Raw genomic sequence first — 253039 nt, 5'->3', positions numbered from 1 at the left:
ATCTGCCACCTGGGATGCTGCTGGAGTCACAGCAACAATGCAGTGATTCCAGCTGAGGAGGTTCTTTTCACATTCTCTGTGGAATATAAATGACAAAATACATGCTTTAGCAATGTAAATAAATGTTAGACAAGTGATAGCACTCCTATCACTTGGAATTTCTGATCCTTGGGCTCAATACACCTGACAGCAGTTCTGCACAAGTGCAGGTTTATACTAACCAGTTTAACTTTATATCTTTGAAAGTTAAGAAAAAAACCTTCTTTTCTTCCACTCTAGAAGATTTAGATTTCTTTTCTTGGATGGCTTCTCTCATTGACTGGCTGTTGCTTGTGACTACTGATACAATATTCTTAAAATTGCCAAATAAAAATATTTAAAGAATAATACAAAATAATACCAAGAAGAAGAAAAAATGCACACATGAACATATAAAAAACCTCACCCAAATTAACATTAAAATTCAGGGAGGTCAATTAGTCGACATTTTACTAGACAGGGTAGTTTAGGACATGTTGAATAGATGTGGGGAGAGCTGGCTCCAACAATGTTGAGAACCACAACTTTAGGAGTAAATGAGGCCTCAGCAATTATCATTCATCTACGACAATGACAAGATAAACAGCAGCCTGTCTGTTGTTTGTGTCTGGTTTATCATGATGCATATACTACCAAAAACCTGGGTGTATAATTATGACTAACAAGGAGACGGCCAAACATTAATGAAAGAATGACATCCTTTAATTAAAAAGACCTAAATTGGGAACTGGTTTTGCTCACTGGGTTGAGCAGGTGACCTATAATGCAGAGGCCCAAGTTTGAATCCACCATAGGACCATTTACCGAGTGTCTTTCTCCCTGTTTTTCTTCACCGTCTTCTCGCAATAAGGGCTGAAAAGACCCCCCCCCCAATACACTGACAATATATAGTAAAATGTTTAAGTAACTTGGATGATCTTCCATGAATGATAGTTTATTAATCACCTTTAGACAAAGCACAAAATAAAAGTTCCATTCTTTAACAGAAACTGAACCAACACAGTGTCATGTCAGTTCAATCAAAACTAAACAGATGCGAGACGAGAAAAGAAGCTTTAGATTAGCAGTGGTAATTACAAAGAATGAGCTCTGTGCCAGAAGCAGTGTCAGCCTGTGAGAAAATGCATTCCAACATAAATTTGGAGAGCATAGTTAATCATTTGTGGTTTGGATGAACAGACTGAACAGTGTTTGTTTTGTTTTCAAAGGCCCGTGTCCATGGAACAGAATTAGTCTATAGCAATTTTAGCCTCAGCAACAACTGAAGTAAAATACTGAGACACGCGTCTGGCATCATTTTGCAAAAGCTTCATCAGAGAAAAAAAAAAAACCGCCACAACAAACATTCCATTTATGTCAATGTTGCAAAGATAAAGACTGAAAGCAACAAACTTTAAAAAAGATAACGGTGTTAGGGAGATGGGCTGGGGGGGGGGGGTATCTTTGTGCAAAAGGAGACATACTTTGTTAAAGAAATATCAAATGTTATCAGATAAAAGTTTAAGTAAAAGCAAATACACACACACGCACGCCACAATATATTTTGTCCGTGGTCAGACTTCAGCTATGCTATCTTTGAAATCAGTAAGCACCAATGCTCCACATTCAGCTGCAGCACATGATCACCTCTTGACCTGCTTCTTTTTTGCAGCCAAACTCCTTAAACTCATCATTCCCAATGGATGTCCACACAAGAAAAGACTAGGAGCAATGTGTTGACCAAAGACTATGGGATGTTAATAAAACTCAGCAATGACAGGAGAAATAACCATATCCAGGTAAACTTATCTCATCTTATCTCAAAGATTACAATTCACTGACATGATGTTGTGAATACACAAAAAACCCTTTAAAGCCAAGTGTTTCATGTTTGATTCATGACTTTTTGAGACTCTGTAAAAAAAACTGCACAGAACATTTTAAACAATAAATTACAAAAAAAATGTCAGATGTAGCAAATATGATTCAAATTAACACAAATATATGCAAATTTACTTTTTTTTGTCAGATGGTTCAATAAACACCTTCAAAAAAAAAAAAAAAAAACTACAATTTCCTGGCAATTATTTCATGGTTCACACTTTAAAGGGATGAATGGGTAGCCAACACACACAACCAATTGCAGGATACAAAGAAATGAGCAGTCTGGGTGAAAGACCCTTAGAAGAAGGAGCTGAATAATATTGAGAACCAACTATAAGCAAACTTAAGACAGGAACATGAGCTATTTAGCTGCAAATGAACTGTCAAAATAAGACAGAGGTTTGTCCAGTAGTAATGTAACTGCAGTTGGTGTCATTCTCTTAAAGGGAATAAAAATAAAAAATATAAAAAAAAGAGCAGGCAGGTATAAATATACCTGGGTGGACATGAAAAATCTGTGTCTGGGAAATGCTGACAATAGTAAACACATATCCCCTAAGGCCTCTAATGACACAATACTGGAGTTCATTAAAACCTTACTGTGAGAGAATCTGTTGCCATGACAATAATCTTAAAATCAGTTATGTGAATCAATCACAGTTTTGATCTTGATTTGCAAAATTTCTTTAAAAGAATTTTTTGAAATCCAAAGGTGGGGTTTGACTGATCTCACATGACGCCGCCTACATAAAACATTGTTTAAATAACAACAGCTTTCATGTCCTGTAGGGCTGCCACAAACAATTACTTTGATAGTCGACTAGTCAACGATTATTTTTGCGATTAGTCGACTAATCAGATCATGCATCCATTGGACGTAAAACGTACAGCTTATATAAGAGCAGATGCTGCTGGTGCAATAACTATCATTAGCTTACAGCTTTAAGTTTTTAAGGTATGTGCCAACTAAAAATAAAGACAAGATGATAGTTTATTAAATTTTAATGACATTTGAAGATTGTTTCGGTGAAGTTTAATAAACTCCTTGCTATCTAAAATATAACAGGACACCAGAGTATATTCTTCTGATAATCAGCTGTCTGCTTGATGTTTATTCAGCTGTGTAAAAACTATAACTTTAATCTCAGCCAAACCGATTTACTCAGGAACAAATAAAATACTACAAAAAGCCAAACAATAACATTTTTAAGTTATCTAAGTGACTTATATATGTTTAACCTGAGTAGCGAAAGACGGCGGTAGGTTTGAAAACGATTTGCCGGGAGTCCGGTGTTCTCACAGGCTCTAGTGAGCCTTGCCCCCGGCTAGCTATCGAGCTAGTGGGTAACAGACGTCTCTGAAAACGTCGGAGCACTTTTGAAAATACAGGGAGTGCAGAATTATTAGGCAAATGAGTATTTTGTCCACATCATCCTCTTCATGCATGTTGTCTTACTCCAAGCTGTATAGGCTCGAAAGCCTACTACCAATTAAGCATATTAGGTGATGTGCATCTCTGTAATGAGAAGGGGTGTGGTCTAATGACATCAACACCCTATATCAGGTGTGCATAATTATTAGGCAACTTCCTTTCCTTTGGAAAAATGGGTCAAAAGAAGGACTTGACAGGCTCAGAAAAGTCAAAAATAGTGAGATCTCTTGCAGAGGGATGCAGCAGTCTCAAAATTGCAAAGCTTCTGAAGCGTGATCATCGAACAATCAAGCGTTTCATTCAAAATAGTCAACAGGGTCGCAAGAAGCGTGTGGAAAAACCAAGGCGCAAAATAACTGCCCATGAACTGAGAAAAGTCAAGCGTGCAGCTGCCAACATGCCACTTGCCACCAGTTTGGCCATATTTCAGAGCTGCAACATCACTGGAGTGCCCAAAAGCACAAGGTGTGCAATACTCAGAGACATGGCCAAGGTAAGAAAGGCTGAAAGACGACCACCACTGAACAAGACACACAAGCTGAAACGTCAAGACTGGGCCAAGAAATATCTCAAGACTGGTTTTTCTAAGGTTTTATGGACTGATGAAATGAGAGTGAGTCTTGATGGGCCAGATGGATGGGCCCGTGGCTGGATTGGTAAAGGGCAGAGAGCTCCAGTCCGACTCAGACGCCAGCAAGGTGGAGGTGGAGTACTGGTTTGGGCTGGTATCATCAAAGATGAGCTTGTGGGGCCTTTTCGGGTTGAGGATGGAGTCAAGCTCAACTCCCAGTCCTACTGCCAGTTTCTGGAAGACACCTTCTTTAAGCAGTGGTACAGGAAGAAGTCTGCATCCTTCAAGAAAAACATGATTTTCATGCAGGACAATGCTCCATCACATGCGTCCAAGAAAGGGTATAAAAGAAGAAAAACTAATGACATGGCCTCCTTGTTCACCTGATCTGAACCCCATTGAGAACCTGTGGTCCATCATCAAATGTGAGATTTACAAGGAGGGAAAACAGTACACCTCTCTGAACAGTGTCTGGGAGGCTGTGGTTGCTGCTGCACGCAATGTTGATGGTGAACAGATCAAAACACTGACAGAATCCATGGATGGCAGGCTTTTGAGTGTCCTTGCAAAGAAAGGTGGCTATATTGGTCGCTGATTTGTTTTTGTTTTGTTTTTGAATGTCAGAAATGTATATTTGTGAATGTGGAGATGTCATATTGGTTTCACTGGTAAAAATAAATAATTGAAATGGGTATAAATTTGTTTTTTGTTAAGTTGCCTAATAATTATGCACAGTAATAGTCACCTGCACACACAGATATCCCCCTAAAATAGCTAAAACTAAAAACAAACTAAAAACTACTTCCAAAAACATTCAGCTTTGATATTAATGAGTTTTTTGGGTTCATTGAGAACATGGTTGTTGTTCAATAATAACATTATTCCTCAAAAATACAACTTGCCTAATAATTCTGCACTCCCTGTATGTGGTGTCTTGATAAACTGAGCAGATATTTGAGGTTTACACAGCTACATTCTCGCCTGAAAATATGTTAAACGTTTATTTTGTGACCCAGAAAGAATAAAAAGAGTAATATTAAAACTAACTAGCTGCCGCCATTGTTGGAAACTGAGCTGGGCCGCGCTATGAATTCTGGGACACAGTTTCTTCTTCTTCGGGGTTTAACGGCAGCTGGCATCCTTGTACATGCAGTGCTGCCCTCTTCTGTTTCAGTCCGTTATTACACTCTTAAATCCTACTACTTATTCCTGCGTCTTTTGGGATCTTACAAAGCTTCAAACGACGCATCGACTATTAAATCAGTCGTCGACGATTTTGATAGTCGACGTAATCGTGACTAGTCGACTAATCGTGGCAGCCCTAATGTCCTGCTTACAAAACCACAGGGAAATAATCTGCGCATCTTAAATTCAAGTCAGGTAGCAGTTCGGAGGGATCAGAGTCTCTACACTTTTAGGGGGAAGTCGATTAACTAGGCCACAGACCTACAAATTTCTTGAAAAGAGAGCTGAAGGGATTCCTTTGCTCCTGCTCACTCTCTCCCTTGGGTGCTTCTTTCACGCTGCATAGAGAGATGTGAGGATGAGGAGAGACAAAGAAGATGAGAAGATTTCTGGGAGACAGATGAGATGAAGTGAACGCTTGACAGACATCAGCCCTGGGAACTCCTCCCGTCTGTGCTGCCATACAAAAGAGAGACAGGCAGAAAGAAGAGAAACTTGCTTTCTCTAAACTTGAGGAACACAGCCAGCAGCTTATTCTTTTCAAGTCACATTAACTGGAAAATGCTGGAGAGGGAGGCGTGATAATCTGTGACATGAGCATTTCTGGTGGTGGTGTTCAAGCTGACTAAGATCAGTTTAATTTTACCAGGATTTATTATGAATATGGAGCTATCACCAAAACAGTATGGAAATGTTAACCTGCATACAAGCTAGTTCTCCATGATGAAGATCCAGGAACTTCAAAGCTCAAAACGAGATCATTAGCACGGTGAGACACAGGCTGTCGTGAGCTCACAGGTAAAGACGGGACATTTAAAAAAGGTTCAATAATCCTCAGAGAACAAAACCTTCAGATGGCAAATGAGCTGCTTTGACCGATGGCTCTGTCTACCTTCCTATTTGGAACAGGTGTGGGGTAGGGATTGGAGACATAGTAAGTGAACACAAAAGCTGCTTGACTCATTGGTTACACACAAGCACACACACACCCTTGAAAAAATGTAGATCCCAAGAGTGCTATGTAATTTCACATAGAACAGGCCACTGATGAACTGATGTGCAAATTGAAAAATAATCAGTTCATTCAATCACAGACATAATATAGATAAGCAAGGAAATACACTACAGCAATCAATGAGCTGCATTTCACAAGGACTTTTCCAAACCAGTCATAAATTACTTGAGGCACAGCTTCTTATATTGGACAGACTAAACAGTGTCTGTCATAATTCATCACCAAGACTAACTCTAGAATTGCTTTTTTTAAAAAATATAATTGCAGTGGCATATTGCACTATATTAAATAAAAAAGCTAGATGTTACTATACTATTGGTAGCTGCTCTTGCTCAGGGGGTACCTGGAGGGAAGGCAGGAAATACAAGATTTAAGTGGCTAGATATAGACAGTCTTCATGCTGACAAGAGAAGTTTTCTTCTTTCTTTGATGTATGGCTTTACACAATTATGGTAATAAAGTGGCAGAAAATACATGACACATAAACCAATACAGATTTGTGGCCTTGCAAGTCTTTATCAAGTTCTTTATCAACTAAAAACCAAGATATATGTTCATGAATTCCTCCTTTTTCAGCAAAATGGCCAGAGCCGAGCCAGTTCCACTGAGTTTCATCAAACAAACGCTCAAAATCTGGCACCAGCAAAAAGACTGAGTCCAAAGTTGGGACCACTAACTCTGACGGCTATGGAAATTCTAGGATTTCTGAAACTGATGATTTCTTTTTTCTTATTGAACAGTATACCAACATCTGCTAGTAAAGCTAAAGGGATGATTCTCAAAAGACACCAATGCAGAGCCTTCAACGTATCAGGTTGGCAGGAAAATGCTGATAAATATGATAAAGTTGAACTGATATTTTTAATATTTTGAACCACATTCTCTGGCATTAAATCTGATCTAATCTACGTTTGTTTTCATAGCTTTGAGTCGGGTTTTCTCTGTTCCATCATGGGGATAAAAGAATCGGGTTTTAATATTTGGTGTTTCCGCCCGGTTCCCTTTGCAACAGAGAGAACAAATGTGGCCGAAGGTTGGATCTGATATGAGGCGAACAGGAGACCGGTCTAAAAAGATTTAAAGGTAGGCACAAACCTGTTCAAAGAAAAAGCAAATCTGTGCATATTGGATGAATTCTAAATTATCTGTTCGCTGAGTTGACGATCTTAACTATTAAATTGGCTCATTAGTGGTAAAACTAAATTCTTGAGAATAAAGTAAAGGTTTGAAGTAATGATAATGATACATTGAGAATGACAGTACTGAGTTAAAAGGAGTATGGTATTTCATGGTAAAAGAGAAAAAGAAGTAACGTGTGTTTAGGATATTAGGTAATTGGTCATTTTTGCCCTGGCAACAGACCTCAGAAAGGGGAAGTTATTGCAAGCTGCACAGGAAGTTTTAGTGCACAGGCATATTAATAAATTAGACACAGGAAAGAGGAACTGAGTAGAAGGAGTTTGTTTGTAATGAAACTGTGTGTTGTCACGTGTGAGACGTCTGAACTACCGAAATAACACCAGACACATGTTGAGCTAAAAATGTTAGAGTTTCTGCAACTGACTTTTGGGGCTGTGCAGGGCTCTCTCTCTTCCGGAAGATGATTGAATAAAAAGAAATATAAATGTTTTGACCACTATGAGTCGGGTTTTCTCTGTTCTATCATGGGGACAAAAGAATCGGGTTTTAATACTTTCCTCCAGCCATATCTAGTAGGGGTGCAACATACACAAAATTCACGGTTAGGTTCGATACTTTGGTGTCACGGTTCGATATTTTTTCGATACAAAAAAATGTTCATGCTTTTTTAATTTGTCATTTATTAAAATTATAAATATATATTTTAACTCAAAAGTACAGTTTTTAAATTTAATGTTGCTGAAACAACAAAGTAATAAAAAAATAAATCTATCTGATCGAGAAATCACTCATCTTTGGAAAAGAGAGTTTATTACAGAGAAATGGCTCTTTCCAAAATAAAAGCTATACTATACGCTTCTTCTGGGCTATATTCTCAGCAGCATATTAAACATATCAGGTCCCCATAATGAGAATCATGTGCTAACAGCTGTCTAAATGACTCGGGTAAAGTTTGTAGCATGCGTGCTTGTTGTTTTTGTCTGCTTCCACTTGTCTTTGCACTAGGATGATGTCGGCGTAAATGTGCAGTCATATTCGTTGTGTTCCCACTAGTGCTGTCAGCGTTAATCTGAAATGACGTTAACGCCACAACACGGCAAATCTCTGTTAACGAGCTACCGCGGATTGCCCCGTGCGTGGGGCTGGACGGCATCAACACGTTAACAAGCTAACTGCGCTAACGCAGTAGTTCCCACCCATGTAATTGAGCATTGCGTGGCACATCCGACATACTGTTTTACTTTTGTCCATGACACGCTTACCTTCAGGGTCATACTTCACATGAAGAACAAAATAGTTCCAAAGGCCAGATCTGAATGAGGGTGGGGGAGGTTCAATTTGCCATGTTGCAACGACCTAAGCTTCTGTCTTGCTAGCTTGCGCTGCGCTCAGTGGATCTGCGCTCGACAGTGCAGCCTAGGCGGAGTAGTCGAACGCAGATCCACTGAGCTCTCAACACAGACAGCATGGTCAGAAGAAAAGTTGATAAAATAAATTAAAAATTTTGTATTGTTCGATACATATGCGTACAAAACCAAAAGCACTGTATCAAACGGTTCAATATCGATACGAGTATCGTTGCACCCCTAATATCTAGGTTGTTTTACATGACATCTTCCTTCATTTCCTACTGATGCTGGTTCTTATTAAAAAGTCTTTTATTAGCAAACTATGCAATGGCTTTGTTTGCAACATAAGCAATGCACTATTAAGGCTAGCAATGACTTTTGTTGACCAATAAAAAGTTTAAATAAAAAGCTTTAATCACAATTAAAAGTCTTACTGGAGATTTGATCAATACCTCTAACTTGCCATCAACTCAACTTGTAATGCTCCTTTGTTTTGTGTTGACAACAAAATGCAAATACTGGGTTAAGATTTTAAGATTTCAGTTTTAATCTTTCAGGATTTGTTCATGAATGCAGATAAAAGTCAAATCACCCCAAGCCAATTGCTGTCCAATGATTTGCCAACCCCATTTTATTATGTACATCAAATCTTAACCTGGTTCCTTTACTGAACCAATTTAAGAGATTTTCTCTCACATAGGCAAGCATACACCTGGTGGGCTACACCTTGCTCATCTGCAAATCAAATATTTAAGCTGTATAATAGTGCTTCTGAACACATTATTCTTCATTGGAAACTAGTGCATTTGTTACCAAGCCCATCTGTTCTCTATCTACCAGGACTGTCACCAAAGCTTTCCTCCCAGGAAAACAAAACAGCAGTTTGACACCTCAATGCCGTGTGTCTACTTATTTATTCTGTGAACACGGCCTGTGAGTGTCTTGTGCAATTGAGCAATCCCCCTTTGTGAGTAATGCATTTGGAGAGGGGCAGAATGAGAAAGAAGAGTAACCTTATTTGAGGCTATATCAACAGCATAACCTCTGTGCTAACCCAGTTCGAAGTCCCTGTGGAAAAAAACAAGATACAAGAGACTGATTCATTAAAATACGTGGATAGGATTTAAGAAGAGTACGGAACCCATGCAGAAAATGAAAAAAGAAAAGAATTTCTTCCAATAATAAACTGTTTTCATGCTAAAGGTATGATGAAGAGAGGAGAAGAGAAGAGAACCCAGTTAGGTTTGTGATGCTGTGTTAAAACTATGTCTGCTCCCTAGGTATCAGATTAACCTATCTGAAGCTTTTCCTGATGAGTTAATTAGACATGATTGGAAAAGGCTTCTGAGTCCTGCCACTGCAGATTTTTAATGACATGATGAAGATCATCGGCTGCAGCCTTAGAATAGGGTGTGTGAGCAGAGGAGTGATCTATAATTATATTATTTGGCTGAGCCCAAGTTCTAAAGTACCCTCGGCAGAGCAAAGCTTTTGACTGCTGTGAAAGATAATCTGCTGTTTGGGCAGTGATTTCATCAAGACGGCAGTATGCTTTTTGCGTTGTTTTCTCCTCATCGTGCTTTCGTAGTCTGGTCTTGGCGGGCAGCTGAAAACTGTCCACATTTTAATGGTATATAATGATGCTTTTAGTCTACATCTTTCCTTGAAACCTTCATAAAATCCATCAGAGGGTAACCATTTCAGTTGGCTCCAGTCTACTTTTAAAAAGCCAAGAAAGAGGGAGAATGAGAGAGAGATGTAGAGGATGAGAGGGGACACTTGAGAGATTGTAAGAATCTGCCAATCTTATGAAGCTGTACTTTTTAAAGCCTAAGAGTGGAACAGATGCAAGGATGACACAAGCTGATGATGCATCTCTGCCATCATGTGCTTTTTCCCCTTCACCGTCGCGACATCACACACCACACACTCTCACAGTATGACATACCTTAATGGCGTACAGCGTGACACAGATTGAGACCTAGATTTTATTAGACCCGTCTCACACAGTGTGACATGCCGTCAACCTTCACTTACTTGAAGCACAGAGTTTGATGTCAGCTCTGGTCCCTTATATTATGAACACGTAATGTGATCTACGTCTATCTAAATTTTTATAATTATATTCTATGTGGCTTTAAGCACAAGTAAATACTGTGAGATGTAGCAGAAAAATCTTTTAACAACTTTATTGATTCATTTTTATTATTCTTAACTTGATTAATTCTTTATTTGTGCGGGACAAGTGCAGCAAAAAAAAAAAAAAAAAAAAGATGCCAAAGGCGTAGCTCTACTCTATGTGCACATAGTCACAGCTTATTTCCAATGATAAATAGTTGGTGACAATTGAGACATTTTGCTGTCAATTTGATGGTAGCAACATGTCTCAAAGAAGTTGGGAGAGAGCTATGTTTATCACTGTTTAACATCCCTCTTCTTTTAACAATAGTTTGGCAATGGAGGAGACCAGCTGCTAGACTTTTAGGAGAGGAATGTTGAAATTTCAAATGGTGAGAGGTGAGGACTTCAAACAGGCCATTTCAACACCTGGACTGATGTAAAATCTGCAATATGCAGCATGCATATTTTAGCACTGTCTTGCTAAAATATGCAAGGCCTTTCCCCGGTTCCTGTATATACTTTTCAACACCAATGGTGCCGTTCTAAATGTGCAAGCTACCATTTCCATAGCTACCCTAAGGGATGCAGGCTTCTGAAATGAGATGTCCCTCACCTCTTTAGTCCAGAGGATGTTGCATCCGTGTTTCCAAGAAAGAATTTTAAATTTTGATTTATCTCACCACAGAACAGTTTTCCACTTTGCCTCAGTCCATTTTAAATGAGCTTTGGCCTAAGGAAGATGGTAGTATTTCTGGACCATGTTCACATATGGCTTCTGCTTTGCATTCTCGAGCTTCAACCTACATTTGTGAATGGCACAGCAAACTGTGCAGTGAATTCCAAGACAAAATCTTGCCTTTTCATGCCTTTTTAATGCAGTACTTCCTGGGGGCCCAAAGATGACAGGTATCCATTATTGATTTTTAAGGACAGAGATTTCTCCATAGTCCCCAAATCTTTTTAGTTATATTATTTACTGTAGATAATGAGATATTAAACAGTTTTTGGATTTTTACATTGAGAACAATTTCATTATTCTGAAATTGTTTCACAATTTATAGATGCAGTTCTGCCGATCTTTACCTTTGCCTCTGTAAGAAGTTCTTTTCATACCAAATGATGTTACCAACCTGTTACCAATAAACTGAATTAGCTGCAAAATTTCCTCTGTTTATTTTTTACTACTCTTACTTTTCCAGCCATTTATTGCCCCCAAATTATTTTTATAAATGTGTTGCTGTGATCAATTCCAAATAAGCTATTTTTTAAATGGTACATTTTCTCAGTTTAAACATTTGATCATATCAAATGTTTAAAAAGTGGGGCAGTTTTGGGCTTAATGCAATTTAACTGTGACATTGATTTGACTTAGATAGTAATTAAATGGAGCGAAGACCATTATTATCCTTCTCTGACCTTCAGTGATGATTATGTGTACTTTTGTCAGCAGTTACACAAAACATTGATTAGTAACTAGACAAACAGAGTGGAAACAAATGGACTGACACAGGCTGTGTTATCTCATTGGATGGTCTAAGCAGCTATGTGATTTCTATTGGAGAAATAATTAGAGACAAACAGCAATACCAGACAACCCTTGATGATTTGCCAAACAAAGATTAACACTAAAGTGAGAGTCGATTGATTTCCAGTAATATATATAAATACAGTAAGAGTGCAGTACCCTGCAAAGTTTAAGACCATCTTTGCTTTTATACTCAGTGGGGCTTTTTTTACACAGTTAATTCATTTAACTGTGTAAATAAAGGAATTAAGCATGTGTGAGAAAGTTAAGTGGTTTACAGTGATTGGATAGAGTAAGTGTACACATGTGTATGGCAGAGAGAAAGAAATACAGTTACTGTAAGTAGTTTAAGATGATGGGATTATCTGTGTGAATTTATTCGCATGCATGAATGTGTGTATGTGCATGTGTCTGTGTCTGTAGGTGTGTGTGTGTGTGTGTAAACATCTATGCTTTCAACATCATATTGACAATGTAGTTTCAGAACCTGGAGAACTTTCACTTTACCCCCCACCATCACCTGAAATTAGCCTGATGCAATAGGATGTGTTTCATACAGGCACATAAACTGAAGTTCACCAGAGGCCATTAGCTTGAAGGTGGTGTTTGAACTGAACACAGATCCTACAGTTTTTTAGCCTCATTAAGCACTAAATTTGCTGACACAGACAGATTTCTACCAGCACACTGCCTTAAGAAATCTTTGATGATGATGTTTTGCGGTTTAAAATTTGTTCATCTTAAAACCTTGAATTATTTGTTGGTAAACAGAAATATTCCACTCAGAGGATGGATAGGAAATCATCAGTCAACTACTAGGTGATCAAATTCATTAAAAAGTGTTGACTGAAAGAGGAGCTTTTTGTGTTTTAAAGAATGAGGCTCATTTTACTTTATTTCTAGTCATTTCCAAGCACAGCAGCAGGGAACCAGGTGAGACAAAAAAAAGATGAAACTCAGGCTTTTTCATGAAAACAGAGTACTCTAAACCACAAAGCTTGGAAGAACAATTCCAAATGGGGTTTGCTTCCAAAATGCTCCGGTGGAAACATTAATTAGCAGAGAGATGCAAATGAACATTAAAAAGGTGGATCATATGCAACCTCAAATCAGAATATGCAGCCTGTTAAAGACTGAGTTCCTGTGTCTAATATTTACTTTAGGTTAGTAGAGCTTATGAGTGTTTTATTTTCCTTTTCTATACACTCCTGATGGAAGAGAAAGCCATTGAAAACCTAAAAAAAAGTGCCACTTGTGCAAAATTAATAATCAAGTCTAAACACTAATAAAATACTATACTGTGTTTTGAAAAAAAAAAAAAAAAGTTAAAAAAAAATACAGTTACCCAAATTTTTGGTCATAACGCACAACTAAAAACTATAAAATAATACTATAAAAATACTGGCAACCATCAGAACTACCCCTTAACTCCCTAGTAGAGACACCTATAGTATCAATTTCAAAATCTTACCTCGTCTTGTCCTCAAGTTATCACATTCACAAAGTTTTCAGAAAACGTACTCTGAACTCATCTAAGATTTTTAGTAGATGCACCCATGGTATCAATTTGAAGCTCCTACTTCTCCTCCTATGTCTCCTCACATTCATAAACATGGGTGCCCACGTGGCCCGCCAGCCCTGACAACAATACCCCATCAGCCTTTTACGCCTGACGGGTAATAAAAAACAAAACTCAAAAAAAATCTTACTATAAATCCATCAACTATTGTTTGTAAGTGAATCTCTTTTATTATGTACTTAACACATTAACAGTACTTTTAGCAATGACACTGTCGGTGCTGATGTGGCTGGCTGGTCACAGACCCTGAGATGGCATTCAGCAGAAGGGATTTACATTTCAAATCTGTTCTTGTTATTCTGAGAATGTAGTGATGAGGAGGGAGAGAGGGCAAGTGTGTGTGTTAACACATGGTTTAAAGGTAACAATCCTATTAGCAACCTCCTTGCTGTACACTTAAGTTTACCAGCTTAAGTGTACAGATCTCATGATCCTTGGGTAAAAACTGCACTTGTATCTTTACTTAGTTTGGAAGCGCTGCAGGCTTGATCTCATTTGTAAACAGTCTGTGACTGCATTAACTAGTAGTAACTAGTCCAATAACTTGGCATAACTACTACTATAACTTGACCATTAGTGAAGCCTTTTTTGTACGGGGCACTCCATTACTCTGGTTCTAAAGTCTGTACATAATAACAACAAACCAGTGTTTGCTCTGACTGAATACATTTTCTCTGGATAGTTTGTGATGAAACACTGCAAATGGTAAAGTAACAAGTGACACATCAAGAGGGTTTTAAGTAACAATTATTTTCATTACGTGGCACTTTGTTGGATCTCCAAGGTCACTGGGGCTTTTTCATGTTTTGTGGTGTGACATGTTTACATGTAGACCCTTTCAAATTGTATTACCACTGACACATTAAAAGCTTTGCATTGTAATAGTGGTTATTTTATTCACTTCTCAAAGGTTGTATTAACTGCATGATAGGCTTTGTGTAGATAAAGTATTGTAGCATGTACAAAACTACTCAAGATTAAAAGAACTACTCACAGCTTTCATTTGAAGTAAATCATTTTAAAATACAAAGTCTGCTAGTCTGTTGCACCACATGACAGATGAAAAATGTACCTCAAATGCAAAAATGCAATTACCAAGTACCGTGTTTTCATAGTATATGGACTTATCCCAATTCTAGGGATACATTTACTGTGCTTGCATATAAAAAATCTTTAAATATTAAATATAACTAAATATTTATAAGTCTGCTATGTACATCGGTTGTTTAGGTCTTGTTTTTTTGTGTAGTTATTTTGCTGATTGATACAGTTCTGTAAGCTTTTTTTAAACTGCACAGCCAATGATAGCACTTTAAACTTCTGCAAGCTTTCAAAGAATCTGAGGCAACAGATAGAAAGGAAAACCTTTTTACTGGTTACTCAGCTACAAACACTGCAATACTGTTAGACTTAAAAGTCAGTGAAATTCAACACTAGATGATACAAAATGTTACTAAATGATACAAAAAATAAAAAAGTTTAATTAAGACATCAAAAGTGAACTACGTGGTTTTATAATTTTTGTGTGCCTTTGAAGAAATACAATATAAAATTACACATGTCAAACATTTTTAACATATGGTTTCTATTAGTGTCCAATGACTCTCCAAACGACCTCGGACTCTACTGTGCCCAGTTACTGGTATTCACTGGTGTGTGGCCAAGGATACTGTCCAGTAAACTTCCTTTAATTCTTTTTGATATTTGTTATTGTGTGTGTTCACAACTTCATGCAGTTGAGAGCTAACTAATGCCTATTTTTTTTTATACATTTTGCCCTGGGCTTCATTTTGCCTTGTTTTGTTCCATTTTTACACCAATCAGTTCTTCATTTTGCTAATGTAAAAGTCTTTCTATAATGTTATATGTTATAAGTAATGTGTTACTGTGTATGAGGTTGTGATGGGGTGAGGTTGTGGCTCAGCTGCAGCGGGAAAGGTGGAGTGAAGGTTTCATGGGGCAGTGCCAGGGAGATGCTGGCTGGCACAGCTGGTGAATATTTTCTAATTCTGCCTCTCTTATTTATTCAGTACTGTGTGTGGGGACCAAGGAAGAGCAGGATGGTGAACAGCTGGCAACACTGCTGGAGTTACACTGGGTAACGTCTGAAAAGTCCCATTGTACAGTGAGAAAAGTAATAAAAGAAACATGCAACACAGAACAAGACGTGTGAGTGGGTGTTGGGACACTCCTGTGGCCTGAATGTGCAAGTTTGTATTTTTAATACTATTGTTTTACCAATTACTGTAAATTACCCCACAAAGGGGTTTCTAAGAACTTTTAGAATTCCTAGTTTCTACATTAACAAGCAGAGACTTCTTCAAAGATGTTTAAAATTATGAAAGACTTCATACATGTCTTTTAAAACCAGGAAAAAAATGGGAACTTAACAATCATGCCCAATGCACAGGAGCCACATGGTGTGCGGTAACTCATACATTCATTATTAAAAACACCAATTTAAAACAAAAACAAAAAAAGCTTAAAAATTGTATCCTAAAAGAATATATAAGATGCAAGCGGGGAGTTTAGCTTTATCTCGTAATATAGGAAAAAAGTTCATAAAAAAGTGGTGTCAGCAGGGTGTGGCTGAGGTTTTATGTTTCTCTGTAGTAGTGTAGTGTTCAGATACCGATGCCACTGTTAGCTTTGGGTTTTAATGCTCTGAGTGACTATCTCTGGGCACCTCTGTTTAACAGTTAAGGTTACACAATAAGAGGCCAGCCTGTAACTTTTTCACCTCTCACCACAGATTGAAAGGCTACATCCCAGCTTATACTTAAGCCCTATGTGTTCTTAGAAGACAAAGTCTTGTTGTGCTCCAATGGGCACAGTGTTTGCTGCTAAAAAAAGAACAGCGTTAGAGATTTTTTTTTTCTTTCTGCTTTTTTCCCTGATTGAAATCTATTATTATACATATTTTTATGTTGGAAATGTGAATGAAAATTTCTGTTCACTGCTATCAATTGTTATTACTATAATTATCCATATTATTATTAGTAGTAGTAGCAGTATATTCAGGTTATTCAAGTTTAAAACTACCACTTGTAGTGAAGTCCTGTAGACACTTCCACATAAGAAGTTGGGCAAAATAAATAAATAAAAAGCAAAATAAGACAGAATAATATAAAATTTCATCTTAAGATTTTAACATGACCCGGAATGGCTTTATGCCAACATTGCATTAAGTCAAAACTTGTTGTAAGTTGCACCCGTAAGTAGGGTTGTCATGATACTGAAATTTCAAACATAATACTGACACCAAGGAAAATACCCGTTACTCAATGCCATTTTTGATGCCACAGGGAAAAGAAATTACAAACAATAAAGAGGCATTAAAAAAGAAAAGAAAAACACCAGAGCAATACAAAAAATAATATACATTTATATCATATAATTAAAAACTAATAGGACAAATATTTTAAGTTTCTCGTAGGTAGCAAAAAAAAATAAAAAAACTCACACCATGCAGTGTTTGGTTTCTTTGTAACAACAATGATTTAAGACGTCTGAGGTAGAGCAGTGCTTCTGGTGATTTGGCTCCATGTTTTCACTGCTGATCAAACAGAGTCTGTCGTGCACGTTTCCACTGTTTCTGTCTAGTTGCTGCTAAACTTTTCTTACTTTAACAGAAAGCTAATTTGTCTATCAGACAACTGATTATAGTTGTCTGAATGATGGCACTGTTGGTACTTTTACAAATGACTATTAATTCAATACAATTTTTTTGTATCCGAGTATCAATTTTTTTTGACAAATCTAGTTGCAGGACACATTTTTTTTAAAGTATACTATAAAACAAACAAAGCAATAGAGCTGTCAAATTTTCAGATTCAGCTCTACAATATGAAACATTTGAAAAGCTTATTTTAGGCTCCAGACAATCAGTTACAGACATTTCCTTCTATTTTCTCAGTTTCATATACTGAACATATAAAAAGGTAATCATAAAAGCACATTAATCAATAATCCTTAACTGCAGTCATGTTCAAATAAAACTGAATAAAAAACCTCCACAAACTCACGTGTTTCTTTGTAAACTACTGGTGCAACTTTCTTGCACAAACAACCAGCTTCAGCTATGACATACCAAAGCCACATGATATCTGACAGAGAATCTCCTGTTTCAATCTTCACTTCCTTTTCTGAGCAGGTAAAACTGTCTCTCCATCTACTCTATCCTTCGCAGCGCTCCGACTGCGGTCGTCTCTTAGCAACGCCACCGGGCAAATCAATGAAGGGGAAAAGAGAGAGCCATAGAGATGAATGAGGGGTTGAGAGGACAGAAGGGGAGGTGGAGAAATGTGGACAAGGGCAAAAGGGGGTGTCAAGTGCATAAAGAAACGGAGAAGAGGAGGTGGAGTGGACATGTAGGGAAGGAGGAGATGTAGGTGGACTGGAGGAAAATAAAGGGAAGGGAAAGAGGAAGGGAAGATAGGATGAGAGGATGAAGATAGAGGAAAAGATGCTTAAATGTCAAGCTGTACTGAAAGTCACTCTATTAAATGTCATTGTGTATCATAAAGTAGAGCAAATGTTGAACAATACTGACATGCGTTGCCTACACCCTGAGTGTATTTCTTGGAAAATTCAGAGTGCAGTTATTTAAAAAAAAAAAAAAAAAAAAGGGTGCCTGACCTGGGTATTTCCTGAATATGATGTTTATGATATAATGTATCATATCTGACTGCAACTTTTCTCCTGGTATTGTAATAAAGTTCAACTCAAAGGGAATCAAAGCTTGAGTCAGCCAAAGTGTACGCCTATTGTTTTACTCAACTGATTCCCATCAGGCCGGTAAAAACAAACAAACAAAAAAACAACAACAAAAGATGAAACACTGTCAGGCAGGTCAGTAGCTACAATGAATCTCCTGCCGGGCACAGAGAGATGCAAATAGCCGATGGCCTCCGACATCAGCATCTGACACTCGATGGGAATGATGCCACAGCAAAATTAATGTTTAATCAATCTGTGATCATGTAGCTGAATGCAAATGGTGTTTTCCGAGGCTCACCTTGTTGTGCCAGTTGTTTATCTTGGTGAAATCCAACAATCGGTCCTTTTCAGGCTTTCTCGCTGCTCCTGCTTTCCGTTATTTCTCGTCGCTCGTAGCATGCAGTCACGTTGTCTGAATCTAAATGTGTCCCTCACACACTCTCTGGCTAAAAGCCAAAACAAGCAACTGAATTAAACAGAGAAGGCTGAAACAAAGAAAAAAAGAAAGAAAAAGAAAAAAAAGATTAGCGGTTTATGCTTAGCTTTGCAGAAGCAACCAGATGTTGACACAGTCTTTGGTTTGGGTGGCTAATACCTGCTAACCAGCTCGCTGAATAAAAATGAGTGATGACACAGTGTCCAATACGAAGAAGAGACGGCGGACCGCTCTCCAGGACGGCCCTCAACGACGGAGGCAGGAGGAGCAGGAGGCGGTGTCGGGTTCTGTCTTCCTGGGAGGGACGGTCCCGTAGACCCCGGCGGCAACCGCTGTTACGCTAACCAGCATAAATCTACAACTTCCTGTCCCAGCTTTTCACAATTAAACACTGCGTTGGATTTTAAGGGATTATTTGGGGGATTAGCGCACATTACGGGGACTAGCTGACTTTAAGTAAAACATACATGAAAACAAATTAAAATAAAGGTATGGAAACGTTTCTTTTAGGTTTAAGACTAGATAAAGGGTTTAGTGAGTTCCCAGGGAAGCAAAATATTTAAAAGATGTATTATTTTTCATGAACTTCACTTTATTTATTTTTTATTTTTTGTTTTGTTTTGCTTTTTATGCATTTTATTTTGACTCATAAATTAAGATCAAAAATATGAAAGCTTGCTTCCGCCATTGATAAAAACCTTTTTTAAAATACATTATTTATTTGTATCTATAACTCAAAATTTCATGTTATTATCTCAAAAGTTGGGCTTTTCTCCATTTCATTTTAAGTTAGTTAGACAAAACTTTGGATGGGTGGTTAAGAAAAGAAGAAGCTGTTTTTATTTTATTTTTTCAGAAACAAGTTTGCAAAATAATTGCATGTTTATGTCCTCATGTTCTTTTTATCTTACTATCTCATATACCATTTCTTATTTTATTTGTATTGAATTTACTAATTTTACCATTAGGACCACCCCACCTACTAATCCCACTTTTCCCATTGAAGAGAGATTCCCGTTTTCTACGCACAAGGGATATGAAGAACATCTTATCAAGGGCCAAATATAGCTTGATTGCATCTCAAGTGTTCCAGACAAGTAAATAAAAACAGCTCTGCGTCACGTGAACCATAAGATTTTTTAAAAAATGCTGTTCCTAAGTGAAAAACAATGTTGCCACACAACAGAAAGTTTTGTTTCTACAAAATGGAAGAACAGCCCAAATAGTCTTTCTAAAAAGACTTTGAACTCCCCAGATTTTTAGACTCCTGTGTTTTATATAAATGCTTGGATCAGCAAACCTGGGATTGCAGCATAGATTTATTAATTACTTCACTGTAGTTGTCACATGCTGAGCCATCCAATGAGACAAATTAGACCCTTTTGTGGGTCGCGTCTGTCCCCTGGGCCCTATGTTTGACACCCCTGTTACCCTACCTCCCATAAATCATGTTGTTCTATAAGTAGCTTATATACGCTGCGCTTTCCATGTCCAGTGAAGTTTTCATAACTGACACCTTATTTCTTTTAGGTCCCTCCTGAGAACTGTCAACAACAACAAAAAACGTTAGTACCCAGGGATGAAAATGTTGTGTATCAAAAAGAAACCTAATGGGCAGATGATATATCTATATATCTATCTATCACAATCACACCACCACCACGTTGAGTCCAGCACTTCTACAATAAAAGACTGCATTTTTTTTCAACCCCTATAATGTGATGCTTGAATAGTGGTGGCTTTAAGTGATGTATCAACTCAAACATGCATCCACAGTCTATGTTATATAAGTACGATCATCGGTGGTGACTGTTGGCGCAGCTTTGGAAGCAGAAACTGTTGATTTGAAATCCTTTAGTGTCTCCTTGTGGCGGGACTCTTATACTGCACTGTAAAATGTAGAGCAATGTCAAGTGTATGCTAGAAAGTGATACATTAAAATTTCTGGGGTCACCATGAAGAGCTTACTTCCTTTCTTGCTCAGTGTGTAAAATGTTACTTAATGGTACTTAATGGATTGAAAAGAAAAAAGATGACACCCTTGTAGTTCACACAAGTGGTGATGAGTTATAATTTGTAAGGTTTGAGCCATCATAAATATTAAAACAGGAAAGTATACTATTTAACATATATTAAGTCAAAGCTAATACAGCTGCTCATATATAGGTAATTTGAAGAACTACCTACACCAATGAGTAGACTTCCCAGAATGGAAACAGCACTCTTTGTGTGGTTGGAGAAAACAGTCAAGTTGTTAAGAACTCTGACTGAGAAGAATCCGCCTGTGTACAGCAGCAGGCTGCCTTCCTAGAATTTGGATATCCCCCGTGCGCTCGTCTCTGCATTATGTGCATTACCTCTCTTGGAAAATTAAAACCACAGCAGCTTTTTATAGTTTTCTTCATTCACTATCATCTTACACCAAAAGTCTACTCTGAAGAAGATTATTCAAAACATGCAACGCAGTCACCAATCCCAGCAAATTCACCCCTAAGTCAGACTGTACAATACAGAAAATAAAAGAGCTACAGCTCAGACTCTACAGGCTTCAGTTAGCATGTTAAATGTGAAAGTTCAGTTAGAAAAAGACTGAACAAAAACGGCCTGAGTTTAGCAATTAACCAAAGTGACAAACATTGCTCTAAATAATACTCCCCTAATCCAAGAAGTCACCCAAACCTGGATGTGGATTTAGAGGCCTGAGGGCCATCTCACACATTTATTCAGAATAAAACAAGTTTCAATTAAAATTAAACAAATCAAAATCTTGTGGACGTATGCCTTTTACATGTTGGTAAAATGTTTAGGATGAGATTGAGATATAACACTCATGCACCCTGAAAATTATGAAGGTCTAAATATGTATCAAAGGGACTCACTGAACATCAGTGGATTTCTATGGGGCAAACGTACTTAAACTAGCCACTGTGACCATTGAGGCAGAGCAGAATGAATGATACTGATGGGAACTATGAGGGTTTGTAGTTAAATTCCTGCTCTTACAGGATCAGTGAGTGTCTGTTTAAAGATTATTAACATACACTGTAAAATCTAATTAGTTCCCAGAACTCAAAAAAAATTGAGGAAACTCGTTGCCTCAAAAAAACTGAGTAAAGCTTAGCTAAAAATGACTAAATTAGGACAACTATTTTGAGTACTCTGTACAAGCTCATTTGTTCCCAGAACTCATAAAAATTGGATCAAGTTTACGTAAGATGACCAAGTTAGGGCAACTTACTCATTTTGAGTACACTGTACAGCCTTGTTAGTTCCCAGAACTCAAAAAAATTAAGGAAACTCGTTGCCTCAAAAAAAAAAGAAAACTAAGTAAAGCTTACTTAAGATGACTAATATTGCAAGTCTGCAGTATTAAGAATAACTTGATATTTCTGACTGTACAATACTAATTGTTTACCTACTGACAAACATTTCAAGTTCAACTAAATGAAAAAACAATTTGTGGTAACCTGAATATGATTAAAAATAATTAACAACACTTTTTGTAAGGATGTTAAAATCAGACCAACTTTTATTTTCAAACACAACAAAGTATAACAGCCAACATACTGGACACTGTTCTGCTGAACAACAAACAATTATATTGCCATCATTGTTATAATCTTACAATGAAACAAAGTCTCAGATTTAGTTATTCTGAAAATAAGTTTAGGCCTACCACAACTTTGTTTTGTACTTACATTACTTATATAATCAAAATAAAATATTTGTTGTTCTGTCACAAATGCAGTCTCTAATTTAAACAACACATTTGTTTTGCATTCCAACACAGGAGCTGGAATGTTGTAATATTTTAAGGATGGCTTGTTTCCAGTCCAGGCATTACTGCCTGAATGACTATCATGGATGGAGGTGATCCAAATGTAGGTGCAGAAGAAAGTCTTTAACTTCCCTTAAGTACAGTGGCAGTGGATGTGGGTTGGAGATGCAATGAGCTTGAACCTGCAGGCGACCATCTTCACTGACCACACCATCTGTGACGGAGGACTCATCTCTCCTGGTGTCCTGCAAGCAAACAATCATATTTTTTGGAACATGAACTGCTGAATTGCTTTCTTAAAACATTTTTTTCTGCATTTGGTATAAAACAGACTCCAATTTAGACAATCTCAGGCTCCCTCCCCACCGGAGAAGTGACATTCAATGTCCCAATTGTCAGTCTGGATAGCCCTGACCCCCACCCGACACACAATAATGTCATGAAAGCATCATTTTAAAAAGGGCTATGCAAACATGGCCAATAACTTTCATTCTAATGATGTGCAAAATGATTTGGGCACAAAACAAATTTTGCTGTTAGAAAACTTGCAGACTTCACTATATACAGTGTAGACCCTCTAAACTAAGTTTGGGGGATGTGATCTTTCAAGAAATGCAGACCAAACTGTTGTTGTTTGTTTACTTACACAGCATGTCTTGTAGAATTAACTGGAGTCACCAGCAACAGCCTAGTGCAGTCATATCTCAAGTCTAATAACAGAAGACAGGAAAAGATCAGTAAAGAAACAAGTTCCCCAAACCAAAAAACAAATAAAACAATAAGTAAAACAGGCTGATCTAAAGTATGATTAAAGTTCAGCCTGATTAATATAAATGTCACTGACAGTTGCTAATATATTGGAAAACCAAAATACTTACCACTGAGTTGATGTCTTTCTGTCCAACAGCAGGAGTGCTGGTCCCGAGCCTCAAAGACAGTAAGAAGCAAGCAGAGGGAGAAAAAACACAACATTTTTCAGAAACCGATTTGATCCTTAATGGCTGTGCAATCATTGTAACATAGAGTTTGCTTATGTTGTTAAATAAAGGCTAGATTTGACATTAATAGATGCCACAGATGTTCAAGGTGCCACAAAGCATGAAAAAAATGGACGTCTCGGAAAACGTCGGGGCATTTTTGCAAATATGTGATGTCTTGATAAATCGAGCAGATATTTGAACTTTCGACAGCTACATTCTCGCCTGAAAATATCTTAGAAGTTGATTTTGTGACCCAGAAAAAGTAATAAGTTTTTTAGCCGCGCTCCTCCGCCATTGCCGCGCTTACAAGTACGCACAGGCTCCTACAACCATGGCCGACATATGCGATCCTCCTTTTCCCCAGATTACCCTTTCTGGGTCACAACATAACCTTTTAAGATATTTTCAGCGGAGAATGTAGCTGTGTAATGCTGAAATATCTACTTAATTTATCAAAATATCACATATTTGCAAAAGTGCCTCCACGTTTTCGTAGAGCTCTGTTATCCACCAGCGCGATAGCTGACCGGGAGGTCAAGGCTTGATAACAGTCCGCGAGCACAGCTAACTCCTGGCTTATTGTTTTCACCCCCCCGAAGAATTTTGTCTGGGCTCTTATCTCACTTTTTTATTTCAAACAATCAACAGAAAATTTCACAGACATATTTTTATTTAAGGTTTTTAAGGCTGTGGTGTTAATTTTTAAGTAACATGAGCCCAGCCGCAGCAGCAACGCTAGGCTAACACTAACTAGCTAGCACGATTATAAACCTGGTGCTAAACTAAGAGAAGCCACAAAATCAGTTTGAATAAGAGTAAACATTTACTCACCAAGTCAGTGTATCAGGTAAAGATCCACAGCAATGACAACAATAATCTCTTGAGCTGACGCTTTTCTAGGTTTGCTCAACATATTCCTTAAAAAATGCTGGCACCATGAACATGCGGACTGATCCGTGCTAGGGAGGAGGACGGTAGTGACGTGGCATTTTCAAAACACATCTTTCATCCTTCCGCACTGAGAAGAAAAACTTCCATCTTACTTAGTTTTTCTAAGTTAAGACAACTCAAATAAATTGAGTTTATCAGCGTTTTTGCATAAAATGTACTGGTAACTTATTTAAATCGAGTTCTAATAACAAATTGATAAAAAAAACTGAGTTCAGCCTATTTAATATTTTTAATTAAACACAATATTACATTTTACAGCGTACTTTTACATCACTATGGAACACCAGCATTTCTGTAGAGGACAGAACCACCTGCTTTAATCTACCATGATGCTCTGTGTTATGTTGTCATGGCAATATGAAGTCAAATAAATACAAATACATAAAATGCACATTTGAAGGAGGACAAGAAGACAGGCAACTGGAAGAGCTTTTGAAGCAGGAAAACTTTTCTGGATTACTCTTAATTTAACTGGAAATTTTGCGAATACAAGTCAAGGAGGAAACAAGGAGGCAGGTTGGATTATATCTGAGGACAGGACGCATGAAGGAGAAGCATGAGGAGAGAGAAAACAGCAGAGCGATGGTGCAGAGCTAATCGTGGATCAAGTCGAAGAAGCAAGCATCAAAACTGTGAGTAAACATAACACATAAAGACTTAAAAATGACTGTGCTGATTAAGGAAACATTAAATTTGGTTAGTTTGGGGTCTGCAGCTTCAGGTTTGTGGGTTCAGTTGGTCTCAAAATTGAGGAAAGACAAAAAATTTTCTTTTGAAAGGTTGTTGGAGGATTCTTACTGTAAGAAATACCTGGGTGTGCAACTGCTTTTATTTAAAAAAAAAGTTGAATTTTATTTAGTCACATTGGAAAGGGAAAATTGGAGGATCGGGACAATAATGTGGCCAGATTTACTGTTTCCTTAATCAGAACAATAATTTTGATCTGAACTAGAAATTTTGAAATGGGTTATTTTCTTTCTTCTCTACTGATCACTGTGTTAAAGGTTGAGTTACTTGTCAGTCTACATTTATGTTAAAGGTACTTTTAAAAAATGCAGTTTATTCGTAATTTTGTAGAAAAAGGCTCTGCACCTGTGAAAAAAAGAAAATAGGTATCCACACCCCCAAAATTGCTGTAGATCAGAGTAGCTAAGCCCTGGTTAACTGCAATTATATAACAGGAGATGAAAAATATTGGAATGATTGAAAGAAGCAAAGATTGCTTTAGGGTTTGAAGATTTGACTTTCTTATTGAAAGAGACGAAAACGAATCCATGTGTGACACTGAGAAAAAAACTGAAAGCTTAAAAGATCTGGAGGTCTGACTACTGTTATTCAAACTTGTTTTAATGACATTAGAAAGAAAAATGGGATGTTTAAAAAGGTAAAATATAAAGATGATTTTTATATTACTTGAAAAAATGATGTTGGTTAGCGCTTCTGTACTTAGAAAAATGCTGGGTCACTAGTAAACTGAGATTTAATGTGATAAACTGAGGAAAGGTAATATAATCTACACACTCGCTATTATTGTTGTAATCCATACAACAGTTAATATTTAATCAGTCATCATTCATAATTGGTGATCTATGCAAGTTTTAAGGAATAATATTTATTTACATTCCCAATTAATTTGCAAAATCTAAAAGCGAATCTTGGTTTTTTAAGAAAAAAAGACGTTTCTAACTGACTTCAAACTTTTTTGAGCTGTAGAGTAGATTGATGAGCACGCAATAAAGTCAACATGTTAGAGAGAGTTTGCCATGAACTCAATTTTGATGACAGACACAGCTAAAAAAAAATGAGCGTTTTGTTGACACTGATGACAAAATCCTGATCAGATACAGACAGACACATGCATACAACACACACTGCTGCTCAAAAGTTTGTGGTCAGATTGAAACAGTTGTCTTTTAATTAATAATTTACATTTACTTTAACATAATATTACACAAAGCTTACCAGTAATGTTTTCACAGATGTGTGTTTAATGAATCATTTATGTTAAATCAACCATGATGCATCAGGAAATGTCTACACACTAATACATGGGCTCATTTTTAGTAACAATCACTCTTGTGTGGACAGATCACATGGTTATAAACCAGGTGAAAAATGACTTCAAACTTTTGAGCTGTAGTGTAGATTGCAATGATAGTGTATAGTTATCTATTACAGAAGAATATATAGAAGTATGAGGACAGGGAGACACTGTAAAAAAGTTATGGGCTGTCTTGCTGCAGAGAAAGTGGAGTCTGTCAAACTTGAAAAGCTCCCTAATTGGCAGCTGGCAGGTTGAATGATGCTCTGCCTCTGTGGTCAAGTACAGACATAGGCCTTAAGCAACCATGAGCCACTGATAAGCGTGACAGATTAGGAAACATGCATACAGTTCATTAGTTAGACTCCTATGAGCCACTAATAGGAGAAAATGAGCACGCAATAAAGTGGACTTGTTAGGGAGAGATTGCCATCAGAGTTAAAACACTCCAACTCAATTTTGACGACAGACGCGGCTAAAAAAATGAGCGTTTTGTTGACACTGATGACAAAATCCTGATCAGATACAGACAGACACATGCATACAACACACACTACTGCTCAAAAGTTTGTGGTCAGATTGAAACAGTCGTCTTTTAATTAATAACTTACATTTACTTTAACATAATATTACACAAAGCTTACCAGTAATGTTTTCACAGATGTGTGTTTAATGAATCATTTATGTTAAATCACCCATGATGCATTAGGAAATGTCTACACAGTTATACATGGACTCATTTTTAGCAACAATTGCTCTTGTGTGGACAGATCACATGGTTATATACCAGGTGAAAACTGACTTCAAACTTTTGAGCTGTAGTGTAGATTGCAATGATAGAGTATAGTTATCTATTACAGAGGAATATATAGAAGTATGAGGACAGGGAGACACTGTAAAAAAGTTATGAGCTGTCTTGCTGCAGAGAAAGTGGAGTCTGTCATCCTTGAAAAGCTCCAAAGATAGGCAGCTGGCAGGTGGAATGATGCTCTGCCTCTGTGGTCAAGTACAGACATAGGCCTTAAGCAACCATGAGCCACTGATAAGCGTGACAGATTAGGAAACATGCATACAGTTCATTACTTAGACTCCTATGAGCCACTAATAGGAGAAAATGAGCACGCAATAAAGTGGACTTGTTAGGGAGAGATTGCCATCAGAGTTAAAACACTCAAACTCAATTTTGACGACAGACGCGGCTAAAAAAAAATTGAGCGTTTGGTTGACACTGATGACAAAATCCTGATCAGATACAGACAGACACATGCATACAACACACACTACTGCTCAAAAGTTTGTGGTCAGATTGAAACAGTCGTCTTTTAATTAATAATTTACATTTACTTTAACATAATATTACATGAAATTTATCAGTAATGTTTTCACAGATGTGTGTTTAATGAATCATTTATGTTAAATCACCCATGATGCATTAGGAAATGTCTACACACTTATACATGGGCTCATTTTTAGTAACAATCACTCTTGTGTGGACCGATCACATGGTTATAAACCAGGGGAAAATTGACTTCAAACTTTTGAGCTGTAGTGTAGATTGATTGCAATGATAGTGTATAGTTATCTATTACAGAAGAATATATAGAAGTATGAGGACAGGGAGACACTGTAAAAAAATTATGAGCTGTCTTGCTGCAGAGAAAGTGGAGTCTGTCATCCTTGAAAAGCTCCCTAATTGGCAGCTGGCAGGTTGAATGATGCTCTGCCTCTGTGGTCAAGTACAGACATAGGCCTTAAGCAACCATGAGCCACTGATAAGCGTGACAGATTAGGAAACATGCATACAGTTCATTAGTTAGACTCCTATGAGCCACTAATAGGAGAAAATGAGCACGCAATAAAGTGGACTTGTTAGGGAGAGATTGCCATCAGAGTTAAAACACTCCAACTCAATTTTGATGACAGACACAGCTAAAAAAATTGAGCGTTTTGTTGACACTGATGACAAAATCCTGATCAGATACAGACAGACACATGCATACAACACACACTACTGCTCAAAAGTTTGTGGTCAGTTTCAAACAGTTGTCTTTTAATTAATAATTTACATTTACTTTAACATAATATTACATGAAATTTATCAGAAATGTTTTCACAGATGTGTGTTTAATGAATCATTTATGTTAAATCACCCATGATGCATTAGGAAATGTCTACACACTTATACATGGGCCAATTTTTAGTAACCATCACTGCTGTGTGGACCGATCACATGGTTATAAACCAGGGGAAAATTGACTTCAAACTTTTGAGCTGTAGTGTAGATTGATTGCAATGATAGAGTATAGTTATCTATTACAGAGGAATATATAGAAGTATGAGGACAGGGAGACACTGTAAAAAAGTTATGAGCTGTCTTGCTGCAGAGAAAGTGGAGTCTGTCATCCTTGAAAAGCTCCCAAGATAGGCAGCTGGCAGGTTGAATGATGCTCTGCCTCTGTGGTCAAGTACAGACATAGGCCTTAAGCAACCATGAGCCACTGATAAGCGTGACAGATTAGGAAACATGCATACAGTTCATTACTTAGACTCCTATGAGCCACTAATAAGAGAAAATGAGCACGCAATAAAGTGGACTTGTTAGGGAGAGATTGCCATCAGAGTTAAAACACTCCAACTAAATTTTTGACGACAGACGCGGCTAAAAAAATGAGCGTTTTGTTGACACTGATGACAAAATCCTGGTCAGATACAGACAGACACATGCATACAACACACACTGCTGCTCAAAAGTTTGTGGTCAGATTGAAACAGTCGTCTTTTAATTAATAATTTACATTTACTTTAACATAATATTACATGAAATTTATCAGTAATGTTTACACAGATGTGTGTTTAATGAATCATTTCTGTTAAATCACCCATGATGCATTAGGAAATGTCTACACACTAATACTTGGGCTTATTTTTAGTAACAATCACTCTTGTGTGGACAGATCACATGGTTATAAACCAGGTGAAAAATGACTTCAAACTTTTGACCTGTAGTGTAGATTGCAATGATAGTGTATAGTTATCTATTACAGAGGAATATATAGAAGTATGAGGATAGGGAGAAACTGTAAAAAAGTTATGAGCTGTCTTGCTGCAGAGAAAGTGGAGTCTGTCATCCTTGAAAAGCTCCCAAGATAGGCAGCTGGCAGGTTGAATGATGCTCTGCCTCTGTGGTCAAGTACAGACATAGGCCTTAAGCAACCATGAGCCACTGATAAGCGTGAGAAATTAGTCCACTTAATGCATGTTTCCTAATTATATACGTATGAGCCACTAATAGGAGAAAATGAGCACGCAATAAAGTGGACTTGTTAGGGAGAGATTGCCATCAGAGTTAAAACACTCCAACTACATTTTTGATGATAGACACAGCTAAAAAATGAGCGTTTTGTTGACACTGATGACAAAATCCGTATCAGATACAGACAGACACATGCATACAACACACACTACTGCTCAAAAGTTTGTTGTCAGATTCAAACTGTCGTATTTTTAACTAATAATTTACATTTACTTTAACATAATATTACATGAATTTTATCAGTAATGTTTACACAGATGTGTGTTTAATGAATCATTTATGTTAAATCACCCATGATGCATTAGGAAATGTCTACACACTTATACATGGGCCAATTTTTAGTAACCATCACTGCTGTGTGGACCGATCACATGGTTATAAACCAGGGGAAAATTGACTTCAAACTTTTGAGCTGTAGTGTAGATTGATTGCAATGATAGTGTATAGTTATCTATTACAGAAGAATATATAGAAGTATGAGGACAGGGAGACACTGTAAAAAGTTATGAGCTGTCTTGCTGCAGAGAAAGTGGAGTCTGTCATCCTTGAAAAGCTCCCAAGATAGGCAGCTGGCAGGTTGAATGATGCTCTGCCTCTGTGGTCAAGTACAGACATAGGCCTTAAGCAACCATGAGCCACTGATAAGCATGAGAAATTAGTCCACTTAATGCATGTTTCCTAATTATATACGTATGAGCCACTAATAGGAAAAAATGAGCACGCAATAAAGTGGACTTGTTAGGGAGAGATTGCCATCAGAGTTAAAACACTCCAACTCAATTTTGACGACAGACGCGGATAAAAAAAATTGAGCGTTTTCTTGACACTGATGACAAAATCCTGATCAGATACAGACAGACACATGCATACAACACACACTACTGCTCAAAAGTTTGTGGTCAGATTGAAACAGTCGTCTTTTAATTAATAATTTACATTTACTTTAACATAATATTACATGAAATTTATCAGTAATGTTTACACAGATGTGTGTTTAATGAATCATTTATGTTAAATCACCCATGATGCATTAGGAAATGTCTACACACTTATACATGGGCTCATTTTTAGTAACAATCACTCTTGTGTGGACCGATCATATGGTTATAAACCAGGGGAAAATTGACTTCAAACTTTTGACCTGTAGTGTAGATTGCAATGATAGAGTATAGTTATCTATTACAGAGGAATATATAGAAGTATGAGGACAGGGAGACACTGTAAAAAAGTTATGAGCTGTCTTGCTGCAGAGAAAGTGGAGTCTGTCATCCTTGAAAAGCTCCCAAGATAGGCAGCTGGCAGGTTGAATGATACTCTGCCTCTGTGGTCAAGTACAGACATAGGCCTTAAGCAACCATGAGCCACTGATAAGCGTGACAGATTAGGAAACATGCATACAGTTCATTACTTAGACTCCTATGAGCCACTAATAGGAGAAAATGAGCACGCAATAAAGTGGACTTGTTAGGGAGAGATTGCCATCAGAGTTAAAACACTCCAACTCAATTTTGACGACAGACGCGGCTAAAAAAAATTGAGCATTTGGTTGACACTGATGACAAAATCCTGATCAGATACAGACAGACACATGCATACAACACACACTACTGCTCAAAAGTTTGTGGTCAGATTGAAACAGTCGTCTTTTAATTAATAATTTACATTTACTTTAACATAATATTACATGAAATTTATCAGTAATGTTTACACAGATGTGTTTTTAATGAATCATTTATGTTAAATCACTCATGATGCATTAGGAAATGTCTACACACTTATACATGGGCTCATTTTTAGTAACAATCACTCTTGTGTGGACCGATCACATGGTTATAAACCAGGGGAAAATTGACTTCAAACTTTTGAGCTGTAGTGTAGATTGATTGCAATGATAGTGTATAGTTATCTATTACAGAAGAATATATAGAAGTATGAGGACAGGGAGACACTGTAAAAAAGTTATGAGCTGTCTTGCTGCAGAGAAAGTGGAGTCTGTCATCCTTGAAAAGCTCCCTAATTGGCAGCTGGCAGGTTGAATGATGCTCTGCCTCTGTGGTCAAGTACAGACATAGGCCTTAAGCAACCATGAGCCACTGATAAGCGTGACAGATTAGGAAACATGCATACAGTTCATTAGTTAGACTCCTATGAGCCACTAATAGGAGAAAATGAGCACGCAATAAAGTGGACTTGTTAGGGAGAGATTGCCATCAGAGTTAAAACACTCCAACTAAATTTTTGACGACAGACGCGGCTAAAAAAATGAGCGTTTTGTTGACACTGATGACAAAATCCTGATCAGATACAGACAGACACATGCATACAACACACACTACTGCTCAAAAGTTTGTGGTCAGATTGAAACAGTCGTCTTTTAATTAATAACTTACATTTACTTTAACATAATATTACACAAAGCTTACCAGTAATGTTTTCACAGATGTGTGTTTAATGAATCATTTATGTTAAATCACCCATGATGCATTAGGAAATGTCTACACAGTTATACATGGACTCATTTTTAGCAACAATTGCTCTTGTGTGGACAGATCACATGGTTATATACCAGGTGAAAACTGACTTCAAACTTTTGAGCTGTAGTGTAGATTGCAATGATAGAGTATAGTTATCTATTACAGAGGAATATATAGAAGTATGAGGACAGGGAGACACTGTAAAAAAGTTATGAGCTGTCTTGCTGCAGAGAAAGTGGAGTCTGTCATCCTTGAAAAGCTCCAAAGATAGGCAGCTGGCAGGTGGAATGATGCTCTGCCTCTGTGGTCAATTACAGACATAGGCCTTAAGCAACCATGAGCCACTGATAAGCGTGACAGATTAGGAAACATGCATACAGTTCATTACTTAGACTCCTATGAGCCACTAATAGGAGAAAATGAGCACGCAATAAAGTGGACTTGTTAGGGAGAGATTGCCATCAGAGTTAAAACACTCCAACTCAATTTTGACGACAGACGCGGCTAAAAAAAATTGAGCGTTTGGTTGACACTGATGACAAAATCCTGATCAGATACAGACAGACACATGCATACAACACACACTACTGCTCAAAAGTTTGTGGTCAGATTGAAACAGTCGTCTTTTAATTAATAATTTACATTTACTTTAACATAATATTACATGAAATTTATCAGTAATGTTTTCACAGATGTGTGTTTAATGAATCATTTATGTTAAATCACCCATGATGCATTAGGAAATGTCTACACACTTATACATGGGCTCATTTTTAGTAACAATCACTCTTGTGTGGACCGATCACATGGTTATAAACCAGGGGAAAATTGACTTCAAACTTTTGAGCTGTAGTGTAGATTGATTGCAATGATAGTGTATAGTTATCTATTACAGAAGAATATATAGAAGTATGAGGACAGGGAGACACTGTAAAAAAATTATGAGCTGTCTTGCTGCAGAGAAAGTGGAGTCTGTCATCCTTGAAAAGCTCCCTAATTGGCAGCTGGCAGGTTGAATGATGCTCTGCCTCTGTGGTCAAGTACAGACATAGGCCTTAAGCAACCATGAGCCACTGATAAGCGTGACAGATTAGGAAACATGCATACAGTTCATTACTTAGACTCCTATGAGCCACTAATAGGAGAAAATGAGCACGCAATAAAGTGGACTTGTTAGGGAGAGATTGCCATCAGAGTTAAAACACTCCAACTCAATTTTGATGACAGACACAGCTAAAAAAATTGAGCGTTTTGTTGACACTGATGACAAAATCCTGATCAGATACAGACAGACACATGCATACAACACACACTGCTGCTCAAAAGTTTGTGGTCAGTTTCAAACAGTTGTCTTTTAATTAATAATTTACATTTACTTTAACATAATATTACATGAAATTTATCAGAAATGTTTTCACAGATGTGTGTTTAATGAATCATTTATGTTAAATCACCCATGATGCATTAGGAAATGTCTACACACTTATACATGGGCCAATTTTTAGTAACCATCACTGCTGTGTGGACCGATCACATGGTTATAAACCAGGGGAAAATTGACTTCAAACTTTTGAGCTGTAGTGTAGATTGATTGCAATGATAGTGTATGGTTATCTATTACAGAAGAATATATAGAAGTATGAGGACAGGGAGACACTGTAAAAAAGTTATGAGCTGTCTTGCTGCAGAGAAAGTGGAGTCTGTCATCCTTGAAAAGCTCCCAAGATAGGCAGCTGGCAGGTTGAATGATGCTCTGCCTCTGTGGTCAAGTACAGACATAGGCCTTAAGCAACCATGAGCCACTGATAAGCGTGACAGATTAGGAAACATGCATACAGTTCATTACTTAGACTCCTATGAGCCACTAATAAGAGAAAATGAGCACGCAATAAAGTGGACTTGTTAGGGAGAGATTGCCATCAGAGTTAAAACACTCCAACTCAATTTTTGATGACAGACACAGCTAAAAAAATGAGCGTTTTGTTGACACTGATGACAAAATCCTGATCAGATACAGACAGACACATGCATACAACACACACTACTGCTCAAAAGTTTGTGGTCAGATTGAAACAGTCGTCTTTTAATTAATAATTTACATTTACTTTAACATAATATTACATGAAATTTATCAGTAATGTTTTCACAGATGTGTTTTTAATGAATCATTTATGTTAAATCACCCATGATGCATTAGGAAATGTCTACACACTTATACATGGGCTCATTTTTAGTAACAATCACTCTTGTGTGGACAGATCACATGGTTATAAACCAGGTGAAAATTGACTTCAAACTTTTGAGCTGTAGTGTAGATTGATTGCAATGATAGTGTATAGTTATCTATTACAGAAGAATATATAGAAGTATGAGGACAGGGAGACACTGTAAAAAAGTTATGAGCTGTCTAGCTGCAGAGAAAGTGGAGTCTGTCATCCTTGAAAAGCTCCCAAGATAGGCAGCTGGCAGGTTGAATGATGCTCTGCCTCTGTGGTCAAGTACAGACATAGGCCTTAAGCAACCATGAGCCACTGATAAGCGTGACAGATTAGGAAACATGCATACAGTTCATTACTTAGACTCCTATGAGCCACTAATAAGAGAAAATGAGCACGCAATAAAGTGGACTTGTTAGGGAGAGATTGCCATCAGAGTTAAAACACTCCAACTAAATTTTTGATGATAGACACAGCTAAAAAATGAGCGTTTTGTTGACACTGATGACAAAATCCGTATCAGATACAGACAGACACATGCATACAACACACACTACTGCTCAAAGGTTTGTTGTCAGATTCAAACTGTCGTATTTTTAACTAATAATTTACATTTACTTTAACATAATATTACATGAAATTTATCAGTAATGTTTACACAGATGTGTGTTTAATGAATCATTTATGTTAAATCAACCATGATGCGTTAGGAAATGTCAACACAGTTATACATGGGCTCATTTTTAGTAACAATCACTCTTGTGTGGACCGATCACATGGTTATAAACCAGGGGAAAATTGACTTCAAACTTTTGAGCTGTAGTGTAGATTGATTGCAATGATAGTGTATAGTTATCTATTACAGAAGAATATATAGAAGTATGAGGACAGGGAGACACTGTAAAAAAGTTATGAGCTGTCTTGCTGCAGAGAAAGTGGAGTCTGTCATCCTTGAAAAGCTCCCAAGATAGGCAGCTGGCAGGTTGAATGATGCTCTGCCTCTGTGGTCAAGTACAGACATAGGCCTTAAGCAACCATGAGCCACTGATAAGCGTGAGAAATTAGTCCACTTAATGCATGTTTCCTAATTATATACGTATGAGCCACTAATAGGAAAAAATGAGCACGCAATAAAGTGGACTTGTTAGGGAGAGATTGCCATCAGAGTTAAAACACTCCAACTCAATTTTGATGATGGACACAGCTAAAAAATTGAGCGTTTTGTTGACAGTGATGACAAAATCCCGATCAGATACAGACAGACACATGCATACAACACACACTACTGCTCAAAAGTTTGTGGTCAGATTCAAACATTCTTGTAAAATTATATTTGCTTTAACATAATATTACGCAAAGTTTACCAGTGATGTTTTCACAGATGTGTGTTTAATGAATCATTTATGTTAAATCACCCATGATGCATTAGGAAATGTCTACACAGTTATACATGGACCAAATTTTAGTAACAATCACTGCTGTATGGACACATGGAACACATTTGATTTAATCAGATTACAAACAGAAAATGGGATGATCCATTACAAACCTCGATAATTTACTGTTTTTAATCCACACAATCATTTTGGTTTGTGCTGATATGTTTGGAAAAAGGTTTCTTGACTGACAAGTTTGGATGTAACATCACAAACTGACATCTGGTGACACGATGTACCAAATAAAAATGGGCCTCTGTAGATGTCATGGTTCCCTATCCCTCTTTTTCTGGCCTGCTTCTTTCTCTCTCTCCTCTTTCGGTGTATGCCTGTGTTGTTGTCCGTGTGCTTGTCTTTTTTAGGGGATGCTCCTCCACCTTCCCGTCCCTCAGTCACTTGTGAACAATCAGCTGATTACTCACCTGTTCCTCACGAGGTCTTCATGTTGGCTTCTAAACAACCACATCATTGCAGTACCAAGGTAACGTATCATGCCACAGTCATGTCACATTTTCCATCAGTTCTTGCCTTTGCTCACTGGCTGTTTCTGTGCAGATGTTTCAGCATTACGGATCTCCGCGACCTTCTGTGACAGTGTCTGAGTGTGCCTCCAGACAACCTTCCCTACCTCTGCCCCGTCTCCTGGAGCCCATAGTGTTTATCCTGTATTGATAACTATCTGCAAATATACCTGTAAGACTTTACCACAGTGTCTCATCATCATTCTGTTGTTTTCATAACAGTACACTGTAGAAATAATGGACTGTGTATTAGGTATTGAGGTCATAGTGAAAGTAGTTTATTAGTGTGTGTCGTAGTATGATTTTGTTGTTGATAGGATTTAAGATTACAAAATAGAAAATAGTCCTGGGATGGGAACAAAGAACTGAGGTGCAGGGAAGTGGGGCAGTTAACCCCCAAACACAGGACAGTAGCAAGATTTACTGAGGGTGAGGGGCAGACAATTGCCAATGTACATTACCTTAAAAGGAGATGGGGGTCAGGGTGTCAGCACCCCAGGCCACTTTACCAGTGTTTTTCCATTGTGGGGGATTCACTGTAGAAACTGGAGACCAGAGACTATAACTGTAATTGTTGTGTGAAACCCTTCAGATCAACCTTTAGAGTAGGACTGCACAGGATGCAGTGTGCTGATTTCCAGATGCATCTGTAAGGAAAATGGGTAATAAAAGGATTGTGTGAAATTTGGAAACATCTCTGCGTGATCTCTACCAAGACAAAAAAGAATCGGAGAGACCGACGTTGTCTCAACAACACTTAGTAGATATTCCACTAAATCTCTGTAACGTTGGACCCAAGAAACATAAGCTGGAGCGAATTTGACAACAGCAGAACTTTTATTTAATACTGTGGTTTTGTACAGGGACACAGACACTCCCGCTCTCTCTCTCTGCTGTCACGTCCGCTCTCCTCCTCCGACTGTCACTGCCAACATATAAAGAGACACAATCACTGTCAGATCCCAGCACACCTGTTCACCCCGCCCCTGCGCCACCCCGGGAGCTCACTGCGTCACCCCTCCTCTGCAGCTGGCCAGAGACCACACCCACGCCACAATCTCATTTGTGATTTATGATAAATGTTACCATTAATTATTTATATTTCTTTACGCTTCTGATTAATTTAGTAAAACATCAAAACGATTTTCACTGTTGACAGTAAATAAGACATTTCTAATTCTCTACAGACTTTTGAGCTGTAGTATAGATTGCAATAATAGTGTATGATTATTGTTTATAGCAGATGAAATAGAAGCATCAGGACAGGGTGTGAATAAAAGTTATGAGTTGTGTTGCTGCAGAGAAAGTTGTTCACTCTGGTGAGGTCTAATGAGTCTAATGGGAGGCTGAGCCTTCAGCTTTCCTGTCCCTGTCCTGTTTAACCAGAAATGCTCTCGTCTTTTAACATTAAACTCATAACTTTCCTTTTTGATCAGTCTTATAGCTACAGCTGGATCAGCTGACCCTGTCCCATCCTTTAGTTATGCTGTTATAGGCTACAACTGCTGATTAACTTCCCATCATGCACTGAGCACTTCTGTCTTTTACTCTCAGTGTGTTAATACATCACTACTGCGTGTCAGTAACGTTGGTCCTCTTCCTCCCATCATGTGTTTTGTCTTGTCCTCGTATGCTCTTGATTTTTTTCTTATTTTGTCTTTTCTGTCATCCCCAACCAGTTGCTCATCCTTGAGCCTCATTCTGCCGAACATTTCTTAAAAGGGTTTTTTTTCCATCCCACCATCCCCAAGTGCTTGCTCATAGGGGATTATTTAATTGTTGGGGTTTTGTCTCTATTATTTTTAAGGTCTTTTATTTATTATATTTAACAATTATTATTGTAAAATTGTGCTACATAAATCAAATGTACTCAAATTAAATTCCCATTCAAACCTAAAGTCGTCTCACCCAATTTGGACGTCCAGCCTAAAAGAATACTACAATATCAACCAGAAATTAGAAGCATAGCCAGCAGCTGTTATATTTAGTTTCTAATTTAATCATTTTGGCTGGTTTAAAAATAAACACTCATAAAAGATCATTGTTTCATTGTCTGGTTTATTCTTTGTCCATTTATCGATTATCCAAGTCCTTAAAACACACACATGTATATATGAATAATTCAGTCATAGAAAAATTAATGTACTGAGATCCTGCGCTCTTACATGGAGATATAAAACTATTTTTGTTAAACAATGAGCTCTTTATTGCTTGATAGTATAAAATAAAACTATTTTGTCCATACTTTTAAAAAACAATGTAATGGCACCAAAGTAACAACTTCCTGTTCAAAAGAGAAGTTTAGTTTTTAGCTTTATGAAAACGGCTGTGCTAGGTTTATTGTTGTCACTGTACACTCGCTCAATCATCATCCTTTTCTAATTTAGAGATGTATCCTGTTTAGTGGTGCCAATCTGAGGATGTAGCAGTTGCAGCTGGCAGAAAAAAAGGGCTTTCACATTGCATGAGTTATATGAAACGAGGTAACTGTTGAGTGCAGAGTTGAAAGCTGGTCTGACAGACACCGGTCCTGCAGCAGACAGGCTCACAGTGGGATTGAGAAATAAACACTTCTCTACCAGTCCCCCACTGACTGTACAAATATAAATGTATTTTTAGTTGTTAATTATCGAGTTCATGTGCATAAAAACATGTACTGGTGCTCTGTGCATGTACAGCGATACTGATATAACGCAGGAAGAATTGGACCTTACAGCGTCTGTGGAAGTGCTCTTTGTGTAGGACTCACAAGGCAAACCTGTACTAGAGAATGAGCTAAAGCACCTCAAATTAGTTTCAGTGTTTAAACTGTCATTTGTATTTTTTCAAAGCAAAAACCAATGCTGTCGCCACTGAGTGAGCATCAGCGCCCTCTGCAGTTTGTGTGTAGAAGCGAAAAAGCTTACAGCACCTGGTATTCCCAGGCGGTCTCCCATCCAAGTACTGACCAGGCCCGACCCTGCTTAGCTTCCGAGATCAAACGAGATCGGGCGTGTTCAGGGTGGTATGGCCGTAAGCAAGAGCAATTGCATATAAAACGCGTTTTGTGGGTGGCAAATGTCACACACACCGTTTGATATACGCTTTCGTGTTTTACAGCGAAAACATGCAATCCTTCGTTATAAACTGCAGCTTCAACATTGAGCTACAATAATGCTTTTCCCGCAGTAACATCTCAATAATAACACTTGTTAGTTTATTACAGCACAGTGTTAAAGTGACAGAGAGCACACAGTGTGTTAGGACGATTTGTGACATCTCCTAATGCGTTTTTATGAAGGTACGTCTGTGTATATCAATGATCATTATATAACTAAACTAACAAACTGCTTTTACTTTGGTTGCTTTTATTTTCTGATTTTCCATCATCTCTGCCTACCTTGGTGTTGCTGGACCTCCCTGCATTTGTCTCACGTCCCTCCCATGGGCCACCCCATTTTAAAAATCCTGCTAAATTTTTCTTAACGGCTCCTTAATTAAGTTAAATGTAACTTAATATCAAGGACACAAACATAATTGTTTATTTTCTACATTTTGCCTTTCTTTTCTGGTGTGCAGCAAGCATACGGGTTATTTATTGTTTTCGACTAAATAGTGTAGTAGAGTGTAGAGTGCAATCATGATAAAGCGTGCAGAAGACAGGGGCAATAAATGTAGTGGGAAACTATTTTATAGATATTGTTTTTCTTATGGCGCCCAATCGCGATAATTCCGTTAATCTTGAGGTGTTTGTCGTCATCTGCTGTGCACAATGCAGTACTACAGTCTCTCATTTCCGTCAGGCACTGTGTGGGCCAGCTCTTGCGACGGCGTGTTTGGCTGGCGAAGGACCCACCAACGGCGGTTCAGCGTCGGCTTCTCAGGGTTTCAAGGAAATAGTTTTCGTAAATGAAACTTTATCCATCTGAAATCAGAGTCATCTTACGAAACACACCGGTAAATATTATATCTTGCAGAACTGCATCTCTTCCGCAATTAAACAGATGTTTTATGTGTGTGAAGTTTGCACTAGTTAAAGTAATATAGCAAAAAAAAAAAAAAAAAACGGGGGGGGGCATTAAGCAGAAGTGGCGCTTTGTATGAATGGGCCATGTTCTCATACTGTTGGATTGATGTAAACGATCGTTTTGAGTAGTTTAAATTCGTGTTAAAGGAATTCTTGACCCCTATTGCACGGTTTACAAGCACAGAGGTAGTAAATAAATGTCCGGTGAACGTTAATTTTCTCACAGCTAATGTTTAGCTAACGTTAGCGGCGCCGTAGGATTTGTGTACAGCAAACGCTACACCTCTCCACCAACTTTTCATAGCAATATTGTGATGAGTGCAGTCGCTATGTATTGCTCCACAGTCCCACTACAGCTGACCTCAGTTTGAAGAGCCCTCATTTGTCACCAGTGCGACCGCGTAGCTTATTGTGACTTTGTCCAGTGGTCTCCAACTTCTTGATTCCTTACTGTAAATACACTTTTGGTTTTCTTTGTTTACAGTTTTGAGCCGGGTTAAGCGCTCTTTCAGCTTCCTCTGAATAAGATTCGAGTGGAAGCCATGTTTCTCTACAACCTCACCCTGCAGCGTGCCACCGGCATCACCCATGCCATCCATGGAAACTTCTCAGGTGAATTTGCGCCAGATGTCACTGCTTTATGTCTGGTTAGGTCATGGTTAATTTATCAAAGCTTGGTACTCCTCCTTTATTGTCAAAGAAGCCTTTAACTGCAATCTCTATGAGAATTAGCACTAATTAGCATTAATTGTTTTATTTAAGTATCTTTTCTTGTGTTTGTATAGTCCTTAGAGTTTATCCTATCATGGTGTTTCACTCATTATGTTGATGGAGATAATGTAAAGCATAGTTTTCTCATGGTTAAAAAATACATAAAAGAAATATCACAAAATGCTTTTTTAAAAGCAGGATTTAGGGAAAACCATAAAAATATCCACGTCATATGTCTGATATTATGTTTTGGTAGGAACCAAGATGCAGGAGATTGTTGTTTCCAGAGGAAAGATCCTGGAATTATTACGGCCAGATGCCAACACAGGAAAGGTGCACACTCTTCTCACAATGGAAGTGTTTGGCATCATCAGATCCCTGATGGCCTTCAGACTCACTGGAGGAACCAAAGGTACAGAAATGACATCATATGCACTCACATGCATGTGTTTGTAACTCTAAACATGGATTGCATGCATATTAAATGGTATATATTAATAATTTTCTCTTAAGTGGTTTTTATTAAATCTTTTGTCTGACACTAGTGTTTTGTTCGTAGTGCATTCTTTTTTTATTCATTTACAATTAGAAGGGGAAGTTGGCCTCCATTGGCTTTCATTACCTAAGCTTTAATTACATGATAGTATCATAATTAATATAATGTTGACAGGCTGGTGTCGTTTGTAAGTGATATTTATGTATTTTTAGATTACATTGTTGTGGGGAGTGACAGTGGTCGTATCGTCATCCTGGAGTATCATCCATCAAAAAATATGTTTGAGAAGATCCACCAGGAAACATTTGGGAAGAGCGGCTGCCGCCGTATTGTTCCTGGACAGTTCCTTGCTGTTGACCCAAAAGGCAGAGCTGTAATGATAGGTGAGAATTTTATGAAGTATGCATGAAATCAGCATTAGACCATTATGTAGAGTCCATCATATCAGACAGAATCCAGATGTTTGTGCACTGTTTAGTTTTATATTGCTATTTTCCTTCTCTCATAAGATGAGCACCCTTTCTTTGACGAAGGTGAACAAGAGCAAGAGCTCAATGTTTTTTTTTAATCATACACACTGCTAGGATTTTGTGTGTAATCTACTGTGGTGTGTTTAGCGTTGGATGTAATCACCACGAAAAAGCCAGTTCAGTGCCAGGAAAAACCCTTACATTACAAACCAACACTGAAAACTATATACTCCAAAAGAGTCCATCAGTTAAGACTGATGTGTTTTAAAGGTATTTTTTCTAATGTACTTTTTTTTTTTAGTTTTTTTTTAAGGGTTATACAGTGTGTGTGAATCTGCAGCTTTGAAACTGCATGAAGGCTTTGCAGCAAGACTTTATACAAACTGGCCTGTAGTGATTTTTAAATAACTTAATGTGGTATTTAATTTATTTGTTGTTAAAATAGGCTGTGTTTAATTTGAATCCTTTGAGTCCTACTTGCATTTGGGCAAAGTGGGCCTGGATAGCTTTGTAACATCTATGTACCTAAGTAGGCCTAAACATACTAACAGATGCCTCTTTTTTTCTCCCCCAATTCAAAATTGTTCCATTTGGTGATAAGTTACTTTTATGATCTGACAAATGCAACAAAACATGACATTTTAACAAACCTGCAAAGTTGATAGGTTTTATAATATGTTTTGTGGCTCCATACAGTTATTTATTTATTCATTTATTTATTGGCAAAGACAAATGTTGTCAGCTTAGATGATAATTTGGTTTATAGACTGATGATTATTTTTCTTTTATTTGGGCCTTGGTGTGTTAGTATAATGTCAGTGGTGTAAATATTGCTATAATTGACCTAACCCCAAGAGCCTTACAGGTGCTTAAGATAATAAATCAGCATCAAATGCTATAAATTTTGTAGTTCTACATCAGAAATTTTTACCTTGATAGAAGTGTTTTGTGGAACAATTATGATGTTAATTAATGTGTGCTGAGTTACTGTTGTTTAAATCCTGAAGAAAATTTATATATACACATATAAATAGTTGTATTAAACCAGTTAAATGAAGCACACAATATGTTTTGTCATTTATCTGACTAGGAGCGATAGAGAAACAGAAGCTGGTGTATATTCTGAACAGAGATGCTGCTGCGAGACTGACCATCTCCTCTCCACTGGAAGCCCATAAAGCAAACACACTGGTCTACCATGTGGTTGGAGTCGATGTTGGATTTGAAAATCCCATGTTTGCCTGCTTAGAGATGGACTATGAGGTAAGGACACAAAGCACAAACGTGCAGGGCTGCTGAATTTCACATACACTGAACTGTTGTTGTGTGATGAGTTTTCATGTCTCTTCTCTGACTGTCACTGGAGAAAGATTTAACTTCTCTGACCTCAGCATGACTTTAATTGAAACAAACAGTCATGTTTTGTTTGTTTACCAGAATAATCATGTGTGTTTAATGTCTACAGGAAGCTGACAACGACCCAACAGGAGAAGCTGCTGCCAACACACAACAGACGCTCACCTTTTACGAGCTGGATCTCGGCCTGAACCATGTGGTCCGCAAGTACAGCGAGGCATTGGAAGAACATGGAAATTTCCTCATAACTGGTGAGCATTTGAGTAGTGTTGGTCATATTTAAAGGAAACAACAGTAGTGTTATTCATCAGGTAGGGAGTAGTTGAAATATCAACATTTTTACAAATTGATTTGCTTTCAGAAGATAATCATTGCAGCGAGGTTACAAAGAATTGTTACATCAATGTGTTGTAGATGTGATGAGTTTGTCATGTCTCTTCTCTGAGAAACACTGGAGAAAGATTCAACCTCTCTGATCTCTACAAAAGTTTACCAACACAATAACACAGCGTTAGATGTAGTATTAAAAGAAAGTAAAATAGAGATTACTGTGCTTTTTTGAAATTCTTACTCCTTCATCATTATGTTTTTTAAAAATGACAACCTTTCTAAATGCTTCTAGTTCCTGGTGGTTCTGATGGGCCCAGTGGGGTTTTAATCTGCTCTGAAAACTACATCACCTACAAGAATTTTGGAGACCAGCCTGACATTCGCTGTCCCATTCCACGGCGTAGAGTGAGTCCTTCTTACAGGAATGCACATTAAAAAGCAAATATTTATAGTACAGGATTTCCTGTGCAGATTTTAAGTGTGTTTTGATGCATCATAACATCAGTACACATCATGAGACTTTACCTGATTTTAAGCTGTGACTCACTAAGTAGATTTTAAACATTTTTTTTCTCTGTTCATGTGGAATTTTGGTTGTTTTGCAAGTCCCACATTGTTCTTTGCATGAACGTCTATTTTCATCCTCCCTCACATTCTCTTCTGCTCCACCCCACAGAACGACCTGGATGACCCAGAGCGTGGCATGATATTTGTGTGCTCAGCTACCCACAAGACCAAGTCCATGTTCTTTTTTCTGGCCCAGACTGAGCAGGGAGACATCTTTAAGGTTACTCTAGAAACTGATGAAGAAATGGTAAGGATGGATGGAAACTAGACATTTTTAACAAATTTATTTAATGGGACTAATTATGTTCACTTCCAGCTTCTGTTTCTTTTCTTTATTTTTTTTTCTTTCTTAGAATCACAGTTGCTTGATTAACAAACACTAGATAAACATGTCGTATTTATCTTATCCTGCCCAGTTTATGTAATTGCTCAGTTTATCCAATGTCTGAAAATAGGCTTTTTACTCGATTTCTTTTTCATGGCTCGTCTTATTAAAAGCTCACTTTCAATTTGATTAGCTCCCTCAGCTTCTTCAAAAAGAGCCAAATGCTTATAAACTCACTCTTTTACTTTTATAGAGAAATCTGTAGCGTGTTGACATTAGCTTAGCAAGAAAGTAGCAAACGCAAATACTCTTGTTCTCAGCAGGGATTACTTTTAAATTCTTCATTAACATTTCTTGAACTTTTGTCATTATGTGTGTGTGAATGGGTGGATGACTGAACGTGTAAAGCGCTTTGGGGTCCTTAGGGACTAAGTAAAGCGCTATACAAATACAGGCCATTTACCATTATTGGTTTTCTATTTATGCTCATTATAATACATATTCCCGTAATAAAAAAAGATGCTTGTTTTGTCTCTTAGGTCACAGAAATTAGGCTGAAGTACTTTGACACAATTCCCGTTGCAACAGCGATGTGCGTCCTGAAGACTGGCTTCCTCTTTGTGGCTTCAGAGTTTGGAAACCAGTAGGTTGCAAACAGAAACTCAAGTGTTTCTTTTCGTATCTCTCAGTCTTTGATTAACCTCTATTTCTCTTTCCCTTAGTTACCTTTACCAGATTGCCCACTTGGGTGATGATGATGATGAGCCCGAGTTCTCATCGGCAATGCCGCTGGAAGAGGGAGACACCTTCTTCTTTCAGCCACGCCCACTTAAAAATCTTGTGCTGGTGGATGAACAGGAGAACCTGTCACCAATCATGTCCTGTCAGGTGAGTGTCCTGTCAGATGAACATGGGAACTAATCTAATTGCCTGAACTTGTTGCGGTGTGAGACAAAGATTTTTTTCTTAAATCTTAAACCAGAACATTTCTGGCTCATTGACTAGTCTCTTCTTACTTTCTTCCAGATTGCTGATTTGGCCAATGAGGACACACCTCAGCTTTATGTAGCATGTGGACGAGGACCCCGGTCCACTCTAAGGGTCCTTCGGCACGGACTGGAGGTACACACACTGTTTTTTTTCTAACGTAATTAGAGACAGCGCACACATGTAGTTTGCTGGCTGTGAAATTGATGAGTTTTTTCATGTCTCTTCTCTGAACAAATACTGAAGAGTCTTTTACTATCTCTGATTCCAGCAAACACACAAAGCCTTCTTTTCATATCACACTTTGAATGACTTTTAGCTTGGTGTCACGTTTTTCCCAGCCTTTGAGTTACGCTCACAATGTTGGCTGTACCCTGTTAATGTCTTACTTCCATTACTGTGAAGATGAGCTTTTAAAAATGGTTTGTTGTGTTTGTCTTTGTAATGATGATAAACTTTCAATTTTCTTTTTCTTTCCCCCACCCTGTCTGTTCCCCTCTCTCCGCCTCTGTCAGGTTTCAGAGATGGCTGTGTCTGAACTGCCTGGTAACCCCAATGCTGTGTGGACTGTACGCAGACATGTAGAAGGTAAGAATATTCTTGTTCCAGGATGTGTGTGGCTAATCAAGGTTATAAAACATGCTGAAAGTAAGAAAAGTCTGTGAAACATATTCCTGTTATGTTAATGTACATCACTGGTTAGCTGTTTAGTATAAGATGTTAGGGAGCCACTCACCACTAGCTGGAGCAGCTGCCCTGACAGACATCCCTCTGTTTGTAATGTGACAGCCACATAAAGCAGTGTGGCGCTGCAGTACATGCATGCAGTACATGCACATGAACATTTCTTTGCTGACTATCAAAGTAAACTAACATATAACCACCTACTGAAACAGTGTGTAACCAAACTTGTGTGTTCAATGCCATTAGTAATTTTGTTTTTTTTTTCTTCTGATCATTACTGTGTTTACTCTGGTTCTTAGATGAGTTCGATGCCTACATTATTGTGTCTTTCGTCAATGCCACTCTGGTTCTGTCCATCGGTGAGACTGTAGAAGAAGTGACAGATTCTGGTTTTCTGGGAACAACACCCACTCTCTCCTGCTCACTCCTGGGTGAAGATGCGCTTGTACAGGTGCGTAAATGTACCTCATCTGCACATCACCTTTGGGTATTTTCACCACTGTGCCATTTAGTCCATTTAAGTCAAACTGTGGCTTATTTTCTTGCATGGTGGGGTTCGTTTGTTGAGATGTTCGAACAGGTGTTCTCTGCCCAGTTCCGAGTGAACTTCAGAGCAGTTTGTTTATTGTGTGAACGTGATTCAACTTTGAGCTGCTCAGGTGCACATTACAAGTTTGAGCTAAACACCTTCCCATAGCCAAATATGCTTTGCATTCTGGGATGTGGCAGGGTACCGTAGACGTGCAAAGGTCAGTACGGGTTTGCAACCAGCCGTGAAATGAATATAAATTGTCCATGTTCTCAAATAGTTCAGAACACAGCACTTCCTGTATTTTGTATTCTTGTTGCTCCTGGTCCAAACACATGAGCTGGCCAATAACTTCACTGAACGTTCTCAAGTGGTTTGTAATGACACGTTCTGGCTCGCTCTGTGTGAGGAGAAACCAGACCATGGGTAAAAGCTACACGTGTAAGAGTAAAGAGTAAACGAAGTATAGGTGTAAAAACACCCTTAGACATTGCAAAGAAATTTCAAAGTAATGCAGATGCACATGAGCAGCTTTGATAATTGCATTTTATCACAATTCCAATAATTTCTAAAAAAAACTAAACGAAAACCTTCCTTTGCATCAAAGGAAGCATTTCAAAATTTGAAAATTTGTTTAGTTTTTGTTCAGCAGATGATGTGCATTTTAAAGGTTATGCTATCAGTTTCTTTTTGTGTGTTAAGCATAAATAATTAATACAGTTCATGCATTAATTCATCTAATTACACAAAGATGGCCATTTATTCATCATCAACCCAATCTAGTACTTTGTCTTTTCTCTCCATCTTACCTCTGTGGCTCTTTCACTCCCTCCTCCATACAGGTTTACCCAGATGGTATCCGTCACATCCGAGCAGACAAGCGTGTGAACGAGTGGAAAACTCCTGGTAAAAAAACTATTGTCCGCTGTGCTGTGAACCAGCGGCAAGTAGTCATCGCCCTCACTGGTGGGGAGCTGGTCTACTTTGAGATGGACCCGGTAAGGAAGTAGATTATTTTTGTGTTATCCGATCATCCTCTTGTGCCCCTCTGACATTCTGTTCAGCCTCCATAATGCCCACAATGTGGCATGTGCACGAAAAATAAAACTGTTGGTGGAGTGAAGAAATCCAAAACTGAAGAGTCTATTTCATCACCTCCAGCTTGAAGTGAGACAACATAGGCTATAACAGCTTTCTCCTTGTTCAGAGCAATGAGTGATTTGGGCTGCTGTAAATAGTGGTCATAAGAGAAAATTTCCTCTTTTTTTAAAAATGTTTTTTTCCTTCGGCCTATAGTTCGATTATCTTTACTGTGTGAAATAGATCACCTGTTTCTGCTCCGCACTGCACTGTCTTCCCTACACACAGTGAAGTGTTTCATTGACAAGGTTACAGTTATACTGCGTACTAATTAAAAATCAATACAATAGACAGAAATACTGCCATCAATCCTCAGGAATATTGTCCATTGGCAGAATCCTAGTTTCCACTTTCATGCTGTGTTTAACAAGTATTAGTTATGCTTTGTAGTAAAAGGTTTGCACAAAAATACTGCGTTGAGCTTTATGTAGACTATGTGAAGGCCCAGCGCCCCCCCCAAAAAAATTATCTTTTTTTTGGGTTAATCAGTCAAATGATTTGACGGGCTTATTCAGCACTTCATTTTATAAAAGGCAATTTCACAAATGACTGCACAGTTAAATTGCCTTATCATTAGCTTCACTTAATTTATTTTCCTGCAGAGTATCTGATGACTTAATTCTAACACTAATATTGAATATCTCAGGTTCCATATTGAATAGAGGAAGATGACTGAACTGAGGTGACTGAAAATCTGTTTATTAATCCTGCTGCTGTCTTTGTTTCACTTTTGATTTTTTTCAGTCTGGCCAGCTGAATGAGTACACAGAGAGGAAAGAGATGTCTGCAGATGTGGTTTGTATGAGCCTGGCCAACGTTCCTCCTGGTGAGCAACGCTCCCGATTCCTGGCTGTTGGGCTGGCTGACAACACTGTTCGCATCATCTCCCTGGATCCTTCGGTATGAGCTTGACACAGAGATTATCAATGAGACCCTTTTTTGTTTCGAATTGGAGGTGTTGCTCGGAAATTGCTTTTGCTGGTTTATCTGCTGGCATGTGATTGAGCCCATGACAGCTTGTATCCGAACAAGATGTCAGGTACTTTAGTTTTGGGTATGTCTTTGCCATCTTTGATGTTTGTTCCTATAGAGGTTTGTTTTGGTCCTAGTAACATTTGGCTGTTCAGTTTATTGTTGATTGACAGCAAAGACTATTTTCACGCTCTAGGGAGACAGACATGCAAATTTTGGCACTTGTGTTCACTTTTGAAAGCTAGTATCCATTATCTGCTGCACTACAGAAATTTGTTTGCCAGTCATCTTCACAGTATGTGGAGTCAGAGTGTGTACTCACACGCGCGCACACACATGCACATCCCCTTTCAGGCTAAAAATGAGGATCATGTTGCTTCTAGTTTCTTAATTTATTGCCCTTGCAGTGGTAATGGGTATTTTCAACTGTTGAAACGTTTTTCTCATATTCATAAACCAAACTGTGCTGCTCAGCCAAATTTGCACATTGTCACTGTACTCCCAGGTCTTTCCCATTGTGCAGAATGAGTAACAGAATTTGGCCTGTGTTTAGCATCCAAGTTTGAAGGAATCCATGGTTAACCACTTAAGAATTCCTGGTAAACTTATAAATGTAAAAATGACTGGAAATATACTTCAGCTAGATTTTTAATTATAGGATTTCCCTGAAGGCTCGGGAGCGTCTGAGATAAATATTAATTTAATGTCAACAATTTCAGCAGCCTTCTGCAGAACCTGCTGAAAGTAAATAATCCCAAAATACAGAGATGTTTTAGCTGATTAACTTCTACAGAACTTAGTTTAGACCGTGATGCTCAGTGTGAAAATACAGTCCCTCCAAAAGTCCCTACTATCCAGGAAAGGTTCCTGTGGTGGGAACTTGATTATTGATTGGCATAAATCCCTTTAAGGCTAAATTAATCTTAGTTTCTTATTAGGTCAGTACAAAGTAATGTTGTCTTGTTTAGGAAACAATTACATCCTTCCTTTAGGGAAAACTTTGTACAACATGAAAGTTGTCTGACCACTTTTACTGCCTCTTAAGATGACCAGTAACCTTAAAATATTCATTGCACATTAACTGGAGATTTCTGCTTCCCTGTTTAAAATGTGTAAGCCAGAAAATAATGCTTTGGGTATTCAGTAATGTGCTTTTCCCCCCCAAAAAGGTCTGGATTAAAATATCTCGTCTGCCTTAACTATTTTAATAGAAGTGTAAATTTTAAAAACTTTAAAAACGATTACAGGATAAGAATCTCTTTTGTTTACGTGCATGTTTAAACAATTGAATGGTGCTCTTACACAAAAACTTAATGTTCGGATTCCTTTGCATGTTGCTATTTTTCTGACCCCCTGAATCTTTACCATGTTCAGGACTGCCTGCAGCCACTGAGTATGCAGGCCCTACCAGCCCAGCCAGAGAGTCTGTGTATCGTGGAGATGGGAGGGGTGGAGAAACAGGATGAACTTGGAGACAAAGGAACCATAGGCTTTCTCTACCTTAATATTGGGCTTCAGGTATTCTTTCACATTTAAATATCTCAGGTTTCATGTTGAAGTTGAAGACATTTTACTTTTAAATCACAACTCTGTAAAACCAAATGTAATACAGGGATTGTGTACAGGCATGAGTTCAGATCGATCTTGTACCTAAAATCCAAACTGATAATGTTTTTCATACTTGATCAATTAGCAGTCAGGGAGCACAGTCCAGAGGAAAGGTTGTCACAATTTTTATGTTATGTTAGTTTATGTTGCTATACATTTCAACTTATGTAGATGTTTTCTGCTAATGTGTTTTTGCTCCTCTTTCTCAGAACGGTGTGCTTCTGAGGACTGTCTTGGACCCAGTGACTGGAGACTTGTCAGATACCAGAACACGCTACCTGGGATCACGACCTGTTAAACTGTTCAGAGTCAGAATGCAAGGACAGGAAGCTGTATGTAACTCGAATGCTTACTCAGAATCAGCTCATAAATACAAATATGTGCATTTACAAAAATATTGTTTGTTTTGTCAGCTTTCATGCTTGTGATCATATTAAGTCAGAAATATTTGTATCAAACCTTAAGATTTAAAAAGAAATTTGTCTTTTTCATCACTGATTATAAATTAATTGATTAATTGATGTCTTTTCTCTTGCTGACAGGTGCTTGCAATGTCCAGTCGCTCCTGGCTCAGCTACTCTTACCAGTCTCGTTTCCATCTGACTCCTCTCTCATATGAGACTCTGGAGTACGCCTCTGGTTTTGCCTCTGAGCAATGTCCAGAAGGCATAGTGGCCATCTCTACCAATACTCTAAGGTATGGATGCACTTAGAGCATTTTTTTTGTAAAACATAGGCATCACTGTTTGTGTAATGGAGTTTAACTGTTTTCCAAATCCAAAGTGAAGAAATCCAGCATCTGTTATGTATTATCACAATTTAAATAACTCTAAATGTCTTATGTTCAAAGTGTTTATAAATCGGCAGAAAGAAAAGTTAATTATTTTTATATAAATCTCACCTGTGCTTGTCTGCCTGGTAGAATCTTGGCTTTAGAGAAACTTGGAGCCGTCTTCAACCAAGTGGCCTTCCCGCTTCAGTACACTCCCAGGAAATTTGTAATCCACCCAGAGACCAACAACCTCATTTTGATTGAAACTGACCACAACGCCTACACCGAGGCCACCAAAGCTCAGAGAAAGCAACAGATGGCTGAGGTATGAATATATCGTTGTGACCCAACTAGTGGTGTTAACATCTGTCTGCGGTTACTCTCAGTAATAAATTTATTAAGGGCAAGAAGTCGGCATGTTGGGTATGAACAAGGGAGAACAGAAATTTGTTCCTGTGTGAGTTATTTTTCCAGGTTAGAGCCTAAAAAAGTAGGTTTATTAAATTATAAACCTACTTTCATATTTAGGGATTTTTCCTGACATCCTTTTACTGTTTTCGCGTTTTTCTCACTGATAAACCCAACAGTAGAAATAATGAGAAGTAGAATGTGGTAGTTTAATGGCATTTTGTCCCTGATGGTAATTATATTATGAATTAATAATCTTTGTGATTCCCATCACAGTTTGTAGTCTAGAATATCATTTTCATATGGCTGGTTTTATTCAAATAACAGTTGCCAACATGTCATAAACAACAGAAAATCACATCCCTTCTTTTGCCACTGTAGGAGATGGTAGAAGCTGCAGGTGAGGATGAAAGAGAACTGGCTGCTGAGATGGCTGCTGCATTCCTAAATGAAAATCTTCCAGAAGCCATTTTTGGTTCACCCAAAGCTGGCGCAGGACAGTGGGCCTCACTAGTGCGGCTGGTTAATCCCATACAAGGTTCAACACTGGATCAAGTGCAGCTGGAACAGAACGAAGCTGCGTTCAGGTGAGTAGTACTCATGATGGGTGGGTGGGGTTTAAGTGAGGTTAAACAGTCTGACCCTGGGCTGTTTCTCATTTATTATGCCTTTCTCGTTGATGGACAGTGAGCCTCCCAAATTCCAAGCCCTTCATTAATACTCAGTGTTGTTTCTTAATCAGCAGTTGACATAGTGAAAATAGTTTGGGCTGCCATTGTAGCGGTTCTTCGGTTTCTTTCACCTGGTGACAAATTAACCTTTTTCAAAACGACACTTTGTGTTGATTTGCATCAACACCTGCTGAAAACAGGCACCGTATTTTTTTAATGCAGCAAAATGTTTATTAAGATTTAATTCCATACTATGGGCATCATTTAAAGGTAATAAAATTTGTGATTTTGGAAGGCAGGCTGCTGGATCCATCAAAAGCATCACTTTCTGATATAAAACAGTATTTTTGGCCATGTTTTGAAGGTTATAACTAATATTTTGTGTTAATATATTTCTAAATGATTAGCGTGACTAATCTAAACTAGCAATATAGTATATAGGTGGGTGTGATGTTGTACTTGGTGTTTTTCAGTGTGGCCGCTTGTCGATTCACCAACACGGGTGACGATTGGTACGTCCTGGTCGGTGTTGCCAGAGACATGATTCTCAACCCAAGGTCAGTGGGTGGCGGCTTCATCTACACATATCGACTCGTCAGTGGAGGGGAGAAGCTGGAGTTTGTGCACAAGGTGGGTTTCAGTGACATTAGGGGTTAATTTTATTAAGCTTGTTTCTCCTTGAATATTTATTAGGCTGAAGCTGATTCACTCTCATCTTTTACTGTTTATACTGGGGAATACTGATGTAAACAGCATAAAAGTGCTTGTCTGTGTCATATTTAGCTTTAGTTTGATTCATAAAGCAAATCAACATTTCATTCTGTAGGCTCTGCAACAATTTAATGCTTAGGTGCTGTGCTTTGTTTATTGGCCTTCTGGTGCAGCTGCACGTGTGCAAGTTTTAAAAGATTTCCGCCGTCACTCTGCTGTAACAGTACTCAGAGCAAGTCAGCTGGAGAGCACGTTCAGACCTTGTAGATCTTGTAGCAAGTGCAGCTCTACCATGAAAGGCTGAGTAAATAAAAATAATTCACAGCCCAAGGGAGTTTGAAGAAAATAGTTAGTGTGACAGGCGACTTACAGATGTCAGACAGATGTATATACGGTTTCTTTGGGAGATGTTGGCTTTTATCACCTTTGCCCTTACCCAGGGACTGTGTGCAGGCCATGATTTGAGACAGATGTTAAGACGAGGACTGGACTCGAGGAAAGTCTATTCAGAATGCATGAAGCAAGACAGACTGATACAAAATTTTGATGATGGGATGAAACACAGCTGTTGCTGTCCCTGTTGTCACAGACTCGCTGGGCAATTCCCCAAGAAACCCCACCAGGGTGGAGATGATCAGGGTGAATCAGCCCACATACGTTTGTTACCTGATGTGGATTAACAGGGGAAATGACTCATGAGTGTTGTGTTTCGCAGTGGTGTCAGGAATTTCCCGACCACTTAACCAGATCTGATATTTTAGATGATTCTATCAGGTCACAACTCACTTTTTTCCCTGTTTGTTATATAACCAGAGATATCAGAGTGTGCACAATAAGATGACACATTTCTGAGTGCAAAGTCATGACAGCATCTTGGATGTAGGCAGACGCATTTTTCTGAGATGGCTGTGCCGTTGGGTGTATGTTCCAACAGGGCAATAAACTAGAAATATCCATCAAACTGTGACGGGCCCGCTGAAGGCCACGGAGAAAGCAGAGCGCCGGGTTGAAAGGTTTTTCCTGTCCAGGATGTCTGACCTCACAACACACTCTTAGTCACTCTCCAGAGGGGAAATTTGGATTCTCAAGTTGCGTTTTAGTTGTAATTAGGGCATATCTTAGACAGGGAAAGTATTGACGATGTCTGACTCATGACTGGTGTAATCTTATTTGAGAAACATAATTTGCCAAAATACTTTCTTAATGTTTCAACAGGTAAAGAGTTTGTGTTTATGCGGTTGTTCAGAAGTGCTTTTCTAAGCAAATCGTTAAAAAATGAACATGTTAAAAATAAACAGCTGGGATCTGTAGTAAATCTAAAATCACAGGCAGATTTCACAGTAGCTGTTTTACAATCTCTTACGATGACTAAAACTGTGTTTAGTGAGACTTTGTCTTCTTTAAAAAGCTCTGTATCTGTTTCAATCTTTATCCGAACCCAGATTGTTTTGTTTATTTCTAGACCCCAGTAGAGGACGTGCCTTTGGCAATCGCACCATTCCAGGGACGAGCCCTAGTTGGAGTGGGAAAACTGCTTAGAATCTACGACCTGGGGAAAAAGAAGCTGCTACGCAAGTGTGAGAACAAGGTAAGACAAGGACGTCTGGACACAAACATCTATACACCCTATATAAATATGCTCTCTTCCACCTGCGAATCCCACTTTCTATCAAAGGTTCTTTATAGAGCTGATGAATATAGTTGATGATCTGAAAATATAGACGATGAAGAATTAGTCTTTGAAGATTTACTAAAAGGAGACAACTTTGACCTGACCTATGATCAATAAGTTGATGAGCAGAAGCATCCCGATCCGGGATGTAATCAGGCTTACATCATAAAATTATTAATTTCAGAATAAGAAACAAAAAGTGTCATCATGAACAATAAATAAATAAAATCCAGTTCACTTTTTACTGGACACATCTGACTATAGCTTTCACCAGACTGGCATGGTTTAAACAGATATTACAGCTTTCACAAAGCTAGCTAGCATAAGAAACATCAGAAGATATTGATATTCTATTTGAACATGTGCTGTGTAACCAGCACAACAGGTGCTCAGTACAGTGACACAGAAAAAACGAATCACAATACAAGACATTCGTACTACAATAGTTACACTGCTAAATGATAGTCAATAATCTCAATTGCAGACCTGCATCTTTATTAATTAATCTTGTTAAAAACAACACTGTAGTACAGATTATTATTTATTAAAACTTTCAAATATACTTTAACTGGCTGGTAAGTAGTTTTTATCTCAACTCTTTGAAACCAATTTCAAAAAAAGTTTCATCTGTATGTGTATAGCTTTATCTTTGTTTGCACTCTGGGTTTTCCTTCCTGTGAAAAGAAAAGAAAAGGTTTTATCTAATGATGCATGGCTGATTTGTTCCAGATTAGCCATCAGGGACTTTTTCAAAGTTCCTAATGGCACGACACCTTTATCTTTATTAACCAAAGCAAACTGCACCGTTTTGTAAGAAGCAGAGGTGCCTTTATATAAAGAACAAACCACCTGAAGGGTGTTTTCAATGCAGCAAAGTAATTGTTGTAAACAGGGTCAAGACTGAGTGTGGGGGTGTCTAGTTTTTGTTTGCAGACACTTTGTGTTTAGGTTTTAGAGGTTTGAAGCACCTGTTGTGCTGTAGAGCAGCGGTCCCCAACCTTTTTTGCGCCACGGACCGGTTTATGCCTGACAATATTTTCACGGACCGGCATTTAAGGTGTCGCGGATAAATACAACAAAATAAAACTAGTACCGGTACCGAAAAAAAGAAAATTTATTCATAACACACATGAAAAGACCCAGGAAAACCGAGTAAACGATAAAAACGATAACAAAATAACGCTGAAAACTGATAAAAACCCTGAAAACCATACATTTCACACCTGAGCCTCAACTCTCGCGGTCCGGTACCAAACGACTCACGGACCGGTACCGGTCCGAGGCCCGGGGGTTGGGGACCGCTGCTGTAGAGCAAATCTTTTCATGAGTGTATGTGATGCATCACGCTTTTGCATAAACATTTTTACCAGAATGTTTTGGTTGAAATTAACAGCCTGCATTGAAACTTCTCTGTGTAACAGGATATAAAAATAGTGCGGTCTGTTTTGAAACGTAAGATTTGGGCGTGTTTAAGGGGGAAAAACATTGCACTCCTTATGTTTGTGGGGCTTTAACAGTCACACAGAACAACTTTACTTTAAAGCATAAACAGTAAAGAGCAATGTTGTATCTAATTAATGAACAGCTGATGTGCAGCAGTGTTGCTGCCTGAGTGTTGTGTTGCAGATAAGATGCATGTAGCTGACAGTTGAGTTAATACCATACAGTACAGTGCATACATAAACACATGTGCATTGTATAGCCCCTCTGGATTATACTTTTAACAATTGTTTCCAGTCTATTTAGTCCCTCCCTTAATTGTTACATCCTGTAGTGTGTAACGTGATAAGTTTTAATGAGTGTGAGCAAGTCATTTTTTGCAGTGCTGCATAGGACACCACTTGGGGAACATGTCCAGATTGCATTATTTTCTTTTAAAACACTTGACTGAGTGTATCTCACTGCTCTCCCTAACTCTTTGTAGCACATTCCCAACCTGGTGACTGGCATCCACACCATTGGCCAGCGTGTCATCGTGTCTGATGTCCAGGAGAGTCTGTTCTGGGTTCGTTACAGACGTAATGAGAACCAGCTCATCATCTTCGCTGATGACACATATCCCCGCTGGGTGACGACGGCCTGTCTGCTCGATTATGACACCATGGCTGCTGCTGACAAGTTTGGGAACATCAGCATCGTAAGTAAAGGGCGAGAAGTGTTTGGGGGTGTGTATTGTATTTTTGTGGGCGAATAAAGCCAGAAAACATCAAGACCATCAGCCCTAAACAAAATTTTCTGCGATGAGATAACGTCTCCATGTTTTGTCCTTGGGTTCTTAGGTGCGTCTCCCCCCTAACACCAGTGATGATGTGGATGAAGACCCCACAGGGAACAAGGCTCTATGGGACAGGGGCCTCCTCAATGGAGCATCACAGAAGGTACACATATGCTTCACCTTTTCACGTTTCTGGAACTTTAACAGTGTGTCTGAGCAGATGAAGCATAGACTCAAAAAAGAGAAGTGAGTGAATTAAAAAGGACATTGTCTCACTGGATGCCAACAGATAATAAATAAAAGTGAGGTTAAAGAGGTTTAAGGGAAAGACGTGGGTCTTCGATGAGTTTGTGTAAACATCAAGGGATGGGGAAGTTCTTAATGGTAAACCATTCCATACTTTTGGACCAATGACTGTAAAACTTGGTTTCAAGTCTGTGCGTGGGATGGAGAGCAATGGTTGGTAAGCAAATTTGAGGAATCTGGAGGTGGGATGGAGGGTAAGCAGTTCAGAAATGTGATGTCGTGCCAGTGCCTCGCAGTGCTTTAGAAACAAATAAATGAGTCTTGACAGCTCTTGTTGCCCCGGAGCAGAGGTCTTCAGCTTGACCTCAAAGTGAAAGAACAATTTAGATTTAACATGCATTGTCTGTTCAGACCTGCTTCAGGCTTGTGCATCGGGTTAATGCTTCAAATTTTAAAAAAGCTTAGAGTTACTTAAACATTTAAACAATCGTTCATCATTTTCTGTGACTGAGCAATATAGGCCACAAATGATATCTCAATATATTTTTTAAAAAGGAATATAAGCCAGTATTTTATAAGGTAACAAGACGTGAGATTATTAAAATATTAATAATAAAATATACAGTAAGTCATGTAGAAAAGAATGTAGCAGGGGCTTCTGCATTTTGAAGAAAATATCAAAGCACTTTCACTTTCCTGATGTTTAAAATAATAGGACTGGTTCAGATGAGATGTTAAAGGCTGTGTATGTAAAACGTATGTTTTAACATTAAGTAAATGTATACTTTGAAACTTCATTCATTGTTGGGCCTGGTGCTGTTTTGCTCTCTTTTAAACCAAATCTGAACTGCAAAAAGAGAAACTGTGAAAGCTGCTGCAAACACAACCCTTACTATACTAAGAGCTTTACATTACGGCAAAGTATATTGATGCAGTGGATACTGCCTAATTCTACATCTTTTGAGAATATGTTGATATATTTAAAAAAAAAAATACCTTACCATTTATGTTTAGAAATTAGTGTAGATGTTAAATGTGGTATTTTAACATTGGTTGCAAAGTACAAAGATTTTTATCCTGCAAGTAGCAAGTGTACACTTTTATGAGGCAAAGCAGAAAACTGTGGCTTTAGGTGGGATAACTGAGGCAGACCTCTGCTACATTGCATGCATCCAGTGCTGAAATCTGGCCCGGTGTACTAATCTGCCTCCCTGGCCACTCCAACCTCCGCAGACACACCACCATCAACCACAAGTTTAACCTACTCTCAAATGCAACACAAGCCGCGCAGGAACACAGGAAAAACACACCGGATCACTCATCCCACATTTTAAATCCTGGTCAGAAACTGTTTAGGTAGCACATAGACTGGGAAAGTCCCTCCAGTGTAGTCATTATGAGCTGGTCCCAGTTGCCATTGTGACACAGTGTGTGCTATTTCTGCTTGTGCACGCTGCACGCATAGATTCATTTGAGTTTGGAAATGTACCGTATCTATATATAGACATGGGTGTGGATGTCTTGACTTGTCTTTATGCAAAATGATGTCTGTCTATGCGTCTGTCCAGCCGGCAAGTCATGTGGCTCGGCCAAAATGCTGCCATACATGATATATGCCATACAAAGTAGAGGCTTTTCTACTTTGAGCACTCAAAGCGTTTTTCCTTACAAGGCTCATTCACCCAATCACGCAGATTCATATAAGCAGTATTTTCTATACCTAAGATTTTATATCAGTTGCACACTCTAACATCTTACTTAAGGATACTTTGACATGCACTCCAATAGCCAGGGAATCGATCCATTGAACTTCCCTTTGATAGATGACTCGCTCTGTCCAGTGCCTGGTGAATCACTATACAAAAAAGTTGATGTCAAATTGACCTCACATCCATTGTGCATGTGTAGATTTTTGTAATCCAGTGTACAGCTGGGGCTGCAGTGGTCAAACACTTTATATGAAAAATTTTCAGGTGAAATAAACTGTTACAGGTTCAAGTAAGGGGAAGCGGTTGTCTTCTTGGCACATCTTTCTGACTTATTTGTGGAGTACAGAGGTCATTTCGACTCTGCTTGTCCCTCCTTAGTCCCAGATGTGGTCTAATTAGCCTAATATTGAGGTTTTATTACTACACAATGCTCCCTTGGTATTCACAGTACCTTCTGATTACTATCATCATCATTGGCTTGGTGGTTTCTGGATGGTTATCAGATTAAACCATCAGGACCAATTTCATCCAGGTGGAGGATGAAAGTGTTTCTTATTTTGACTCTGAAAAAATGCAGACTCTGTCAGTTAATGTGCTTTATGTGCACATGCAGCTGTCAGAACAGCCAATCTTCGGAGCTAAAATGGCCTCAGGTGACATATCTGATCTGACATATGATCAGATTTTGTATGTCTTATGTCTGTGTATTTTTTTCATTCCCTTCTCTCTCTCTCTCTCTCTCCAGGCTGAGATAATAATGAACTACCATGTAGGAGAGACAGTGTTATCTCTGCAGAAGACTACTCTGATTCCCGGTGGTTCAGAGTCCCTGGTCTACACCACACTGTCTGGAGGCATCGGCATACTAGTCCCATTCACTTCACATGAGGTAAAACACTAAGATCTCATTTATGTGAACACACATGCACACTTTGCATGATCCTAAAGTAGTATTGTGTTGCTCAAATGGCCTCCCGATTTCTCTTCCTTCTCTTTTTAACCCCCCCGATTTCTTTATTTCGTCTGACAGGATCATGACTTCTTCCAGCACTTAGAGATGCATATGCGCTCAGAGTTTCCTCCTCTTTGTGGCAGAGACCATCTCAGCTTTAGATCCTACTACTTCCCAGTCAAGGTTGGGATAGTTTTTACACATCCGTCTTATTTTTATAATATAGTTTCAACTGCGGAACCTGTTTATTAAAAAATATTTGAGGATAACAAAAACAAATTCTGTCATTTTCTCCAGAATGTGATTGATGGAGATCTGTGCGAGCAGTTTAACAGCATGGACCCTCACAAGCAAAAAAGTGTGGCAGAGGAGTTGGACAGAACACCACCCGAAGTCTCTAAGAAGCTGGAGGACATTCGCACTCGCTACGCTTTCTAATCTCACACACGGACATTTCGCACAACACACATGAATTTTACCAATGCATACATTTCAGGACCCACAGATCGTTGCTTTTCCCAGCTGCGAGTCATCTTTAGTGATTCAGAATGAGGTATTATGTGGTTTACTGTGAGCAGACACCAGCTTACATGGAAACCTACAAGAAGCCACTCGGCCTTGTAAGTATCTCACGTTGACCACCTGTGACGCAAGTACCTGCTTTCAAGTGTGTGAGCATTTAGCTGCTGCGTGAACAGGAATGACACACATACTTTTTCACGGGTCAGTTACTGAGAATTTGTCAGGTTTTTGTCACCTCCACTCTACAGAAACCATGCATGCAGCACCACAAAGACACGTTACATGGAAACATGACAAAGCTGTTGTTTCTCTAAACATTGAGCAGTAGCTTTGGTGTCTTTCACACTTACATCTGTGCGAGCAGAATTTGGCACAGCTGTATGAGAGTTCACACACTTGATTGCTTTTTCTGTTCACAAAGAGATCACAGTTAGAAAGTGTCAGTCATCGTGTAAGAAAATAATTTTTTTTATTTAAAGAGTTTTTGCATTACCCCAGGTAGGAAAGGCTAGTTGATGTCTAATGTACACAAAGCTGTCTGTGAAATATTTCATTTTTGTGTATCCTCCAGCTTTGACCACAGGAAACTTTTTTTTTTTTTTTTTTTTATAATGATATCATTTTAATTTGTGCTAATTGGAATAATTTGTTGTGACACATACATACCATCGTCCCAGATGGTATAAAAGTTCCCAGCCCCAAACCCTTCCTGTCTTTGTGATGTCATGTTGGCCCCCAGGCTCATTAAAAAGCACATTGCTTACTCACACCTGGGAGCCTAACACAAGCTGACACCTAACAGTGTGTAAGCTGCAGCCTGCAGTCCAACAAGTGCCGCCGTTCTGTGGAGTTGGTGGAAAAATACTGAAGGTTTGCACTGGGTGTTGTTCTTGTCAGTCCAGTAAATTCCCAACCTCAGCCACAGACATAGCAATCCACAGTAGTCACTGAATTTAGGGGGATTGTGGGACAGGTCAGTGGTCTGTTTTTGTAAATAAAGTTGTTTTTGTTCTTTATAATGCCAAGCGTCTGTATCATTTTATTTTATTCTCTTCACCTTAGTATGTTTGGAGAGCGTCAGTTTGATAAAGGATGTGTGACTGTAAATCTTTGTCATCATCAACACATTGGAGGCCCAATATTAAGATTAGTCATGACTGCATATACGCACAGCTGTAGTTGATGTGCCGATCAGGTGACAGCTTCTGTAAACGTGTGTTTAGTACAGACTCAACAAGTTGAAGCTGCTCAACTTCAAGATGAGGAGAAAAGATTTAGATGTTGCAGCAATTTAAGTCAATCAAGTCCAGTTATGATGCATTTAGATTGACTTGACAAACATAATGGATTCTAGTTTTCAAAAATAAATGTGTATATTTTGTTGGCACTATTGGTTTCATTTCAAAGTCAAATTTATTTATGTATTTTTTCCATATTACAATAAAGTCTCCTTTACTAATTCTGCTTAGACTGAGAAAAACGTTTAGTTTAATGTACAATTGTAAAAACCTAGCTTGGTTTGGACTTGCCTCTTCTTCACATGCATAAATCCAGGACTGGGGCAATCAGTTAAAAGACTTTGTTGTTGCGATGCAGAATACCTGCTAACCACCACATGATTTTCCAAGCTGTTGATTATTTTAGAAAACTTGATGTTTTAGTAATTAGACGTGAACCTTTTATTCATTCCCTTCCCTGTCATAAATGGTGCCAACATAAAAATCTGCAGCAAGAAAGAAAATAACTACAATATATGCAGTTAGTGCCATATATTTTTGGATTCTGATAAATTTTATAGTTTTGACTTTTTTACAACACTGCAGTGGAATTCAAATAAAACAATAAAATGCGACCTGCAGACTTTAAGATTTAATTATACCAGTTTAGCATCCTGAGAATCATAGCTAGTTTTGTACATAGAGGCTCAAAACTAATTGGACATGTACAATTGGCTCATTATCTTACAGATATAGAGTTAAATCAAGTTTTGAACATTTGGTGGCTTTGCACCAGAACTCTCAACGTAAGATCCAAGATATTGCAACTAAAAGAGCTTCCTATACTGTAGTGATTAAAACAGACGCCTCATCAATAGTCCTGACTCCTCAAATATGGTTCTTTATTCTCTGTAGAGGTTTCCATCAAGGTAAGAATACAAATAAGGCTGCATATATTTATTCCTTCCATGGGTGTACATAGTGCCACATAGAGCAGTGAGGCTGCTGTCAGCTGAGAATCTCCCTACGGCAGCTTGTTTAACTTGCATAGCAACAAGACTATAAAGATTTGTCACATTAAAGAATAACAAGTGCTCAGCTGCTGCAGAGCCACATCTGGACCAGCGCTTCTGCATGGGGATTTGCCTCTGTGGGAGAAAAGCCAAGAACTCAACCAGACTAAACTTTCCCACTTAGAACAATGGCTCTGTAGGGTTTCATAGAAGTGTAACCACATGGGCAGGTTTTTCAAAATATGTAAAGTGCCTTGTGGTGAAATCCAGAAACCATCTGAGCAGAGTTCACAAGGCACAGGAAAGAAAGTTCAGAATGTATGAAAATGCCCAATGCTAATGGAAATCAGTGGTTTGCAGCTGGAGTGTATGCTGTCATTAAAACCATCAAAATCCAAATCAAAGACATTCTCAGGGATTATTTTAGCTTTTCATAGTTCCAAGGGTTCATGTCTAGTTTGAATCAGCAAAGATTCAAGCAATGAGAAACTGATGGATTAGCGATACTTCCTGTTTCCCGCCTCTGCGTGGAGTTCATTTATCAAACACTGTCTGCTTGTTGATGGGGCAAGCTGTTCAGTAACATATTGCATTAACCACTGAGGAATTACTGCCATCTTTACGCAGATTCCTCTATTTTGGGGGACTCAAATTTAATTTGATAAATTAGCACAGTCTGAAGTGTGAGACACATGGACATCATAAAATAAATGTTCAACTTTGTGAAGCTCTGGCAGGGTTTTTCTGCAGCCGTCTGTTTGTTGGCAAATCAGTTGATGTGGGAAAACTCCTGAGTTTGTGCTGCAGAGACAAAGTGACGTATTTGATTGAATCAGAACTGAATTTAAATCTCTTCACACTTCAGAGTTCCTCACCACTACATAAATCTTGTTACAGGTGATTCAAGCTTTAAGGTGTCACTGAGGTTTGAAAGGTCAGAAAGCATCTGTAGCATCTCATTTTCTGTGTACTTTATCACCAAGAAGTGGTTGGTAAAAATGTTTTGCTTCCTCTTTCGTGTCTGTTTCAGTCACATTGCAAGTTGCAGCCTTCAAATTTCTTAACTGCACTGTGATGAAAGCATTCACTGTAACGTCAGACATGACGTATTTGGTGGAATCTGAACTGAACGTAAAGCTTTTCACACTCTTCACACTCTTCATCAGGCTGCTTTTTTGACTTTTTGTCACGTCATGTTCAAACACTAGTGGCACAGTGCAGTTGGAAGCTATGCATGTCCATGCATCTCTATGTCTTTTCTTCCACCATGTTTTTTACAGGTGATGTTGCACACGCTGCAATGTGCACGATTACAAGCCTGGTCCATGTTGACCTTTTCTGCAGCTGCTCTAGCTTTTTTGGATGTTTTTTTTTTTGGCAGACCTGGACAGAGATGGGCAATCTGATTACTTTTTTCAAGTAACGAGTAAAGTAAGGGATTACTATTGCAAAAACGGTAATTAGATTACCGTTACTTTCCCGTAGGAACGCTGCGTTACCGCGTTACAAAAACCGTGATTTTTTTTGCGAGAAAGTCTCATGACAATGACGTAAGCGAGTGCGACGTTCGTGACAACAGCTGTGTGCAGATCAACAATGGATCATATGTGAGTGCGGGAGAGAGTATGAGCGTGCAGCGTTTAAAGCGTGGAAGTACTGACCTTACTTTGAGTTTGATTCCATAAAAAGTGACAAAAACATTAGCGTCCGTTGTGCGTGGGAAGAAAACTTCTTTTTACAGCGAAAAAAACCCTAAACAAGCTCCGAGTGCGCTATCACGTAATGGGAAATTCACAGAGAAACTCGCGGATTCTTCCACTGACCGCTGCGGCACACCTGCACCAGGGTAAACCTCCGCCTGCTTTACAGGTGAAAATAGAGCAACAGGACCGCTAGTCTTTGACTTTATTTATTTTCTGCTGTGTTTTACTTGCATCTATTTGAAAGACTGTGTGTAAACACAAAAAATATTTTATTTTATGTGCAGGAATGTGCAGAAATTAGGTTTAAATGTTAAACAAATTTCTTCAAGTCAGAGAATGGTGCATATAATTTAATTTTTGCTTGATGCATAAAGTTAAAAGATTAAAACTGATAAAACAAGTTTTAAAAAAGGAGACTTTTCCATTTGATTACATTTTGTATGATGGATTATGCAGAAAAAGTAGAACTGGGCTGAAAGATCTATCACTTTATCACCTATTCAGGTTGTAAATCGTGTTTTTAAAAAGTAACTAAGTAACTAAGTAATTGATTACTTTTGAAAATAAGTAATCAGTAAAGTAATGGGATTACTTTTTTGGGGAAGTAATCAGTAATTAGTTACTGATTACTTTTTTCAAGTACCTTGACCAACACTGGACCTGGATAATGATGCGCCTACCTTTTCTTAAACTTGACTAAATGTTCCAAAGAAGCTTTTCTTTGCTATTTAAATGATTCTCTAGTCATCCACCACAGTTGTCTGCTCTGGATTTCATGCTCTTTTTAATGTTGCAGAGCTCATCAGTGCCAGATTGTACTGAAACTGTTGATTTTTGCTATCGTAATGTTCCTGTCGTCTCTTTAATTCATTGGTTTTGCTTTGTTTTCACAGCCGAAGCAAGTGCTTACTAAGGAAGGGCCACTCCTGTCCTTAAAACAATTTTGATTCAGTTGCCCAATAACAACTCAGCACCCAACGTAGGGTACAGTGTACAAAAAAGACAATAAGTGCCAACCCCTGAGAGTCTGGACTTTAAGTCCATATTTAGCATATACATGTAAGCTGAATATGTTTTGCTACACAGAACAAAATAAAAATTGTGTTGGCATTGTGTCAGTCCTTAATAGTCATAAATAACTAAATAATAACAGTTATATATTAATCTCTCCATTTTTTAAACTGCGTGTCCATTTCAGGAATGCGAGGGAGCCTATTCCTGTCATGATCCTGGGTCATTTGACCCAGCGTTTTGAGTTTTAATATATTTTGATGTTTATGGGTTATGTTTACATTCTTTAGGTTATCTAAGTTCCTTTCTTTTATGCCTAGGTTGCCGTTATAGTTCACTGTCTATTAGATTCCCCTTGTGTCTTCAACCTCTGTCGCCCCTCATGTGTCTCATGTCTGTGTTTTATGTTGTCAAGTTCGTGTTGTCATGTCTGCATCTCATTATGGTTAATGTTTTGTTTTGAAGAGGTCTTGTGTTTCTATGCTCAGTGTGTTTAGTTTTACTCTTCCTCTGTGACATTGTTATGTTCATTTTTGTCAGCTGTTTCCCCGTGTGTGCATTTCCCCTGATTGTCTCCTGTGTATATTTACCTGTGTATTTTCATTCATTCCTCGTCCGGTTGTCTGCTTTCATGTCATGTTTCCAGGTTTTTCTGTATATCATTGCTAGGTCTCCATGTTCAAGTTTTTTTTTGTGTGTTTTAATGTTAGTTCACCCAATTTAGGTTATTGTTTAGTTTTCGTCCTTGCCCTTTGTATTTATTTTGCCAGCCTCAATAAACAACTCTTTTTCTGTTAAGATTACGTTTTGTTCTCGTGTGTCTGCACTTTGGTCCTCTTTCCGACTCCATACAGGCAGCTTCTCAGCCAGACTGTGACAATCCCAGCTGTCAGTGGGTGAGAGCTGGGTACAATCTGTAAAGGTCCATCACCGGGCAAACGATGACAAACAGACAATATAATATTGTGTAATATAAATATATATAAGATATTTATAATTAGATGTATTTTGTGATATGTATTATTTAATTAACTAGACACTGTTCTCACTGTGTTGGAACAACTGTGATCACATCATTTCTCCTGGGATCAATGCAGTATCCTGACACACTTACACCAGTGGATTTGAACCCAGAACCTCTTTGTTATGAGGCAACAGTGCTAACTCCACAACTGTACCACTGTCATAAATAATTCATAAATCTTTATTGGTTTTGTCACAGTGTCCCCTGTGGCTATTAGGGTGTTATCAAGAAACTGTATATACTATAGGCATGCGGAAGAGGAAAAATCACTCACAGTATGTCTAAATTACCAACAAATAAACAAAATAGTAATATGCAGAGCAGAGATTTTTTCAGTTTATTTATCTCTGATATATTAAAAGCTATCATGCTTTACTACTCTTTTCACACTGAAGAGCCATTTGGTAATTATTATGTTATCCTATGAAACTAAGATTCAAGCCAATCAAAAATGTGATTTCAAAAATGTAGCTGCTGTCTTCACAGGGTCTTGATTTTTGCAGTTTATCCCAGTGTGTGAATAGGACTGGACTCTCACTGCACTGCCCTGATGATATATGTGAAGGGTATTTTGTGCAAACTGCCAGATGGAAAAAACGTCAAAAGGGAGCTTGTTGTTACATCCAAAAGAAACGTTTAACCATTATCAGTAAACCCAGTTCACATCAACAATATAAGTTGCTGTAGTAGCACTTTGGGCTGTCTCGGCCATCAGAGGTCACAATTGGGATGACAGTGGCTCATTTATCATGATACATTCCACTGCCAACGTCGCATAAATCTTGTTACAGATGTTCTGGACATTAAACAGTCACTGAGGCTTAAAAGTTCAGAAAGCATCTGTAGAAGCTCATTCTGTGTACTTTTTAACCAAAGAAGTGGTTGGTCTCTGTTTCAGTTGCAATGCAAGTTGCAGTCTCGAAATTGCTTAACTGCACTGTGATGAAAGCATTCATTACAACGTCTGACCCCAAGTTTGTTTGTGTTTGGTGAAGAGTTATTGCCTCAGGGTCATTGTTCTTGCAGCGTTAGACCGCTATAACTGCTGAAACCTGTCTGAAAGAAAGAAAGATGGGGCTGTGTGTAGCATCTCGAATGTAGCTGAAATCAAGACATTTTGTCACAGAACATTTTGGGAGCCCCAAAGTATAAAAGGACGATGTTCAGTTTATATCATATTTCAAAGCAAAATAATATTTTTTAAATATTTCATATTTATAACGAGAATGATCAGAATTGACTTTGGGTACTCTGGCCTCCTCCCACAGTCCATAGACATGCAGTTAGTGGGGCTAGGTTAACTGGCAATTCTAAATTGCCCGTAGGTGTGAATGTGATACCAAACGGTTGCCTGTCTTTTTTAGCCCTGCAACAGACTGACATTTTGTCCAGGATATGCCCTGCCTCTCACACTATGGTAGCTTCAGGCCCCCACTTACCCTGATAGGGATAAATGGAAGAGAACGGATGGCTGGATGGATATGGATATATATGTGCATCATATTGTATCCTATGCTAAATTACACTCATACACTGATATGCTGAATAAATGACAGAAAAGGCTAATTTTCTTTATGTAATTCATGTACTGTCTCACAGTTAATTGCAGGTGCTGTTTTAACGTGGGACATATGCTTGCCTGTGGGATATGTTAAAAAGCCAACAGTTTTCCATGGAGTTAGCCCATAGGTATGAGCTTACTGTACAGTGATAAATACACCCTGTCATCGGTGACATGGCTGTTGAATGTTGGATCCTGCATGTTAGGAAAGCAAAGAGTTGTTTGTGGTCTCTGTGTCACTCTGTGGTTTACTATTATTCATTGTTAAGTGGTTTGTTGTGTCCCAGCAACTTGAGGTCTAATTTAGTGCCTTATTCATTTAGCAGACCTCTCCCTTGGTTTCCCCACACATACGTTATTTTCCCACACCACACCACTGCTGAAATGAGTGCAACCTCAACATTAGTTAAATTGTGAATGAACGGCTGGTCCTGCGGTCCAACGGTTCAGAGAAGCCACACATGATCAATTAGTGCCTAAGAGTATGTGATTTTCAGCTTCCCCTTCTTCCTGATTATTATTCTAATATACAACAAAAGCTGCTGTGATGGTTGTGAGTGGTAGAAATACACATGGGGAAAGGTGTACTTAACACCTGATAGCCTTCTCTCTTCCTGCTTACTTGAGGGGCAATTTATCACTGTTTTCTAAAAATTCTTATATAAACCTTTGTTTTTTTTTTCTTTTTCTGGTGTTAAATGACCTCAGAGTTTGTTTAGTTGCAATTCCAGCCACTATTTTGATTGGCAATGTTGTGGCAACGTTTGTCAAATCAAGAGCTAGGGTGTGATGCACTCGGATATTTCCAGTTTCTTCGTGCTTTTTCGGGCTTTGTCACGCTGAGTTTCTTGTTCCTTCACATAAAAACATCTGTTTCTTATTGAGGTCTAGCTTCTTATTTAGCACATGTGGTCAGCTGTTTTAGAGCCTTATGAATAAGACTGTATTTTGAATCTTTGTGTTTTATGTTCCTACACCCAGAGAGGATGGTTGTACCCGGGTTGCAAAGTCTACTTTTTACAACTTGACTTTAGTGTTTCAGCCGTTCTCATCTTTTGTCTTTGAGATTGGATTAGGGTCTAGTACAACTGAGCCAGTTGAGCAGAGGAGAGACACAGATACTTGCCTGTGTCAGCATCCACCCGTCACACCCATCACCCTATTGCCTGCCTCATGTGGCTGCTAGAGGAACTGCAGTTTTTGGTAATTCTGTGTTGGCTTCAGATTTTTAGCTTTGGCTGACTCAAGTGTGATGAATTTAATTAAGAGTGTAGTCCAGCACTTAATAAAAAGCATAAAACATAAGCACACTTCCTCATTGCATGGATTGTACACCAGTATGGGTCACATAAGGTAATCAGCTACAGGGAAATAAACAGTCCAGGCCCACTGAGCATCTGATAGCTGAAGACTGAGAGTGAATTGTGCCCACTAAGTTAATCGTGTTTACATGAAGAGTCGTGCTTGTCCTTTCCCCCGTGTTTTCCTTTTTTCACATTTTTTTGCCCACATTTTGACTTTTTGTTTTGTACTTTTCAATAAAATGACTGAATGTCACACCAGATCTAACAGATATATGCAGAATCCTAAGCAAGTCTGTTAAACATGGAGGCCAGGTAATCAGGCAAGTAGAAGAGAAACTGAAAATAAACAAAATAAATGAAAAGATCTTAAAAGATCCCGGGTAGATAACTGCCAGACCTGTTGAAACAAGAAGTTACTTAAATAAAAACCTGTCTGACAAAGTGAAGACTTCTTTCGGTCTGTAAGGGATTACAGATAAATTCCTAAGGCTTTGGGATTCCAGTGAGCCACAGTGAGAGCCATGGTACTTATCAAGAAGGTCACAAAAGAACCCCCAACAGCATCTAATGAACTGCAGACGTATATGCCCCAGTTAAGGTCAGAGTTAATGATTCAACAATAAGAAAGAGACGGGACAACATGGGAGAATTCCAAGTGAAACCCACTCCTGAACAAAAAGGGTCGGCTCATGTTTGCCACAAAGCGTGGTGCTGGTTGTGTGATGGTCTCCGGCTGCGTTGCTGCTTCAGAACCTGGACCACTTGCCGTAATTGATGGAACCATGAATTCTGCTGAAGGACAATGTCCAACCATCAGTTAGTGCCCTGAAACTCAAGCTCACTTGGGTCATGCAGCAGGACAATGGACAACGTCAAGTATAATCTGTCTGAGAGCTACATCATCAGTCAGAATAACAAATGACATAGGATTTAAACTGTGTGGCTTAGGTTTGTAGGGATTTCTGGAACCTACTTTCAAAGTGTATGGAAAAGAGGAAAAAGTCGGACAAGGTTTATACTGGTTCCAGCTGGACTTTTAGTTGTAGTTGCCTTCCTCTGGGTTGCAAAACACATGACAGTGAAACATTTAAACAGGATAATGGTTTGGTTTAAGGGATTGTAATGTGACACATTATTTAATTTACTATTCTGTTCTTATGAGGCACCATCCGGTGGTGACGTATAAGATGGAAAAATTCTGCTATGTCTAAGTGTATAAATCCTCCTACACTGGGCAGTATAGCTTGTAAAAAAAAATGAAGCTGCAGTGTTCATCGCATGCATTCAGAGCTTTTAATGCTATTATTTTTACAGATGGTTTAAAAAAAAAGGGGGGGGAAAATCACTCATCTCTGTATTTTAGACCAAATGTTTTGCACATGTGCCTGTGTGCTCAGGATTACAAGCACATGTACTAATTGCAAACAAATTTGGCAATGCATGGTAGGTGTGGGTGCTTTGATTCACTGAAACATGTGCAGACTGCAGGGGTCAAATAATAAAATCTATTTTTAACTTCCGTCTTGCAGAAAAAGGTTACACCCCCCCCAAAAAACAAATTCTCTTATTATTATTTTCAGCAGTAATTAGTGGTTTAAAACATCACCTTATAACAACAGGCATGAAATTTTATTCTTTTCTTTTGGTTAAAAGAATGAAAGGTTGACCACTAGTATTTGCTGATCTGCAGGGATCTGCAATGTGGGTGCAACTTTTTTCAAAACCATAGTCTAAAAATCAATCTTGCTGGGGCTTGAGATGTTTTCTTGGCCTTAAATAAATGCAATGATTTTGTCCCTTTCTAGGACATGTGAACGAGAACAGCACGTTCTGCAGTTGCATGCATGTTTGGGACATTTTAAGTGGAAACAACCGAGATCAAGCTTTTGATTTAAAAAATAATGAGACAAAAATCAGGTCACTGGAATTAAGAATAAGTAGAAACAGCTTAAGTAGTCTTACACTGACAAAGATGGAAAAATGTCACTGATACAATTTGAAAGCAGGGTGACAACAAAGCCTAGAAGTCTCTTTTGGCACGGCTTGATTCAGGCGAGCCTGGCCTGTGTCTGGGAGCTGCTTTTATGCGGTGTACATTCTTTTTGTTTTCTTGCAGTCATCATTACAGCCCAGGGAAGATCAGATCTACTCCAGCTGCTGAAGGGATTCAAAACAGTGGCTCTCCAGAGGAAGTATTTATCTCACTACACCGTCTCACTATGCTACCTCACAGTTTAATTCATTCAGTAATCAGAATAGCACTTCATGTTTCAGAATCCTGCTGCTTTCTGTGTTTTTCTCTTAAAATAGTTCAGGGAATGACGGGAATTGACGAATAAATGAAAACAAACATTTATCATGTCTCTTTGCCGTAAGTAAGAACATAATGGTTTCTTTTGGCAGTTAAAAATCTACTTTTCTTCAGGCCTGGATTTTCTCATTGATTTATCATACTTATGTCTTTTTAATTACTTGACAACTGAAAAAAATGAATTTAACTCTTTGCTGTAGACCTGTAAACAAAAAACAAAACCCAACATACAGAACAGAACTGCATACTTTAGCCAAGGCCCAAGAATCCGCTACACTATTCTCTTCACTCACACTCTCTTGTATTAACTTTTGCTTAACTATGTAATTTCAGTTTGCTAATTTAGTATAACGTCACCGTCACTCTCCGCCAATGCTTTAATTGGAATGTTTCTGTTTTTATTTCTTTTTCCCTCTCTCTCTCTTGTCGTGCACCTTGCTCTTTGGTTTATTTGCTTCTCTTTTCTATCACTATGTCGATCACCTGTTTCCCTATCCATTCACAAACGACACTGTCTATTTCTACATGCTTACTCTGCACGATCACGCACACACATGCGTTTAAAGGCAACACATTTACAACAGCCACACAGCGCACACAGATATAGGACACATGCACACATTTGCTCATATTAGTTATTATGCACACACATAGTCAGACCTATGGAGCTTCTTGCCGCGCATTTTCTTCTCTTTACTTACCAAAAAGAAAAAAAGAAAAAAAAATGATGTGTTTCCATTTTCCTCACCCGTCTAAGCGAGACACACAGCGTACATCATTAGCCACAAACACACAACTATGGGCATGCTAAGATTTGTCACATGGAATGTGCATGGAGCTGGCTCTAGGGAAAAAAGGTTAAAAATACTTAACCAACTTAAAAAATTACAGGCAGACGTTGTTTTATTACAAGAAACCCACATGCCTGTCACAGGTTTGAATAAACTTAAAACACCTGAGTTTCCTAATGTGTTCTCAGCCTGTTATAATTCTAGACAAAGAGGAGTAGCAATTCTAATACATAAAAATATTAATTTCACAGTACTCGATACAGTTATAGATCCAGAGGGCAGATTCCTAATCGTCAAACTATCTATACTTAACCAAAAGCTAGGTATTGTAAGTATATATGGTCCAAATGTTGATGACCCCTCATTCTTCCACGGTTTTTTTAGTACACTCTCCGAACACCTAGACTGCACAATTGTTCTGGGGGGAGACCTCAACCTGGGACTAAATGAAGAAATGGATAGGCTCAATACAGCAGGAACTCAGCGTAACTGGCAGTCCACAAATATAATCAAACAGTATATGAGCGACTTTGGTCTTTGCGATGCATGGCGCTCCCTTCACCCCAATAGTAAGGAATATACTTTCTTCTCACATGTCCATCACTCCTACTCTCGTCTGGATTATTTTCTGGTCAGCAGCTCACTGCTGAGTAACATTACAGACACTGAGATTCATCCTATAGCTGTCAGCGATCATGCTCCTGTATCTTTAACACTAATACAGATGAATAATACTACACCAAGAAAAAACTGGAGATTTAATACATCACTGCTCAAAGACGAAGAGTTTATCAAATACTTTAAAAAAGAATGGACTCTATATTTAGGCTTTAATGACATTCCTGGAACATCAGCATCTGTCCTCTGGGAAGCAGGGAAAGCCGTGATGAGAGGTAAAATAATCTCTTTCTCATCACATAAGAAGAAAGAAGAAAACAAAAAAATTCAGGAACTAGAGAAAAACATCAAATCCTTAGAAAAAGCCTATGTGTCACACAAAGATCAAGAAATATTAAACAAAATACGCAAGACAAAACTAGAATTAAATGAAATTATTAATAAAAAGACTAAATTCTTAGTACAAAGACTTCGCCTGCAAAATTATGAACACGGTAACAAATCCGGACAATTTCTTGCTAACCAGTTAAAAATCAATAAAGAAAAAACAACTATATGTGCTGTTAAAGATTTATCTGGGAATACAATATATGATCCTAAAAAAATAAACAACATTTTTAGGGATTTCTACGAAACTTTATATACACCACAAATAAACCCATCTAAAAACGAAATTGATCAATTTCTCGACAACATAACTCTTCCAAAATTATTAGACACCCAAGCAATAGCACTGGATTCGCCACTGACGCCAGGTGAACTCCAGGAAGCTCTGATAAGTATGCCCAATAATAAGGCTCCAGGTCCAGATGGTTTTCCAACAGATTTTTTACAAAGAATTCTGGACAATTCTGGCACCAGTTTTTCACAGGATGTTGCAGGAAATCAAAGAAAATGGTAGACTACCACCAAATATGAACTCTGCAAATATCAGTCTCTTACAAAAACCAGGCAAAGACCCTATATATCCCTCAAGCTATCGTCCAATATCCCTTATTAATGTAGACCTTAAAATAATCTGCAAAGCTCTCTCAAAGAGATTAGAGAAAATAACCCCCCTTTTAATTCATCCTGACCAAACTGGTTTTATAAAAGGTAGGCACTCATCAACAAATACACGTAGATTACTTAATTTAATAGACTACTCATGCAGTAAAAACACTGAAACCATAATATTTTCTTTAGATGCAGAAAAAGCATTTGACAGAGTTAACTGGAAATTTCTATTTGCAACTTTACATAAATTTGGTTTTGGACCCTGTTTCATAAACTGGTTAAAAATATTATATAACTCCCCAACAGCTTGTGTCAGAACAAATGACCAAACGTCCTCCCGCTTCTCTCTTCTGAGGGGCACCAGACAGGGATGCCCACTCTCCCCTTCACTGTTTGCAATTTTTATTGAGCCATTAGCAGCAGCAATTAGACAGGCTACAACAATTAAGGGCATAAAATGTAAGAATATAGAACATAAAATCAGCCTTTATGCAGATGATGTGTTACTTTTTCTCCAAAACTCACAAACCAATGCATGGTGGGAGTTTCTAAAAATGACAGAGTCTTCATTAATCCCATGCAAACGTACACCTATCTGGAACAACCCGGACATATTACAAAACAATAATATGATAAACTTTTCAGATTGGAGTTGCAAAGGAATTAAATACTTGGAACATATATTGGAAGGAACAGACTTTATTTCGTTTGACAGACTAGTTATACAATATGGGATCAACAAGAAACGATTTTTGGAATATCAACAAATTAAATCCATAGTAAAAAAGAAATTTAATCCCAGTGAAGCTGAATTACAAACACCACCAAGTGTGGTACAATTTCTTAGTCTAAAACCCCCCAAATTATTGTCTAAAATATACAGAACACTTTCTAAAATAGATGAATCAATATCCCTTCCTATTGCAAAATGGGAAGCAGATTTATCAATCAACTTAGACCCAAACCTTTGGTCTCAGATATGCTTAAAAACCTTTCAATGGATCAGAAATCCCAGTTTGCAATTAATACAATACAAAATATTACACAGAGTGCACTATACTGGTCATAGGATGTTCAAGATGGGCTATACGCCTTCCAACAACTGCTCACACTGCACAGCAAATACACCGGACAATTACATCCACGCTCTTTGGTTCTGTCCACCAGTTCAGAAATTTTGGCGTGAGATATGTGAAGACTTATCAAAGTGTCTGAAATGTAATATTCCAGCCTCCCCTTTAGTATGCTTGCTGGGCAACTTGGATGAGGTCACTGCAGAAATAAACACAGCCCACGTTGTTTTTACGGCCCTATGCATTGCCAAGAAAATGGTCCTCATTAACTGGAAAAATAAAAATAATCTTAATTCTAACCAATATAAAAACCATCTAATAGATCACATTAGTCTTGATACAACCTCTGCCATCACATTTGATCAATCCCTTTGGGCTCCTTTGATCGGCTTCATCACCTAGTGGGGGTGGGGGGTCATGGTTTGGTCCTGCCTTCGCTATTGTGGTTGATGTGGGGGTAGGGACGGCCTTAGGGCGTCTGGGGAGTCCCTAGGGACGTTTCCCTGGAGGGCCTAACCTGGGGGCTGTGGCCATGACCTGGTTAGAAGCTCTGGGGCTCTTGGATGGTGTTTTCCTTGTGGCTGCGTACAGCGGAGATGGGGGAGGGTCTGTGCTGGCGGACGTTGGTTACTGGCCTGGTAGCCTGGCTGCCCCTGGGAGGGTCCGGGACGGGCGTGGAGGCTTGGGGGTCTGGGGGTGCTCCGCCCCCCGGTCTGGGGTGCTGGCCGGGCCTTGGGGGCTTGGGTCCTGGCTGTTGTGTCGTCGGAGCAGTGGGCGGGTGGGTGCGGGGGGGCTCAGCCCCAGTGCAGGGCACCTCTGGTGCATCGGCCCAACTAGGGGGCTCTCTAACTGGTGGGGAGGTTGTTACATCTTTGCAGGTGGTCTCCTCACTACAGGAGCTCACTCTGCAGGTGGGGGGAGAGATATAGGAGAGGGGGAGAATGAACTCAACCTGGGTGTCTATTGTCTTGTGTAGTTTGGGAGATGATTGGATGATGGGGTGGGTGCAGTTTTCTCTGGGGTGGAGTCGGGTGGGCTGCCCCGGACTCTGTGGGGCTGGGCAGTGCTGCTGCTGCGGGCCCCGGTCCGGATGGGCCTGGGCCTCCTTGCCCTGGTGGGTTCCAGAGCGTGGGGGTGCCTACTGGGGTCAGCGGGGGAGCTGGCCCCAGGGAGGGGCCGCTTGCCCCTCCCTTTCTTCCCTCCCCATCCTCAGCTGCCTCCCTATTCCCGCTCTACCACACCCACCCACACGCAGGGCTTGGGGTGCAGGTATGTCACCAGGGTGCAGGGGAGGCACTCCCCCTCTGTCCCCTTCTGGCCGCCTGTGCCTCAATTTTATTCTGCAACCTAGACATCCACATTACTCACACTCTCACATAACACATACATATAGGGCCTTGGGGGTGGGCACGTTTTACAGCCTCCAGAGGATGGTCGTTGTACTCCAACCCACCTCTGGCGCTGGTGCCCTACCCTCAATTTTAAATGCATTTAGACACTGAGGGTTTTCGGGAGGAGCCGTGCTGCTCTCTGAGAGGAAGCTAGTACCATGCTCGCCTGAGTTTTAAATGCACTTTAGAACAGCACACAACAACATTACATATGAGCGGGCGTAGGGAGGTTTGAGGTCTTCACTCACCCCGGTTCTGTTAGCCGTCAGGGCTGGGGGGCTGGGAGGAGGTGCTGGCCGTCAGACTGGGGTCTGGGATGCGGGGCCTCCCTGCTACTGCAGATAAGGAGGTGGTCCGCTTGCCTCCACCCCAGAGAGAAGGGTTACATCTCCTGGGTCTAGGTGCGGCTTGCCCCTCTGGGGGCGGGGGTACCTGGACCTGGGATATAGAGTATGTTTGGGGAGTGCGACTGTCTGTGCAGTGTCTATTTGTGTCTGTCTACACGTTGGGTGAGTGCCGAGTATTTGGTTGTGCATATGGGGGTGGGAATGCACGTCTGTGTCCGCGTGCGCCTGTTTGTCTGTGTCTATATGTCAGGTTGGGTCTTAGACTCAACCTCTCTGGGTACATCTCAGGCCCTCTAAAGTACGGAGGCCTATCTCCCCTCACCACACTCCCTGCCGGTGGCTGATGCCCTTAGACGTTGGTGTGTTGGTGGTCCTTGTCATCTGGGGCTGGGCGCTCATGCATGTACCGGCTCACTCCTGGTGGCCGATTGGCGGGGCCGGGCGCCTGTGGCCCGGCTGGGCTCCTTCCGGGGGGTGGGATGCCCTCAGGCCTCTGGCCTCTGGGCCTGAAGCTCGGTCCTCTCTGGCACAGCTGGCTGCCGGCGGAGCCCGCGGGCACGCCACTGCAACCCCCTCTGGCCTCTGCTCCGTAGCTGCGGGGTGACCTCTCGTTTGGGGCTCTACTCAGCTCTTCCCAGGAGGGTGGCACGGTTCCCCCCCCCTTTGGTGGTCCTCCTCGGGTCCTTGTACTCTGGGGCCTCTGGATATCTGGGGCCTGGATCTCCTCCATACCTGCTTCATACCCTGGTGGACGGGGCTATGGCTCCCCACACTCCCTAGCAGATCGTTACATGGAGAAACCTTTGGAATACAAGCATGCTGATCCACACAGGTATGCACACAGGTGTACACACGGGTGTTCACAGACGCGGACTACACCTTTCTTGGCTGCTGCCTCAAAGCACATTGTGCGCTGTCTATCTTGCGTGCTGCACAATATCGTTTATTATTTAGTATCTACTGTTATCTACTGCTAGCTAGTTTATTGTGATGGTGCTGTTTTTATTATGTTGCTCTTTGTTGTTTGCTTTCTCTTCTGTTTTTTTTCTCCATACAGGTGATCCAGGCGTTTTGTTTGTTTGTTTGTTTGTTTTTTCCTTTCTTCCCCCCCTTCTCACCGTCTCTTCTCCCCTTTGGTTTTCTTTCTCTCCCTCTCTTTCTTTCATTCTTTCTCCCTGTCCTATCCCCCAGTCACGTCTGTCCCGTTTGTAGCAACCGAAAATAAAATAAATACATAATTATAATAAAGGTCAATCAAATGGACCAATATGGCAAGGCCATGATGATCCACTTGGTAAAATAAATCCGCTTGGCATCTTTCTTGGCCTTAAGACAACAATTCTGATGGCTAAAGATCCAAACGGGACACAAAAAAAAAAAAAAAAAAAAATTTCCCCTGCAGCACAGATGACGCTGGATTCTGGATGCATGATACCTGGAGAACATCACAATGATTTCTCCCAATTTTCCTTGTGTCAGATATCATGTATATCTGTATGTAGTACACTGCATACTTAAAAAAAAAAAGTACATCTTGCAGGAGCAAGGAATCCTTCCAAGAATTTGTGGACACACATCCAGGTTGACTCAAAAACAGCATTCACTAAAACTAGAAACAGTTGAGCCAAACATGTCAGCAACTGTCTGAGTTGGCTGCTCATGAATGGAAAATGAATGGTGTGAATCACTGAACTGTGACTGACTCTTTAATCTCCACCCGAAGAAAAAAAAAACACAGCAGGTAACCACAAACAAGGCTGTCAACAGGGAGCTGTGTTTGCTGCACATCTGAGAGCACAAACACCACATGACACCTATACAACACTATGATCCCAAAAGGGATTTTTGCATAAACATGACATGGAAGCACATTGTCTTACTCTTGATTTTGGATGAATCTGGATTATGTTAAATGACTCTATAAGAAGTTTTTTAGGGCTGCTAGCCCTGCAGGTTTAATCATGGAAATCTTGGTTAGTCACCACTTTGGTCCAGAAATATCTCAGAAGCTTTAAAATTCATATAAACATGCATCTTCCCATATGAATGAGGCTTAATCGCCTCACTTTTTTCTCACCATTCTTTCTAGCGTCATTATTCAGATTCACACACAGATTCTAGGTCTGACTGAGCAGGCTCAGTTACAGGTAAAATACATTAAACATAATTTTAAAAGAAAATGTATTTTGCATAAATACAACAGATCGAATCAAAAGAGTCCACAGTCCAGTTCCTCAAGAATAAAAGCTGTCATAGTGCTATGCATAGCTGTACTGCAGGCTGGTTGTCTGGTAAAAAATGGTAAATTTCTTTTTTTGACTGATGATCTTGCATGGCTGGGAATCATTTCAGCCTCAGAAGGCCAAACCCTGCCTTCAACCAGCAGCATTTTTTAGCTGACACTGGCCTGCAAACAGGAACAGGAAAAATAAACACAAATTCAAGTATTAACTTAAGTCTGAGCTGTTTATAAGAGAATAAGAGACAGCAGTGTTTACTGCATGTGGCACAAGACCAGAGAACACTCAACACACACGTCCCCAGTTAACACCCAAGCACAACAGATATAAAAGTCTTCAGTCCATGCACACACACACACACACACACACACACACACACACACACACACACACACACACACACACACACACACACACACAACACAACTCCAAACCTGTCCTAGTCAATGTGAAAGTGAGTTAGTGTGGGGAAAAAAAGAGTATATTCTTCATTGCATGTCCTTGGCCAGGGTTGGTTAGCACTGTTGACTTGCAGCAAGAATTTCCTGAGTTTGAATCCAGTCTGGGGCCTTGCGTGTTGTCCCTGTGGCTTCCTCCGACAGTCCAAAAAGCATGGAGTTAGGTTTTTGGTGATTCTAAATCAGCTTGGTAGGTGTGAATGGTTGTCGGTCTATACACGTCAGCTCAGTGACCGACTGACAGATTGGAGACCTGCCCAAGGTGTTCCCTGCCTCTTGCCCTATGACAGCTGGGATAGATTCTAGTCCCCTTTTGACCTTGAATTTGTGCATCAGTATGAGTTATAGGACTATATTGACTCCATTCCTTTCATATAGGATGGTCCAATGTGTCCTCTGCTAAAATAGGTAATAAAGGAAGCACGGAATCAACTTTCCTTGCTATGAAGATGCTTCCACTTTACTCAGTTAGACCACAGTGTTAGCGTGCTGCACCCTCAGCAGCATCACCATTTGAATTTAGCACAACTTTTGGTAACAGGTATTCCCTCCAACTGATTGTTGTTGTTGTTGTTTTGGTTGTTTTTTTTTTTTAAACAAACTTGGACTATATAGATATCCTGTTAAGTATGTCAAAATCTCTGTGAAACTTCTAGAATCTGCATCTCTGTGACTCTCTTTATCCTTTGACTTCTCGTCTTGCACCACCATGAGGTTGAAATTTGCAGTTTTGAGTGAAAAGACTCAACCACTCTTGGAGGGATTGTTGTGTGACATGATTTGATTTGTATCATCTGACACTTTTCATCTATTGCCACAACCATGACAATATTTTGATGTCTCACCTGATACCTGCAAAAAGTAATGACAGTCCATCAGTCTCAGCTCCACTTTGCAATTAGCTCATGATAGCATGCTAACGTGCTAAAATAAGAAGGAGAACATGGCGAAAAACACAACTGTTAAAACCATTATGTTAGCGCTGTCATTGTGAGCATGTTAGCATAAAGAAAGTGGCACTTAGCGTAAGTACAGCCTAGCTGTAGACTCTCTTGTCTTGTTTAAAAGTCCAGTGCCAACACTTTTGAAATTCTTTATTTTTTGCAATGTGTGCGCATAGCAGCTACAATCTAGCTGTGGTTAGGGAAAGACTGCGGTCATGGTGGATGAAATAAACATTCACTGCAGGTCAGTGCCAGGACAATACAACCTCCAGACCCTTACATTCCACCTTTCTAAATAAAGGACACTCTACTTCCTAGATTAGCTTGGGATGTAAATAGTGAGGTACAGAGCAAACCAGAACGCATATAATTTGTAGGCAGTATACAAAGTACTATCAAATGAATCAACAAACAGCCCTAATCTGGATCACATGAAGATTCAAGCAACCTGGGCCCTGGGGTCAGAGAAAATGCAATTTACAGGCAGCGAGCTAAATTATGATGCTTGGTTGCCAATTTTGTCAGACAAACTATATTAGACGGGCAATCTTGTTCCTACAATTCTTGCATATACTAAATAACATCCTTTCATCGTGCCCTGGATCATCGTCTCATTATATTATTTCAAGGGCAAAACATGTCTCGTGCCTTGGAGGCATGATTTTTTAAAAATTGATTCAAGTGATAAAATCACACTTAAATGAGTTTGCAGGCTCACTCTCCTTGGCAAGCAAGAAAAAAATCAACAAAGAAGATTCCAGCTGAAACCAAAGCCTGACTGAAAGTTGACCACACAAGAGGAGGAAATATGACTGATACACATATGGCTGGAGTGACGGAAGCAGCATGAACTTTACTGTTGGTTTCCAGCCATCGTTTCACCTCTGCTGTCCTTTAGTCACATCTGCCATCACTGTCCTGAAGCTCTGCCACGCTGAAGGAAAAATTAAACCCTCTTTCTCTGGAAGTTTTGTAGGGTGATGTGGTCAATCAGCTCTTTCTGGGATTCGCTGCCTTGTTTGAAAACACATGATATTACAGTTAATGGATGAATCATGCTTACGTTACCGTGCGGTCGTGGCGAACATGGATGTAATTTATTTAATGAGGACAACTGGATACATCAGGGGAAAAAGTAAAGAAAGAAAAAACAGTGATTCATTTCCTATTAAAAGAGTGCTGTTGTAGTCATCTTAATTGTTGTCATGGTTTTGTTCATAGTAAATAAAAAACCCAAATTCATCAGTAGCACTATACACTGAAAATTAAATAGGGGAAACAGTGGGGGACTAACAAGTCTTATTCCTCCAAACAGAAAACTGCTAGAGTGATGACAGTCCTGCTGGAGAGGATTGAAAACAAAAACTGGAACGATTTATTTATTTGTTGCACCTTTGGGAAATTCCTTCAGTACAGTATTTAAAAATTCAGATAAACATAAAAGCATGTTGCATATAGCTTAAAGAAGTTGTGTTTTATGTATCTTAATAAAATAAAATACACAATGAGACAAAATAAATGGCTTAATAAGGTTAAAAACTATTCTGAAATAAAAACACATACAATAAAGTAAAATACATAAAAATAGTAAGCACTGTAATTGCATGCAGAAAATAAAATATTTTTAAAGTCAACAAGTAAAAAACTGACTTTAAATGGTTAATAAAGTACAATTTAAATTTTAAATGGCTTGTTATAACAATGTAAAGTGTAGTGGTTACGTCAGTGTGTTAAGAATGTAGGGTAAAGTGCTAATGTGAAAGATCAGATGACACACTGCCAGATAGATGTGTTGTATTATAGAGGGTTATTGCATGTGGTATGAAAGATTCCCTGCATCTGTCTTTGTGGTAGCGTAGCTGAATCACTTTATTTAGTGAAGGTGCTTCACTTCCTGTCCAGTAAGTGATGCAAAGGGTGGTCAGGATTATTCACGATGCATAACAGTTGGATCAGTTCCCTCTTCTTTACCACAGTTTGAACCAAATCACAGAGGCAGCCTTCCTAATCAGTTTATTCAGTCTGTTGGTCACCAGTTCTGATACTGCCCCACCAGCAGACCAGAGCAATGTGCCTGTCTCAACTGGCTGATGGAAAAGGATCACAACTTCCTTCAAAATAGAGCCTGTTCATCCCCTGATCACAATTTCTTCGGTCTTATTCACGTGCAGAAGATTTCTCCCAGACCATCAGCCAGAATTGGCTGATGTGGAAACTTCAGAGAGCTGAGAGATGTTTTCACCTGCAATCTCAGTTGGGCCCTGACAAGTCTCCTTAGTACTGTCATCACATGTGATGTGAGTGGGTGCTTAAATTATTTGAGTTTTTTGCTCACAATAAATATGGATCAACTACGATCCACTGATCCATTCATTCTTGTACTTTAAGGTTTCAGTCCTCAGTCCAGTTGCAGAGTGAGGTCGGATGTGTTTTTACTCCAGTAATTTCTACCAGCTCCTCCCAGCTGGAAGACGTCACCTTTCCAAATAGCCCCAGTTCTGTTCAGTGCTGGCTCTTTTAGGCCGTTTCTCATCTCAATCCTGTTTCACTGTGCCTTTGCTTCACTTCAACAGTGAATATGACATAACAGCAAGGAGGAACATTACAGAATAACAGACTGGCAGAATTCTAGCCTTGTCTGCGTATTTTGGCTGGCTGAATGTAAAACATGTCTTTGATTCCTCTGAATAAGGAGAAAGGCTATGGAAACTTTAACTGCAGGAAAACCACATTGTCAGTGAAGTGCGGCTTTTAATATGGAGAGTGATGCAGCGCAGAAGATCAGTTACAGCCACAGGATATAATGATCTGCCTTAAAACTCTTGACTGAGAGTAAATGGACTGGTTCTTATATAGCGCTTTTCTACTCTTCTGAGCACTCAAAGCGCTTGTGCATTCACCCATTCACACCCATTCGCACAAGCACATTGCTCTAATGCTCTAGTGCTTTCTAAGTAACATTCACACTCCGATGGATGCATCGGAGAGCAATTTGGGGTTAATATCTTGCCCAAGGATATTTGGCATGCAGACTAGGGGAAGCCAGGAATTGAACCACCAACCTTCCGATCAGTAGATGACCTGCTCTACCGCCTGAGCTACAGCTACAGAGTGAGCCTTTGCTGTGTGAACAACGAAATATACAAACATGTGCTTCACAAAGGGTCGATTTTATACTTGAAGCCCTCAGAATATGATTAACCTACTGTTAACTGCAGCTTTATTAAAACTGTATCTGAATCACATGATCAAAATTACTAATATTATTATTAAAAAAACAAAACTTTTTCCTCTTTGCACAACATTGCAGGTAAAACTTTAAAACTAAACAGTGTGTTCCAGTTGTGTCCCTCACAATTTAATATCCCATTATTTTTCATTGTTACTGTTGGTGCTTTCATTCTTTATTTATTTAAACTTAAGTGGGAATTTTTAAAACACATTTCTGGGCACATTCTAATATTTTCTAATATTGTCCATAAATAGCAAATGTAGCATATGACACCTGAAACTCTCACCAACAGAGAATCTGAGATCAGTACGTAGTTCAATTGTTTTAAAATGTATATTTGATTTTATCTCAGTTCAATAAAACTGACACTGCACTTTGGAACCATTGCTGTTCCTTTGTATATTTTTAGTTTCACTCTTTGGTTTATGTGGTTAGCTTCAAACCCTTCAGTGTCAATTTCTGAAGCATGAAATGTCAAATGAGAAATGAACTGCATACATTATGACCATTTGATCATTTTAAATCCAACGTAGAAGAGCACAGTAGTTATCACCAACATGTAACCAAGTGTTCCACCTTGGCAACAAATCTGCGACCAGACCTATAACTTTCAGCTAAGTGCCATAACTGTGTGTCATTCCTCTATCTATACATCACGCTAAAGAATGCAAGCAATATTCCTTAGCTAAAAGTTTAGACAAACACATCAGGCCTGGTTTATGTATGCCCTTTTACTACACTTTTGCATTAAATTAATCTTAATGCCCACTTAAAGTCTGAATGATATTAACTAATAGCAATGGATATGTGGATTCTGTGCATTACACTGCTGCATGATTATATGAGAGGCTAACCAGATGTAAAGAGGATAAATTAACATTTCAGCTTATTGCTTCATAGTCCTACTGCCAACACTTAGCCGTCTTTAGAAGGCATTTGGTGTCTGCAAGTAGCTGATTACTTTGAGAGAATTTTATAATTTAGCCTTTTTACCTGTGAATTACTCAGGTGACATCAGCTTTGTAACTCAGATTGCTGTATGCACATTTTTAATGCTAGGTCTCTACTACACACCAGACATTTGAAATTTAACAAACAAAAGAAGTGCAACAAAAGACAGAATTCAGTTGCATTATTAATAATGAAAGTCCATCATTTTTCTTGTGGGATACTAATGCGAAGTGGAAACTTACATGAATTTAAATATGTTTGTGTTGTTCTGTAATTCACCACCAATGATTTTTAAAGAAATTGTTATTTTTGAAAATGCATTCTTGGAGCTTGGAGCTTGTGCAGGAACTGCTTATCTAAGTTTATGGCGTTTACGAGTCATAAATATGCAGCGTTTGTGCAAAACATAAAACCAGAATGGGAAAAGATAATTAGCCAAACATAAAACTCTGGATTTCTGAAATTTGACACAAATCCATTTTCCATAAATGGTGATTAAAAATATTGTGCATGGCTTACGTTGTGCACGGAGACATTTCTTCTCTATGAGTCAAAATCCTGTGAAAAAAACACCACTGGTTATCCTCTGTCCTCACTCCAGTGCGAGGAATGAAAATGCTGCTGGTTACACTTTTCACTGGCCCAGAATATACAAATGACCTGGTGACCAAAGTGTTATGAGTTGGACTTCTCAGCCTTTCTCGGTATCACTGAGATGTGGAGGAGAGAGGAGGAAGAAGTGAGAGATGGAGAGACTTCTCTGCATTGTGTCCATACCTGTAGACTCCTCACTCTGTTTTATTGGCATGGTTTAAAGTCTCACGCTCCAAGTGGGAAATATTTCATATTACATTGTATTTTACATTTGCAGACCTTAAAATTATTGTTAACCAATCTTCAGTTGAGTTGGCATTTAGGCAACAGTGAACAATAGAAATGCAGAACTCTACACAATAACAATTCCGAGTACAACCACAGACTTCTTTACTGGTGGCAACCAAGCACTTCTACCAAAGCTGAGTCACTGTTTTTGGCAAAGGGGAAGCATTTCTATGGTTGTACTTTTTGATGTTTTTATTTTCTGTTTTTTTTTTTGTTTGTTTTGTTTTTTGATGTTGCATTTGATGCTTTATATAACAGAAAGCTGTTACGCAGCACATTTTTAAGTAAAAAAAAAAGCTCCAACAATAAGTGCTGTGCTAGCATCAAATGAATAAGACTCTTCATCATCAAATTGTACTCTCAGTACCACTTTCATTTATGTCAAGGTAATCTCCTCATTCACTGGGCCTGATGGCATCATCTGAATGCTCAGATCATGAGAATGCAAATCATGTGACTCATCTTGTCTTGAGGGCACTGGCTCGGTGTATCGTTTAATATTTGACCTTGAATAGCTTCGGCACTTTCACTGGAGTCAGACACATCATGTTTCTGGTATTTATTCTGGAACACGGAGCCTTTTAGCAAAGATTTAAAATTCAGCAGTGAAGAGTCATAAAGAATTAATATTTGAATGTGCTGTTGTTACAGTCTAATGAAGTCGTACAACAAATAATAAGCACCTCATTAGGTATTTATCCACTTTTGTGTGTCGATGAAACAACATCTAAGTCACAACATTACATCAAATGTGTGCCTGAACATAAATAAATAAGAAACTTACCATAATTTAGCAGGAACATATTGGAAGTGCATGTGGGAAATTAATAAATCTGGCCACTGTCCTGACTTTTCCTGAACATAAATGCTTGGATTGCTAGTGATAAAAAGGTGATTTTTACGTTTTCTACTCTTTCTGCCTTACATTTGTTTAATCTTTGACCAACACTTTCTCCTAATTTATCATTTTTGAATGCACCTTATCAATTACCAAACATGTATTTCTGTTCTCTCTCTGTGTAGTCTGTTTCCTGACTGGTCCGTAGCATTTCCAAAACAGAGGTTCTAGTCCTGAACATAACTCATTTAAACAGCGCTGCAAAATGTATTGATCATAACTTGCTCTGGATTTATCTCTCAAAAGTAAATATTTAAGGTAACGATTGAAACAGTGCCATCAGAATGACAAGTGCTCCCAGGGTGTTATAGTTTGCTGGCAGCCAAAATGCTGCACAATGCACTCTCTATGTATTTTCTGATGTAAACTATGAATGTTTTGATGACAGTAATTGCAGGGATTAACATTGCACTCTCATTATTTCATACAGAACAGAAGAAATCACACCTTACTGTGAGACACTGGTTATAAGAGATGCTTACAGTCTATACTGTAAATGAAAATGAATGAATTTACGGTACTTTCTGAATGTTTGCTATGGTGTGAGAAATCATTTTGTTGAGTCAAACTCTGTGAACCAAACAGCAAGTCTTTTAAATTTTCTAAATTATGACTTATTCTGTGGAACGTATTGCAGTGGTCGGTTCTTTTTCTTGACCATTTCCATTTTTTGATGAGTGCCTAATCTTGGTTTGGTGATGGTTAGAAAACTCTGGCAAATGTGATCTCATATGACCTAATGGAAATATTACCTCAAAAACAATGTCCGTGGCTATGTCCTGCACTCCCGTGGGCTTTTCCCATCTGAGCTCAGCAGCCATTCTGGAGAGAGACATGTGGTTGTGGTGAGGATTTGGTCCTCAGTGTTTTGGTATGATCTGGCTCCCATCTAAAGTGAAATATACCACATCGTGCAAGCTCAGGCAGCCGCTTTACCCTCCACAGAGTCTCAAGATAAGCAGTTATGAATAGCAGACTGTTTATTAATTAATTTAAAAAAATAAATTAAAAAAAGAATTGAGATAAATATGGGTAATTTGAATCTTAAAGTCAAAGAAGTCTTTGAGATCTCCAGTCTTCTAATACAAGTTGGTCTTTAAAAACTTGAGCAGACATGATTTATTGTGTCACATAACCAGTCTGGTTCACCTCTGATTGCATTTTAGTGTTTGTCTTCCCAGCAGGACTTTAGTTCACAAAGGTGAGTGCACCAGACAACCTTGGAAAAGCTGAGGAACAGTTTGTGAACGGAGCTGTAAGAGCAGTGAAGAAGGCGAATGAAAGCATATTCACTGCAGACCAGTGGAAAATTAGCATGAGTCCAGGTATCATCTGTTTTCGCTTTTCATGTGTCAAGCCAGAGTGGGAAAGCTACCGGCAATTCCGGCTGAAACTTCCAAACTATGTTTCTCACTTAGTGTCGTTCTATGTTGCTAAGGAAGAATTAAAGGACTCATTTGAAAGGAAGTTCGCTCTCATTAAAAATACACAATTTTAAACCTATACCAATACTTGGTGATATAAAAATCTGATATGTCAGCCGATTTATTGCTTCATTTTTCTTCCAGACATACAAAACATGCTTTTTATGTGTAGTTCTTTATGAACATTTTTAAGTTAATATAAGAATGCAGTTTTTGTCTCAAATCAATTTTAGGGTATGTTATTGTAGGGTCTTTAGCTTTCAATATAAAGCACCTTTTGTTGTGATTTGATGCTATTTAAATAAAACTGAGTTGAAGTCCTCATTTACTCATGTAACCTGTTTGGATCAGCTGGTGTGTTCCCAGCAAATATTGCCAACATGGAACTCATAAAGTGCCCTCTGGTGGACAAGTTATGCAAAAAGCAACACTCATATCGCTGTTGAAGGGTGTTTCTCTCGTCTTTCTTTTAAATGTTCATTAGTTGGCTGTTATGAATGCCGATAGCATTATATGTGCAAATAGCTAACGATATATCAATCTCTCTCCAGTGTAACATCAATTCACAGGTTTAGCAGCAGAATAGATCAGGCTGTGTGGAAACAAAACTGTGTAAAATCTGATAGTAAAATTCATATTTAATAAATATTAATTGTATTATTATTTTATTAAATTAATCAGTTACTGGAGGTATGAAGATTAAAGTTAATGATGGGGTGTCAAAATTGTTAAAATACAAGTAAGGTAATTGTTACATAAATAAACCTTCTAATACAGTGATGCTATATCAGTTTCAATAAGGAGAATAGTCTGTGTTTCTTGGATGAGGTGGCAAACCTTTAGTCTTGTCATAAACAAATATGAGTCATATTTTGCTCAGTATTTTTTTCGCTCAGTTGTCAGTTTTATAGCCACTGAAATGATTAAAATGTCCGTATAGACTCTTTTTCGTTTCAAGGGGAGGGTCTATGCCGGATGGCGTGCTTTTATTTTGAAGGTTTGGCAGCTATTTATGTGGTGACTGGAATTGACCGAAGGAGCGGCAGCCTGTGGCGCACTTGGCGGCACACTGAGACAGCGCACCAGGACTCCGTGGATAGACAAATCCAGTAGTGGACTTCCTTCACTGACAAGATTAAGACCGGATTTCTATCGCTCAGCTTTTCTTCGCATTTAACAAAGGCTCACTGCAACCGTCGCATTTGAAAAGGATTTCTCACCCTGGGAGTGCGAGGCAAAGGGACTTTGGAGGTATGTGTGTACCTGCATAATATTGTAGCCTACGTGGTGAGGACCAAATTGATAGTCTGGGAGTGAGGTCATTTGTGAAAAGTGAAAACGCTGACTTTCTGGCATATTTTTATCTCTGAGGACTGAAACTTTATTTTAAGATTAAAATGTAAAATTAGTTTTGATTTGCATTTAGAGTTAAATACTTAGGTGTGTGGCTGTTGTAGGGTTTTAAGGGCTATTAATGGTCATGCCAAAGAGCGCACTCACAGAGAGAAAAGTGCCATTTGCGTGGTCTTGGATGCAGATTTTAATCTCTTGAGATTTCATTTTAGGACATAAAGGTGTGATTGTTTTACTGTCTCTCCCTGTCTCTCTCTCTGTGTGGGTGTTCCTGCATGTGCTCGTGTGTGCAACTGTGCCTTGAGCGGTCCGGCATTACTTTCGGTTTCGTTAGGTGCGGAGGGTATTTAATGCTAAGCGGTGCTTTTTTTCTTTCTCTTCTGTTCTTAGTCTTTTTTTTTTTTTTTTTTTTTTTTTTTAAAGAAAATCTTACATGCGAGTGTGACAGTATGGGCGTATTGACAGTTTTGCAAGCCCAAGTTATACAATCAGTGGCGACCTCTCAAAACCTTGCAGCAGTTGTCACAGCCTAGATTGTGAAGGATAGAGGAGCCTTATCGATCTCAGAGGGGAGCTTGGGCCCTCAAAGCACAAGTAGCCTGCAGCTAAACTGCACAAACATCTGCGTCAGATACATTTCAACACTGCAACAAACAGGAGAGGTGTGTGAGTAAAAGGTGACTTATCTTTTGTGCCACGCACTGACTATTTTTCCAGCGGTTGGTTGAAGTCATTTGTTGATATTTGAAGCAACGGATGGGCTCAATGTCACAATCCTCTAAATGCTGGTGACATATTTTACCAACAGTGAAGTCACTGAGGTGTGATGTGAGACTGAGGAATGCTGCAATGGATATAACAAAAGTTGTATCATCAGGCTGTGAAAGATAAGGATGAGGAGGAAGGTGAGAGAGGATTAGAAAAAGACACTCAAACTATGTATAAGTCCAGCATAAGTACCCGTTTTAATGCCTTTCTCTGGTCTCAAATAGACACGCTAAAGTATACTGAGAAAATGTATTAGTGATTTTACAAATTAGAAGCTGTGTGTTTAGCCACAGAAAAAGATATTGGATAGAGGCTTACCAAACTTGGCCTGAAATGTTTCTAATTTTCTGATATATATTTTTTTCCTGTCAACGAAAGCAAAGCAGCAATGGGAGGCAGGTGGGACTTAAATCTGAGTCACTACATTGGAGCTGTAAGGCAAAAAACGGCACTTGCTCAACCGGTGTGTCAAACTGGCATCTGGCACCAGCCCTGTTATTTATATACTGAATTTAATATAATATATCAGACATGCACATTTGCTATTGCAGCAGGAGTTCTTGAAAAACCTTGTCTTTCATTGGAACAGCTAATGAGAAGATTGGTCTTCATTGATGATGGCTGTTTGCAGTTTGTGCTCATTTTCTGAGTATTTCTGAGGTTTTAATAACAGCATAGGTGCTGGTGCCGCTTTGTGAGTGGTCTGAAATGAAGTTCACCTCTGTCCAAGTGCAGTATGAAGCAGATGTGTGTACAAAGTACTGTAAGAAATCGAAAGTGTATTTTTTGTGAATGTGTGAGTGTGTGTAAACTTTAGCTTGAGTTTGGTTGACATTGTGTTAGGTTGTATAAGAAACTGAATGTTTCTGAAAATTATTACTTTAAAGCACACCAAAGGGCAAACAAAAATTATGCAGCACACTCGTCTGTTTGAAGAAAATTGAAAAAAAATCTTCATTATTGTCACAGAAAGGCTTATAATGAGCATTTGGACCTGGAATGATGGCTGTAATTTGGTTTTTGCAAGAGAGTATCTGGTATAGTGTGAGCTTTTATCTGCTTTGAAACAAACTCCACTTATCATATAATTTCCCTCCATCATTTTATCAGAACAAATGGGTTTAGAGCCCTTGTTGAGACACTATGTTCTCTGGAAATCTCTCTCAAAATGGATGTTTGATGTTTAAGGGCCATTTCTGCTTGCTTGATGGCAAATTGATGGTGTTAGCCAGGTTTTCCTGCCACTTGATACATTTTCGCTGAGGCCCATTGAGCACATGAGCAGGCTTTGCTTTGACAGTTTAATTAATTAATTTTTTTTTTTGAACTCATAGATTTTGCCTGTGTGTTTGGAAATTAGTTTATGCAAAGGACTCAAATAGAAATGTAAAAACACAGTCATAACTTTATATATATATACACAACTTTGACAAACATTTGAGAATCACCATGTTAAGCAATATCTACCCAGACGTTACATTTGGTTCCATTTTCAACAACTTGACTAAGTACCACAAACACAGAGCAGCTGGTCATGTGGGTTAGTCATCCTTGCCACACAGGATTCTAGCTTCTCTACAAGAAGCTTAACTTTCACATTGTGAGATGATCGGGGGTGACGGAGCACAAAAACACTACTTTCTGACTTCATTATGTTGGACTCTTTTAAAGCACCTAAACCCAGTGCAAGCATTTGGCTAAATAGCCATGCTAGGAAAGCTTTACAACCGGCAGTAAAAGTCACTTGGTGAGGTCCAGGACTTTGGTCTAGACTAAAATATCTCAATATCTTTTGAATGGATGGCCATGAGATGCTATGAAACAACTTCCCAGTTATGTTGGTCAGATCTTTCATTTGCCCTGGAACACATCCCAGTATTTAATATATAGCTTTGAACAAAGCAAATGTTTTGGGCACGCTTGGTTATTTTTAAAGTTCAACCTGTCATTGCTCTAAAAAAGCTTTCCCTGCAGAGACACTTGTTTTTTATGATTCTTCTTGGAAGTAAAATACTGGACTGAGGTTGGGACCTCTGACTGAACTGCTTTGATTGGCTTGTCTGGGATCATTGTCTTGTGGGAAAACAGATCTACTCAGTGTCAGTTTTCTTGTAGCATCAGAGCTCTTGTGTGCAGTGTTACAGTGTGATTAATTGGCTGATTATAGAGATTTCTTTTTAACATTTTCACCTCGTCGCTCCTTAAAACCAATTGTTGCTACTGCTGTTTGCACTGTCTCTTTATCATAAACTTGTTTAGCTAGTTGGATATTATGTACAGCCTTTGCTAAGCTAAGTAAATATAAGATATTAGGTCATGTGTATGTGTACTGTTTGTTTAGAACAACAGCTAATTTTCTTGTTGCACTAGATGTCAGGTGTCACCAAGTTAAGCCAAGCAGCAGCTGTTGAACTTGCTTTCTGGTTATACGAGGGGTGTGTGAAGTAAAAAGGGAAATCAGGAAATAAAATGTGACATTGTGGAATAAAAGAGTAACATTATGAATGAAACATAAAGATAACTGAAGTTACATGTAGGAACCGAAGCCGTTCGTTCAAACCTTTTTATGACTACAGATAAACATGTGAAAACATTTAGTAATTTTGGTTTTAAATCTTAATGTCTAATGCTCGACTGCTTTTTGTTTCCTGTTTCAGATTGTCAACAGCAATAAAGCGCAGCAGCCATTTAAAGGATCTGGATGATCAACAGTACAATGAGGACCTAAAGCTGGGAGTGCGTCCCACTGAAGGCACAAGAGTTTCAGACCACAGTGTTACTGCAGTGTGTGTGTGGCCCGTCCTGTCTGTGTATTTTTACATAATCACTGTGTTGAGTTCAAAGCCCTGTGGTGTGAGGAGAGGACTTAAACCAAAGAGTATGGTTCAGCTGTCCACTGCAGTCTGCCTGTTGGGAGGTAAGAGGCATGTGCAAGTGTGTGTGTGAAGCTTGTTTTTGTGTGTTGTTCCTGTTCAAAGTTTGCAGACAGCTAGAGGGGCTTTCTGTGCAGATATGCGATGACGGTATGAGACACAGTGAAACTAGAAGGGAAAATGACCATGGCCTCATTGTTTTTGTACTTTGCTACTTTTGTGTGTTTTCTTTCACTCCCTCTAGGTCTGACTCAGTTATTTTCATAGACGATGATTGGTCAGATTTTTGTGGGATGATGACTTCTTTTGATCTAATAATATTAGTAAGAGTAGGTTTCTCACAATTACTAAGATGAAGAATTGGGCATTTTTCTTAGCAGAGTGAATCCCTGCAGACACCTACAGGTAGAAGGAAGGATGCCTTTCTTCATTATAGGCCTTCATACTGTGTTAAAGCACGATGTTGTGTGCGTGCATTGTCTGACGTGTGGGAACTTGATTAAGGTTTGTTTGTTGGCATGTGTTGCAAAAGAACCACAAAACTTAGAACAGTGTGTTTCTATAACATTTCGTTCGGTGACTGCAGGAAGTAGTGGCACACTAGCAAGGCAGTGACCAGTTCTACATTTGAAATACAAGTTTGCATTTAATCGCCGATGTCCTCATAGATTTGCATTTATGACATGATGTCACAGGATTTGGCCGGGGGATTGTAAGGTTGCTCTCTGCCCAGTGGCCAAACAGTCTGATATGCTTTCGTGGCACATTTCCAGACTTTCGTGCCCAGACGTCATGATGCGCGAGATAATGTTTAGATTGGGATGCCTGAGGAATTTGTATTAGAATTTTTTTCTATTTCCTGATGCAAATATTTTTGATTGACTGTAAAATACACTCGGTATACATGTAAAGCATCATTTGCTAGCTGTAAAGGTGAGCTGATGCATGCAGTGTAAACCTAAATAAAGTTGCAAATAGCCATTGTTGATTATTGTGTGTCTTGCATAAGGTTATAATGCTATTAAAACCTACTTACCTTTTCATGAATGCCTGTCTGTTTTTTCCCATGTTATGGGTTAAAAAACTGCAACATCAATTTTAAATACTATTTGTCAGTTTCTTTTTGTGAACAATAACAGAAGGTCTTCAGGGTCTCAGCCCTTATGTCAAACTTGTCTATCTGTGATTAATGCTAGTGTCAAATACCCACTGCATTCCTTGTAATCAAAGCCCAATCCTGGTTGCATCATGGGTGGGCCACATGTCTGTAGTCATTAACTCACCAATACTCTTTTTCTACCAGAAATGCTTGTGAAAATAACCTATTGGTTGTCCTGATTTTACCATCCTGATTTTGAAAAGATTGGCTGTATTGTATCAGGTTAATAAGACCTGTAAATAGTCAGACATTCAATTTGTTTTTGTTTGTCTGAGAATGAATACTCCTGAGACAGCCGAGGAGATTAACTGAGGTGGCAAATGACCCCAGGCTAACCTGACACCTGACCTGACTTTTTTGGGAGAACTGCTTAAATTACAAACTCTGCCTGAGAGTCACAGCATGTAGACACTCATATGTATGTATACTTGTGAAGAACTTAAAGAGGAAGTGTGAGAATCGTGAGACTTTTCTAAGATTTACTTTGCAGATTGTCCTTGAAATCTTTTGTAAAGTGCACATGTGGGTTTGCTGCAAACCAAAAAAAGCATTGCTTCTCTGGAAAATAGAGCATTGCGTGAGAATATACGTGTCAGAACCACAATTGTTACCACTTTGGTCATTTGGTAATCAACAAAAGTAAAATGCATACTTTGAGAAGGTGTGCAGAAAACATTAGAATATGCCCAAAGTCAAAATTTTATAAAAGACCCAGTAAATATGTTTCAATTGCATGAAAATTAATGCAGAAAAATGGAAACATATATGGATGAATTCTCAAATTTAAAGTACCATGCAAGTAGGATTACTAGTTTTTATCAGCGTTTAAAAAGAAGAGCAGTCATAAATCATTAAATATAAACATGTATTTATGTGTCCATATCTAGATACAAATACATAACAGAACATCCTTCCTGGCGCACACACACAAAAAAAACAACAGCAAAGAAAAAAGATGGGTGAATTCATCCAGTTTTCGATTATGCTGCATCAGCATATTTAAGGAATACACTGACTAGCTAAATGCATGTCAAGCTCTTCTTTTAGAATATCATTCTTTTCAGTTTCCTTGCACCCCGGGGCCCATGTACACCACCTGCAGGCATTTTACAACCACAAGTGATATATGTTCAGCTTTCATCTGTCCTGCCAACCTTGTAATTGATATGTAATCCTTATAATAAATGGGTTTTAGATGCATTACAGCAACTAGAAAAAAAAATGCAGACAAATTCTTACTCAATCTCAGGTGATGGATTTACTACAATTTATCGCCAAAGCAGTCGGACATCTGTTGCCTATTGGCTTTGTATGTCCCTGTAGTAATCAGAACACAGTGTTGTGTGCAGGGAACCTTTACATATTTCCTGATCACAGTAAAATACTTCAGGTACCTTATTGTAATGTAATTTTATTTAGAAAAACTGAATAAATTATTCAAATAGCTGTCACTAAGTTTCAGGTTTGCTATGATTTTGTACTTGGTCAAAATGAAAAGACATTGATGTCTGCCTGGATGCTGAATGTACTTTTTAAACCTACATGTTTAGCTGCTGTTAAAAAATGTTAGTACAAAATTTAAGTAGTAACACTTGAAGCTTCGTGTTGTGTAAAAGCAGTTAAACGGAGGAGTTGCAATAGAGAGAAATGGGAAACTGTCAGCACTTCATTATTAAAGCATAAACATCATCAAATTTTTGGCAACGGCTAAAAGGAAAAGATTCTTAAAGGCTAAGCTGCTTAAGACATCACATATTGTAGTTTTAATTAACCTATTTACTAGTATTTAATAGTTTACTATTAGAAATTGTGAGAATTGATAGCTCGTTAAACCAGTTTTATGTATTTTTACAGTGCCAGCAAATACAATCTGTGCTTCAACCTCTTCTAGTGCAAACACCTGAATGTTGCAAGAGGGACAGATGACATCTGGTAAAATCTGTGTGGTTTCTCAGTGTTTTGTTGTAGAAAATGAAAACATGGTTCTATATAGACTGTGTGCAACCGTAGCCACGCTCTGAATGTTTGCTTACTGACATCCTAGTTAATTATTGCTAATTTAAATTCCTTTAGTGGCAGGAACACTTATGTTCTTCCTAGACTGTAGCTGAAGACTTGCTGCCACAGCACACATCAGAGGGTTGTTTGTTACATTTTTCAACCACAACTTTGCTGAGATAAACAGTGCACACACCTTTGCGATTGCTTGACTAAACCCCATAATTCTTCCAAATAGTGACAGAAACATTTTCCTTTCTTTACAAATTATTTAAAACCAACCAACAAACAAAAAAGACGGTGGGCAATTTATAATCGAAACCATAAGAGATGGAGCCGTAGTGTCATGCATTGCGATATCTGTCCCATTACAGAATTGTGTTATCGGGTTAATAGGAGGAGGAGTGTTTGTACTTTTGACTGAAAACGAAAGTCATACCTTTAGATTTTTAAAATCCCCTGGCTTATTTTAACCCCCCAGGTTACCAGTAGGTATCTGGTACCTGCTGGTAACCTGGCCCAGAATCCCTGACCTAGAATCTTCTTACTGTGAGGCAGCCTGCACTGTCATTAATTAAAATGCATGTTTATAGGATTTTGGAAGAAGCCTGGGGTCACCGAGCCCTTGAATGTGGGGATTTTGGTGCAGAGAGCTGGTTCATTAAAAGAACTCTGAAAAAAAATTATTGTTATATAAAAACATGTCTCCACTATCTTGACAACGTGGAAAAAAGCCAGTTTTGATTGAATGGGCCAGACTCTGACTGTTAAACTAGTATTAGGGTTAGCTGTTAACCTTCTAGTGTGCAATCTAATTGCATACCCTTATTAAGGAGCATTCACATTTTAAACTTGGAAAGACCTCAAGCAAATACTCAAGGGTTCCTTGGCCATGACTGTGGGAAGCTTGAAGGTGATTGTAGCCTAACAGTTCTCATGCTCAGGAATGCTTTATACTTGGTAATATACAAGGCACTCTGTCAGAGGAGGCGGGACTTTTTGGTTTATGTATGTAAACGTCCAGTCATAGATATAGTGTGTTTTAAATTTGTGTTTTGGCTCATCCAAGCAGAATGCATGGGAGGATAAGAGTTTAAAAACAAGCATAGCATACCATAGCTTAGCTTAACTTAGCATAGCATGGCATAGCTTAGCATAGCATTGTTTATTTTTCCACTTAGAGGCAAAGTCCCTGAGATTTATTAAAACTCTTTTTTGAAGGATTGCAAAGTTACACTTCGGTAGGTTAGGCAATGAAGATATTTTTTTCACATGATATGAAAATATGAGCATTTTAAAACATTTCATTAATAACAAAAACTCATGAGTACATCATAGTAACACTTAAATGAATATAAAACTTTGGTGGACATTTTGTTATTAAAACAGATCAAACTAAGCCACAATTGTCACATAGAAGAATAGATGTAAGAGTGAGAGACTGAGTAAAGTTGGGATTATACATATCCGCAGACTTGGACAGGACACCTTTAAACACTGACAAGAAGTCATTCCTGTTAAGCTGGGTGAGAACTGTGTCTCTGTGTGGAGATTGGAGGTCTGATTGAGGCTTACGAGACGGAGAAATACCAAGATGCCCAGGAAAGTTGACGGAAGAGAAGATGGGTTGTTTTTCTGATTAACTATGGACTATAGACTTTACATTCTTCGTTGTACTTTTACATGCACAAGTACACAAATGGAGTGCCAAAAAGTCAAGTAGTGAGGGTAGAAATGCTGCAGAGCTTGATCTGTCAGGTATGCAGGCTTCTTGCAGAGCTGTTGATGATTGAGTATCAGGAACAGTGAAAGCTGGGGGCCATGAGGAATGAGGAAGTAGGAAAAAACACATACATGCCTTAGTAATGGGGTAGAAGGATACACGCAATATCACAAAGACAACTGTTGCTTGCTGTTTAACTCAAAGACACTGTAGGTGTGACCCACACATAAACAGAGAGCAACTTTCACAGAAATGAATAGATAACAATAACCAATATTGTCAGTCTATAATTATATAGTCCAAAAAAGGTGAAGCTGAAGCTTCAACCTGTAATGGCTCAAACAACTTCCATTAGAAAATGAAAGAAAAAACATCACAGATAAAAAAAGAAAAGTATTTATACGTCATCCGACAATACAGACTTAAATGCTGACTCATTAAAGTTCTTATAATAAACTACTGTATCGCTTAAAGTAGGAAGTTCCTGGGTTCAGCTCAGGCCTTTTGCTTTTCAAACCTCTCATTGTGTGTTCACAGATGTTTCTTCCCGCAATTCAAAGACATGCAAACTCACAAACTCTAACCTGCCTTTGAATATCAGTGTGAATGTTTGTCTTTGTGTTTTATAGCTGTGATGTCTAGGGGCATGGTCCAGCTTATTTCCTCTTCCTTCAGAATTTCTTTGATGGGGTCCAGCTGTGCAGCAACTGAATAGGATAAGTGGGAGTAGAATGGATGATTGAGAAATGACGTTTGGGAACACACTGTGTCAACCATAGACATTTGCCTTCTTGGTGCTTTTCCAAAATCGTGGTACTTTTCCAAAATCAGGGAAATCAGGCGATAAGAGCTTTCTTATTGGAACTAACACTGGCAGCCACAGTATTCCAGTTTCGGTTCTTATCTTATCTACACTGTAGCTTACTCATTTTAGGGGCAGCTGAACCCATGTAAGGCTTAATTTTGTCGATGAACTGGGAGACTTGTGTCCATTGTGTTCTAAAGTGGTGACTTCACTAATTGGCCCAACTTAGAATGGCGTCAACGTGAAAAGCAATGACGTAAGTGATGACAGTTTTAGTCTGATAACCTGTGTCAGTTTGGATTTTTCCATTGTTACACTTCATTTTAGTGCATGGATTTCAGTGGGATAGGATAATGTCATCTCTCAAGCTGGTAACTGCAAACTTATTGGTAAATTCTGATTTCAGCAAAATCAAATTAAAAGGCCCCAAATAGAGCGTAGAACTGCCTTAAGGGGCCGTTTTGAGGCGCTGGGGTTCAGTCTAATTTATTGGTAATTTAAAGGTGGGCTAACAATGGTGGGTTTGAATTTCATCACCTAGAAATGCAGCACTCATTTATGTATTCTTGCTCATTAAAATCATAGTTTGTGCTGTTTTTTTCCCAGTTGGTGTGGCTTTGAAACTAAATTAGTATTTAAAGAATTAAAAATTGCCTTATTGTAAATAGCTATTATCCTAAGTCTTGTTAAGGCTTTTACATTGAATCCGCTGCCTGCTGTCACCTATGCTTGCAGTCAGATATCATTTATTACACTATCATTAAGAGACTCTGAACAGTTCCATAAAAATGGTCTGTGTTTGACTCGAATGTACTTATACATTCAAGTAGAAAGTGATAATTTTTAGAAGTGGAGCATAAACATTGTTAAATTTACAGTAATTTACTGTAACAGAACAAACAAGGAGGGATCAACTTTAAGTTGTCTTAAAAAATGCTAATAGTCCACATTTAAAACTCAACTTTATAACTTCTCTTTTTAGACCATAAGTACATAAGCATCAGCATTAGTTTTGCATACAAACCTGATGTTCTGTGATGGATGACACATGTGGAGAATATTGTGGTCCAGGGAGCAAAGCAATAAAGTGTCTCTAAACAGCAAAAGGTACTTCAGGCATTAGTCTGGTAATGCTTTAATAGTGTTTGCAGTGAATGGAGTTCATTTAGGGGACCACTCACATTACACAACCTGCTGGGTTTCTACTTTGTCTGCTACTGTAAGGCAAACCTGTTTTGTTCGTTAGCTGTGTATTCATTTTGCATTCAGAGCCAACAGAGTGAAACTCAATCTTAAAATCAGCTGGGTACTACACTAGCCAAAAATGAAACAGTAAAAATTAATCCAATGAGTTTCACACACACAGGCAGAGTCACAAGCATTCCCTCGTGAATAGCACCAACATGTGTTGACATGTAGGTTCAGATACAGGAGCACATTTTATGAACCATGTACACCCTCTTCTAAATAATTTAGAAGGAAAGCGCAAGGACAATGATGACGTACTCAACAACTGTCTGAATAGAGCTCAAAGGATGCAGGTGTGATTATTCAAGCCAAAGGAATTCTGTAGTATGTGGCTTTTACATGCCTCATTTCTTTTCCTGAGCTTTGTACCTTGAAAGAATTTGAGACTGAGAGAAGATTCTGGAACTGGCACATGCACAAACACATGCAGTGCAGTCAAGTATCCATATGGTTCTTTTCATAGAAGATTTTGAGAACTTCATTTTAATCTCTGACGGTAGAGAAAGTCACCTTTTTTTCCCCTTGCAGAATAACCCGAGTAGAGGTTCACACAAAACGTGCTAAGACAAACTAGATAAATCATTTCCTCAGAGACCTTGGGACCTTTCCTTTATTGTCACCAGAAGGTGTAAGTTTTCATTTACCCGGGGGGCTTTTTTAACAGCTATCAGATGGATAAAAAAATAAAAAAAGATTTATCCTGAAGCTGTACAAGAGAACAAGCTGGAAGATCACATGGAAAGAATAACCTTACTCACTAGAATAAGTTTAAGTCCAGTAAAACCACGATTTAAGGAGTGCCTTCAAGTGCTGTTTTTTCAAATAGTTTTACAGTAAAGTTGCACATTTGCCTTTCTGTGAAACCTTTTAAGACTGGACTATCCCCTAAGCTATAGAAAATCATTGAAGGTTTACATGTTTAAAACAACAATGCATCATCCCCACAAAGCAAGTACCTTGACTGTAGTGTCTCACTTAAATCCTCCATTATATGTCTGTATTCATCCTATTACAGTAACCTGTTACTTTGTAACTTGTTAAACCAACACTGTCCTTTTGTACAGATTTAACAAGAGGTATGCTAAATTGTAATTGTCTTTACCCTGTGACCAAGAACATACTGTACAGACTTAAAACAGGCTGCCTCTTTGCAGTGGGGCCACGCTCACCATGTTATTAAGACTAATCATCTTGTCTGTTCCTTGCTGTTGGCTGCCCTGTGAACTTTCTTAAGTTGTGGCTAAAATGTGACCCTGTGCTGAGAGTTAAGTTGTTTGCCTTTCTCATGAAAGTGGCTTTCTAAACAGCTGACCCAACCGTTCATGCTGAGGCTATAAATGAAGATGGATGTATAAAAACAGCTGTGTTCATTAAAGGCTTCGAATATATGAAGTGACTGTAGACTCTTATGACAGTGTCGCCATTCAGGTATGCTGCATATATTCATCAGTGTATCAGATCATGTGATTTTAGAGTCATAAAGTATTACTCAACCAAGAGACATGACAGGGTACACTTTGCTCCACAACTAATCGGAGCTTACCGTCTTTTACAGCTGCCATGTTGGTATTATGACATCCAAACATCTACTGTCTTAGAAGTCCTACTAGTTTAAAAGAACTAAGGCCAAAGTTGATTTTGATTCATGTAAAAAAAAAAAGACAAACATGTATGTTATTTTTTTATGAATAATAAAACATATATTTATTCTTCTTCTTCTTTGCAAACAGCATATTCATTACATAAGACAAAGTAATAAGTTACGAGCACTATTAGCATCACTGTATGATTAACATGATATCCATGACAACACATTGCAGTGACCCCCAAAGAGCCACTGCACTAAAAATGTTTAGCACAATTAATTTGCAGACAGCAGCGTACACATATATGTAATGTAGACGTAATTTTGTCGTGCTTTTTGACATCATCCACTACACATAAGACATATAACATATAAGTACCTGAGTTTCATAAAAGTAATTTTAAAAATATGTGTAGATGTTGATATTCCTGGTACCCTATGTAGTTTATATTTAATTAAACTAGGAGCAGTTAAGCTACAGAAATACATATGCCATGGTCATTGACATGGACAAAAACAATAATCTCACAAATGAAAGGATACCTTATACGAGGTTTTGCTACTAGCTAATTCCCATCTGCTCAGACCCTTTGTGTGGCATACACAGCACACACAGTTGTCATTGATGAGGATCCCTAACTCCAACCATAACCAAAACTCTAATCATAGACAATCAGAACATATGACGTTTTGTTTGTGTTATTTTCCCAAGTCAGAAAACAAAGAATGAAATAACTAGACTATCCCATCAGTATATAAACAATATAATAAATCTGGGTGATAAAAGGTAGGAAAAAATGTAGACCTCGTTAATGCTGACGTCAGTTATTTATTTCAATCCATTCTTTTGCATGATATGAAAAGAAATGGGCTTAAATGAAAAGGGTGGCTGGCCTTGATGCTATTTCCGTTTTGCAGATTGGTTTAATGGTGCATGTGCATCAGTGTTAACTGTTTTAAAAACAAACATCTGAGTACTAGTTTAGGTCCTGGAAAGGTAACATTTTGGTGTTGTCTAAGATATCACAGTGGTGATAGCATTGTGGTTTCCAGTCCAAAACCACATGAGCTTATGAAGTAAGTTCTTTGTTTTAACTTGAGACCAGCAGGCGACAAATATGTTGACAGAAGGAAGCATCACATGTATGAAAACACAGGCTTGACACTTTGTCACAGAGTGAGTTTCTAATAACTCTGAAAATAGCTACATGTATACAGCATCTCAATGTGTTACTCATCTTCTTGATGTGCTCTCTAAGGTATTTAACTTCCTCCGTTAAAATTTAAATGTTAACTGATCATGTAAAAGAGTCACACTGGGAGCAGGGAAACATACGCACATGCACAAAAATTTTGCACATGCAGTCCTCTTCCAATCTATATTAGCCTCGCTTTAAATTAGACGCATACAAACTGCATCTGAAGAATTTCAGCAGAGCCCTGTGAAAGGGCGTTGTAAAGAAATTAACTGTACAGTTAATCTTGTGCTGTGTGACTCTTGTTTCCATAGGCCTGTTTTTGATAGCTCCCGTTCTGATGGCCCCAACGCACTCCAGTATGTGCACACCACTGAGGACGATCAACGACAGCCTCAGCCACAGACGACGGTACATGGTGAGACACTGATGACATGACTGCAGGCATGTGGTGTGGGGTCAGTGATGCAGGGTTTAGAGGAAAATGGAATTATTCCGACTTCTTCCTAATTTGGGACAAGCTCCAAAAACGTGTTCTTACAGTTCCCATAATGAAACTTGATATCACTGGCATCTTAATACATGTGGGCTCAGAACTTGTATGTGCATGACAAAAATGCTGCAACGTAAATTAGCAAGGTTTTTTAAACAAAACATAGGTAAACAGATTATTTATTGAGTGACTGACCCACATGGGGACGTAATCATAATTAGAGCATTTATATCTTCCCTGTGTGGGCAAAAACATCTAAAATCGAAAATCAAAATTTCTACCATGTGTCAGGTCAAATGGTAAATTTCTACGAAACATAAAAGAAGTAAGTTGGGTTGCAAAATCTATGTGGTAATTTTTGTTTTGCTTTTTCTTTCCCTTACAGAAACACAACTTCCCCATCGAGTACACCATCAAGGTTCATAATAGGGAAATCTTTAGACTGTCAAATATCAGCCGAATGGTAAAGTCATAAGACAACCTCTGTTTTCTATATAAATCTTTTGACTTTCTTTAATTAAAAGCTGGAGGTCTTCCTATAGAAGGTCTTGCTAATAAAGTCTGCGTGTGAATGGTGATGTGATGAGTTTGTCTTTTTCCTCTTTTTCCTTCATCAGAAGTTAAGAACAGAGGAGTTGAATGACCTGGTTCTCCAGAGGCTGTGGTTTCAAGTGTATCAAGGTGTTTTAAAAAAGGTAAGAACAGAGCTGTTACTAGTGGAACCTGTTTGTGTTGCTGGTTGCTCTGAAATGTGGATGTGTCTTATATCATTTGTTTGTCTAAGAAGAGCTGATGAGAGACTGCTGGGGCCATCGGCCCATTAAGCTAATTAGACATTTAATTGGATGTAGACAAATGCATGATGCACCAGTTAGTCTCAATTTACAGTAATGCTGCAGGGATATAAAACCTTTTTCTTTGGAATTATTTATACCCTTGTTTCTTTTGTAAAATGTATTCATACCCATAGTCTTTTCGGTAACTTGTTCTTGTACATGTCAGAGGAGGGGCGAGAGGGGCCTTCAAGATAATTTAGCTATCCTAAGTTAACTTTATGGCTGAGCAGGCGGGCTGATGGAAAAATAAACACAAAAGGAAAACAGATTTTTCTACCCTAAGGTAACTCATAGCACCAAATCATAGCAGTCATGTGGTGACTAGAGACCAAAGAATTCCAATGCAATTTTGATTTGTGGCTTTGGCAGGCAAAATAAGAATTGGCTGCTGAAAATGGGTGGGTACCAGGTTGAGCTGATTCTAACTTTGATGGAAAGCGGTTAAAGAAACTACCAGTGCGAGCAAAGGTTCACATGACTGACATGTGAAGGGGATGCAGAGCCTGGAAAACCTGGTGCCATCCTGTTTAGCTACACAGCAGTGTGGCTTGAGATGTGGACACAGCTTAAAGTCCAGATTACATGTGAATGTTTGCTTGGTGTTTAAAACATACTGTCAGGACAAACCAAAGGAGGCAACTTCAACCACTTAGTGGTGAACAGAAAATATCAGTAAAATATCTCCACACTAAGTATAAAAGGCTTCATGTCATGCCAAAGAAACGTCAACGAAATAAATAAAATCTGTAAATTTCACGCCATTTTATTCATATTTCAGGACCACAGACAGCTCATAGTCTTCTTTTTCAGCATGCTGTTCAGTGAACTGGCACATCAATTGCTGCTTACGCTGAACACAGAAAAACAAGTTACTACACACAGACTGGGCTGTAGAACTTTTTAATTAAGCAAATTCAGCAACCACTAGATGTACAATGCAAACAAGCATCAATTTTGTTTTTGTGGGGCATGTTCAGTATGCACTTGTGGTCCGGGACAGATTTTTGGCTGATCCTCGATTAGATGGGCAGATGATGAAGTTTTCATCATGCCGACCCACGGGGACACACTGGAAGCACAAATGAGCTTTAACTTTGCAAGCTAGCTCAGACAGTCCATCTGAGACCTTGACTTCTTATCAAATTCACATGACAAACTCCTTGCACAACATCAGTTTGTTACCCACATGACATTCATACAATTAGGAAATGTTTGGGAAAATTTGGAAAGATTTTGTGCTTGAGTAACATGAACTAAACCTGTGGGAAAACGCTGTCCACCTCTTGCCTATTGTGCTATAAAACTGAAAGTTCAATACCACCTGTTCCTGTTGAGTGCCTTGATGCTTTTACGTTTGGAGGGGGACCAGTTTCTATAAGCACTGTCAGAGTGGTAGTGGCTTTGGCTGGTGGATCTGTTTTTGTTTTAGTTAGCACTTTCAATTTTATTTTATTTTATATGTAAAGCATGGACATAATGGGCACCCTTTCAGGTGTGTTGTACTAGTGATTAGTCCTACCTCACCAGCCTTGCTACCTCAGTACTACTGTGTGTTTAAAGGTTTGCCCAGAGCTTTGGAGATTCTAATCTATGAATATAGCGCGTCTTTGGACTGCTAGTTCATTTTGTGAATTTCTTCTAAATAACAGTGTTCCAGTAATAATAGTTCATAATAAATGGTTACATTTTCCCTTAACACTGTGTAGCATTTAATTATTTTATATTAAACACTTTATGCACTTTGAAAGAATCTTTTGGGAAATACTTAACATTTTTGATTTTGCTAACATTTCCCTGCTGAACAAATCAACACCTTTAATGCTGTATAAACTAAAGTCAAGTTGAATTTTTAGATCCTCTGGGTTTTGCCAACAAGACATCCTTCACGTCCTTACACAGCCGAGTTGGAAAGACGCTTCAAGGATGCTCAGGCAGTCTTTATGCAGTCACATCCTGCTGAGGTAAGTTTCTATTCAGCATGCGTACCAGAGCTGCAGTTGGTGTTAGGTATTAATGTTGCTTTGATTGTATTTGTTAATATTTAGAACCTGGGTCTTTTCTATGTTGTTGTGTTTAGTCAAAAGTAAACATTCCAGACCTGTTTATTCAGTTTAGACAGCTTACTAAACATCTGACAATTTAGATTAATTTCTATAGCTGTCCTGCTTGTAAGTTTAGTTTAGTTAACATCCCCATTAGCTGCAGCAGAGCAGCAGATATTCTTCCTATTTCCGAGTTTCAGCAGACAGTAGGTGAAGAAATCTGACCAAGTCTGTGAAGATAGTTACATCCTGTTCTTCTTTTTGTCCATCATTTTCTCTTGTCCTCTTGACTGAGTAAAATGGAACATTTGGTACAGAAGGAGGTTTAAAGGCGACCTGTCATGTTTTCCAGTATCATATTTTTGGACCTTACATAACCCCCAAACCAACCACATTTCATTATATTTGGTAGGAAAATGGAAAATAGGTGCACCAACGTATTGAAACATGAGTAAATATACATTGAAATACAGTATATAAGACAAAAACTGGGTTTATATAATTCTAATGAGCTCCAAAGAATTGTTTGGTATGACCACCTTTATTTAAAGCTTATTCATTCAAAGCCTTCTTTGGATTTTGGCTGCCTGTTGTTCTGTTTTCTGGCTTCAATAACATTAAATCCTGGGAGACCAATCCATGGCTAAAAGAGTTTCAGAGTGTTTTTCTGTCCAGGTATGCTCTGGCAGTGTGTTGGGGATTATCTTTTGATGCTGTAAAATCAAACCTCTACCAATCAGATGATTTCAAGATGGTATTCCATCAAAAAGTCAAAAAAAATCAAAATTAAAATTGGATCAAAATCTCAAAACCAATTTTAACAAGATCTCCATCACCACTGGCTGAAATCCAACCATGGCAGAGCATCCAATGTACTTTACAGATGACCGTAGACACTCACTGTTGTACCTCTCTGCTGATCTCCTCTGTATGCATTGGTGACGATTTGAACCAATAATGTCACATTTGGATTCATTACTCCAAAAGATCTGGGCTGATTCCAGTCCTTGTGCAATTTGGCATACCTCAGCCTTTCATCGCTGTTTCCCTTCCTTAAAGTGGTTATGTTAGCTATCTAGTGACAGAAACCAAGGAAACTAAACCTAAACAACAGTCTAAAGGGGTCACTTTGCACTTCCTTGGTTGTAAAAATGAGTTTTATATTAAAAAATATATAAGGAAGAAAATATAACAAGGATATATTTTCACTCTCTATCTTTAAAGCAGTCAGTGGTTCTTCATTGTTTGCCTGCTCCACTGAAATGGGAAAATCCACCTGTTAGGTTGTAGAGAACTGTGTGGAGGAGAGCCTGTTTGAGTCAGGTGCACTGGTGGTTCACTCGGCCAACAAGTTGAAGTCTGACATTACCCTCTCTGTGTTTTATTTTTTCCTTCTCATGTTCGGTGTACGGACAAAGTGGTGCAATCAGCCTGCATGCCGACAAGATGCAATCAGCACTGTTTTATGTGATCTTAAGCTGTTATTTAACCTCCAGTTTTATCAGGATTAAGTCTTTCTTTTCACAAATTCCCAACCAGCTTAAAACATCACAGGTTACTCTATTACAAACATTTTCTGAAGCATGATCAGAAATCTTAACATCTCACTGGAGGTCAGAAGGGAAGAAAATCTCCACTTTACAGTTGGGCTTTTTCCCCCTCACTTCTATTTAGAGGTAGTAAAAAGTATCGACTAAGGTGAAATAATGTGTTTAATCATAACAATTTCCACACCAGTATGCCAAAAGAATTATTATAACAAAAAAAAATAAGGTTTTCAAAAGCTATATCATGTCTTCCTAGGGGGCTAATGATTTTTTGGTCCGTCACACACATCAGCCAATCAAATGAATCCCATCCAATCCAACTTTATTTATATAGCACTTTAAAAACAACAAAGTTGACCAAAGTGCTTTCCAATAATAAAACAGAGATAGCAGTCAAAAACCATATATTAAGCAGACAAAGAAATAAATATAAATAACAATAAAATAAATACAAGATAAATACAAAATAAAAAGAAGATAAAAATAAATCAGTATACATATTAAATATTAAAACATGAGTAAAATAGTAAGATTTACAATGAATAAAATTGACAAAATAAAAAGATTAAGAGTGACTACAAGCTGACTAAAACTGACTACAAGCTGACTCTGGTACTACTCCTAAAAAGCCTTTGAAAAAAAGTGTGTTTTTAAAAGTGATTTAAACATTTCAAGTGTTGGGGCCAGCCTAATATGGAGGGGCAGTTTATTCCATAATTTGGGGGCCACAACAGCGAAAGCTTGGTCCCCCCGGTGTTTCGGTCTTGACATGGGGACAGCAAGGAGTGACTGGTCAGTTGATCTGAGACCTTTGTGGAGTGTATCGGTGTAGAAGGTCTGACAGGTAAGAAGGAGCCAGGCCATTTAAAACTGTAAAAGCAAACAATACAATTTCAAAATGAATTCTTAAATGGACAAACAACCAATGTAAGGAGGCAAGAACAGGGGTAATGTGCTCACATTTGTGTGTCCCTGTCAACAGGCGAGCAGCAGCATTCTGGACCATTTGCAAGTGTGATAGTGAAGCCTGATCAATACCAATATAAAGTCCATTACAATAATCAAGGCGAGTGGTCACAAATACATGTAAAACTCTCTCCAAGTCACAAAAAGAAATAAAAGGTTTTACTTTAGAGAGCTGCCTCAGCTGAAAAAAGCTATTTCTCACCACTGTATTTACCTGAAAATGAGAGAAAGGTGGCATTAAAAAAACATAACATATCTTACAGACATGCTGATAGATGTTAGGATTCCTGATCATACTTCAGTAAGAAAGTTAACTATGTTTGTGACGTAACCTGCAACATACATGTTATAAACTGGTAAACCCCGATATAACTGGGGGTTGAATTACGCCTTAATATGACATAAAATAGAGCTGATCGCGCGTTGTCAGGATGCATCTCGTCTGCTCTTCTGTGACCCGTTTGGTCTGTCCACCTGTCCTTTCAGTTTGTCTGCTGTAGACAGCTCTTTAGGCCTGTCACTTCTTCTTTTGTCCAGTGCTTGTCAAGTCTACTTCATATCCCAGGCCTTTCAGTTAATAGATCTTTGGGAATCATCTTGTCGGTGCAAAAATGCTGTTTTATGCCAGTCAGAGTGTGCTAGCTTTGGCATGAATAGGATCTGGACTGAAAATGACTGAACAAGCAGACTTTGAAAGTCTAGTCCTGATCATTGCTGGATAATGGCTTTGCCATTATAGCTGACCACTATAATGATTGAATGAACTTTCTCCTGTAAGGGTTAGGGTTAGGGCTGAAAGTCACTTTTACTACTGTGGGTATATTTCCCTTTAATCCTTTCACAATTACTAGTTAACCCAATAGTTTATATTTTCCATTAATTACCTTCCTGTTATATCCAAGCATTGTAAAATTTGAAGATCCAATTTTAACATTTACCAATCCAAAAGCTTTAAAATTTTAAAACTGCTAAATAAGTGAAGTTGGTGTTAAACAGAATACAAAAAGTTAAAATTCAGGATACTCAATAAATACATAACTGGCAGACCAAGTGAATCTATTTTCCACAAATCGGTGTAAAAGGACAGGTCCCGAGTTTCCTTTTAAAGGAATCCACACAGTTGGTTAATTTTAGGTTTGCGCTCAGAGCAAAGCATAGGTTAGATACCAGAGCCTCAAAACTCTAATCACCCTGAGCCCTTGGGTGGGTGCAAGGCTGGTCTGGACAGGTGTGAAGTGTGTGAAATAAAGCTTTGGGAGACTAAAGGTCAATTTGGTTTATTTGAAGAGTTTCAGTCAGGTTTCAGAGCTCATCACAGCACAGAAACAGCTTTAGTGAAGGTTACAAATGATCTTCTTATGGCCTCTGACAGTGGACTCATCTCTGTGCTTGTCCTGCTAGACCTCAGTGCAGCGTTCGATACTGTTGACCATAATATCCTATTAGAGCGATTAGAACATGCTGTAGGTATTACAGGTACTGCACTGCAGTGGTTTGTATCATATCTATCTAATAGACTCCAATTTGTGCATGTAAATGGAGAGTCCTCTTCACACACTGAGGTTAATTATGGAGTTCCACAGGGTTCAGTGCTAGGACCAATTCTGTTTACATTATACATGCTTCCCTTAGGCAGCATCATTAGAAGACATAGCATACATTTTCACTGCTATGCAGGTGACACCCAGCTCTATCTGTCCATGAAGCCAGATAACACACACCAATTAGTTAAACTGCAGGAATGTCTTAAAGACATAAAGACCTGGATGGCCGCTAACTTTCTGCTTCTTAATTCAGATAAAACTGAGGTTATTGTACTCGGCCCTGAAAATCTTAGAAATATGGTATCTAACCAGATTCATACTCTGGATGGCATTACCTTGGCCTCCAGTAACGCTGTGAGGAACCTTGGAGTCATTTTTGACCAGGACATGTCCTTCAACGCACATATTAAACAAATATGTAAGACTGCTTTCTTCCATTTGCGCAACATCTCTAAAATTAGAAATATCCTGTCTCAGAGTGACGCTGAAAAACTAGTTCATGCATTTATTACTTCCAGGCTGGACTACTGTAATTCATTATTATCAGGATGTCCAAAAAACTCACTGAAAAGCCTTCAGTTAATCCAAAATGCTGCAGCAAGAGTACTGACAGGGACTAGAAAGAGAGAGCATATTTCTCCTGTTTTGGCTTCCCTTCATTGGCTTCCTGTTAAGTCCAGAATTGAATTCAAAATCCTGCTCCTCACATACAAGGTCTTAAATAATCAGGCCCCATCTTATCTTAATGACCTTGTAGTACCATATCACCCTATTAGAGCACTTCGCTCTCGCTCTGCAGGCCTACTTGTTGTTCCTAGAGTATTTAAAAGTAGAATGGGAGGCAGAGCCTTCAGTTTTCAGGCCCCTCTTCTGTGGAACCAGCTTCCAGTTTGGATTCGGGAGACAGACACTATCTCTACTTTTAAGATTAGGCTTAAAACTTTCCTTTTTGCTAAAGCATATAGTTAGGGCTGGACCAGGTGACCCTGAATCCTCCCTTAGTTATGCTGCAATAGACGTAGGCTGCCGGGGGATTCCCATGATGCATTGAGTTTTTCCTTTCCAGTCACCTTTCTCACTCACTATGTATTAATAGACCTCTCTGCATTGAATCATATCTGTTATTAACCTCTGTCTCTCTTCCACAGCATGTCTTTTATCCTGTCTTCCTTCTCTCACCCCAACCGGTCGCAGCAGATGGCCGCCCCTCCCTGAGCCTGGTTCTGCCGGAGGTTTCTTCCTGTTAAAAGGGAGTTTTTCCTTCCCACTGTTGCCAAAGTGCTTGCTCATAGGGGGTCATATGATTGTTGGGTTTTTCTCTGTATCTATGAAGCGCCTTGAGGCGACTTTTGTTGTGATTTGGCGCTATATAAATAAAATTGAATTGAATTGAATTGAACCTGGACAGCTGGCTGTAATATGAATTTAAAGCATCTGCTGGCTTTCTCTGAATGGAAATGCAGGGATAATGTGGAAAAGATGCGATTTATGGTGATCAATCTTACTTTTTTTGGTTTATCAAGTAAGCTTTTGTACTATTTTATCAGGTCACATAAGTGTATACAGACCTTATAGCTGCCAGTGTCACGTTTATTCTAATAACACCTTATTGATCCCTATTTTTTGATTTAGGCTAACTGACTCACTATGTGTTTGTGTTTTTTGTGTGTTTAGGTCTTCCAAGAGGACCTTCCAGAGAAAATCCAGGACATTTGGGATAGTTTAACAGAAAAGCCTGAAAACATGCCAGAGTCTAGTTGGCGATTTGCTACTCCAAAGTCTCTCTTGGACAACTTGTGCCGCACCATGTACTGCCTCTTCAGTGAATGCTTTTCCAACGCAGACGTTCAGGAAGACTGTAAGTATAAGAGAGGAAATGACACTGTAGGCTGTAATTTGTTTAATAACAATCCCATGTCAGCTTTTAAATGGGTTCATTTCGTTAAGATGATGTCGGGTATAAACTCCCCAAACAGCTCATTACATAATGTCAGTCTTGATGTTAAAGAGGCATCAGCATTTGTTTTTCAGATTTTGGATTAGCTAAGATTCTGCAGATCTTTCCTGTCAGACAGGATGATAGAGTGGAAGTACATTTTTCAGTAACGTAGACTTTCCAGCAAGGAAGCAAGTGTCAAATTAGATGTCTTATAAGAAGGCTGTGGTTGGGAATCATGACAGTATACACACATTATTTTTTGGGTTCTAGCACCGCTGTGTTATGTAAGTGTCCTGCCTGGAACACTTAGCCAAACTTTTGATGCTCTGAGTTGTCCTGCAGCCTTTGCCAAACCATCTGGATGAACTGTGTCTCAAGATTTTGATAAAGTGAAATGATTAAGCACACACATGCACAGAAAAACACCGTTTGCATTTAACTTTTGTTTAAGACTCGCATCAGCAACAACGTTAAAACCACCTGACAAAACAGCATGAGAGGCAGAGTTTTTCACTGGATGACACAACTCCAAAGGGGATTTGTTTCAAAAAGGTCTCGGATCTGTTCTGGCATGATCTTTCACTTGCCTGAAAGAGAAGTTATATTGTTATACTGATTATGTGGCGATAAAACATGATGAGGAAAGCTAATGTGTAAACGCCTAAATGAGTTTCTCTTCTCATTTGTTTTTCAGACTGTGAAGTTTCTCATTGGCGGAAAGGCAGGAAGAAAGACATGCAGCCCGAAAGCTGAGAAGAAGCAAGCAGAGTCAAGTTGTCCCTAGTGATTAGGGATTCGTATTATTATTTCCCTTGAGCTATAGGGAGATGGGTAAAAGGACAATACACACTGAAATGAGAGTTCAGACCTGATTTGTGAACATCAATAAGTCTTTTCCAAATCTGCTATATAGAGCTAAGATTATCCAGAGTTTGTCCTCATAATTTCAACTCTGTGTGTCAAAGCAGATGGAAATTAAAGACATAATATCTCTCAAACCTGTGTGAACCTAAAGGCTTTCTGTTAAATGACATCAAATGAATTTTTGAGTAAAAATGCCAGCTCATTGTCTCTTGGCATCCTCTCAGATTAAGATTATAGCGTTTTTGGATCAGATTTGCTCATGTTCACAAATAGCGACTGAACCGATGTGTGGTCAATATTTTATCTAAGGTGGATTCTTTCTAAACAAAGGGTTAATGCTCACCTGCAGCTTTGCCAAACCACTGCTCAAAAAGTTGTGATGTGCTCCTGCGGGCCTGTGTGGTTCACGTCAGAGGCCAAGGACAGATTGGGAAACTTCAGCTGACTTTGTACATTTGCCAGAATTCACCTCTTTTGAACATCAGTGTGCTAAAGCAGGAGCAGTGTATATGAACTCCAAGCGTAAATGCAAACTGATAACTACTGGTCTTATTCTACAGTTGTTGACTGTACATTTTTATACAGCTGCCCAGACTGCTTAGCCAAGGCTGTTGAAAAATGTGTGCTCATTTTGGCTCCATTTTATGTATTTTTTTCCTAAATGTTTATTATGCAAAGAATGAGATTGGAAAATGCATTCATCTCCCTCCATCCAACCTATGCATTTTATACTTGCTGTAGATCTCTTATGATTTTTTTTTCATGAGGCAACTATTAAATAATTTGAGGACTTACTAGCTAAACAAAGCTCAAATGATTGTTAGCATTTTAAATATGAAGTTAAATCACAGTCAGATGTTATTTGCCCCATAGTTATATTCTATAAAATAATAATAATAATAATAATAATAATAATAATTGACACTTCTGTCTGTTGTCCATTATCTTGAGTTACCCCTCACAGAATTTTAACTATGAACATGTTGGAAATGCACACAAAGACAGTTGCAAAACCGAAATGTAAAATTCAGCTCAGTGTAGTTGCAACATTAGAAATCTTGTGGGATTGTTCTTAGCATTCAAATCATTTTCAACACATCCATACTGAGATTTAATATCAGGTTCCTCTGCCATTTTCTTTCTGTCAGAGTTAAGAGTTACCCCTTAAACGATTCAAATCGAGGCAAGGTTATGAGAAGGTAAGGCAAAGAGAAACACACAGTTTACTACAGAAGTTGGACTTTTGGCTGACAAGCACTGTAAATATGTGAAAAAAAGGAAAATGTAGGCAAGTCAACAAGATTTTCATGCAATATCACTTAGAGTTTAAACCTTTATGCATGGGAACAAGCTTCAAGATGCATTTCAAAGTTCACAAAAAGTGTTATGGTGCTTCTTCAGTGGAGTTTTGGACTTGGAGATTCTATTCTACATGTGCAACTATATAAATACTGACTGAAAAAATGTTTTTATGATAGGCATAGTGCACATAAAAAAACAGACCCATCCATAGTTCTGTGGTTACCTCAGCAGCTAGTGTTTCTGTTTGGAGTGCCAGTGAAGATTCACTTAAAAAAGGCCCTCTACACAGATTTGTCAAACACAGTAGTCGACAAACGTAGTGAAGTAAAAAGTAGTGCAGTTTCAGCTTTCTTCGGGGTGTGTTAATACCCAGAAATCTAGCTTCTTACATGCTGAAATGTTCACACCCTAACCTCTTCTTTGGTAATAATTAACTCTGATTCTCAAAATTGCTAACTAACCAGGGGCTTGGATGTGAACATGTACACTTCAATACAGTAAATGCTTAACATCTTTACTGAGCAGCTGCTGTGTCAAGGCAACATCAACAACTGTAATGGGTTGCATAGTTTTTTTCCCCACACTGGAGCACATCTCTGTGGAATTTTTCTTATCTCTTATTATCAGCCAAACTGCAGTTTGGTGGGAAAAAAACAGCTGGATGAGGTAAAATGAACAGAAAAGTAAGCAAAACAGCAAGCCATTAAAACGAAGCAGCTTATGCTAATATTTTCAGCTCGCAACCATGAATTAATTTCAGCTGCCATAGCCATATTTTTAAACTCGGCCATTCAACACATTTAACTACTTAAGGCAAGGGTGAGCAGAAGTTAAAGGGAGTTACCTAAAGGTCATTTGTTCTTATCAGGATTGAAAGCATCCTTCATATTTTCTTGTTGTTTGAGTAAAACTCTATTATACATGCTTCATTTGATTATTGATGATGGTGACGTAAAGTTGAGGCTAAGTGTTCGAAAGAAATCTTGAGACATACAGAAACAGAAACATAACAGTAGAAAAAGAAAACAGGCATTCTGGTAGTGGTTTCAATGATTTGTGAGGCATATTTGGCTTATTTAGGAAACTTAAACTTTATAAATACAAATAGACTTCGTTTAAAGAGATTTAATCTAATTAACTAACTCACTATGTTAACAGGTTCTCCACTGAAGTATAGAAGGCAAACCTTAAACCTGCTTTGAGACAATGCTGAGAAAAACATTACCATTTGAACTGATATAGTTCTTTAGTGCACAAGTTTCAAGCAGTTAAAAAGAGCAGCGTTTCATAACGTTACAGCAAGAAGGGTGGGGTCGGCCTTTGAAACTGTTTGGCACGGTCACTTACTGAAGACAATCTGCTCACCCCATCATGTGCCACTGTTTTCCTTGGACTGTTGTTTTTCCTCATTATACTTTCCATGCACAGTGTTCATTGCTTTCAAATCCCAACATACTGGTTCAGTCAGTTTATGGTGTAACATTCCCATATCCCCTCATTTGCATTAGGGCTGAATGTATTTATTATCATTAGCAATGCTAACAGTTTCAAAAACACACTTGAAATGCCTGTGCAAACATTGCAAAAAAAGAACTGGTTTATAGTACCAGCTAGGAGCAGTCATTATCCTTCCCTTTAAGCTTGTTATATTAAAGGATACTGTTTGTTGAAATGAAACATGAAAGAATTTAACTTAAACTAAAATAGATTTTATATATATATATATATATATATATATATATATATATATATATATATATATATATATATATATATATATATATATATATATATGACTTAATAATGAAATATAACATTGAAATATAAATGTAAGTTATCCAAAACTGCATTACATGTATTTGCATTTTTTGCACATTAGAAAAATTGTTTCATTTATAAGACTTCCGTATTTGTTTCTCGTATGGAAAAATGCTTTCTAATTTGTTCATGAATTCACTCCAAACACATGAAATATACACGTAAGCCTCGCAAGCCTGATCTTGTCACTCTTTTGGAGGGAGAACGATGATTTTCATGTATTATATTTAGCATCAGATTTTTAAGGGGCAAAACTTGGGTTGGTTCTCATGTGCAAAAGATGCTCTGGAATGATGTAGACCAGGAACAGCAGAAATTGGTGTATTTCTATCACACTTTCTCAATCACATGTAAATGTATGGCTGTTTTTTGTAACCACAAGAGCGAGATGTATTCGAAAATCCCTTATTGTGAAAAGTAAGTAATATTTCCTGCCTGGCAAACACATGGATGGCTTATTGTCAGAAAATAGATCTTAGGAACAGATTTGTTGTTTTTTTTATACTCGAGATATTGAATATTTATTTTCTTTTTTTAAAACTGTACTTTGTTATAAGAATACTTTTATTAAATAAATAAATAATAAATTGCTATTTTTTATCAACTAACCCTGTATTCAGTCCTGTGTTTTTGGAAAGAGTGTCCAAATATGATTGTGCACTATTATTTTACTATTTTTAAGAATCTTGAATAATAAAATGCAAGTTGGGGATTTTTTTAAAAAAGTTTAATTGATTATTAGTGGCGCTACTGTGCAAATTGATGTTTTAAAATTAGTTTATTAATTAACTAATCAGCGTTACTTAATCAGCATTGCATAAACATATCAGAAATATAATTTACCTGGCTGTGAGGAGTAATTTTTAAACTATACTATGCAATGAATATAATAGTACTGTGTGAAATAGGTAGTGTGCGGCTTGCCATGTGGCATGTGGTTAACTATTCAAAATTCTTATTTTCTTCCACCCTGAAAAAAGATTAACGATTAAAATCGTGAAAGCTAACTCAGTCTAAAGTTTTTTTGTTTTGTTTTGTTTTTAAATCCTTATGCGATCGCATGTTGTTTGTCCCTCTGCATTCACCGTAGCCCATCCAACAACTTCCGGCAGGAAGTTACGATATGGGAAAATGACAGAAAAAAGCTTTTTCGGATGTAAAAATAGTTTGAAAATGAGTATAAAAACTCCCAGTTGCGTTGTAGTTTTTAAATTGCTTCGAATACGAGTTCTCTTTTTTGCGATAGAAATTAAATGTCCTCATCAGGTCATCAATGAGAGATTTATTTTGAAAGTTCTACCCGGAAGTCTTGTGTTTAATATCGGCTGGCCTACTTAACAGCAAAACAAGTAGGTGTTTACTGAAGTTGTGTTATAAAACAGTCACTGGGCACCGACATTTAAAAAAAAAACTGGACAATGGTCTCCGGCGGCGCAATTCAGATACCGAGCCGTCTCCCGTTGCTGCTAACCCACGAAGGAGTTCTTCTCCCGGGCTCCACGGTCAGGTTCAGCGTGGACTCCCCACGGAACATGCACCTTGTCCGAGAGCGGCTGCTGAAGGGGACTTCGCTGAAAAGCACCATCATAGGGGTGATTCCTAACACCAGAGACCCGGAGCACGACACCGGCGACCTCCCCACGTTGCACAAGTAATGAACTTGTACCTGTGTAGCCAGATAAAAAGTGAAACGTGGTCTTTCTGTGGGTTTACACGGTTGTTGTGTGGAGGTGTGACATACAGCTGATGGGTCCCCTTCAAGTTGTCACAAATGTAACAGGGCACAACATCTCTGCAGGATAAGGAAGAAGATCAAATATATTTCCAGTACACAGGAGTATTTTATGTATTTAGACGTCTGTAGTGTGTGTCATCGTCAGGGGAAATGTACTGAATATTGGGCAAATCGAATCTTAATGCATCTTTGAGCATGCACTTTACCTACCTCCCTTTTTTAAACTATTATTTGTTCTAGAAACTTCTCCACTTTTACTGTAGCCATGAAGTCGGAAACAGCCGGGCAAGCACAGAGAAGCGGACTTTAGCCTTTAATCAGTGGACTCCAGGCCAGTAGGTTACCAAACAGCGTGTTCCTGTCTCTGGATTGGTTACCAGGAAAAAGATGGTTTGTCCGACACTGAGTTAATCTGTGAGGAAGGTGGTCATTCCATCTTAAATCATAAAAATTGTCGAACATTTTCTCAGATTTCCCCAAAAAAAAAAAGTACGATTTCAATTTTAGACATATAGAATGATTTAAGGCTTTTTTAAATATATATGGCTAGTTTAAATCTGAAAAATAAATCAAGCAATTGTATAAAGTTCCATATTTAAAGATGCACTAAAAAAATATGTGACACTGCAAAATGAAGCCTGTAGAAGAAATACTTGAAATACTAGAAGATATCAGTGGGTAAATTAATCCAAATGAAACACAATTCTGCCATTTCCAGGTGAGGCTCTGGTTATAACTGAGGTAATAATTATAACTGAATTAAAGGCTTTTATCTTTAATATTTTCTGAGATATACATGTTGTAATGTAGCCTCATTATTTCAAAGTGCAAAAAAAAACAGACCATTTTTCAAGAAAATGTATCTTGAAAACTACTAATATCTTAACAACAACAAAAATCACTGTTTTTTCAAAAATTAAGAGCTTTTTTTAGGCAAATCTGAGATAGTTGAGCAGAAAGACCACATTGATTTGAGATGGAATGAATAAATCCTTATAATCCTCTGCAGTGAAGGACAGAAAATACTTGCACTTGCTCATGTAAATGTTTGGCGCTTATACTTAAAATATAACAGGGTTTGAATGAAACTCAGATGGTTGATTTTCCACACACTACAGCACACTTGCTGCTTATATGAAGCTTAAAAGACACTGTGAAAGGCTCCAACACGATCAGAGGTGTGAATACTGAGGCTTTGCAAGCATTTAAAATCAGAACAGTCTGTTGTACTGCAGAATGCAACCTTTCAGTGAACTGCTTTTCAATGGCCACCTCATCTGTCACACACTCTCTTTCTCTCTCTGTGTGTGTCTGTGTAGAATTGGTACAGCAGGGATTGCAGTGCAGGTAGTGGGCAGTAACTGGCCCAAACCTCACTATACCCTCCTCATCACTGGACTGTGCCGATTCAGTGTATCGAGTCTGTTAAAAGAGCGACCCTTTGTCCTGGCAGAGGTAAGCTGTCGGTTTGATTTGATGTTAAAATATTGGAGCTATTTTTTTTTTTGTAAGATAAACCTAAGTTTCTGGATGTGCTGTCTATTTAATGAGCGACAGTGGTCATCATAAGTGTTCTGTTTTGTACCTGTAATGAAGCAGTAGTATCACTACATACTGATGATGTACTCTGATTTAGTCAATGTAAGAAGTATTCTTTCCTGCAACACTGTGAGTATTTACTAGTTGCCTGAGGGTAGATAATAAGAAATGTTTTGCAATTTCCTGTTGTTGTACAGCAATATTCTCTGTAAACACACTGTTAATGTTTTTTATGCTTATAGTAAACATGACAAAAGTTTCAGGTAATGGGGTTCCCATACTGTACAAGTGATCCCTGTGAGCCAAAAGCTCAGATTTCTGCACAGACTGCTGCAAACATTTTGTTTCTGATTTGGTTTTCTACTCTCAGCTTTACATCATGCGAATAATAGATGGCTTGGTCCTTAATATGCTAATCTCAGGCACATAGCTCTAGCTGGCAGCACAGAAGCCCCACTCATCTGCTGCTCAAGCCTTCTTTTTCCAAGGTCCAGCGCATCAGAAGAAATCTGACTAAAAAAGGGGGAGAATAGATTTAAATTGGTTTGATTCAGGCAGTAAAGTGGAGGACTGCACCAAGGTCAAGTGTAATATTGAATTTTTTGAACTGTAAATAGAATTAGAATAGAATAGAATTCAACTTTATTGTCATTGCACATGTCACAGGTACAGGGCAACGAAATGCAGTTTGCATCCATCCAGAAGTGCTTTAGCCATGATATAGATATATTACAATATATATTAGCAATAATATAGTTATGTAAGTATATTACAGAAATGGGTCTATTATGGTATGTTATAATGTACACGGTATGAAGTATGTTATGAATATTCTATAACTATAAGTATGTACAGGCTGTAGTGAGTACAAGCTATGTACAGGCTATGAACAGGATATAAATATGAAAAAAAAAACTATACAGAAATCTGAGATATACAGTTATACAGAAATGTGAACTATGCAAGTTATAAACAGTTGTAGGATTAAAAATTATCGTATGTACAGAATGATTATTTACACAGAACTATACAGTAGTGCAGTTAAGATAAATGAGATATGTGGATAATTTCTACAGAGGCTATATAAAGTGCTAGTGGTTGTGAGTGGTGGTTCAGTCCATGTTATTATCATGCAAACCCACAAGTATTAGAAGTAGTATTAGTGAGAAAAAGGAGCAATAGCTGAACATTATAAATCCCCTAAAAAAACCAACAAAAAAAATCAGTCTGAGAAGTTAAAGGTCACCTGATTCCACTACTTGCCAAGTCCAGCAAGAGGTTCAACAGAAGTTATAAGCTGCAGAAATAAAGTTTGTTGGCAAGTCAGCCAGGCATGCCTAAGGCTGAGATTATAACTCCTTGTACACATGGGAAGCTACAGACACACAGTTGTTCCTATTCAACAACTTTCAAGTCAGCTTAGAATGCCTGATGCATTTCATACGTGCTCCGTAGATCGACATCTATAGAAAGATGGATTCCTTATTCGGAAAGTCTTGGCAGTTTCCCTCCATGAATTACTACATGTTTGATTTTCTGTAAATCATTTAAAAGTCAAATTGTGCAGATGTGGGTGGACACTGATCGTTGTGTAGTATCTCTTTCAGGGCCCGTTTTGGGGTTTCCAGCACATGTGCAGCTGGCCCATTCAGAGTAGAAGGAGTGCTCGCTTTTCTAAAACCAACTCATCACTTTTACTGCTGCGTAATCACTGACCTCCCCTGTCTAGTCATTAAGATGGGATTAAATTGAGTGATAGTGAGAATAAATTTTTATTACCCGGTGTGAATTAAAAGTTCTTTTATCAGCATTTAAACAAGATCATCTAGTGTATGACTTTTATAACACCATTTCATCATTAAATAAAGTAATGAAACGTGTTTTAGCATATTAGAAATGCACAATGCACAAGTATGTGGCCTCACAATGTGACTCACTTTTTATTTTAAAAAAAAAATGACAGGTGAAGCAGTTAGATCAGTTGGAGCGGTATACGACCCCACAAAGAGATGCCAGCGCAACAGATGATGGAGAGCTGGGGGAGCTGTCCGAGAAGTTCTACCAGGCTGCTGTACAGGTGTGTGTGTGTGTGTGTGTGTGTGTGTGTGTGTGTGTGTGTGTGTGTGTGTGTGTGTGTGTGTGTGTGTGTGTGTGGACTGAAGACTTTTATATCTGTTGTGCTTGGGTGTTAACTGGGGACGTGTGTGTTGAGTGTGACTCTTCTCTGGTCTTGTGCCACATGCAGTAAACACTGCTGTCTCTTATTCTCTTATTTAAGAGAGTGAGGTCGTAAAAAAATTCATGTCTTGAAAAACTGATAAAGTTAAAAACAAAAATGCCTTTGTAAGGAGGAAAAAGATGCCAAAAGGGCGGTGCAGACTGGAAGAGTGGTGACTGACGGACATGTGAAGGTTCTTTAATATACACTAAAGTGTTACATACACACAAGAGCTGTTGCCTACAAAGAGACTTGCATTCAGCAAATTACTTTATATGTGGACTAAAACATTTCTTGATTTTTCACAGCCTGTAAAATCTATGATGTATTTGTATATTCAAAAATATATATAATTTAGGCAAAAAAAATTAGACACAACAACTGAAACAACTTTAACAAGTGTTGTCTTGAAGAAATATTAACTGAAGTTGGTTTGGGGCCAGGCTGTATTTTAATGAAATACCACTTTGCATTAAAATACTCTAAACTGTGAACATTCGTGTTTACATTTGTGGAAAATTGAGGTATAGTTAAAAAGAATCATCAGAATTGAAACAGCAGCGGAAAACATTTTTAAAACACCTACTGGTAAAATGCTGCCCCCTGCTGGTGAAAGTTTTGTTAAATTTAGCAGAATGTGCTTTTTGTTTTGTTTTTTTACAAAAATTACTTTTGAGGGGAAAAACAGGGAATGCCACGTCTTCAGTAAATTTATATTGTTATTTGAAAATAGTCCCTTAAATTATAATGCACGTTTTAAAAAGTTTTATTTAGATTATGAAATGGCTAAATAAACACTAATTGTTGATGGCCAGTCAACTATTCGATTTTTGGATTTTTAAAAATTTATTTATTTATTTTTTTCATCTGTAAGTCACCGCTGGCAGATGATTTTGTAGAACAGCTCATGTCATTCTGAATTATTTTTTAGGCTGCTGTGCACGCACAGCGTGTGCTGTCTCCACAGCTTGTCAGTTATTTTCTGGTTAGAATCGTTTCTCTGCTTTGGCTGCCAAACAGCCTAATATAGTTCTACTGTCATATTTAAATATTTGCTAGTTGTTGTTTTTTTTCACCACAAACTACTTTTTTTTTTCTCTCAAGTATTAACTTTGGCCATACAGCTCAGTTTAAGTGTCATCTATCCACAGCAATAACTCATAAAGCAGCTGTTTCATCTAGATGTTGCTTTGAATATATCAGATCATGACTTCTGTACTGAGGTCGGAAGTTGGGTTTCCTCCTGACTTCCTTTCCACCTAAACCCTGTTTGCACATCAAAGCAGCAGAGTGGGGTGGTACATCTATGTACAAATTAAGTTTGTGCGTGTCATTTTACAATGAAGAGATCTGCAGATTGCAGCTGCCACTGTATGCCCTTTACTTATAAAAACTTCATGTCAATGTTTGCATTGGCAGTTTATGTAAGAGCTTGTTGTCAATTATTTTCAAAACTTACCAAACTATGAAATATGAACATTTTTGAGAATAATAAGAAACAGGCAACTTTTTAAAAATGTAATATAGGAGTAAACTGTGCTGTGCTGCAGCATGATGTGATGGATCAGACTGAAAATGAAAACATACACATGCAGTTGGACTTGATTTATTGTGTTTTTTTGTTTACACATTTACACGTGTGTGTGTGTGTGTGTGTGTGTGTGTGTGTAGTTGTTGGGTATGTTAGACATGTCTGTTCCAGTCGTGGCCAAGTTCAGGCGCCTCTTGGACAGTCTGCCGAAGGAAACTCTACCTGACGTTGTTGCCTCGATGATCCGCACCTCAAACAAGGAGAAACTCCAGGTGAATTCAAACTGTATACACAATTAAAGCTTTAGAAGAGCCAACATGTTTTTACTCATTTTTTAGAAATCAAAAAGGTTTTAATCTTGATGCAGACAGTTTCTGCAAGTGTTCTCACTTCAGTTGCTCTGTTTTTGCCAAATACCCATTTTAGCCCAAACTAGTTGTGGCTTAAGTTTGGACTCTGCTGGTCTTTGAGTCTGCTTACTTCTCAAATGGCCCCATGGAGATAAATAAAGTCATCTTAATCTGAATACTTAATTAATCCATTAAAGATTGTGGTAAAGCCTCAGTCAGACAGACCTAAAAAAAATATATATTCCCCGATTCCAGCCATCTAGGTGAATGAAAATGTAAAAATCCTAGGTTTGCTGCAGGAAGGGCATCCTACATCCTGAAATATGGTGATCCTTTTGATATGGCAACTACTTGGGAAGTAAAAGGGAAGCGGACTCTTCTTCTTCCTCCTCCCCTTCTTCTTTCCTTCTAGTCTTCTTCTTCTTCTTCTTACTCCTCCTCCTACTTCTTCCTACTGTTCCACTTTTTACATTTTCTTACTTTTCTTTTTCTTCCTCTACCTTCCTTTCCTCTTCTTCCTTCTGTTCTACGTCCTTGATATCCACAATATTTGACAGTTTACTTAGAGGAGAAAGAGAGAGGTCACTATTTGTCGGGGTTTTAAAGCAATACAGGAACTTTCCACTTATTCTGCCATTTAAGGATTTAGTGCTTTATTTTTTAGCATGAAAGCACACATTGATGTGATTTTTGACTTTTTTTTTTCCTCGACAATAAATCTTCACAATAAATAAAATGTGTCGTTTTTCATGTGCTGTGAAGGTCCTGGATGCATTGAGTTTGGAAGAGCGCTTTAAAAAGGCCCTGCCCATGCTGACCAGACAGATAGAGGGACTAAAACTGCTGCAGAAAACCAGGAAGACGAGTCCTGATAATGAGAAGAGGGTAACAGATGTGCAGTCCTTGTATGTTCACACTGTGATTTACATTCCAAATCTCGTGCTCACATTTGGGATTCCCCTCTGTTTAGGTGTTGGTGCGGAAAGGTACAGTGTTCCCAGGTCGACAGTTCAATCTGGATGAGGAGGATGAAGATGATGATGGTGATGACACAGCAGCCTTGGAGAGGAAGGTCCATGGGGCGAACATGCCTGAAGCTGCCCTCAAAATTTGCCTGAAAGAACTCAAAAGGTAAATTTCATACAACATATACACAATATAAAGTGTATTTGTGCATACTTCACAAACACAAATAATGCTGCTGCTTTTACTTGTTTAGACCATGTTTAGATCTGGCTCTGTTTGGTGTCTGTGTAAACATGATCCAGTACTGTAATTAGCCTTAAATACTTCAGTTAGATTGTTCATGTTCTTCTTCAATCTGTCAGATTGAAGAAGATGCCTCAGTCAATGCCTGAGTATGCCCTGACCAGAAACTACTTGGACCTGATGGTGGAGTTGCCATGGAGCAAAAGCACCAAAGGTAAATTAATCTGCAGACAACTTTTGATGGACGTCAGCTCAGTTAAACTCTTTGGGTTTGGTAGATTTCACTGAGCCGTAGTAGTGACAGTAAAAACTTTACAGACTTTGACATTGAGAAGGCTTTGATATGCAGCTGTCTCCTTTCTAGGTCAAAGCATCTACTGCGTTGATTAAGGCTGTCAACTTTTTAATGCGTTGTTAAACAATAATCAAAATGAAATAACCAAGGGTCACTCTCAGTCTCTTTAGGTTTTGATTTGCACTCTTTAAGCTACATTTTTAAGGTCAACATATCCTGGACACCAATTATTTGAAAGCTTGGAGTTGTATTGGTAACTCATTGAAGTGTTATTGGCTATTCATAACCAGCCACTTTGCGCAGTTATACAGTTAGTTGGGTGGACTGAATCAGGCCAAATTAAATGGCGCTACACAGCGTCCCAGCATACATAATAATGCTTGAATTTCACAAGAACTGTTCTGGTTTGTCCCTGCTGATTGCAGGCGTAAACATGTAACTAAATATAAGTAATGACTCCAAATGTTAAGGGTAAGGGTTCATTTAGCAGCAGTGTCAGAGGTCACAACCAAAGTATGCGCTGCTCTCTGACACTTTATCTGATTGATGGACCTCTAAAATTTGCCGAACCACTGTGGGGCAAATTGTTCACCCGTTTTTTGATGTCTGTGTATGTTTCTTTGGTCTCACATTCAAATTGCTACTAGAGCAGGTCAGCTACTAACCGGAAGGTTGGTGGTTCTATCCCAGGCTCCTCCAGTCTGCATGCCAAATATCCTTGGGCAAGATACTAACCCCATGTTGCTCTCCGATGCATCCATCAGAGTGTGAATGAATGCGTATGAATGTTAGATAGTAAGCACTTAAAAGTTTAGAAAAAGTGCTTGTGTGATTGGGTGAATGAATTAGTTGTATGAAGCGGTTTGAGTGCTCAGAGTAGAAAAGTGCTATATAAGAGCCTGTCCATTTAACTCACCTAAAACACTTAAACAAACCTTCTAGACTGCCTGGACATCCGAGCTGCACGTACTCTATTGGACAACGATCACTACGCCATGGACAAGCTGAAGAGACGCGTCCTGGAGTATTTAGCTGTCAGACAGCTGAAGACATCACTCAAGGTGCTTCCTTAATATCCCAGTCTACGGATGCTTAAAGATGAAATCTTGTGTTACACAAAGCACTTTTCTTACATTTGTTATGTATTAATCTTTGAGTTTCATACCGCTGTACCTGCTGTTTTTTAGGGCCCCATCTTATGTTTTGTGGGCCCTCCTGGAGTCGGTAAGACGAGTGTAGGACGCTCGATTGCCCGAACTCTGGGCAGAGAATTTCACCGAATTGCTTTGGGAGGCGTCTGTGACCAGTCTGATATCCGAGGACACAGGTATGCTCATAAGATTGTTATGCAACTGAGGGTTTCGTGTCCACAGTGTAGACTGTGAGTTTTCAGGTTGCCCATGTATAGCAACAACCAAAAAAAATACGAACTACAATAATAGACCTGAGAGATGCTAGTTTTTTAACCATTTTACCAGAGAAAACTGGTTTAACAGACGAACAGAATCAGCTGTTCGTCTGGACACTGATTGTTATTGTGGCTGTTGACTAGTTAATTTAAACTTTTCCATGTGTCCCTGTTCAAAAACATCTGAATACAATTAGTAGGTCATTAGCAAGACTCTATAGAACTTGACTGCATGCTGAAGTGGCAACCCCCAACCCTATTCAAGTAATTTTAAGGAAATTTACCGGTAAATATTTGGAAAAATGACAAAAGTGCTTTTATTGCGCCATGTTCATTCACTCATGAGCTGCTGTAACATAAATCAAATGGCTGAATTGCCACCTCAGCATGCAGTCAAGTTCTATACTCTTTTACCAATGAACTACTAATTTTATTCAGGTGTGTTGCAACAGGGACACATGGAAAGGTTTCAGGACACCGGCCCTTGAGGACTGGAGTTTGAGATCCGTGGTCTACTCACACCCACCCACAAAAAGCGTGTTGCTTTCTTTGGAATAGAGTCTGCATTTTACATCATTTAAATCCCCGTTTCCCTGCAGCGTCATTTTTTAAAAGTAGGGTAAAGATACAAATTCCAGACTTAGGACACCAGCTGAATCTGCCAGTATTTTAATTCCTGAACTTTAATAATAAATTACTGGATGATTCCACCAGGGAGCACCCCTGAAAACTAAGATAATGCAGGTAAATACTCCCTTTGTCTTTGAAACTCTAAATAAGTGCAATATAAATAAATATAAAGCAATATGTAATTGTAAAATTCAACAGGTAGATCTTTGTTCTTTTTTCTTAGGCAGGATTCCTGCCAAACAGCCTTTCATTGTTCTTGTAACAGTGACAATAAAATCTATTCTATTCTATTACTGTAGTCTTGTTATGTAGAAATCTTTTAAAGTGGCTTGAAATGTGCTTGAGTATATTGTTTTCATGCTGGGACTTAAATTGCTCCGTGGACGTGTGGTGGAGCAAAAACACAAGCTTGCGTAACATAAGGCATTACATTTGATGCTTTATAAATCACACTCACAAATAATGAAGCTCACTATGAAAAATCATGTATTTTATCCTAAGTTTTTCCTTAACACACCCGACTGGGAAAGCTAGAGTAAAATAGTGTCTTTTCTATTTTATTAAGTCCAAAACCTGTACTAAGATGTAATGAAATTTCTTGGCAAAGCCTGCTGATATCATTCAAGCATCCCTTAAAGTCCACTTGGGTTTAATTTAAATGAAGGATAAAGGACATAAATGGATTCGGTCAGTAGTCTGAAAGTATTCGGCACATTTGTTGGTTTTGTTTTCTTCTGACTTGGAGTTTTACTTTTATGTAGATGACCTTATGTAAATATAAGCTTTTTTTCTGTAAAATAAAGAGAGGTCACTGGTAATCTGTGTTTGTTAGAAAGTGTTAAAAGGTTGTCACCAACTGGAAGACAAATTGTGGCCAAGCGCATACACCACATCACACAGATCCTCTTGTTACTGTTATGGGTGTCATGTCTGGGGTCTCTGTGCGAGCAGAGAGGTGAATGGGGCAAAAGAGTTCATCTCAGGTTACGTGGATGGTCGTGTTGTTTTAAATCCATGGCTCACATACATATTTACACCCAAATAAGAAACATGTGCATGTCCTACCAACAGCAGAAATAAGGACCAGACTCTTCAAACAGTTGATTATACAGTTTGTTCAACTTAAAAATATTTCTGATGTTCTTATTTGATTTAAATCATTTTTATTTCCTACTTTCGAAGCCCACCGACTGCTTTCAGCCAGTACATGCTAGCAAACACTCGAAGCTTGCTTGCATTAGCTTTATTCACTACAGAGAATGTCGCATCTGTGTTTATTTTTTCTCAGATATTATTGCTTGGTAATTCAGTGCATATCTCTAGGGTATATCGTGAGCCTTTGGTTTGCTTGAAACTGAAAAGTTCACAGAGTAGAGCATCATTTTACGTCTTTGCCATGTCTCCAGGCGTACATATGTAGGGAGCATGCCCGGCCGCATTATCAATGGTTTGAAGACAGTGGGCGTCAATAATCCCGTCTTCCTTCTGGATGAGGTGGACAAGCTGGGGAAGAGCCTGCAAGGGGACCCTGCAGCTGCTCTGCTGGAGGTCAGTCTGTTTCTCTCTCAGGTTACGTGTGATGTAGTATCACATCTTCTCTGGTTATTTACTCCCTAAACAAAACCTTAATGTTTTGAAGGATTAATTGTCAGTAGCGAGTAGAAACATGCAACATATCCACCAATTGGTTGCTTCATGCTATAGCTACCTAATTAACCACTACAACACATAATAATTCTCATAATAACACAAGTGTTATTAGTATTCCTGCCCCATGATGCCACAAAGTTCCCACTTACTGCAGTTTGCACAGTTTACAAAACACACACACACACAAAATAAAAGGGTTTCTGTGTGCATGCTAAGGTCCTGGACCCAGAGCAGAACCACGGCTTCACAGACCATTACCTGAATGTGGCCTTTGACCTCTCACAAGTGCTCTTCATCGCTACAGCAAACACTACAGCGACCATTCCCCCGGCCCTGCTTGACAGGATGGAGGTGCTGGAGGTACCAGGTGGGTTTAGTCACTTTGTTCTGACGAAATATCTCAGCAGATTTATCAGAGGTTATCATAACAACAGGGTTTCTATTTTATTGAAAATACTTTCCCAGAACTCCACTATAGAAGTCCAAAAAGTTTCCAATTAAAAGAAAAAATATTTTCCTGTTAAATGGGCACCTGTGTTCCTCAAAGGGCATGACATAATCCAAATCTGAAAGATACAAATTATGAGTCATTTTAAGACCAGAGTGAAATCTAGCATCTGATCTCCCTGTTTTGTTTTGTTTTGTTTTTTGTTTTGTTGTTGTTGTTTTTCTTTATTACTGTTGTTTCAGGCTACACCCAGGAGGAGAAGGTGGAGATCGCTCACCGCCACCTGATTCCAAACCAGCTGGAGCAGCATGGGTTAACCCCTCAACAGCTGCATATACCTCAGAGCACCACACCGGACATAATCAGCAGGTACAATCTCACACAAACTCAGTCATCGTCACCTAAGACTGTAAGACTGCATAGCCATTTAAGCTTTATGTTAATGGCAGCACACAGCGGCATCAGTGTCAGATACAGGTCACAGAGTTTGTGGTGAATTTTCAACAATGAAATTGTGAGAGAGATGATTTGTTCAGTGACCGTTGATCTGTGAGAACGATTGTTATAGCTTCTTCATTTAAAAGAGACTCGACAGACATAGTTTTATAAAAGTAAACCTGTGATACGTAAGTATCACAGGTTCTCAGCTGATCGTTATAGAATTTACACATCTTAAATGCAATCTTATTGTTCTTTTCAGCACTTAAAAGCAGTAAAATATTTTTCCATATCTGTGGAACGAGAGTTAAAGCAGACTTTTAGAATGTTGTGTACCTCAGAAATTCAGGAACTGATTTGTGTATGAGAAAGACAATATAGCCAGCTGACGGCTCACATATGAGGCTATACTTCTGATCTTTAGAGTGTTAAGTTGTCAAGTGATGTATTGAGTCTGTCACGTGGTGAGCTTTATTCTGTCTGCAGACATGCAGAGGCGGTCTGGTTAGTGTGCAAAAAGTAGAAAATATATAGGTTGATCTGGGTAGATCTCTTTTGCAAACAAATAAGAAAAAAAAACACGTTTCAAAAAGGAGAGAGACAGGTTCTCAGGTTTTCAGGTGATTACAGTTACAGGCCAAGTTTTTAACCCTACCTGATCACACTGTGACACTCAGTGACAGCTGTGTTTTAGTCATCTGTTATTTGTCCTTCTGTTTGTTCTTCTTCTTTTAGATACACCCGAGAAGCAGGTGTGCGCTCACTAGAAAGGAAGATCGGGGCGATCTGCCGAGCTGTAGCTGTCAAGGTTGCCGAGGGTCACACACTCACCAAGACAGAGACTTTGACCCCTGAAAACTCAAAACAGCATGGAGGTGAGGGTCTGAACCTTCCATCTTGGTCGGGCTGTGGAATTTAATTTGAAGCTTTAGCTGCAGAACAGCACGCAGCTACACACTAACAAAGCTTGTGCATTAAATACCAAATGTTGAGTCATTACAAATATTGAAAGACGAGGTACAACAGAAAAGAGCATCTTAGTTAACACAGATTTTTTCAGTAATAATAGCAAACTGAAACACTCATCACTGGACTTATTTATTTTATAAATTTATTTATTTATTTACTTATTTATTATGACAAAAAGATTTTGCTAATGCCTTTTTGACCAGAGTGTTTAGGCTTTGTTGCTTTAAGGTTTTTTTTTTATGTATTTGAAGACCATACTGCCATGTAGAAAAGAGTTTTTCACAGGTCCTGTAAAATGAAGTTCACCCTGTGATTCAGTAGCTTTTAGAACCTCCTTTAGGAGCAGTACCTTGAAGTAATTCTTTTCTGTATGACTTCATCAGTCTCTCATATTGTGGTGGAATTTGCTCGAGAGCTTGGGGTCATTGTCCTGTTGCATCATTTGAGCCCAGTTTTAGCTGTTGGACAGATGGTCTCACTTTTGACTCTAAAAAAATTTGGTGTACTGAGGAGTTCATAGTCCACTCAATGCTCAGGTGCTCAGGTTCTGTGGTAGCAGAACAAACCCAAATTGTCACCTGTCCAATTCTGTGCTTGACAGCTGGTATGAGGTGTTTGTGCAGATATGCTACATGTTTGTTTTTTTTCCAAAAACAAGCCATACTTGTTCAGCCTTTTTCTAATTGTACTGCCATGAAGTCTAACATTTAGCATTCTGAGGCATGTATTATTGTAGGGTGTTAATCCTGTCTTTTAACCTGTGTTCCTTGTCTCTCCCCAACTGGTCGCGGCAGATGGCCGCCCCTCCCTGAGCCTGGTTCTGCCGGAGCTTTCCTCCTGTTAAAGGGGAGTTTTTCCTTCCCCCTGTCGCCAAAGTGCTTGCTCAAAGGGGGTATTATGGTTGTTGGGTTTTCCTCTGTTAAATACAACAAACCAGCCTATAACTAAAAAAGAAACAAGGACTAGTATTTTAGCAGCTCTCTGAGATTTTGTGCAGGTGAAAGAAGGCACTTCAGTATAGAATATTTCAGTCTTTTACCTCAAATGTTTGACTTAACTCAAATTTCAAGTTATTTTCTAAATTTTGCAGGGTTTTTTCTCAAAGTTTTGAGTTAGGTACCTTAAAATGTTGACTTACTATCTTGACATTTTAAGATAATAATCCCATATTCTGACACATGGATCACAAAACATGTTTTTTTCATTGGGGGAAACAAGCTTCCAAAGTCTTATTGAACTGCAAGATCCATTTTTGCTTGAGTCATAATGTAAAGTAAATGTTTTTTTACTGTAATCCAGAATCAAATGTAAATTTTTTCTCATCCAATCAGGTTAGTTTTATTTATATTGGGCCAAATCACAACAACATATGTAACAGGCCTCATATGTAATGCAGAAGAACAGCAACATATTTTACTTGGTATCATAGTATTGTACACTGTAAAACTAACTGATATTATTTGGACATCTCGAAAAGTCGATTGAGCTTGTTCAGAATAAATTTCATGTCAACCTGTGACTTAGTTTGGCGACACAGAGTAACTGACACAGATCTTATCTGTGTGGTTAAACAAAGAACTACAGACATAGTAACAAAGACTGACTGCACGTGAGCAACAACTGGCTAATACGTAAGGAGAAATATCTCCCACAATATAGTTCGGGTAACAGCCGTTAATAATGTGGAGTTAAAACACTTGTGCTTCTGTTCTTTGTTGCAGAGTGCGAGTGTTGGGCACAAGGGGCTGAAATGAGCCTGGGAAAAATAAACTTTGAGTAAATATTGACCAGAGCAGTTTGATGGATGTTAGTTCATAATGTGATGTTATAACAGACAGATGTTTGACGTGGTGACAAATTACTTATTGGTTGTTTATTTGTCTAATGATCATTTGTACATCAAATTTTACGTCAGGTGTTAGATATCTGAAGCATGCTCGCAAGTACAACATTATGATTTTTATGCAGCTGCGTAATGACCTGGATAATTTCCTAAATAAACCTCATTGTGCAGTGTCCCACTCAAAAGCACTGGATATTACACAGCAGTACTCAGTTTTTGATTTGTCTGCGGGATTCTCAGTAGAGTAAATAAAAACAAAGAACTACAAAACTCATTTTTGCATCGTTAAGTAGCAGACATGAAGACTGGAAAGTGGTTTAATTACAGAGAAAGACAGAAAAATGGGATAAACGTGACATAAGTGTTTCTTTCTGTTCTTTAACGCGGCCTTTGTGTTTCCAGGTAACCACACAAGTGTGAGTTTTGTGTGTGTGTGTGTGTGTCTGTGTGTGTGTGTGCGCACGTGTGCACAAATGATACATGTTCTCATGCATTCTTTTTGTATTTTCTAAATGGTAGTGGTTTTTGATGTTCATTTGTGATATTTGTGTTTCTGTTTGACTTTTACGTGTGTGCATGTTTGCGTCATGTTGCGATTTATGTATGTGTGTTCACAGCTGGTTTTTCGTTCTCATTCGCAGCTATGTCACTGCCATTTTTTTTTCCTTTTCCTGTGAAGCCTGGTGTATTTTTTTTTTTAACTAAACAATCTCTAAGATCTGATGATTGCAGTGTGTTTACATTCACTTGAAATAGTAAGAATATTCCTAACACCTAACTGCACGAACATGGGAATAAACAACACATTGTTTCTTTGACATGTAGCTTTCTGAACCACAGGCTACAAAAAAATATGTATGTAGCCAATGTGATGTTATCCACAAATTTGTGAAACCCTTTTCTGAATCCTGAATGTTGCAGGTGTTACCATGTTTGTTGGTTTTTTGTTGTTTCTAGACAGGAACTGAATGCAGTTAATCACACGGCAGTCCTTGATTAAGCTTTCAGTGAATGTTTTGCTGTATGTTTGTTTTTAGACAAGGCAGCACCTCCAGAGTTGCCCATAGTGATTGATCATATCGCACTGAAAGACATCCTGGGGCCTCCAGTGTTCGAAATGGAGGTAAGCAGAGAGAGAGAAAGAGCAGCGTGTGCAGTGTTCATAATCCACAAGTTTATTACAGAAACATGCAGAATTTATTCCCATGAACATTTTTGACCGCCTGAATTTTCTGGACCTCAACCAATGCGATTGGTTTCCATTACAATCCATGACTCTATAAAGGCAGCATGTGAGCAGATCTCTCAGCTCCATACAGCTGCTGCTCATCCTGTCAGATTAAAGTCATTTGCCTTTCTCTCTTCATCTCTCCAGGTCATGTGGAACTTGTTTTCTATGTACTTTTATGAGGATTGAAAAAGATGTTTTCACGTGTGCATATTGGCAGGTCTCTGAGCGGCTCACCCTGCCTGGTGTAGCTCTCGGCCTGGCCTGGACGCCGCTTGGTGGGGAGATCATGTTTGTGGAGGCCAGTCGGATGGAGGGAGAAGGTCAGCTCACTCTCACGGGTCAGCTGGGAGACGTTATGAAAGAATCTGCCCACTTGGCCATCAGCTGGCTCAGAGCGAATGCTAAAACCTACCAGCTCACAAACAGTGAGTCCAGATACACCAGTGTTTATATTCTATTTTGTAGTTTTAGAGAAATACAAAACAACTTATGTTGTGCAACTGTGTGTGTGTGTTTGAACAGTGGTGGGGGGTTCAGATCCTTTAGAGGGGACAGACATCCACCTCCACTTCCCCGCTGGAGCCGTCACCAAAGATGGCCCCTCTGCTGGTGTTACAATCGTCACCTGCCTGGCTTCACTGTTTAGCGGCCGACTGGTCAGATCAGACATCGCCATGACTGGAGAGATCACGTTAAGAGGGCTTGTGCTGCCAGTAAGTTATCGTAGTAAACACACATAAAACGATCATCTCTAGTCCACTCTAGTTTTGACAGACAAGTGTGGCCCGTCCTCTGCAGGTGGGCGGGATTAAGGACAAGGTGCTGGCTGCACACAGGGCAGGAGTGAAGCGCGTCATCCTCCCGAAACGCAACGAGAAAGACCTGGAGGAGCTTCCAGCAAACGTCAGAGCCAACCTCGACTTTATTACAGCCACAAACTTGGATGAGGTGCTCAACGCCTCTTTCGATGGAGGGTTTCCGGGAGTAAGCGGCACACGTGCACACCCTCAGCTCACCAGCAAACTGTAACACACTGCTCAAAACACATTAACAATGTAAGGCGTCTGTGATCTTGGATAATTAAGCCGTGTTTTTCGATCCTTAGAAGTGCTGTAAGGTGTTTTTGCAGATGATTTGTTCAGTATTACAAAGCCAACTTGAAGTTGAAGATGGAGCTGAGATACAGGAGAATTCAGTTTACAAAATCCCCAGCTCCTCTTTGCTAATAGCACTGTGCAGCCAGCTCAGAAATAACTGCTAAATATCATCGTAGTGGGGCTTTGTTTTTCATTTCAACTGAATAGCTGCTTATTTCTTTTACATTGACCTTGTATTAGTAGCCTGGCTATGTCTTCCGAAGCAGGGGGACTAGTGAGTGATACATGCCTTAAAGATTTATACAGGTTGAATTTGTGCGCTGAAAAAGCCCAAATGTGCATGAAGAGTGCTGCTAAGGGAAAGAAATTGATTGATGTTTGTTTATGTAAATTGTTCTCCTTAATCACATTTTATTTCACTCTAGTTGGATTTTTGTCAGTGGATCTTTCACATCCACAATAAAATTTTATTTAACTGCACTGATGGTGATGAATATATTCTGTGATTAAAAACTGTAAAGATTTTTTGTTTTCATTTCCTCCACTAGGCTGATAAATTGAAACATAAAATAAATTTTGATTTATTTTATTTACTGTGACATTTACCGCTTTAATTATTTAGCCTACGTTTTTCCTGCTCTTGGAACATTTAGTTGGACAAAAACTAGAACTGTACAGTTGAACATGGATGCATCTTAAAAGTATAGCTTTTTTATGCTTTAGCCTCAAGGATTCAAGTGTGCAGTACAATATTCAGATGATTCTGATGTTGTTTTTTTAGTGAGTTATGGTTAAATCATAGAGGGACATGATTCCATAAATACCTGTTTAACTGAAAATCATAAAATGGAAAACACTAATGTCCAGTTATTTGTTCGACTTTTAAGCAGTCTGAAAATATCACACAGATGCATTCAAAGTCCATTGGTGACACCATAGCAACCTCATATTTTGGTCATACACAGTAATACTGTGTAACAGCTTGAGAAGTTGCATGTTTAAAAGTGCTCATTCATTGTAATAAACGTTTCTGCCTCTGAGGGGTGCTATAGAGTCTTCATGAGGCTGCACTTTTCTTCAGTCTTGTTGAGTGCTGCCCTCCTTGTTTTTGTCACATTCCGCCTGCCTAGTTACTGGTCTAGGGGAATAGGTTTCCATGCGAATCTTTAGTAAACTCAACTAATCTAAGTTCATTATTAATTTCTGCTCATTTGCTTTATAGGAGCTATAATCTTGTACAGCAAGAGATGAGCTTGCTGGCAGCCTGCTGAGATACAAGCACTAGAGATGAAGAATAATATTTAAGGATGCTGTGGCCTTCAAGAGTAATCACGAGGGGAAATGTTTTTTGTTTTTTTAATGCCTTTCCATTCTCTCTTTTCTTTTCTTTTTAAATTATAATGCAAACAAAAATATTCAGTCCACAGTTTTATAGCTTCTCTGACAGTGAGACACGCCCACACATTTGCTGGTGGTAGGAGCCTCTTGCATCACTTTTTGGAGGTACAGATGCCTTTTTGTCAGCTGCTTTGTTTCAGTTGTTGGCTGAGATGTGGAAACCTTTGAATTAACTCATCTGTACTAAAAAGGAACAGAAACAAGAACAGTAAGAAAAAGTGCAGTACAAAAAGTAAGTACATGCCTCATACATGTAATGACAATAACGCAGCATGCACATTATATGCTAGTGTTCTTGCAAGACACCTCGAGCAGGAGGAACTCCTTTGAGCACAGATTTGTTAGAACAATTTGAAATATTTTGCAAAAACATTTCTTTATGACTATAAGAATGTTTACTGAAAAAACTTCATAGCCGTCATATTTAAATATCACACAAAACAACCAAAACAAAACAGTGCAAAGTCTGACTTATTCACTGAAGTTATAAGTTGACTGTACTGGGGGCTACATTTGAGTACACATTAGCCAAATATTACACGCTGCAGTATCAGACTACTGGAGTCAGTGTGCCTTGCCACAAAACTGTTCCCTTTTTTTTTTTTTTAAATTTAAAGAAAAGTGTTTGGTGAGTTGCAGATGTTCTAGGTGAATCTCTCAAATTTTGGAAAAACCTGAAGCTCTCTGCACAACAGAGCGCCATCAAAATACACTCCAACCAGTTTGTGCTCACCAGTTCCTCCAAACACATTTGATGCAATAGCTCTTACAGAGTGTACTTGTCCACCTAGAGGATGCATCATTGTGCCAATACGCTGCTGAATTAAAGCATTTTTCTGGTCAGCTGCACATTCCCTTTGTGCTTGCTGGGGTTTAGCAGTCCGTGTGGGTGTGGAGCACTTCAACCTCTTTAAAACAAACTATATTTGAATAATGAAGGTATTAGCGTTTTGTGTAAAGATGCATTGTTGTCGGCTTTTCCAGACCTGGGAGGTCCAGCTTTTATAAATCACCCCTGAAACTCAAGTACATCTTTCCAAAAGATCTTCTGCCACTTTTCCCTACCATTAGTCCCATTGCTACTTCAGCCACAATGATGCACTGTATTAAGGAATAGCAATATTAATAGCAATCTCATGGCAGGCACTCAACTGAAGTTATACAATGTTTGTATACAAGAAACTATTGAAGGATGGGATATTTGATTCAGTGTAAAGTCTGGAATACTTATAATGGTGTTGATACACCTCTCGTGAAACTGACGACTGGAGTTGGTTCAACATGCACATCACCGAAATATTTAGAAAAAGCAGATTCTGTCGCTTTCTAACATTTGGGCACAGACTTGTTGCTTCTTGCTTATGAGGACAAGACTCAGACATGAATGGTCAATAGCTCTTGAAAATTAACCTCAGCCCAAATGTTCAGCCGTTCTTTCAGACAACCTGACAAAAGACAAGAGAAACTACAGGGGAGCTTTCACTTTATTTTAGATAAATACAGGAAATCATCCTTCTTGCACTGTAGAGCTGTAAAGGAGGAGACATTTGTGAGGAACAGATTTTAACAACATGAAATGCCATGTTGTAATAGCCAAAAACTAATGACCCACCTCTGCCCTGTGAGTTTGGGTCATCTCTTCCATCCATGCCAGTCTGAAGCTGACCGATGGAAATTTGGCCGAGGGTCAGAAGATTGATGCTTTACATGACCCCAATGAGGTCCACGGTAATGCCACCAGTAGTTATTCCACGTAGGATTCATCTGGAAGTTGTAGTATCCACTGTAAGGGTCGGCATATCTTTGAGGATGACGCGGCCTTGATGGGTGTTCTTCTCCATCTGGCTTCGGAAATGCAAACTCCTGCAGGTGGCCTTCATCATGATGCTGGTCGGGGTACAGCCTTGTGTGAACTGGCAAATGCTCTGTTTGACGACTCAAATCATCTTTCTCAGGCCTGTGTCGACGTCCACCGTGATCTTCCTGGCTACCTGGGGGGCATGGAGAACCACGTGAAAAAGGAATGGATGAGCTGAACTGGTAGCCAAGGTTTGAAGGATCATGGGCATGTTCTCTGCGGGGATTATTAAAACTCTTGTCAATAGTAAGGCCGCTTGGTCCGTACCGAGGAGGATTAGCAGAAATCATGAGTGTGAGCAAGAGGAATCCTCAGGCTTATGTCAAAGCTCCTGGGCTTGGCCACAAGATTGTTTCTGTGTGCTCGTGGCTGGACCAGCAATGTTTCCATGGGTCTGTTGGTGGGAATATTAGAGCGTGGCTGATATGATCTTGGGGATTCGACTTGAACCTGATTACGCACACTAGGGTAGATCTTTGGATCTGTCGGCCTCAGAGCCCTCATGTATTGGAAAGGGCGAGGATTTCCATACACATCTTGTTCCCCTCTTCCACGTTCTAGGCTGCACAGAACTTGTGGCTGAGAAAGAACATGGGTATGAGTACAGATTATAATCATGTTGGTAAAGCTTAGAACACATCTACAGTTTGTCAGTATTGTTTAGATAGAACTTCAGTGTTGAGTTTATTAAGCCAGTGTCAAAGACATTTGTATTCTTATACTCTTAACAGGAGGAAGGAAGTCCGTTAATTTGTGTGATCCACTCACAGAAAGCATAATATTCATATATATTTATACCATCTACAGTTACCCAGCTTGAATTTTCCTTTTCCAAATTTAACACTGAAGAACTCCGTCTTTTCAAAGCAATTACTAAAGTAAAAAGATAAAACACCATGCTTATGATGACTGATTACATAAGTTGAGATTTTGGTATCTAAACATCTGCAAGTTAACTTAATGCATCATACATGGAACCTGTAGAGTTTCCCCCCACTAAAAGAAACCCAGCTGTGACGTTAAAGTAATGCAAACTCAGCGTTACATTTTACCTCTCAGTGTGCTGTGAGCCATTTAAATACCCTGCTTTAACCAAATTAAATCTGCCAATTTGAGCATGAGGCATCTCAACCCTAACCCAATAGCTGTAAAGTCCTGATAAGGTACACTGGTAGACCTTTTTAGTGACCAACAGCTTTATCACCTGAAGTGGGGGAGAGGAAAAAAACTGCCTGGATTACATACTACATATTTTGTTCCAGTGTAAATACTATTAAACCTCTTTCAAATATTATCTAAAGAGATGCTGCAGATTCTGGGTGCAGGCATGACTTCACTGGACTCCTCAGGTAAGACACAAAGTTGTCATTTCATAAAATCATTAGAGTAGGTTTCAACATGCTCACCTCTTGGAAGAGCTGAGGAATAGTTCACATCACTCAAAACATAAAGCAGTAAAAACCTGTCAAGCAGCACAAATACAGTCAAGATAAAACCAGACCAAAGCCTCACATTCAAGTACAGGAAGTGCATATCATGACAATACATTTAAACATTGTACCTTGCAATTAAGAACCGGGCAACCATGACTCCAGTAGCTGCACTCACTGTCCTTACAAACCCTCCAGCTGGACTGTGCATGCAAAGCACTCACATTTCCACGGGTCCACACACACCAGCTACTCCGACCAAACACCAGTGTACATCTGAGTTACGTGTTTAGGACATGCTGCTGTCTTTATAGGTCCTTCCTACCGGCAGGTGTTTCCAATCAGGCTTTTTTAATGAGAAGTTGAACTGAGGTACCCAACAGATCAACTCCCCCACTTCTTTTATGCATACATGTTTATTTTGCTCTTCACTCAAACTTTTGGGGAGACACAAACTGTTATTCCAGGTAACCTGTTAACCAATCAGAGAATACTAAATGTTTAAAAATCTGGCTAGATTCAAACTTTACACAGGAAAAGTGAAATAAAATCTGAAAAGTTAAACTTACTTTGTTTATTTATGATGCTCTGAATTTCATAAATCCAATGTAAATTTTAGCACTAGGTGCAGTGACTCCCAAGCTAGGGGAGTGGCTCCGGCAGATCCCAGGAACAACATCCGAGATCTTTGTCCAGAAGAGTGCAGTCCTAGGAACAGCAACGATACTGCGCAGGACTCTTAAGCTCCCAGGCCTCTGGTAGAGGACCCGAGCTTGAAGAATAGTCCGTCTGCAGGGGGCGATTTTTTATTTCTTTTGGAATGTCCTGTCTGGCTTTTTGTTCGACCTTTTTTATTATTATTTCATTTTTAGTTATTACAATCAGAACGGATGGGACCGGGGGACAGGATAGAGGAAGAAAGAGAGGCTGGGAAGACATTTAACAGAAGGAGATGGGAAGAAAAATAGAGGAGAAGAGGAAATGAGAGAGAAAAGACACTGAAAATCTGCTTGATCGCAGTGAAAAAAAAGGGCAAAAAGCAGACAACATAGTAGGGAAACCACAGCAACAACCATAAGTATCAGTAATAGTAAGTAATAAATATTGAGTGAACAGCATACAGTACTAATAATACATTATATGTTTAGAGGCAGCAGCCAACCAACCAAGTGCGTGTGTACCTGTTTGTACACCTGTCTGAACACTTGTGTATACACCTGTGTGCACACCTGTGTGTGTGGGCGCACGTATGTTCACAAGATTTCTCCATGTAAGTGTCTAATAGTGGGTATGGGGAGCCATAACGCTGCCCCCCAGGTCATCAGCGACTGGAGGAGATCCGGGCCCCAGACATGTATAGGATTTATGTACAGGATTTCTACAATCTTTACAAGGGGGCAATTTGAGTGCAGTGATGGAATGTAACTAAGTCAATTTATTCGTCTACTATTCATATAAGTATAGTTTTGATTTGCTTGTACTTGTGAAATTGAGTTTGCCAGGTTCCACTTATTAGGTCCTGAAGGAATCTACTGGAGTGGCAGTGTCGTCTTCAGAGGCCTCATCTTTATCACCATGGTCACCTGCATCTAAAGGATAATCATTGGGACCAGACTCAACAATAATACTCTACCAAAGCTCAGAAAAGACAGATGATATGAGGACCTCATGACTGCAAATTGCAAGAAATGTAAGTTAGCTTCAGGATCTGATGTTGTAACTGAAAATTGCCAATTAGCTATTTTTTTTTACCAATACTAATAATGAAATATTATTAGTATTGGTAGTGCTGAATGTTTTTATAACAGCCTGGTAGATGCTCTATATTAATTTCTTGCTGTTGTTATTTCAGATTGCTTTGTATTCAAAGCCAGGTAGCCAGTCTTCAAAATGTTTAGGAAGAAGGTGTCTGGTAAATTCCTTCCAAAGTGGCCAACATTCTTCAAGCCAAGCCAAATCTGCTTCAAGGCCCTTTCACATCGGACACGGCATGCGCTGCGCTCACCGCTTGCTAGAGTGAGGGACCCAAAATTTGTGTTGGATTGGCTGCTGAAGATGTGATTTTTAGAATTGTATTGAAGTAGAAGTTCACTTTTGATGTGAACAGATGTGGATTATCAAGGGCTGATGTTTTAAGATGGCAAGGAGACCCAACATACAGCAGATTTATCTATTCCAGATAAGCTTGGTGTTGCAGCACAGACACAGGATTGTTTCTATTATAACTAAATGTGCACATCGGAACAAAAATAATTGTGCACCAGGAGTTAAACATTTTAATATTGGCACTTAAAATCAGACTCCCAGTTTTGTTTAACGTAATTCACTTGGATTCTTTCTCAAGTGGTGGGTAGCATGAAGACAAGGAAACTGGCTGCTCAGCTCTTCCTCCTGTGTGTTGGAGAAAGAAAGAACAACATCCAGAATTTCTACATTGTTAAGACAATGAAGAAATCAAAAGGTCATTCCCTGTGTGATCCATAGAATATAATAGAATGCCTTTATTTTCACTATACAGATGTACAATGAGACACAGAATAGAGATGTAGACTGGGGTTGCAGCCCTGACGAGCTTTTCAAGGCCCAATTTCCATTTGCTGTGAAATGTTCATGTGTTACATTTGCAAGATACAGCACACAAGCTGTTTAGTGTTATTTAGACATTTCCAACATGGTTTGTATCCAGGAAGGGTTTCGCATATGTATATATATATATAAATGTAAAGTGTAGAAGTAAATTTATATGTTATTTTATACACAAAGAGGTGTTTAAATGGGTTATAGAGCTAGTTATGTACCCATTCGGTGGTTACATGCTTTGCTATTTACATGTTTACGCATCTGAATGTTTACACATGCATGTTCAAAGCAGTAATAAGTGTGTGTTAAATCTACCTAGTTGTTTTCCCTGCATTGATCTGAGTATAGGTTTTCCTGGCTTTGAGTGGCCAGTGCAGTATTCATGAAGGCTATACACAGGAAGTGTTTGGTTGTTGTTGCTGTGTGCTGAGAGTAAAGAGGCTGCTAAGAAAGTTATCCATCTCCATCTTGCTGTTTCTAATCATTCAGAGAGATTCCAAACCACATAGTGAACCCTCACATTACATACATATACTTATAAAAATAAATAAATTCTCCTCTCAGCCCTGCGGATGGTCTATCCTTCAAGCTCGGGTCCTCTGCCAAAGGCCTGGGAGCTTGAGGGTCCTGCGCAGGGTCTGGACAGAGATCTTGGATGGTGTTCCTGGGATCTGTTGGAGCCACTCACATAGCTTGGGAGTCACTGCACCTAGTGCTCTGATTACAACTGGAGCCACTGTTACCTTCACCCTCCACATCTTCTCGAGCTCTTCTCTGAGACCTTGGTACTTCTCCAGCTTCTCGTGTTCCTTCTCCCTGATGTTGCTGTCATTCGGAATCGGTACATCTATCACTACGCCGTTTTCTTCTGTCCGTCTACCACCATTTTGTCCGTCTGTATCTGACAAATAACAACAATTTTTTTTTAAAATGCCTTTACTTTTTGTTACTAGCAGCATGTCACAAATACACATAGCTTGTTTCCATTTCATTAACTGAATGTAGAGAATATGCAAATGATAACAGTTTGACCAGCATAAAACAATATTTTTGCACCAACAAAGTGATTCACAAAGCTCTATTACCCAGTGATGTTTACAGTGTAGTTAGATATTTTGAGGAAACTGGACAAGTAAAAGATAAGGAAGTGGTAAACCTAAAAAAAAAAAAAAAAAAAAAAAAACTAAACAAAACACTATCTACAGCAGCTTTTTAATGTCCTTCAAGATGCCTACAACTACTCCTGAATCCTACTTAAAGAAGAGAGCTGCCAAAGAGAGTTAAGGCTGTGTTAAAGAATAATCAAAGTTGGTTGTGCTAAATCTTTACTTCAGGCTTGTCAGAATGGCACAAACCCTGCCTTTGCCTTATGTGCTGCTGCATTTCTATGTATGTTATGAATATCAATAAATTGCTGCATCTAGTTCCTAAAAAAAAGAAGCACTGCTTTTTATTTTCCAGCAATAAAAATGAGTGACTTTTGTAGTTCAATTTACTATCAAAATGCTTGCTTTTTTAAGCTCGTATTTTTTGAATTTGTTCATGAAAATGTTTCGTTGGGAATAACTGATGTAATTACCTTTCACTGAATTTGATTTTGCTCGTAATTACACAGGTGTGTAAATTCCAGCCTTGTCATCCTATGCTTTCTTCTTCCTGGAAAGAAGAAGAAGAAGAAGAAGAAGACAGGAAGTGTTCCTGTTACTGTTGACGAGCACGGGCGTGAGATAACGGAGTGCGGAGATTTCGAGGGTTCGTGTTATAATTCCTTCTTTCTTTCTTTCTTATTATTATCATTAGTAGTATTTATTTTTCCATCTGCTGTCGGTTAATAGGCTATGAAGCCAGAAAATCTCCGGTGAACATTACTGATGATGAACTAGCTTCTCCAGGCCATATAACGACAGTCGAGTGGTCAGCATCGGTGTGTTTCAAGTGCGGTGCTGAGCCAGTGTTTAAAATGCTGCGATACGTCGCGTTTAAACTACGGTTCTACAGAAATGTAGATAATGTGTGTTGAGTGTACTAACGTTTTGTATGTAAGAGGTTTTTGCTCTCACTAGCGCGGTGAGCCATCTGATTCAGCGAGGAACAGAATGAATCAGGCCTGTCGTTTGGTGTAACAGCCATTTCTTCCACCTGCGCTATCTCACTTCCTTCGAAAATACGACATTAATATTAAGGTTATCAATTATATCACGCTTGAGATGTACGTGTGTTGGTGTGAAGCCAATAGCACTGGTATAATAACAATGCTTGTCGTTGCTGCTGCTTTTCCAGGCTCCCTTCGTATGGCACGACTAGCCTCGCCATTGCGCTTGCAGGCGCTGCGGCTATTAGTCCTATTTTTATGGGTGCGGGTCCTCTGTGTTTAAATAGTTCAATTTCTCTTGAAAATTAAACTCTGGACTCTTAAAATATCTTGGTTTATAGTTGTTTCATGGAAAGAAAAAAATAGCCAGCACCCTTTATTCACACAAATTAATGACTGATTTTCTGGGGTTTTTTTTTTTTACGGTATTGCTCCCGGTATTGGCTTTCCTCCCTTTAAGGCCCCTTTTTACTGAACTATAAGATTGCTGTTTCCTGTGCAAGTTAGCAGTATGTTTTTTCTTTTCTGAGTGGTCATCTGTTATTCTTCTGTAATTATTGACGTTTTATACTGAACAGTTTACTGCATTTTTGCACGCTTAGCTTAGGATGGAACATTGCATCATTTTTCTTCAGTGGCTTAAATTAAGCATTAAATAAATTCAAGTTACAACTAGGGCTGCTTTTTCAAGTGGAAGAAATATTAATATAGCTGGGCTGCTAGATCCCAAAAGGACTGGTAAATGCCATTACCTGATTAATCTGGTGAGTTTGTAAGATGAGTTTCAGCTCTTTACCATGAGATAGCTTATATGCTATATGCAATAGCTGATCTAGCAGTACAAGCTTGTCCCTAATTTCAAGTCACTAATAACTAATCCTTTATAATAATAATAATAATAATAATAATAATAATACTTTTAATGTACACTATTTTTGCCTTGTATCACGGTGGTCTTGCAGGTTAGCTTTAACCTGATTTAGTATCTCTTTGTTCATGCTGCTTAATGTTTTACATAGAGCAATGTTTATGTTTCATGTATACATTAGTAGAGATTACGGCAAAGTCATGCCATGCATCTGATCTGATGGCTAACTTTCCCTTTAGTAGCTGACAGGATAATGTGTCCCTCAGAGCTGAGTACATTACACACACACGCACACACACACACACACATATATATATACACACACACACACACACACACACACACACACACATATATATATACATATATATATATATATATATATACATAGTAATAGATAGGTAGATATAGTCCAACTCCTTTCCAAGGAGACTTGTTCCAGAGCCCTGGCTGTGTGTTGTGGTGAACCTGACTGTATCAAGGTATTTCTCAAACTCCCACACTATCTCAGCTTTTTTCCCATTAGCCACCCTTGGTAGCATGGGAACAGTTGGCCAGGGTCTTTGCCCTTGGCTGCCGCTCAGCACACACTGTACCTGACACCTTACCAATTCTGGTATTCTATGGTAAATGACAGTCTGGCTTCACAGTGCCAGGCACTGAACTCAGGACGACCCTCATGAAGTCTGTGATTGTTTGGTCTGAGACATTCACACAGGCCTGCAGCTATTGATTGTTTTAGTAACTGATTAATCTATTGATTATTTCATTGATTCTTTGAGTAATCAGATTAAAAAAAAATGCTTTTGTCTTATTAATGAGCAAATATATATAGTCAAAAGAGAAAAAATACAGGTCTTTCAAAATGAACTGCTCATTGGCTTCCATTTTAGAAACTGCAACGTTTTTGTTTTTTTTGTTTCATTCATCATTTCATTCATTTCATTTGTCCAAAAAACAAAAACATTTTTCTGGATATTTTAATACAACTTCTGGAGGTTTTTTCAAAGTAAATGCTTTAATTGTAATTAAAACAAAGCTTTCTCCAAAGGATGGATGCTGTTTTGGATGTTAGAAACACGTTTTCTTTCACTCTACCTGCGCTCTTGGTAATGGCTCTGCCTCTTTGCTCTTGTGTATTGTGTGTGTAAATGGACTCCAGCTTCACGTTAAACTGTGCCTGTGTCATCATCACTGCTGCTGTTGCATTATCAGTGTTTCTGTTTAAGACTGGGGGCTGTGTGGGCTTAATGTTGCCAAACCTTTTAGTCACACACTGCTCTTAGATACGTTTCTATTGTCTGTTTTTAGTCGCAAATGTGGCTAAAACGCTTGCTTTTGCCTTCCCATGGTTACAGAGCCGTGCCTTAAACGAGGCATCAACGCAAAGAATTTGTGTTTAGAATCAAATGAATCATTGCAGCCCAAATTCACACCAATGGCCTGCTGGAGGTCATTTTGTAGGCCATTTTATTTTATACTTGTTATACTATAACAAGTAACATACTGCATGACTTTTAAGAAAAGTGTTATGTGTAATATATGTATTGATTACTTTTTGAATAACCACCCTGATCACAACAAAGAAGGGAAACACCGGCAACATACCACATTGACCACATTGCATGTAATTAATTTGCACAAGTGTACTGTGTTTAACATGCTCCTTAACAATGGTGGTAACTGTCAAAGTGGAGCCATTGAGAACCTAATGAGAATGTATAAGAGAATCATAAATTGTAAAACTTTGTGAAAGGAGTCTAATACACGCCAATCAGTCGACAGGTATTAGAAGTGGCGATACTGCGTTTTTGATGCTGGTAGCTGGCATTGGATTATGACACTTAGCCAATTAAACTTTTGTGTGATGTTAGAATGTAAGGAAACTGTTTATCAGAGGGAAAGTGATTCTTTTTTCTGATTTTATTTTGTTTGTTTGTTGGAAAATTGTATGGCACCTGGCAACCATTTATATTCTTTGTTGAAAGGATGGCAGCTGTTGTTATTAGCATATAACCAGAATATTATTAGTGTATTTTAAATATATGACAAAATAACTATTTGTTTTATTTTCTTCTCATCTCTTTTCTTCTCTTCTTTTTCCTCCAATTGTTGACATTTTGTTGCATTTTCATGAGAAACAGGGAGCATGGCAGCTAGCTGATTGTCAATCGCCAGTTGGTGTCTGCTTCAAGCGTGTCATGTTTGACTGATCTGGATAGGGCCGGTGCTATAGAGCAACTTCAAGCTGCCATGAATGGCGATTGTCAGCTCACCCGCTGTATTCAAGACAGCAAGTCAACTTGGCTGCTTGCACAAATCTTTGCCCACTTTTACATATTTCTAATAGATTAAATCTAAGTGAAGGCATCAGTTTTTTGTAAAATGTAAATACTAATGAGGGTAGATATAGTACAATATTCTCAGTGGTGATGTGCCTGGAGCCTCCTTCTTGGTGCTGGGACCGGCCAACTTCCCACCACCAGCTATGTCCACCCTCTGTTTGATGTTATTGTACAGCACCTTGGTCAGCTCTGTTGTTTTATGCTTTATAAAAAATAAAGTGGTGTGTGTCTCAATTCTCATGGCTGATATTTTTTTTCTTTCTTTTTTTAACCTTTTGATCAGTCAGGATATCTGTAACGATGGAAATGGATATAAGTGGAGTATCCAGGACACGCGTCTCCATTCTTCCTACAACTGACATCAAAGCCACATTGAAACCAGAAGCAGAGAGACCTCGCTGTGCCAGCACCCCATGTTCACCAATCAGAGGTACTGTTGCAGGATACCAGATTCTCCACATGGACTCAAACTATTTGGTGGGCTTCACCACTGGTGAGGAGTTGCTCAAACTGGCCCACAAGTGGTCAGAAGGTAATCCTGAGAAGGCCCGTGTATCAGATGCAGTGTCCAGCTCCATCAAGAGCACTGTCCCTAAGTCTGTGGACCTGGGCATCCACCGGTCTTCACGTATTTTCAAAGCCAAAGGCCGGTACTACCAACCATACGACATTCCTGCTACTAATGGACGAAGACGAAGGCGTATGCCCAGTTCGAGCGACACCTTCCTCAGATCTCTGACCCACGGCGAGTCTGGGAGGGCTCTGCATGCTCCACTACCACTCTGTTTGCTTAAAAGTAAAGGTGCCCAGTCCAAGTCTCTTGACTACCTTAATCTAGACAAAATAAGTATCAAAGAGTCATCAGACACTGAAGTGCTACAGTACCAACTGCAGCACCTCAACCTACGAGGGGAGCGTGTGTTTACCAGAAACAAGACATGAAAGCACAGTGAAACTTTTTTAGATGTGTTTCATCCTCTGGGGTATTTAGGTGCTATTTCTAGACTTGTTTCTTTCTACTATGATTATAAACAGTTCTTTAAGGAGACAGTCTGATGATAATCTTGTTCTATTATTAGTTGGGAGGTTTACCTTGTTCTGTATGCTTAACATTATGAGGTTTTTGAGGTTAAAAAATTGAATTATATAAATTTAGCAATAACTGATGGACCTATTTATTGACAATTTTTATTGGCATTGTTGTGTGTTTGTAATGGTTGGATACACACTATTATACCAGCTTATAGCTGAGAAAGCACATATCACATACAGTATCAGCTTTAAAATGCACCGTTGACATCAGTACAATAGTTTTACTGTGACTGTTCTTGTTTGTTTGACATTAAGGAACTGCATTTGGAGTTGTCAAATTAACAATATAATGTTATTGTATGTTGCACATTTATTTACGTATTTATTTATTGATGTAGTACTGTTGGTTTAGATGTCAATATGATTTCCACGCTCTAATTTACAGTAATGTAAGTAAATAAATTAAAAACAAAAAAAACATGCCACTTGAAGTTTGTCGTAATATAAGATATGCCATGTGCTTTTAAGAGGTATATTTTTTTTTTCCTCTGTCCATAATGATGCACAAATATAATAATTATCAGTGCTTACACTACCATTTAAACGTTTTGACACACCTTTTGATTTAATGGTTTTTCTTTATTTTTACAACTTTCCACATTATAGGACGAGTTGTGTTGTGCAGAAGTCAGGTTGATACACACCTGAGAGCCCTGTTTGACAACTGTTAGAATTCATATTATGGCAAGAACCAATCAGCTAAGTAAAGAGAAACAACAGTCCATCATTACTTTAAGAACTGAAAGTCAGTCAGATGGAAAATTGCTAAAACTTCCAATATGTGCCCAAGTGAAGCCGCAAAAATCACTAAGCACTACTATGAAACTGGCTCACATGAGGACCGCCCCAGGAAGTGACCTTTGCTGCTGAGGATAAGTTGATGCAAGTTAACAGCACCTCAGATTAGAGCCCAGATAAATGCCACACAAGAGTCCCAGTAGCAGACACATCTATGTTCAAATTAGGCTTTTATGGTCAAATAGCTAAGAAACCAATACTAAGGAAAAGTAACAAGCAGAAGACATTTGTTTGGGCCAAGAAACACAAGGAATGGACATTAGACCCGTGGAAATCTGTGCTTTGATCTGATGAGTCCAAATTTGAGATCTTTGGTTCCACTCGCCGTGTCTTTGTGTGGGGCTGCTTTCCTGGTGACGTTGAAGACACACTGAACCAGCATGGCTACCACAGCATCCTGCAGCAACACGCCATCTCATCCGATTTGTGTTTAGTTGAACAATCATTTATTTTTGAAAACATTACAACAACCCCAAACACACCTCCAGGTTGCACAAGGGCTATTTGACCAAGAAGGAGAGAGATGGAGAGCCAGATGGCCTGGCCTCCACAGTCACCTGACCTAAACACATCATTTGGGATGAAAGTGAAGGCAAAGGGCCAACAAGTGCTCAGCATCTCTGGGAACTTCTTCAAGACTGTTGGAAAACCATTTCAGGTGACGACCTCATGAAGCTCATCGAGAGAATGCCAAGTGTGTGCAAAGCAGTAATCAAAGAAAGGTGGCTATTTTGAAGAATCTAAAGTATAAAACATCTTTTGAGTCATTTCACACATTTTTGTTTACTACATAATTCTACATGTGTTCATTCACAGTTATGGTGCCCTCAGCGAGAATCTACAATGTAAATGTTCATGACTATTGAATGAGAAGGTGTGTCCAAACTTTTGACTGGTAGTGTATGTACTTTCACTTTTGATTGAATCCAATAACTGATGAAAGGTGGTAAATATAAATGACAGAGGAAAGACATGTAAAACATCTCCAGTCAGACTTTAACTAAGGATGCTTCAATTATTTGGTCATCTCCTTAGACCGCTGGTATCGCTTACTAATGTGACTATGAAAGGCATGAGAAAGAATTTTAGAGGGATGCAGAGTTTGCCATGCTTCTTTAAGAGACTCAATTTGCAGCCACACTGGACAGAATGGAGGATTATCGTGTAGTTTGATTAAATTCAACCAAATGACCATGTGTCTTCCACTTCAGATAGAGTGTGAGAGAGTGTCACTTCACTTCTTGTAAATCTTTATTGCTTATTGTAGCAAATATGTATCAGTGCATCATTTGTTTTCTGCATTGTTCATGGTGGCAGTATGTACAGATGTGAGATGTGTTTTTAATAAGTGTGTAGATTTCCCTTACAGCTCGTAGTGGTTGAGTTTTCAGTCCCTCTGTTGCAGAACACTTTTTTTCTGGACGTATTGCACTGTTGGATATGTGCTACAGACTGTCTCTGGAATTCTCTGCTTCTGTCACCACCATGGCACTAATTATGTGTTCCTATAGAAAACACTACAACGACAGTATTGTATATATAAGTAAGCCATTAAACACTTACAGATCTGTACACCCCTTGAGTATGCACCGTTGGACATGCTTCTTTGAAAGAATTGAAATTGTGAATTCTTGTTTCAGAACTTGTGTTTTTTGTTACATTTATCAGTGTAAAATGTATTAATTTAAGCTGTAACAAGCCTTTGTGAAATCTAAATTTAATGTTATAATGGCATCTCCCAATTTCTGTTGCGTAAAATGAAATAATCTGAGGTGCAATCTGTGAGACCGTTTATCTCAACATTCTCAGGTCAGAGCCATAGAGCATGTCAGTTGCATTGCTGTATGCCACTGTAACTTTCTAATACAATCTGAGAGCCAGAAATTATGAATTATGATGAGCAATAATTATTACCATTTAAAACATCATAAATACTGTAATATTAATTATGTAATGATCAAAACAAGCACATTTCCAAATGAATTTAGCTTTTAGAAAGTGCTGCTTTTGTCTAAAAAGCTGTGTAAAGAAAGAGAATTTTGAGTTAGTTCTTTCTGAATATTTATAATATGAATATTCTCAACTTGGCCCAGACTCAGATGAAGCAAATTCAAATTGGGTAGTCTGCAAAATGTTCTTTCAACAAGTGTATTTTCATTTCTTTTTTAACTGCATTTCACTTTATCCACAAATACTCGGTGGAAACAAAATAATAATGCAGTGTTATGATAATAATAACAATATAATTTAAAAAAAAAAGACTTTCACATTTTTAATGTTGTTGTGTGAGCTGACACTAGTGATCTCTTAACATATTACACTACACCTTCCTCTATGAACTTTAATGTTTGTCTTGTTGGGAACAAATATTAATTAGCAATATGAGTGACTTAAGTTAGGTACAATTTTCTACCTAAAATAAAAACTTTTGGCAGTAGAGGATGTGAAATTCAGTAGTTTATACAACAGTTTAAATAGCCAGACAGTCTGTGATATGCTGTGAAAGGTAATGTAGATCTCCTGTGTAGCCAAGTTCTTTTTTGTACTTTATTGTTATCACTTTTTAAAATGTTCCTATTTCTTTCAGCTGATAAAAAAAGGAGTTTTCTAAAGTTTTTATCTATTGAGCGTGATGGAGATCACTGTAAATGTTGCAGTAAAAGATTATTTGACAATGTGGCTGTATTGAAAGCTGCTTTTGGAGACACCCCAATAATGATTGAATATGATGACTTCATAAAGAACTTGGGTCACTTTTAAAAAAAAAGAAAAGTCATCCCACTATCTTACTTAGTTGCGCATTAAGTCTCAATTCTGAACTGCATGCAGTCACTTTAATAGAAGGTTGTGTGCAAGGGGCATGAACAGCTCACTGTCAGCTAGACTACCATGTAGAAGACACAGCTCAGAGTGACTATAGTAGAAGGAACAAAATGTTCAAAGGCCAGTAATACAACACATAATCCAAGACAATAAAATACAAGCAGAAAACCTCCAAATTGGAGAGGAAATTGCATCTCACTACTTTAGAGGATCGTCATTTAGACTGGAAAAAATTCTACTCTATTCTGTTGTTCTACAAAAAGCCCTCCGTAAAGCAGGAATATCTTACTATTTATCACTGAGTCAAGAAACTCTATTAGTAGCACATCTCCTAATCCAAGGTTTGGTGGTTCAATCCCTGCATGCCAAAGTGTCCTTGAGGAAGATACTGAATGCAGAAAGAGTTCATAAATTAATTTAATTTGAATCATAACATTTGTAAGAAATGGATGGTAATTAAATGTAAGAAGCAAAATCTCACGAATTGATTGTAGACTTTATTACAGTGACAGTAATACATTTCTGTCTGTTCTACAGTGGGGGGAAAGTATCAAAAGGAAAACTGGTATAAAAACACCATATTAATATAAAAGCATAGAAATGTCAACATTTGATATAAAAAATTAAAAAAAAATGAAACCTGCCCAAAGAGTTTTTGGAATTCACAACACAGTATAAATGAAGTACAGAACAGCATGGCTAAAGATTAGAGCGCAATTAGCTAAACTGATGTAATCAATATCTTTTTGTTTTCACTGAGTCTGTTGTTAATTTTAATCTTGTGAATTGTTTTACGAAGCTATCTAAAAACATTTTTTAACTGAAATACGTGCACACAGAAAACAATAAAATGACTTATATGTCCTTTGAGAAAATGAAAAATATCAGAAGTAATTTTATTAATATCCAGATATTATTTTGCCTATAAGCCTGATGTCACCGTCCTGCACAATCCACAGCATTCTTAAGTAGTTGGTGCTGTCTATAGAGACAGGCATACAGGACGTGTAAAGGATGGTTTCAAAGGAAAAGAACATGGTTGTTTAAAAACAATGAAAAGGTATAAGGTATTTTTAGGTATAAGATTAGTTAGGTAAAATAATACATCATAGGAAATGGAAACAAATATGTAATCCTTTTAATACAGTCTACACAGATGAAGGTGATCGATGTGATATTTGAACAGTTTAGCGATGTACTGACTTTTCCCATGTGACTGTTTTTTAATCATAATAAAATTTATTTATAGAGTATAAATTATACGCCTCATTTGTTTGCGTATACAACCTTGATCTAAAAAATTTGAATCCATTGCAAAAATCCACAATGAATTATAAAAAATGAACGAGGCTGAAAGTAAGCAGTGTAAAAAAGAGAAGAAAGAAAAATCAAATAAATAATCTTGTCCCTCACATATGGAAAGTATAGCAGTCTGCAAACAGGAGGCTTAATCAGTGATCCACAAGATTCTGTTAGTATTTACAGACACATGTTCATTCACATTCTGGTCTCTTCTGGTGGTCCATTCATGTAGTGCTGAAGTGCCTGGTGTAAAGGCAGCCACTTCTTTATTGAAGCTTTGATAGCTATAATCCATCTGTAAAGAAAAACAGAAACGTCAACATGTCAACATCTTTCAACTGTTGTTTTTAAAAATATATATATTTAAAAAAGCTTATGTACGAGATAGTTTGATAGATCCTGCAATTGTCGTCTAATTTAAGCAGCACACTGGGATAGAGAGTGGAGAGTTGGAGGGCAGAAGCAGCAGCAGCACACTGAGAAGCAGACACAACAAAAACACACTAGAAAGATGTCTTTGTGTACAAATAGAGTAACAGAACGTCACCACAGTCCCTGGCGTGTTGGGTCAAATAGAAGACGCTGTTACAAGTCAGTCACTTTTGATACCTAAACCACACTCATACAAAGCTCTCTTATACTGACACAGGTGTACTAAGTGCAAGATCACAGGGGTTGCTGTTCCTAGTACTAAGAAGACATGCTGGTCAGCCAACAAGCTCACATACTAAGCCTGTGAATAAAACAAGAGTCAGCTCCTCACCGTTTATTTTCATTTGCGTTTTCAGCACACAGGTAGAAAGTTCTGAACTCATCAGATGGAGGTTTCAGCTCAATGATTGAATTCTTGGCTCCATAAGACTGCTCTCGCACCATGTAACCCTGAAGGTAGATGCCACCTGAAGAAATGATGATAAGATGAATAAATGTTCCATTTTTTTCACAAATGTAGTCACTATGGAAGGTCACCAGACCAGATCATTCATTCGCAGCAGCAGGTCATGTATTTGCTTTCCTTTGTCAATCAAAAGAGCAAAACCAGCATTCAGCATTTATTATAAAAAGAATTTCATTTAACTGGTAAGTGGTTATGCAGACACTTGAAGTGAGATTTTAAGGGACAAAACACTGTGAGACATAACCAATAGGTTTGAGTGATTGGCTTACTTGTCCTTACCAAAAACAATAAAAATGGGAATAAACATTAGTGACATTTTACATTGTATTTATGTCATTACATTCATGGTAAGGCATAAAACTAATATGAAACTTTCTGTTTCATATTAGTAAAAAGCTCCACGGTGGCTGTTACAATAATTTATATAAGACCAAGGTGAAAAAGTATGTTTCTGTCCCACAGTTTCTGGCCAATTAGAGAAGAGTGCCCATTGCACACAGACCTGTTTTAGAACATCTGTATCATGTTGAACATGGGTCTAACAAACCCACAGGGATCCATTATTTAATATACAGAATTCCTTTGAGCCTTTATTCGATCCTTATTTTGATTCACCAGTTCATGAAATAGGCTGTCACCAACTTGCCGCTTGCTGTGGATGCACATATATATATATGAGCTGAAAATCAGCCTTGTTGACTGTTGCCAGCTTATCAGAAACAGCCTATGCTGATGATAGTGCTGATGTTTTTTGTTGTGTCACATTAACGTTTCCCCGTCAAGTGTGTTGATGAGATAAAGAGCATGAACAAAGTTTATGAGAACAGTATTTTTTAGAGTGAAGATTTATTTGTTTCCCCAACATAAAAGAGGAAAAAAATAGGACAAGAATAACATGACCAAAGAGTTTTTCATAGACAGAATTTAAAACACTCCTGTGGCAGTTTATTTACTCCTATAGAAATGTATAGGTTATAAAGTCATGATAACTGACACAAATAAACCTATTCATGAAAATGAGCAATATAGTTTGCTTTTCTAATGAATATACCAAGTTTTGGTATGAGATTGGCTTGGAATTCAAAAACTGGGGCAGTAGCAGTGTCTCTAAAAAACTCGATTGAATTCCTAATACACAGAGGAGCAGATAAGTAATAATAACACCACTCTAAATGTACAGACGAGTACTAGGGCCACATTAAGAAAAAAGAATATTATTGATCATTTTAAGAATAAAGTTACACTTTTGACAAAAGTAATTCTATTTTGAGAAAAGAAGTTGAATTTCTATTTCTATTCCTATAACTATTACCTTTAGTGTACAGAGACTAAAATATTTGCTATTGCATAAAGCTCAGTAAGCTGTTAATTCACCTGTAGTACAGTCCCGATCAAAAGTTTAAGACCCCTTGAAAAATGGCAAAAAATCATATTTTGCATGGTTGGATCTTAACAAGGTTCCAAGTAGAGATTCAAGATGGAAAAAGAAGAAATGGGAGTGAGACAAAACATTTTTTGAGTATACAATTTATTGAAAACAACACTTAAACTGAAACAGGCCGTTTTACAGTCGATCAAAATTTAGGACCACGTACCATTAAAAGGTCAAATCTGTGCAATTAAATATGGATTTAATTTCATTTTCTGTCAGTCTGTCTGTCATGACTTTTTGATGGCAAAGGCAAGAAAAGAAAACTTTCCCTTTTTGAACTTGGTCAGTATGTTGAACCGCATAAGCAGGGTCTCTCGCAGCGCACCATCACAGCTGAGGTGGGATGCAGTAAGACAGTCATTTGGAATTTCTTAAATGATCCTGAGGGTTATGGAACAAAAAAGTCAAGTGGAAGAAAAATATTTCACCAGCACTGATCCGGAGGATGCAGTTGGCTGTCCGTCAAGACACTGGATGATCCTCGACCGAAATTAAGGCCGTTACTGGTGCCGACGGCAGCCTGATAACCATCAGACGGCATCTGACACTGAAGGGCTTCAAAAATAAAAAACATCTTCAAAAGCCTCGTCTCCTTGAACGCCACAGAACTGACTGTTTGGACTTTGAAAGAGAGCACCAAACATGGGATGTTTCCAACGTTAATGGCGTTGAGAATACCATCACATTTTTGGACCATCCTGCGTGTTCCCTTGATCTTAATCCAACTGAGAACCTTTGGGGATGGATGGCAAGAGAAGTTTACAAAAATGGACAACAGTTCCAGACAGTAGGTGCCGATGCTTTGTGCGGCCATCTTCACCACTTGGAGAAATGTTCCCACTCACCTCATGGAAACGCTTGCTTCAAGCATTCCGCAACAAATTCTTGCAGTGATCAACAATAACGGAGCTACTCATTACTGAGTTCATGTCTGGATCTTTGATTTCTGTTTTTTGGGGGGTTATGGGTTTTTTGAAGGTGTGGTCCTGATCTTTTGCTGTAAAACAGCCAGTTTCAGTTTAAGCATTGTTTCCAATAAATTGAATGCTCAGAAAAATGTTTTGTCTCACTCCCATTTCTTCTTGTTGCATGTTGAAGCTTTACTCTCCACCATTTGACCTTAGAACTGAAGAAGCTTCTCGGATGAGAGGTGAAACGTCTTCAAGTAACTTAAAGAAGTCCAGACGCTTTTCTTTGCAAGCTCCTTTGACTACTTGGAACCTTGTTAAGATCCAACCATGAAAAATATGATGTTTTTTTTGCCATTTTTCAAGTGGTCTGAAACGTTTGATCAACACTGTATAAGTAAGACCAGCTTAAACTCTGGAATCTTGACTTTGAAAATGATATAGTTGATAGTACACCCTTAATTTTTACTGATTGTTAACATCTTATTGCAAACTTCAGTTTTATTGTTGACAGCCCAGCACTGGTATTTTCTGGCATTTTCTGCTTGTGAGATTTATATGACATCAAATAGCTTTTTATAATTACAGTCAATTTTTTGCAGCCTTTTTTCTTCAACATTAAACATTTTAACAGAACTGTCCAAGGCTGTGGGAAGCAGGGGTGCTGCGGGTGCTGCAGCAACCCCTGTCACCAAAGACAGACATCACAGCACCACCTGCCAAATGCTAAAAAAAAAATCAATAAAACACCAGTCCTGTCATTATTTTTCTCAGAAATATTTTTCCCTTCCTATAATTCTGGAACTGCCACTGCTATGTTCCATGTCAGTGTTTAAAACATGATGTAGAGCTGTACCTTGTGCGTGAGTTGCACGGATGCCACTGTACAAGTAGAGGCACCCATCCTTCAGAATGCAGTAGTGCTGTACCCAGGAATCCTTGCTTTTATCCATTTTATGAAGCAATCCGAGACAGTCTGGATTTTTTACAGCCAGCGGGGGCAGATTAGAGTTGTGTTTAGTGACATCCACCCAAACATGGTTCTAAAACATAAGAGTTATTTGAGATAAGGTTTAAGCTTAAACTGGTAGTAGGCCACCACAATCAACAACCTGACCTATTTACTCCAATCTGAGGTAAATGTTATATGCAATTAAATGAACATTTTCTGTAACAAGCCCTCTTTGATTTATGAAAATATAGAACTTACTTGTGTAATGGTATGAGTAGCTTTCTCCATAGCTTCCAGCCATCTGGAATCCAACAAGACAAATAAGATTTTAAACATGGTTTTTATTTCAATTTCTCTCTTTCGCTTTTTGAAGAAATAAAGAATATAGACTGCAGTTTAAAGAACTGCAATTAGAATTCAGAATACAGAAAAAGAAAATGGTACATAAAAATATTTTAAATATGTTTGGTTTGGAAAGTTATATCTGTCTTTCTACCTTTTCATTTCCTGGTTGGAAGTGGCACAGAAGAAGTAAACTCGAAAACCAGACTGGGGATGACACTTAAACACAAATGGTTTTCCAAGTGAAGTGTCTGGTCCCACCTCAGCCCCTTCCATCTTTATTGCTGAAAGTGCCTGCCTTTTGCCTTCATCCTGTAATGACCATGAAGTAGCGCCAAAAGTACACAAAAATTTCTTTGTGGACTGTTTGATTTTGATGACCTGTATCATGCTTACCCGTTTGTGTCTGTAGTAGTAAAGGCAGCAGTCATGCGTCAGTACAAACCACCTCTTTCTCCATCCTTTAATCAGACCAGACTGAGTACGCTTATGAAGGTAACCACGACAGGCTGGTCTCGGTGTGTTAGGACCACGAGCAATGTCTGAACCAACAGTCAATGTCAGAACATCTGGACCTACAATATCAACAATATCACAGTTACCATCTAATTTAGCCTTCTGGCTTCCATATTGGTTCTTTATGAGTCCATTCCACAAATGTGCTTTATTGTTTATAGCACAGCACACCTTGTCTGGCTAAATCAGCAGCTTCAGAATGAGGAATGCTGGTGACATCAATACCATTGACAGCTAGGACATAGTCTCCTACCATCAACCCAGCTTCCTCTGCAGCTCCATCTGAAACAGAAATAAATAAATGTTAAACTAACAAGGAAACAACACGATGTAAGTTATCAAAACAAATGACAAGCAGAAAAGCAAACACAGTCCCTACAGTACATAATTGCACAGAAATTTTTTCAAGTATGACACAAACTTTTTGTGGAGTTAGATTTTTGCTCATCTGCCTTCCCATTCTAAATACATAGGGCTGAGCCCATTTAGGGCTACAACAGCTTCAAATCTGGCAGGGAATTTTTTTTAACCATTCTACTAGAAGTATATTTGTTAGGTTTTACACTGATATGGACGAGAACACCTGGCACACAGTCTTCCCTCCCTAAGGTGTTTTAGGACTCTGTGCAGGTCAGTCAAGTTTTATCACACCAAACTGGCTCATCTGTGTCTTTATGGACCTTAATTTGTACACTGATTCATGTTGGAACAGGAAAGGGCCAACTGTTCACAAAAAGTTCAGAGCATGAAATTTTCCAAAATGTCTTGCAATGCTGAAGAATTAAGAGTCCCTTTCATTGGACCAAAGGGGCTGAGCATAGCTCTTGAAAAACAGCCCCACACCATAATCTCCCTTCTAACAAACTTTGCACTTGGCACAATGCAGTCAGTCAAGGAACTTTCTCCTGGCAACCACCGAACCCAAGACTTGTCTATTGGAATGCCAGAAGGAGAATCGTGGTTAGTCACTCCAGGGAACATGTCTCCACTGCTCTAGTGCAGTGACAGTAGTCTTTATACCACAGAATCCCATGCTTTAGGCTTTTTATTGACCATGGTCTTGTGAGGCTTGGATGTAGCTGCTTGGGCACCCATTCTATGAGCTCTCTACACGACTGCTCTTCAGCTAATCCGAAGGCCACATGATGCTTGGAGGATTGTAGTGACTAACTCTACAGAAGTTTGTGATCTCTGTGCACTATGTGCCTCAGCATCCACTGGCCCCATTCTGTTACTGTCGTTCCCAGTCCATTCCACTTATTATAATACCACTAACAGTTGAATGTGTAATATTTAGTAACAATGAAATTTCACAACTGAACTTGTTGCACAGGTTGGATCCTATCAGGGTACTACACTGGAGTTCATGAAGCAAGACATTATTTTACAGATGATTGTAGAACACAGGAATTCAATGATTTGGATGGGTGATTGAATACTTGATATATAGAATATATTAAACAAGAAGTCCCTGCACAAATAGATGGGCGTTATACAAATTGGTTAACAAGGGGGATTGGACCATTTTGCTCATTGTCAGGAAAAGAAGGATTACATAGTTTTGAAAAACTAAGAGACACCTATGGTTTGGAAAACCAAGATTTTTTTTTCAGCTATCTCCAAGTCAGGTCCTATTTCAACAGTAACATAAAAACTACAGAAGAACATAGTGGAGGCCTAGTCCCCCTTATAATAGAAGCTTATAAAGGGAAGATTAAAAATAAATTGATAGATAAACTTTATCAGAACCTACAATCACTCAAGGATCAATCAACCAATTATATTAAAATTAAATGGGAGATGGAGGCTAAAGTCAACATATCAAAGTAAAGTTGGTTAAATATATGTGGAACAGATGAAAACTACTGGTTCGGGTTACTGGAGGGAATTCACATGGAAAAATGTTATTAGGTTTTTTATAACCCCCAAAATAAAATACAAACAAACAGGTCAACCGAGAGATGCTGCTGGAGAAATTGTGAGGAAAATATGGCAGATCACTTTCATATATTTTGGAAATGCCCAGTAATCCAACCATACTGGAGTGAAATGGTGAAATGGTCGAATCAATTTACTTGGTGACAGGTCTCAAATTAAATTTGGATTTCTGTACTGTGTATCTGGGCGATATTCTATCAGCAGTCTTCTTAAGGGACAAAATATGATTTGATAAATATCCTGTTGGGAGCGGGTAAAAAAGCTCTTACCAGGAAGTGGCTGGAGAAAGAGCACCCAACAAAGAAAGATTGGAATAAGATAGGAATAATGGAGGAAATATACAGAATGGAAAAACTTACATCTCTTAAGAACCTCAAAACGGACCAATTTCATAAAAACTGGAGGAAGTGGGAGAGATTTGTTGAAAGTGGCAATGTGGGATGATGGGTGGTGGGTTATATAACCAGAGTTTAGCTAAATATTTTCATGCAATCACTGGAAGAAGAAAAGCCAGGACGTGGCCACTACTTTTAGAAGGCACCTCATAAATAGACTGGGAATATCCTTCCGAACATCACCAGGGGTGGACTGTAAAGTGCTACGTAGTAACACAAAACCTGAAGACACGGGACCTAAAAAGAGGTGGAGGGGAGCTCCCCCAGACCGGGCAGATATGAGGGTTTCACTATGCCAAGATGTTGTTGTCAGTGTGTATTATGTTTTTTTTTTTTTTTTATGTGGATGAATGTCAAAATTATAAAACTTTCAATAAAAATAAAGTATATAAAAAAACAAGAAGTAAAGTATAAATTTGCAGTTTTTTACTAACTCATGTTTTATACCTAATTCTTGATTCAATTTTATTTATTTAGTGCCAAATCACAACAAGAGTTGCCTTAGGGCACTCTATACTGTGAGGTAAGGACCCTAAAATAATACAGAGAAAACAGAGAAACCCCAACAATCTAATCGCCCTACCTGAGCAAGTGCTTTGGTAACAGTGGGAAGGTAAAACTCCCTTTTAATAGGGAGAAACCGCCAGCAGAACCAGCCTCAGCAAGGGGCAGCCGTCTGCCACGACCATTTGGTGGTGAGGGGAGGAATACAGGACAAAGACAAGTAGTGCAAGAGAGTCTGAGAATAATAATAAATTATGATTAACTGCAGAGTGATGTTTTATATGTGCATTGAAGGACATATCGTGGTCAAAATTGACTCTAAGACTCCTCACAGTGCTACTGGAGGCCAAGGTAATGTCATCAAGAGTAAACATCTAGTTGGATTCAATATTTCTAAGATTTTTAGGGCTAAACTATACACTAACCTATAGCTGAATTAAACATAATCTTAGTGTGTGGTGAGGTCTCTCCATTTACCTGAACACATTGAAATGTATTAGATAGATACAGTTCAAACCACTGCAGCGCAGTACCTGTAATTCTTACACCATGCTCTAATTGCAACAATATTGTTGTTGTTGTTGTTGTTGTTATTTTTATTATTGTTGTTGTTGTTGTTGTTGTATGGTATGGTATGGCCTGTATTTGTATAGCGCTTTTCTAGTCCCAAAGGACCCCAAAGCGCTTGACACAATCAGTCACCCACCCATTCACACACACATTCACACACTGGTGATGGCAAGCTACATTGTAGCCACAGCTGCCCTGGGGCACACTGACAGAGGCGGTTGTGGTCAATCGTATCGACTACTGAACTGAGGTCTAGCAGGATAAGCACAAAGATGAGTCCACTGTCAGAGGCCATAAGAAGATTATTTGTAACCTTCACTAAAGCTGTTTCTGAGCTGTGATGAGCTCTGAAACCTGACTGAAACTCTTCAAATAAGCCATTCCTCTGCAGATGATCAGTTAGCTGTTGGGTACTCTTTCAAGAATTCTTGGGACAAAAGGAAGGTTGGAGATTGCCCTATAATTAGCTAAGACCGCTCAGTCAAGTGATGGCTATTTAAGTAATAGTTTTAACTACTGCCAACTTGAAGGTCTGTGGTATGTAGCTAATTAATAGTGATAGGTTGATCATTATTATAATAGTTGTTTTCTTTGGTTGCCTCCCCAATCGGACCAGTAATGCCATGTTTAGCAAGTGGTGTCCAAAAATGATGTGGGCTTTATAAATGATTGGGAAATTTTCTACAGAAAACCCAGTCTTGTTAGGAGAGAAAACATCTATCCCACTTTGGATCGAGCAGCTCATGGATGGGCCTCATTTCTAGAGATCTGGCCAATTTTATAAACCCCTCCCCCAAAACATGACAATCCAGAGTTGGGACCAGGAAGCAGAGTTGCAATCTTACACACCTCTCAGCACTGGCTGTGTAGACTTAGAGACTGTGTCAGCTCCCAAACAGACAAAAAACAAACCAAAACTGATACTGAAAACAAAAAAAAATATTTAAACATAAAAATATTTGTTGTTGTCTATTGTCCATTCTCACTCAGAGTTGATGATTTCTCTGCCTTTATATCTGATTTAGAGTTTAGGTCAGATAAAATAATTATTATAGGTGGTCTTAACACCCAAGTAGATACTAAAAATGAGCGTCAGCATGTCATTTAATCTATTATTAGACTCAATTGGGTTATTTTCAAAATGTCAAAGAGCCCACCAAGAAGTAACAAGACTAGAGTTCAGGTAGCTGTTCTGCACTGTTGCCACATGGCATTGAAGAAGATAACAGTGGATGAATTATATCTTTAAACTTAAACCCTCTGGAACACAAACTTGGAGTAATCAGGACCCTACAACACCGGGCAGAAAATGTTCCCTCTAAGCCAGAAGGGAAAAGGGGGTAAAACACACATGTAAAGAAAGCTCTTAAAACATGTGGTTCTCCTAACTGGGCTTTCGACAAATCAGCAAAGATGCACAGAACAGAAGGTCAGACACAACTAGGGAGAATCAGGACAAGCAGAACAATATTGTCATCTCTTATGTAGCAGGTTTATCAGAGAAACTCAGGAGAGTCTTCTCCAAGCATGACATCCCAGTGTACTTCAGACCCAGCCTCACACTCAGAGAAAAACTGATTCATTCCAAGGACAAAACTCCCATACACAACCTTAACAATGTAGTGTATGCTGTACAGTGCAGCAAGGAATACTCAGACCTCTACATTGAAGAAACCAAACAGCCACTCCATAAATGCATGGCACTCTTTTGAAGATGCCAGTGTTCACATTTTGGACAGAGAAGACAGATGGTTTGAATGAGGAGTGAAAGAAGCCATCTATGTCCACTGTAAACGACCTTCTTTGAACAGAGGCGGTGCCTTACAACACCAACTGTCTGCCATCTATAATCCAGTTTCGAGATCCCTTCCCAGACGCCTAAACGCCCACTCACATCCTGGGCCATTTGACCTCAGGAAATCACATGATAGGTTGGGGCTAGATCTCACAATGGATTCACCTGAAACCCTGATTGTGGCCCACACCTGTTTTCACACCAAATCGCCCAGCCAGGCACCCCAGAGCCAGCAAATTACACGAAATGTGTAATTACATTTGCATCATGGTTACTTTTGCAATGCTTAAATTCCAGCAAATAAAAAAACCACACAAAATAACAACTACAAAGCAGTTGAACACCCTGTTGAGTCAGCACTATGATATAGAAATTTACTTACTTGTGTCAACCTCTGTGACCACAATGGGTTTAGAAAACTGTATTCGAAAGCCCCAGGGATATTCTCCTGTCCCTTTGCTGATCTTAACAGTCCTCTCTCGAACTGGAAGATGTTTGAAGATGATGAAAGAGATGTTTAACAAGAGCAGCAAAATGTACATATGCACAGCAGGTAAAAAAGGTATTGAACTCATCACCAATTTTCTAGGTAAATATCCAATGTACACAATCAAACCAAATATGTATATAAATTAATTTATGTGTAATAATGAGAAAATGACACAAAATCGTCATTTTAATAGCACTCTACTTTTTACACAGTCATACTCACTATTTACAATTCACACCCCAACACATACACCCAACGGGCAACGTTTAACACTGAAGAGCAGAGACAGGAGCAGGAAGGTCTTCATGCACCCATGTTTCCTGCACCTTGTCTGGGGCAGAGGTTGGCTGGTGTTCCAGGGTCAAGCCAACTGCATCCCAGGGTTGCTGTTGGCTCTGGGGATCATCCATTCATCCGCACTTCAAAGGGCAGGGTGGATGTGGATGGTTATCTGTCTTTGTGCAGCTTCATGAGGGGGGGTGGGGGGTTCCTCTCCCTGCTGCTATCCACTGGGTGCCTGGCTGGGCGATTTGGTGTGATTGCTGACCTGCTGCCTTGGGGCTGTGGTCTGTGGTTGGCTTGGACGTCTTTGTTGCATTGGGGATCCACCAATTGCACCCAGGCCCCTTCCTCGGATTGTGCTGGTATGGCCGGCCTCTGCCAGGGTCAGCTGCCTAGTGCCTGCTGCCTAGTGCCTCTGGTTCTTTAGCGCTCCTGCCTTTTAGCTGTGGGCCTCCCTCTTCCTTAAACCGGCGGGGACACACTTTGGCCTCGGATTTTCAACACTCTTGGGGGACTGGGTGAGGTCTTCCCCTGTCTGTCTCTCGTCCCCAGGGGACGTTGTTGCAGTCTCTCACCCTCATTATCAAGTACGTTTCACGACAAACACCCATGCACAGGCACTCACATTCTTTCTCTCTCTCTCTCTTTCTCTCTCTCTTTCACACAGACACTACCGGTCAAACGTTTTAGAGCACCCCAATTTTTCCAGTTTTCTACTGAAAATTATGCAGTTTAATGCCTCATTGCGCTCTGAAATGAAAGCATATTACAAATAAGCAATGCAAAGCACAGAAATTGTGGAATTAATTTATAGACCGAAATGTATTCTAAACTTTTGACTCATCAAAGTAGCCACCTTTGGCAGATATAACAGCTGAACATACCCGTGGCATTCTTTCTACAATAGCAATCAAATATTCTTCAAAACATTCTTCCCATATCTGTTGCAGAAGTTCCCATAAATGTGTGGCACTTGTAGGTTGCTTTGCTTTCGCTCTTCTGTCCAGTTCATCCCAAACCAGCTTGATGGATAGTAGTCTGGAGACTGTGCTGGTCACTCCATGTTTTCAAGCTTACCATCTTGTTCTTTTTTCCTGAGTTAGTTCTGGCATTGCTTGGACTTTTGGGCGATTATCTTGCTGTAGGAGGAGCTCTTGACCAACTAGGCGCATATCAGACGGTACTGCATGGTGCTGCAGAATGCTGTGGTAGCCGTTTTGGTTCAGTGTGCCTCTCACTCTGTACAAGTCACCACCCCCTGATCCAGCAAAACAGCCCCAGACCATCACACTTCCTCCTCCACATTTGACAGTTGATGCCACACAATGTGGAACCATCCCTTTGCTTACTTGACAGCATCCAAAGATTCCTTGTGATGAACCAAAGATTTCAAATTTTGATTCATCAGTCCATTTTCCAGTCTTCTGTAGTCCAGTGGCAGCGTTTCATGGCCCAGGCAAGCCTCTTTGTTTTATTCTGACGTCTTAGCGAGGGCTTTCTTTCTGCAACTTGTCCTGTCAAACCTACAGCTTGAAGCTTTTCTTCACAGTTGAAACTGAGAATTGCTTACTACAGTTACTATTAAGCTGTGCTTGAAGCTGTTGTCCTGTGAGCCACCTATCACGCAAGCTGTTAACTCTCAGAAACTTGTTCTCTGATTCAGTTGTGGCTTTGTGTCTGCAAGACCTCTTCCTGTCAGAGTTTTCCCCAGTTTATGAGTGCCACTGTACTCACTGACACCTTGACTTTCTTTGCAATTTATCTGTAGGAAGATGTACATTTTTAAGTGTTATGCTGGTGTGTCTCTCTTCCATTGTCAATTTTATTTTTTGCACTGTTTTTTTAGCAACACACTACTTTCTGCAGTACAGTGCTGTTCAACTGATGCTCACGAGGGTACGGTACCACAGTGTGTTCCTACACTGCTTTTATGCAGACGGAGGGGGTTGTAAGTAATCCAGAAAAGTTGGAACACCTGTAGGAATTAGTTGCACTAGCTTTCAAGGCTTGATCAACGTGCATTGCTGCCGAGCAGCTGTACTTTTTTCAGTTTTGGGTAACCTTACCTTTTTTTTAACCTCTGGCAGTTCACCACGTACCTTTGTACCATTTCAAGCTATTCATTGGAGTAGAACTATTTGAACTGCAATAAATAACTGGAAAAATTGGGGTGTTCTAAAACCTTTGACTGGTAGTGCTAAGTTAAATTCACAGTAATATCTCTGCAGTACTCAAGAGTTTCTCAGTAATTCTCAGTAACAACTAGGATTCAGTACTAAATGACCTGTTACTGTTGTTAAATTAAATAAAGTTAACTTTTTTGTAAAAACACAAAAGCTACAGCTTACTTGAGACGGCACGAGTTCTGGTGGTTAGGCTGGTACGAATTCCCCCAGAGCCTACATTATCTCCTTGAAAAATCCATGCTGATGAGTGGAATGTTTCTGTATAAAAGCCCCTGTCTTCATTTTCTTGAAATGCTATGTCCATAGAAGGCGTGTCCTCTGATACTAGCAAAACAAAGAAAGACACAAATCAAACAAACAAACACTGAACAGCGCAATTCATTACATATAGATACATTTCTATATCTGCATTTGTCAAATCAGCAAAGAAGTATAAGGAGTTTGGAAAGAAAGCGACTTAAGGGTTTGAATACCTGTCCACCATTTGGTTGTATAAAACTGAAGAAACCTCGCAGATGAGATGTGAAACATCTTCACAAAACTTAAAGAAGTCCAGTCACTTTTTATGGATAATAAACAGATAATACAGCACTCTGCTTGCACCACTTACTGGACTGGCAGATCAAATTTAATCACTAAACTTACTCTTTATGACATTTTTTCCCTGACATTTGTTCAAGCTTTCCATCAAAGTCACCTGATTCCTCTGTGATGTCACTGGTGATTGAGCTTCCTCCAACAGAGCTCCACTGCTTGCTCTCTTTGAAGAGCTTTCGCCTTTTAGCCAAGTGTTCAGAGCCACTTGTTTCTGGATCTTTATGAACCACAGGCTTCAGATGCTCCTTGATCTCTAAAGAAGCTGGGAATGGTCATGAAGAATCACAAATAGGTGAGTTTTACATAACTAATTGGCTGAAACGAATTTAAATGAATATGAATTGAAATAACTTACATTTAGATACAATCTGTTTTTCGGTCCTGTTAGTTTTACTAAGCGTCTCTTTTGCAAGGACCTCTGTGTCTTTAAAATCTTTTGCTGGACCTGATGATATGCTTGCAGGTTGTCTTGAATTTTCTGTGTCAATTTCCAGATAATCTGGCCCCTCATTTATCAGTGGGAGAATAGGGTCGGTATCTTCCATGTTTTCACTAGTTGGTTTAGGTTTAATGTCCTCTGTAACCTCATTTAAGTTTAATGATTCTACATCTAAGTCCTGCAAGAGGGACATGCATGGGTCGCCCACAGCATTTCTAAAATCCCTCTTTAGACAACTATCCAGGGATAATTGTGAGTCCCTCTGCAAGAGACTTGGCTCAAATGCACCATCTGTCATTGTCTGAACTGAGAACTTGCTATGTCCGGGTAAAAAAGAGACTGAATCCTTCTGGTTTGCATTTTTAACCTCATTGTTTGCAGATAGTATTTCTGGGTGACTCTGTAGCATATGTTCCTCTGAGCCACTGCAGGATGGAGGGATGACTTGTATAGAAAAGGCTTTTCGAGTTAGCTCTTCTGTAAGGGGCTCTGGACTGTGATATTCTCCTTCTCCAAATTCTTGGTCAAATCCACTGTCTGCTACTTCACATTGATCAACAGTATATTCACAATCATCAGTGTCTAGACTTTCCATATCCTTATAAATGCTCAAGTTAGTATCATGTTGACTGTTGAAGTCATGTCTTTGACAGTGTTCAGTGTTCATGATGATTTCAGGATTAATCTCAGAACCAGTCACATAGAATGGACTGAGAAATGGCTGTGCTCTGTCATGGCTGTCTAGAATTTCTGAGACTTGTTTTAAACTCCCTTTGGTTTGTGAAAATGTATCATTTTCTAATCTAAATGCAGATAACCTGTCATCGGCCTTTTCAGTCCTTTCCAGCCTCTCTGTCTGGAGGGGAAGTGAGCACATGACCAAAGAGGAAAAAGATTCTCTGTAAGGTAGCTGGAGATCTTCTTGCATCAGTCCTAGACCCTGTGACATCCCAGGAAATGTTTGACGTCTTTTCTTGGGTAATGAACATACTTTGTGTTCGACGGTGGCAATACTATTATTTCTAATCCAGGATTTTCTTTTCTGACTATTGATGAAGTCTTTCATGAAGCTAGACCTGTTGGTAGACATCAAGGGTCTCATGAACATGGGGTCATAATTGTCAGATTGTGATAACTCATCAAAAGAAGGTGGCAGACCCCCTCTTTCTTCTTCTTGTGCACAATATAGACATTTAAGTTCCTCAGTGGAGGTCAAACGCAAGTCTCCTCGTTTATCAACAGCTGGACTAGAAGTGTTGATTCTACAAGAAGCTAAGTCTTGTGTCAGACCTTCTAAACTATTGTTTTTAATATCTGCAAACTCTTGGGGTGGGGGGATGTGCCAGAACTCATCACCAGAACTGAGACTTGTATGGAAACTTTGCCTCTTTCCTTGAGGTTTAATATTTAACAGCAGCGGTGGGCTTGATAGATGATCTGCCAGTTTAAAGTCTCCCGATCCTTGTTGTTTGTCATCACTACAGAATTGACTGCAGTCTGGATTGTCCCATATATTTGCAGATCTGGCACATTTTGAATCACAATAAGGCTCAGTTTGTTTACTTGTGGTTCCAGTGTGATCTTTGTCATTATTGTTGTGATTTTTTTCCTCATCAGTGACATTATCCAATGGTTGTTCAGAAGACTCATTGTCTGGCATCCATGTGTCCTCACATTTGCTCTTAAAAACCTCAGTACTGGACCAGCTTTTATTCATGAAAACAAGTGTGGTCTTGTTGCCAGATGTATTAAGCTGAAGTTTTAAATGTGATCCAGTGCAGTTAATATTCAGGATGTTAGTAACTGGAATTGGTGAGTGGATTTGATTTTCAGATAAGGGTTCTTGTGACTGCTGAAACGTAATATTTGGTGATGAATCTCCTGTTACAGAAACTGAGGTTACTATTTTCACTCCGTTCTTCTCGTCCTTTGTTGTTTTGGTATAAATACTCTTTTGGTGTGCAAATGAATTCAAGTGATAATCTTGCTTAAATCTTTTCTCCTTGGGTTCAGGATTGTTGTATTTTTCCTCATCTTCAGATCTTGACAGTACATTTTCCTTTCGAAAAGAGTCTGTTTCTCCCTTTTCAACAATGTCATCTTTGGTGCAGACAGTGCTTTTGTTCTGCTTTTTAAAGATGTATGGTGAGATACTCTCTGAAAGAAAAAGCAAAATAGTGAAATAATTATATTAGAGGATGTTTGACAGTACAAGTATTATAGTGCTTACTCATAGTTTGTTCTGGTTTCTTTCTTATATTGTAGGCCCTTTACTGTAACAATATAAAGCTCCTAAATTCAAATGTTGTTGTGAGTTAGTGCTACATAAATAAAATGATATAACACAATTTTCCCAACACTACAAAATTACTTTGGAACTGGTGAATTTCATTCTGGGGTTGCTTGATTGTTGGATACCTTGTGCATTGAGGTTTAAGTACTGATCAATACTTTTGCTTGTTTATTTTAACTTTTTCTCCATAAAGTTAAAAGCCCATTAGGATTCAACATTATACTAGTTATGCCATAAAACCCACTATTATGAAGCTGTTATTAGTCCTCTACCAGTCTCAAGAAGTACTTGCACATTGTATGCACGTGTGGAGAAAAATGTGAATCAGCTAAGCACAAGATTAACCTCACTGCGTCCTCCCAAGCTCCAACTCACGTTTGTTGCTGCTGGAGCTCTTCCTCCTCTTGCTATTTCTCCTTCTCCCCCTCTTGCTCATTCTGAAATCCACCACAGTCTCACATCCGCTGGGAAACGAAACACTGAACGAAGACAAACAAGTGTTGTATTTTTTATGGGTATATGTACACATTTTGGCTCAATACATTTTCGGATTCCAGACTAAGCCAATCATATGTCAGTTTGCTCTGACTGTTTTAATGAATTTTTTTCTTTTTTTTCTTTTTTGCTTGCCATTTTTTACACTGACATGAAAGCAATTATTAAAGAAACAGAAAATGTAAATCATTAAGATGCTTAATTCTCAGTATTTATCACCATTTTTTAAAAATACAAACACTAGTAATTATTGAAATGTCTAATTTCTGTTGAACAAACTGATACAAAAGGAAAAATTATAACCTGGCAATATCCAGTTATGTACAGAAAGTTTATGCACTGGTACATAATCCTGTGCAACTCAGTTAACATGTGCATCAAACAATTTCCTGCTTAAGGGGCTGGTCAGAAGCAAAAAAAAACAAAACAAAAAAACCTCCTTTTGTCTGAATGAGCACCATCTATAAACAGATAAAACATCAAATTGTGTTAACAAGTTAGAGCTGACACCTGGTTTTGTTTTGTTTTTCTGAGAAAGACACGAGATGATTTTCAATAAAAGACAATAATGTCAGTAAAGTCAGACATGTGACTTATTCAAATGTGAAAATTAGAGCTGTTAGGTTACTATGTTTAATGTTAGAAAGCTTTGCTCTATAGGGATCATGTTGACCAAGCAAACTTATTTCCACAATTTCTTTTAAAAATAGAAAAACATCTGACTTACCTATTGATGTGATATCCTGATGACTGCTATCAAACCTTTATGTGGCAGACATGAAAAGATAGAAAGACAGCCGGCGAACAGCTGCTTCTTTTCCACTGTCTACATTGTCTGCGTCTCTCAGACTGTTCCAGTTCTTATTGTTTCTATTCTTGATACTAAGCAGCTTATTACGCTTAATCTTGTCAGCCACTGATGATGCAGTACTAAGCCTGCTTATTCAGCTATACTTTTTCACTGGTCAATGAAAGCAGATGAAGCACATGATGCACATTTTTTCCTACATGTTTAAAAAGTATTCACCCCCATCTCTCTATGTCCTTTTTTCACAATACCAACTTGAATAACTACCTCCCTTTTGCTCAACGATTCCTGCAATTATTTACTTTCTCTTAATGTTTATATTACACTTTGCAGAGCCAAAACAAAGTGTTGAGTTTCACTAAAAACACTATTGCCTTTTTGATGAAGGTGCTAAAGCTCATAAGTATGGATGCCTCTAAAGAGAAATAGGATCATAACAGAACAGTTATATTAGCAGGAGTCATGTAGGACATTAGTTGTAATTAAAAGAATTTTAAATTCAATTCTGATTTCCAACAAAGGTCAACAAGAATGGTGACAATAGACCTTAGTTGCTGCATTCTAAACAAACTGAAGATGGGCTACAGATTTTAGATCAGTTGGAGAGAAAGGAACCAGGTCAGAGCAGCTTCCACTTCGGGTAAGGAGACCAGACAATACAAGCATGCAACCTTTGCTTTTTACTTTATAAAACATTCCAAAAGGTAAATCTGGCTTCCTTACACAGATATGGAATTAATGGGGTTAGGTTAATTGGTTATTCTAAGTGTCCAAAGGTGTGAATGTGAGTGTGAATAATTGGCTGTCTCTCTTTGTTAGCCCTGGGTCAGATTAGTGACCTGTCTGGGGTGTACCCTGCCTCTCATCCTATTGTAGCCCCCCGTGACCTTGAAGGATAAGCAGAAGAGAATGGATCGATGGATGGAAATACGGAGCCTTCGTCACACACAAAGGTTAATTATGGAATTCCTCAGGATCCACAGGTTTACAATTCTGTTTAGATTATGTGTTTCCCTTAGGCAGTTGTAGATGAAGCTCTCTCTGTCAATGAAGCCAGATGACACAGACCAATTACTTAAAGTGCAGGAATGTCTTAAAGACATTATACCTGACTTACCTCTAATCTCCTTCTTCTAAATTTAAATAAAACTGTCACAGTTTGGCAGGGCAAACCATGGGGGGGTGTAGGGAAGGAGGACCCAGGCGCGGAGCTCTGTGTGTAAACAGTCCGTTTATTTACAGTGTAAGGAAACCAACAACAATAAATCCCCGTGCTCTCCTGTGACTCCCGTGTCGTGCCCTCCTTGTGCTCTCTGCTCCCGTGTGTCTGCACTCCCAGTGCTCGCTGCTCTCCCGGCTTCCCACGTTTCTCCTGCAGGAAACAATAGTGGCAGCTGTCAGGACACTTAACTATAGCAGGCATGCACTAAAGGACTAAACCTAAACTGGATTACTAACGTGGAGTCTCACGCAATGATCCCGCATCGGTGGGAGCTCCATTGGTCTCCTAAATGGCTCCCCCGACGAGCCTGATCAGCAGCAGGTGTGTGTGGGGCTTCAGGCGTGGCCAATCCTCTAGCAGGACCACGCCCATCAGGCCTGCAGGTGCTTGACATCCACACACATATATACGCACACATACACACACACACACCTACACATACAATAAGTGGAATACCGAACAGAAGCATAGAATTACAAATTCATATCACAATATAATTCATAACTGCTCGGGGACCCTGGGTCGCTCCGACCCAGGACCCTGACAAAAACTGAAATTATTGTAGTCTTCCCTAAAAATATTAGAAATATTATGTCTAACCAGATGCTTAATCTGGATAGAATTACTTCCAGTAGCAAGCTTATCCAGCTCCCTATTTAAATGGAGAGCTGGTTCTGGACCTTGCTGTATTTGGGGATGCCTGGTCAAAATTCCACATTATTAAACAAACACTGTAGGACTGCTTTCTTGATTTTGTGCAAGAAAACATCCTGTCTCAGAGGGATGATCAAAAACTAGTTCATGCATTTATTACTTATAGACTGCAATATTGTAATTTAATATTATCAGCCTGTCCTAAAACCAGACTACAGGAAGAGAGTGGAAATCCAAAATAAACCTAACAAAAGCAGGGAGACTAACTAAGAAGAGGAGTAGAAGGTAAGATAACAAACTCAAGGGTACTATGGAATCAATATCAAACTCATAAGACTTAATATAAATCTTGAACATGATATATTAAAAGGAAAACATAATTATTGGGCCGGTAGTACCCAAAATCCACCAATCCTCCTCTGCTCCTTTGTGATAACCATCTCTCACCAGCTCAGAGTGCAGCTGTTGCTTTGCTGATGTGCCCGTCTCCTCTGCCTTCAGATGGTACATCTGTCAGAAATAAATAACTACCTATCCTCTGATAGTAAGTGTGGATCCATAGACAAGAGTGTGACAAGACTCTTTGTGTGTATGCAGACGTCATATGTTAATGAGCCTATGTATATTCATGCAACCTCAATAAAAGAGCAGTGTTACGGGGAGCGGACGAGAGCAGCTGGGGTCAAGCGTTTGTCCAGTTCTCTCCCGTGCACGAGAAACATAAAGAACTTTGCCTACTCGTGTCTTGCTTTGCTGTGTAGTTAAATTGTCTTGAAGGTTCCAGCGAATAGGTTTATGCTACAAACCTATCATTAATTGGTCCTTCTTGAGCCGGATCCCTGGAGTCGACATTCACCGAGGGGAGAAGAGACACGCTGAAAGACTGACGTCAGCCAGGACGATGAATGACGATCGACGGGATATACTACACGCTAAGCAACACCGAGTACGTTTAAAGAGTCCAACTCTATAACTGTACGTCTTCGCCGCTCAGTGCTGCGTTGTCCGTGGCCGCTTAGTGGGGCTAAAATTCGCCGTCTTAGTGGGGCGATGTACAAAGCCGCTCAGTGGGGTTTTAGTACAGAATCATTAAGTCGCAGAGTTGCGCAGTTCGAACTTTTTTTGGTTCGCCGTCTTAGTGGGGCGAAATACAGACTGCTTTATGGAGTGGAACACGTGGTCTGTGATGTCAGCTGTTGTTGTTATCAAGCAACCAAGAGTGCGTAAGAGGGTGAAGAGTACGGTGGCCCTGAGAGGCCAACCGTCTGCAACTTCAGAAAACACTTGCAAAAAGAAAAACGCTGCAAAAAGAAAAACACCTTCAAAAAGAAAAACGCTGCAAAAGCACACAAGACACAAAGGAAATGTTTCTCGGGAGACAATAACCCGACGGACCAGTTGCACGAACCAAAACATGTATGGCTGTATCCCAATTCAGGGGCTGTGTCCCAATTCAGAGTTTGCACGCTTGAAGTACGCGCACTACGCGTACTACGTACGGTGCGTACTATAAGTACGAGTAGTGCGGAAGTGAGAGGCTTGTGAAATGGGACGGTCTAGCCTGCGTCGCGCTGTTCAGGTTGCCTAGCAACCATGATACTAACCGCGAGAAACATTACATACAGCATTGTGTGACATAAATGAAGGAGAAAATGTTTTGTTGGTCATTAATTTTTGTTCTGACATCACTTTGATTAGTTGAGTATCTGAGGCTGAGACCACGGGACTGTAAAACATGATAGTTGGGCTTCATTTCTGTACTGAACAGTCATTTAAGATTAGTTAGTAAATAACAATTAGCTAATGGTGTGTGTGTGTGTGTGTGTGTGTGTGTGTGTATGTATGTATGTATGTATGTATGTATGTATATATATATCTATATCTATATATAGATATAGATATGTGTATATATGTATATATGTGTGTGTGTGTGTGTGTATATATATATATATATATATATATATATATATATATATATATATATATGTATATGTGTGTGTGTGTGTGTGTATATATATATATTATATTATATTATATTAGAGGTGGGAATCACCATACATCCCAAGATACGATATTATCACAATACTTAACGCACGATACGATATTATTGCAATTTTTTTTAAATATTTTGCGATATTCAGATTCTGTACATAAAGGTAAACTTTATCAATATTCATTTTATCTAATATCAAAGTCTCACACTCAGTCTTTCTCTCATTTCAGTCAGTTTTATTGTTGACAAACTTGAACGGTTTGTATTACAGTCTAGTCCAACTTAACTGAATGCAACCATCTGGTACAATTATAGCTATTCTGAACTATGCAATTTATGAAAACTATGCAGCCCATTCAGCAACTGAAGAATTTGAAAGTAAATTAAAACAAAATATAATTTTACATTAAATAAAAAAGTTTTAAACTTAATTCAAATAAAACATGTCTTAAATTAAAATAAGTAAACTGTCATGTTTATTGCTGCCAAAAAAAAAGTTAAACACATTTGGACAGTGAAGGAAAGTCAGGATTCTTGCTCAGAAAAAGGAGCTGATCAACATGCTCTGAAGTCAGAGCATGTTCCAGTCCACAAAAACTTTTTTTGTAACAAAATATCGATTTCTGCTGTCCCTGTATCGATACATTATTAGCAAACAAAATATCACGATACTACACAGTATCGATTTTTCCCCCCACCCCTAATATATATATATATATATATATATATATATATTTATTTTTATTTTTTTTTACAGCAGTGAGCTTGAACTCTGGGTCAAAGATTCAAGTTGCAGTTATTTATATTTCCTATCACCTTAAATCTTCACTCAAAGACAAGTACCTTTGACAGTGTATATACAGATGTATTATATATAAGAGACAAATATTGTTCGTTTAATATGTTGGCATTACTAAATTTGGCTCAATGCTTACATATATGTGTAAAAAGAAAATGTACGAGCTGTGATAACTGTTTCTGATAAAATGAAGAGTAGACTGATATATTAAATATTCCTTTATTGGGTGAGAAAATCATACCATGTCATAACTGCTTTAAGTCATACAGAATAGATATCAGAGCCTTAAACAGGCTGACTTCTGCTAAATGGGTCAAACTGGGCAGAAAGTATACAAACACATAACATCCTTATAGAATATGATGTAACACTATAGATCAACTTAGCTCAGAATATATAAAGCATATAAACAATTACAGCAATATGATGCAACAAACACAGCAGTACTACTAATCCAAAATATTCAAAGCTTCATAGAACTGAAACAAACATTTATTTTTAGGTCCATTCTGCTGCTGATACATACTTTAGGTTTCTGAATATTAAACTTGTTTCTGCCTTTCACAGCGTGTAACTTGAAGGCCCTGAGTACTTTCTCCCACACTGAAAACACTGGAATGATAAAATTATTTGAACATTACCTAATAAGACTGATTCAGGACAGACAATTTGTTATTCTAAACTTTTCTAGCAGTCCTTCAAAAACAGGGAACAGTCTGTCTATTCTCTCCATCTGTCAGCTGCTGCTGGCTCTTCCTCCTCCTCTTCCTCACACACTGCTGAGTTTGTCCTGGTGGATCATCAGGGGTGCAAAGCCTCACAGATGATGTGCAGCAGTGGGTCCCTCAGTCTGTCCTCACTCTGGACACTTGCAGTTGTCACGTGGAAATCAAATGTGTGATAAGCTGCAGGATTCAAACACAAGTGTAACTTATAAATACATGTTCATACTTTTATTACACAATCAGAGAGAAAGAAAAAGAGAGAGAGTGCAGGACAGACAGACAGGTGACAGTCTCAGGTGTATACACTGCTACAAAACAGCACAAGAGAAGCAGGATTTAGTGTTTGTGTTATTACGAGTGCTAAACAAGAAGAGTTCCCAGATGGTACAGCAGACACATGTGTGACTGCTGTGATTAAAGCATCTTTCTTTCAGCTTAACGAGTGAACCGTCAGCTCGTTCAAACACACGTTAAAGTCTGTTTGGCTCAAACAAACCGAACAGAGGCAGCAATATAACATAGCTAACATTGTAAATGCCAGCAAAGCCACTTTACTTTGCGCTTTTATTTTGAAGAGTACCTTAGCACTTCCTCTTTTATTGTGTCAGACTTCCTGTTCTGTTCTCGGTGAGGCGACGCAAACACGTTGCTTCAGAGTGAGTAAAAGCGTTTGTTTTTTGAGGGTACTCGTGCAGAACTATGTGTTTTATTTATCTGTCACATGCTATAACTTTGAAAGTTTACTCAATGTGGTTGAATTTGTTTTTTATTGTATATGCATGTCATTTGTTTGTGGTGTGGAAAGACTGGCTAAGAGATGTGCATGGAGGAGGTTGGCTAGCTGATTCAGCATGATTAGCACCCTTGGAAGCAGAAAGAGGTTGGTTTAATGATGCAAATGATTGTTTATGTATTTAAGAGACAGAAAGGTTGTCGTTAATTCATTTTATTAAATGCTGTAACATAAATAGTTTGAAAAACTATTGATTTATGTCAATTTCACTATTTGAGTTAATCAAAATGATTTTCTATGGTAAAATGTGAACATTTCTACACTTTCTACTTGAATGTTTAATGGTATTTGTTTGTGCATCTTTATAGTTTTCACGGTGCCATATTGTCGGTGGTTTAAAGAGGAGAGAATAAAGTTGCATCAGTCGAAGCTCTCTGCGTCATGAGTGGTAATTCCAAGTGGGCAGCTACAAACATTAACAGTGCAGTGAATCCTGCTTGTGCCGTGATATTCAGGACTGCAAACCGAGCAGCATCACTGACTTTCAGCTTGTTGTGTTTGTGGATATATGACTGACTTTAATTATCCACAAAATCATCAGATTATCTGTAAGATTAAGGTCGACTATCGAACGGCGTATAAAGTAAAGGCTTTAAAACAAAGTAAACGCTGAAAGTACAAATATCGCTAATGTCACATAACTTTGCCGGCATGTGGCCAACAGTAATGTTTTAATGTTCTTCATTATTAAACATTTGCACATAAATAAGTGACATAATATTCAGTACTTACTTTTGAAAGTTTACTCTTTGGCCGCCCCGCTTCCACTTCTTTGAAGTGTCTCCCAGTCCCAGTGCACTTGTTAGCATGTTTTGGTTCGTGCAACTGGTCCGTCGGGTTATTGTCTCCCCAGAAACATTTCCGTTGTGTCTTGTGTGCTTTTGCAGCGTTTTTCTTTTTGCAACATTTTTGTTTTTGCAGCGTTTTTCTTCTTGCAAGTGTTTTCTGAAGTTGCAGACGGTTGGCCTCTCAGGGCCACCTTAGGGAAGAGAAGTTTATGATGGAGTTCGCTCCTGGCAGCGCAAAGTATTTAGAATATTGGCACAAAAAATATGATTTTGGGTGTAAACTGCTTGCTGGAAAATGTTAGAAGTTTTCAGAAAACACAGCAGCCTTAAAGAGCGTGTGGGGAAGGCCAGCCCACATCAGCAGCAGTTAAGATATGCTCTGGTGAATGGCTTTCACCCACCCATTGCTGAAACAAAATGTTTAGATGATTCTTTAGATGGCCCTGATCAACAACAGCTTGTGCTCCAGACCACTGTGTGAGGTTGCGTTGCGGTCTCTTCTGAGCTGATGAGCAAGCTACACATTGTCAGATCGGGAGCTGGCTGAGAACTCATCAAAGAGAGGGAAACAGAACTATGATAACTCGAGTGTGCAGCGTATCCGTGAGTTCAGCTTCTTTTTTCAGATGCGCAGCAGTTTTCCTGCATCTTGACTCATGTGTGTAGAGTGTTCATAGCATCAGCATCATGTTTTTGCTTATTTGTTTTGTTGGGTTGAAAAATAACTATATAAACATGTGATCATACTTATGGATCACCATGGCACATATCATCAGCCATATGATTTATTTACGCAGATGAAAAAAGTGAGTGTGAATGTGCCTGACGTCGCAGTGTGTGTGTGCGCTGTGTAAACGTAATTGTCTCCAATTGTGAGAGCGGTGATTCTGCAGGTCACCAGCTATCGTGGTGGAAAAAAGAACAAAAAAAGAAACAAAATCTACATTGTAGATGAAAAATAATAATAGGAAAAAGGTTTTGTTTATCAGCCAACAACAACTACAATCTTTCTGCTTTTAAGAAAGGAGAGTTCAAAAAACGGAGAGTGTGTGTTGGTTAAGCAGTGGTGATAATAATGAAAATGTTTTAGTTTGTCACTTTCAGATGAAAAGCAGACCTGAATCAATTTTCCACATGCAGTGGTCAGAAGAAAGTTATAGGTTAACATCATTGGAAACGTTCAGGCCAAGGGAGTGAGAGGAGTAGGTGAGATATCACAAGCTGCTCCTGAAAGTAAACAAGGAAGACAGATCATTATTAACAGGATGTCCTAAAAACTCCCCCAAAAGCCTTCAGTTAATCCAAAATGCTGCAGCAAGAGTATTGACAAGAACTAGAAAGAGAGAGCATATTTTTCCAATCTTGGCTTCCCTTCATTGGCTTCCTGTTAAATCCAGAATTGAATTCAAAATCCTGCTCCTCACATACAAGGTCTTAAATAATCAGGCCCCATCTTATCTTAATGACCTTGTAGTACTATATCACAACATTAGAGCACTTCGCTGTCACACTGCAGGCTTACTTGTTGTTCCTAGAGTATTTAAAAGTAGAATGGGAGGGAGAGCTTTCAGTTTTCAGGCCCCTCTTCTGTGGAACCAGCTTCCAGTTTGGATTCGGGAGACAGACACTATCTCTACTTTTAAGATTCTGCTTCAAACTTTCCTTTTTCCTAAAGTATATAGTTAGGGCTGCCCTTAGTTATGCTGCAATAGGTGTAGGCTGCTGGGGGATTCCCATATTTTACGGAGTATTTCTTCTTCAGTCACCTTCCTCACTCACTATGTGTTAATAGACCTCTCTGGACTGAATCATACTTGTTATTAATGTCTGGCTCTCTTCCACAGCATGTCTTTTATCCTGTATTTCTTCTGTCACCCCAACCGGTTGCGGCACATGGCGTCCCTCCCTAACAAGTTAGTACTCAACACCCAGCAGGGTTATTTCAACCGCTCCCCATACCAAAACACCCCTGGTCACACATCACTCTCGATTTTGTCACAAGGCTACCAGTGTCAGCTGGCAAAACCACCATACTCACCATCATTGACAGTTTTTCCAAAGACGCCCATTTCAATGCCTTAGACAAACTTCCCACCGCTTCTGAAACTGCTCAATCCTGCTCAATCAACACATCTTCAGATTACATGGACTCCCTGTAGAAATAGTCTGTGACGGTGGTCCTCAGTTCATGTCACAGGCCTGGAAGGCATTCTGCACTGCTCTTGGAGCCAAACCTTGTCTAAGTTCTGGTTATCATCCCCAAACACACGGTCAAACTGAACAGCTGAACCAAGAACTAGAAACCGCGCTCCGTTGCATGGCCACACATAACTCAGCTACCTGGTCCACCTTCTTGCCCTGGCCTGAGTATGCTCACAACTCACTTACATACTCTGCTACTGGTGTCTCTCCTTTTAAAACCTCCCTAGGTTATCAGCCCCTGCTGTTCCCGGAGCAAGAGGCAGAGCTCGAGGTACCCTCCGTCCAACATCACAGACAGGCATAGGCTTGGACAAGGCAAGCACTACTCAGGTCAGTCAACCACCCGCGCACAAGGACCGAAAGTATGGCTGGTGGCCAAGGACATTCCACTCAGGACTGAGTCACGCAAACTGTCACGACAGTATATTGGTCCATTTGAGACTGACAGAGCAAATAGCGGCTATTTGCCCCTCGGCAGTCCGATTGAAGTTGACTGCCTCACTACAAATTTATCCGACTTTCCATGTTTCACAGCTTAAGCCAGTGGTCTCAAGTCCCGCCATTACCTCTGGCCTCTGCCATTTCACATATTCCTGAATATTCATTTCAGCATGATCTCCTTTTAACTCAGTCCATAGAAACTTTTCCTCGTCATGACTCTGTCCTTGTCAATCACAATATACTCAATGTAACTTCTTTTTAAATCATGCATGTTAAAGTCAGTTAACACTGATGGTTAGCGTGATGGATGCCAGCAAGCCTCCCCTGATACTGTTCCTTGAACACACTGCTCCACCCTTCCCTTGCAGCTACAAGCCACACTGCAGGATGACTTTGCTTAGTCATCCAGACCAAACACTGAAGGCTTTTCTCCCCCACACAAGATCTGGTCTGTGTGCCATGTGTGCATTCTCCTTTGGTACAAAAAAATCCCAGCAAAGAAGAACACACACACACACACACACACACACACACCCTAAATCACAGTAAAATGTCAGGAGATCAAAACTCAGGTGTAACATTTTATTACTAAGGTAAAATGTCTTGATGCATGCTGAATCATCCAGGTAAGTGAATCCCAAAAGGTTGATACTGTTCATCTGGACGTAGCATTTTCAGTGGTAAAAATGTTTTGTCACTCATCCAAGTGACTTCTTCTGTCTCAGCTGACTGCAGGTTTCCCCAATCTTATAAACAGTACATTTGCATAATGACTGATACCAGTCCATGGAATGAACAATGGGCTGTGAGGTCAGTTCCAGGGACCCAGGGTCCATGAGCAGTGTGGACTCATATTATATTACATGTGTTTTTGCTGCACTGTGCTGCTGTTCCTGTGTTCCCATGTTTGTAGGGCTGATAGGCTGGGTGACAGGCACCTTCAGGCCTGGTGGGTGTGGCCCTGCCAGGTGGCTGGCCAAACCTGAAGATCATGCCACGCACCTGCAGCTGCTCAGCCTCGTTGGGGGAGAAACTCGTTGTGTGAAACTCCATGTAAGTTTTCCTAGTGAGCCAAGTTTAGTGAGTGTATGCCTGCTGTAGTTGAGTGTCCTGACAGCTGCCTATGTTATCCCCTCACCCCCCAGGAGGCAGCGAGCACGGGGTGTGCGGACACACAAGTGGAGAACACGACGCACGGACTTCGGGAGCAGAACACACGACACGGGAGTGCATGGGGATTTATTGTGTAATATTTACAGCACTGTAAATAAACGCACTGCTTTCATCACAAGAGTTCTGCATTTGGGTCCTTCTTCCCCACACCCCCACGGCCTGCCACCGCAGACTATGACACAACCAATGATCAATGACCACTGATCAATGGCCATGAGTACCGTTCACAGAGAATTGAGGAATGGCTGCAATCACAGCATTGTAAGATGGTGAAAGATGAACGCCTCCTCAATTCAGAGATGGTCTTTCCCTTTTCACATAAATGGCCTCCTTGACTCCGCGCTCAAACCAGCATTCCTTCCTGTCCAGGATGTGTACATCCTCAACATTGAAAGAGTGTCCAATGGCCTGTAGGTGTAAATAGACGGTGGAGTCCTGGCCGGACAAGTTAGCTCTTCTGTGTTGTGCCATCCACTTCTTCAGAAGTTGTTTGGTGTCCCTGATGCATATATCATGGCAATCATCCTGGCACTGGAGGTGTGGTCCTAAACTTTTGATCAGCTGTAAAACAGCCTGTTTCAGTTTAAGCATTGTTTTCAATAAATTGCAAGTTCAATAAAATGTTTTGTCTCACTCCCATTTCTTCTTGTTGCATGCTGAAGCTCTACTTGTAACCTTGTTAAGATCCAACCATGCAAAATATTATATTTTTTTTTTTTTTGCCACTTTATTAAATGATCTTAAACTTTTAATCGGGACTGTACTTTTGTGTGCATAAACTCATCAGCTAACACATCTGCTTTTTCAGCTTCTATCTCAAGCCTATGGATCTGCAGCCAGAGATCATAATCTGCTTCACACAGCTTATCCTTCTCCTGTGTCTCCTACTGTCAACAAACTTCAAGTTTTGCATCACTGCTAGGTCCATAGGATTCTTGAAAGAAAGGCTTAAAGTGAGGCAGGGTTGCTGGAGCTGCATTGGGCTTGATTTGGGCACCTGGAGGTGTAGCAAGTACAGCATGGTGCTCAGTTCTATCAAGTGAAACAAGATAAGCACTGCTTCCAGGAGGAGCTGAAGCTTCCTGAAAGGAGACATCAATCACAGTCACAGCAGGGTCAATAAAGACATCGAACTCGATTAGTCTTTCCAGCAACACCTGCTTGCTGTGTTTTTTTGTTTGTTTTTTTTACACCATATTTTGGTATTGAAAGTTTGTAGTGATCACAAATACTTGGTCCCAACCTATCAGAAGATTATGTTGTCTATATAATGTCTTCTTTATTTTATCTATTGACAGAAAAAACAAAACAAAGTCACGCAAACACAGAAAGGCACGTGATTAAACATGTTAATCGTCAAAATTATTTATTAATCAAATTGATATGTATATTTTTTCCACACAAACAAAAAGAAGTTCAAAGCAACACAGAAGTACCCTGATATTTCATTGAACTCTCACATGATATTAAACAGAAGCTGAACACCCAGCTCTGTAGAGTGGGCAATCATACTGAAGCAGTGCACTTCATATTTTTGGCCACCAGATGTCACCAAAGAGGACTTTGTTGAAAAGCTTCAAGTAATGAACCCTTTTTTTTTTTCGATACAATGCTTCAGAAAAATTCATTTGGCTATCACTAGTTTCTAGCAGTTGTCGCTAGAAACTATATTGTCGCATGTATACAGGCTACCCACAGTTACCTGTCCAGCCTTCCACTACAAACACTATTCACATACAGAAAGTGCGAAACAAAAGAGAGTAAGACGCAGCCACAGCTGGTCAAGCTGCCCTTTTGTAATGATCCCTGGGGTGTGATTGACCTACATAATCAGCCAATAGATGCGTACTAATTAAATTTGAATTTGAGTGGGAGTACTCTAGCAAGCCATTCAATTAATTTCAATTCAATTCAATTTTATTTATATAATGGCAAATCCCAACAACTGTTGGGGTTGAGGGAAGGAAGACAGGACAAAGACACACTGTGGAAGAGAGCCAGAGATAATAACTAAAAACTAACAGTTAAATGTAGAGAGGTGCATAAACACATGAGTGAATGCAGGATTTTGAATTCAATTCTGGATTTAACACGGAGCCAATGAAGGGAAGCCAATATAGGGAAAATATGCTTTCTCTTTCTAGTCCATGTCAGTACTCCTGCTACAGCATTTTGGATTAACTGGAGGCTTTAATTTAGTGAGGTATTTGATTGATAATCTAAGTAAAAATCTAGTTTGGAACTTTGTTTTGAAGGGCTTTTTTTTCAATAAAAATTGGCTGCTGAGTCCTTGATAACAATTTTTGTTGTTTGTTCTTTATTCTGTTTGACTGAATTTACAAAATATCTGCTTCAGTTCAATTGAACTCTTGGAGTACAGTCAGCTTCTTCGGTCAGTGTGCATTACTGTTATGGGTTGCGTCCTTCTCTCATATACTCTTCCAGTAGTGTTTCGTCTCCAGCTTGGGTGGGGCTGTTCTCATTCCCCTGATAATGGTAGTATATGTCAGATGGTTCTGTGGAGCACAGCTGGTTTCTCCTGCCTTCTAGCTCCCTGGTATACCTGTTCAAGCAGATGGCCAAGGCTATGAGTCTTTTTTGGCAGTTTCCAGGGCCTCAGGTATGGGCAGCTTGCTGTACTTCGTAGCTTACTATCAGAGCTGCACAAAGGTGCGATGAAGAAGGTGCCTAACTTCCCTCTGCGCTACCTTGATCTTGGCCTCTAGTCTCCTTCTCCATGAAGGGTACTGCTCGTTGTGGCTGTGGCTGTTCATCTTGTAGCCAAGCATCTCACTAATAACTGCTGCTGTGGTGTAGATGAGCTGTTTGGTTTCGGTGATAGTCACAGTAGGGGTTGGTTGGTGGGACCTCACGGTGGGCCTCCTGGACCAACATCGCCACCACACCACCACAGTGGGAAATGGCTTTAGGTTTCATGGGGCATGAACCAATTCTGTAGGTTATGGTCAGATTAAAGAAAGTGAAGAAAAGTGCCCACTTTGCTGATAAGCAAGGGTTTTTATGATCTGTCCAAACTACCAGTGGATGAGCCCTCCAGCCAATCGCTTGTTAATTTTTTAGTGTCAGCTTTATGCATGCAGCTCCCTCCAACTTTGTAATTTCTCTCTGCAGGGGAAAAACAATCAGCTACAAAGAAGAGAGGCCCCAAAGCTGAAGATCTGTCTCCCATTCCACTTTTAATTATCCTAGGAACAACAAGTAAGCCATCAGTCTGAAAGTGAGGTATCTATTGGGGTGATATAGTATAGTATATAGGTCTTTAAGATAAGAATTGATAAGAACTTAGCAATTCCGATTCCACTATCACTATCGCTTATTGATTTAATTCCTTATCAGTTCTCTTATCCATTCTCATTGGCACCACTTTGAGAGTCATCACCATCTCTGAGTAGCAGATATTACAATGGACATTACATTTTGTGCAAATTAATTGCATGCTGTGTGATCAAATATTTGTGCATGTTGGAGTTGTTTCCCATCTTTGTTGTGACAAGTTTTGCAGTCATTCCAAAAATAAAAAATAAAAATCATGTATTATGCATATTACACAGAACTTTTTTCTTACATTATTTAATTACTCACAGGTTTGGATGGAGTTTGAATGGCAAATTCTGATTGCATTCTTATTATAACCAGGACAGATGAGAGAAGAGGAGATGAAGAGAGCAGCAGGTTGGTGAGACACCAAAAGAGCAGAAAAGGTGAAGAAGCGGTGAGCATCAAAAAGACTAGTAAGAGGGCACACAATTTAAAAGGAGCCATTATGGAACAATAAAAGCAGAAACTAAAAGCAAGGGCTGGCAAAATTTGGGACTGTCTCCATACTCTCTTCTAAATAAATATGTCCTCAGGATTTCAATTTCTTTTTCTTGACGTTTTACTCATTCTGCTTAATATAAAAAACAGCAACACACAATAACTCAAATTGCACTGATGGTTTATTTGAGTATCATTCTGTGACTTCAACCTTTTGGTATAATTTTGGACATTTTATTTATTAATTTTACTATGAAATATACTAAATAACTTTAAAAAGTTGCTGTTATCAAAAGGCCCACATTAGCAGATTTTAATATTCATGTGTCTATTGGATTAAAATGGATGCACTAGTCTTTATTCACCCCTTGCCTTGGTGAATCTGACAAGGGAGTTCTGTTGATGATGGATGTCTTTCTCTAGTCACACAATTGCTAACCTCAAGGAGACCATACAACCTCAAGGAGAGCTCACTGACATAACACTGATCAGCTTTCTAGACTGGCCAAACTCAGATTTAATCAACTCTGAGTTTATTTTTTAAAATTCTGAATTTGTTGAACATGCTTCTTGGAATAGGTCCCTATTTGTATTTTGCAATGTCATCAAAGCAGGGAAGGGTGTGGCTGCAGTTACTATTGTATTTGCGCCCTGAGTTTAGCGTTTTAGGCACTATTTCTCTAATTTAAGTAGTTCTTCAGCAGCAACAGCAGTTTCTGACTTAACCTATATCTGACGTATATCTAAGTCTGTAATCCATAAACTAAAGGTTTCTGAGCATTCTACCGAGTATATAACACTATTGCAATGCCTGTAAGACTACAGACTGGTGGAAACAACCCGCATCCTTTTTTTGGTTGCTACCAGCTGCATCAAGTTCACTACAGTTAGTACATGTAACCACATTTACTTCCGCTTACTGTTCAAGTAAATATGTATGCTCCCTACAATTGTCAGAAAAAAAATCTAATGCAATAGTGGGAAAGACACATTTTATCCTTGATTAATTATTATACCGCATATAATTAACAGAGCATGTGAACAGTGCCAGTTGTTTTTATTTTAAACGCGCAGCACACACATACACAAAACATCGACCTACTAGCAGTTGTCTGTATTATTGTTTTTTGTACTAAGTGGTTGTTTGCGTTACAGCGCCATTGCTTTTATTTTGAAGGATATGATCTGATGCATGTGCCACACATCCCTTCTGACTTTGACGCCCGTGGGTCTGAGAACAGTGGCGTGTCAGGTTACAGGCGTGGCGCAGTTTGATTCTGGTCGTTTCCTAATTCATCATCGCTAAGCAGGAAGTGCAGCCATGGCGCAGGGGCTCAGAGAAAGGTTTGAAAATTTTCTCCATGAAAAGAATCTGCTGACAGATGTCCTGGCAAAGGTGGAAGCAAAAGTCGGAGTAAGCAGGACCTACATTGCTCTCGGTGAGTGTTGATGGGTGGAAAGAGAGGCAGAGGCTGTCCGCATCACTGAGGGACGCATAGATAAAAGAAATAAAAGCCCGATGGACAGACTCACATTTAGCTGCAGTTTCCTTTAGCCATAGGCTAACAAAAGAAATTGTGTTTATTTTACATCACCAGCTCGGTACTATAAAAGTAGTCTCCATAATGTAGTTATTGGTTGTAACATAGGTATAAAGGTATGATCCGGTTAATGTATTCGTGGGAAGAAAATCTTGACAAATGTGTGGTGTGATTTGTTACAGCTGTCATCGGTGTAATCGCAGTTTACTTGGTCTTTGGATACGGAGCCTCCCTGCTATGTAACCTCATCGGGTTTCTGTATCCAGCCTACATATCGTAAGTATATGTTATTCTCAGAACACTTGGAAATGGCCTTAATCGCCTGTTATTTGCTCCTGTTGTTGTGCTTTCAAGTCACTGAATCTATAAAAAGGCCTGTGTTCATGTCAGCGCTAAGGACAACCTTCTTTAATCGAGATGACCACACCTGTGAGATTTATTTAGGGTATTGTAGCGCTTAAGCTCCAAAAGGATATAGGTCTGTAGGCTTACTTAATATTTAAGCTTCTTTTTTGTGCAAAGTTTTTAATTTTTGAGTGCGTTTGCCCTCCACCAGTCTTTAATTATCATTTCCCGCAAACAAACAATGACAATAAAATACATAAGCAAGAACAATTTAAACATTAAAAAAAATCACAAAGGGAGAACAATATAATATCCACAACTGCACCAAAGAGTAAAACAGTGAACTGTGGATTATTAAACTGTAGGTCTTTGTCTTCTAAATCCCTATTAGTAAACAAATGATTCATTGATGGCATTTAATTTATTTATACTCAACTGGCTTATCTCAAAATGTAAAAGAACCAACCTAACCTGTTAATCTCTAGATCTGGCATAGAAATTGAACATTTACCAGTATTACCAGAAAATCCAGTTTTGTCTGATCATTTCCTAATAACATTTCAATTTACAATAAGTCATTACACAGCAGTGGGGAGTGGATTTCATCACAGTAGGTGTTTCTCTAAAAGTGTTGTAATGAAGTTTAAGGATTTAAATTATCCACTGTTCTCTTCTTCAATGCCATGTGCCAGCATAGCGCAGAGCAGCTACCTGAACTCTACTCCCACAGAGGTCGATTTTCTTGTTAATAATTTTACATCTTCACTGGGTACGACTCTAGATACTGTAGCTCCTCTAATAAAGAAATTCCACAATCACAAGTACATCTGCTGTGATGCTTAGACCTCTGATGAAGTCTCACAAGTGTCAGCTTTGTTTTTATAGCCCACATAGATATAAAAATATGGATATGTTCTGATAAATGATCAGAATATAATATTTCTGACTGTCTGAGTTGAAATTAAATTGAATTGAATCGAATGGGGACCTTGTGAATCGGAACCAAATCCGTTATTGAAATCAGTGACGATACCCAGCCCTACTGCTGATTTGAGTCTTCCTTTTCAGAGTAGCTACAGTCGTTTGCCATGAAGAGGCAATTAACTGAAGAAGCAGCAGCATTTAGGAAAACCAGTGTGGAGGGGCGTTCATTCACAGCTTGGTATTGTATTGGGGAAATTCACAATGTACAGGGAGTGCAGAATTATTAGGCAAATGAGTATTTTGTCCACATCATCCTCTTCATGCATGTTGTCTTACTCCAAGCTGTATAGGCTCGAAAGCCTACTACCAATTAAGCATATTAGGTGATGTGCATCGCTGTAATGAGAAGGGGTGTGGTCTAATGACATCAACACCCTATATCAGGTGTGCATAATTATTAGGCAACGTCCTTTCCTTTGGCAAAATGGGTCAAAAGAAGGACTTGACAGGCTCAGAAAAGTCAAAAATAGTGAGATATCTTGCAGAGGGATGCAGCAATCTCAAAATTGCAAAGCTTCTGAAGCGTGATCATCGAACAATCAAGCGTTTCATTCAAAATAGTCAACAGGGTCGCAAGAAGCGTGTGGAAAAACCAAGGCGCAAAATAACTGCCCATGAACTGAGAAAAGTCAAGCGTGCAGCTGCCAAGATGCCACTTGCCACCAGTTTGGCCATATTTCAGAGCTGCAACATCACTGGAGTGCCCAAAAGCACAAGGTGTGCAATACTCAGAGACATGGCCAAGGTAAGAAAGGCTGAAAGACGACCACCACTGAACAAGACACACAAGCTGAAACGTCAAGACTGGGCCAAGAAATATCTCAAGACTGATTTTTCTAAGGTTTTATGGACTGATGAAATGAGAGTGAGTCTTGATGGGCCAGATGGATGGGCCCGTGGCTGGATTGGTAAAGGGCAGAGAGCTCCAGTCCGACTCAGACGCCAGCAAGGTGGAGTACTGGTTTGGGCTGGTATCATCAAAGATGAGCTTGTGGGGCCTTTTCGGGTTGAGGATGCAGTCAAGCTCAACTCCCAGTCCTACTGCCAGTTTCTGGAAGACACCTTCTTCAAGCAGTGGTACAGGAAGAAGTCTGCATCCTTCAAGAAAAACATGATTTTCATGCAGGACAATGCTCCATCACACGCGTCCAAGTACTCCACAGTGTGGCTGGCAAGAAAGGGTATAAAAGAAGAAAAACTAATGACATGGCCTCCTTGTTCACCTGATCTGAACCCCATTGAGAACCTGTGGTCCATCATCAAATGTGAGATTTACAAGGAGGGAAAACAGTACACCTCTCTGAACAGTGTCTGGGAGGCTGTGGTTGCTGCTGCACGCAATGTTGATGGTGAACAGATCAAAACACTGACAGAATCCATGGATGGCAGGCTTTTGAGTGTCCTTGCAAAGAAAGGTGGCTATATTGGTCGCTGATTTGTTTTTGTTTTGTTTTTGAATGTCAGAAATGTATATTTGTGAATGTGGAGATGTTATATTGGTTTCACTGGTAAAAATAAATAATTGAAATGGGTATATATTTGTTTTTTGTTAAGTTGCCTAATAATTATGCACAGTAATAGTCACCTGCACACACAGATATCCCCCTAAAACAGCTAAAACTGAAAACAAACTAAAAACTACTTCCAAAAACATTCAGCTTTGATATTAATGAGTTTTTTGGGTTCATTGAGAACATGGTTGTTGTTCAATAATAAAATTATTCCTCAAAAATACAACTTGCCTAATAATTCTGCACTCCCTGTATGTGCTGGTTTTCCAAAGTAATTAACAGTTATAGCAGAACCTGCTTATTTTTTGGCATTACTTGATTTATCTGCTGCTAATCTTAATACATCTGCTTCAAAAATTTGGCACTGTGAAAGGGACACGAGATGCAACAAAATATAAATGTGCTGCAAAAAAGTGTCCAATCTAATACTGCAGTATAAAAATTATATAATATTATATTATTATATAGTTAGTTTTAGGTGCAAATCTCCAGGTACTGACAGGTAGGAGAGAATTAACGTGTCATTGGGAGACAACCAGTTCTTAATGAGTGACAATGCAAACACAGACTATTTTTTTAAACCAAGCAATCAACAGATTATTGACAACTAATATCTATTTTTAAAATTGTGATTATGCAGTCAAAGCAACATCATCATATGACCCCTGAGCCTGATTGTAGGGAATAAAACACGCAACTTTATGGGAAAATGCTGAAAGCCTGCACATCTCAGATAAAACGCTATAGTAATTTTAAGGAGAAAAATCTTATATAGCTCTATCATCAGTGTAATTACAGTGGATTCTTTTGTCACACATAAGGTGACAAACAGATTTCCATCCCTCAGCGAAGGCCAGCAGCTTCCAGCCCCCAAATCACTGCATGTGCCCGGCTGTGATATTGACACAGTACTTGGTTCTCTTTGGAGGAATCGTTAAAAGTATTTAGGACATTTTGACTAGATCCCCAACAACAATGGCTGAAAAGAAGCCTGGAACAATCAGTTTCCACTGTGTTTTACAGATGGCTCTCTGTTGTAACCCTTTGCTCACATTCTCCATACAAATTCAGGACACTTGAAAGACCTAGGGAGCACTTTAAAGAAATAAGAGCATTACAGTGGAAGTCTGGCCTCTAGTATGCAAATATAAAGAAATGGCTGGCCCAGCTTTAAAGAAATGTAAAGGATAAATTAAAAAGTTCTACAGAAAAAAGTAGGTGCTGCTCATAACTCAATCAGAAGTCTGAACAAGTAAAAACCTAGCAAAAAAAAAAAAAGATAACATACACACCTGATTTTGGATTTATGAGGATGTTTGTATGGAAGAATTTTTTTTAAATTTTCTTTTTTTTTTTTAAATGGTACCTGTTTATTCGATTAGACTGAAATATATTTATCCACGTATTTTCTGTAAATAATTACAGATGGCTAGAAATAGCTGAATGTTAAACAAGCCAATTTGCTGCCTGTACAGAAATGTAATACTTCTATCTGTCTGCACCACCTTTGGCTTTGTTAACCTTTAATTTAGTGCACTCCACCAAATAGTATGAGTTATCTGGCTGCAATTTACCAAATTATAGCTACCAAAAACCTTACTTTTTTTGGTAAAAACTTTTCTTTTAGGAAGTAGTAACACTGACTATGAATACTGACCATTTTCTAATTTGTGCTGTTATTTAAGGAAATTATAAGGAGATGCTGCCATGTCATGAAGAAAGAATTTTAAAAAAGGGTTTTGGATGGAAATGCATTGTCAACGTCCCAACACTTATCCAATTTGGGGTCACAGGGAGCTGCAGTCTGTCTTAGCTGTTATGGGATAAGAGGCAAGGTACCAGTCCATCACAGGCCCAACACTGAGACAGGCCCAGTTTTGAACCAGGAACTTTCTTTAATGTGAGGTGACTTTTTATCAATTATTGCCGTAGTTAGCCCTTAATTAGCCCCTGGCTTCTAGCTTTTTGGTTTAACATCTGCTAACACAGGGGAACATAGATAGATATAGATAGTCCAAGTGTTGATCTATTTTCATTTGACCCATGGAAATAATTCATCATAACGGGGTATCAGCGATGTAAGGACTTGCCTTTTTTATAGCAATTCTTGCACAGAGTTACAAAAAATGTTTAATGGGCTACTAATCTAAGGCAGTTGGAAAGAAAAGCGACCCGACTACTTTGAGATTCTTGAAGAAGCTTCAGCTCTCATCCAAGACTCTTCAGTTCTGAAGCTTCATCAGTTCTGGGAACTGAAAGATTACCATGATCTGGATGACTGAGAACCTACACAGATTTATCATCTATTAATTGTAAACTGAACTTCATCTATAAAGTTAGTGGATTTCCCCTGTGACTTACAAAGAAAGCATTTAAAAAATGTTGTCATCAAAAGTTTTAAAACAGTTCTTATCATTGTGATATTATCTAGTAAAATCTCAGGGCTAATACTACATGCAGTCAGCATAGTGTCACATGTTGGCCTGCTGCCGTCACTATGAATGTTTTTCTTGTCTCAAGATTTTTGAGAAACAGCTTGATAGAAAGTGACCAGAATTGTCCTCAACATTTGGTACATTTTATTAATCTTAAGATATCAGTATTTTCTCAAGTCAAAATTATGGATGTTACATTATTTGGTACAAGAGAAGAAAAGAGTAATAATGTTAAACAATAAGCTCAGAGTGGAGCTAATAATCTGCATAGGTTTATTTGTACAAACATATGTTATCTTCACTGTAACTCATCTGTGTATAACAGGTTATTTTGTCCTGATTTTGTAAATCTTATTTGAAATGACTCATCCTTTCGAAACTAAACTGAAGTCTCTAGAGCTAGCAGCTCTTTAAAAGTTAAGCCATTACTTGCAACATGGTTGCCTGGGTGTTTGCGTGATTATTTCTTAGTTGTGTAACAGTGTTTCTGTTTGTTGCAATAAATCTTGTGGTGATGGAAATCCTGTCTATTTACCCTTAAATAGTACTACATTTGTAAGGAAAATGCATTTGTGGGTTGAGCAGCAGAGTTAAAAAAGTTTGGTTGGTTGATTGATTAGCTAGGATGAGAATTGGAAAAGGCTGTAGTTAAGGCGACACCCTAACCCACTACTGTGAATACTGTGAATCCCAAATTACTACCTATGGCAGGTGACACCTTGCAAGTGGAGCGTGGTAGTTGTGCTTCATTTTAATAATTTTAAATGGCAATGAAATGTCTAAATTAGACAAAATCTGTATCAACAGCACGATCAAAATGTTGTAGCTTCTGTTTCATCACTGTAAAGTTTTGGTGCTTTTCAATAATAGAATAAAAAAAACAACTTGTTTCAGAGTTGACCCTTTTCACATATGAGTTAAATTGATTGTAATTAGTCTCCCATGAAAATGACGAGTATGGCTGTAATATTGGAAGGCGTGGCATGGTCTGTGTACCTTGTAATCACACAAATAAATCAAACCACTGCTGTAAGATTTATAAACCCCTCATTTGTGTGATAAATTCTTAATGGTGTGTATAAATGTTGTTGTGATGTATAAATGTATGAATTCTGTGAACACCTCACCATGCACGTTTTCACCAAATGGCCATATAGACTAAGTGAGTTAAAGTATTAATGACATATAATGGATGTGTTGGTACTACTGGAGGAAAATGAAAATTCATGACCCATTGATTAACAGGCCGATTTCTGTGTATTCATCCTATGGATTCACAAGGTGGTATTGTCTGTTCAATTTATTATTGATGCTTGAATACATCAATACATGCTGCATATTGAAAGCGGGATATGAGCTTGATCCATGTGCACATTCATGGTCCTTACAGAACAGTGCTTACAGGTATGTGTAAAAGAAGTACCAAACATGTCTTTGTTCTTCCCAGGATTAAGGCCATTGAAAGTGCCACCAAAGATGATGATACTAAGTGGCTGACCTACTGGGTGGTGTATGGAGTCTTCAGTGTGGCAGAGTTTTTTGCTGACATCTTCCTTTCCTGGTTCCCATTCTACTATATTGGAAAGGTAATCCAGTTGGTCTCGGTGCCTGTCCTTATTTATTTTAATTAGTGTTAAAACTTGTATTAATTAAAAAGAAAAAACTCAGTCAGGGTTAAATCTCACCTGTATGTGTTTGATCTAAACAAAGCTCCTTATTCTGGGGGTCTGTTTTACCAGCAGCCAGTAGGCTTAATGTAAAGGGACTATGTTGGCTTTAGGGGATGTGTAATGTGCAATATTTGATCATCTTCAAGCTTGCAGAGAGAATTGGACAAAAGTCCAAAAGAAACTGCCTAAAAGACCAAGCTAAAGGCCTTTGCTGTGCAGCCATTGTTTCTCCAGGCTACAGTAAACAAGCTCCTGGCACTTACATTGATAAGGCATTACATTTTGACCACTGACAGGTGAAGTAAATAACACGGAGAATCTCTTGGGAGCAAATAAAAATTTTGCCCTTGATGTTGATCTGTTACAAGTGTAAGGATTTGAGCGAGTTTGACAAAGGCCAAATTGTGATGGCTAGACAACTATGTCAAAGTATCTACAAAACTGCAGCTCTTGTAGGATGTTCCCAGTCTGCAGTTATCAGTGTCGATCAAAAATGGTTCAAGGACAGAACAGTAGTGAACCAGCAACAGGGTCATGAGCAATGTTCCCTCTAATTTTTCCCGTATCTGAGCAAACAAACAAACTCCCTGAGCGGTCCCTTGGACCACTGTGAGCTACAGCAGACGTGTGCACTGTGGTCACGCCAGCATCGAATCCATCCAAGTTACATGGTTTATTAAAATAATCAAATTACAGCATTTACATTTATGTTAGACTACTTTTAATTAAGTGCTTCAGCCCACTTACAATGAAAATTTAAATAAATCTTGTTCGTGACAAAACACAACTTTCTTTTTTTTTTTAATTAATTAATTATTTTTTTTATAAAGCTCTGACTTGTATTATGAGTCTGTGGTCTGGGAGAGAGTCCTGTAACTCTCTGCCTGCAAAATACAGTATATAATGACCAATGTTGGGCAGTTAATGATATAGTTACTTCTTCAAAAAAGTAACTGAGTTATGCAAACAACAAAGTTTTTTGCAGCTGTTTACCTAAAAATGCAGCCAAGGCGTTTTTTTAAACAAACATTTCAAACTATTTAAAGAACAATCAGCTCTTCTGCATAAACTCTGATGCCACACAAATTATTTGTGTCAGTCCAAAAAAATAATTTCTGTCCACTATGAGATAAAGGAGAACAACAGCCTGATACCTGCAGGCCTGACAACAGGAGATGTATCACTCCTGTAACACCTGTAATATTCAGTAGTCGCCTCATTGTTCTGACACACACAACAAAACTATTGACTACACTACACACTAACTACACAAGATTTGCGCTAAACGTCGCAAATCTCTCACATCTCAAAACACCGCTGCAACTCCTAAAACTTCCCCCCTTCCTAAACAATTAAATGCCATGTTGCCATATCATTTTTTGATTGGTAGATATGGTACATTTTTCGACCAATAAGAAAGGGTGGGTTTTTTGGTTTTGTCTTTGCTCACAGGCGGAGAGTGCTTTTGAGCGTTTTCCTTATAAAACGCCGTTTTTACCGTTTCTTCCCACAGTAAATATAAACAGCGATAGTATTCAGGAAGAAAACCAAACATTGCATATATTTTTATCATAACTCTGGTTTTAGGTGGCCTATCAACACAATTTAAAAACTGGTATAAAGACCACACTTTTTCCGTCAGTTGTTCCGTCTGTCCTGCTCACATCTCCAATGGTTGTACACATTGTCATTAAAGTGGCTTCACTCCACATCAGCCACGCCGCTTTGCTAGCTAAAACACCGGTGTCGGCGCATAAGGACGCTGTCATAGCCTGTCAACGATGTCGATTAGCTGCGTATATATGAATGTGAATTGCATTATTGGCTGGACTATGGGATAAGGTGGCATCATTCTAATTCCATACGGGAGCAGCCAGTCACTCACTGACTAACACTGCAAAACAGAATTATTAAAGTATTAATTTTAATTTCAAGTCAGGTTAGATTTTTTTTTTTGTGCGCCACGCAGATTTTCTGTGCGCAGAGACCGTGCAAGCAGTGCGCAATTGCGCACGCGCGCAGCTTAGAGGGAACATTGGTCACGAGCATCCAAGGCTCATTCATGCACGTGTAAAGGCTGGCCCATGTGGTCCAATTCAACAGATGAGTTTCTGTACCTGAAATTGCTATTAATGCTGGTCATGATAGGAGAGGAAAAAAAATGCTGGTTATGATAGAAAGCTGTCAGGATACTGTGCATCACAGTTTGTTGTGCATCGGGCTGCAAAGCCACAGACCAGTCAGGGTCATGTTGAATGTTGTCCGCTACCCAGCACACCAGTAGTAGGGATGTGAGCATCATAACTGGACCACAGAGCAATGTAAGAAGGTGATTTGTCCTGAAAAATCGTATTTTCTTTTACATCACATGGATGGCCTAGTGTGTGTGTGTGTGTGTGTGTGTGTGTGTGTGTTGCTTACCTGGGGAACACCTGGCACCAGTATGCACTACAGGAAGAAGGCAAGTTGACAGAGACAATATGATCCTTTGGGCAATTCCCTGCTGGGAATCCTTGAGTCCCGAAATCCATGTGAATGTTACCATGACACATATCACCTACCTAAGCATTGTACGAGACCGTGTGCATCCTTTAATTGAAACGGTAGTCCCTGATGGGTGGGCCTCTTTCAGCAGGATAATGTACACTGCAACAAAGCAGAAATGGTTGGGAGCACAACAATGACTTTGAGGTGCTGACCTGGATTCAAAATTCCCCACATGCAGTCGGGCATCTGTAGAATGTAATGTGTAAACGAGCCCGATCCATGTAGGCCCCACCTCCCAACCTACAGGACTTAAAAGTTCTGTTACTAATATCATGCTGCCAGATACAACAAAATGATTACAGGGGTCTAGTGGAGTCCATGCCTCAATGACTCAGGGCCGGTTTGGCAGCAAAAGGGGGACCAGCAATTTAGGCAGGTGGTAAAAATGCCTGAAAGTTATATTATTATTATTGTGTTTAGTGCCAAATTCTATACCTGTTTTAATTTTTTGAGAGAAATTTTGTTTTTTTTTTCCCCAGTGTGCCTTCTTGGTGTGGTGTATGGCTCCAACTCCTTCTAATGGATCGGTGCAGATATATAACCGCATCATTCGACCATTCTTCCTCAAGAACGAGGCCAAGATTGATGATGTAGTGAATAACATCAAGGACAAGGCGTCAGAAGCTGCAGACAAGTTCAAGGATGAGGGTGACTAAATCATCATAATTGTGTAGTGTTTGCTAAAAGAGCCTAACTGATATATCAGATCCTATTTAAGATGCAATGAAAAATTGCCTTCAAGAGATTTAACTGTAGCTGCTCACATTCAGCTAGCTAAGCTCGGATAAGAGGTGAAACGTCTTCAAGAAACTCAAAAAGTCTACTGGCCTTTCTTTTCAAGCTCCTTAGATATTAAACAGACTTAAACCTCCTAGCACCTGGTGCAGAGACCACTTTGTATTCATGTGAGTGTAATGCAAATAATGGTCTCCCTCTTACGAGAGGGAAGAAACACGTGTCCTGCTTCCCACATTGCCTGGATAGGCAGCTACTAAACAGAGTATTTCCAGTTGTGAGAGCATCCCTGAAGTGAAACATGTTGTGTGCTAAATGTAAGAACAGCAAACCTCAGACAATACTCCAACTAGAGTTTTCTCTCCAGCTTGGGAGTAATTTTGTGAATTTGTATACATTTCAGTTATTTAAAAAAAAAAATGCTGACTGCCAATAATACAGTCAACCAAAAACAGAAAAAAGGATTGAAACATTTTCAGTAAAAAAATACAGAAGATTTTCACATATCATCCACTGTACCAAACGTACACAACAACAGCACAACAAGGTCCAAATTCGCAAAACTAGGGGTGGGCCATAATTTAAAATAGTTTCATATTAGACATGTTTATATTTTGTAGTTGTAAATTAAAATTAAGTTGATCTTGGATTCCATTTTGCAGGTTTCTAAAGTCAAACATCTGCCGTACTGATGTACTAAGTTTCACTGACAGTATCTTTGTATTTGTTTGTGATTTGTCCACAGCTAAGAAAGCCACAGCAAACCTCATATTTGAGGAGAAGAAGAGCTCCTAAGAATGAAGTCTGTCCACAGTGCCAGCTCTGTAGCTGACTCATTGAAGAAATTTTGCCTTGAAAATGTCAGTTTTTACAGCACCTATTCAGAACACATCTGTAAGCTTCATGCCTGTGATATTAAATGTAAAACTGTAGCAGTCAAAGCCGCTCCATGTTTTGTTTTGTTTTTCTGGAAGGCTCTCAGTTTAACTGTATGGTAGTCCTGGTATGCTTCTTGAACCAAATAAAAACTACTTTACTAAAACCATTTCCTAATGTTAATGATCGTACAACAGATTTGATGGAGATTATTCAGTTTGCTGTTGAGGAGTTGATATGACTCAGGTCTTACTGACAACTCATGTACTTTGCTGTTCTTTTGTTTTTCCTTTATCGCTGCCTAAGTAATATTTGGTGCCAGTTTGATCAGCTCACTGAAAAGATGTTAAGTTAACTAGTAAGAGACTTCAAATGGAACAAATTGTGTGTTCTATATCCCCTTAATGAAATGTTTTGAAAAAAAAAAGAAGGTTAAAACTATTCACTTTGGGTCTGGCCTAATATACAGTGTAAATCCAGCTGGGATGTGAGGAGGTTGAACAGGTCACCTAATAATTGGAAGGTTGTTGGTTTGATCCCTGTCTGCTCCAGCCTGTATGCCAAATATCCTTGGGCAAGATAGTAACCCCAGGTTGCTTTATACTCTGATAAAGAGCACTTATGTAGGAAACGCATAGAGGGAAAAAAGTGCTTGTATAAATGGGGGTGAATGAGGACAGGTTCTGTAAATGCTTTAAGGTCTCAGTTAGACTAGAAAACTGCTATATAAGAACCAGTTCATTTACTAATGTGTTTTTAGCTGTCCCTGTACAGGGATGTAAAAATACGACTGATAATTTTTTAATATACAATGCTCACAAAAGGAACGGATTTTAATCTGTGCTCATCACAAGTACAGAAACAGCTTTAGTGAAGGTTACAAATGATTTTGTTATGGCCTCTGACAGTGGACTCATCTCTGTGCTTGTCCTGCTAGACCTCAGTGCAGCGTTCGATACTGTTGACAAAAATATCCTATTAGAGTGAGTAATAGACTCCAATTTGTTCATGTAAATGGAGAGTCCTCTTCATACACTAAGGTTAATTATGGAGTTCCACGTGGTTCAGTGCTAGGACCAATTCTGTTTACATTATACATGCTTGCCTTAGGCAGTATCAACAGAAGGCATTGTGTACATTTTCACTCCTATGCAGATGACACAGCTTTATCTATCCATGAAGCCAGACACCAATTAGTTAAACTGCAGGAATGTCTTAACGACTTAAAGACCTGGATGGCCTCTAAATGTTCTGCTTCTAAATTTAGATAAAACTGAGGTTATTGTACTCGGCCCTGAAAATCTTAGAAATATGGTATCTAACCAGATTCTTACTCTGGATGGCATTACCTTGGCCTCCAGTAACGCTGTGAGGACCCTTGGAGTCATTTCTGACCAGGACATGTCCTTCAGTGCACATATTAAACAAATATTTACGACTACTTCTTCCATTTGTTCCATATCCACGCTGAGAAACTAGTTCCCATTGTATCTTAATGACCTTATAGTACCATATCACCCTATTAGAGCACTTCGCTGTCACACTGCAGGCTTACTTGTTGTTCCTAGAGTATTTAAAAGTAGAATGGGAGGGAGAGCCTTCAGTTTTCAGGCCCCTCTTCTGTGGAACCAGCTTCCAGTTTGGATTTGGGAGACAGACACTATCTCTACTTTTAAGATTAGGCTCTCTCTCTCTGCTGGGGGATACATTTAGTATTTCTTCTTCATTCACCCTTCTCACTCAAAATGTGTTAATAGACTCTTCTGCATTGAATCATGCTTGTTATTAATCTCTGGCTCTCTTGCAAAGCATGTCTTTTATCCCATCTTCCTTCTCTCACCCCAACTGGTCGCAGCAGATGGCTCCGCCCCTCCCTGAGCCGGGTTCTGCTGGAAGTTTCTTCCTGTTAAAAGGGAGTTTTTCCTTCCCACTGTCGCTGAAGTGCTTGCTCATAGAGGGGTCTTATGATTGTTGTTTTTTCTCTCTGTATGTATTATTGTAAGGTCTACCTTACAATATAAAGCACCTCAAGGTGACTGCTTTTGTGATTTGGCGCTGTATAAATAAAACTGAATTGAATTAATCAGAGTGTAGCTTCAAGTCAATTAAACTTCTTGGTTATTTAGCTGGTCAGTTAAGGTGCAGAAGGGGTTGTTATTCACTTTCAGCTACTTTGATGTTAATAAAATTAACAATAGGTGCACTACAGGTAGAACAATGAAACGACCCCCAAAACAGGAATGGTGTTACAGGCCACTGACTTTTTACCTCTTTTCTGTTTTTCACTAGTTTTGCTTTTGTGTAGAAGTCCAGAGTCCGGGTCACTACTTGTAGCATGAGGCGAGACTTGGACCCTACAGGTTGCAAAGGTAGTTCAACTCCTCTAAGATTCCTCTAAGTTTGACTCCTCTCCTGGCTGTAGCTCAGGAGGTAGAGCAGGTCATCTACTGATCGAAGGTTAGTGGTTTGATGCTTCAATCAGATACCAGTGTGCTTTCTGATGCATCCATCGAAGTGAATATTAGCTAGGAAGCACTGAAAAGCATAGAAGAAAGTGCTGAATGGGTGAGTGTGGCATGTTGTATAAAGTGCTCCAGGAGAGTAGAAAAGCGCTATATAGGAATCAGTCCATTTACCATAGCAACATGTGTCACTGCAATAAGGTTTGCAGAGATTAGTTACCCTAAGAGTAGTGGACTGGGCTATAGAAGGTCCTTGTATAGAATACTAGAACTGGCAGGTCCTACAGCAGTGATAGATGCGAGAAGCTGTGGAGAACATTATGCTGCGTAACATCACTCATATTACATGACTGACCCACTGGTGGTGGGTTAGTAACGTTCTGGGGGAGAAATGAACAGACTTCTACAGGCCAGGCAATGGGACACTAACTGGATATCAGGATGAAGTCCTTGGATCCAGCGCTAGACCAACACTGGTGCAGTGGTACCCGACTTCCTCCTGGTGCACCAGAATTGACACCATTGACTTCCCCCACACCTGACTTAAGTCCAACAGAACACATCTGGGATATATCACGTCTTGGTCCATCTGACGCCACCAAGCTCAGTGATGCTCTGATCCAGGTCTGGGAGGTGATCCCCCAGGAAACCATCTGTTATGTCGTTAGGAGCATGCTCCAGTGTTGTTAGGCTTACATAAAAGTATATGGGGTCCATACTGAGTACCAGTTTAAGTTTGTACAACGAAATTCCAGCAAAATGGACTAGTCTGCCGCATAATTTTTTCATTCTTTGGGTTTCAGGTTGTATTTAAATTCAGCTATGTGTAGTTTGGTAATTTAAATTTCCATCAGTCACCATGACAGGCATCCATTCCTAAAGCAGTATTCAGTCCATATCAACATAGATATTAAGCAATTTTCCCCCCTATTGAGAATTGATATTTTCAAAGTTTTCATTTACTTTTTTGAGCAACGTCTTCTAATAGTGTGTTCCAAAAAAGGTTAACTTGTGGCAAAACCAAAAATGTAACACACTGTTGAGGTGGTAGGAGGGAGTACAGTGATTGATTTTAATGGCTTCATAAACAACTATATAAACAGTCCATAAAAATTCATGCATTTTCAGTGTAAATTCTTTTGGAAATATAGAGAAAATTTATCTACAACAGAGCGAACTGTAACAGTGACTTCATTCAGTTGGGTGGTTCACCACAAATATACTTGGCTGCATAGAAAGATTATTATTGCCTACAAATAAACTATGAAAGGTAAAGAAAAAAAAGTCATGTAAAAAGCATATTTTATTTAACATCTAACAGATGCTTCTATTTTCCAGACTGTGACAAGTCAGTTCCTGCCAACTCACTCATTTCACGACAGAGATCAAAGAACTAAGCACTAGTGAATGAACACTGGGTATGCTTAAAGAACTTTCCCTTTACCAAAAGTTACATTCTTAAAGAAATATACAGAAACTCATTTATAGAATGACAAAAAGCCTGAGTTGATGGGGTAAGCCAAGTCATAATAAATTCAAAGAGCCTGAGGAAAAAGACCATCGATTTACTATTTTACAAAAAATTTACAATAGTAGTATTTAAGGAAAACAAACATGATAGCTAAAAAAAGGGAAAAAAAGAATCCATGTGTTTTTTGTTTGTTTGTTTTTTTACAGCTAAGATGTGTTATTAAATAATGCATGCCTTGTGTGGGGGAATTACAAAACAAACACACACACAAAAAGAAAACTGCTGAGGAAATGACAAATGCTGTAAATGAGGTACTTCAGGTGGTGAGCCTGAGTCCAGACACCTTAAAAATCACCTTATAACATTATTCATGTGACAACCAACTTCTTGTTCAGTTAACACTTAAATAAGGTAGATAATCACATTAAGAATGATTGAGACACAGAGACAACTAACAGTCAAATACAGGATCCAGTGTCATAGGTTGGTGACATATGAGGCAGCACTCAGGGTCAATTGTGTCCATTTGTGTAAAAAAAACATTTTATAAAAATAACAAAAATTGTGGCGCATGCTGTTGAGCATACACGACACTACAGCTTTAAACTCTTAAATACAAAAATAAGCTTTGATTTATTTATTTTTCTAATCTGTTGCCTGCTTTGAGCCGCTCCCTGCCGGGTTCCCGAGATGAGCTGCTGCTGAAGCGAGGAGATGACAGTCATGCTGAACTGACTGATACGCAGTGCTTCAAACAGCTTCAGGTTGGAGTCCACAGTCTGTGTAAGGCATTTGCTGTGTTTCCGAGTTTATGGCTGCTACTTGCAGACCTGGGCAACTCCTGTTATGTTTTGCGGCTGCTCCAAATCTGCTCTGGTGTGCTCTTGTGGTCTGATGAGTAGTCAAAAGGTGAGCGGTGCCCCAGTGGTGACCGGGAGTCATACGGTGAGCGCTGCCCACTGGCTGAGCCTCGCTGCTCTGTCTGCCATTCTGAGTGGTAGCGGTAGGAAGAGCGGTGGTCTGAGTGATGATCCTTCATGTCCAGCCGGTGGTCTCGGCTACTGCGGAATTCCTCTAACTTCCTGTGCTTGCTGTCGTCATAGTATCTGTGCATACATACACATTAGTGTCAGTATGGCTAAACAACACAAACAGCCACTTCTTTCACTGTGACCTTAACTTCAGTCTAATTCCAATACAAATCAAAGCATTTTAGTGGTGTTTTCCACCTGGCTCTCTTCCTCCCTGAATATGAAGGTCTTGCAAAAGCAATTCTGAATTCTTTAAAACCTACTTAATGAGAGCTCACTTGTGGAGCATTTCATGTTTGGGCCTTAAAGAACTTGTGCAGCCTGTAAAAATCAACTGAGGACATTTCTATCTCTGGAAGAAGAACTTTGAGCAGTTCTCATCCCTCACCTGTCCTGTTTGTCTCTATCCCTGCTGTCTGGTCTGTAGTGGTCTCTGTGGTCTTTTCCGTTGCTGAAAGAGGAATACGGTCTTTTTCGGGACTCTCCAGCTGTGGATTTCCTGTGGGAGTCAGAGCTGTGTCTCTCCTTACTGGTGCTGCTCTCAAAGTGTCTTCCTGAAGGCTGATGCCTGTCAGAGCTGTAGCTGTCCCTGCTGCTCTCGTCCTGGTGAGAGCTGTCCTTCAGCCTTTCAATATCTGAAGACAAAGAAGGGAAAAAGTGACAGCAGTGTCAACCTTTTCATCCTATTCTGTGTGTGTGTGTGTGTGTGTGTGTGTGTGTGTGTGTGTGTGTGTGTGTGTGTGTGTGTGTGTCAATAGACTATACCTGCATGTCTGTAGCCATGGGTGTTTATACTTCTAGTGTTCTGCTCCAATGCCTAAGAAAAATCATCACCATCATCACTGTGGATCTCTAACGTCAGTAGAGATTATAATTATTAGAAATGACAGTGCTTTTACATACCTGGGCATTCTCTTGCCTTTTCTTTACTGCATGCTTATAAAGTTTGTGCAGTTTTCTTGCATCAAACTCAGTGAATTTGGAAACAAATATCCACAAGTTTCTGGAATAAAAACAAAAGACATTTCCATCTGCTTAGCAAATATAAATTACTCAAATAACACTTGTGTGAGACATTGAGTGTAACAGTGTTCATGACAGTCTTAAAATGTACAAAGATGCCTCATTTATTTAAAAAAGAAGAAACACGTCCAAATCTATTCAAAGCTACAAATCTACCATGCGGGCATGTTACTTAGTGAACAGACCCACATGGTAGATTTATACATTCATGACAAAGTGTCCAAGGTTCAAATGGCATTAGTCAGCTGCTTAACTTGACATGTTAATCAAGACTTTCGCTAGAAGAGGCCACGTAAACTAACTTTCTCCACTGTTTGATCAGGTCTGGATTTGAATACTCCTTCAAACACTCGGTTATGTGGTCTCCTATCTTTATGAGGCACTGCCGTGTGTGTTCGAGCTGCTCGCGCTCCGACAGCCCTTTCTCCGGCCTGTCCAGCTGCTTCAGAGCTGCTTTCACTGGGCGCATCCTCTCTTTACACTGCAACGCAAAAGCAAATATGCACCTCAGGAAGTGAAATCCATGTTGTTGCTGGAATTGAATTATGCTCATCTGTTAATCCATGACATTAATCATGAAACTATTTTCTATTTAGAGATTTGATTATTAGCCCAACATACCACACTAAAGGTCCTCTGATCCAGTTCCTCAGAATCTTCAGCTGCTTGCACATTCTCTCCACTAGCCGTTATGTGGACCGGCGTGTCATAAGTTTTCTTTGTCCGTTCTCGTACCTCATTTTTGGCTTCATTCTGATATAAAAAGGTTCTGAGAGTTAATTCTTGACTAAATTACAATTCTATTCTCAGTATAATTATCAATCAATAAAATATCAATCACCTTTTCTTTGCTTTCCTCTTGTTTATGTACAACCTCAAGAGGTTTTGTTTCTTTTTTCTCTTTTAGCTCCTTTGTGTCCTTAATCTCAAAGCTTTCCTCCTTCTTCTCCTTTTTGATTTCTTTTTTTATCTCCCTCTCTTTGACTTCCTGCTCCCCTGATGAGGAAGCGTCCTGCTCGCATTCCTCATCATAGTTCTCTTCCTCGTCGTCTTCCTCGTCATCCTCCTCTTTAACCACCAACCTGTCTGCTCGGCTTCGTCGGTTTGGTAGCTTCATAGGTGCCAGATCCTGATCATTAAAGCATGTTAGCAACTTACTTTCAAACTGAAAATTCAATATATTCATCTTAGGCACAGCGCACAAAAAAAGCAAAATAGATAAATTAATAAATGTACCTTGTCTGCCTCCATTTCATCCTCATCATCTGACCTCTTGTCTGATGGGAGATCTGAGGATGGGCTCTTAACCATCTCATCTGTCTTTGTTGACTTTTGAGTTTTGCTCTTTTTACTTCTGGGTTTCCTCTTTCGTGAGCTGGCCTAAATACAAAGAAGCATTATAGATTCTGGAAAATGTAATTGTCCTTCCATCCATCCTGAGGGGTTGGGGGGCCTTGAGCCCATCCCAGCTGCCATAGGGCAAGGTATACTCTGGACAGGTGCACTAATTTAGAATCACCAACTGCCCTGATCCAAGTTAACATGTCTTTGGACTGTGTGAGAAAGTCAGACTACTTAGAGATAGATATAATTAATCTATAAAACAATTACAAAACAATAAATAAATATCAAGATACACAGATGACATATAAAGTTATATGAAGACTTACATTTCCTGCTTGTTTCTGTGCTTCTTTTTTGGCCAAGTCCTTGCTCAGTAACTTGATGAGGTAGTCTGCTCTGGTCTGTAACTGTTTGGCTTGTGGTTTCTTGTCAGGGTCATCTGGCAGGAGCTGTTCAACAATGGACACAGTGAAATATCCCCAGTGAAAACTGCACACTGTTCATGTTGTCACACCTTTTTAAACACACGCTCCTTCTAAATATGTTTGTATTGCAGGTCTGTTTTTAGAAGCAAATGTGGGAGAAACACTTTGCACGTTGCAAAGCTGTGTATTAAATGAAGCATCGACGCAAAACATTTTTTATAATTGAATAATTTGAATTACTTGAATCATTGTGGTCTTAATTAAAACCCCAATACATGTATTCCTGAGCATCTATGTATTCATAAATAATTATATACATGAGATTAGACATTTATTGTGCATGGACTGACCTTGTGTGTGAGATTAAGGTCTGGGTCCATCTTAATCATCTCCCAGCTGCCATAACCATACTCATAGATTCCTATGAGGAGGCTGGAGTCGTCTTCCTTCCCCCACTCAATGTCAAAATGTGCTGCCTTTGAGTGACATGGAATGACATACCTATTCAAAAATATAAAATTAATATCACAGTAACAGAAATATACAAATTCATACAAATATACAGTTAGTCACCTCTAGGGGTAGGGTTGGTGTATGCAGAAAAACCTGTTAGAGAATTTGTGTTACTGATTTATATTTGATGTTTAAAAGACCAACAGCTTAGACAGCAAATCAGACTGAGTCATTTTGGTAATACTTCTGGTTTGACAGTAAAACTGCCTAAATGTGCAACGTGGAGATTTTTCCCCCCTGTGGACATGCAGATGGATGTCAGAATTTTCGCGTTTAACTGTTTCAGTAAGAAACAGTTAAGTTTGTGGTGTGATGTGCATGTAGTACTGTGATGTTGTAAACTGTTTGGTTGTGCTTAGGAAACAAGAGACTGTTTTATTGCAATGGCACTGATTGCATTTTGCAAGCATCGGCTCTGCCAGTTGATTGCGTGGCTCGGTACAATCAGCCAGATGAGGAAAATCCAGAGTGTAAGACTCGTTGGTCATTGTTCTCTTTTATAAGGTGCTTTACGTACGCAAACATACAGTTATTACTATTAATACAGTTATTAAATAAAGAAAATAGAAATATTTAACTTATTTTCTGAAATCCATAAATATGTAGATCTTTTAAATGGGACCTTTTATAAAAAAGAAAGAACCTATACAGCCAGTTTGTATCTAGCTGGATTGGTTAAGTGAACTGTAATGTGACATCAGAGATCTGTTTTTATTTTTAGAAAAACAACGTGATTTTGGCAGCACTATTGTTGTAATAAATCCATTCTTATTTCTTTATGGGTCATTCAACCATAGAGTGGTGGCTAGGGCTCTGTTTTTTGCTGTGGCCTGTTGAGGAGGTGTCTACACAAAAGATAAGAACAGCGTAGACGAACTTATGAAGAAGGCAGTATTGTCAAGGTGGTGGAGAGAAGAATGCTCTCAAAACTAAAATCAGTTATGATCAATCCTGCTGATCATAGTTGATTTCAATTATGTATTAATCACATCTTAATGCTGATGCCCTGGAGGTTAATACCTTTAACATTTTCAGTTGAAGACTGACTGCATACTGCACTGACTCCACACTGGACAATAATACATACTGATATGTGACACATACGTACACACTTTGCAGAAAATGATTTTTTCTAAGCTTAGCTGCCTGCTCCTCCAGTCATCTTTATTATGGCTTCTCTAGTGGACGAAGCCTTGCAGACTTGATCAGCTAATTGGACGGGTAATGACTGAAGCCCTGGTCCTCCAGTCCATATATAAAATGTTTTTGGGAAAGATACTGAGCCCCAAGGTTCTGAACCCTGATGTTTGCATCAGGAGTGAGTGTGACAGAAAATGGTTAAAAGATACAGTGAGCAAAAAATTACTAAATAAAATTAAATAAATAATCAGTCTTACTTCTTTCTCTCCTCTGGGTCAGCAGGAATAGCCTTGTGCAGTGGAGCCAGCTCTTCCTCATGGGAGATCACAAGCTTGGCATTCACCTGGACTCCAGAGATCCTGAACGTAGGGCCTTTCACCTTCCCTCTTCTGCCCCCTGATAATCAAAGAAGCGGAACAGAAACTATTTCATGATTTCTTCATCTAATCCTGTGTGATGCCATGTAATTTCAATGACAAGAAGTTAAACTGTGGCTAAACAAAATAATAACTTGTACTGAAATCCTGAAACCAAATACAAAAATATCTGAAAGATCCCGCATAGCCCAGCAATGCATACTGTGCAAATTTAATCTGAATGCAAATATTTTCTTAAATTATTAGAGCATAGCTGTAATTTAAAACCACAACACAACTCCAAAGATTAGTATTGACACTTGACACAGACTTCAAATTATAACCTTATTGCTTGGAACAAACTGAAATCTCAACAAATGACTGGAAATTAATAGAAACGCGGCCATGTTATCATTACAATAAAAATATACCACACATATATGCATTAAATGCACAGATTAGGGACGTGCGCGATTAATCAACTAAATGATGCTGATGTTGCTAGTTGGCACAACCCGCACTAGTCAATGAATGTAGTTGTTGAGAGTGAAGTATTGTGTTCTAAATGTCATGCAGCCTTCTACCACTAGATGGAGTGGCAGTCCGGGAAACAGCAGAATAAACTGGCATATAACCACTTAACAGGCATGTGGATGTTAATTTGCATGGAAAGAAGACTTCTGATGCTAATGTTAGCCACCTCAGAAAACCAGTATGACATCATTTACCCAAAGGTGCTATGATCCCGCTCCGTTTAGAACAAACAAACAAACAAACAAACAAACAAACAAAAAAAACAGCTCATGACAGCAATGCAGAAGATATTTCAGTTTTGCTCAAGACAGAAATATATATATTGAGCCTGAATACACGATTCCAGGGCTCAAAATGACCACACCATGCTGTTGTTCATGCAGCTTTGGAGATTGTCCATTAAAGGGGCCCCAAATGCAACTTGAGTGTTATTTTTAGACTAGTCAGTTAGTCTCATTTTTTCAACCCCAATTAGTTAACCAAGAAATTTGTTGGCAGTAACATCCCCAGCACAGATATTTTAAATGAAATTCACTCAAACCAAAGCTACTTATTTAGTTTGTATCTAGGAAAACACACACAACAAATGTTAGTTTTCAGATTTAAATCTTCCTGTAGAGAGAAATAAACCATTTTAGAACTTGAAATTATTTGGAATAATTGTCTTGTTTGTAAACCACACAATACTGATTTGTTTAGTCTTTGAAATTACTCTCTTTTTTGGTGAATGTAAGTATTTTAATTTGTATTCTAATATACCTTTTTCATATAAAGGTCTTGTTTTAAAAGAATACAGATGCCACATGTCCACCAGAGGAATAGACATTATGATAAGAAGGACAAAAAGGTTTTTTTTGTTACCTGAATTTTTCTCTGGCCCACAGGGGTTTTCTCGTAGTGTTCTCAAACATCCATTGTGAACAGTCTCTGCCAAGCGTTTCAGGTCATGCTCAGACTTATCCACGAGTTCAGCATCACGAGCAATCGCGTCCAACCTAAAGACAGCACATGTTGAGCAGACTGCCATTTATGTAAACAACAAGATGAAAGTGTAGCGCACTCTACCTTTCCAGTGGTCCTCCAAATTTTTTGTAACTCTTGACAAACCTGTCAATAGTTTACAGATATGTTAAAAAAGGAATGTGTCAGGCTGATTAGATGTACACACACAAAACATAGTTAACATAGTTACCTCCGGATCTCAGCATCACTAAAACCTTTGATATTTTCCCTTGGAATGGTTCTGGGCCGCCCTCGTTTCTTTGGCCTCTTTCGATCAGATGTGGAGTCACTGTCGGAACCAGAGTATCTCCTGTTTCTACTTTGCCGGCCCTCATTTGCATTCTGATAAATCTGTTCAAACAAACCATTAAAAATCACCTGGAATTTCATTTACAGTCTCATATTGCAAGCATAACAGTTCTTAACAGTTTGATCAGATTCGATACGAGCATGTCTGAAAGATTTCAGCGTAAACGCATTCTAACTTCTGATCAAGATAAAACATTGAGTATCTTATGTGAACCCTTCATTTTTTCTCTCTCCAGCAGTATATAGTGTATTTGTTGTGACTTCTTGGGTACCTGTTTGGCACAATTCCTCATGCGTGGTAGCATATAGATTTCTTCCAGCTCTTTCTGTCTTTCCTCCTCTTCCATTCTCCTCCTTTGCTCCTCTGGAATGATATCATCCCAACTCCGCTGACTTCGCTCAGAGTCGATGTCTATTTCCTCATCCTCCATCATGGAGAAGTTGGCCACCTGCATAGATTTGCACAAACTAAATACACGCACCACTTTAATAATGTAACATATTGAATACTGGTTATCAAGTTTCTGAAAGGAGAAAGACAACCTCCCCCCAACCTTAAACTGAGACAACAGTTCTTCTCCAACTGTTGAAGGTCCGGGGTCATTTTCCCTGGTCTCAGCTCTTTTAAGGATTTCATCAATGTCCATTTCCTAGAAAGTTGATTACAAGAGACTTCAATTCAAATGAATTTATATAGCACCAAATCACAACAACAGTTGCCTCAAGGTGCATTATATTGTAAGGTAATGACACACTTTGGAAGGGAGACAGATATTAATAATACACAGTGTCTGAATGCAGAGTGATATATAAAACCACAGTGAGTGAGAAAGGTGACTGAAGAAGAAATACTCAATGCATCATGGGAATCCCCCAGCAGCCTACACCTATTGCAGCATAACTAAGAGAGAATTCAGGGTCACCTGATCCAACCCCAACTATACGCTTTAGCAAAAAGGAAAGTTTTAAGCCTAATCTTAAAAGTAAAGATGGTGTCTGTCTCCTGAATCCAAACTGGAAGCTGGTTCCACAGAAGAGGGGCCTGAAAACTGAAAGCTCTGCCTCCCATTCTACTTTTAAATACTCTAAGAACAACAAGTAAGCCTGTAGTGTGACAGCGATGTGCTCTAATGGGGTGATACGGTACTATAGGGTCATTAAGATAAGATGGGGCCTGATTATTCAAGACCTTGTATGTGAGGAGCAGGATTTTGAATTCAATTCTGGATTTAACAGGGAGCCAATGAAGGGAAGCCAAAATAGGAGAAATATGCTCTGTCTTTCTAGTCCATGTCAGGTACTCTTGCTGCAGCATGATCAAGAATGGATCATGAAGTGTTGTGCATGTGTATAATGGACCAGTTTGGAATCGTAAATTAATGTAAATCGTAAAAAAAACGGACCAAGTCGAACTAATCGACTAATTCTGGTCTCTGGCCAGTTGATAGTTGGAGTAGGTCAAATTACAAGTGTACTGGGGCAATTAAGATAAGATAAATAACCTTTATTAGTCCCACACATGGGAAATTTGTTTTATTAAATTAAATCAATTAATTAAATGTTATTTTAAAGGCAAAGAGTGTTAACATACTTTTGAAATATTTTTTCTCTTTTTGATGAAACGCTTGTTTCATGCAATGGTTTTTAAATACATTTAGACATCTGCACTGTGGTACAAACCTGAGGCTCTTGCTCCTCCCCCTCTTGTTCTTTGAAAAGCTCCTCAGCCCCAAACTTCAGGATTGCAGAGAGCTCCTCCTTGTTGAATGGTGCTGAACTGTATGCAGTAACACACACACACACACACACACACACACACACACACACACACACACACACACACACACACACACACACACACACACACACACACACACACACACGTGAGATTAAGTCACTCAAATTTTGGGGGTGAAATGGACTTGGCAGCGCTGCCAGAAACAATATGGGAACAAGCACATAAAGTTACTTACCTGGACGGAGCAGATCCTGTATGGAGGACAGTTTTCCCAGTCGTATCCATCCTCTGAATAACAAGATGGTCTAGTACCATTTTCTTCTTTGCCCTCTCAATGATGTCCTCCTCCACTGAACCCTTTGTTACCAGTCGGTAGATATTCACCTGCCGGTCCATAACAATTGGTAAGATAATGATGTGATAAAGAATAAGTGGACTGGTTTTGTATTGTGCTCCCTTACGCTCTATATAACATGCCCCACAAACACTTTTTTTCTATGCTTAAGTAGCCATCAAACATTCACACACATTCACATTCTGGACACAGAGAGTAACTTGGGGTCACAATCTTGCCCAAGGATATTTGGCAAACGGACTGGAGCAGCCAGACATCAAACCAACAACCTTCTGATTAGCAGATGACCTACTGTACCTCCCGAGTTCACTGATTCATATACCGCACGAATCAATGAACACTGTTTTTAATTCACTGGTAAATTTTCAGCAGTTGCAGCTTGGTGTAGACTTAGGTCCATTATTACTGATTAATACTAGTGAGAGTGTACGAAACTCTACAAATGCAAATACAGTTTAAAAAATATAATGAATTTGAATGATTTAAGTTTCTTCTTACCTGTCTTTTCTGTCCAATCCTGTGGGCTCTGGCTTGCGCCTGCAGGTCATTTTGGGGGTTCCAGTCTGAGTCAAAGATGACCACTGTGTCAGCTGAAGCCAGATTGATACCCAGACCTCCAGCACGTGTAGATAACAAGAAGCAGAAATCCTGTGCATAGAAACTGATATTAGGTACAGGTCTTCCTAAACAGCATCTAAAATAATTAAGAGTTACTGTACCTCTGAACCCTCGGCATTAAAGTGGTCCAATGCTTGCTTCCTCATCTCCCCTTTGATGGAGCCATCTAATCGCTAGACAAATTTACAACATTCAAAATTATTAATATATTTAGAACGGATATACAAATTTTATTCACAATTTTTATGTGTATGTAGAGTTGTGGTCAGAAGTTTCTATAGAATTAATCATGGGAATGGAGGTCAAGCCATGGCCTCAAGTGCCTTAAAGCAACTGTTGTTGTGACCTGGCACCATATATAAAAAAATTGAATTGAAGTTGAACTGAATTCGACCGTAGACTAATTTTTGTACAATATACATGGGTGCATAATTCAAAAATAAATTTACACATAAAATAAACTCATTTCTAATCCACACTGGGTAAAAAGTATATATGCAGGTTCAAATATATACCTCTATTACTACTGGTTACATATTGCACCTTGACCAGACACTTTTGGTAGTCTTCAACAATATTCTGGCATAATTATGACTGAATATTTGATCAGTCTTCTTGGTAGCAGTGGTGCCGAGTTCAGGGTTAAGCTCAGGGCTTTAGGCATTCCAGAAGCATAATACTGGTATGTTTTAGGCATTGCAAAACCAGTTTTGATATGTGCTTGGGGTCCTTGTCCTGCTGAACACCAAGCTGTGTTTATGTTTTAAAAATCTAGCTGTTGATTTAAAGTGATGTTGAAGAATTTTGGCATAGTGCTCCATCATTCAGTATCTTTGTGCAATGTACTAGAACCAGCGGCAGCAAAACATCCTCAAAGCATGATATTGCTACCGTGTTTGACAGTACAATGTTCTTACTTCTTAGGTTTAAAAGCCTCACCTTTACTCCACTAGTCTAAGTCTTATCTGACCATGAACCGTCCTCTCATCTGAGGTTGACAGTTTAGGTCTTTTTCCAGACCTTGGCAAAGTCTGGAAAATTTTTAGGCTTTGCTACAACTGTATGAGCTGATGATCTTGGAATCTGCAGTTGTTTGGAAATGGCACCAAAAGACCTTCCAAACTTGTGTGAATCTACAGTTCTCCTTGATCTTTCCCATTATTCTGACTGCTGTTCAATCAAATGAGTGCTTTTAATAAAATCATGTTTATGCTGGCAAAGAGACTACCAGTTGCAGTCAATCATGATTACTAATTACGTTAACCCACCATAGCTCTGTCGAGAAGGAAAAAAAATGACACTGTGGAACATTCAGCACCACTTATTGAAAGATTTAAGTGAATGTATGTATATATTTGAGCATGTATGCATACTTTTGACTTTGTGTGGGTTAGAGAAAAGCCAAAAATATTGAAACTTGTTCACGTAAATCATGTTTAAAAAAAAAAAAGTCTTTAAAGATGCATGCTGTGCAATCATTCCATCTTGGAAAGAGAACCGTTTAAATAAAGTGTTAAAAGCAAATTACCAAATTACCATGGCACGATTAATAACATGATATGTCACTGATGTAAAGTTCTGACCACAACTGTATCTACAATATGTATTATGGTCCTGGAAAAACAGCATGTATTTACCTGAAACAGGAACTGTCTGCTCCTCAGATATTCAGCCAGGATATCAAGCATTCGTACCATCTGGGAGAAGATGAGAACTCTGTGTCCCCGTTCTTTCAAACGCACCAACAGTTTATCCAAGAGAACCAGCTTTCCACTGCTGCGGATCAGATGCTGTAGGAGGACAACAGCGCTCAACAGTCATGACATAAACTGAATATATAGTAGGTAACGGTTTACCTGATATACTTCTGGAGCACACAACACAAAATAGTTGTTACTTTTATTCTAACATGATCACCTTAAAAATAATTTAAAATGCATACTGTTCCATACAATAATAACTTAAAAAAAAAAAAAAGGTATTATGGTAAGTTGCAGAATTTTTACCTCAGTTTTTAAGAAAGCAAAAGAAAATGTGTAGCATGATATTTTCCAATTATTCACATGCAAATATAATTAGATATAATTTATATATCTAACATATAATATAAATGTTAGAGAATTAGTTTATAGAGATAACCAGTCAACCCTCAAATGGCAAAAATGTTTTTTTGCACTGCTGACAAAGCATATAGTGTTAAATTAGAGCAACGTGTCCATTTCTTCTTCACTTTTGCAGACATTTAGACACACAATCTAAATCTGGTTTTGAATAGAATTTATCATATGAAATGCACAGCTAACATTTATTGCAGTAAACATGATTCTTATTTGGGTTTCAAAAACCAAGAATAGAATGATTAAATGTGGTAACACATTTAGGAAAATTAAATACATTTAAATATTGTAAATGTATTTATTTTAAATGAGTAAAACCTCAGCATCAATATTAATATTGTTACTACATAAAACATACCTGTAAAGCTTCAGCTCTGTTAAGGAACTCGTTGTCCTCTGGAGGTTTAATAAGGTAACAGTGATTACAGCACTTCTTCAACTCCATCATGATGTTGAGGAAACCTGACGTGCTGCCTTTGGTACCTTTACTCAGAGCCTTGTAGTTCCTTGTTAGGATCCACCTGAACACAAACAAGCAAACAGGACACATGCATATATTACTAATGCTATAATATTTTTAATGATACTTAAACTTTGAGCCCCCGACCCCAGGCTACACATCCCTGCCTATGTTTCTTGAAACGCAGGCACCATCCAGCTCTTACTTGTAATACTGTTTCTGAATGGCACTCATTTCCACTCTGAGGATCTGCTCCACTTTAGCTGGAAGAGATTTCTCCACATCCTTCTTGACACGGCGCAGTAGAAAAGGTTCCAGCTCTTTGTGAAGACTGGTGTAGCCAGAGTCTCTACCTTTGCCATGTTCATCCTCAAACAGCTCCCACGAATGAAACCTTTTGAAATGACAAATTTTACACAAATCAACTTACTTGTAGTGATATAGCCAAAGAAAAACAGGAACAAACTGGTTAGGTGTGATTATTCTTCATTTCTAAATGCCTTTAAATTTTTATCTATTGTGTTTTTGTTATGTTATTATACCACTGTCAAAACTATTTTGCCCTGTCTGTCACCATTATCCACTATTTTGCTTTAATGTAAACAAAGAAAAAAGTGCATAAACATTATCTGCACATATAACTCACACCTTTGCCTATGCAGTTAATGTAAATGAACAAATTTACTGGTACTGACATACTAATTCAATACTCTAATTTCAACTTAGATCATTCTTAAATTAGTAGAGCTTTAGGACTTACAAAAAAGTGCTTACAGTGGCATCATAAGGACTACATGTAGTGAGAAATACTTAACATACTAAGAGTTATTGCTTGAAAGTAACATTAGCCATGGCCTACTTTTCAGGCATAATGAAGTGCAGCAGGGACCAGAGCTCTTTCAGGGAATTTTGCAGTGGTGTTCCCGTTATCAGAAGCCTGTGATTGGACTTGAAGTCGATCATTGTCTTGTAGAGGAGGGAGTCATCATTTTTCAGTCTGTGCGCCTCATCCACACCAATGAAGGCCCAATTAACACTGCCCAAAAATGACTGGAGACAAAAGTTGTTTAAAAAAAGTAAGAATTTTTAACATCTTCTGAGTCGAGCTCTATCATTTCATGTGATATATATATATATAACTATAAAAATGGGCAAAATACACAACCTAGGATCTATAATGAAGTAAGCCAGCTGACCTTGTCTTTGAGGAGAATCTCATATGTTGTAAGGAGGATGTTAAATTTCAGTCTCTTGCTGTGAGAATGCATCCACTCATGTGTTCTGATCTATTCATAAAAGAAAAGGAAGACATACAACATTAAATTGTAGAATTAAAAAACAAAACAATTGCTTTTCTCTGATAAGCCCCGTTTAACAGGTGTTTAAAACCACAATACCATATTCCTGCTGCTGATGTCTCCCAGGTAGACCACAACATTCATTTGAGGGGCCCACAGATGGATTTCTCTCTGCCAAGACGTTAGTGTTGAAAGAGGCACAACCAGCAGGAAGGGCCCATACAGTTGGTGCTCATTAAACAGGTAGTTCAGGAAGCAGATGGTCTGGATCGTCTTCCCTAACCCCATCTCATCAGCAAGGATGCAACTGTTGCTTCTATGAATTAAGACAGAGCAGACCAATAGAACATTCAGCATGTAAGAACAGAACATAACCCAATAAAATTTGGTGGGGATCTAGGAGAAACCCCAAAATCCAAATAATGACAATGTTTTCTTGGATATTTGTCATACTTGCACCAGGAGTGGGCCATCCAGTTCAAGCTGTCTAACTGGTAGTCTCTGAGCTCCAAACCATCACCTCCTATGTAAGCTGGTTGCTTCTTCATGGGCACAAATCTAGGTCTCTGTTTCAGCACCTAAATGACAGAACAGAAGTTGGAGAATTCCTTTCTGAACCAAAACTCAAAGCTCAGTATATTTCAAATCAGAAAATGTAAGAGAATAAAGTTTGGAGTAAGTTACCTTGCAGTCTCTGAATGGAATGGTCTTAGATTGGTTTCTGCTCATGTAATCATCGATGCATTTCTGGAATTTTTTAGCAATCAGACAACCATCTTCCCAACTACACTCCGAGTATGGTAAGCCCTGCCATTTGCACAGGTAGTCTGGATAACCAGCTGCTGACTTCTGGTTTGAATGTCCTGGTCAAAAAAAAAACCAACCAGACTTATGAAGCTATACATATCCAGTGTTGCCGATTATATTGAGAGCAGAGTGCTTTATATATGCAAAAATACCTATTATTCGCTCTACAAGCTGGTACTGAGAACGCAGGTCATCCATTAATTCTTCCTGACAATTGAAATATTCAATATCCTCTGGAGACGCTGCCTTCAACCTGGTGACACGGAAAAAAATAAAATTGAAATTTAACAATGTATGTATTGTTTTATGTATTATTGTAGGGTCTACCTTACAATATAAAGCGCCTTGAGGTGACTGTTGTTATGATTTGGCGCTGTAAAAATAAAACTGAATTGAATTTAACAATAACCACTACTCCATTTTTAATTTTTCAGAAAGTAGCAAAATAAAAGACCGCAAATTTCTGTGAGCAGTGTTAATCCCCATAGAAAAAATAAGAAACTTTAGAAAGTTGATATAGTGCTGTGGCAACCCCCACAATCTGCAGAGCTGGTGGATTACTGTTATTTCTAATAGTTTCCAGAACAAGACAGTAACTAATTTTCTTTTTCTTCTCATCCTAGTTAGTGCTAAAGTGTTTGTATTCCTTTCTTTTGGGGATTTTTGCCATCTTTCTGACAGGTTTATTTTGAATTTTCAGTCCAATAACAGTTTCTTTCACTTACATTATTGTCTTTTATTCTATAATATGATTATGACATTTCCTGCTGCTCAATGTTTAAAACACTTTAGCAAGCAAAGAGCTCTTTAAAAGCTTTCTTAAATCAGCAGTGCCAAGTTAAAACGCTTACCATTTTTTCTTCTCCTGCTCCTTCTTCTTAAAATTGTCCAATTTCTTCATGCCCTTGACATTCTGTAACTTGAGTGTCTCCTCAGTCTCCCAGGTGTTATGGATATGGGCCCAGTTCTTCCACTTTATCAAATACTGGATATCACCAGCTTCTTTGTTGGGATCAAAATTTGCATTTGGCTCTCCATCTGCCTCAATAGCGTATACAGTTGTTGAACTGCCTGTTGCTGTTAAGAAAAATAAAGAAATAGTGCTTAAAATGTATTTACTTAAAGACTTGAATAGACCATAAGAACTGTTGAGCTGTTTGTGTCACACAAAAGATCAAAATAATAAAATTTACCTCATTGACTTTGCACCTTTAAAACCACTGTGATAATTCTGGGCGATTCCTATTTCAGCGTCAATTTAACCAGAATGTATGACATATTTGATCTTGACTGTGTTTCTTACCTTTTTTCCTCCCTATCCTGCTGTCCATTACTCTCTCCAGTGTTTCAAACTCATCTTCTTCAGGCTGTGGAACATCTTCACCCATAACTTCAACCAGATCATCTGAGTCAGTCTTCAGCTCCTCGTCCTCCTTATAGCTAATGTTGACCGTGGCTTGCCGCCGTGGTCCTCCAGATGTAATTTTCTTAAAGTTATCATCCTCATCGTCAGATGATGAACTTTTCTGGGCTTTTTTTCTCTGGGTGTTGCTTTTTTTTCCATTTCGAAAGTTCATCCTGAGACATGAATAATAGATAAAGAGGCAGTGAAGTTTAACTCTTTACATTCCTTCACAAAACATCAAATCCAGAGCTAAACAGCTGAAGTGAGTTACTGTGATGAAATAGTTAAAAGAATAGTATAAAATAGAGTATCTAAGCAATAATTAAAGACCATCTATCAACTCACTTGGTTGGAGGCTTCCTGCTTTTGATTTTGTGACTTGGCTCATAGTCTGATGCTGTTTCAGACTCTTCTGCTGATGAGTCTGACCCAGAACCACTACCAGATTCTGAACCTGATCCAGAGTCAGAAGAACCTGATTTTCTTCTCATTTTGGATCCACTGGAGGAGTCCGATTCATCACTACTTGAAGAGTCCTGGAAAAACATACCACAAAAGATTAAAAAAACAAAACAAAATGCATGAAAAGTCAGATTATGATCATTTGACTTAGGTACACTTATGCAATATCTAATTGTTGACTAGCTTCCACTCAAATAGCAAGAAAAATGTTTTTGGGGAAGGGTTAAGGTCTATAAGAGTATAAAACAAACCTCATCCGATCCACTATTTGATGAACTTTGTCTCTGTTGTTGCTGCTGCTGCTGCTGAAGCTGCTGTTTCCTGAGCATAGCAGATCTTTGCACTGCTAGGATACTTGGGTTTGACTTCCAGAACTGCAACCAATGAATGCAGTCAAAGATTAGCAAAAACAGGAACAGTACACTGCAAATGTGCCAGACCGGTTAAATAAAATCTACGTTTTATTGAATGGTCCAGGGTTTTGCCCAACCCTGCTGTTCTAAGCTAATGTGTAATGCAAGGGTCAGAGTGTGGTGATATACAGCTATAGCCCTTTTCCATGAGTACCTACTCGGATTGACTCAACGCGACTCGTTTTTCATTATCAGCTAATGTGAGCACGGTCAATATAGCAATGTGGCCAGAAGTCTCAGGGTATCATTTATATGGTACACAAACACATGCATGTCAAGGCAATAGTATACACTACTTGGCGTATGGCTTATTGTCAGACCCAAGGACCACAGGGGTGTGTTTTGTCCTCATTGTTGGGTTTTAAGAATTGCAGGTTTAATTTTAGTGAAGGAATTTTAGTGAAGGAGTCACTTTAATGACGCATCAACTTACGCCATTGACTGGCCAATCTATAGCATAGTGTCTGTTGATGTCAAATTTTCAGATTGCCTCAGACTCTTCAGAACCCCGACCGGGTAGGTGATTAAAAACAAACAAACAAAACAAAACAAACAAACAAAAAAAGACGACAAAACTGGTACCAGGTACCATCACCTAATGAAGTCGAGCCGAATAGGTACTAATGGAAAAGGGCCATTAATGTACTAATAGGGGAGTAGAGTACAACTATAAACCACATCAACAAGGCAAGTTGTATGAGATTCCTTAAGATATGATAAAACCTTATAAACAAGACTTTGTTTGTGATATTAATTTTGGGTTTAACATGGAGAAAATGAAAAGAATATGGGAAAAACTGATAGCACCCTAGCACAGGCCTTTTAAACCCACTGAATGCTTTTCAGGGAGTTTTTAGAACAGTGTTAGTAACTTTGTTATTAACACACCATTTTTAAATAGTTTTGAGACCGGATGCTTTTAACAATAAGAAGACAGTGCTAGTTTGTTTTATGTGCAGGTTAAAGGAGATATCTTAGCCAAAAATGACTTCAAGGTTCCTCCCAGTAGTAGTACAGGCCAAGGTAATGCTAGGGCCAAATATAACAACCTCAGTTTTTTTCAAATTTTAAAAGTAGAAAATTACATGTCATCAAGTGCCTGCAGCACTATTTTCATCACTATTTTATTGGCCTGTCATGTTGTCTGTCAAAACATGAATAGACTGAGTTCTGTCCAGATTATATTGATCATGTCTCAGATTATTATTTAGTGATAATTATCTTTATCATTTTATCGCCTAGCCCAATGCTGCACTAACCTCTAGTAGGACAAGCACAGAGACAAGTCCACTGTCAACGGCCATAAAAAGATCATACTAGCACTGTATGATAGTATGGCAGTAAGACCTTCACTAGTACTGTTTATGCGCTATTAAAATGATTTTTAATTAACAAAGACAGCTGGATGATTTGCCTTTTCAATCAATGCTTTAATTGCAGCCATCTATTAAACTGATAATTCCTAAAACTCAATAAATAGCGATCAACTTCACTTTTAAGTAAACTTGACAGTGGGAACCAAAAAGCTTAGACAACATTTTTACAAGTGCTTCTCTAAATAATATCATCTTTGTACATATGCAATAGAAAATAGCAGCCCACCTTTTGGGAATTTAAAACTTTATTTTTACCTCAGCTCCATCAATGTTTGACTTATTTGGTGGTTCGATCTTCTCCTTTGACTTTTCTGTGTCAGAATCGGATTGGCTGCCAGAGTCTGAGCCACTTCCTGAGTCACTGCTCCCTGATTGGCTGCTGCTGCTGGAAGAGCTGGAACTCGAGCCTGAGCCGGATCCTGAAGCTGAGCCCGATCCAGAACCGGATTCATCATCAGAATTACTGTTACATATAAAGACATTAGTAATTACTAGATGAATCAAGTTCTCAAAGCAAAACATTACAACAGGTTTTACATACTTGAGCAGAAATAACATAACAAAAGTTGGGTTTCCCATATCAGAAACAGAAATCATTTAACCCCTTGGAGTCTCAACTGCTCACTCTCCAACCCCTCTCCTGCTCAGCCTGAAGGTGGAGATTGACACATGACACATAGGTGTATGGAATCAAAAAGAGGTGCAGCAATGCCTTCCAAAGAATTCTATATTTAAGAATTCTTGCTATACCATGAATGATTTTCTATGCAAATATAAATAAGACTATTTTGTCATAAACAGCAATAATCAACTGTTTCTCCAGTAAATATATCATGTCACAATATGAAGCCAACTGCATCACTCATATCTGCAGCTTTAGAGAGCCATTAGTGACAATAGTGGAGCAGTACAAGAAATCCTGCCTGTGACAGGGATGGGCATCGGGATTTTATCATTATCAATTCTATTTATCAGGGTTGTCACATTATTAGAATTTAAAGTTTGATACCAATACCCAGGAAAGCACACGACTCCATTTCCAGGGCAAAAGTATCATAGCATGCTGCTAACATGGACACTGAATGTAATGATGTGAATGGGGACAGGACAACGGCCAAGAACACAAAAATGAACTGCTATGAGACAGCCCTGATGGATTCTCATGGACTTGTCAAAACCAACAGACTTAGACAAAAACTTTTTTTTTGTTCAGAATAAACAATATAAATTGACAGAATATACAAAGTTGTTTTTTTTTTTTTACTGTTACCTTGATTAATTACTATGTTAAACAGGAACTCAGTCAATCCTATACCCATAGACAAGAGCTGTGGGGAATTTGTAATGTAACGCAAGTAAGAAAACCTTTTTTATACAGCACCTTTCACAGGTGAAAAACCACAAAATACTTTACAATAAAAACAGGCATGAACAAAAACACAGAAGATTAAAACATAAAACAGTATACAACCTGAAACTAGTTAAAAGCCAGTCTAAATAAATCAGTCTTCAGCTGCTTCTTAAAAGAATCAACAAAACAGCGCAAACACGGAGGTAAGGCATTCCACAATCCAGGGGCCACAGCTCTAGAGGATTTATCCCCTCTGGTCTTAAAGTGAGTTTGTGGGATCATTAACAATCTTTGACTGGAAGATCTCAGACTGCAAGAAGAGTAAGGACTAAAATGTTTAAATGAATTCTAAAACGAACCAGTAGCCAATGTAAAGAGATTAAAACTAGAGTAATGTGCAGTCTCTTTCATGTGTTGGTTTAAAGCCTAGCAGCAGCATTCTGTACCGACTGGGGACGGTCACGTAAACAGACTGTCACACTAACCAAGACGAGCTGAAATAAAGGCATGGGTAATCATCCTTAATTCAGCTTTTGACAGAAGAATTCAAAGCTTAGAAATATTTCTTAGTTGAAAAAACAAAACAGTTTCAAATTGATCCACGAGAGTGGCTCTCCAAAGACATGGCTAAATAAAAAAAAAAAAATAACACCAAGGTTTCTGAGTTTGGATGCTGAGGGATGACTATAACGTGTGGTACCTTTAACAAGCAATTTATAACCAACAGTTATAGATTAGTATTAGGGAAATGCTACACTGTCTCTATGTAGCTTTAAGTGCTTCACTGCAGCTAAAGCTAGCTAGGTTTCAGGTATTCATTTCTCTACTACTTTCTACACTCACATATACAGTATTTTATAAAACTGAATTATAATAAATGTGTAATTGTGTACATATTTTTCAGTTAACAAGTAAAAAATATAAAATGCATAACAAATGACATAAACATTTGTATTGGCTACTGACAAAGGGCCTCCGATGGTGTAGCATTTGACACATTTGCCTGGCAAGCAAAAAATTGGTTTCGATTTGATTGGGGTTGCATCCAGAAAAAACTGTGCCAAATCAACCATGTGCTGCTACCTTCTGTGGCAACCCCTTGTCACAAGGGAACAAGCAAAATTAGATCTCTCCATCACAGACACCTTCTGACGGTTGTTACTGTCGGTCAGGTGTATGGTGACAATCTAGTATGTAAGGTATGAGATGATGTTCTAAATAAGTAAACAACAAAGTGTTATTTCTATTTGTGATAAAAAAATAAATAAATAATCAATACCTGGATTCTCCACTGCTGTTGCTTACACTTTCATCCTCACTGCGTCCAGCCATGCTGAAGTCAAAAATATATAGACTTCAACCTGGCAACCTGTAGTATTATGGTCCACGTGTTTAACCTGTGGGCAAAAATACACATAAGTTTAAAAAGAACTGTATGCTACAAATGGTACAAGTACTTGGGGTTATATTATTACTTGTTGAAACAAGAATAATATCAGGAATAGAATTTCACAACAACATGCATTAAAATATCTGATTAGGTGGAGCTTGATAAAACTCAGATCCACATGGCAAAGTACAACAGAGCTTAGTGTACCATCCGTGACTGACTACAACCAATGCAACAAAGCTTGTCCTGTGAACCATGCAAGCAGGGACGCAAATATACTTTCGCTAAATTAGTTTCAATTGAAACCATTTCAAGTCATCTATCAGGTCTGTGGTTTCATCCTGAGAGAAGTGAACCGCGTCTGAAACACGCGTGTTGAGATATGACTATTTCAAGTTAAAACTAGAAAAGTGTGATCTGTGTGGATGGCTGTCACTACATGCTACTTGGCTGAACGTCATTTATCCCACACCGCAGAGGCCTATCAGGCCTGCACTATACCAGCGTGTTTTCATGTACACATGAAGCTCCGTGTGTACCCGAAGAAGATGAAAAACTAAATAAATAAATATAAATGAAATCAGAATAAATAGTTTCAGGACACCCTCAAGTCATCACTTGGGTACACTATCACTATGGTTACAGTTTAGCAAGTAGCTCAAGCTAACTAGCTATTACCGGCTAACGATGGCAGTATTAGCGATTGGCGGGTAGGAGTAGCGTATGCAGACATAGCCAGCTATAAAGAACAAATATACAGAATAAGATTCAGCACAAAACCTGCAACCACCTGATTACCTGTAACCACTTTGTTATGTTTATCTAGCTGCAGTTTGCTAGCCGCTTTATGCTCTGCTATTGTTTTCTGGATTTAAAATCCTACACGTGACAACTGTGAACTTTATACCTTTACGGTATGCACCGCAACCAAGTAGCTCAAACTGTACGTACCTTTGGTACTTTGTTTCATTTTGTGTCAATGTGGGTGAAATAAACATGAGGAGAGCTGGCTCACAGGCCATCACAAGGGCTGTCAAGGCAAACAGCATTAGCTAACGCTATGAAGCACGAGGCTAGCACAGAAGCTAACAAAATGAGAAAACTTTGCTCTAATAGGAAACCAGTAGAATGATAACTTTAGAGTTACAGATGATACTCAAAGTTAATCATCAATAATATTTAACTATGTAAATATATGCACAATCAGTGGATTGGGATGAACAGTTAAACAAATTTAGTATTCATCATTAAACCCACAAAACCAAATTAGCTAACCAACTTCACCCTCTCCCATCTTGTTTTCATTCGCTGTTCACTTCTCGCGGCTTTTACAACATCAACATGCAACGTTAGCTTACTTTTCGCTAGCGTAAGGACTAAGTAACTAAATGATGTGTGTTACCTGTCTTTAGTTTAGGTTACTCGTGAAACTCCGATAAAATATTTGTCTAAACCAGCCTTTCCAGTCCAGGGGTCCTTTCTTCTTTTATTTAACTGGCGAGCTAGCAGCTGCTGGTAGCTAATGCTACCGTAAACTTGCTAGCTATCTCCCGGTTAGGGAGCGCAGCCCGAAAGACTCCGGTCGATAGAACTGGTAGAATGTTGGTTTTCCTCTTCTTAACCAAAGTCCCGTTTGCCGTTTTAGAAGTTACAAAATACAGTGCCCGTTGATAAGCAGCGACTGTAGAAAGCTAGCATTTCAATCCAGTGTCTTTCCACAACCGGCCTCCGCCATGACGCCGTAGGGTTCACTTCTCCAGGAAACCCCGGACAGTGACGTAACGACTCTGCTCCTTACTCCTCCACTGTAGCAGCAGGAAACGTCGGTTTCTCATAAGTCGTCTTTATCTTTATCGGTACAAATGGAAATAAAGCTAGTCTGATAATTTAGGTCATCACAACAACAAGGTTATACATATACAAGGTCGTACATAAAAGTCCGTCTTGTTTAAGGAATTACGATAGCCGTCAACCATAGTTTCTGTAGTTTGAAACGTACAACCCTTCTCCCGACCGTGTGTGTGTGTTTGATCCACTTAACGTGCTTTCTCTGCTCTTGGCGAGTGTTCCTTATATATAAAAAATGCATTTTGAAAAACAAGTACATGAATCCAATATAAACTCACACGCACAGTCACCTGGGCTTTCAGAAACAATAACTATTTAGAATAGAGATTATTTTAAATAAGCATGCCTGTTTTAGAGGCAGTGACAGCCGCACGCGCGCTATCTGAAAAACTATCCGCAAGCAGCAGAAAATTAAACCCTTATGTAGCAACATTACCACCTGCTGGCGACATTGTCTACTGCATGCTGAATGGACCTCATTTTACTTCTGTAACAAATTTGACATTAAACAGATCTGAATTGGTCTATAGTGCATACACCGATAGAAATATGACGGATATGCCTGTAAACTCTGACAACAAGATGATCTGCTTCAGGGAATAAGGGGGCATTAGGCCGGCAGAATCACTGCATGTGTTTGTGGGTATGGACCAATGGGAGGTGATCCAGGGATGGCGAAGCTCCGGAAGCTCATATTCTGCATCTGTAAATATTTCAAAGCAGTAAGGATGCTACCGATGAGCTCCGAGGATACCACATTTGTGTCCACAGATCGCCATCAAATTTATCCAGCATAGTAATGTTAAAATTATAGGCGACCAAACAGAATAAAAGCAATGGGGTGACTGATGGATAAGATAAACGGACTGTGCTCCAGAGGGTGAGTATATGACCGCAAATATCGATTCATTTCGCCGCATCTTTGTAACAGCTTCATTTAGATAGAATTTATATGACAGAAAAAACACGAGTTGACCCGATGATAATGTCCCAGGACAGGAATTAAACCGTGCAAATGATGCGGATAAAATGTGACACAGAGGCGTGTCCCAAAAGATCACTGGCGTGAACCCTTCTGTTGCAGGGGCAAGCATATTATTCGTTATGTTCTGTCGCACATGTAAGGATATTTTTATGATTAAAAGGCACGGATCACAGTTTAGCTTTAGCAGAACACATGTTACAAATGCAAAAATGGAGCTTGTGTTCAGCAGTAACACAGAAGTGAACTGTGGGATCCTCCACTGCGCATGATTTGCTGCTTCTCTGTATAATCCGTTTATACCACAGTATGACACAGTTGTGTCTTAATGGCCCACTTGGGTTTTTTTCTGTTCTGGTGTGTGTGTGTGTGTGTGTGTGTGTGTGTGTGTGTGTGTTACAGATACAGAAGTAACAAAATTAAGAGAAATTTTGTGGAGAATACTAACAAGAGTCATAGTAAGAACACGGTACGGTAATCATATTGATGTTGATATTGATCATATTGTGGGTCAGTTTACACATTCTCCATTTTAATTGGTCATGTTTCTCCTGTTTTTGCCTTAGTTACGAGGTTTTTTTTGTCTTACAGATGTAATAAATTAAGATTCTTTCTTTCACCTTTACGATTGCATGTTCTGGTCTTTGCAATTTATTTTTATTCTATGGAATGGAAGGTGTGGATCAGTTTTGGATGAGGTGGAGTTAGATTAGGTAAATCAGTAAACACCTATAATTTTTTTAAACATTTAAAATCAAGTTGTGAGACAGTGAAAAAAGGTTGGGAATAAATGATCAACACTGCTCTTAAGAAACACTGTTCTTTGATCTGTTTCTGAAAGTAAAATGACTATAAGAAAAAAATAATATGGTGAATAATGATCATTTAAATATGCAGCATACAGATGCCTGAACAGAAAAGGAAAGAAATGTCTTTAAGACATGGTGCAACACACCATTTGAGAATGTTTAATTATAGAAAACACGAACTTGATGGAAACAAAAAGGAGAACATAATTGCAACATGAATACGGCAGCTCTACTGCAGTGTGAACATAGGCAGAAGAACTCAATAAGCATTTATGCCATATACAAAGTTAAGCACACCCACACTAGCACTCGTCCATGAAAGTACAGTTTAAAATAATATACAGAAAAGTACACAAGATACTTGATAGTACACTAGGAAACCATCAGAAGAAGCGAGTGGTAGACACTATTTATATTTAAAGTAGAGACCTGCTGCCAGTTCATTTTAAATTTCTTTTTATTTTTATCTGACCAACCTGAAGAATATGAGTATGTCACTGTTCAGATGTACTGGTTAAAACATTAGTATTTTAGACAGATATTAAACATTTAAAGGTTTAAGCTGAGCTTTGTTTGTGGTATTTATAGATCATATAACCATAGCATGTTAAGCTAACCGAGTGTGCACTATTATTTTTTCAGTGTAGTGCTAACGTGTATGATGGTTTTTAATCTAAAGAGTATCCATCATTATTCCAGCATATATGAGGTTTGTGCAATGTTGAGATGGTATGGCTCTCCACAAGGTGGAGCCATATGGTATATAGGTAAATGAAATCTTCCAGTAGTGATGCTTATGTTAACAGAATTTTGATAATCAAACTTTCAAAATAAAACCTTTAAAAAAAATTCTCCCAACTGTTACTAAAATGTAACAGAATGTAACAGGTGGTCAGAATGCATACTAAAGCTATGTAGGTGTATGTCACTGCATTTCAGAAGGTACTGGTGAAGTCACGTTTGTATTACCTGACCGTTTTGGATACATGCAAGAACTTAAACGTTACTCTTAATATTTTATTTACACCCAGAAGGCAACAATTAAAAGTTGTGTAAAAACAGCTGAGAAAGTGAAGTCAGTTCACTTCCTCCACAGCGGTAAGACACATAAGTTTGACATAGTTGCAATAAGGTTACAGTACAAAGGCCACTAAATGTACAATTGACATCATAGGTTGAGATTTTTTCCATTCCCCTGAGCATCAACTCCAAAGAAACCTTAGCCTCCTTAGCCCTGAAGTTAAAGTTAAATCTGCATAAAACAACTTTAGCTTGAAATGTCAGTGTTACACAATCTCTTTCATGCCCTTCTCTCTTTTACTTTTACTCAGACCCAGTCACAGAGATTACTGCAGTAGGATCAAGTGATTCAGAGTTTTTTCTATACTTGTAACATCACAGTTTTATTTTTAAATAAAGTCCTTCTTTATTTGGCTATAACTATCTGAAATTGTAAAAGCAACCCAAAACAAAAATGAGCCTTTTCTTGATGAAAAAAATAATGTCTGTTCATTTTAATCATGAATGGTATTTTTTCAATAACTTCAAAAACACTCTTGAATTTCCTTTGTACTCACTTAGATACATTCTGATATGTGCTATCAAATTGTAAAGAATGAAAAAAAAGAAGCAGAGATAAAGATCATTATGATAAATAAAGGTACTAAGTACTAAAACAGTAGTTAGCTCTGTGTTTTGATTTTCATGCATAACTGTGTTTTCAAATTATTTTGGTAACCACCCAGTTACAGTCTAGTAGAGCATTAAATGTATTCAGAATTTAGTCATGTTTGCAAACGATTTACTGTAATGTACTGTAAAGTTTTCATTATGTGTGTAAACCATAACCCATTAAGAGTCTGTGATATAACTCTACATAGCAAAGAGTTTTATAACCTCATAACCTCATAAATTTACATCCTTGTTTAATAATGTTTTAAACTATAGACGGATATTTCATTCTGTTCCAATTAAAATCCACAGGTCAAACAGGATAGTTAAACCAGCCCATTTTAGAGATGAAGAGAAACGTAAGTATAAGTAGTAGGTGAGAAACTTGGTGTGATCACACTATACTTCTGAAAGGAAATGTTTTAAATGGTCTTGACAAAGTTACAGAAACACACCACCTCCTTACAGTTGTAGTTTATGTATTTTACATTTTTGTGCAATTTTCAGCTTACTTGCAACTGATTGGAAACATTTTGGCCATGACCACATCAGCCAGAGTTTGCAGCTTCAAGGACGTTCGAGGATGTATATATGCATGCATGTGTGTCTTTGTTTTAGTATGTGATGAGTTTTACACACACCAAAGCTAGCTGGCGCTTCCTGAGTGGTAAACACGAGTGACTGACTGTCCCTGTCTGCTTTCCACCACCCTGTGCTATTTTATACTGACACACACACATCGAGAGTTTCAAAGTGTTGATGTCAGAAAACTCAAAGTATCACATTTATTACCTTTTTTTAAAAAAATACATAAAACTCTCAATTGGGAACACAGGTAACAGTAAAAACATGCAGGTAACAGCTAAGCTCACTTATGAAGAAATATTTATATAATATTATCTAGAATAATTTTTAAAACTAAAGATGGTGAGATTTAAGATAACATGGAACAACATGACAGACATAAACATGTTGAAGACCCACCAAGCTCGGAAAAAACAGCTCTAAAATTCATTATAAGATTAGAATTTTTGAGATATGATAAAACATGTGAAATACATCATAGCACATACCAAAAAAAGCCAAATGTTAACATTTTTTTAAATACAAGAAATAGATGAAAAAGAACTATAATTAACAAGTACATTCTCTCAGATAATCTCACATTTTTTACAGGCCAGAAAGAAAATATCAAACAGTAATTTCCCCCAAAAATTAACGTTCCACCTGAGTTAACGATGAATTTGAATTACACATTTTATTTGTGTTTTTGGTGTTGCCACATCATTTCCTGTTGTCTTGTTGGTCAGTGTGCAGATTAAAAAAGGGAAGTATAAGAGTTAAATTGTCAAGGAAGTCGTTGAAATGAGGAAGCTTCAGAGCTCCACCGCTTTACTGTGTGTCAGTACTTAAAGTAAAGGTTAACCTGCTTTAGCTGGAAAACACAACCAGGATACCCGTGAGTGTAAGCTCCCTGGTTTTATGAGATATTGACAGCACTTTTTTTTGTTTGTTTGTCAGGAGCTGGCTGAATTTAAGATGACCTGTTCATGTATTGCTCAGACTGTTGGAAGTTGATATACTGAAGGGCTGAAAAACTCAACTGGGCTCTGAAGTTGAACAGTGGAACTAGTTCACAACAATATCTACAGTAAGTGTAGTCTTTGTGTCTTCTTTCAAAAACGACTATTTAAAATTTACCAGTAAGCTACATTTGACTGTCTTGTTAACGACAATAATTATACTTCCTCTTTTTTTTACTGTCTTATCGAGGCTTACCATTTCTCACTAACTGCTGACTTGTTTTTGATCAGAAAAAAAAATCTGCCCTACAGTGTGAGATCATTTTCATTTGTTTCCCTTGCTGCTGTGCTTTTTTTGGGAAGTAATAATTATGTTCAATGAATAATACATTTAAAATCATTTAAGTGATTAGGCCATTGTTTTCTTATTTTACCATTCTAATAGTGTTTTTAAAGAAAAAATAAAAGAATGTTCTGGATCTCGTGTTATCTACAGTGTCAGATTATCAGGAGGCACTTTTAGCATCTTTTTTCAGCTGTGGAAAATAATAAAATACATTTGACCAAAGTGCTTAATTCCACTTCTGAGCCTAAAAAAACCACCAGACATTTCAAACACTCAGCATGATTTCACTGAAACAACTGTCTCAGCTAAAAACTGATCAAGAAATAAAAATAATTGTGTCTAGCATAGCATTTTTTTTCTGGCACGTGTCTTTGGGTTCTTTCCAACTGCATAAGCCATTGAATGACACCACAGAGTTTGGGTGTGACACATTAAAGGATACCCAGTACTGAAATTTGGATAAAAAAAAAAATCATCAAATTTATCTGTAAACAAAAGTGTTACAGTTAACTATCTGAACTGTCTTCAGAGACAGTGACAGCATTTTAGTGTGACATATTTATGACATGCGATATGAGACAGCTTTTAGACAAAAGTACTCTAACATTAATTCTATTTTTGAGGGAAATTTATTTGTAGTCCTCGTGTTTCGTTAAAGAAAAGGAAAACCCTACTGCATTTAGTACCTGTTCTACCATATATCTATCTCTACGTGTGAAGTTATGGATGCTAGATTTAATTGTTTTTTCTGCACATTGAAAGCTATTTGTACATTCCTGCTTAGCAAGTAAAATGATTAAAAAGGATTAACTGCTAGTGACTAGCATTTCATTGAAAACAAAAAATACAAAGTACAACTCAATCAAAAATAACATCAAACAGTCTGAAAGGAAGGTAGATTCTAAAGGAGAGCAGAGTTCAAGAGGTCTGTAGTGTGATGACATTGTCAGGAAATACCAGAAGCTGCTTATTTTAGGTCACAAATGTGCAGCTTATTCCCTTTTAAATTTTTATTTTCAATGTTAGACTGTTGTGCATTACAAACAGGAAAGATTTTGTTAAGTGTTAAATGGAACAATGGGGTCATAAAAACAAGGTCAGCGCACTGTCTTAATATCTGCAACAGTTAAAAAAATGTCTAAACCTTGTATTTATTTATTTATTCTTTTATTTAATCGGTTATTTATTAGGAACAAATGCAGAAAAACACTATCAGTTGCAAAAGAGGTCCCCACTGCATGTGCATTATAGTAAAATGAGGACATCAGTCCCTTAATGGGTAATGGGTGAAGCAATGATGAAATTACTTTTTAAATGATATAATACTGATAAAATAAAAAGAGCAAAAAGCTGTCACAAAACAAATAGAAGAGCAAAATTTTAGCATTACACAAATCAGTGCCCATGTTTTTCTATATATTTAACTGTAGATTAATTGATTGTTTCTGTGACTACATTTGTGTTGTCCAGAGCTTTAAATTTGGGAACTGATTGCAAGGAATTGTAATTTGTTTTGAATTCTGAAATGTTTATTAGGACGAAGGAATAATCAAGGAATAAAAATGAATGTATATCAAATGGATTATGCTGCTTTATCTATTTGATTTACAAATAGAATCAAGGACAAACTCTAAGGTTTCATTTTATAATCACTGTGGTCACTTTACTTTAAGAAAAGCTGGAATTGTCTTGCTGAAACTGATCATGTGCACAGTGATCTGAAAAAAGGGCCTACCAATGATGGTCAGGTTTTTAAGGTCACCATCCTTGCAATTTTTCAGCTGAGTTTTAGTTTTCATTATGTGTACATTAATGGTTGTTGAATTTGAAATGGTTCTGTCTAACCAGCAAAAATATTTCATACTTTCAGTTGCAGTCTGCATTCAGCATTAAAATAGATTCATATTTCTCTCAAAGAAGGAAGTGGTTTGTCAAAGTTATTTTCTTCCCAAAGTTGATCTATCGCTTGTTGGTGTCCAGGATATACTTTGGTATCTTTAAAATGTTAGTAAAGGCAAATGAATCCTTATATTTTGATGACTTGGTCAGGTTAGTTCCACATAAGAACCTAAAAACACAGTAAAGACAATAATAGGTGAAAAAGTCAGGAACCTGTGTCTATGTGGTGTCTTTATGGCTAAAACATGGTCAAAACCTTTGACAGCTCAGACTTATTTCTGACCTTTGTGTGTTCAAAAAGCAATGCTGCTGAAACCCAATGATAACTTGTTTTATGTGCTTTAGTTTACATTGCAAAGCAGGTAGGCAGCTCTACACGAAAAAAAAAAAAGTATCCAAATTTTATAAACACTATCACGTCATGTCTTCTGGGAACTTAAAGTGAGTTTAAGCCATTTAAATATTGTGCTTCAAATGGTTAAAGTTATTGTTTTTTCAGATTTTGGTTTTCATGCAAAAGAGCAGCTGTGCTGTGCAAATTTAGACAGAGTTAAAAATAACACAAAACAAAAAATTCCCCTGAAACAAAAATACTGCTGTGTTTAAACAGGCAGAAACTAATCACCATTTTTGCATTATGAAAGACTCAAAAGACAAAATGGAATACAAATTTGCAAACTAAGAAAATCATCACACATGTTGACTTTTCAGTCACCATATGCTGGGATTGTTTATTGTTTGTGATTCGATTGTGGGATTCAGTGCTAAATGATTTATCATGTCATGCAATTCTACTTGAAATCTGTCTCATTTCCTATTTGTTTCCAATTTTTGTTTTTAGGTGAGTTTCATCCTAGTGGAAGAAGTTTGTGAAGGGACTTCCTTAAAGGGAGCCACTCACCAAAAGCCAGTATGGCTGACAATGTAAATTCATTGCCATTTTTTTATGGCAATATTACCAGGGAAGAGGCAGAGGACTACCTGCGGCAGACAGGCCTAAGCAATGGCCTGTACCTCCTACGGCAAAGCCGAAACTATCTTGGAGGCTTTGCACTGTCCGTGTCAAATGCAGGCCGTTGTTACCACTACACAATTGAAAGACAACCCAATGACATGTATGCTATTGCTGGTGGTAAGAGCTACAGAAGTCCCGTTGATGTGATCGACTACCATTCCCAAGAACCAGACGGTCTTGTGTGTCTGCTGAAGAAGCCTTGTAACAGGCCCAAGAACATGCAGCCGAAAGTTGGGCCGTTTGAGGACCTGAAGGAAAAACTCATACGGGAGTATGTAAAGCAGACCTGGAACCTGCAGGTAAGTTTCAGCTCTATTATATAATATAAGAAAACCATATTTGAAATGAGAAGTCAGAACTCTATGGAATACCATAGCAAACTAAATGATGCTTTTTTACAGTTTGGGCTTTATTTACATTTATGATAAACGTCACCAACATAATTGTTGAGATGTTAAAAGTGTATTTTACATTTTACACACATTAAATTTTGTTAATAAACCCTAGGCCTAGAAAAAGCATATGACTGCAGGAAGTAAAGAAGGTCAGAGGAAAGTCACTTTGGTCTGTCTCCAATTTTGGTAATAATGTTACTTGGACTTCTTTTAAATAATGCTACTGTGTTACCATATCTTGATCAAAAGGCTACCTTTAAAAATTGTCCTCATTAGTAGACCAGACCAGATAAGACCATCATGGACTCCCAGTAATGTTGAAGGGAATCAACCAAATTTCCATTTAAGCATTGCTCACTTCAGGAGGCCCAAATAGCAACTGATAGCTCAGGTTGTGTTGATGTTCTAGTATCTCCACCACAACAATAGTGGTATCCAATCTGTCTCTTCCATACTGAAAATACAGAAAATTACATAAATGGTTATCTCAACTATTCCTCAGACTCTGCTGCTTGTGCGTCACTTCTTGTTCTCAATTGCACATGAATGTATGTACAAAACCACTTCTTAGACAGGCGCAATATGTAAGTCAGCCATTATACCTGGATAAATCTGTAGTTAAAGTGAGTTTTACGAGTGTGCCCTGGGTGGACATAGGCAGCATTAATCTAGCTTTATATTACAAGTGCAGCTAAGTGTGTTGCCTGTTTGCAGGGTGCAGCTTTGGAGCAGGCCATCATCAGCCAGCGACCTCAGCTGGAGAAGCTCATCGCTACCACTGCTCATGAAAGAATGCCCTGGTTTCATGGAACAATAACACGAGAAGACTCTGAGCCCAGGCTTCAAAGTGGCCCGCGTGCAAATGGAAAGTTTCTGTAAGTATTATATTAATTCTCTTTTTATTAAATTATTTGCTGTGTTTGCAGGCAGTAGTATAAAATCCTATAAAAAGCCAGAAGAATACTATCATTCCTCTCATGGTAAAATTTTACACTGCGTCTTTTGGTTCTGGTCTGAAAAATAATTGTCTCAGGCAGAGGATTGTTCATGTTTTGTTAGTCCTGATCAATACATTTTAGAAAACCAGTTAAAACATAGTTTTAAAGAACTGCTTGCGGTTACTACATGGATTGAATTTGAGTTCTATCTGACAGGGTAGAAAAATGTCACTGAAGAGCATTTAGAGTTATGGCTTGGAAGAAAACCTCTTTATGGACTTTATGATTCTATATTTATATTCATAATTTTTCTATTCAATAAAATGAATCACTTGTGCAAGTTTAGCTGGGAAACCTGCCACTGATAGTGTGTGCAAATAGTGTGCAATGAATTGACACAGCTGAAGAGACCTTAACCACAGCCCCCATGATGGAAAACAAAATATTAAAATGTCTGTCTGACTCTGGACTAATTGCTTTTAAAATGGCTTTTTTTTTTGTATTTTTCATACAGTGATTCTCGTGCTGAACTTCTACATTCTTGCCCGTGACAAAATGGCCCTCATGGCACTAGAAAAGACCTTGAAAAATGTAACGAGGTGTTGTTTTACAAACAAATGACATTGGTTTAATGTGGTTTTAATATTTCAGTTCCTCTTAGCTTCACTTTGTAAGAAGTTAGCTGGTAAAAAAAATATTATTCAACTACATTTGCATTTTAAAAATATTTTAGTTTAACGTTCACTATGTTCATAGTGTTCATAGCATTCCTAACTGCTAAATAGGATAAACTAGAGTAAAAAAAAACATTACCACATTGGTAGAAATGTGACAAAACCTAAAAGTGGTTCATGCACAGTAAATTGCTTTGTTATTTAATATTAATGTATTAATTCATTCAGAAAAGGATGCTTTTGGGTTTTTTGTGTAACTGTAAAACAGTGAAATCAGACTCAAAAGTTCAGCTGTTTCAATGACAGTAGAAGTCTTATTCAGATTCATTGTCTTACTTCATATTGCTGAGGTCTGGCCAAAACAGTAAATTAATTCATTATACACACAACACTGCAACATCACCTGGAATTGGACTGAGTCAGTTCTTTATTTCACTGTTTTAAAGACAACATCAACAGACTCTTTTCATTTATTTTCTTTCCAAGAAAGCCATACAATATTCTGTAACCCAAATCCTCTCAGAACTTGACAATTTAATAACCTCATGAGATTTTGTTTTGCTTTTGGTTTGCCTTTACTTTACCTAACTTAACTATATGTTTATTTCAGAGGAGACAAATGAAAGACTATGTTGAGCAGCAAAAGTAAAGTAAAATAGTAATATTTTCTGCAGCTTTACAAAATTAGTGAGCAAAAGAATACAGTCTCAGACAACTTACAACATCCAAATACTGAAGAAACACAAGAACAAGCAGGGCACAAAGTACAGGACTGAAACTAGAACTCCTAAGATTGTGCAGTGTCATCCTTTTTTGTTGCATTTTCTGAGTGTTATCTCAAGAGCTGTGAACTCAAGATCAGTGAAGTGAGAAAAGAAAAAGCAAAGAAATTATTAATAAAGTCGAGGGTAGCTTTTTTCCCTCCAGGAGCTTCTGCCTTTCAGAGATAGCAAATGATTAAACTCTCACAATGACACAAAACTCAGTTCAGTTATGTGTCTGAGAAATAGGTTGGGCAATGAAAATATTTAGAAATTTCCTTTCCTCTGGGGCAGAACTCTTGAGTATTTCCTATTGAGTAGTTCTCTTATGTAACTTTTATTCTCAAAAAGGTGGAGAATAGATGAAGACTGAAAGATACATATTATGTCAATTTGTTCGTTGTTAAAGTATTTTTTATATATGATTTTCTAATGTGGTTTTGTAATGTAATTAATACTGGTTCTGCAAATGAAAAGAGTGGTTGTAAGCTGATTGTTACTAACACACACACACACACACACACACACACACACACACACACACACACACACACACACACACTCAAGACCAACAACAATTGTTCAATTTGATCTTGAACAGATGTTTGCAATAATTACTTTGCTATATTGTTTTACGCTCTAAACATTAACAATAGTGACTTATTGCGATTCAGACCATGTCAACAGCAGACCCCAAGCAGAACAGTGCTGTGTTCCCTCTACACAGCAAGATCTCAGAATTCTAGGTTACAAGTATAAAGTAACTGTGTGAGTAGTGAAATACATCAAATTCTACAAATGCAAGCAGTCTAAACAAACACAGCTATGTTAGCACTGTATTGCTTCCATTCCATCTTATTACATTTCATTTGTCAAATGCGTAAAATATCTTTTTTGCTTTGAAACCACTGAATAAAGTTTGTAAAGTATTTATAGAACCTCAAGCTTCAGTTGAGCGGCTGTGGTCTCGCTTGAAGAAAGAGAGAGGAACATACACATGCACACACACATACACACACATACAGACACAGAGAGACACAAACACACAAACACACAAACACACTGTGGTTTCCGCTCTGGCAGTTTGCAAAGGACTTCCTGAAGTAGCCAAACAAGAGGGAGACTAACAGCAGGGCAAAATGTAACTGTTCTGTCCCTTCTCTCATGTAACATCTAGCAGGAAACTTACTTTCCACTGAAACACATCATCATGTTATGCTTATGTCTCTAAATTTTATTGAAATTTTGTTAAGAGTGAATCACATACTGCACACATAGCATTCTGGAGCACAGTTATTTATAATAGCACACAGGCTATTAGTTTTACTTCCTTTTTAGTTCTCCTTACTTCTTATTTACTGTAATGTCTCCATGTGATGAGGTTTTTTTTTAAATGCTAGTCTATGAAAAAAGTTGCACTTAGCCACAACTTATCACATCTGACACAGTATGTGGTAATAGGCGGGGTAACATGATTTCTCAATTGAAAATTCAGACTAATATTTGGTTTCATTGTGCTTAGTGAGCCATCGTAGATAAATAAAAAGCAATACAGACGCAGCAGTGGAAAATATTCATAATTTTCTGAATTAAAGTTGTAAATTTGCAAAATAAATAAATGAAAACAAACAGAAAAATATACAAATTCATGAGTTCATTCATGAGCACTAGGATTTTAGGCCAATTCGGTTTAGTATTATTGGTATAGCCTCAAATCACAACAGTTGCCTCAAGGTGCTTTCTATTATAAGGTAAAGACTCTACAATAAGTAGGATTTTGATTTTATTTACATTTATAGACATTTTTTCTTGTGACCTTTAAGTATTGTGCGTGAATAATGTTAATACATCTTGAAACTGTAAAAAAAGATATTCATTGCTTTTGTGTTCCATAATAGCTATCAGATGAGTTGAAAAACCACCTAATCACTGATTCACAGTTTGCAGTCAGATGTGAACATTTTTGTAGTTATTTAATGGTATATATGTATATAATGAACTACAGAAACAAAAACTGTTTCAAACGATTCTTCCTTTTTTTTTCTGTGTGAAGGATTCGGCAGAGAGATGCGAATGGATCCTATGCTCTGTGTTTACTGCATGAAGGACAGGTCATGCATTATCGTATTGACAAGGACTCGGCTGGCAAGCTCTCCATTCCAGAGGGCAAGAAATTTGACACCTTGTGGCAGGTTATCCCAGTGTGCTTTATATTTATGGGCTACTTAGACCATTTCAACAATCTTAATCTGTTTGAAATTGTATAATGTATTACAAGGTAACGTGATAAAACTTATGTGTGTGTACTCTGCCTACACCTCTGCTTAAACACAGCTGGTGGAGCACTACTCATACAAACCAGATGGTCTTTTGCGAGTGCTAACAGAGCCCTGTCCAAGGCCTGATGGAGATATTGGTAAGAAACACAAACACAACTAATCGAAATGTGTTTACAGCAAGACTTTCATTGAAAGCAAATTTCACTGCATGTTAACTAATAACTAAAATACTCTAAATTATAACACTGTATACACAGCTGATTAACATTTGTCTTATTCCATGTTCACAGGGCTGATAGGACGGCCTTTTCTTCCACCGGGCCATCCTAGACTTGGTTCTGCCATTGTAAGTTCCATCTATGTGCATTAATACATTCAACTGAAACAGAAATGCTGGTTAAATCGGCCTCAGCAGTCAGCCTGTATGGGTTACCATTAAACATTACGACAAGGGTTGTTTTTTATTATTAGAATGATATGGCTTCTTCAGGAAGCCCTGTATGGTAAAACAAACATAGAAATGTTTCTTGTAATGTGTAGATGAATGTGTGTGTCAGACGACTTCACACATCCTCGTTTGGAGCTATTTTTCCCATTAATCTTTTTGTAATCTATTGTAATAATTTCATGCATGATTTTAATATTACCATTAATGATAACCTCTCTGACATTTTGATTTTTAGCAAAGTGCGACAGATGGATTTTTCACCATCATCAGTAAAGTTCCCGGCATAAAAAAGGTGCATTACACACATCCTGTTTCCTCAGTCATAGTTGCTCACAGCAGTGTGTAACCGCCACCTTCCTTCTCCCTCTGCACTTCTTCACTAATGGAATGTGGATTTCTATTTACTAACTCTTTCTTGCAATATTGGTCCTTTGAATTATGTCCTTTCTGATCCCTCTGACAGATCTCACATCCAAGTGGATAATGGATGTCAGTGCACACAAGCTTATTGAATTGGTGTGACGTCTTAGTTGGTGTATTTGTAATTATGTTTTAACACCCTCCAGAGGTTACCCAGTGCAATTACATTATAGAACCACAAGCAGCCATTTGGTAGCTTTCTATATGTGCTTGTGATAATATTGTCCACATGTAATGTTCCATCCTTTAAAATCCCTCTGCCATTTTTTTCTTTTCTTTTCTTTTCTTTTCTTTTCTTTTCTTTTCTTTTCTTTTCTTTTCTTTTCTTTTCTTTTCTTTTTTATTCTTGTTTTTGCCTGGCTTTGTTACAGTTAAGTTTTGGATCGGATGTCTTTTTTTCTTCCCTTTTTGAATCCTGCATTTTTATCTTGTACAGTCTTCTTCCTAATTTTTTCTGAGATTTTATGCTTGAGATGTTTGAGAGTCAAAATACCCCCTGACTGTAAACTTGTCCTAAACCCCTTCTTTGAAATCATGTGTTCACTTGTTGCAGGTTACTTTCAGCAGTAAGTGCTATTTAGCTATACTTCATGCATTCTCACAATGAATGTTCTTTAACACTGTCTCCTCTGATGATAACAGAACCGACCATCTCGTCCCAGGCCTCCAGATAACTCCAATCCTTATGAAACTAGGATACCCGGTAAAGGTAAGTTATTTAGACTGCCTTTGTCAAACCCTATATTGATGTACTGTTGTTTAATTGCTAACTTGCTTGTGCATGTTCCATACTCTGTAAATATTATTTAGCATAGATTCTATGTCATGTTGGGTGTAATCTGGATTGCAGAGAAAATGTACGCTATGCCTTCTGATGATACTGCCTAAAGGAAGCATGTATAATGTAAAAGGAATTAATCTTAGTATGAAACCCTGTGGAACTCCATAAATAACCTTAGTGTGTGAAGAGGACTCTCCATTTACATGAACAAATTGGAGTCTATTAGAAATATATGATACAAACCACTGCAGCGTAGTACGTGTAATACCTACAGCATGTTCTAATCGCTGTAATAGAATATTATGGTTAACAGAATCAAACGCTGCACTGAGGTCTAGCAGGACAAGCACAGAGATGAGTCCACTGTCAGAGGCTACAAGAAGATCATTTGTAACCTTCACTAAATCTGTTTCTGTGCTGTGATGAGCTCTGAAACCTGACTGAAACTCTTCAAATAAACTTTCCCTTTGCAGATGATCTGTTAGCTGTTTGATAACAACTCTCTCAAGAATTTTTTTGTGATGAAAGGAAGGTTAGAGATTGGCCTATAATTAGCTAAGAGAGTTGGGTAAAAACTGTTACTATTTTAAGTAAAGGTTTAACTACTACCAGCTTGAAGGCCTGTGGTACATAGCCCATTATTAGAGACAGGTTGATCATATTTAAGATTCAAGCATTAATTAATGGTAGGACTTCTTTGAGCAGTCTTGTAGGAATGGGGTCTAAAAGACATGTTAATGGTTTGGAGGAAGTAATTACGGAAGTTAACTCAGAAAGATCAATTGGAGAAAAAGACTCTAAATGAATACCAATGGTACTGAAAGTAACTGTAGATAATATTATGTCTGTGAGATGGTTACAAGCAATATTTCTCTAATGGTGACAATTTTATTTGTAAAGAAATTCATCAAGTCATTAAGGTTAAACGAATGTTTGGCTCAAAACAAACTTGTTTTCAGCCTGTGCTTAAGAGAAACCTAAGGTTGTCCTTATTTTCTTCAACCAGTGATGAATAGTAAGATGTTCCAGCTTTGTGAGGGCTTATTTTTAAATAAAGCAGCAAACAATTTTTCCAGACTACGTAATTATTTTAATATATCTAGCTTACTAGTTATCGGTTTTAAAGGTGTGTATTGAGAATTATACCAGTGGATCAAGTATTTCAGACTCCCTGGTATATTTGAGGGTTTTTTTCTGGGGAGCTACAGTATCCAGATGTATATCATGAAGATGTAAAGAAATGAAAAAGATAACTGACCTCTGTGTGAGTACCGTTCACGTAGCTGCTCTGTGTAACAAAAGCATACAACAAACGGGACAAAACACAAGCAGACAAAAGATAATCACATGCAATATTGGCATATGAATCTATAGAGAGTGAAAGGAAAGTACTCAGTGCTGTCAGCAGACTAGACCTAACCAAGAGAGCATCCAGGTCACCTGATCCAGACCAAAAAAGGAAAGCCTCTCACTACGACTCCATATCAATGAGACAAGACAAGGGATACTGTTAATTTTTGTTTGTTTAACAAAAACCAAGACTATTCCTTTACCCTGAACATGTAACTCGAGATGACCAGTCTTTGAGGAAAATTAGGATGAACTTTAACTTGAATCTGTCAGAAATGACAGATTTTTTGGATTATGGTAATCTGATTTAAAAAATGCATTTCTTTTCACTTTCAAATGAGTGATGCTGAAGGTACAGTACTCCTTCAATATTTTTTCCAGTACAATGTTTTTCAAAAATAAGTAAAATCAGTTTTATGCTTTCATATAGGGGACATACTACACTGTTAGAGAAAACATCTTAAAAAAAAACAGTAATATTCTGGCAGCTGGGGCACCAAAATAATACCGTAAAATAACAGAAAATAACTTACTCATAAAAATACGGTTATTTCCATTAATGAAAATACAATTTGTTGCCCTAATTTTACTTGGGATTTTGCTTTTTTCAAGTGCATTGAAACATTAAATTAGGAACAATTTAATCTGATTAAACAATGAAATTACCTATAAACAAGGTCAATGAATGCGGCAATATGAATAATAATACTTAAACGTACAGAAATCTACACTTAACAGTTGGTTTAAATAATGATGGATTGCATTCATATCGCGCTTTTTGAGACCCTCAAAGCCTCCACTTTATAATTCCCCTCCCCAGTAGGTGAAGTGTCTTGCCCAAGGACACAACGACCGAGAGTGTCCAAGCCGGGGCTCGAACCGGCAACCTTCTGATTACAAGGCAAACTGCCAACTCTTGAGCTACGATCGCCCTAAATAGCAATGATAATAATTATTATTTGATGTAAAAAAAGTTTATAAGAATCATTTTATATATTTTTCCATAGCATTACATTTGAATTTAACAGTTCAATCTTTCAAATAACGGACAAATATTTGTGAAATCATGATACATTTGTGAATGTATTTTAACAATCTAAATATGCATATGTGCAGACAAATACATTTAAAAAACAAGAAAATTATGTTTTATTACATTACAGTGATTTTACGTTAATTTACATTTGAAATGTGAAATCAAAGTCTATTGATGTAAATTTAATGATATTCTAGAAGAACAGTACAAAACTGTAAAATACACAGTAAAATACTTTTATATTAGGATTTTTTTTACAGTGTAGACAGATAGATTATGATAAATCTGAATAGGGAAAATCTACCTGAATATCGAGCTATTATTTTGGCTAGAGAACATTCTAAACTTGTAAAATCCAAATTCACATGTTTTCATTTAATATTTCACTGCTTCCTAATTTTGACATGTTGAATTCTTCATCAGAGGCCATGCCAATGGACACAGAGGTATATGAGAGTCCTTATGCAGATCCAGATGAACTGCGGAGTTCTACAGTGGATCGCTCACATCTTTTCTTGGAGGATGGAGAACTGGGCTCTGGGAATTTTGGTACCGTCATGAAAGGCACCTACAAGATGAGAAAGTATGCTACATTAAATCACATTACTACATACAAACATTGCACCACAATGCTTTGTTAAATGGTCAGACTTACAAATTTAAAATATTCTCCCTATCATAAATTATATTTATGATTTGCTGACTGCAGCATGCAAACTCACAGTCAGTGATTCACTGATATAACCCAAAAAATAAAATATGAGTTCAGCACATCTTGTTTCATTGTTTTCCCAAAGAAATATTCAATCGGTTATTCAAATTCCAAAAACACACAGCTCATATCATACAAATCAAAAGCAAGCAAAGTCCACAGGACACAAATATCACAGTCTTGGTCCCTGCATTCATTAAAAGATGGCTTCATTATAGCATCCTTTATACAGAATACAAGTCTATACTGCTTTTGTCTTACTGGTTTACTCTATTGACAGTTGTGTCTATTGATATCCGTACCACTATGTTGTTTTGCTGATGATGAATGTTGACTGTGGATGAGTCAAAATGTCTGAAAAATGCATTTCTGTTGTAGTAACATATTAATACTTACACTAATCCATGTTGCATATCAGGACAGAGAAGACAGTTGCAGTCAAAATCTTGAAGAATGATGATAACAACCAGTCAGTACGTGACGAAATGCTGCGGGAAGCCAATGTAATGCAGCAGCTGGACAATCCATATATTGTCCGGATGATTGGTATCTGTGAAGCAGAGAACCTCATGCTAGTTATGGAGCTGGCTGAGCTGGGACCCCTCCACAAGTTCCTGCAGAAAAATAAGTATGTACTGCGACTTGGCCTTGCTCTTTCTTCAATTTGGTTTGTTTGAACATTGTTTTTTTTTTCTTCACATTAATGCAAGTACATTATGATAGAGTCTGAATTTTTATTTATAAAGGTACTATTTTGTGGTAAGTTACTTGAGTTATTCTACAATGGAATGGACCCATCCAACCGACTCATCAAAAATCCAATTTTGATCTTTCCACAAGTTTTCCAGTTTAGGAGATTAAAGTGACAAATCACTCTGATTTTTTTCTAAATGTGAAGTTATTTATAAGTTTTAGTTTCAAAATAGCAGAATATTAAAAAATCAAAGATTTCAAAATACAGTTCTCCTATTGTGTGAGGTTTATGGTGGCTTTTAGAGTTAAAGTAACAACAACTCCTCATCTCCAGGCAAACGGCCATAAAGAATATCACAGAGCTGGTCCATCAGGTGTCTATGGGGATGAAGTACCTGGAGGAGCATAACTTTGTCCACAGGGACCTTGCTGCAAGGAATGTACTGCTGGTCACACAGCACTATGCCAAGATCAGTGACTTTGGCCTCTCTAAAGCTGTTGCTGAGGATCAAAACTACTACAAGGTAACATATGGCATAGGATGACACGTCATCTGTCTTTATACTCTCAAAAAGCCTTGATGGTCCATCTCTATGAACGTCTTAGATTTTTCCCAAAAAGTTGATTCTGTTCGTGAGGACGTAGCGTTTTCAGTGAGAGAAACATTTTGTCTAAAGAAGTCACTTTGATGACTGACAAAATATTTCTCCCACTGAAAATACTGTCCTCATGAACAGAATCCCACAAACTTTCCTTATCTTCATGATTGAGCATGCATCAACACTCTTAGATTTTTGTTTAAAACTAAGTCAATCTCAATGAAAGTGTTACTGTAAAGCAGGGGTAGGCAACTCGTGGCCTCAAGGGCTGTCCTGCAGGTTTTAGATGTGTCCTTGATCCAACACAGCTGATTCAAATTGCTAAATGACCTCCTCAACATGTCTTGAAGTTCTCCAGAGGCCTGGTAATAAACTAATCATTTGATTCAGGTGTGCTGACCCAGGGTGAGATCTAAAACCTGCAGGACACCGGCACTCGAGGCCTGGATTTGCCCATCCCTGCTGTAAAGCATTAAAATAACTGTAACACTAACACCAATCAATCTGCCTTACTTGTATCTGTTATCATATTGTGAACACTACTGCCAGGAACCAGTCCTAATCATTGTGTTATTTGAAGCTGTAAAATGACCAGTGTGGCATGAAATTAAAACTAGTTATGTTTGTGTGTCTCTCCCTTTAGGCAAAAGGTCATGGGAAGTGGCCAGTGAAATGGTACGCGCCTGAATGTATAAACTACTTCAAATTCTCATCCAAAAGTGATGTGTGGAGCTTTGGGGTGCTCATGTGGGAGGCTTACTCCTATGGCCAAAAACCATACAAGGTATTATTATTATTGAATATAAGGAGTTATGGTGACACATGTAACCTTACTCACTCACACATTGTGTTTTTGTTTGAATATTAGTTTAGACTGTTAGCAGCTACAGGCAAAAATGTAAAGCTGTTGCAGCCTTTATTTTGTTAATTTTTATTCTTTATAGTTGCTGTTTTATGTAAACTAAATGACTACAAAACAAATGTTTCAGATTTGTTTAGTTGTAATTTATAGAATAATTTTGTAATGTGTACTCATTGTCTACCTATGAAATCTTGACCTATGAATTGCATGTATCATAATGATCTTAGTGTGTGACTTTAGAATTATGTACTAACCTTCTTATTGCTATTAAAAAATAGTGTTTGCAACAAAATATGCCACTACTTTCATGAAAAATTATGACTTTGATAATCTCTATGCCTTTACATTTCAGTTTATTTGATGGCGTCTTATTTGTTCTGAATTTTTAACTCCTTACAGGGAATGAAAGGAAATGATGTCCTGCAGATGATTGAAAGTGGTAAGCGTATGGACTCCCCAGAGAAGTGTCCACTGGAGATGTATGAGCTCATGAAGACCTGCTGGACATATAAGTAAGTAACATGTTCATCATAAGGCATTAGCTGAACAAACAGCAAATCGGTTTATGTTTTATGGACATCTTTTGTGATTATTGCATGTTATTTTCATGTCTTCCAGGGCAAATGAGAGGCCTGGATTTAATGTTGTTGAGCCAAGACTACGAGAGTATTACTACGACATTGCACAGTGATTGCTCACTTGAATGTTATGAGACTATGCAAACTAGTGGCTGATGATGAAAATGAGCTTTTACACATATTGGTTAAGAGATTGTTATGATAATAAATGCTGTAAAATATAGACTTTAACTGGAATATATTCTCTTTTAATATAAACTCTGATTATGCAAATATAATTCCTATTACATTTATTTGTTCTTGAATGTAAGCCATATGAAAATGATAATAAACTGTTACAAGTCTATCTTATTTCACGGCAACCACTGATGTTATACCTAAAAACTACATAACTTACTGTTTTCCTATAAGATTCCTAATATCAGGGCATTATCTGTTTTAATGTAGTTCGATTATGTTGTCATTGTAATGAAACATATAAACATACAATCCGACCTTGTTTCAGCATCTTCAGCACTCTGAGTTTCTGTACTTGCATAAACAATTCTAAGATGAATAAATTACATTCATATGCCTTCAAATTATTTTACATATATACATTGTCAAAGTCAGTGACCAAGTGGTTGGTTGACATTTAAAACATTAGAGTAACTCAAAATCTGACAAAGGATTTGCTGCTATTTTGCGCTTTTGGTTATTGAGATGTCAGGAAACATTAGCTGTTTACAAAAACCTCAGCTAAGAGCAATAAAGTAGAACAATTCAAATGGATTGTTGAGCTACTTCCTGAACAGAAAAACAGTGGCAAACAAATGACTAGAGCTAGAGCTTCATAAATGCATTACAAATCTTTTTCAAAAGTAAACCTATCTATTTAGGTACCAATATCTTAAGCCTCTATACCTGGTACGGGTGATTGTAGCAAACCAGAACAAATTACTTTAAAAAACTGGTGGAAATGAAACATGGCAGCAACACATCACACAACCCTAGGATTCTGATTAAAACAAGGTGTTAACAAAGGTATCAACAACTGTCTCTGTGCCACAGAGATTGGAAGTGAAGAAAGATGCAACTACAAAGCCATCTTATGATGTGATAATGATTTTTTCTTTGTTACAAGTACAGTTTTTGGTAGTAAAGTTATATGTAAATCTGTAACAGTTCAAAAAGAAAAAGACATGGCATCAGATTGAAATCTGGAAGTTACTGAGGCCTTTTTAATCAGAGAATTAGAGCATTGAGTACACAAATGACACCAATAAAAGCCAACAGAGGGAGATGGTTAACAGAGGATTGAAAAGCTATGAATGTCTGCTTATATTACCTACAGATACATACTGTAATGTGAAAGACAGACTATCTGCTCTCTATCTATATCAAATGTTTAAAATGAGAAAAGCTAGGTCAAGGACATGTTTATCTTTAGCTCCACCTCCTCTTGATCTATAAATATCAGTGAACTGAGGAGACCAGTTGCTAGAATTTTGGCAGCGGAATATTGTTCTGATATAGGGTTCTAGCTCCTCAACAATCCCAGTTCTTCCATTTTTGTTTCATGATACACCAGATGTTTTCCAACTGGTGAAAGGTCTGGACTGCAGGTGGGCAAGCTGGGTACCCAGGCTCTTCTACTATGTAGTCAAGCTGTTGTTATAGATGCATTATGCAGTTTATCATTTACTTGTTGAATTATGCAGTGCCTTAAGTATATGACCATAGCTTTACAAAATCACATCTGGCAAGGTTCAAGGTAAGTAATCTTCCTGTAAACAACAAAGATGACTGTTTTCAGATGGTTAGATGAGGTAGATGAGTAAGCAACCACACTTTATTGTGTACCATGTTGTAATCCACTGAGCTCCTGAGAGTGACTTATTCTTACATAGGAGTTTGTGGAAGCAGTCTGCATGCCTAGGTGTTTGATTTTACACAGGCAACCAGGTTCAGGGAGGGGCAGCTATCTACCACAGCCAGTTAGTGACTTGACAAATCACTTCAACCTGGAGACTACATTAAAGAGGATGCACAATACTGCCATCTTGTGGCCAGACTTGGCTATTGTCGCTGAAAGCTGCATTTATTTTACTTTTCATCTCATAGCTCTGGCATCTCTGCCTCTGAGGGCTCGTTGTCGGTCTCCTGTTAACAATAACTGGAGCTAGGCAAGCTGAGAGATCAGCAGCTTGTTTTTGGTGGTATGCGCATCCACATTGTGGATAACCCTCTGGTGCTTTATGGTATACTGATGGGAGAAGAGAGTGCCAGGCAAGCTGCTGCTGGTTTCCTTTCACTGTTCTGTCATCAGTTACTAGCAGTGTGGAAACACAATAGCAACTCAACAAGTTTCAGAAATCTGGCATCATAACAGATGAGTTTCATCTTGCTAACCACATTAATGGAGCAGGAAAAACTTGTTGTAGGTCCAGGCTCATCAGCACTTTCAGATTAACAGATTAATGAGAATGACTGAATGCAATAAGCTTAACCAGCTGTTTTGGTAATTTTCATTTATATTTTGAATCCCCTGTGAATATTAACCTGTGAATACTGACCACATCACTCATTCGTCATGCCATTTAATTCAGCTGATTTTTAAAAAATTATATATTAACATACTTTTTGAAAAATCAAGATGTAGACCTGTATTTCTGAGTTCATGAACAACTAATTATTTTTCACAGATATTTGGTCCTTAAAGGACAGTCACCACAAATGTGATATATAGAATATGATGCTCAACATTAAATAGAAATAAAGTATTTAAAATGGAATTAAACTTAAACATAGCACAACAAGCAGTAATATTAATCTGGCACTGCCTCAGGATATCACGTAGCATGCACTAGAATACAAAGCAATATCCCTTTGCACTCTGGTGAAATGGACTAATGAGGTACATACACCCAGAGTTTTGTCATACTCCATATGCCCTGCTCCCTGCTTTTGAGTTTTAGTGAACCAACTGGAAAATAATTTCCCAGCAGCTTTTTGACACCAACAACTGGGTATGCTCGTCCTCTGTGTGAGTGTCATGACTCACTTAATATAGTCTGTATAATATAATATATATATAATATAGTCATTAAGAGATTAGGAAATATCAGTGCTACATTGGGGTGCACTATTTGGCCATCATTATTACTTAGTCAAAGGCTGAGTGTAGAGTATGGTCCTGAGATTGGTCCAGTTGAAATATTTTCCAAGGAGTGAACCAGCAGGGGTCTCCTGAGAAGGGCTCACCGTTTCCTCCTCCCCTGAGTCAGTGTCAGAAGACCCCATGTCACAGCTGAGTGCAGCACAAACATCACATGTCATTAGCAGTTATGAGCGCATGCCTAAATAATACCCCATTAAATTATTATTAACTTGTTGGCCAAACTGTTCCCAGAATTAAGGGATGTGCCAGCTGGGAGCTAACCGTGCCACTATAACACTTGTGACTACAAAGGGAACCCAGCAGACCACACAGACAGAGACTCTGGAAGGGAATTTAATGCAGTCTATTTGCAATGGTTTGTCTTTGCGAGATTTTGTTTCCAAAAAGCTTTTGGCTGATGATTATTTGTTTGCACATATGGCCTAATGCAGTTCCAGAGTTGTTCATAGAGCACAAACAAATGAATATAAGAAAATAATATAAATCATGCATTTATGCATGAAACATTCATATGTAAAGTTTGCACACACATTTGTGCATATGCACTGTTAGTGAAAGGCAAATTCTGGGTTTAGATGGGACTAATGCAATGGTGATGCAACACTCCTACCTTTAGGTCAAAATAAAAGTCAATATTGTGCTTACATCAAAAGGTTTGATCAAATCTACAACGAGATTTTTTCAATATAGTCTGACAAAAGAGTGTTTTTTTTTAAAGACCTCTGGACATTTTAACATTGTCAGTGCTCTCTGTATAGTCTCTAGAAAACTTTATGACACCCCTTCTAAGTGAACTGCAGTCAGTGCTGCATATGCTCATAATCCACATACAAACTAAACCTGACCAAAGCATGTATGGCATATAAGTCCTTACCTCATTTTATTCACTCCAAGTAGTATTTTGCTATAATAAAACTACATTATATTAGTCTGGCACCAATAGAGATAAAGATTTCAGTGCTTTCAACTCCAAAGTGTAAAGCGCAGTTTGGCTGCTCTCCAAACATTACAAATGATCATAGCAGAAGCATCCAGAAAAAACGTGTCAGTTCTTGGACTTTGCTACTGTCAGTCTGGAGTATGGATATGGACATTCATTTCATTTTTATTACAGAAGCAGAGCAGAAAAACTTTGGCTCTTTGCAAGCATCTGCACAGACACCTGCATGCTAACGCTAAGCTAGCCAAGAAGCCAGATCTATGCTAAAGCTGAGTAAATGCCAAACCAGCAGCAGAGCTTGACCTTGACAGGTAACAAGTGGATGAGCAGTCAGGCTTCTGTTTCTACCGGTTCATGTTTTCATCCTTGCTTTGCTTTTGCATCTCTGGCAGCTTTGTGTTCATCCCTAACTACTGGAGTACAAAATCATGTCTCTGTCCTCATTATAATAGGGATTTGTGTTATTTTATATTATTGGTAAATGGTAATTATGTGACAGTGCATTTCAGGACATTTTACAAAGTAATGCAAAAGTAACATAACAAGTTGTACAATGAATTAATGTCTCCTGGGTGTGATTAAGTAACATACTGCATTACTTTTAAGAGAGGTGTTCTGTAGAGGTGTTCTGTATGTGCACTACATTCCATTACCAACACAAACATTTGACCACATAGCATGTAATTAGTTTGCATGAATGTAATGTCTTTAATATGATGATGGTGGTGACTTAAACCAGAGCTAATGAGAACCCAATGAGAATCAATAAGAGAATCACTAATGGAATCAAATCAATAAGTGATCTTGATAATGGAATCTAAATTGCTATATTCTTATCAATTCCCGTTCAATCCATGCTTGGTTTTCAAACAGGCAAGTTCAAAAGATGCAGGCCCTACCTGGTTGGCCAAATGTCCCCACTTTAATTAAGTGTTTTGCTAATACACTAGTTATACAATTTTTCATTTGAATTTTTAACCTCCTAGGACCTGGCGTCCACATATGTGGACATCACATTTTGGGTTGTCTAGACCAAAATACAAAATTATGCTTTACAAGGGCCTGATATCCACTTACAAGGACATTATACTGCTGCTGCTCTATCAAAATTTAAAACGAATGTCCTCGTATGTGGATCTCATTTCTCTCAGAAACAAAAATCAGGTAAAAAAAAAATCTGGTAATTCTTTGTTTTTACATTCGTCAGGTCCCAATCTGCCCAAATAGCAAAGAGAAATTAAAAATGCATGACATGAAAGAGTTCGGGTCTTAGGAGGTTAATCTATCTCTGGATCTTGACAGTTAATCCAGTCACACAGCACTCAACCCTATAGAGAGAAGTGCCGTGAAGACAACTTGAAACACATAAAACCGCAGCCACAAAAGTGTCTGAGGACACCTCACACACACACAACATATTCTGGGTAACATACCCGCTATCAAGTGGTTATTGTCATTAGCTTGAATTCCATTCAAACATCTTAGTTTCTCACTGACTTATGTCAAGAAAAACATGTTATTTTACGGTCACTTTGTTATCAGTTACATGCACTGTCATTGTTTCATCGTTACTTTATTAGTACAGTTTATCATCACTTTAATTAGTCTATTGTTGTTCTCTATCATTCTTTCTATCTGCTTAAGCTGTTGCAAATGGTATCCATATTATTGTATTCACACCTCTCGAAGCTGTGGGTCCAGTAGGGCCTTCTACATTCACCTACACACATATTCAGGCCTACACCAACATGCACATAGAGAGTCATGGAAAATACGCACGTTCACACCCGCACGTATTAAGAACAGGGAGGTCGTCTCAGGACAATCTCTCGGTTGGACACACAGTCTCACAAAGTTGCACAACATATCACACACTTGTTTGTCTCTAAAGTAGTATCGGATGTCTATATAAGGAGAACTTTGGAACTGTTATCATTTCCAGTAAGATCTAGCTGTGATGTCATCAGGGTAATATAAGGATGGGGAGCGGTCTGCTCGAGGAAGATTGTAAGATTGCTGTTGCAAGTTTCTTCCCACACTGTACTGTGTGTTTTAATAAAATAATTTGTGTTGACCCACTATGGACTTCCAGTCGTATGTCTCTTCCTCAAAATTCGAACCACGACACTTACTTCTGAAGGATTAAAATATTAGTTTCCAGAACACCATGACCTGAAGGCTGTAGTCTGCACTGATAGCTTTTAAAATTTTCAGGCAATGCAGCTGAACTTCTTACATTATTATTTAACCAGTCACATTGCCCTAGTCACATTCCTGTTTGGCCATATGAGCATCATAAGATAAAACTGTTTTTGTTTTGGAAAGTGTTAGATTATATGCTGACGTTACAGGACATTACTCCTATTTTTTTCCACACTTTTCCTCTTGAAAAAATGTCATTAAGTGGCACTCAGCTCAGAACTAAGTATCAACCTCCAGAACTTAAAGAAAGGAAAAATGGCCCAAACCTGTAGTTTCTCTAGTAGACACTTGGGGATGGG

General features: G+C 38.5%; 9 protein-coding genes, 3 long non-coding RNA genes, 1 other non-coding gene and 1 pseudogene across 42 annotated transcripts; 8 read left to right on the top strand and 6 right to left on the bottom strand.

The window, feature by feature from the left end:
• Positions 1-22341: 22341 nt before the first annotated feature.
• Positions 22342-25859, bottom strand: LOC146384282 (uncharacterized). 2 transcript variants are annotated; one of them, XR_014800849.1, is made up of 4 exons: positions 24564-25859; positions 23631-23679; positions 23399-23462; positions 22342-22997 (listed from the first exon to the last, which is right to left on the bottom strand). It is a non-coding gene; the product is annotated as an uncharacterized LOC146384282 (long non-coding RNA). The 2 variants fall into 2 exon arrangements; XR_014800848.1 differs by having other exon boundaries at positions 23631-24865.
• A 13724-nt stretch (positions 25860-39583) lies between these two features.
• On the bottom strand, positions 39584-39702 carry LOC146384281 (5S ribosomal RNA). Its single transcript, XR_014800923.1, has one exon. It is a non-coding gene; the product is annotated as a 5S ribosomal RNA (ribosomal RNA).
• Positions 39703-40494: 792 nt separating this feature from the next.
• On the top strand, positions 40495-61762 carry sf3b3 (splicing factor 3b, subunit 3). The gene is made up of 27 exons (XM_084936212.1): positions 40495-40620; positions 41175-41302; positions 41658-41813; positions 42110-42280; positions 43458-43630; positions 43833-43974; positions 44346-44458; positions 44730-44867; positions 45485-45588; positions 45668-45833; positions 45972-46067; positions 46448-46520; positions 46916-47067; positions 47988-48143; positions 49030-49185; positions 50632-50775; positions 51075-51197; positions 51408-51562; positions 51788-51962; positions 52427-52632; positions 53190-53346; positions 54890-55015; positions 57024-57236; positions 57379-57477; positions 60015-60158; positions 60300-60404; positions 60519-61762. The coding sequence occupies exons 2-27, from the start codon at positions 41233-41235 to the stop codon at positions 60657-60659; spliced, it is 3654 nt and encodes a 1217-aa protein (XP_084792338.1). The 5' UTR covers positions 40495-40620; positions 41175-41232; the 3' UTR covers positions 60660-61762.
• A 27397-nt stretch (positions 61763-89159) lies between these two features.
• Positions 89160-116072, top strand: il34 (interleukin 34). The gene is made up of 8 exons (XM_084936211.1): positions 89160-89383; positions 92911-93170; positions 103155-103258; positions 103719-103796; positions 103951-104028; positions 106023-106130; positions 111943-112126; positions 112902-116072. The coding sequence occupies exons 2-8, from the start codon at positions 93134-93136 to the stop codon at positions 112958-112960; spliced, it is 648 nt and encodes a 215-aa protein (XP_084792337.1). The 5' UTR covers positions 89160-89383; positions 92911-93133; the 3' UTR covers positions 112961-116072.
• A 1418-nt stretch (positions 116073-117490) lies between these two features.
• lonp2 (lon peptidase 2, peroxisomal) lies at positions 117491-135822 on the top strand. Its single transcript, XM_084936210.1, has 17 exons — positions 117491-117842; positions 119246-119381; positions 121429-121542; positions 123355-123486; positions 124327-124449; positions 124535-124695; positions 124893-124987; positions 126011-126129; positions 126256-126395; positions 128513-128654; positions 128973-129123; positions 129447-129573; positions 130378-130517; positions 133492-133577; positions 133903-134110; positions 134208-134398; positions 134484-135822. The coding sequence occupies exons 1-17, from the start codon at positions 117610-117612 to the stop codon at positions 134712-134714; spliced, it is 2529 nt and encodes an 842-aa protein (XP_084792336.1). The 5' UTR covers positions 117491-117609; the 3' UTR covers positions 134715-135822.
• Positions 135823-137579: 1757 nt separating this feature from the next.
• LOC146384277 (uncharacterized) lies at positions 137580-139743 on the bottom strand. Its single transcript, XR_014800847.1, has 4 exons — positions 139600-139743; positions 139445-139500; positions 137793-138617; positions 137580-137709 (listed from the first exon to the last, which is right to left on the bottom strand). It is a non-coding gene; the product is annotated as an uncharacterized LOC146384277 (long non-coding RNA).
• Positions 139744-143690: 3947 nt separating this feature from the next.
• Positions 143691-150825, top strand: macir (macrophage immunometabolism regulator). 2 transcript variants are annotated; one of them, XM_084936208.1, is made up of 2 exons: positions 143691-143800; positions 147637-150825. In XM_084936208.1, exon 2 carries the CDS (start codon positions 147654-147656, stop codon positions 148293-148295), a length of 642 nt encoding a protein of 213 aa, XP_084792334.1. In that variant the 5' UTR covers positions 143691-143800; positions 147637-147653; the 3' UTR covers positions 148296-150825. The 2 variants fall into 2 exon arrangements, with proteins under 2 accessions (XP_084792334.1, XP_084792333.1); XM_084936207.1 differs by having other exon boundaries at positions 143719-143800; positions 147641-150825.
• A 1642-nt stretch (positions 150826-152467) lies between these two features.
• Positions 152468-174005, bottom strand: pdzph1 (PDZ and pleckstrin homology domains 1). Of its 7 annotated transcripts, none has more exons than XM_084936200.1 (14): positions 173891-174005; positions 172667-172862; positions 170281-172580; positions 167529-169769; positions 167274-167435; positions 166739-166900; positions 164001-164102; positions 158588-158698; positions 158297-158475; positions 158055-158212; positions 157817-157859; positions 157463-157649; positions 154132-154267; positions 152468-153663 (listed from the first exon to the last, which is right to left on the bottom strand). In XM_084936200.1, exons 3-14 carry the CDS (start codon positions 170432-170434, stop codon positions 153564-153566), a joined length of 3735 nt encoding a protein of 1244 aa, XP_084792326.1. In that variant the 5' UTR covers positions 170435-172580; positions 172667-172862; positions 173891-174005; the 3' UTR covers positions 152468-153563. The 7 variants fall into 7 exon arrangements, with proteins under 7 accessions (XP_084792326.1, XP_084792330.1, XP_084792329.1 ...); XM_084936204.1 differs by having other exon boundaries at positions 172667-172816; positions 173891-173981; XM_084936203.1 differs by lacking the exon at positions 173891-174005 and adding an exon at positions 173532-173615 and having other exon boundaries at positions 172667-172816.
• On the top strand, positions 163075-163872 carry LOC146384275 (uncharacterized; annotated as a pseudogene).
• LOC146384272 (uncharacterized) lies at positions 173945-182750 on the top strand. Of its 19 annotated transcripts, none has more exons than XM_084936209.1 (4): positions 173947-174030; positions 180612-180714; positions 181739-181878; positions 181971-182750. In XM_084936209.1, exons 1-4 carry the CDS (start codon positions 173986-173988, stop codon positions 182073-182075), a joined length of 393 nt encoding a protein of 130 aa, XP_084792335.1. In that variant the 5' UTR covers positions 173947-173985; the 3' UTR covers positions 182076-182750. The 19 variants fall into 19 exon arrangements, 1 of the variants encoding a protein (XP_084792335.1); XR_014800841.1 differs by lacking the exon at positions 173947-174030 and adding exons at positions 176778-177257; positions 180027-180095 and having other exon boundaries at positions 180612-181878; XR_014800839.1 differs by lacking the exon at positions 173947-174030 and adding exons at positions 176778-177257; positions 177407-177481 and having other exon boundaries at positions 180027-181878.
• LOC146384273 (uncharacterized) lies at positions 176082-178217 on the bottom strand. Its single transcript, XR_014800846.1, has 2 exons — positions 178127-178217; positions 176082-176781 (listed from the first exon to the last, which is right to left on the bottom strand). It is a non-coding gene; the product is annotated as an uncharacterized LOC146384273 (long non-coding RNA).
• Positions 182751-186978: 4228 nt separating the features above from the next.
• On the top strand, positions 186979-200502 carry reep5 (receptor accessory protein 5). Its single transcript, XM_084936198.1, has 5 exons — positions 186979-187214; positions 187499-187592; positions 194039-194177; positions 197288-197456; positions 198289-200502. The coding sequence occupies exons 1-5, from the start codon at positions 187097-187099 to the stop codon at positions 198336-198338; spliced, it is 570 nt and encodes a 189-aa protein (XP_084792324.1). The 5' UTR covers positions 186979-187096; the 3' UTR covers positions 198339-200502.
• A 1664-nt stretch (positions 200503-202166) lies between these two features.
• On the bottom strand, positions 202167-225605 carry chd1 (chromodomain helicase DNA binding protein 1). The gene is made up of 36 exons (XM_084936193.1): positions 225222-225605; positions 223709-223826; positions 221334-221541; positions 219541-219663; positions 219173-219363; positions 218726-219000; positions 218274-218499; positions 217575-217675; positions 217300-217478; positions 217069-217193; positions 216715-216931; positions 216514-216603; positions 216177-216367; positions 215523-215711; positions 215216-215378; positions 214378-214530; positions 212842-212913; positions 212621-212770; positions 212003-212151; positions 211710-211806; positions 210584-210679; positions 210302-210478; positions 209911-210071; positions 209784-209825; positions 209580-209713; positions 208086-208224; positions 206526-206676; positions 206077-206199; positions 205643-205786; positions 205248-205535; positions 205028-205159; positions 204709-204887; positions 204287-204386; positions 204149-204200; positions 203772-204018; positions 202167-203458 (listed from the first exon to the last, which is right to left on the bottom strand). Exons 2-36 carry the CDS (start codon positions 223759-223761, stop codon positions 203197-203199), a joined length of 5379 nt encoding a protein of 1792 aa, XP_084792319.1. The 5' UTR covers positions 223762-223826; positions 225222-225605; the 3' UTR covers positions 202167-203196.
• A 574-nt stretch (positions 225606-226179) lies between these two features.
• syk (spleen tyrosine kinase) lies at positions 226180-246789 on the top strand. Of its 4 annotated transcripts, XM_084936194.1 has the most exons (17): positions 226180-226547; positions 227052-227118; positions 229442-229488; positions 230651-230780; positions 233739-234211; positions 235022-235182; positions 238734-238872; positions 239015-239096; positions 239250-239305; positions 239643-239699; positions 240470-240536; positions 243418-243577; positions 244125-244334; positions 244734-244923; positions 245642-245782; positions 246260-246372; positions 246479-246789. In XM_084936194.1, exons 5-17 carry the CDS (start codon positions 233810-233812, stop codon positions 246549-246551), a joined length of 1851 nt encoding a protein of 616 aa, XP_084792320.1. In that variant the 5' UTR covers positions 226180-226547; positions 227052-227118; positions 229442-229488; positions 230651-230780; positions 233739-233809; the 3' UTR covers positions 246552-246789. The 4 variants fall into 4 exon arrangements, with proteins under 4 accessions (XP_084792320.1, XP_084792321.1, XP_084792323.1 ...); XM_084936195.1 differs by lacking the exon at positions 227052-227118; XM_084936197.1 differs by lacking the exon at positions 239643-239699.
• Positions 246790-253039: the final 6250 nt, after the last annotated feature.

This window comes from Perissodus microlepis, chromosome 7 (genome assembly GCF_051167445.1).
Source record: "Perissodus microlepis isolate ML-2025 ecotype Zambia chromosome 7, ASM5116744v1, whole genome shotgun sequence".
Taxonomy (NCBI): domain Eukaryota; kingdom Metazoa; phylum Chordata; class Actinopteri; order Cichliformes; family Cichlidae; genus Perissodus; species Perissodus microlepis.
Note: the sequence above shows the minus strand (reverse complement) of the source record. Positions and strands in the feature narration are given on the sequence as shown.

Excerpts from the sequence above, each read along its gene's own strand:
- sf3b3 (XM_084936212.1), top strand. The coding sequence starts at position 41,233 with ATGTTTCTCTACAACCTCACCCTGCAGCGTGCCACCGGCATCACCCAT. Across the intron at positions 46,521-46,915 it reads TGTACGCAGACATGTAGAAG|ATGAGTTCGATGCCTACATT; the intron begins GTAAGAATATTC and ends TCTGGTTCTTAG. Across the intron at positions 50,776-51,074 it reads ACCTTAATATTGGGCTTCAG|AACGGTGTGCTTCTGAGGAC; the intron begins GTATTCTTTCAC and ends CCTCTTTCTCAG.
- il34 (XM_084936211.1), top strand. The coding sequence starts at position 93,134 with ATGGTTCAGCTGTCCACTGCAGTCTGCCTGTTGGGAG. Across the intron at positions 103,259-103,718 it reads GCCACAGACGACGGTACATG|AAACACAACTTCCCCATCGA; the intron begins GTGAGACACTGA and ends TTTCCCTTACAG. Across the intron at positions 103,797-103,950 it reads TGTCAAATATCAGCCGAATG|AAGTTAAGAACAGAGGAGTT; the intron begins GTAAAGTCATAA and ends TTCCTTCATCAG.
- lonp2 (XM_084936210.1), top strand. The coding sequence starts at position 117,610 with ATGGTCTCCGGCGGCGCAATTCAGATACCGAGCCGTCTCCCGTTGCTG. Across the intron at positions 123,487-124,326 it reads CAAACAAGGAGAAACTCCAG|GTCCTGGATGCATTGAGTTT; the intron begins GTGAATTCAAAC and ends TGTGCTGTGAAG. Across the intron at positions 129,124-129,446 it reads GGAGGTGCTGGAGGTACCAG|GCTACACCCAGGAGGAGAAG; the intron begins GTGGGTTTAGTC and ends CTGTTGTTTCAG.
- macir (XM_084936208.1), top strand. The coding sequence starts at position 147,654 with ATGGAAATGGATATAAGTGGAGTATCCAGGACACGCGTCTCCATTCTT.
- pdzph1 (XM_084936200.1), bottom strand. The coding sequence starts at position 170,434 with ATGTGTACATATACCCATAAAAAATACAACACTTGTTTGTCTTCGTTC. Across the intron at positions 169,770-170,280 it reads GAGCTCCAGCAGCAACAAAC|AGAGTATCTCACCATACATC; the intron begins GTGAGTTGGAGC and ends TTTTTCTTTCAG. Across the intron at positions 167,436-167,528 it reads AAAACAGATTGTATCTAAAT|CTTCTTTAGAGATCAAGGAG; the intron begins GTAAGTTATTTC and ends GACCATTCCCAG.
- LOC146384272 (XM_084936209.1), top strand. The coding sequence starts at position 173,986 with ATGAATGACGATCGACGGGATATACTACACGCTAAGCAACACCGA. Across the intron at positions 174,031-180,611 it reads TACACGCTAAGCAACACCGA|GTTATCAGCCCCTGCTGTTC; the intron begins GTACGTTTAAAG and ends AAACCTCCCTAG. Across the intron at positions 181,879-181,970 it reads CTCGTTGTGTGAAACTCCAT|GAGGCAGCGAGCACGGGGTG; the intron begins GTAAGTTTTCCT and ends CTCACCCCCCAG.
- reep5 (XM_084936198.1), top strand. The coding sequence starts at position 187,097 with ATGGCGCAGGGGCTCAGAGAAAGGTTTGAAAATTTTCTCCATGAAAAG. Across the intron at positions 194,178-197,287 it reads CATTCTACTATATTGGAAAG|TGTGCCTTCTTGGTGTGGTG; the intron begins GTAATCCAGTTG and ends TTTTTTCCCCAG. Across the intron at positions 197,457-198,288 it reads AGACAAGTTCAAGGATGAGG|CTAAGAAAGCCACAGCAAAC; the intron begins GTGACTAAATCA and ends ATTTGTCCACAG.
- chd1 (XM_084936193.1), bottom strand. The coding sequence starts at position 223,761 with ATGGCTGGACGCAGTGAGGATGAAAGTGTAAGCAACAGCAGTGGAGAA. Across the intron at positions 216,932-217,068 it reads ATGGCCCACTCCTGGTGCAA|AAGCAACAGTTGCATCCTTG; the intron begins GTATGACAAATA and ends CTTAATTCATAG. Across the intron at positions 205,160-205,247 it reads AAGAGGAAAGCAAAGAAAAG|AATGAAGCCAAAAATGAGGT; the intron begins GTGATTGATATT and ends TTTTTATATCAG.
- syk (XM_084936196.1), top strand. The coding sequence starts at position 233,810 with ATGGCTGACAATGTAAATTCATTGCCATTTTTTTATGGCAATATTACC. Across the intron at positions 239,097-239,249 it reads AAGGCCTGATGGAGATATTG|GGCTGATAGGACGGCCTTTT; the intron begins GTAAGAAACACA and ends CCATGTTCACAG. Across the intron at positions 239,700-240,469 it reads AAGTTCCCGGCATAAAAAAG|AACCGACCATCTCGTCCCAG; the intron begins GTGCATTACACA and ends TGATGATAACAG.